Source organism: Caretta caretta, chromosome 17 (assembly GCF_965140235.1).
Source record: "Caretta caretta isolate rCarCar2 chromosome 17, rCarCar1.hap1, whole genome shotgun sequence".
NCBI classification, from domain to species: domain Eukaryota; kingdom Metazoa; phylum Chordata; order Testudines; family Cheloniidae; genus Caretta; species Caretta caretta.
In genome coordinates, this window is record NC_134222.1 from 17,373,267 (window position 1) to 17,622,215 (window position 248,949).

General features: G+C 42.2%; 4 protein-coding genes across 9 annotated transcripts; 3 read left to right on the forward strand and 1 right to left on the reverse strand.

Annotated features, from left to right (window-relative positions):
• The first annotated feature begins 28,680 nt into the window (after positions 1-28,680).
• On the forward strand, positions 28,681-70,257 carry UBE2G1 (ubiquitin conjugating enzyme E2 G1). Its single transcript, XM_048824207.2, has 6 exons — positions 28,681-29,022; positions 52,127-52,229; positions 60,411-60,508; positions 61,704-61,882; positions 66,238-66,362; positions 69,127-70,257. The coding sequence occupies exons 1-5, from the start codon at positions 28,977-28,979 to the stop codon at positions 66,322-66,324; spliced, it is 513 nt and encodes a 170-aa protein (XP_048680164.1). The 5' UTR covers positions 28,681-28,976; the 3' UTR covers positions 66,325-66,362; positions 69,127-70,257.
• A 7,871-nt stretch (positions 70,258-78,128) lies between these two features.
• Positions 78,129-137,925, forward strand: ANKFY1 (ankyrin repeat and FYVE domain containing 1). Its single transcript, XM_048824194.2, has 25 exons — positions 78,129-78,201; positions 96,831-97,023; positions 98,732-98,850; positions 102,400-102,535; positions 104,529-104,652; positions 106,602-106,751; positions 107,743-107,908; positions 110,726-110,930; positions 111,808-111,876; positions 112,957-113,156; positions 114,085-114,182; positions 114,600-114,825; positions 116,154-116,252; positions 118,287-118,440; positions 119,638-119,806; positions 122,559-122,677; positions 123,592-123,748; positions 125,017-125,217; positions 127,184-127,360; positions 128,330-128,477; positions 128,723-128,813; positions 129,255-129,379; positions 130,296-130,442; positions 131,111-131,201; positions 133,027-137,925. Exons 1-25 carry the CDS (start codon positions 78,192-78,194, stop codon positions 133,157-133,159), a joined length of 3,507 nt encoding a protein of 1,168 aa, XP_048680151.1. The 5' UTR covers positions 78,129-78,191; the 3' UTR covers positions 133,160-137,925.
• CYB5D2 (cytochrome b5 domain containing 2) lies at positions 131,862-151,949 on the reverse strand. 3 transcript variants are annotated; one of them, XM_075120878.1, is made up of 5 exons: positions 151,690-151,949; positions 151,222-151,362; positions 149,586-149,769; positions 141,628-141,761; positions 131,862-132,455 (listed from the first exon to the last, which is right to left on the reverse strand). In XM_075120878.1, the coding sequence occupies exons 1-5, from the start codon at positions 151,943-151,945 to the stop codon at positions 132,289-132,291; spliced, it is 882 nt and encodes a 293-aa protein (XP_074976979.1). In that variant the 5' UTR covers positions 151,946-151,949; the 3' UTR covers positions 131,862-132,288. The 3 variants fall into 3 exon arrangements, with proteins under 3 accessions (XP_074976979.1, XP_074976981.1, XP_074976980.1); XM_075120880.1 differs by lacking the exon at positions 131,862-132,455 and adding an exon at positions 135,605-137,846; XM_075120879.1 differs by lacking the exon at positions 131,862-132,455 and having other exon boundaries at positions 140,186-141,761.
• A 314-nt stretch (positions 151,950-152,263) lies between these two features.
• ZZEF1 (zinc finger ZZ-type and EF-hand domain containing 1) lies at positions 152,264-233,660 on the forward strand. 4 transcript variants are annotated; one of them, XM_048824189.2, is made up of 56 exons: positions 152,265-152,777; positions 159,425-159,569; positions 161,355-161,549; positions 162,389-162,560; positions 163,485-163,684; positions 164,860-165,070; positions 167,963-168,079; positions 169,386-169,564; positions 171,132-171,230; positions 173,263-173,354; positions 176,480-176,628; positions 177,139-177,250; positions 178,481-178,693; positions 179,376-179,476; positions 180,778-180,947; positions 182,114-182,247; positions 183,187-183,257; positions 183,744-183,858; positions 184,550-184,709; positions 185,771-185,892; positions 185,997-186,119; positions 187,924-188,090; positions 188,743-188,824; positions 189,525-189,726; positions 191,451-191,599; positions 191,880-192,120; positions 193,526-193,605; positions 194,990-195,083; positions 195,565-196,081; positions 196,821-196,985; positions 198,152-198,271; positions 199,205-199,366; positions 200,103-200,232; positions 200,529-200,667; positions 201,617-201,782; positions 202,334-202,593; positions 203,566-203,738; positions 204,308-204,470; positions 207,038-207,174; positions 208,170-208,447; positions 209,620-209,794; positions 210,382-210,514; positions 212,612-212,808; positions 213,423-213,542; positions 214,558-214,743; positions 215,080-215,180; positions 215,774-215,909; positions 218,728-219,087; positions 220,848-220,991; positions 222,108-222,276; positions 224,358-224,456; positions 225,317-225,482; positions 226,149-226,187; positions 227,040-227,193; positions 229,040-229,111; positions 230,471-233,660. In XM_048824189.2, the coding sequence occupies exons 1-56, from the start codon at positions 152,418-152,420 to the stop codon at positions 230,543-230,545; spliced, it is 8,991 nt and encodes a 2,996-aa protein (XP_048680146.2). In that variant the 5' UTR covers positions 152,265-152,417; the 3' UTR covers positions 230,546-233,660. The 4 variants fall into 4 exon arrangements, with proteins under 4 accessions (XP_048680149.2, XP_048680146.2, XP_048680144.2 ...); XM_048824187.2 differs by lacking the exon at positions 226,149-226,187 and adding an exon at positions 226,358-226,411; XM_048824190.2 differs by lacking the exon at positions 226,149-226,187.
• Positions 233,661-248,949: the final 15,289 nt, after the last annotated feature.

Genomic DNA, 248,949 nt, shown 5'->3' on the forward strand with positions numbered 1-248,949 from the left:
TAGGGACCCACAAATCAGCCAAGGTCATAAATTCCTCTCCCCAAGAATAGAAACTAAAATGGCTAAATGAGAGTATTGTTAATCAGCAAGGCAAGAAATCACTCATAATCTGCATATTGATAAAACCTCTTTCTCCCTCCCAACCTAGCTAGAAAAAACTCCCAGTTACCAAGCAAGGGTAACATCCTGCTCTCCCATGGAAAGTAGCCCATAGCACATTGGGCCTATAATCTAAGGGTCATCTTTGACACTGCCCTCTCATTAGGTTCACACATCCAGGCCATATCTAATTCTTATTACTTATTTCTATTAAAATTCTATGGATCTGGCCTTTCCTCTCTCCACTCCACCAAAATCTCTCATCCTGGCCCTCATCTTGCATCTCAACTCTGCTATCTTCCACTTAAATTGCTGCCATTCGGATCTCACATGCCCTCAGATCCCTCCATCCACTCCTCTTTTCCAATGGCAGCCCTAAGTTTATGGCCCTTCAAGGTTTAGCCTCACCCTATCAGTTTTTCTGGACATGACAGCCATCATCATTGCACTACCAAAGATGCCAGCCTATACTGCCCATTAGTATTTCTCCCACAAAGACTTTTATGTTCTCACATGCTCCCATTAGGCATGGGGAAAACTCCATTAAAAAAAAAAATCCCCAAATTAAACTATTACCTCATGACTGATCTCTGCTATGACGCCTACAAAATGCTGCCATCTGATAATGGCTACGCAATACAACTGCTTGTTATACAACAGATTCACTTGTACCTAGTCATGCCCTCTCCTTATTTGTCTCTCTCATTCACACATCTCACTTAATCACAAATACAGAGTGAAAGTTCTGGAACAGATTCTCGACTATGTTTGTGCATTGCCTGACACAACAAGATGCCTAGGTACTAATACAATGCAAATACATAGTTCCTGACCCAATATCATACCTGCCCCCTTTGTTTTACTCTCCATTTGGGAGTTAAAACTTAAATAGCTGTGTCATGCAAAAGAGTCACCAGCCATTAAATCCTTCTATGGCAGCAGAGAGTTAGAAACTGTTTATTCTAGGCTGTAGGCATTAATCCACACCTGCAGCTAGATATTTTCTTACAGTATTTTGAACCCGGGAGACACAACTGAGAATCTCCAGAAGAATATACACAATATGCAGTAATAGCTAGACCAGGTCTCCTGCTACTCAGCTGGCCAAGCCGTAGAAGCTTTATGCATTTAGGAAGTGGGTTTGTTTTACCTGGGGTGATTAAATGACTGAGTTCAGCTTGGATACTACTCACTGAAAAAGTGTCCTACCCACCCTGGCATCCACTTAACACCTGACCAGCAGTTCTGTTGGATCTTTGTGTTGCACCTTCTCAGAGTACCAAGCTACACAGCCTGAGACCTTCAAGTCCCTATCCGCACCTGACCACAACACTCGACTGCACAGCCACCTGTATTAGGAAGAAACAGAACACCGGTGTAACAGGAGGCAGCTGATGAAGAGGTGGCAAGCCCACCAAAGCAATGCTAAGTTAGCCAGCTAAGATTTGTGGAAGACTCACACTATAGCAACCAGCAGTGTATTTCTGTCAGCTTCATTAAATCCAGTTAAAAGGCTGCTCTCAGACATGACGTGCCTAGAGACCTAGAGAGGAGAGTTTATAGACAACTGATGTAAAGACACCAGTTTTGCTTGAAATGATTTTCTACCATTTACTATCAATGCTTTTGAATATATTTTTGTCTACTTTTACCTTCTTAGGGCCATATACTCTGCAATATTAGTTTGAGGCTTGCTGTTTTCGTGAGCAGTCTGGAAGGTAAGCCAGTTTGCCAGGACAGTCTCAGAAAGGTAACCCAAAAAAGGCAAAAAGAAAAGGAGGACTTGTGGCACCTTAGAGACTAACCAATTTATTTGAGCAGGTGCCACAAGTACTCCTTTTCTTTTCGCAAATACAGATTAACACAGCTGCTTCTCTGAAACCAAAAGAGCCAGTTTGTTTCAAATCACAAACAAACTTGAGAGTTTTTGCTGTATTCACCTAGCTCCAAATCACCTCCACTACACAGATCCCAAGACAGAGGTTAATTGACTCACTCAGGATCAAGCAGCAAAATCTGTAGCAGAACTGGCACTGAAGGGCTAGGAATGGATCCATCTCTTCTGTTTGCAAGAGGAAAGAAGACATATGCTCCCTATAACCTCCTTCCCACAGCTACAGCAAGAAAAGTTAGAGCTGTGCATGTGAATCGAAGGGCAGACGAGAATCAAGCTTGCAGTGCTGAGGTGTTTAATTTTACTACACATTTGATAACAATGGGATAGAAGCTTAATTGTGTAAAGAGATTACCTGATTTTTAAATCTGAATCTTAGTATTCTGCTGCAATTACCTGCAATATGGGTGGCAGTGTGACCAAACTCAAGAGTTCACTGCATGGCAAGAACTGAAGATGAGGTGAAATGCAACTCGGGGGAAAAGGCAGCCTAGTACATGAGGTGAGTTGGGGGAACTAACATGAAAGGTTCAATAGGAAGGTGATATATGGAAAGCAGTAACAACCACAAGTGAGCCAAAGAGGCAGTGTTTGAATCTGATCCGATTTACATGAGGATTTGGGTTCCACAGCCAAGATTTTTGAGATGTCACCTTGATCTGTATTTGAACCACATTTAGAAAATAGAGTCCTTCCAATTTTGGATCCAACTCAGCACCAAGAACATTGGAGCTGTTTTGGATCCAGACATTAGAATCTGATGCATGTCTGAAGAGATGGAAATTTGATTTGCTATTTGAACCAACATCTAGCAATGACAGATGTGGCAATTAAGAGGGACAGAAAGTTACAGAAGTCTGCAATGTGAAATGGTATGAAAGTGACTGTGATTTGGGACTTCAGAAGCACTATAGTGCAGAATGCCAATAGCCTCTATAATTCTAGCAAGAGGACATATTGTAATACTCCAAGGTAACCGGAGTAAATCTCCAAGGTGACTGGAGTACAATTTGTGTACATCTTTCTGGCATTCAGGTGTCCTTCTGACTTACGTACATCTTTCAGGATTTTAGTCACATTGGAATAGGTATTGTGAGGGATGTGGTCAGTGCCATCATGAAGGTGCGACTACAAAAGTTTGAGAACCTCTGGACTCATAGCTTGCCAAATTTACCCAGCACTGATATCTAACATTGGACTACTCACTGGTGATGAAATAATGGTTTCATCTAATGATTTCATCTAATAATTCTAATGGCAATTGCAGTAGTTGTTTACATGGAAAAGTAGTACTAGGAAAATATTTAACTTTTAAAAATGGAATTTAGCAGCTGAAAATTGAGAACCAGCACAACATGATTAGACTACCAGCAAGTACCCTGCAGACGAGGGGTGACATTTTGGGAACCACTGTTTCAGTTCATTCAAGTCTTGGTTGATTTGGCTCTGCTTTCCTGGGCTATCATAGCATGAAATGAAGATGTGTGAAGGTCTGAATTGTGCAAGCTAGCAGACTTATTTCAAGTTAGTCTTCTGAGTACAGTACACTTCACAAGTAACATCTTTTTATAAAAATGTTCTGATAATACAAGAAGTCAGACTGGTCTTTAGTACTGACATATATGGGGAAAATATCCTCGTCAAACCAACCTTCACATTTTGTGAGCACGATTACTAATTTTTAGCCATCCCATCCTTGTTTGTTTTCACCATGCTCTATTGTGGGACAATTTCTCCTCCATTAGATTCATCAATCCGGCTGACTTCACTGGCATTACACAAATGCCAGACGGAACGAGATTTGGTTCTGTATTTCCAGTAGATAATTTTTTGTAAACTTTCTAGTGTGCATGAGTTATTTGTACATATCAAGGAGATGGGCCTAAACTACAGGTAGAGACAAGCTTCAACAGTTAAGGGGATGTTTAGATCAGAGGATTTATTTCAGACCCATCTACTATTGCCAATGGAAAGAGAACTAAAATGTGACTTTACCAAAACTTTATACTGCCTTATCTGAATAAGCCTCACACGATGCTTCTTAACTACACCCATACAACTCTGACTTCAGTGGAGTTACATGTGTTTAGCACTAAAAGTTGCTCTGAATTCCCTCCCATCCACAGTTAACACAAGCAAGCTCCCAACACAATCCCACTAGCCTTTTTCCCCAGCAAGAAAAATCTTGACTGATTTGCAGTGAGAGCATTTTGCCATAACTTCAGCTGAAGGAGTATGAAGCTGGAATTCTGCTTTCTGTTCTATCTGGGATTCATTCAAGCATAGAATAAGAGCAAATGATAATTTATGTAAGCTAGTAAAAGTTGGTCATTATCTACTATGCCTAAGGATATTATTTTGATAACCAATGTAGCTGGTCTTCATGGGTCTCCCCATTTTGCAAGACAGCACTGGTAACATTTTTCAGCCTAGGACCACCATTTATCTGGTATTCACGTATCTAGCTGAAATAAAAACAAATCCATTTCTGAAAACTGTAAGGACGCCCTCTCATCACAAATCAAAGTTTCAAAATCTAGCTGTGAAACTCACGTGGAAAGCCACAGCATTGAATGTCTTAACAATACTGCTTAATCTTTGTTTGGACCATTTTTGTACCAGGTGAGAGACTAAACCCTGGAAGGACCATTTAGAGATCACTGCAGTCTTAGTCACTTATCCATTGGGTTCTCTCTTAATTAAGATGCAACAACAGATAAGGAGTTACTTAACATGACTAATGATGAGTTACCAAATTATCATAAAAATACAGGCTGCCCTCTAGAACAGCGATTCTCAACCAGGGGTCCGCGAGCCCTTTCAAGGGAATTGTGGGGTCCCACATCTGAAACCCAGACCCTGAGCCTTAGTGGCCCCGGCGGGGCTCAAGCTGGGAGGCGTGGGGTTCACACCCCAATCCCCAGCACCCCCCACAGGGCTCGAGCCAGGAGGCATGGGGCTGAAGCCCCGATCCCCACCAGTGCCCCCACGGGGCTGAAGCCAGAACTCTCAGGAGGCGCAGGGCTGAAGCCCCAATCCCTGGTGCCTGCCACGGGGCTGAAGCCTGATCCATGGTGCCTCCCGTGGGGCTGAATCTGGGAGGCGCGGGGCTGAATCTGGGAGGCGCGGGGCTGAATCTCTGAGCCCTGGTATTTCCTGTGGGGCAGAAGCCCTGAGCCCATAGGTAGAGTTGGGGACATGGAGGGCATTGCTCCCCCCGAAATTGCAGTGCAAGAGCACGGCAGTCCAGGGGGCAACTCCACACCTCCCCCACATCCTCTCCCCAGGGGCAGTGAGTTGTATGGGCCCATGGAGCCCATGCTCCAGCAAATTCAGGGCCCTGGGGGCCTGGCTCCACCAATGTTTGGGGCCGAGTCTTTCCCCTGGTCCTGCCTGCTGCCCCTGTGCGCCTCCCCCGGAGTGTCCCCCAGCCCCACCCGCATGCCTCCCCTGAGTGTCCCTGCCTCACCTGTGCCCTGGGCGGCTGCCCCTTGCAGCTCCACGCTGCGCTCCCTTGCCGGCCATTGGCAGCTCCCTGTGGAGGGAAGAGGCGCAGCAGTATGGCAGCCCACCCCCTACGGCAGGCGACTCCGAGGGGGCTTATCCTGTCTGGCTCTCCTGAGCAGCAGCCTGGGGCTTGGGTGAGTGTCAGGGGGTGGAGGGAGGAGAGGGGGACCCTCCCCTGGAGCTCACTACTGCCAGCAGGGAGAGGGCTGGGGGGGAGTCCTCCTATCTGGCCCCAGCCCCAGGGCAGACTGTCTGCTGTACCCCAAAGTTTGAACTCCTCATCCCTGGTCCAGCCCCACCCCAGAGCCCGCACCCCCAGCCGGAGCCCTCACCCTCCTGACCTCAACCCTCTGCCCACTCCTGCACCGTGAACCCAACATCCCCGGCTCCACACTGCAGCCCTCACCCCCGCACCTCAACCCTCTGCCCTACCCGGAGCCTCTTCCCACACTCCAAACCCCTTGGCCCCACCCCATTAATTTTGTGTAATAATAATCAACAATGCATAAATTCTTAATAAAGTTACCCAGAGAAAAAGAACAAAAGGGTAATTCATCAAGTGACGGCCTCATTTTCAACACTCAGCTTGCAAAATGAAATTAGACAACAGAAAGATCCGGCAAATCTAAAAGATCAGAAAAGGAGTTTTCATCAGTCTTGGCTGTCAAGATTTACGTGGTTGGAGTACAATAGCGAATTAGACAGAGTGTTTTGCTTTTGAGGGTTATTGATCCAAGAGTGCTTGGTTGTTTCTGTATTCAAAAGAGTATAAATAAAGTTGATATTCTTAGTTAAATACATTTTTCTTACAATAGTGATATTGTGCAATATAGGGAAACTGTTAAATGCTTACTGTTTCCAGTCCATTTTTACATTATTTTTAAAAATATATATCAGCTTACAAGGCAGGTGTGGTGAGGGGGCGGGACTTGGACCCATTCTAGGCAACACCAAATATGATACAATCCTGCCGCCACTGCTCTCCCCACCCCCTGGCCAGGTCGGAGGCGGGAAGACAGAACCGATGTAGTGGCACAAACAGATCCCCATGGCAGAATTTCCTATCTAGGTTGTACTGAGCAATGCCCACCCAAACTGAGCAGGCTCAGTAGGTAACTGCTATTGGTGGAAAAATGTGCCAGCTGCTGTTTTTGCTGTTACACTGCGCAAGGCGGGGCAGCTGCTGCTCTGGCTGGTGCCATGGAGCAGGCAGCCGCAGCGTTCCCTCCTCTCCTGCTGCTGCCCCAGGTTGAAGCTGCTCCTCAGCTCTGGAGTCCCAGCCCCCCTTGCTCCTGCAGAGGCAGCTGGTAAGAGCTGCCAGGGTGGGGAGACCCGGCTCCGTGGCTGGCAGACCCCTCTGGGAACAGGGATCACAGGGGAGCTCTCCCAGCACACAGCCTCTAGTACTCCTCTCTTACACCCTCCCTGCACCCTGAGCTACCCCCTGCCTACACACAGCCCTTAGCTACCCCCTCCTTGCACCCGCAGCCACCCCATGCGCACACAGCCCCAGCTACCCCCCTGCCTGCACACAGCCCCTAGCTACCCCCTTCCTGCGCCCAAAGCTGTTTTCAAACTTTTTGAGGTAAGCCCCCCACCGTTGAGTTATAATTTTTGGTTGCACCCCCTCCCGCAACCCAGACAGGCGAGTGGCCTGCTGAGATGAGTCAGGGCGTGGAGGTGGCACTCCTTCCCTGGAGCGCTGGCCCCGGGCTCCCCTCAATAGAAGTCAAACTATGCCTATGCCCAAGACCCTTGCCTTGAAGCCCCCACCGGGCCCTGGACTTTTTATAGCACATTGAAGGGGGCCTCAGGGAGGAAAAGTTGAGAACCCCTGCTCTAGAATGTTAGGACGCTGCAAGGGTAGAGAATAGAGCCTTCTGTATAGAACTATGTAGGTAAGCAACTGAAAACAATGTTTGTTATAACCTAATTGTGGCAAGTATTTAAACCAACATTAATTATAACTGAAGTAAATGCAAGTATAAGGTAAGACCAATATCATGTAGTGTTCCCAAAATGTTTTAATCCCTAAAAAGGTTTTAATTTTCCAGGTACAGACCATTAAGTGGCAGAACTCCAAGCAAGAAAAACAGTGAAATGTCTGACAACATCCCTGAAGAGCTAGCCAACATGGAAGTGGTGTCATATACATGGCATCTATAGTTTCACCAAGGAAAGTTCTTCTGGCAGCTCTTCACCAGGCCTTCTTGTAACATTAGACGTAACCAACCACACCTGTATTAGGTATGATTCACAATTGCATACATCCACCTTTGGAGATTCTTTTACATTCATAAAGCCTTTTTCATCCCAAATTCCTACACAAGCTATATACAGCATCACTGGAAGGCAGCCATATCCAGTATGGAGGGCAGCCTACAATTTACTGCTTGAGAGTGAAAAGGAAAGGGAAGTTCTGGCCAGTGATTAGTGTACTCTATGCTTACCATTATACTGACCATGATTATGCTCTTTTCTGAAGCGTCCATTTTCTACACCCAGGTCATTGATTGATAAAGTTTAGAAAAGCCACAGCCAGTTAGAACGCAGCTATTTATGGGTAGTATATATTTTATTCCATAAACACAAGAGCTGTCACTTATAGAGGGGAAGAATGGTCCAAAAGCTATGGTGCAAGCCTGAGAATCTGATTCAACTCCCTGCTTTGCCACAGACGTTGTCTGACCTTGGGCAAGTCACTTAGTCTCTGTGCCTCAGGTTCCCATCTGTGAAATGAGGATAACCGTACTACCCTCAGAGGGGTGAGGAGAGGATAAATACATTAAACTGTGACACACTCATATGGTCCCCACTACTGTCTTCATCTAGCAGACTCTAAGGTAGAGCATGTTTTTAGAATTCCTTGCGTGGTTCTTAGTGCTTTGTTTTGCCTGTTGTTCACAGAATCTCAAGGTTGGAAGGGACCTCAGGAGGTCATCTAGTCCAACCCCCTGCTCAAAGCAGGACCAATCCCCAATTTTTACCCCAGATCCTGAAATGGCCCCCTCAAGGATTGAACTCACAACCCTGGGTTTAGCAGGCCAATGCTCAAACCACTGAGCTATCCCTCCCCCTTAATCATAGAATATCAGGGTTGGAAGGGACCTCAGGAGGTCATCTAGTCCAACCCCCTATTCAAAGCAGGACTAATCCCCCATAGTTGCCCCAGATCCCTAAATGGCCCCCTCAAGGATTGAACTCACAACCCTGGGTTTAGCAGGCCAATGCTCAAACCACTGAGCTATCCCTTTTTGTATGAATTGTTGTATTGATTCTTGAAGAAAATGGTCTACAGTATAAACCACAGATACATATCTAGGTTTTCAGCATTGCTATCACTTGCAAGCAAACAATCATTAACATGAACGGTCTGTTGACATCATTCCAGATATAAATACGCATGTGGTATACATTCAAACTTTCTGAGTGCTTAAAGGAAGTCTTCCTTCATCTGTTCCTCCAGGGAGTTGAGAACTGTCTCTGAGGATGTGCTATTCTGACTGGAAACAAATCAACACCTTGGCTGCAATCCACATGCTCTGAAACTTAACTCACTTTTCTATCTACAATATATTTTTGCGCCCCCATTTTCCCTTAGTTCAGGTCTGCACAGGAGGACATCACTAGAGGGACCTAAAAGCAATCCACGGTAACTAGTCTCATTTCTAGAGTACTGTATCATTCCAGGTTATCATACTGTTTGTCTGCATTTGTCATCTCATACAATCTCAGTATTTCTGTGGCTGTAGAATTTTAAATACAATAGTGATAAATAAGCATTGTTAGGGATTTACTAATGTGATATGCTACTACGCTGTCTGCTAGATTCTTGTTTTTATCTTTCAGTAGTAAAAACCTATTTTCATAGTGTAAGCAGGGTCTGAATGAATGCTTCCCGGACAACTAGCTGGGAGAGAGAGAGACTTGGGTGTGTTTATGTAAATACAGGTTTCAGAGTAACAGCCGTGTTAGTCTGTATTTGCAAAAAGAAAAGGAGTACTTGTGGCACCTTAGAGACTAACCAATTTATTTGAGCATGAGCTTTCGTGAGCTACAGCTCACTTCATCGGATGCAAATACAGTTTGCTCCTGCTCTGCTTAGATATTCAGCACATAGAGCAGTGTCAAAGTAATCAATTTTGGTGGGTGTTGGTTACAAATCACTTTAGTACTGAATGCAGGGGTAGTGAAATGCTGTTACCAAAATGTTGTAATTATTGGGGGAGTACAGGGAAGCAGGACTGTACTTAACCTGTCCCAAATGAGGGGGGTCACCTTCAGCTGAAAGGATGTCCTTAAGCCAGGGGCTCCAATGCCAGAGCCCTGTGAAAGTAAGAGGATGGTGTCAGGGATGATTCCCCACTCTGGCACTTTGAGTGCAGAAAGTGGGCACCTGCAAGGATTCTAAAATTTAATACTGACCACTCCAGACTTGTATTAAACCCCCAAAGGTTACAGCTTCTCTCTGACCTTGTAGGGGTAGATGCTGCCACCACCCAAGTACAAAAACCCCTTTTTGGCATCCAGGAAGGCATACCTGCAAATTCTTTCCTGTGCGATACCTCAAGTCCTTTCACCCACCCCCTACCGGGAAGAGCTGAGAAAGAAAACAAAGAAAATCAGCTGTTGCCACCAGCTAATTAAACATCATATGCACAAACCTCTTAGGACACAAAAATCCAATCCTGTTCTTTAAAAAAAAAAAAAAAGTAAATTTTATTAAAAACAAAAAAGAAAGAAAATACATTTGGAATTTAGGCTTTTTGCTAGATTAAAAAAAACAATTACAAGGATTAAGCATTAAGATCGCTCTTGATGTCCAATTTAAAGGTTACCAGCAAAACAAAAGCACCTGGGGTTAGCACAGAGGAGTCCACAAGCCATAAAGAAATAAAAGAGAGAAACTTAATCGTGTCTTCCTAGACATTTCCTGATCTACTTACATATCTGGGGTTTCAAATAAGTAGTTTCTAGGTATGATTTGATGATTTTCATACCTGGCACAAGCTTTTTACAGCATAGTTCCAGCCCTGTCACCTCTCTCTGGAGAACAACAACAGACAGACAAAGGGGAATTTCCCCACCCCCCAATTTTTAGGAAGTTCTAGTCTTCCCATTGGCTCTTTTGGTCAGGTGCCTACTCCCTTCCCTTTATCTATGGACTTTTTAAACTCTTTTTAGGTAAACCAAGTAGAGAACAGCTACGAACAAGGATTTTATAGCTAACTGGCTGGCTGGGTGTTCATAAAAGGGAGCTACCCCCCTCCTTCATTTATCACAGGTGGGGACAGGAATCCCCACCCAGGAGGCTGCACACCCTCATCAAGGGTCCTACCTAGACTGGTTTAACCTGTTACTCCATACTGTTCAAAGAACAGAGCTAAATAGGCTTCAGTAGGAACCTCTTTCTTATGTTAAATGCCCTATCAAAGCTGAAATCAGTTGTGGTAGGACTGTGTTTTGGCTCTGCCTGCTAAGAGATAAAAATCACTGAGAGCTGAAATAACTTGAGAAAGGGCAGTGTTTCTGCCCAGCTTGCAGAAAATTACTAAGAGATTGATGTGCAGAGGTCACAGCAGAGAGGCAGGTGGCAGCAGAAGGTGACTGACAGTCAGCGGGAGTGGCTGGTGCAGTGGAGGGGCACGATGGGGCCGGCTGATGGAGAGGTGTGGTGAGCAGGCAGCCATCAGGGCGCAGGTGGACAGCTGCGCTGAGCAGCCAGCAGAGTGGCTGACAGAGAGGGGCAGCAAATGAGTGCTTGAGCAGTGGAGCAAATAAGGTCTCTCTTTACCCCACCCAGGGGGGAGGTGAACTCTGTAGATACACCTCTGAACTCTGGGTCTGTACTGACCAGGGACAGCAACTGTGAGTGGGGTGCAGAGAAGTGTCGGGCATGTGAAAGGGACTTTTGGGTTGCTGGATTTAAGAATCTGAGGGGAAAAGACACTGCCCAACCTATTTGAGGGTGGGTCTTTTACTCGTGGTTTATGTTTATGAACTCTGTTTGCCTCGTTTTCCCAAATTAACACCCAGTTACTTCCCTCCTTTTATTAAAAGTTTCTTTTCTACACTCAGACTCTGTGCTTGCGAATGGGGAAGTATTGCCTCTCAGAGGCGTCCAGGGGTGGTGTGTACATTTCCCAGATTATCGGGTAGGGGCTTGAGCCGGTTCTGTGTTGTATCAATGTTTCCATGGTTCTATTAGAAAGGAACCCCTAGATATAGAACCTGACCCTGGTTGCTGCCGGCTCCACCTGGCAGAAGGGTTACAATAGCATAAGGAATCAGAATGAGATATTGAGTAACTCATGATTATGGCTGCAGGACTGTCACAGTGGTGGGGGATGGGGGAGTCATGAATAGTATGGATTTTCCTATTTATCCATGGTGTGTGTGTGTGTGAATGTGAGAGACAGAGACTGACTCACCCTGCAGCAGTGGCTCCTATCCTGTGGGCTGGGCATTGTGACCAGGAATGCAGGATTGCAGCACCACTCAGGTTTGGCCTGGCTATCCCTCCATCAGGAGCTGGCCCTGTCTGTGCCCAAGGTGACTCTGGAGCAGCTCACTCTCAACCCTAGGGCCTAGCCCTGTGGAACACAGGAGCTGCTGCTGCTTGAGGTGAATGTGGGGCAGGCGCACTCTCCAGCTGTGCCCTCACCCCCACAACCCTTGGCCCCACCGAGGCCATGATTGGGGTTGCGATGCCAGGATGGAGGATGCTGTTTCAGGTAGGCAGTACCCCCCTCATTTGCCAGTGCATTTTTTCATAAAAAAATCACTGAGCAGTCACTAAACCCGTGACTTTCATTAAATTTACCACAACTTATCTGTACAAGTTTTTTCATGCAGTTGATAGATTTCCACTCCATACGGCTAAATGCAGTGCCTTGCACAATGACAGGTTTCAGAGTAACAGCCGTGTTAGTCTGTATTCGCAAAAAGAAAAGGAGGACTTGTGGCACCTTAGAGACTAACCAATTTATTTGAGCATGAGCTTTCGTGAGCTACAGCTGTAGCTCATGAAAGCTCATGCTCAAATAAATGTGTTAGTCTCTAAGGTGCCACAAGTCCTCCTTTTCTTTTCACAACTTCTCTGTGATTTTTTATTTTAAAAAAATGATGTGACAAATCTGCCGTCCTACTCGTCATGAAACATCAGGCATGATCCCAGACTCAGATTGCTAGAATAGGAGCATGATCAGGCCCAGGATAATCTGCTGTTATGAGTCTCTGGTGGTCACAAGATATTATGTAGCAGGTCTTTGGGGTCAGCATACTAACCAAATAAAGAAGGATGGCCCACTGAATAGGGCACTAGCTGAGGACTCCAGAGACCTGGGTTTAAGTCTCTGCTCTGTCACAGTCTCCCTATGTATCATAGGCAAGTCTCTGTGCCTCAGTTCTACATCTGTAAAACGTGGGTGTTGTGAGGCTAAACATATGAAGGACTGTGAAGTGCTCAGATACTATGGTGATGGGGGCAATATAAACACCTAAGATAGACAGACAAACCACAAAGAAAGACCTGCTGAGATTCTTATTTTGAGTGAGCTCTCATTTGGCCTTATTTTTAAAACATTTCTGAAAATATCTCACTCTCTTGGAACAGTGGCTTTTGCAGTGTGTGTCAACCAGAAATCAAAGTCAAAACACCTTGACAGCCCTGCCCACATGGCCTATGGTCAACTACTTGCAGGATCACTAAATACTCATAGGATTGGCTACCAAAGCAGACACTCCTTTTTTTATTTTTTCCACTTCCATCTAGCATCCATATCCAAATATAAATAAGTGTGAACATGGCCTCTGAAGGCACACTGTACTTAACACAAGATTACATACGATTACAGAAATTTAGGCATTGTTTTCTTCCCTACCCAAAGACATGTTGGCTGTTCCCCACCTTGAAACTGCACCAGACAATTGTTTTGTCACTGTTTTATTTCACGTTCCTGAAACAAAGGGTCAAGATGCCAATACCAGAATTTTATTGTCATGGTGTTTCTGCTACTTTGTCTCTAGCAGAGTAGTCTGCTAGAGTTTGTCAGGACAGAGTTGTGACCTGTAGTCTCTTTCAAGCATATAGAAGAAACCCGCATCCAAGTAAATTGGAAAGGCAGGTATAATAGTGTGGCTTACTTGTATTTTAAATGGAGTATTAGCAGGTAACTTGCCTGCTTTGTTCTTGTGAGCAGGCAGCATACTGAGGTTTATGAGTGTTGAATGGTATATTTTCTTTTGGTGACAAATGATGGTCTCTGCTACTGTTCTGACTCATTTAGGAATAGGCAGTTATGGTCTCCCTCTTTATTCCGTTTCTGTAAGGAAGGTCAGAAAACAGGCCTTATAAATAATCTACTCAATTACTGTCTCTAATATACCCGATTGGCTTCCAATGTAGTAATCCTTAGTTTTCAGCCATGCTACCTTGTGAAGCAACCTTGTTGTTTCATAAGCTAAAGATGTTCTAAAGCTGAAAGCGATCCATATGCTTGATCCTACAGCTTTACATAGTGACTACGGTATGGACTACAGTGGGACTACCTTTCTGAATAAAAGCTATAAGGATTTACCAATGTAAATGACATGTTAAATGGAGTTGAGTAGGACTTCGTTTATAAAGCCCTGGACAGTCACAGAAGATGAAAATTCCAATTTAGGAATACTCTGATCCTGGGTAAGTCACTTGGCTTCCATGCTTCAATATTCCAGTCTGTAATATAGTGATTTTCCTTACCTTACAGGGCTTGTACTCCTGTGGCTTACTTCACTTGTGTTGGTGAAATGTGTTCAGGCCCATTGCATGAAGATGCTCCTGGAAAAAACAGAAGTTAAGGAAACAAGTGTAAGCTGGTGGAGTGATTCAACTGGTTGAACAGACAAATATAACTCAAGCCACCTGTGTTTCTCTTCCCCCTTCAGAGCACAATAGCTGTGAAAACAAAAACACTAATTTTACATGACCAGAAATCAAGCCAAGAAGAACCCAACACTTGAGCATGACCTGAGCACCAAAGTGGCCAGATAGCAAACCTTCCTCCACAAGGCATTCTCCCTTTAGTTCAGCCCCCCGCACTCTCCCCAGTAGCTGACTTTATAGTGTTTCCTTCCCTCGGGCATCTGTGAAAACTGAGTCAGGAGTTACTAGGTCTCGTCTACACTAGAAAAATTTATACTGATTTAACCTTTGGTTAGGGATGCAATTTTTTACCTATATAGTTATACCAATGTAAGTGCAAGAGTGGAAGCAGTTAAACTAGTGTAGCTTATTTTGCTTCCCAGCCTGAAATAAGCACTTTTATGCTGGTATAACTGCATCCACAGTAGGGGGCTTTGCAGATTTAACTATACCAGTATTGTTAAAGTGCAAAATCTTTTCTAGCATAGACAAGGCCTCACTGCTTGCTGATGACCTCTTAGGGCTCTGCTATACAAAGTCATACCCAGAGCCATTGCTCCCATTGGTCTCTGTAGGAATACTCCTTGGTTACAGATTGAAAGATACTAACAAATACCAGGGAAAAAAGTTACTTGCCATGGATAGAAGCTGGCTTTTGTTTTGTGCACCAAGTTTGAGATAAACTGTTGACAATAATGTGTGTACTTTTTAAAAATATTTTTGTTTCTCCAAGGCTCTGTGCTACTGCAATAGAAGATGCAACTCATATTACTGTTTTTTAGTGTTATGTAGTCAAATGTCATTCAGACAGAAGATTCTCTATCACTGCAGTTAATTTTGGCCATCTATCATTTTAAAAGCTTCACAATTTATGCCTGTAATGTACAAGGAAGACAAGCACTAGGGCTGTAAGTACAGTTATCTCTAGAGTGCATTTTTGGAGGAGATAATGGGTAACAAATAAATTCAGATTAAAAGAGGACAACAGTCCTAACTACCTAGCGCACTAGTATAGTCTTCTCTTTCTATAACTTTTCCACTTATGACATTTACAGGGAACTACTGCCTCAAATTTGGTGTCTTTCCTGATCACATGAATATACAGCAACATCCCCATTCTACAGAGACTTGAAGAATGCAAAATATTTTAACAAAAGTGCTTTAATCTACACAAAACCCCCACGAGCTAGATAATAATCCCATTATACAGTTGAGGAAACTGAGGAAGAGCTGTTAAGTGAACAGCTAATGACCAGAAAAGGAGTCAGTACCAAAGCCAGTATTTTAACTCCTGGCTCCCGGCCCTCTCGTCAAATCATGAGACCATATTCTCATTTACAGAAGTGTAGCCTCTTATTTTCTTCAAATGAGAATACTTAAATTTGTGTCCTTCTGACAACATACCAACCTCAGACAAGCCAAATCTAAACACTGACTACTCCATATTTCTTCTCCTGAAATTCACTTGATAGATTGCAAAGTGCTACAAAACTGGATTTCTTTTGAGTTAGACCAGACTCTGTAAGTGAGGAAGCAAAAATCTTCCAACTCAAAAAAAAAAAAAAAATCACAAGGTTACACCCATTGATTAATTAATTCTCACAACACTCTTTAGTACCCCCTTTTAGACATGAGGATATGATGAGATGTAATGGCAGGTCCAAGGACATCAAAAGAGTCAAACACAAAATTTCTTGTGGCTATTCCCCTCTAATGTACCCCAGTTTTACACTGATATAACCACTAACTTCAGTGGCATTATACTAGGGTTGTCGATTAATCACAGTTAACTCACACAATTAACTCAAAAAAATTAATCGCGATAAAAATTTAATCACGATTAATTGCACTGTTGAACAATAGAATACCAAATGGAACTGGGGACACAGCATTTCTGAAGAATCAAGACCAGGCTGTATCAAGTTGGACATCTGTCACACAGTCAGCTTATCCTGGTCCTGACATTCCTGGGTGGACCATGTCTCAGTTTCCCCATCTGTTAGTGCTTTTGGTGTAATTGCACAAACTTACCAGTTTCAAGGTAAGATCATTCTGGTTTAATGAAGTCTCAAACAGAGCTACCGCTCTTAGAGTGTGATTCACCACCACCCAGGGGTGAAAATAACTTGAAGGATTTAACGGTAAATTGGAGTCCTGAGGGGGCGTGGCCTCAACTGAAAGAAGCGGGGCCTTTAAATCAAGATTTAAAGGCCCCGTCTCTTCCAGTTGAGGCCAATCAAGATTTAAAGGCCCCGTGGCTCCGGCTGTGGCTGGGAGCCCCCGGGCCTTTAAATCACCCCGGAGCTACCAGCTGCAGAGGTGGCTGAGAGCCCCAGGGCTCAGGGGCGAATTAAAGGGCCTGGGGCTTTAGCTGCCACAGAGCTTTGGGCCCTTTAAATCACCGCAGGAGCCCTGCCGCCGCTACCCCAGGGCTCTGGCAGCCGGGCTCGGGCAGGGATTTAAAGCCCCGCTGTCAGAGCTCCGGTGGCACTTTAAAGGGCCCAGGGCTCCTGACAGCAGCTGGAGCCAACTGGCCCTTTAAATCACCGCTGGAGCCCAGCTGCCAGAGCCCCGGGGCCTTTAAATCACAGCTGGGGAAGCTGGTCCGGTCCGGCACAGCATACTGGACCGGCTTACTTTCACCTCTGCCACCATCATAAAATCTCTAGCAGTTCTTCAGACTATCTTCCAATTACCTTCCAGTTCTTCCCCTCAAGGCTCCTTCTCACCAGGAATCTGTCCACAAAGCCTAAGCCCAAGGCTACATTTGCACATCATTTACTCCTTCTTGGAATTCTTCTCCAGACTATATTTATGCCTCTTTTTCCTCAGCTCCAAAAATCACTGCTCCTTCCAAGGCATTCTCCATAGATTAACCCAAACACAACACCTATTCTATCCAAGTCTCTCCCAGAGTAAGCATCAGGTTTTTCCTTTTATATCTTGCCTTGCTCACATGATCAGTAATATAACTCCAAGACTACATTCCCCAGAATTACTGGCCATAAAGAGATAAGGCTTCACGGCCCATGCCTCAAGCACCTAGCACCCAAATATCGATGCACCCAAAATACGGCAGCTTTTGAAACATTTTGCATCAGTTTCCAGGAATACAATGGACTTTCCCCCTTTCACCAACTTTAAAATTGTGTTTTTCCTAAGGGCACATTTACAGTTACATCAGCCTTTTAAAGGGCTTTAGGCTGCTTAAAACCAAATGGTTGTTTAAGATTCAGATGTTTAATTGATTCCTATCTGTTTTGAAACTGTTTCTCTATAGAACAGCTCATCTGTAGTTACTGTTACACACTTACCAACATTGTTCAAACCTCATCAAAACAAGGATCAGAGGAACAGAAGAAAAGCTAAAATTCTAAAGCGATAGCTGCTTTGGTTATACCTCGTATATAGACAGGAGTACATATGAAAACAAATTCATCCCCCAAGAAATGTTGAATTCAGTGGAGTTAAGCTGCAGATTCAGAGCTCAATCCTGCTTCACTGAAGTCAGTAAAGTTTTTCCATTGACTTCAGACAGGAGCAAGATTAAGCCCCATTTTGCCATACAGAATTTCAGGCCAGAATAGTTCTTTGTTGTAAGTGCTTTTATTGTCAAAAATAATCTTGTAGACTGGGAAAGGAAGGGCCAAAATGCTCTAGGTTTTATACTTTTCTCCATGTAAGGGCATGAGCAGGTTTTTAAATAAGTCTAGTGGAAGTAGCAACAAAAACCCACTCACAAGGCCAAATCCTCCAGAAGACAATAGAGTTCACCGGTAACTGAGAGGAGAATCGGGTCCACAGCTACTGATGACTCCCAAATCTATCTGTTTTGCTAATTCAGCAGGTCTGCCAACCATAATCACATAATACATCCATAATTTCCATAACACATCCCACACATTCAGCTATTTGCCAGCAATCGTGCTTAGATGTTCCCCAGAATCTTATGTAGAGGCTTCCATGGCTCTTTGAAGTAGGTAAGAGCCCTGAAAATCTGTCGATATCCGCAGACCATGTTTGCAGATTACGAATGGATAAATTTTATAGCCAGAGCCCTGCAAATCTCCAGGTATCCGCTTTATATCTGTGGATGCAGATGCGGCTATCCATAGACCATGTTTGGGGATCATGGATCAGACGCGGATACAGATTTTGTATCTGCGCAGGGCTCTAGAACAGGGATGGGCAAACTACAACCCATGCACCACATCCGGCCTGTCAGCCATTTTAATCTGGCCCTTGAGCTCCCACTGGGGAGTGTGGTCTGGGGCTTGCCCCGCTCCGGCGCTCCAGCCGGGGAGCAGGGTCGGGGGCCACTCCGTGCGGCTCTCAGAAGCAGCGGCATGTCCCCCCTCTGGCTCTTACGCATAGGGGCAGCCAGCGGACTCCACTCCGCATGCCACCCCGCCCCAAGCACCGCCCCAACAGCTCCCATTGGCTGGGAACCACAGCCAATGACAGCTGCAGGGGCGGTGCCTGTGGACGGGTCAGTGCGCAGCAGAGCCACCTCCGTGTAGGAGCCAGAGGGGGGACATGCCGCTGCTCTGGGAGCCGCTTGAGGTAAGCGCCGCCTGGAGCCTGCACCCCTGAGCCACTCCCCACTCCAGCCCTGATCCCCCTCCCACCCTCCGAACCCCTCGGTCCAGCCAGGAGCACCCTTCTGCACCCCAAACTCCTCATCCCCAGCCCCACCCCCGTGTCCCAACCCCCTGCTGTAGCCCTGATCCCCCTCCCACACCCTGAACTCCTCATTTCTGGCCCCATCCCGGATCCTGCACCCCCAGCCAGTGCCCTCACCCCCTCCGACACCCCAACCCCCAATTTTGTGAGAATTCATGGCCCGCCATACAATTTCCATATGCAGATGTGGCCCTCGGGTCAAAATGTTTGCCAACCCCTGCTCTGGAAGTTCAGACTCCCACTTCAAAGGGGGCACTTCAAGAATCTGTGAAATGGTTCACTTCTGGCATCAGATAAGGACCTTGTTATAAGTGGCTGAGTAATTTTGCTTTAGCAGAATACTAGACGGCAGGGCTGGGAGCCAGACAAATACTGATAATCCCTTTGTGGGTTGTGGCCACAGGAGCAATAGAGAGAAGATTGCTTTAATTATGACCTAATCCTACACTCCTTTCTTATTGATTGCAATGGGAATTTTATGAAAGGACTAAGACTGCTGTATTGCCTCCCTCCCAACCCATCATCATCTTGTTGCTCTTCCTCCCAACCCAAGTCACTCCACTCTACTCTTCCCCTCCCCCCAAATGTTATTCTGCCAGAGAACCAGAAGAACTTGAGCAGTATGGAACACTGCTATGCTCATTAAGGCATAACAGACTGGTGCCAATTACATTAAATGCAAGACAGAAGTCAATATTCCGTGGGTATGTCTACACAGCAAAAAAACCTGTGAGTCTCAGAGCCCGGGTCAACTGGCTCAGGCTCTTAGAGCTTGTGCTGTGGGGCTAAAAAGAGCAGTGTAAACATTCGGGCTCAGGCTGGAGTCAGTGTCTGAAACTTGGCAAGGGGGAGAGTCTTGAAGCCCAGGCTCCAGCCTGAGCCCGAACATCTACACTTCTATTTTTAGCCCCACAATGTGAGCTTGAGTCAGTTGAACCAGACTCTGAGACTTGCTGCCACAGGATTGTTTTTTGTTATTGTGTAGATGTGCCCTGTGTGTGTTGAGGCCCGGGCGTAAGACAAGAGCCAGTGGGGCACTGGATTGGGAGTCAGACCCAGCTTCTATTTCTTGCTCCAACACAGGCTGCTGTAAGATCTTGGGCAAATCGCTTCAGCACATTGTGATTGTTTCTCTTCCCACCCTTTGTCTATAAAAAGAAAAGGAGTACTTGTGGCACCTTAGAGACTAACCAATTTATTTGAGCATAAGCTTTCGTGAACTACAGCTCACTTCATCCGATGCATACTGTGGAAACTGCAGAAGACATTATATACACAGAGACCATGAAACAATACCTCCTCCCACCCCACTCTCCTGCTGGTCATAGCTTATCTAAAGTGATCACTCTCCAGTGGTCAAACTGGACAGTCTCTACGTAAAAGAATAAATGGACACAAATCAGATGTCAAGAATTATAACATTCATAAACCAGTCGGAGAACACTTCAATCTCTCTGGTCACGCAATCACAGACATGAAGGTCGCTATCTTAAAACAAAAAAACTTCAAATCCAGACTCCAGCGAGAAACTGCTGAATTGGAATTCATTTGCAAATTGGATACTATTAATTTAGGCTTAAATAGAGACTGGGAGTGGCTAAGTCATTATGCAAGGTAGCCTGTTTCCTCTTGTTTTTTCCTACCCCCCCCCCCCCCCCCCCCCCGATGTTCTGGTTTAACTTGGATTTAAACTTGGAGAGTGGTCAGTTTAGATGAGCTATTACCAGCAGGAGAGTGAGTTTGTGTGTGTATGGGGGTGGGGGGGATGTGAGAAAACCTGGATCTATGCAGGAAATAGCCCGACTTGATTATGTAAAGAGTTGTCACTTTGGATGGGCTAGCACCAGCAGGAGAGTGAATTTGTGTGGGGGGGTGGAGGGTGAGAAAACCTGGATTTGTGCTGGAAATGGCCCACCTGTTGATCATTTTAGATAAGCTATTACCAGCAGGACAGTGGGGTGGGAGGAGGTATTGTTTCATATTCTCTGTGTGTATATAAAGTCTGCTGCAGTTTCCACGGTAAACATCTGATGAAGTGAGCTGTAGCTCACGAAAGCTCATGCTCAAATAAATTGGTTAGTCTCTAAGGTGCCACAAGTACTCCTTTTCTCCTTACAATGTGTATGATAATCAAGTTGGGCCATTTCCAGCACAAATCCAGGTTTTCTCACCCTCTGCCCCCCCCCCCCCAAACTCACTCTCCTGCTGGTAATAGCCCATCCAAAATGACCACTCTCTTTACAATGACAGGTTTCAGAGTAACAGCCGTGTTAGTCTGTATTCGCAAAAAGAAAAGGAGTACTTAGGTGGGCCATTTCCAGCACAAATCCAGGTTTTCTCACCCCCCTGCTTTTTTTTTTTTTTTTTCAAAAACCACACACACAAACTCACTCTCCTGCTGGTAATAGCTTATCCAAAGTGACCACTCTCCTTACAATGTATATGAAAATCAAGGGGGGCCATTTCCAGCACAAATCCAGGTTTTCTCACCCCCCACCCCCATACACACACAAACTCACTCTCCTATCGGTAATAGTTCATCCAAAGTGACCACTCTCCCTACAATGTGCATGATAATCAAGGTGGGCCATTTCCAGCACAAATCCAAGTTTAACCAGAACGTCGGGGGGTGGGGGGATGTAGGAAAAAACAAGGGGAAATAGGCTACCTTGCATAATGACTTAGCCACTCCCAGTCTCTATTTAAGCCTAAATTAATAGTATCCAATTTGCAAATGAATTCCAATTCAGCAGTTTCTCGCTGGAGTCTGGATTTGAAGTTTTTTTGTTTTAAGATAGCGACCTTCATGTCTGTGATTGTGTGACCAGAGAGATTGAAGTGTTCTCCGACTGGTTTATGAATGTTATAATTCTTGACATCTGATTTGTGTCCATTTATTCTTTTACGTAGAGACTGTCCAGTTTGACCAATGTACATGGCAGAGGGGCATTGCTGGCACATGATGGCATATATCACATTGGTGGATGTGCAGGTTAACGAGCCTCTGATAGTGTGGCTGATGTTATTAGGCCCTGTGATGGTGTCCCCTGAATAGATATGTGGGCACAGTTGGCAACGGGCTTTGTTGCAAGGATAGGTTCCTGGGTTAGTGGTTCTGTTGTGTGGTATGTGGTTGCTGGTGAGTATTTGCTTCAGGTTGGGGGGCTGTCTGTAGGCAAGGACTGGCCTGTCTCCCAAGATTTGTGAGAGTGTTGGGTCATCCTTCAGGATAGGTTGTAGATCCTTAATAATGCGTTGGAGGGGTTTTAGTTGGGGGCTGAAGGTGACGGCTAGTGGCATTCTGTTATTTTCTTTGTTAGGCCTGTCCTGTAGTAGGTGACTTCTGGGAACTCTTCTGGCTCTATCAATCTGTTTCTTCACTTCCGTAGGTGGGTATTGTAGTTGTAAGAATGCTTGATAGAGATCTTGTAGGTATTTGTCTCTCTCTGAGGGGTTGGAGCAAATACGGTTGTATCGCAGAGATTGGCTGTAGACGATGGATCGTGTGGTGTGGTCAGGGTGAAAGCCGGAGGCATGTAGGTAGGAATAGCGGTCAGTAGGTTTCCGGTATAGGGTGGTGCTTATGTGACCATTGTTTATTAGCACTGTAGTGTCCAGGAAGTGGATCTCTTGTGTGGACTGGACCAGGCTGAGGTTGATGGTGGGAAAAAACTTCAAATCCAGACTCCAGCGAGAAACTGCTGAATTGGAATTCATTTGCAAATTGGATACTATTAATTTAGGCTTAAATAGAGACTGGGAGTGGCTAAATCATTATGCAAGGCAGCCTATTTCCCCTTGTTTTTTCCTACCCTCCCCCAGACGTTCTGGTTAAACTTGGATTTATGCTGGAAATGGCCCACCTTGATTATCATACACATTGTAAGGAGAGTGGTCAGTTTGGATGAGCTATTACCGACAGGAGAGTGAGTTTGTGTGTGTATGGGGGTGGGGGGTGGTGAGAAAACCTGGATTTGTGCTGGAAATGGCCCACCTTGATTTTCATACACATTGTAAGGAGAGTGGTCACTTTGGATAATCTATTACCAGCAGGAGAGTGAGTTTGTGTGTGTGGTTTTTGAAAAAAAAAAAGGGGGGGGGTGAGAAAACCTGGATTTGTGCTGGAAATGGCCCACCTAAGTACTCCTTTTCTTTTTGCGAATACAGACTAACACGGCTGTTACTCTGAAACCTGTCATTGTAAAGAGAGTGGTCATTTTGGATGGGCTATTACCAGCAGGAGAGTGAGTTTGGGGGGGGGGGGGGAGAGAGGGTGAGAAAACCTGGATTTGTGCTGGAAATGGCCCAACTTGATTATCATACACATTGTAAGGAGAGTGATCACTTTAGATAAGCTATGACCAGCAGGAGAGTGGGGTGGGAGGAGGTATTGTTTCATGGTCTCTGTGTATATAATGTCTTCCGCAGTTTCCACAGTATGCATCGGATGAAGTGAGCTGTAGCTCACGAAAGCTCATGCTCAAATAAATTGGTTAGTCACTAAGGTGCCACAAGTACTCCTTTTCTTTTTGCGAATACAGACTAACACGGCTGTTATTCCGAAACCCTTTGTCTATGTCATCTGTTAGGACTCTAAACTCTACAGGGAAACGTCTTAGTACATGTTTTTGCAGGATTAGCTCAACAGGGCTCTGATCTTAGTTGGGGCATCTAAGCACTAGGGTGATACAAATAAACAACAGATATTTCAGTGAGGTTCACTCTATTAAGGGATGTGCTGTGGTAGATGCACAGTTTTTTCCCTTACAGTTTGCCACTGTGCCTGCTCTCTGCTCTATTTTTCATTGGATACTTCTCCTGCTCTTCCCAGTGGAACATGAACTCAGCAACATTTGAGTAGGAGTTGAACTTTTGAACCTGTTATGCAGGAGTGGGTTTGAACTTAGATAAAATAGTTCTGACCATACTTAGTACTGGTCCTAGGGTCCAGCTTCCCACTTTATTTATAGATCAAGTTTAAGCAGAAAAATAACACAGCTTTTAGACCTTGCTGTGCTGTTATTCAAGCCATTGTATAAAATCCCTGAAACAGAGTGTTGTATATGGAAGAACCCAGTGCTTGGCTCTATTCTTTTCCCCTGAGCCCTCACTGACTGAAGAGTTTGCAGAATACTTGCTTTTGGCATGAAGCTGAGTATGCTTGCAAGGTTGAGGCCAAATGCTGCCCTCATACTATCTCTCAGAAGAAAATTTGGCCCTTATCACACACACAAGCTCATTCAGGTTTAGTCACTCAGATACCAGTGCTAAGGAATGCACTATAAAAAGGTAAAGGCTTAGAGTGGGCTTGCTTACAGCAGTGCAGCAAAATGGTCCTTTCCCCGCTGACTGCTTGGGTACGAGAACCTAAGCCTTTCTAACCATAAGGACTACAGGGGTTTTTTGTTTGTTTGTTTACTATTTATGTAACAAAAACTTCAGATTGTGAGCTGGATGTAAACTGACGCAGTGGTGACTCCTCAAATCTGCAAACAATCTGAAACAATAAGAGGTATGACATCCTCTCATTTGTCTTAGTGGGATTAAGTTTTAAGCCTAATTATAGTTATCAATTATGCAATTTAAATTTCATTTCATTGATCTCAGCATGCATGAAATACATTTGCATTACAGAGATCTATGCTATCTACTAAGAGTAGACTGTCATTTGGTGTCATGAGTATACAGAAGTTAGGTGTGGTAAGCACACCACTTTTCCCTAATCTGCCCCCTGCAGATAGTTATCATGGTGCAAGGGAAAGATCATTACCCTCAGCTTCTGACCAAACAATCCTTGTTACTTCTACTAAGGCCAGGTCTATATTACAGTGGGCCATCTTGATTATCACTACAAAAGTTTTTTTTTCTCCTGCTGATAATAGCTCATCTTAATTAATTAGCCTCTTACAGTTTGTATGGCATCTTCTTACTATATGTTCCATTCTATGCATCCAATGAAGTGGGCTGTAGCCCACGAAAGCTTATGCTCTAATAAATTTGTTAGTCTCTAAGGTGCCACAAGTACTCCTGTTCTTATTACAGAGCTAGGTTGACGTAAGGCAGCTGAGGTCGACCCAAGTCGAGGTATCTACACTACAGCATTGCTTCCAGCAGTGTAAGTCCCCCACTATACCGACCTAATAAGTCCACCTCCACGAGAGGTATAGTGTTTAGGTCAATGTAGTTAGGGTGGCGCAGAGCTTGTGTAGGCACTGTGCTGCCCGGCACTGAGAGCCCGTATCACAAGTCACCCCCATGAAACTCCCCATAGTTAAGAAAGAACACTTTGCCAACAACTGACCTCATGGCTAGGTACAGTATGATTTGGGTTATATTGTAATAGGCTACAGAACTGTTCTTGGAACTGCAATCTAGTAATAGACTTGTCAGAAATATGTACTCATGTCTGGATTGACAGCTAGAACAGAAACTTGAATTAATTTAGTACTGGCTTGACTGGCACTGAGAATTAAAGCTTCCTTTTATGCACTGAACATATATAGAATCCATACAAGCTTCACTTATGCTCCCCACAAACATGCCCTATCTCTGAGTTGGAGTGACCACTTCTCAGTGCGAGTGGGTAGTTCACAACACACTGTCTCCAAGTCTGCTAACAACAGTGTCAGTATGTGCTCACTGTGGTGATGGTTTCTCATGATAAGGACAGCTGAAATTTGAACTGCTCTCACACCACCAACTCATTTTGTATATTGTGTACCACCAGCCATCATAATGCTAACTCAAACGGAGTTTAAAAACAACCACCTGTTGGGTAAAAGCACCATCTCCTATTACCACCCACCCGAGCCATCCAGTCACCCCACCCCCCCGAAATCCAGCAACATTTAACATCAAGCAAAAGGTTTCCCATACACACTGCTTTGGGTCAAACCACTGGTGTTTGTGTATGAGACAAGTTCTGACTTTTGTCTTTATCTTCTTGTCAGAATCTTGAAATTCTGTTTCAATTAACTTTATGACATGAATTATATAACTAAAATTTAGAATAGCCCTGACTATTATTGACATATTTCTGATCTACTCTATCAAAAATCCTCCTTACCTTTAGAGTTTGAGATTTTTTCATTAAAGATTTAATACATATCTTACCACATTTTTAACTATTAACCCACTGACCTGAGAAACATTCAATACCTCAGTCTGGATTGGCTAGTCTGGAGTAAGCCTACAACAACGGTCCTGCTTAATAATGGGTTTGCTGAAGTCCTTTCTACATTTAAGAATTATACCAGCACATCCACATTACCTATTATGTTTCAGGGTTACCAGTATAGCAGGCTCATAAAAAGTATTCCCTGCAACTGTTGCAGTATCACTGCATTCTGGATCCCTATCCCAATTCCCATCATAGCTCCTCAAAAGTATCTCATTGCTTAGCACTATAAAGTGCAAAATGAACTCCCACACTAGAGACTTTTAACATAAAAATTAAAAAGAACTGAATGAAATTGACAAAGCGTTGCAGGTTGGGAGCTGTGTGAAATAAGTTTTGGAATCAGAGTCTACATCCCAATGAATGGGTGGCCATTTCCACCCCTCACAATAGGTCTCAGCTCTCTATCCCCTCAGTGTGATTCCCTCTAGTGATAACAATATTGGTGAAGGGAAGAAAGAGGGTATATTTCATCTGTGTTGGAAATTCTTGTGTTATCTCAGTTGAACTACATAAGAGGACCAAGCCTTGATCAAAATGATCAGTAGAGCGATAGCAGAAGTAACAGGGGGAGGAGGAGTAGTGCTAGAATGACCAATGCATTAGAGCAGCTGAATTGCCAGCTTTCTGGCCACATGTGGGGTTAGCTTCACTGCAGCATTAGCTTGAGGAGTAAGTCCAGGGATGCCCCTAACCAGACTCCCATCCACACACACAGACATTTCTAGCTCAACTGAAGAGGTGCTTTAAATTTGCTCTAACTGGCTCACTGGGGGCACGGGTTGAAGTTTGAACGCTTCTGAATCTTGAGCTAATAAAGCAGCCAGGATTCAGCTACTCTGTGCAGCTAATATATCCACTCTGTGCAATTTGACTGGTCTCACTGGACTACCTCAAGAGAAGTTACCTTGGATATAGATGATTTGAGCTAATGCCACATAAGCCTTAGAACTTCAGTGAGGCAGAGTGATGAGATAGGAAGCAATAGTAATGAAACTCGCTGCACGCCTTTCCACTTTCAGAACTCAATGCAAGATCTCCCCCTCTGATGTGGCTTTCCCTTAGTAAATTACTGATTCACACTCTGTGGCCAACCCCAATTCTAGTGCCCTTCCATCAATAAGAAAAGTATTTTCCATAGTACTAGGAGACTTTTTGGGGGGGAAAAGGACCTATTTATTTATTTTAGAGAGCCATCACAAAGTAAAGCCCTTTGCAAATGTAGTTTGCCTTATCTTTGTAGAAAGACAGCTACTTCCTCAGTTTTTCCTCATTAGTTGTGTAATTCAGTCCTCTAACCAAAGACTCTACTTCTTACAGGATTAAATAAACAATATAAATAATAAGAATCCAACAAAACATTTCACTATTCAGCATAGAGGCCTGCACCTCTTCTAAGGGCTCAAACAACCCTTTGAGACAATCACACAAGCAGCTCTTACTTTTTCCAGATTATTTACTGGATTTCTAGCTTAAATCACTTCCCTTCAGACAACTTCCATACTCCCAAGGCCCTTTCCTCAGCCCTTTAATTGTTGTTTTAAATCTGTTCCTAGATGTTTCATATAGAGACCCTACAACCATCCCTATTCCCTTCAACTACAAAGCAACACAATAGATTTTATTTCAGAGTAGCAGCCATGTTAGTCTGTATTCGCAAAAAGAAAAGGCGTACTCGTGGCACCTTAGAGACTAACAAATTTATCTGAGCGTACGCTTTTGTGTAGCTCAGAGAGAACCAGAGCCGGTGACTGAGCTTGTCCTGTGCTACTTCATTTCCTTGAGCTCATTCAGAGAAAGCTCACATCACACAATCAATAAGCGAAAGTACATACACTTTGCAGCGCTCCCACACAGGGTAGAGAGGAAGAAGAGTTTTCTTCTAGGCGCAGCCATTTCCCTAGGCGTTGGCCCTCGCCTGGCCTCACGTTGAAAACCCATGTTATTTTCTGGGGCTTTGGAGGAGGTGGTACTTGGGTAGGCCGAGGGCTGCAGGGGTTTGGTGGATAATTATCTAGGGGCAGCCCTTTTTTGCTGCACCCCTTTGAATAAATCAGTGCTTGTGGAAATGCAGAGTAACTGTCCTGCCCCGTTCCCTTAAGCTGCTGAGGTAGGTCCGCTGGGACCCAGCTCCCCACCGCCAGGCACACATGGCCTCAGGAGGCTGCTGGGCCAGGCTTCACTCGGGAGAGTTGTGTCCCCCAGACGTACTATCAGGAAGATGCAGGAGCGAAAGACCCCGCTCCACGAGAGGAGGAACTCGGAGTCCTCCTGGCTGCGGGCCACTGCCAAGGCCAAAAGCAGCACCAAGCGTGGGCCTCCTCCTCCTTCAGGTTACAGTGAGGGCCATCGCCTGACCTTCTCAAAATGGCGGCGGGGGTGGCTCCAGCTGGACCCCCTCCCCAAGATGGCGACGCGGGGCGGCCGGCCGCCGGAGCCCGGTTGTGGGGAGTGCGCTTGCGCGCCGGGGCCTGGAGTGCAGTGAAATTCCGGGAGGGCGGGGGGAGGTGGCGAGTGAGCGGCAGACACGGAGCGACGGGCTTAAGCCCCGGTTAGGGACCCTGTGTGCTACGGCGGCGCCCGACGCGGAGCCAGACCCCGGGGGGGCCAGGAGCGGGCGGCGTGAGGGGGACTCGCCGCCGCCGGCCAGTTCGTTCGCCGCCGCAGCCTCGCCGCCGCTCGGACTCCCTCCCCGGGCAGAGAGGGGGAGAATGACGGAGCTCCAGTCCGCCCTGCTACTGCGGAGGCAACTAGCAGGTAGCCGGGCTGGGGGCTGGGGCCCGGGCTGGGGGCGGCGGGCCGGGAGCGCTGCTCAGGGGGGCAAGCTGCGTCGGGCCTGGGGCGGACGGGAGCTGGCCGTGGGGGGCGGGAGCATGAGGGCAGCGGGTGAGGAGGGGAGGGGTAAGTTACGGGCCGCCTGTGTGGACAGGCGTGGGGGGGAGGGGAGGAGGGTAGATTGGGGCACCCTTCCCCCCCCCACGCCGGGAGCTGAGGGAAGTAGGCCGCCGGGGGGAGGAGGGGAGCTGCGTGGGGATCCAGCGGAGGGGAGCTGCGTGGTGGAAGCGGGGGAGGGGCTCAGACTGGGGTGCTTGGGGGGGCTGGGGGTCGCTGTCGGGCGCGTTGGAATCTTTCTCCCCCCCTAAGTGGTAGGCGGATGGGGGGGGTGTCTCCTTGTGCTCTCTCGGGGCGGGTCCTAAAGAGGATTTGAGGGATTCCCTTCTGCTCCCCCCTGTGAACGTACCCAGGGTCTCTTCCCCCCCCCCGCTAGGTTGGGGTGGGCAACAAAGCTCCAGGAGGCGATCGCTTGGCTTGTCTGTGTGGGGCTGAGTCCCCGTTTCCCCCCCCCCCCTTACGGGGAGGATCTGAGGGGCTGCAGCTGTCACAGCCCCTCTTTCCCCCGGAGCAGCGGGCATGGCTCTCCCCCCGCTGCGGGGAAGGGTGGGCATCTTCCTCCTCCCTTCTTTTGTCTTAAGCTCTAAAGTAGGAGGCTCGGGGGAAAGCGGGGGGGGGGGGGGAGATGGATCTGACAAGCCGGGGTCTGGGCTGGAGGCGTGTGGGTGCCAAGTGAGGGTTGGGGGCGCGGGATGGAAGAAGATAGCGAGATCCGGCTCTGCCCCAGGTGTCTTGGGGGAGGGGAGACGATAGAAAAGGTCGGGGTCGCTGCTTGATTCACTTTCTGACTCGCGTCTGGATCTCCCCTCCCCCTTCCTTTGTCCCTGGCCTGACCAGCCTTGCATGGCTAGCCCAGTGTGCCTCAGCCACTGCTGCTGATACAAGGGGACCTGGCTCGGCTCGGCCTGTCCCGGCGGCAGCGCCGAGCATGCGCGGGGCCGCCCGGGCGGCTGGCCTCACAATGCAGCTCCATGTGCAGCTCGCTGCCAGATTTAAAGAGAAATGATCCAGCAGTTGTGGCTGTGTCGGCTGCAGCAAGCAGCGTGTCATTTTCGCTCTTCTCCCTCCCCTACGGAGCACAGGCTCCCCCTTTCTAGTTTCCTGCTACCAGAATGAAGTAATCATCTTTAAAAACAGATTTACCCGGTATTTGACTAAGGTGTTAGTCAGACCTAATGGCCTTCCTCTTGTCTTGTGCAAAAAAAAAAAAAAATTGCTTCACATCATAAGGAAATATATGGCACTAAGTATAACTAAACTCTGACAAAGGAGGCTTTAGAGAGTGGAGGAGTCGCACAGGGGAAGGAGTCATTCAGTGACAATGGAAACCAAAGTGTAGCTCTAGTGTCAGAGGAATTACTGGAATTAGACTTGGGGGAGAAAAAGCAGTAGAAATCATAGTGTACCAGGGCAGTCCTTCTTTAGCAGAATGAGGAAGCAAGATGACCTGTAGCTTTCTTCCAGTATTAATGCCTAGCTTGTGACATTAAACAGTTTTTAGAATGTTTTATATAAAATTTTTTAAAATGCAAGTTCCTGCTTGGTGTGTCTAGCTTTTAGTGGGTATGTCTAAGTTGCAAAAGAATGCATGAATTTGGGTTAGCTAATGTGAACTAAAACTAGGGTGACCAGATAGCAAGTGTGGAAAATCGGGCAACTTTTTTTGGGGATGGGCCAGAGGGGTTTAGTTGCATGTATGACAAAGCCCCTAATATTGGGAGAGTCCCAATAATATTGGCATGGCTGGTCATCCAAGTTAAAATAACAGTGAAAACCAGGCTTTTAATTCAGGTTAGCAACTAGAGTTCAACACCTGGCTCCTCTAAAGTTTGAACTCCAGCTGCTAAGCAGATTAAAAACCAAGTTCCTGTGTGTTCACTGGTTTAATGAATCCTGTCTGTCTGGTAAACTACACATGTGTAACAGTGTAAACTAGTATATAATTTCCAAAAGATGGTGTGATAAAGTTGTAAGGAAGGTGTCCAGTGCATAATGTGGCTAAAACTAAGTGTTAGCAATAGCAATGTTAAATGTGTATCTGTTCCCTTTCGTGGTACTGAAAATCTTACGGTGTCTACACTCAGTGTGAGTGCCTGCTGAGATACATTAATCTTGATAGGTATAGACTTGTCCAGAAATCCTATAGCTCCTTAGAAGGGCTTAGTAGTTCCTATCTTTTTGTGTATAGGCATTGAGTGTATGCAGTGAAAGTGGTCTATTTTGTAGTAATTGCGAAGCTCAGTAACTGCAATAAAGACTTGTTAGGTTGAGAATTCTCCAACTTTCTGCTTCGAGTCACTGATGCTTATCTGACAAAATGAATAATCAAATGCCTCAAAAACATGGCTTATGATCACAAACCAAAATTTCTTGGTTCTATATTATGTAACTTAAGAGTTACAAGACCAAATGATGGCCTAAATCAATAGACACAGTACCTTACTATTTTGATGGCATTACTCCTGAAGATTGCATAATTTGATATTGGATTTCTTGAAAGAATGGTAAAGAAACTATGTAGATTTGATTTCTGTAAGGAGTCTCTGAAATCCTGGGTCGCTCCAGCATAAGGCTAACAAGAAAAAGTTTGGGTAACTTCAGAGAATGGGCACTTGAGCATACAGGTAGAATTGGTTTCAGTGCTTTGGGCTTTGCTTTTATGCCCTTTCTGTTGATGAACTCCTGCTTATTTGAAACTTCCGTCTTTAAAAAGATGGCTAGGGAGACAACTTTAAAACTTGTCACCATTGCCATCACTAATTGAACAGTATTGGGAGTAACTGCAAATTCTCTGTAATAGTACTTGGAACAGATCTAACCCACAGTGTTATATGATACAGCTGGTAGCTCTTCCCCACATGGGTTCCCATTGTAGGATTCTGTGGTGCTGAACCTATGGTAAATGTCTAAACGTTTGGGAGGTAGAAGGGGGAGGTAAAGGAACCTTGGAGTCTTCGAAGTACTACTACTTTGGGTGATTATCATTTTGACAAGTAGGACACTTCTCCACATTTTGATAGCATGGATGGGATTTCTAAAAAGCAAATTGAGCAGGAACTTGAGACTCTCAGACAGTGCTCTCTTTGATAGCAGGCCACTTGAAATCCTAATGCAGAGAGGTTGGACTTTATTTGTCTGTCATCTGACCCACTGTTGGCTGCCTCCTTCCAAGTCTCAGTTTCATTTTTTCACACCACAATATTTGCTGTACCTCCAAACAAAATGTAACATACTAATGTTCTGATATTACTGTTTGCTTCTGGTGGGACTAATACTTCACACTCAGTGCTATGCATAGTAGGAAGGCTGGTGAGTCACAGGATGGGATTAAGGGCAGGGGCTGAGTAAAGACAGCAAATACATGTCTGAGATGCTTTTTGTGATCAAAGTTTGATTAAAATAGCTCTAGATCATACTCGTATCCTTTTAAGTAGTGGTACCTGAGCACAGGAGGTCTGAATCAGAGCTGTTAGACTTGGAGCAAGGGGTGAGTGAGGTAGGAGAACTGAAGGTAGAGAAACAATTAGTGGATCTAAGAGCCATTAGTCGGGCAAGGAGTGGGATAGAGATTAACTGTATTCTCCAATGTAGTTAGGCGAGAGAGAAGTGAGGTCCTAGATAGCAATTATAAGCCCCTAGGATTCTTCTTAGTACCCATCCCATTTTCCTTCTACTGGCAGCAAAGTACTTGGTGTATATGAAATTGTTTCCCTCCTCCCACCCCCCGATCTGTGGCAAAGTACCATAGACTGCAACAGAAGCTGGTTCATGCTGTATGTATCCAAGAGCTGCTTTAGACAAGGGTATCACTAGCTTTAAAGTAAGCCATCTTCCCCACTATCTAGAAATGTAACTTTTTCTAAAAGAAAATACAAACTTGAGCAGAACCTTTAATTAAATCTTTAACCATGGCGATGTAAGGACAACAGGGAAAGCTGTAGGCACTCTTCACGTACAATTGGCAAAAATATACTACCCTGGTTATCTTTTGCGTTGTGGGAAGTCTAGCTACCAGAATGCTGGTTCCCAGTAGTGCTGTAACTTGAGCTGCTGTCAATGCTCCTGTCAGCTGAAAGGGCGATCCTCTTGCCTGTATGAAAGTAGTAGTCGTAGTCCAAGTGCTAACCCTTTTCTTGTCCTGGATAACACTAACATCTAAAGCTATATATGTGTTGAGCCTAATTTCTCAACCTGACTTTGGATGTGAATATATCTGATTTCATATCCAACTTTCTTCTCTAAGATGCTAATAGATCTTGTCTGTCTCTCTTCAATGTGGACTAGACAGTCCTGTTTTTTGTAAAGGATGCATTGACAGAAGGAATATAACTTTTCACATTTCACATGTCAAATTACAGACACTGTCAGTGTTATAAAGTGCATGTGCTTTCAGTATATCAACTAGATCCTGGACTAATACAAGAAGCTGTCAAATCTTGACTAAAGGAGTCCTGTTGTGTAACAGAATATTAATAGTCAAACTTAACATGAAAAGCCTTACTTTAGATGGGACAGTCAGATATAAGATTCACATTTAGCTGGTAATTAGTTGGTGGTGTCCAACTTTGATTTTGTTTTTTGAAGGGGAAGCATTAATTACTATCGTCACCAGAGCAGCAGTATTTCTGGGACAGCTGTACCAGAGAGCGAGTAGTGACAAAATAGGAACAAAACTTTAGTGGATGGGCTTTTTGACTCCAGTGGCCTTTCCTCCCCAGCAAATCCTTTGTCCGGGAATATAACTTAATTAACGCTTGTAATTTACCTTGTTGGAAGGAGAGGAAGGGGAAGGTAAGTGGCCAGACATCAACACAGCCAGCTCAACAATGTTCTGGTTGGATTTTCTAATTTCTGGTGGTGACAGTAACCAAGGTGACCATTAAGAACTCTTTTTCTCTTCCTCTTCACACGACAAAAAACTGTCAGAAGCATAATTACCCTTTTCTTTTGAGTTGTAATACCTGAAGTATGAATAACTCTAGATTTCTGATGGTGGTGATGTCTTTACCTCTCCTGGAGAATAGCAGAAGTTGGAAAACTACGTAACTAGATGGAAAAATATGACCGTATCTAAGGCTTGTACAAGACATCTCACTAAGAACATACCGGACGTACTGGGTCAGACCAAAGGTCATCTAGCCCAGTATCCTGTCTTCTGTTCGTTCCCTCTGGAGCACCTGGCATTGGCCACTGTCAGAACAGGTAATTATCAAGTGTTGAAGTATTAACAAGGGATACTGTGGAATGAGGAACAATCATAGTGCCTTCTTGGTGCCCACAATGAGAGAACTTTTTGTTTTGATACTATTCGGCAGATCAATTTTTGGGTGTGTTTTCACCCAAATTCCTTGAGGAGAGAGCCTGACTTCCAGGTACCTACCTGTTCATGTTGATGGCAAAAATTCAGTCTCCTCTTTATTTCTAAAACAGCTAACTGATTCAGAAATGTGCTTCACAGGAAATAGACTAACTTGTATCATAGTTTCTTTTTGAATATAACTTCATTGTGCTTGGTCCATCTTTCCTTAATCCTCATTTGAAAAAAAGCTACTTTTTTATAACTAACCAAGACTGCCTTCTGCTTGTGCTGTCTTGTGTCTTTCTAATGGAAAACATAACTACATCTCCAGTTCAGAAAGGATTAAATAGGCATTTGTTTTAAGCTTTTTTCTTTCAAAGCTGTAGTTTTACAGCTGTAAACATCCCAACTGAAAAGAACTGTTCCTCATAAATTAAACTCTTCTCTGCCAGAAATACCAGTGTTCTGGATCATTTTCCTTCTTGTAGAATGGCTACTTCAAACTCTCATTTCTTGATCTAGGCACCCTTGCTGGGACATTTTCAGGGTCTTAACTTAGCCTTGAAATCATGGTTCTAAAGCATGTCAGAACTATTTCTGCAGGAATAACACTAACTTTTTATGCACTCATCTTAACTCATGCCAGATCCTCTTGATGCAACTTTGTCACTATTGCTGGTATTGAGGACCCAGTATAGTTAAATTGAAACTGGAAGAAGTAACTTTTGCTTGCAACTCTGAAAGGCCTTTCAGAGTGGCAGGGTTAGTGGGATAATACAAATGTCAACCAGACTAAATATGAAAATAAGTAAAAATCTAGAAAATAGTGGGAAGGAGAATTCTCATCTTATGCAAAAAGAAAAGGAGGACTTGTGGCACCTTAGAGACTAACCAATTTATTTGAGCATGATGCTCAAATAAATTGCTTAGTCTCTAAGGTGCCACAAGTCCTCCTTTTCTTTTTGCGAATACAGACTAACACGGCTGTTACTCTGAAACCTCTCATCTTATGCTTGATCTTAGAATTGATGTGTAAACTAATTATGTTTAACCAGTTTGTGTAGCGATTTAATATCAGTCCTACCGATCTATCTCCACTGCTTTTTTTTTTTCATACTGTAACTTTGCTTCCACTTGTACATCCTTTCAGGTAATAGTAGGAATAGGCTACCATGCGAGTGGAATTCATGCTTTCTTAGGGCAGGTCTACACTAGAAGTACTACATTGGTGCAGCTTAAGCATGTCTGGTGAAGATGCTCTATACTGACGGGAGAGCATCTCCTGCTGACATTGCGCTGGTGCAGACAGCACTTAAGTCACTAACTTTTGTCACGCAGGGGTGTCTTTCCTCCTCTTCTCCCCCCCCCCCCCCCCGTGCCCCACACACTAAGTTGATCTAATTTATATCACCTAGAAGTGGTAATGTAGACCTTCCCTCAGACTGAGCTTTGGCAAGATCCATTTGATATTGCCAAAGGCAGGACCTTCTGATTTGGTGATCTAAGCCACCCTGCAACACTCATGCTTATTAGGCATAAACTTCCCTGTGCTCTTTGAGTCCAGGGTAGATCAACTGGAGCACTGATCAGATGTCTAGCCTCTGTAAGAATGCTAAGTATAGCTATCTAAATGTAATAGGATTCCATAGAAATAACTGGATCTCCTAATAACAAATTACTCAAATGATAGTAATGCTTTTCCTGGCCTTGGTAGAATTGGTAAAGGTAGTTTATATCTTCTGAACAAGAAGGCTGTAATGTGATTTCCTGTAGGAAATCAACTAAATACTTGAGAGCTAAAACTGGATAGTCAAGCTAGCTGCAGTGACTCAAACCTGGTATTCACAAACTGTATTCTGAAGAGTTGCTTGAAGAGAGAACCAACTTGTCTTACAGCAGTTCTGAATAACAATGCAGCCTAGAACTATGAATAACAGGTTTAGTGTTTTGCTGTTAGCAAGGGAAAAGAAGCTGAAAAGGTGCTTTTGAGTTCTCTTGTGCATGTTATGGGAAATGTTGCTGGTGCTATGGTTGTGTGGCTTTTGTTTTTGGTATTTTGGGGCAGAGTGCTAGACTGTTAACATCTCTATATGGCATATTCCTGTGTGCTGTCATCCCGCTTCTGATGGGTGGATTCCCTGGAATGCATGCTGCTATTATGTAGAACAGCATAAAGCAATGCTGGCTCAAGTTTCATACTCTTAAAATCAGTGGGTTCGACCACTTTCATAACGAGTATGTTATGGGTTCACACCAAAGACCTCAGATAATCTGAGATAGATAGTAAGCGAGACAATTACTTTTGCAACTTCTAAGGATTTGAATTTGTGACTACCTTAATCTGTTTCCTAAATGTACCAGTTGCAATTTGCTGTAACTTGTGCCTGTTTCCTCCTTGCAGGCAAATGAACTAAAATGTCAGACTTGGTTATTACTGGTAGTAAACCTTGTGGAAATGATGTGTTCAAGTGAATTATCTTGCTTTCTGGGAAAACAAGACCAGATAGTTCAAATGGCTGTTTTGAACCTAGAATGCTTACATGTGATGAAGGCCTTCAGAGGTTCATGGGTATCCTAACTCTTTTGCTAATCCCCCAGTTTGCTCTCTGATTTGGGGGGGCATACATCTGTCAACTTGTACTCCTTCCAAGATGGAAGGGAGGGGGTAATTATAAAATCTCCCCTTTAATTTTTGATGCTATTTTCTCTTAAAGGAAGATAGAAGAGGAAACTCAACATTAGTGGTCCTATGCCATTCTTCACACTTAAAGGATTTTCTCAAATAAGAAATATAAGATGATGGGGTGCATGTGTGTATTGAGGATGGAAATATAAAGAGCAGTGCTTCAAGGCAACCTTTACAACAGCCTGATCATTTAGCTGTTTTGGGACTTGACTAGACTAAGCCACAGAAAAGTATCACCATAACAGGACGTTTAGGATTAGTTGAAAGCTTTCTTGGCCACATTTCCGCATTCAGAAACTAGTACTGTACAGAAACACAAACTAAATGCAGTGAGGTAAAACCAAGGTTGGCTTAAGTCTTCAACTTCTGCAGTAGGTGCTACATTAACTAATTTACTGTGATAATACTACCTTTCCTTTGTCGTACAGTGGATCAGTTCTGTTCTGTTCTGGATTCCACTGCTTGTCTTATCTACTAGTACACTCAAAGAACATTGCGGTGTTTATTGGGTGGCTCTTGGCCTGCAAGCCTTCTGTGTTCCTGAGTTACTCAAGGAATCTTCTAACTGCCCCTTTGTAGATCAACTTAAGGCATGGCTACACTTGCAGCTGTAGAATGCTTAGAGTTAAACCAGTCTTCGGAGAGCGCAGTAGAGAAAGTGCTGCAGTCTGTCCACACTGACCGCTTCAAGTGCACTGGTGTGGCCGCACTTGCAGTAGCATTGGGAGCGGTGCATTGTGGGCAGGTATCTCAGCATGCAAGTGACTGCAAGGTGCTTCCCAAATAGGGGTGGGGTGGAGTGTGACAGGAGTGTGTTGTATGTATGTGGGGGAGAGTGGGTTTTTGGAGGGCTGAGAGTATGTGAGCATGCTGTCTTCTAAGTTCAGACAGCAGCAGACCCCCCCCCCCCCCAGCATTCCACAGTAATGGTTACTTTGTCTCCAAGCAGATAAGCAGCGACTGTCAGAAATTGATTTAAATCACTAGTCAGGAAGCCTCGATTTTTAATCATGGAATTTTTTTTTAAATACACCCTGGTCTTGCATGAGTTGCTTGTGTTGTGATGAGAGCACCTACCAGCTAATTGCTTGCCTGGTGGCTTTAGGTTAAAGCTGCTCCTCCCAACTAGTGAAATAAGGGTTGTGCAATACAGTGTTGTAGCCTAGTTTGTATCATTAAAATGGTCCTGCGTCTTTCCCAAAAAATCCCCTCAAGCCCTATACCCCCTTTCCTGGGGAAGGCTTGATGATGATCCTCACCAATTCATACAGGTGAACACAGACCCAAACCGTTGGATCTTAAGAACAATGAAAAATCTATCAGGTTCTTAAAAGAAGGGTTTTATTTTAAAAAAAAAAATCATCTCTAAAATCAGGATGGAAAATATTTTAGAGTATTCAGATTCAAAACACAGAGGATCCCCCTCTGGGCGAAACCTAAAAGTTACAGAAAACAGGAATAAACCTGCCTCTTAACACAGGGAAAAATCACATAAAACAAAAAATAAACTAATCCGCCTTGCCTGGCTTACCTATACTGGTTGCAATATTGGAGACTTGGATTAGGATGGGTTGGAGAAGATGGATTTCTGTCTGGCCTATCTCTGTCCCAAGAGAACAAAACTTAAAGAGCACAAATAAAAGCCTCCACCCTGTGCCCCCCCGCCCCCATTTGAAAGTATCTTGTTCCCTTATTGGTCCTTTAGGTCGGGTGCCAGCCAGGTTAGCTGAGCTTCTTAACCCTTTACAAGTAACAGGATGTTGCCTCTGGTCAGGAGGGATTTTATAGCACTGTATACAGAAAGGTGGTTACCCTTCCCTTTATGACAGGCATATATGTAGAGCATTATAATATACCTGTTTTGTGACTTAATTGGGAACTATCTGAATTTTTATTAGTGAATCGGTAATAACTTGTCTAGCATCTTACCAGTTGAAGAACAGTGAGCTTGAAAGAGCTCAGGTCTTCCAAGCTCAAGTCTCTTTACAGATAAAATCTCACTTAAACCAAACAGATTACTGATAGTGTAGGAATAGTGGTGTACCTAAATCTAAACCTGCATAAGGACTTGCTTACTGAAGTAAAACCTGATACGATCTGCTGTTGAACCAACTATATTTTGCAGAAACAGAGTGTAGAAAGGGGTATGAGAAGAGTCTGAAGTAACTTCTTCAAAGCAGTATAAAACCGCTTATTCATAAATGTACATTTGCACCACCATTGGCTTGAACTTTCAATTGCTGGTCAAATAAAATTCAAATATCTTGAAGAATCCGGGGATTAAAAGTACTAATCAAATCTGAGTACGAGAACTCAAAACACTCTACTGAGGCAGATAAACATTATTCCAATCCCTGAATCGAGGAGTGAGGCACTGGAAGGGACTCCCAGGCAAGCAACTAGCTTAAGGTAAACTCCTCAAGCGGAGGACCAGGTCAGAAAAGGTTCCCAGGACAGTGGGTAGTGCACACTGTTCCAAAAGGCTATATTTAACAGGACCATGTTGACTGGACCAGATCTCTGCAGTCTGTGGATTGAGCCAGCACAAGGTGGATATAGACAGTCTGGCATGTTCCAGGAACGCTTTAGTGGCAGCAGGAAACTACTTAAGCGTGTGGCACTTAAGAATCTAAAGCTACTCAGAATGAGAACCAGTAGCTGTGTCATGGGGGGGGAGAGACAAAGAAGGGATGCAACAGAAGACTCAACTCTTAGTTGTATCCTACTGTAATTGAGAACTACTCTGGTGGTAATAGTCACAGCTTGATATGGGAAATAAAAGCTGCTAGAAAATGAGACTTCAGTAGTCTGAGCCCTAGTCTTCAACAGTGCTGTATAGGTGGCTGTAGACTGGTATCTCTCACCCTGGGTTTAATGCACTGAACCGCTTAATGAGATCTTAAGACCACTTGTTCAATAATCAAACTACACTCGTAAATCTAGTATTAAGCAGAGTAATGACTCTTTAACGTAGTGCAGAGTACTCTGACTGAAGTATTCATGTGCAGTGGTGGGTTGTCTGAGTAGAAGTTAAAAAGTTTAAATACCATACATAGCTGCTGCATTTAGCCATGGGGCTCTTTCTGCTTAGTCACTTTGATACCTCTGCCTTGCTTTTGGTTTTGTCTAAAGGGCTCTATGCCTGTCTAAAGGGCTCTAGGCCCATATAAAGGTAGGGGAATGCTTGTAGTTTGGTGTGCATTTAATTAACACTTGAACTAAAGCCACAGCCCATGTAATACTTGTATTAAAGGCTTCTTTCTGGCTGATTCCATAGGTGCAGCACAAACCAAAAACACTTTGTACTGCGGAACTGAAGGCTGAGATACCGACAAAAGACGTAAATTGCATCTTAATTGAGGCATAAAGATTATGAATATAGTTAAAACAGAATTGCAAACTTTAATTTCAGAAACTTAAATACAGAAAACTAATCAAATCAAGAGGCCAAGGAAGACAAGTGAGGTGCTTAAAACCAATTATTGGTTGACTCCTGCTGCCTAGTGGTACAGGGAGGCTTCAGGCATTGGAGCCCTCTTTTTTTTTTTTCTTTTTCTTAATTTGTTCATGTCACTACTGGGCCATGTTTCATGGGAGTTCCTCTAACTCCCATGCATCTATACTTAGGAACAGTTTACCCCATCTGTAAGCAGTAACTACTTCAGGTGGGAATTGACATACTTACAAATCACTGTAAAACAGGTATGTTGTCTTCATCTGGTGCCTTTAAATGCAGAGTCCTTCAATCACTAAAGGTTCCAGCCAGTACAAGACACAGCAGCCCATATGCATAGCATTAGAGCTTGCTATGAACACTCTGTGCATGCTCCCTTCTCCTTGCAGTTGCTTTGCTCTGTTCAGTGGGGAGTTAATTCAGAGATGAGTCAAGAGAGCCTGATACTCAAAGTCCTTCATGGGACTGGCTCTAGCTATCTGGGACTGCCTAGTCCTCCATGATGGCTCACGAGTGTTGGAGCCAGCTCTTCTAACTGGTTATAGACTAGACCAGGGTCGGCAACCTTTCAGAAGTGGTGTGCCAAGTCTTCATTTATTCACTCTTAATGTAAGGTTTTGCATGCCAGTAATACATTTTTAACATTTTAGAAGGTCTTTCTAAAAGTCTGTAATATATAACTAAACTACTGTATGTAAAGTAAAGTTTTTAAAATGTTTAAGAAGCTTCATTTAAAATTAAAATAAAATGCAGAGCTTCCTGGACCGGTGGCCAGGACCCAGGCAGTGTGAGTACCCCTGAAAATCAGCTTGCGCGCCGCCTTTTGCACGTGGGCTACAGGTTGCCTACCCCTGGACTAGACATTGGACTCCTGCAAAGTGAGTGACCAAGGACAACACCACTTCCAGAACCAAACACAATTAAATTTTTCTGACTTGCTCTCCCTCAGTCTCATCGTGCACAACACATCCACCCACTCACTGATAAATAAAATCAAGCTATTGCTTCTATAGCCTGTAGGACCAAAGTTAATGCCTGAAGAAAAGGTTAGACCAAGGACTTGTCTCTACTGCAGAGTTAGCTCAGGCTAGCTTAACTAGAGAGAGTGATCACAGTGCAGAATAACACCTGATCAGCACAGTAGCTGAATTAGCAGAAAAGAGGTGGTGTATCCCCACTGCATTACTAGCTTAAGCAACAGCAGTGCTCAAGGCTCACCTGAAAGGAAAGGAGTCTGAATCTGATGCTTAAAGAGAGTCGGGGAGGGGGAATAGGATGTTGGTAGGGTAGATTGATAAAGGCTTGAGAGGAGTCCAGTAGGTCACATGAGACCCGTGACATGAAGCATCTCATCAATGAGGATGTAGAGATGCAAGTGCTTGATTGTGAAAGAATGAATAAGTTTTAAGCTTGTAAGCCTAAGGGCCTGATAGTTCAGAAATGCTGAGCCCTTGTAGTTCGTTTAGGCAGTTCATGGGGGCATTAATTTAAATCTCCAATTTGAATAATTTAAGTTAGTAGAAAACCTTGATTTAAATCTATTTTAATTGCTTTGTTTTGTACGTGGTCTTCGGGGGGTGGGGGCAAGGTTGATTCTTATTGGCTTTGAACTATTAAGACGCCTTGATTTGCAATTAAACATAGCCTTTAGACGAAAGTTGTATTTTTGTTTTGCTAATCAGGAGGATACAGTATATCTATACACACTTATTTAAACAATTCTATAGCTTCACTTGCGTTTATATTCAGATAGGTGAACTATGCATTATTTATTGGATGGTTTAACTAATTGTGTTCAGCACTATTTGTATATAGATCCAAATTCAGTTAAATACAAACTTATATATATTCTACTGTGAATGTGCTGGATACTTGAGTCTACTAAAACCATTTTGTGTTTTGAAACAGCTGTATTTATAGTGAATTGTACTTATTGTGTCTGGTCACAAACTTCAGTATTTTTGAACTAGTTATCTCAGTCTCTTATCTCCTTTTTCTTCATAGATTGGAAAAGAAAAACCAGCTTTTCTGCCTTTTTAACTCCCACTTGTTTTCGTAACTTTAACTAGTCATTGAACCAAACTAGACGAATAGACTAAAATGAAGAAAATATTCTCTCTGCACCTGCAGAAGAGGCTACTGCTATCAAAAACATTTCAACACACTGGTTCCAGGTGCCTATCCAGTGACTTCCACTAGTTTAAAACTTCAGCAGGAAACATGCTGCCTTGTGGGTTTCTATACTGAGTTTAAATTTTTTTATTATGTTAAGTTTAGGCCCATCATAGGCTGATTCCTATTTTAATTTAATAGGTTTTTCTAAAATCTGTTTAAAATCTTTTTTTGGTCTAAAACTTTTTTAAAAATCCATCCTGCCTAGATTTCAGTTAGAGTTGTCTTCAGTACCTCCTAAAAATCAATCCATAAGCAGTTGGGAGGATAGAAATGTCAATGTCTCAGAAAAGGAGAGAGTAGGAAATAGGAGAGAATTCCTTAATTTACTTCTACGTGGTCCATCTCTGCCTTACAATACAAGAGGTGATATAGGAAAGAAGCTAGGATGGAGAAGTCATCCTCCTAAGAAGTGATAAACAATGGAAGTGGATGACACCACATGCAGAAAGGAGACCAATACACACATTCCTACTTAATATGGCAGTTTCTATAATGCCTAACACTGAAGACAAATCTCTAATAGTGAGGTGGATGAGATTGCTGTGAAGCAGTTTACTGCTTGCTTGCTTCAGGGAATTCTGCATGACTTTGCAATGCAGAATTTGTGCAGAATTAATGATCTGCGTAGAATTTCATTTTCCTATGCATAATTGGTGCTGCTGGCTGCCACTAGGGGCCACTGGACCCAGCAGGGCCCAGCTCTTCAGCTTGCAAATATAGGACACTTGGCAGGAGGAGGGGGGGAGAAAGATGGGGAGCTGAGGGTTCTGGGCAGCTGCAGTTCCCAGCATGTGCTGAAGGAAAGAGGTGGTGTGCAGGAAACTCCATACAAGCCCAGGACCCAGCCTCAGTCAGTTTCTCTATCTGAATCCCTGGACTTTGGGCAGTGGAGGGGGAGAGCATGGCTGGACTCTGGGGAGTGAGGGTGCCTGAGACTGGAGGGATAGAGTTTTTTTCCCCAAGACATGCCCAGCTGGCACATGTGACACACCCAGACTGAAGGGACCAACAAAAGCATAACAGAGGAAAGAGGAACTGGGTTGTCTTAAGTGTTTCTTTTAACTCTCTACTCCTGGGGGAATCTTTTTGTTGTCTGTATTGTTAGACATACTTGCTGACAGGTATTTTGAAATTTACCAAAATAATTGGAAACTGGTGTGGTGATATGACAAACAAAATATGCAGAACTCTAAAACACTCTGTACAGAATTCCCCGAGGAGTACTAACAGTATCTTTGTGGGATAAGTAATGGAGGAAAAGCCATTTTGGTATGTTGGTCCCAATGAATTTGGTTATGACCACACCTTTCACATTATCGTACTGCCCATGAACATGCTGGGACTACTAGGTCTAAAGCCCTTTTTGAGACAGCTTTTTACAAGCACAGTAAAAATATCATGTCATGATGTTACCTATTAATGCAGCATAATTTCTTGGCTTAGTATCCTGGTTTGATTATTTGGGGAACAGTTCTGAATTTAATCAGCCCATGCTTGAGTTGTGGTGGTGGCAGTGTTACTGACTCCTCTGTAAAGGAAGTCAGTCCTCTGTAATACTGGTGCCAAACCACATCTTGTCCATCCCTTCTGCGTTTGAATCCTGCGGCTTCTTTGTGCTAGTGGAAGGCAATAAAGAAACTGAAGCTGCATGTGGCTTTTATGGGCTGGAGGTCCAAACATCTAGAACTGTAACTTGATGCTCAAGAAGACCCATTTGCAACATCTCTAGAATTGTTGTAGGTTTGGCACTGGACATGCAATCCCGCAAGCCTCCAGAGATACAATGGACTAATATTTACAGAAAAGCTGTAATCACAACTTCATTTAAGATACTCCACTACACATAATGGAATCCTAAAGATGACCTTGAAAGGAAGAGAAATTGGGGTTGACTTCTTCTGTAGAAGTCAAAGGGGTGAATATCCTTATTTAAAATCCTTCTTGGCTTTTTACATTGGACTTACATGATTTTTTTTTTTCCTACCTTGGAAAATACTAAGCCTTGCATCAGATATCTAGGAAGCAACTCCTGGTTAGCAAAAACATATTTAAATTTGATAGCCGCCTCTTTCTTCCAAGGGAAGATTAAGGCCTTGTTCATATAACACAAAACGAAGGACGTAAATCCAACTTTGTGTCTCCATTATTTTTAAGAGATGCAGGCATTTCAGTTCATGCGGTAAGCTTTAAGGAACTGCCTTTTTAAGTATCCACATAGATTCCCACCCCCGGTGCATACGCACACTATGTGCATGAGTTCAGAATGAATCTAACCAGCAGTATCTGTGAAGGCAGTAGCTGTACCTTACACACCCTCATGCCTCTCAAGGGCATAAAGGGTGGAGCAATCCAGATGCCACTCAGTTTCTTACCACCCATGACAATGAGATGGAACAGTCTCGGTGTTCTCCTTCCAAGTACACTCAGTTTGAGGTGAATTTAAAAAAGCTTATGAAGGGACCATTTGACTCAAACTGTTCCACAAGTCTGTTGTGCACTCCTTAAACAGTCAGCAAATGCTCCAGATATTAGAGGAACCCCAGGCTGAGGGGATTAGAGACTTTAAGCATCAAAAGAGCTATGCATCAGTGTTTTTCGTTCATTTACCCTCCATGTCCTGATCCTCAACTTGAGCGACTTTAGGTTGAGGTAGCTGAATTGTTTTGAGGTTCCGGTGACATAAGGGATTTATGCATAGGAGCAAGATGTCCCAAGCTATATGGAACCACAAAGTGAGAATGAGATGCCCAAGGTGGCCAGGATTGCATCCTATATTGAGGCACGTCGGGTGAAAGAGGAGGCATCCACAGGAGTTGAGCTCTGTCCACCTCATGCTTATGATTAGATAGAATGGGATGTCACTTTTCCTCAGCTCTCCTCCCTGTGTGTCTTGGGTGATAAAGTAGCAGCTTCTAGAAGATGCAGGTTAAGATAAACAATAAAACTTGCCTATGGGTGGTGCTAAGTCCTATGGAGTAGCAGGACTCCATGAGAAGTCAGTTCCAGCGAAGAGGGGTGTAATTTTTCCATGGCCAGTAACCAAAGTTTTATACTCAACTGGATTTAGAGCCTACAGATAGGAGTGAAACATCTAGCAAAGGAGACAGGGCTCAGAAGAGATCCTCAAAGCCTAGATGTTGTAAAGGTGGGTGGAAATGAGGTGATTTGTGCCAGGGTAGAGTGATACTGCAGACTCGTGCAGTAATGTCAAAAGTAGCAGAAAGGAAATTCTCCTCTGTTCAGTACCAAGCCAGATGCAATAGAGGGTACCAGGATTGATGGTACCACAGGTTGTCAACTGTCAGCAAATGACAGGGGCAGAGTTGATGCCAAACTAGAAGTGATACCTACTTAGGTGTACATTCCCACCCAGTTAGTGGAGCTCATAGGAGCAATCACCTACTCAACAGTGGCAAAAGCTTTTCTTATGACAAGTTTTTTTTTTTTTTGACAAATCATCAGATCTCCAGGCTCATCCAATAACTTAAGTCTGCCTCAAATGACTCATGCACATGGCTTTCTTGACATCAAATGTCTGAGTTCACTTCAGACCACTGTTGTCTTTCAACCAAGCAGATACAGTATGAAATTATAGGGGGTTGTAGGAGTTTGACTCCTGAAGGAAAAGTTGGGGAGCAAACGTGCACCTCTCTGACTCAGGCTATGGGGTCCCCTGTGGACTCAGTCTTACAAATATCTTTTGAAATAAGACCTGCAGATAGCTTCTACCCCTTGTGAAGGGAGCAACTATTCAGATCCTGACAGGCAATACTGCAGCAGTGTATATCAACGGGTGAGGAGTATGCTTTTAAAATTGGCAGATGACCCTAAGCTGGGAGGGGCTGCAAGCACTTTAGAGGACAGGATTAGAATTCAGCAGGCTCCTGACAAATTGGAGACCTGGTCTTCATTCAACAAGATAAAATTGAACAAAAACAAGCACAAAGTACTTCACTTCAGAAAGGAAAAATCAACTGCACTACTACAAAATGGGGAATAACTTATGAAAAGGATCTGGGGGTTATAGTGGATCACAACTTGAATAAGAGTCAACAATGTGGTGCACTTGACAAAGAATACTAGTCCTTTTTCACATGTTAACAGGAGTGCTGTATGTAAGACACAGGAGGTAATCGTCCTGCTCTGATCAGCACTGATGAGACCTCAGTTTGAGGTACTGTGGTGCCCAGAATTGTCTTCAAATTTGTCCACATTTTTCCTAAAGTGTAAAGTCCAGAGGACAGCAACACACAACAAAAGGTTTAGAAAACCTTATGTATGAGGGAAGGCTAAAACAAGTGTCATGTTCTGTCTCAAGACAGAACTGGTGGGAGGGGAGAACCCAGGTTAATATATTAACTGTTCACAGACCTCTTTACAGCCACCCTTATTTGGCATGTCCACTGAAAGTAGGACAAGAAGTAGTGGGCTTAATTTGCAGTAAGGGAGACTTACAACTTTCTAACTATAAGGCTAGTTAAGCTCTGGAATAGGCTTCCAAGGGAGGCTGTGGAATCCCTAACATTGGTGGGTTTTAAGAACAAGTTAGACAAACACCTGTCAGGGATGGTCCAGGCATACCTGGTGTTGCCTTAGCATTGGGGGCTGGAGTAGATGACCTCTGAGGTCCCTTCCAGCCCTACATTTCTATGATGCTAAGGAGGGGCATGATCAACACCTGTCAGGAAGCAATTCTTCTGTAGGAACAGGGTCTTCAGAACTACATCAACCTTTTAGCTCTATGTATTGGGGGACACAACAATCTGGTTCATATCAGAAGAAATAGCTTCTCTAATGCACAAATGGACTTGAGAGCCATATCCTATTGGGGTTCCCACTCATGGATATCTTTGACCATCTAGAAGGCAAAATATGACCTCTTCTGCTTGGATGAATGAGTCAAGCTCCAGCTAAGATGCTCTTCTGATTCACTGGGACAGCCACTTCATATAGGCCTTCCCACCATCTCCACTAATTCCCAGAGTCCTTTGGCAGGATGAGATGAGGGAACCATTTGATACTCCTAGCATCAGGTTGGCAACACCAGTTTTTACTTATTTTTATTTTGGAACTCTTCCATCTTGTAGTTAACCACCTATTGTTACCACCTCTTCTGGACCTGGTTTCACAAAACTATCATCTAATCCTTCATCCAAATTTGCAGTCTGTATCGAAGTTCCCTCTAAGCTGCATGGCTGCACAGCAGCCTATTAAGCACCGCTCAAGCTGCAGCAGGGAGAGATGCCCCTCCCTCTGCCCGATCCCAGACCTGCCATGGCCAGGGGAGAGAGCTTGCGGGGAGGGGGGGAGAATTCTCTCTCTCGCCTTCCTTCCCCCCCCCACCAGCCCTGAGGCAGCTGACACCCCTGCATCTCAACCCTCAGCCCCACCCCCACCATATGAATTTTATGTCAACCAATATGGAGGTTGTGTCCCACACAATTAATTCTGCACATGTGTCTGAAAATTACAGGGAACATTGGGCTGAATCTAACAACTTGAATGCTGGTTGGTTGACCTACATGGGTAGAAGCTGCTTGGTATAGTTTCAGGACTTTCTGATTCAGAGCAGGTAAGTATCCATCAGGTTAAGATAGAGAAATGTTTCCTTTTGTGCCTGAGTGGACTAGTAAACATTGCCTTCATCCACTGGAGACGTCCATTCCTGACACCTTGAGCTATAAACTGGTTTGAGTCCACTTGGCCACAATATCAGCCTCTCATCCTCTCATACAAGATTTCTCAGTCTGTTTTCCAACAGTACCTTGATTTCTGAAACTGCAAATGTATTTTCTCTGTCTAGCCATTCTGTATGGGATTCCATTATTGTCCTTTCTTCTGATAGAACTGCCTTTCAAATAGCATCAGATTGTTTTACCTATCGAGTAAGACTACTTTCTGAGTGGCCACCAGTTCAGCTTGCAGGAATGAGTGAGATTCAAGCCGTGGTGGTGGTGGTCATTCTGCTCTGTGTGTTGCAAGGACAACTTTGAAACAACCTTTAGGCAAGGTCTTACGCTTTCACCTGAGCAATACATATTTATGCTTTCATTTCAAGGGGCAAAACTTCATATATGGATAGTGATTTCTTTAATATTAAAGGAATACTTTGGGGAATTATGCCATAATGGGAGACTTTAATTTCCTGGATAGGGATGGAGAATAAATGCTACCAGCACTGGTAGGGCCCCTTTACCTGTGGGTGTGATAGATGACCATCTTTTCTTTACCAAGCTGTCACTGAAGTAACGAGGTGGTGCCATTTTAGACCTGGTTTTAGTAAGTAGTGACAGGTTTCAGAGTGAGAATATCTTAGAGCTGGCTGTCAGAAATAACCTTGGATCAAGAACCAATTTGGTAAGAATGAAATAGAAGGCTAATCAAAACCATGTCATCAACTGGTGGTTTTTTTTACTTCAAAAGAGCAGACTTGAGGAAATCAAGGGAATGAATTAAAGAAGTCAATTGGGCTGAAGAGCTCGGTGACTTAAATGTGAAGGAGGCTTAGTTTTTGTATATCTGGTTTGAAGAAACTCGATCTGAAATTTTCATCCCAAGCAAGAGGGGAAATTTGTAGGGAAAGGCTCCAGACCCCACTGAATGAATGACCACCTCAGAAGTTTAGGAGTAAGCAGAGAGCCCATAGGGAACAGAAAATAATTGATCTGCAAAGAAAACTACATTGCAGAAGCTAGAAAATGTGGGAATAAAGTAAGGTTTGCTAAAAGTCAAGATGGATTAGTGTTTATCGAGGAAATTAAAATGGTGGTGGTTTTTTTTTTTTAGTTGTATGAACAAGGATGGAGGAGGTTAAGTCGCTATGCTGTGTGGATGAGAAGGAGATTAAAGATAAACTAGATGTGGTCCAAAACCTAAATGTGTCAGTTTTCAATAATATGGAGCATGAAGGCAGTGCAGCTGATGGAAATGAGTGTCTAGAAATGGAAACCAAGCTCTTTTATTTATATATATATATAATTTTTTTCTTCCACCTCCCAGAATACTGAAATCTGGCATGTTAGACTGATGGTCAGTAGTAGTGGAGTTCCTCAAGTACTGATCTTTAGTGAAAATACTTATGACCTTGGCACAAAAAGTAGGTGTGCTAATGAAACTTGCTGATACCCAGTTGGGAGGCATTGTCAGTACAGAGGAGGATGGGAATATTATACAGGAAGATCTGGATGACGTCAAAACTTCACCCCATTTCTCTCCAGTCTACAATAGACACACCTGGATATGTAGGTCAATATCAAATAACCATGAGCAACCAGTGTGGCTGAAAAGGCAAGTGCAGTTTTAGGATTGCATTAGGAAAGGCATTTCCAGTAGAGAAAACTATGAATGCTGTTGTACAAGACATTGGGAAGACCTCATTTGAAATACTGTGTAAAATTCTGGTCATCCATGTTCAAGGAAAAACAAATGAACTGGTACAGAAAGCTAGTAGGATGATTAGGTGAATGGAGGACCTATCTTATGAGAGGAAGACTGGAAGAGCTTGGCTTGTTTAGGTTGGCAGAAAGAATGCTGAGAGGGGATGTGATTGTTCTTAATAAATATATTAAGAGGGGTAAGTACCAGGGAGGGTGAAGAGCTGCTTAAGCTAAAGGACAGTATGACCACAAGAACAAATGAGTATAAACTGGCCATGAATATATTAAGGCTGGAATTTAACAGAAGGTTTCTAACTATCAGAGGGGTGAGGTTCTGGAACAGACTCCCAGTAAGTTGTGGGGGCAGACAACTTGCTTAGCTTTTTAAGGCCACTGGACAAATAAGATGCAATTGAATTACAGGGTTGCTTGTGATGGTAGAGGGCAGGGCTCAACAGCCTTGGGGCTCACTTCTAGTTTCTTACATGCCTAAAGTTCAGGCTCTGGGGTTTCGATCAGGAAGGGCTTCTTTCTTCCCCCTCCAAAAAAAGTTCTGGGAAGCTTATCTCCTTGCCCTGAAGCATCAGGAATGGCCATGGCTGGAGATAGAGCTCTGGCCCACCCCACCTAGAGTCCTATCTGTGTCATACACTTAGTTTGTTGGTTTGTGCTCTCATGTTTGGGTCAAATTGATCACAGTTTGGGGTTGGGGAAGGAATTTTTCCCCTAGGTCAGATGGGCAGTGACATTGAGGTTTTCACCTTCTCTGCAGAATGTGGGTACAGGTCACTTGCCAGGGTTATCTGAATGTACTTCACTTAACCATTTCTCTGGAAACAAGGGGGCTTTGAGCATCCTCCTGCACCCCCAACCTCCTTCTGACAACATAAATTACTATAGGTTCAGTTCTCCTGCCTGGGGTCATGAGTCTGTCTGACTCCCACTGCCCTGGGTGGGGAGCCAAAGCCCAAGCCCCACTGCTGTGGGTAGGGAAGGGGTCAAAGCCCAAGGGCTTCAGCCCCAGCCAGGGGGCCTGTAACCTGACAGCTGAATCCCTCAGGCTTCAGCTTCCACCCTGGGTGGTGGGGCTTGGGATTCAGCCCTGAGCCCCAGCAAGTCTAAGCCAGCCCTGGCAACCCCATTTAAATGGGGTCATGACCCACTTTCGGGTTCTGACCCACAGTTTGAGAACTGCTGCCATAATGTATATGGCCAGCCTGGAAGCACAACAAGCAAGATACAAATAGCCTCCCAGTCGATGAGGGGGACATAAAATAGAACCCCTGGCACTAGTTTCTTCTAGTCTTTTTCCCAACCCTAATCCCACTAGACTACCTTTGGTCCTTGTGAACCACTACCTTGTGACTAAGTTGTAGGGACACTGACTTGTTTCTGCTACTCTTCTGGATCCTGAAAGACTTTTCAGTTCCTTCAAAAGAAAAAATACTGGTTAAAAATACTGACTTTTCAAATACAGCAAGAATAGTCTCCCCATCTTGCTCCTGTGCTCTGACTCATAAGACTAAAATGTACCCTCCAATACTCAGGATACCACACTACATAGTAAGTACCCTTGCTATTGTGTCAATTTTGAGGTCTGCAAGACTGACTACTGAATTACAAGTCCTTTGGCATTGCCTGTTGAGCCTCAAACTTGTTCTGGCACTTACCTTCTCAGGATTTCCCTCCTGGATCTTTGGCTTCTCTTCTGAAGCAGGCAGATTAGGGATCATGATAGGAATTTAGTCCCTACTAGATACTGGACTGAGCCTAGGGACGTACTACATATAAAGTGAGTTGTAAAATTTTTTTGCAGGTGGGGATGAGGATGATGAGTTAAGGGACACCAGACCCTGACCAGTGACTATTTATTTTTATAACCAGTCCTCCTCCCAACCTCTGTATGCTAGTTAAGTATGCAGATTATATTAAAGTGCACAAAGGTTCACAAATTTGTTTTCTTTTCTTTTTTTAAACAGAGCTCAACAAAAATCCAGTGGAAGGTTTTTCAGCAGGTTTAATAGACGACAATGATCTTTACCGATGGGAAGTCCTCATTATTGGTCCTCCAGATACATTGTAGTAAGTACTAGCAATCCTAGTAAAACAGCGTACCCTGGCTTGTTAAAACTTCTTGCTGAGATTTTAATCGCAATGTGTAGTTAGAGAGCCTATTCCTTCACCCTCTCTCTTCCCTGGTCCTTCTCGCATGAACAGAGAGCAGCAATACCCAAAGGTGCAAACAATTCAGTGTTTGTTTGGGATGAACTTCCAACAAGCAACAATTCCAATTTCCTTCCTCAGTGTTCCCCTTCCTAGCTCTGATGCCACAGAGCCTTGCCTGTGTCCCTGTTCCCATTCTCCCCTCCTTAGCAAAATATGATTCCAATTTCCCCCACCCCTGTTCCCATCCCCCTGTTACACTATAGTCTGCAGTCTATCAGGAAGTAACTTGAATTCTGCTTAGCTATACTTAAATTTCAGTAAAATGATTTGTTAAACTAACCAATCCTAACATTGTAACATGATTATCTAACTAATTATATCCCACCACCTTAATTGGTTTAAACTCAACAAAACTAATTATACAGCAGACAGAAACAATCCCAGAACCAGACAGATTATACAGACAAACAATAGGGAAATGGGGATTTCACACCCCAGCTATTGATAAGTGAGTTCCTGCCAGACAGGATGCTATCAAACTAAATTTTATTTAAATCTTCTAGGCTCTTCTTTCTCTGAAGGTGATGGATTGGATCACTTTTTTTTAACAGTCCAAAACTGCCTTATGTCAGTGTGACTGGTGAAGACATGATCATTCACTTCCTAGCTTATGGCTACCTCTGCTGCTTAGCCAAAGATCTTAGCCTAAGAACAAGGCCTCAGACTATCCTAGGGAGAGAAGGCCTATAAGCAGGCAGAGTGATTTTGATTCTTGTTTTGTACATCTAACTGAGAATTTAGGTACATACGTTTATCATTGAGCTAAAGTATAGGCCTTTGCAGACAGACCTGAATATCTATATCCTAACAGTAGTGTTCACATTAACCCTAATTTAAGAGTAGGGCTTTAATGTCTTGGTGCTCTTTTTACAGCAGACGTAGCTGCATTACTGAATGTGTGCTGCATCTTACATTGCAAATACCTCTCATAGCAAAACTATTTGCAAGTTCTAAACAGGTTATTTTCTCTGTGGAACATGAAAAATGATCCTTCGTTGTGCATTTATTTGACCCCTCTTTGGGGAGGGAATAGAGGAACTTCTGGAATCCTACTTGCTCATAAGAATGGTCATACTGGGTCAAACCAAAGGTCCATCTAGCCCAGTATCCTGTCTTCCGTCAGTGGCCAGTGCCAGGTGCCCCAGAGGGAATGAACAGAACAGGTAATCAAGTGATCCATCCCCTGTCACCCATTCCCAGCTTCTGGCAAACAAACTTATGGTTACCATCTATGCCCAAGCTGGCTAATAGCTGTTGATGGACCTATCCTCCATGAATTTATCTAGTTCTTTTTTGAACCCTGTTAGTCTTGTCCTTCACAACATCCTCTGGCAAAGAGTTTCACAGGTTGACTGTGCATTGTGTGAAGAAATACTTTTTAAAAAAAAACAAAAAACCTGCTGTCTATAATGTCATTTGGTGATGCCTAGATCTTGTGTTATGAGAAGGAGTAAATAACATGTCCTGATTTACTTTCTCCACATCCATCATGATTTTATAGACTCTATCATATTTCCCCGGTCATCTTTTTCCAAGCTTTTTGAAAACTCCCAGTCTTATTAACTGCTTCTCATATGGAAGCTGTTCCATACCTTAATCATTTTTGTTGCCCTTTTTCTGAACCTTTTCCAGTTCCAATATCTTTTTTTTTTGAGATGGGGAGATCACATCTGCATGCAGTATTAAAGATGTGGGCATACCATGGATTTATATAGAAGCAATATGATATGTTCTGTCGTCTTATCTATCCCTTTCTTAATGGTTCCCAACATTATCCTTTTTTTTGGCTGCTGCTGCACGTTGAGTGGATGCTTTCAGAGAACTATCTGCAATGACTCAAAAAATCTTCCTTGAGTGGTAACAGCTAATTTAGACCCTCATTTTATAATTATAGTTGGAATTGTTTTCTAGTGTGCATTCCTTTGCATTTATCAAGATTGAATTTCATCTGCAATTTTGTTGCCCAGTCACCCATGTGCACGTAGCCCTTCGTCTACAGCAGATCTCTCGAGCTATATGTTCCCTCCCTCCAATGCCCAACAGGGCTCCAAATAACTTACTTAAGGATTCGGGGGTGGGGCTAGAGGACAGTTGACTTGTGTAATGCAAGGTGCTCCCTGCCCATGAATCTTGGGACCCAAATTTAAAATACTTATTCCTCTTTCCAGTGCCTGGAATCGCTCAACCTAGAACATGCTTATAAAGTAACACTTAGAAGCAGTCTGAATGTACTGATATAAATGGATGGGTAACAGTTGTCAAGATAGTCAAGCCTTTACCCTGAAGACTACTAAGATGCCCTTATGGCAAGTCCTAAATCTTTGTTTATGGAAGTAGAAGCTGTATTGAAGAATTAAACCACTCTGTCTTGCCATTACTCTTGCTTCAAAGGGTTATTGGAGCATGCACTTTTAATTGATGGTACTTCATTTAACCAAGTGAAATTTTGACCAGATAAACTAAGCAATGTCAATAGCTGACTGAAACCTTTTGAGTGCTACAAAAATTACTTGGCTCTAATCGTAGTAAGTATATCATTCATAGAATATCAAAGACCAGTGGCACAAAAGGTTGAGACAACTGGTAACTTGGTTAGCTGCAGCAGATAGCCACTGATGTCCTTTGTGCCTTGTCAAGCCTTATGTATTTCATACTGTATTTAGTGTCTTTCCAAAGTCTGCTAAAGAAGACTTAGTATGTTTGAGAGAGGCATTTCCCCGCATGGCAACCCTGTACCTGGTTTAGCCTGCCAGTTGAACCAGTGTCATGGGGCATGACTGCTACTGCTGCCTACTGGCAGCTACTTGGGGTGTAAAAGAGGTAGTACCTCAAAGTCAAAACAGTCACATTTTTCATTCATCCTTTTTTTTTTTTTTTTTTTTGCACCAAGCTCTGACATAAAAATGGTCATAAGGGGTCAGTATCCCATCTTCTGACAGTAGCTACTGTCCTATGCCTCAGGAAAATGAACAGAACAAGGCAGTTATTGAGAGATCCATCCACTGAGCACCAACCGTAGTGGTGGGGTTGCATGCCTGACCATCTTGGTCAATAGCCATTGATGGACCTGTCCTCCATGTATTTATCTAATTCTTAGACCTTCACAACATCCACTGGCAAAGAGTTCTATAGGTTGACTGCATGTTGTGGTAAGTACACACAGTGATTATTAGCCAAGATGGTCAGGGATGCACACCCCATGTTTTGGACATCCCTTAAACCTCTGACCTCCAGAATCTGAGACTGGATGACAGGAGATGGATTGCTCAATAAATTGCCCTGTTCTGTTCATTCCCTCTGAAGCATCTGGCACTAGTCACTTTCAGAAGATGTGATAGTGGGCTAAATGGGCCATTGGTCTGACCCAGTGTGGCCATTATTATGTGAGAGCTGGCTGCAAAGTGAGGATCAGTTTAAAAAGAAACTCAGAGTGCAACTGTCCTGATTTTCAGAAGTACTGCTTCTCCTTCTATACCCATATAATCAAAATCTGATAGTGGCCTCTCAAACCATTTTCCCCCCATATCTAATGGGGTGAAACCAGCTGCATGCTGGCATCAGTCCTCTTGAGTCTCCTTCATAGCCATTCTGAATTATGCAACGGACAACCTTCAAAAGGGCATTTACGTAAGTAGGGCCCTACCAAATTCACAGCCATGGAATAATGTGTCCTAGTTAATGAAAGTTGGCCTCCCCCTGTGGTCTTTGTGTGCTTTTACCCTACTTGGAGGCGGGAGACCAGTGTTTCTCAAACTGGGGGTCCTGATCCAAAAGGAAGCTGCAGGAAGATTACAAGGTTATTTTATAGGGGTCATGGTATTGCCACCCTTACTTCTACACTTCCTTCAGAGCTGGGCAGCCAAAGAGTGGTGGCTGTTGGCTGGGCACCCAGCTCTGAAGGCAGCACCCCACCAGCAGCAGTGCAGAAGTAAGGGTGGCAATACCAGACAAGGCCACCTTACTTCTGTGTTGCTGTCTTCAGAGCTGGGCAGCCAGAGAGTAGCAGCTGCTGAGGGCCCAGCTCTGCAGGCAGAAGTAAGGGCGGTAATGCCATATCATGCCATCCTTATTTCTGTGCTGCTGCTGGCAGTCGGTCTGTCTTCAGAGCTGCGCTCCCAACCAGCAGCCACCGCTCTCTAGCGGCCAGGCTGTAAAGGCAGCACCGCCGCTAGCAGCAGCACAGAAATAAGAGTAGCAGTATTGTAACCCCCTTACAGTGCCCTTGTGAACCCCCATCTCCTTTGTGGGTCAGGACCCCTACAGTTGCAACACTGGGAAATTCCACATTTAAATAGCTGAAATGATGAAATTTACAATTTTTGAGATCCCCTGACTGTGAGATTGACCAGAATGGACGATGAATTGGGTAGGGCCCTGTACATAAGGCAAAACTGATAGAAAACTCTTCAGTCTCAAAAAGCTTACTACAACAAGTCCTTGAGGAACTAGTATGTTTAAGTCCTTTTTGTGGATCATTGTGCTCTACTTAGTCATAGTGTAAGTGATCTACAGGTTATTCTGGACAGGTTTTCAGAGGCAGCTAAACAAAGCTTGTGCTCAAATTGGTTAGTCTCTAAGGTGCCACAAGTACTCCTTTTTTCTTTTTGCGAATACAGACTACAATGGCTGCTACTCTGAAACCTAAACAATTTGAATTCACCATCAACCGGGGGCAAAAAATGAAATCCTTTTCTAACCAGTCCCATCAACCACTGCGCAAACATCCTCCTCAATGGTATAAAAAGCATGTCAAACGCTTCACATTGTGGTAGTACCATATCAAGTGATAGTTCCCTGATTCAAAAAGCCTGGCTTGCCTTTATTTTGTGTTTCTTGAATCATTCATCATAGGATACTCTATCAGCAGATCATCACTGTCGTCAAAACTGATATTCAGTGTAGCATCCCTTTATACAGGTGAGAGAAATGCTGTCTTTGCTCTCTTCTGAAGGTCTGCTGGCAAGACCAAGCATCAAACTTTTCATCCGGGGGGGAGGGGAATGGAACAAACCACACTGAGACAATGGTTATCAGAAGCTCAGCTTTGATTGACAGGTCACATCAGAAGTGGGGGTGCTGGACTTTTTGGGGGCATATAAGATGAGCTGAAACTCAGACGCAGCAAGGGGTGGTCAGTGTAAATGCCTCTGCCACCCTTGAGCAGCATCTCAACTCGCGTGGCATAAGTATTTCTCTTTGCAAACAGAGCCAGGGACAGACCTGAATGGGGGACAACTATTAAAGGTTGTAAACATTTTGAGTGACTGTTGTGGGGGGGGGGAGGAGGTGAGAAGGAAGGACCAAGCATCGTGCTTCGTCTCCAGTGGGAGCATGCCAGTAGGACATCTGTTTGCAATCTTGCTGCTTGCAAATCGAATTGCACAGATGTGAGAGTGCACAAGATGCCATGACTTAATCTTCACAGAAGCAAACAGCCATATGTAAATCATAGTTCAGGGTGGCACTTTGTAGCTGTTTATTTGCTTATAACTACCGTTAGGGCAGAAATCTGGGAGCTGTAACTTGTTAGGGTCTCACCTTTGTTTTCTTTCCTCCTTTTCCTGTGGGAGAAGGGTAACCACCTTCTGCTGGATATTCCCTAGGCCAGGGGTTCTCAAACTTTTTTGCTGGGGTCCCCTTTGGAAATATTTCAGGCAGTTGACACCTCCAATATCAGGCCACCCTTACTTCTGGCAGTGGTACTGCCTTTAAAGCTGGGCACCTAGCCAGCAGCTGCTGATCTCTGATTGCCCAGCTCTAAAGGCAGCACAGAAGTAATGGTGGCAATACTGTAATCCCCACACACACACACAGGCTTTGTGACCCCCTTTTGAGTCAGGATCCACAGTTTGAGAAATGCTGCCTTATGCTCAGGCAGATTCAAATGAAGTGGTGTCCTGCTTTCTCTGAGATGCTTCCTGCCCCCATCCCAGCCTAGCAGTGGAGCCGCCAGGACTAATCCCTTGACTATAGTACTGATTTGCCTGCTGCAAGGGACTGCTGAGCATCTGCAGCAGGGAGAGGATAGTAGCTGCTTCAGTGAGGGAGGCATTGCCCCTACTTGACTGATTCAAGCAACTCTCTAAATTTCAGGGCTCAGAATGATGAGCTTACAATAAGATTCTGTCTCTTTGCAACTTAACACCCAGGTTGGACGCCACTGGCTTAATTTCACTGCTGCACTCGATTCAATTTCCTGATCTCCGGAAATGTCCTATTCTGACTCAACTCGGCTGACTTCAGATGGGAACTGAACAGCTTGTTTAAGGTCTAAGTGAGTCTGTCTGGATCAAACTAAATGAACCCTGGGTGCTTGACTCATTCTTCTGCTATAATCATTAGACTGCAACTTATGTTCTGTATGAGCAAAGTCATTATCTTTCTAGCTTGCTCCTGTAAGCATCTGGATTCAGCAGCCAGAGTCCTGTCTTGTCAGGGCTGTTCACTATGCCCAGTATGAAATGGGAAGCACCTATTATGAGTCACAACATTTAACAGGGCAATAAGTATAAACTGCAAAGGTGTAGTTTATAAAGGTACATCAGCTTGTATATGGCAATAGCCTTTCTAATTGAAAGGATTAAAGGCTTATTGTTGGCTTAGTGTATGACTCAAAATACTGCATTCTCCTTTAGGGACTTCCGTTCTAGATATATAACTTTTTTTTTCTTTTAAACCATCAATGTTGCAAAAAATTTACTGAGGGTATTGAGCTTTAAAAGGCTCTACAATTTACAGTACCCAAGCCCCTAATTCAATTTTCTTTTCCTCTCAGGATTTGGGATTTCTTGATGCCTCTGCACTAGTTTTATATTCGCGTGCCATCAAGTATTTAGCCATCTCTTCCTGAACACCCCTCTGCTGCTTCAGTCTTTCTTCTTATATTGAGGCAGTAACTTGCCTATCATAAGTGTCCAACATCCGATCAATGTCTCAATTGTAGTGTGTCGTCGTCTTTGTTAGAAGTCCAAGCCTCTTTAAGCTGTAGCTGACAGCGATGGCAAGCTCCTCTGCAGTTGCCATAGTATTCTACTCATAGCACTAGAGTCTCCACAACCTCTCTCCCAACTTCCAATGCCAGGCCTTCTCTACTGAAGCTCTACATCTACTCCATGAAGTAGTAGGAATAAGGGCAGTGTGTGGTAAGAGGGGAAATAAACTTGACATGTTTGCTTGTTTCTCGCTTTTCTATCTATATAGGGATTCACACTTACCAAGACTGTATCTTCCTTGGCTTCAAACCGCCATACTTAAACCTCCAGATCAGTTAAGTTTTGAGTCTAGGTGCATTTGTACCTAATCTATGCTAAAATGGGACCTCTCTCCTGTTTAACTCCAACCCAGTTAGATTGGTCAAAATATAATTATCTCTGTTAATGTTAGAAAACAACTTGGCTGGGCTGGTAATGAGCCCCTTGATATCAGTGCAGAAATCTGATATTGGAAGTATTGGTCAAGAATGATGGTACTAAGGGTCCTGAGAACACTGTTTAGACTACTGATTTGGCAAGCATTCCTGAGATTCCTTGACTTAGTAGGTACTCCTAAATCTAGTACTGCACCAGTAAACCTAGCTATAGAGCAAGCCTGTCAACTGATGAGGTGACCCACATGTGGAACATGAACAGGTATCTGGGTTGTGTGCTTGCTTTTCTTCTGGGAGTTGAACTGGGGGTGTTGATGGGATCCCCAGTCATGAGAAGGCAGTGGGAGCCTGGCAGGTGACTTCTAAGCAGTGAGTCTAAATGTTCAGTTGTTCACTTAGCTAGCTGAGAGCTCTGTGGAATTTTGAGTTAAAATGACACTTTGTCCTCTGGAAAAATAAAATACTCCTAAACATTGTAGTCTGAGTATTTGGAGGGGATGGCAAGTAGCTTGTAAAAAGTTCTTATCCATCCATTGTGTAAGCTAATGCTATTACCATGAGTGCCAGTGTTACAAAATGTTTAAGCCTAATATAGGTTAGTGTCATCTGACTCAATTTTCTAGTGTTGGCCTTGCAAAGAACTACTTACTGATAATTCTTTAATTCCCCAGTGAAGGTGGCGTCTTCAAGGCTCATCTCACTTTTCCAAAAGACTATCCTCTCAGGCCGCCGAAAATGAAGTTCATCACAGAAATCTGGCATCCAAATGGTAAGAATTGCTACAGTTTTAGTTTTCTGTAATTGTAAATGAAATTGAAGGTGTGTCTAAAAAAAGCCAGAGTTGACATGTCCTGTTATAAGAAACCTGTAACAACCCCACTGTTTAGCTAACTGCCAGATCTTGTTATATACTATTTCTCCTCTCCATACTTGACACTTCAGGGGTCTAGAGGTCTGCTCTCCAAGCATCTGCATCAGCCCTCCCAGGGTTTAGGCAGCATGTATTGATGGGCTGTGTCTGGCCCAGAGAAACAGGTGGGGCCTTCTCCTTAATGTAAGTCTTTGGTCTGGGAAAAGAAAAAAACTGGGTCCTTGGGTTAACTTTACATCACTGGCTTGGCAGATACAAGCTGGAAGGTGAAAAGAAGTGACTTTGTCTTCAGAAGACGGAAGGGAGGTTTCTATAGTCACACGTATATTGGGCTGAAGAACTTTACTGAGTTCCATAAATCTGTAGTAAAGCTTAGCAGCAAACCAGCACAAAGTGCTTCCGTAATAGGGGGGGAGGGGGAAGAGACGGAGGCCTAATAGTGACATCAAGTCAAATCCCAACTTTCACATACATTGACTGACATCCACAGGGAAGACACGGCTTTATACCCACTCCTTAAGGTACTGATCACCTGCCCTGCCAGGGGGGCTTGCTGGCTGTACATCGAAGACTCTCTGAACTCAGATTTATGCATTCACAAGTGGGGGGGAAATGGAGGTATCAAAATGGTCCACAGGGCCATTAGTTTTCCATGTGTTCATGGATGGATCGGATCAGTGATGTGAATAGTCTACAGTTCTACTGTAACCTTTTTGGTATGAAAAAGGTGAAGATTTCATTTTGTAGAAATATGAAAGGGCTACAATTAAACTGAACACTTAAACTGTCAAAGTACTCAACGTACCCATATTAAGGCAGATATTTGCTTTAAATTAAAGTAGACTAGGGCAAGCCTGCTGTCTTGCCAAATTTCAGTTTTTGCAGTTTCTTTGTAAAGTCCTTGAACAGTGATATAAACTTGACAGTGTCTTGAAAGAAAGTGTCTTCCCTGAAACTTCCCACAGCTAACTGTTTTGAAGGTACTTGGATAGAACGCTTGTTTGGATGGAGAATAGCATCCCCATATAATACCTTGAAGCCAGCAATTTAATCAACACTAAAATATACCTAATGTGACTGCTTGACTTTGTAGTTGACAAGAACGGTGATGTCTGCATTTCCATTCTTCATGAGCCTGGAGAAGACAAATATGGCTATGAAAAACCTGAGGAACGCTGGCTTCCCATCCACACAGTGGAAACTATAATGATTAGTGTCATTTCTATGCTGGCAGATCCCAATGGTGACTCTCCTGCTAATGTTGATGCAGCGGTAAGACTCCTGGTTCGTAAATACAGTGGTGCTATGTGTAGCAGATAGCTTATTTATTGTAAATGCAAAAACCTGAAGGACATATTTTATGACTTGGTAAGCATGGTATTAGATGACTGGTAAGCAAAGACTGTACTCTTGCCCAGTAAAAATGTACGTGTAATGAAGCTTAAGAGCTAGTCTTAAAGGCTAGCGTCTGAAATTCACCCCAGACTTGCTTTGTGGATTACTTTTTCTTGCTAACTACAGACAAAATCCTCCTGCTTCATAGGCTGAACAAGGCAGACACTGAAGCCGACTTGTCAGATAGCAACTTATACAGGATACAGAAACAGGCAGGGTAGAGACTTTCTGCATTAAATTTTGAGGTTTGGTTGCTCAAATGTAATAGCAAAACTTCAGCTGTCTCCATAGACATGAAACTTGATGTAAGTGGCTATGACTAGATACAACTTGCCAACCAGTGTCAACCGGTGATCTGAAGATGTAAAATACAACTCTTGTAGCTCACAACTCCTGTGTCTTTGTCTATGCTGGAAACCCTTTCTGATGGTTCATATGCTACTTAGCATATAGTGCAGAAAAGGTTTGTTTAGGGAATCTTTAGTGTCTTGGATGAGACTAACCATAGAAACTGATGCAGGGATCTCAGCAGGAAAAGTTAGTGATAAAAATGTATCTGTTCTTCCTCTTGCCCCTAAAACGTCAGCCTATGTCAGTGTCATGAGTATAGAGTTAAACAGCATATACATGGGAGTTAATGCCTTCTTTTACAGACTTCAAATAGTGGAGGAATTGCCACTTAAAGTTGGGAGAGGTGGAGGGGGAGAAAGGACTACCCAGGAGGGTGCAGAAGATATCTAAATTAAGATGAGAAGGTCTTTAATAATGCAGGAGGCTGTAGGGATGTGTGTCTAGTGTCACTCTGCTGAAGTGGGAGCTCAGCTTTCCCAAGTCTGGGAAAGCTAGTGGTACAGTATGAGGGTCAGTCTTGATTAGTAGACTTGTTCTCATATCAGTGGTGGAAACAGTCTTTTCCCAATACAAAATAGTTATCAAAGAAAGCAGTTCTTGGTTATTTTTCTGTACACATTCAACCACTCATGCTGTGCATGTTGGAGACTTGAGTATCCATTGGAGACTTGAGTATCAAGGAGACACAGATCTTTCATACAGCAAACTTGAATCCTATGGAGGAGCAAACTGGGCTTTAAATGCCCAATAGTGTGTGGTACATTTTAGTTCTCTAATGACTATTTAACACTAATCTGTAGCTGACTTTTTCTGGTTTCTACATATTTATCTTTACACACTACATCTGGTGATCTTTCACCAAAACTTCCAGTAACTCGCTTCTTTGAAAAGTGTGCTGCTGCTTTCCCAGTAGGTATTTTGTGAAAGGGACACTCCTTTTTGCATATCTATAAAAGCACATGCTAGACTAAATGTCCAAACTTGTGAAAGTTATTCCAAAGGTAGGGAGAAAATTGCTGGCAAGAAGTTGAAAGGCTTCAAGTTTCATCCTGTGGTATGCTTCATATTAATTTCCACACAAGTAGTGTGGGTTTGTCAGGTCTCTTAACTCTTTGAGCTGGGTTTGTAAACATGCTGTGTCTCTAGAAAATACCCTCCTGGAGTCTAGTCCTTAAATATAGGCATTTTGCATGGCCTAGTGTAATAGGACCAAATGCTACTGCTATGCAATACCCTGAATTCCCATCCACACACAAACATGCGAAACTTTAGTGCATAGTCAAAATACTCATTGATGTGAAACTTCTCCCCTCCCCTCCCCTCAAGATAGTGGGATTTTACTGTGCTGTCCAGGAAGCCCAGCATTTCTCACTGGATCTTGTCTCACTTTCTTTGCTTTTACCCCTTGGCCAGTGTGCCCCAGAGAAGGGAGCTTATAGATCGCTTAAACAGCTCATCTCCTTAGGTCTCTGCTACACTGGTGTCTTCTGTTTAACTTCTGCTTTTGGTTTGCCCAGCTTACTGGCTACAGGCAAGACTCAACATCTGGCTCCCTGATTTCCTGATCACTAGATTAGTGTATCTTCCTATTGGGGAATCTAGAGAACAGATGGCTACAGACAAGAGATGGCTGGCATGGTGGGAATGAAAAAGCAGTGTCTGAAATCCATGTTGCATTTGTTGCTTAATTTGCCACACATCTGGGGGAGGTGAGGAGGAGTCCAAAGGGACCTGCCTGCTATGTTTGAGGCAGTTGATGCCTTTCAGAGCTCTTGTTTCAGGTCCTCTGACTTTGGAAGGCATTCCTGCTTCAGTTGATGCTCTAATGTTTGAGGTCTCTGCACCCATAAGGATTAGAAAACAACACTTTTTTTAGCTAAGATTTTGGAGCACAACTCCTTAGAAAGATGGAATTCTGTGTCTAATTCTGCAGTTGAACGCACAGGAGGCCACACAGCAAATGCCTGCCTCCTTGGGAGCGTGCATTTGCTGTACAGTCTATTGCCTGTCATCTCTTCATTCTGGGTCTTAATTTCAATTCCTCTATGTCATATTTAACAGCTCTTACGTTTTTGTTTCCCTTTCTTACCCCAAAAGGGAGGGAAACATGAAGCCCCTTCAAAGAGCCAGTAGCTGATAGCTTGACCAGCTGGAGTGCAGTAACAGTAGTGAGACTTCATAAATATCTTACACAGAAATACCTCAAACACTTGCTACTGGAAAGAATGGAGAGGTCTCCTGCATGCATGGCCTACATGGTGTCTGTACAGAGCAGTTATCAACACTGTACACATGCAGTATAAGCAAGGCTTGGAAATCTAAACTAACCCCTCTCCACAGACTCAAACTTATGAGGGAGTGGGCCATTCAATATCGATCACTCACTAATTAGTGTCCAATAATAAGTCAAGTTTCTGCTCTCTTCACCTTCCATGAAACATGGCTTGAACTAGCAACCCATGGTGCCTTGCTCCCCTGTATCTAACTCTTTTTTTTCTGTTTTTTAAAACGTGTGTGTGTGGCTTTTCTTCATAAAAAGCACTTTCCAAATAGGCACAAGATCAAGCCAGTAACGATGCATTTGTATATATGTTTGCAGTGGCATCATGCTGTACAAATACCAGGCTCAAACTTCTTGCTTACTTAACTTCCTCTTTACCTCTTGTCTGGGAAAGGGCTGCATAGGTGAGGAATAGAGTTGTCCTGGTCACCTTGCCACCTTAGGATGCTCAGATTTCTAATGGAATTTTGTATGTGCGCACTCTTGTCCATGTCTGGCTATTAAGTATCTCTTAACTTCCTGCATCCTCTAAATGCCATAAGGAAATAGGCTTTTTCCTTTCCTTACTATACCCCTTGAGTACCCCTTTAAGTGGCAGGATAATGGGCATAACTTCCATGTGGATATCGATAGTACCAGCTTCGGCCTGTAGTTTTTTGCTAAGCACCATTGGACAACTGACTTGTTTCACAACTGCCCATGAGATTCTGAATAGCAAGTGTGGTGTTGACACCAGAACTGGAAGACTGAAGTTAATAACTCAGGGAATTTTTGATAAATTGGAGAGGGTTCAGAGAAGAGCTATGAGAGGGAGTGAAGAATTGGGAAAACTTGTCTTAAAGCAGCTTAGTCTCTTCAGCTTGAAGAGAGATTAAGGGCCGACTTGATCATTCTGTAAGTACTTACATGGAAAACAGAAATTTGAGAAGCCCTGTATCAATCTAACAAATGTTTAATGAGCTAATGGCAGGAAGTTGAAGCAAGACCAACTCACAATTTCATAATAATAAAAAAGCAAATTTCCAACAGTGAGGGTAACTGTAAGGGTTGTAGTGGATTCTCCATCATGAGCAATTAAATTAAGATTCTATTTTTCTAAAAGATATAGCTATGCTCTAGTTGAAACAAGAATGAATTCAGGGAAATCTATAGCCTATGTTAAGCAGATCAGGTGAGATGATCATAATGGTCTTTCTGGCCTTCTCTATGAATCTGCTTTGGCTTTGCAGATGCTTTGGAACAGACCAAACAACTCACTATAGTCTCTTGGAATCTGGCTCCTGTTTGGAAGAAACTAGGTGGAGAGAAGGGTTTGCAACCACAAGGGCTAAAAACTTCTACTGATGAAAGCTCAGACTGTAGAATGGCCTAGGTGTCCATAGTTTTAGGGACAAGCTTTCCAGGAGCCTAGGGTGATCTTGCATTCTCCAAGCCTTGAATGCCACGACTACTTCCAGGAACAGGTTCGCTAGCTTTAAACACCTTTTAAGAAAATCTCTTGGACTCAGAACACCTAGGTACTGAAAACTTAAATATGAAACTTCTTGCTAGAATAAGCTTATCGCAGCGCTAAACTCAAAGTTGTCCTACTTCTTTACAGAAAGAATGGAGAGAAGACAGAAACGGAGAATTCAAAAGGAAAGTTGCCCGCTGTGTAAGAAAAAGCCAAGAGACTGCTTTTGAGTGACACTTATTCAGCAGCTAGTAGCTTCACTTTTTTTCAGGGTAAGTAGTAATTTCTTCAAAGAAAGACCCTTCACCTCCATTAGTAGGAGGCTTGAAGGACAAACTAACAGTACAACACAGTCTGGATGCAGGCATAAATACCTTCCCCCTCATCTTTCCAAAAAACTTGGCTCTTTCTCCCAATTACTCTCCGTTTCAGTGGCAATATCTCCACAGCCTCATGTCTGTAGACCAGCACTGCCAAAGACTACAAGGCTATGGAGACACTGAATGTAACTTTTATTTTTCCTTCATGCATTACTGTCTACCAACCCAGACAAAGAATTTAGTAAACTTGCATTATTTTATTAGCATGTCTTCAATACACTGCCCAAAGCCTGAGATTAGATTTGGTTTAGCAGTATTTTATACCAGTTCACTAATCTCATTAGTGGCGACAAATACACTTGTAATATATTTAGCATCAAAAGTGGACATCCACTATAGCTTCCTGCCCAAGCAGGCTTCCCAACAAGCTTTAAAATTCAGATGTCCGTTGCCAGCCCAAACTGCAAATGTTGATGTACATGTGGTGTCAATCTGTGCACAGATGCTGATAGCAAGGCCACTTGCAGGCTCCATCTATTTTTAGGGTCTTAGGATCAGTCAGTGGTTGGGAAGACATGTCAGCCTTTTTTAAGCTTTCTCTTGAGTTAAAGATCTTATAATACTTCTAGGATTGATGGAGATATGTATAAAAAAATTTTTCCCCCTAGTCAATCTCAACATATGGCACCAAGAAAGTGTCTTGCATTGCCCCATAGTAGTAATACAAGATGCTTAATTTTAGTAGCTCCTCAGGGAAAATAAATCCACTTGACAACTCCTCGTGGTAGTCAGCAGTAATTCTGCTTGGGAGCTGAACTTTATAACACCCTTGAATTTCTCTCCAAGCTTTAACTCTGGGATTAATACCACTTGTCAAATATTTATTGCCAACAACCACAGGCTGAAGACTGAAAAAAGTCTCTTTCCACACACCCCCCCCCCCCCCCAACAACTTTTGATTTTTGACTTGAGTTCTTCAGTGTAACTTGAAACAAAGAATTCTAATGCTTTTAGAGATGTCTCACAATGATTTTTACTCCTACAGTAACTTCTCTGCAGAACAGAGGCTAGACTACTGAGTACCAAATGAGTTGTTTAAGACCTTTTCCTTCTGTAACTCTTACGCCCTGAGATCAGAAACCTCAGGATGGAGAGGTAGTTAAACCATTGCCCTTAAGCAACCTACTTCTGATACAAGAGGGATGCTGAACTGGAAGCTTCCATTTAAAATGTAAACTGTGGCAGGCTGCAAGACCTAATGCTATAAAAGGACAAATTGTGTTACAACCTATATAACCATGACTAATTGCAAAGTACTATACTCTTAGTACTTTGTAACTAGTCTCTAGGTCAGTAAGGTGACTAAAACTTTCCTGTTTAGTGTTCTTCACTGCTGTTGAATTGTATCTTCACCTGAAAAGGGTTTTAAGCCTTTTAACTTGAATTGCAGCATGCTCAGGAGTAACTTCTGCATTCAGCTAGGTCAGTTGATTTCCAGAGTGAGATGTCACTTAGAAGTCTTGTGTTTAAATGGCTGATTTGGCACAAATATTCCTTCCAGTCTGTAAGCCACATCTTATCCACCACAATACACCTGTATTCCTTGCATTCAGTACCCTGAACAAAGTTGCATGGAAAAATAGGGCTGCTGAATGCCCTCACTATGAGAAGGAATTGTCTTAACTAACTGACCTTTCAAGGAAGCTTTGACAACTTGGAACAACTTGTGCTAGTTTTTGTTTCTTGACATACTGCTTTTAACATTAGCAAATCTTTTCTAAAGGTTTCATGTACTCTAGCTTCACAGTTACTCAAGTCAGTCCCACTTGATACTGGTGCTGTCCATAGCAAACCGTCAGACAGGATTGACTTTAAATTTTAAAGTGTGTGCTTAAGAGCAAGTGGACTGTTCCTTCTAGTAAAATCTAAAGGAGATAGATAGGAAACATATCAATAACTTACACTGATATATTTCTCCCTCAGGAGATAAGGGGAACAGACCTAGAGCATGGGAATTCTCTAACTGGAGTGGGTATAGCAAACAAGGCAGTGTGCTGCTTTCAAGGTACCATAGTAGCCCCAATTCACTTTAAGAGCATGTTGCCATATTGAACAAGTGCAGTAGTGCAACTTGGCATGAATGATGTCCAAGAGTAGAAGGAAATAGTAAGCTGGCTATCTTGCTTATGGAAGGCAAGTTCTTTAACATTGAGTTATAGCACTGTGATTAAGAGCCTGGCTCTAATGACGGACCTAAAATAAGCACACTCACTTTTATAACAGTGATGCTTTATGCTGTAGCTCATGCTCCGTTCTGTAAAATACTACTATACTAGACTTCGGTCATTCAATAGCTAAAATGTTTGCTATACAAAATACTCAACTATAGCCTAGTCCTGGATGCATATGAGAAACCTACATATATAATGTATGCAAATGCTTAAGACATTTTTATTAAAATCTGACAGAGGTTTTGGGCTCAAATTTACCACCAGTGTTACAGCATTGCACTGGTTAGACTCCTCTCCTTGAGATGACTGCATAGTTAATGCTAAACACCAAGCAAAAGACATACACATTCAAGTAAACTGGCTTTGAGCACAGACAGCCATAAATAACTTTCTGTTGGGCTTCAAACACTGTTTCCCATCTTTGATGAAATGCAAGATCTTTAGTTGCTCAATATGGTAATACGGCTTTATCTTCTGTATTGTAGGTCTCCAGTTGAGAAACATGGCACTGTTTTTTCCTGCACTCTACCCACCTATTGCTGGACTTCTGTTGTAACATGTTGGCAAACACTGGCTGGAACTGGGCTGCAATAAAACATGCCAGTTATCAATGCTGACAAGCCTAACAAGTGCCAACATAAAAAGATGATTACGCATTTTGAAATCTAATGAACTGCTTTAACCTTCAGGAAGAATTGTAAAGATGTGTACATAGCACAACATGATCCGGATAATATATATACTGTTCATGTACATCCACAAATACACATTGTACCAAATAATGCTGTCTTGTAGTTAGGATAAGAATCGTGTACATTCTAAAAGATTTTAGCAAATTCTTTCCCTATTCATTGTTTTTTCTTATCAGTTTTTTAAAAACAAAACCTCTTGAAGCATGTCAAACTAAAACCGATTAGAATTAAAGCTTTTTCCATTTTATTTTTCTTTGAACAATTGAGGCTTAATTAAAAATTTTCACTTATTAAAGATTAGTATCTGTTTGGAAAAAACACTCCCTCCTTACCCTATATCTCTTCAAAGGTTCAGATTTTTCCTAATCAAACACTGAAAGGATCTATAAGCAAGTATCTGACTCTAATGACTTTTGACAACGAAAAAGTCATTTTCCTGCTCTCTTCTTCTCCTCCCCCCCCCCCCCCTTTTTTTTTTTTTTGGACTCCGTTGCACACAGTTCCTGGATTGGGTGTAGCAATAAAACTTCTGGCTATGGAGCACCCTTGAGCCTGCTATTTTTTCAAAGGGCTGAGAGCTTTGGTTTTGAAAGTGATCAGTTGACTAAGCTCAAGATAGGATAAGCTGCTTTCTCTGGTTTTTTGCCTCTTGCCTTTGTTTTTAAGTTTTGGATTTAAAAGGTATGCACACTTGTAAGCTTTCAAATTAGTAAATTCTGGGTTTGGTATTGGAAATACCATTTCCTTTCTTATCCCTATTCTCTCTCCTGTGGTTCTTCATATTTTTGCCTTCTATTCTTCTACTGCAGATTTTCCTCACCTAATGTACAAAGAGAATTGCGATGTATATTTTCATGTAATTTGATTTTGGAATTCTGTCACCTTCTGTAGTGAGTTCTTCCAAAATATAATTTTTTCCAATAATTCTGTGTCAAGTTGGCTTTTTTAGTATTTGAGAAGTGTAGTTAGAGAAGCTTCAAACAGGTCATGGCCTGAGTAGGTGCTTTACTTCCGTTGTAATGAGATCAAGTGTTTTTTTCTTTTTTCTTTTTTTTAAAGACCATCTTGGGTGCTGTCTATTCTACTAAATGTTTGTAGTAGACCCCAAAAGCCATCATACAGCCCAGTGGGCGTGGCATCTGCTCTGAAGATTCAATACTAGCATGGACAATCTCAAAGAAGCAAAAAATAGGTTCTGCTCCAAGGTTCAGAGCACTCAGTGCATCCTCCAGTAAGGAGAGACTTGTTACTATCAAATTATTAAAACCACGGAGAGGAAACTAACATCAGAGATTCAGTAAAGGAGGAAATGTAACAAGGCACTAGAACATCAAAGCCAGTTCCTCTCTAATCCCTTACAGAAGGACAGTAAGTAGAAGGTGTGTGATGGGTGGAGGGAGACGTGCACAGAAGGCTCTATACTGTGAGGTATACGCTGCAAGACATAGAATATGTTCCCTAGATATAGTTGGCTGAGGTCTGGTGCCAAAGTGGTGTTAGTTCAGAGCCTTTTAGTTGGACTTTACTAGATCAGAAAGGGAAGAATTTCCAAGTCAAACTATGGAACCCTGTGACCCTCTTCAGAGGTGATAGGTCTTTTCATATGCTCTGGCACATGTGACCTAAGGTGCAACGAAGCATGCTTTATAAACTGAAGTAAAAAATGCAATCTCTCCTTTTATACAGCCAATTGTAGGCCTCCGATGAGCAGTAATACATACTACCACACAATGTTACTTAAATATCTCTCTACCAAGATAAACCTTTAGTATTTAAGACGTGACAGCAGAGTAAAAGTGTTGGCACACTCTTTCCACTAAAAGTCTTTCTAGTATAATAGCTGTGATGTGTTAATTGATAAGCCACACTTTCAGTTTGACTAGTAGTCATCCTGCAACAACTCCTTGAATAATCATTGGACTGAACAGTTGGCTGGACTTAATTCTAGATTGTAGCTTCACAAAAGTAAGCACCAAAAAAAGCATATGGCAAGCTTCTGGAGAGGAGATGGAGGTCAGGGGGTAGTTACTGCACTAATTAGTAGTGCTACAGCAACCACACTGTAAAAAGCCAATTAGCAAACACTAATTAAAACGTAAAATGGAAGGTTCTTCCTATGGCTTTAGATAAATGTAGAAGTACTTACTGTATTATCTATGTTTCTATATTTGGTCTTTAAAAATACTTTAGCAAAGCATGAATTCAACTGTTTTTAATTAAGTGGCCTCTTCTGGTAGGAAGACAGATGTATCTGGTGCTTCAGAGCTGTTAGTGCCCAGACACAATAGCTGATTTTTAGACATAAGCAAATGAGAACCAAAATTGCTTGGCTCCTGCTGAGGGGGATGAGGCTTCATGCCAGCCAGCTGGCTACCATTTGTTCCCTTTCACTTACATAAGAAGGCTCAGGATTGTACTGCATCCCAGCAGCATGGTGCCATCTATTCCATAATTAAAGCATTAAGAAAAATCCACTGTTTCTAGGACAACTATTGTGACCTAAAAGAGAGGTGTCTCCAGAAAGCCAGCTGCACCCAGAATTAGCCAAATAGCTGCTGTTATAGCAGGTTGAGCTCTGTGTTCCTACAAGGCGGTTGCCCATTTAAAAACAAATGCGTACATATAATCATAACTACGTTCACAAATAACTGAGTCAATCAGTTTAAGCTCAAGCTAACTTTTAGAACCTATGCTCCACATACCAGAGCTGCTTGCTTTTTGAAGAGGGAGAGCTAGGACAACCTTGCCTTGGGTAGCTGGCATGTTGAACCATTGTAATATCCAGCAACATCAGAAAGAGAAACAAGACAATGAGTTCTTTTGTGGATTATAGTGCATAAGTGCAAAAAACATGAACAGGGGCCAAGTAGAATGTTTGTGTACATCTATTATCTGCCCAGAAAAACAACTTTTATCTTTAAATGTCTTAAAAAAAGAGAGTCTATCATCCGTACTTGGTAAAATATGAGTTAAATGCTTAAGTAAGCTATCCTACCACAATTAAAGGAGAAATTAAATGTCCCTTGCAATTTAGAGGCTGCACTATATGGCAATAGTTCTCAGTTTTACTGGCCTAGAGCAAGGTTGCACAGAAATCTGGATAACTGCTAAGTTTCTGGGAGGTTGGCCTTGTGTGGGGTGATGTTAGTTAATTACTAGAGATAACACTGCCCTTACCTCAATAAATATTTCAAATATGAAATTTCTAATAGTTGGCTCATCCAGCTTCTTGTATGGCTCTCTCCAAGGTAGCATCTGAGCACTTACCTTGGGCTACTTAAATCTAGCAAATACCAAGACTGGTACTAGGAGCTTGTTGGGAATCCTGGTAATGCTCTTGTTACGTTCTGGGGCATCCAGAATTTTTAAACTAGTGATCCACCATAGGTTTTATTCTTAAATTCCCTAAATGCTGAAACAACTATTACTACTGTGACATCTGCTGCTGTGTAGATGTGAGACACTACAGCAGATGTGCATCCCAATGATGTATCCGAGTTAAGAAGTTATTAGTAAGGTGGGTCACTATGTGTATATTGAATAAAAATCAATATTTGCTTGTACTTGAGTCTGCCTTGATAGGTGAATGGAAATGGTCAGTTTGGCCTGGTCAAGAGCAGTAAAAACTTACTCCCTCAGCTTTGTCTTCCACCTACACTCGCAGGGAGAAGTGTAATAGGGGCTGTAGACACTGCTGCCAGATCTAGTGAGTATCACTGATGTAGATGCCAGTGGGTGACCTTGTGACACCATGCCCTACTGTAAGCAGCTACAGTAATTACAAATATTGTCATCTTCACAGAATAATGCCATGCTATCAGTGAGCGCAAGGTGAATTACTAAAGTAATCTGTGGCTCACAGTTATTGCCACTTGTGAAATCTGGCAACCAGTACAAATTTTACATGGATCTCCACTGAATTAGGCATTTATTTAACTACACCTTTCTTTGGGTTTTGGAGTGGGAAAGACTCCTAGTTATTTATAGTGCTTCTGTTTCCTTTCTAATGAGATGTAGAGACATGACTGGAAAATACAAAAAGCATGAGCATTGGGGACATTTTAATAGGTATTTTAACTGTTTCGATTTCCTCAAAATGTGGTAACCACACTTATCAATGTCCTTTACACTTTCCACCAGGCTGCCCCTTAGGCATCAGAGGAGCTTGCTGTAAAAACCTCTGAGGCCACTGCACTGCTCTCCTATAAATCTGTCCTTTGCTGCAATGCCTAGAAAATGCTCACCAAGGGCTAGGCAATTGGTAAATAGTGGCTGGAGAATAGTAACAGGGAGATAGTTAGGATAAGTATACTGTGTTGTATCCACCTCTGGTCTACACTGGGAACTTACAGGAGAATAGCTATGTCTCAGGGTGAATCTGCAGCCCTGAGAGACATAGTTATGCTGACTTTACCTCCAGCATAAAACAACACTAGGATGATAGAAGAATTCTTCTGTTAACCTAGCTATCACCTCTGGGGGAGGTGAATTACCTATGCTGACAGGAGAACCCCTCCTGTCGCATAAGGAGCATCTGTACTGAAGTGCTACAGTGGCACAGCTATTTCACTGCAGCTGTGCCTTTGTACTTGTTTAAGTGTAGATGTACCCTTAGCATGTAAAAAAAAAAAAAAAAAAAGGAGTACTTGTGGCATCTTAGAGACTGACAAATTTGTTAGTCTCTAAGGTGCCACAAGTCCTCCTTTTCTTTTTGCGGATACAGACTAACACGGCTGCTACTCTAAAACCTTAGAATGTAAGTTTCCCTAGAAAAGGGACTGGTCTTCATTGTATGTGTAAAGTGCTTGGCATAATAGGGCTGAAGTACATAGGTGCGATTGGAATACAAATAGTGTAGCGTCCCATGTCGTGTGATATTGTATCTCCATAGAGGGTTGCACTGGTGGTGCACTCCAAAAAGGGAAGGACCTTGGGATTTCAGGAATGAGGAAATCTAAAATACAAATATTTCTCCTATCTCCCTGCATTGTGCCCTGTGAAAGCGAAGAGACAGGATTGCTGACCGCACTCCTTCCTAATGTATAACATATAATCATGCACAACCAAAGTGACCTGTTTAGTGATTATTAATAAACTAATGCGACCAAAAGTGGCCACATAGTGACCATTTTTCACAGCTACATCAACCAATCAGTTAGTGATATGCATAAAGCAGGGTGATGTATGTTGTGTGCATTGTAAATTATGTAAATAGCAAAGCTGTGTAACCTGCACCCCTTTGGCATACAATTGGGGTGTAAAACAAGTGTAACTTACACCCAGAGAACCAAAGGAGATGTAGCAAGGAAAGTCACTTGGATATCACCATATAGATGACAGACCTTCTCTGTTATTCTCTGGATACTTATATATCCCTTGTCATAAGCACCTCACACTTATGAATAGATTTTATCACATCATTCATGTGATGTAGAGAAGTACTACAGTATTCCTATTTTTACATATGGGAAACTGAAGTACAGGGTAGCTTAAGTGACATGCCCAAAATCACACACAGGAAGTCTGTGGCTGAGCAGGGAATTGAATCCAGTCCTCAAGTCCAATTCCAATGCCTATCTACTACTCTAGACCTCCTCCCTTAAATAGATAATACAGAGTGGGAGGGGAAACAAAGGCAGAGAGGTGAAGTGACTTACCAAAGGTCAGCCAGCAGATCAGTCGCTGAGCCACAAAGAAAACCCATAACACCCAATATCCAGTACAGGGGCCTATCCACTAGATCAGGCTGCTCTCTCCAGGTGGACTGCCCTGACAGTGGAGATCAGGAAAGGTGCTCTTGCTACCAGTCTCTAGAAGTTAGGATCTGAAGATTGAAGCCCATGTCCTGAGTCCTCACTTCTAGAATTAGCCTCCTAACATAGCCTGAGACTGCTGACCTCCAGGGCAGCATATACAACAGTGGAAAGTATAAAGTATTTGGAAAGTATACACATCGTGTCCTAAACTAAACTGTGATGTTTACTGGTCCTATGCACTATTAAATTGTTGTCATGTTATATCCCAGACGTGGATGGATTTCATTATGTCTGGAAAAATTACTTTATAAAACCATTGTATCAGTTTGTCAGATTTCTAAAGGATTTTCAAATCTTTGCAGATGAAATGCTCTCTGTATAGATGTAAACTGTTATTATGTGCCTGGATTTTTATCAGCGTCTTTGGGTGACATGTATAATCTCAGGCTATGTCTGCATTAGAAACATTGCTGAAAAATTCTTCTGTCAACCTAGCACTGTCTACACTGGGGGTTAGGTCAGCTTAATTACATTGCTAAAGGGTATGGATTTTTCACACCCCTGGTATAGCTGGGTCAACCTAACTTTTTAGTGTAGACCTGGGCTCAGTGAGCTTCCTTCCATATTATCACCAGAAGCCATCAGTATTAAAAACACAGTCTTCTCTTGTGCAGGTGGGTTTAGCTCATTCTCTCAATAGAATGTTGTGTAGCATTGCCAGAGTTGTCATATCCCAACCCCAGTAGTTATCTGTAGTGATACCTGTACATATAGTAAAGAAGGCATAGGGAGTGTGGGGGTCTGGAGATTTGATCTGTATGCCCAACCTCACCACACAATTTTCCTGTATGACCCTGGGCAGGTCACTTACCCTTTCTGTGCCTCCATTTCCCTATCTGTAAAGCAAAGACAATACTAATAGGGTGTTGTGAATCTTAATTAATTATTTGCAAAGTGCTTTGAAATCAGTGGATAGAAGGTGCCATACATGCACAACATATTATATTATCATTCTGGAGGCTGCAAAGACCTGTAGAAATGTTATTTTATTTCCAAATGATCCTTTGGAAATAAAAAGGGTAGGTAGCGAGCTAGAGTTGCATTGCTCGTCTGCTCAAAAACATGTTCATATTACTGTTACCTCATCCTCCCTGTCTTCGACTCTCAGACATTTGTTTATTTCACCCATCTGTTGTGTCTTGTCATTTACCAGGATCATAAGATCCCTGAGATAGGAGCTGCATTTTTACTCAGTGTTTGTTCAGCATCTGAAACAATGACACTGCTGGAATACAAATACATATTGTTGCCCCTTTTCAATCAGGGCGGCTAATTAAAGTTCAGGGCCTGGGGGCACGTTCCACTAGGAAGTAACTGATGGAGTCTGGTATTTTCTTTGACGCTGTCTTTTAAAAGAAATGTACAAAGTCTTGTGTCTCCAAATGCAGCAGGAACCAAGAACACGAGAAGCATTTTCTAAGGCCTTGTCTACACTGGCAAGTTTCTGCGCTGTAACTCCTGAGGTGTACACACGGCCAAGCCACTCTGTGTGCAGAAACTGCGCAGTTGTAGTGCTCTGAAAAAAACATCCCAAGGAGAGGAGTACAGCCTTCTGCGCTGGGGCTACAGTACTGCGGTGCCAGTGTAGACACCGTGGCAATTACAGCGCTGCGACTGGACTCCGGGAGGTGTCCCACGATGCCCGTTCTCGCCTCTCTGGTCATTGGTTTGAACTCTACTGCCCTGCCCTCAGGTGACCAACCGTCTTCCCCGTACATTCCTTTGCAAATTTGAAAGTCCCCTTCCTGTTTGCTTGGTGATGCATGCAGTGGTCTCAGTGCATCTTTCCAGGTGGCCATGGGGGGGGGGAATGGGGAGTGTCCCCCGGGGGGGATGTGGATAGTGCCCGAGGTGGGGGATGGGGAGTTTCCCCCCCGGAGAGGGATGGGGATAGTGAGTCCCCGCACGGGGGGATGGGGATAGTTTGCCCCCACAGGGGGGGATGGGGAGTGTCGTCCCCCCCGGGGGAGATGGGGATAGTGCCCGAGGTGGGGGATGGGGAGTGTCCCTGGAGGGGGGATGAGTGGAGTGTCCCCCCGGAGGGGGATAGTGCCCCAGGTGGGGGATGGGGATAGTGCCCGAGGTGGGGGATGGGGAGTGTGTCCCCCGGGGGGGAATGAGAATAGTGCCCCCCCGCAGGGGGGGTGGGGAGCGGGATGGGGAGTGTCCCTGGAGGGGGGATGAGTGGAGTGTCCCCCCGGAGGGGGATAGTGCCCCAGGTCGGGGGATGGGGATAGTGCCCGAGGTGGGGGATGAGGAGAGTCCCCCCAGCAGGGGGGGATGGGGATAGTGCCCGAGGTGGGGGATGGGGAGTGTGTCCCCCAGGGGGGGAATGAGGATAGTGCCCCCCCGCAGGGGGGGTGGGGAGCGGGATGGGGAGTGTCCCTGGAGGGGGGATGAGTGGAGTGTCCCCCCGGAGGGGGATAGTGCCCAAGGTGGGGGATGGGGATAGTGCCCAAGGTGGGGGATGGGGATAGTGCCCCATGTCGGGGGATGGGGATAGTGCCCAAGGTGGCGGATGGGGATAGTGCCCAAGGTGGCGGATGGGGATAGTGCCCAAGGTGGGGGATGGGGATAGTGCCCCATGTCGGGGGATGGGGATAGTGCCCAAGGTGGGGGATGGGGATAGTGCCCAAGGTGGGGGATGGGGATAGTGCCCAATTCGGGGGATGGGGATAGTGCCCGAGGTGGGGGATGAGGAGAGTCCCCCCAGCAGGGGGGGATGGGGATAGCGCCCGAGGTGGGGGATGGGGAGTGTGTCCCCCGGGGGGGGAATGGGGATAGTGCCCCCCCCACAGGGGGGGTGGGGAGGGGGATGGGGAGTGTCCCTGGAGGTTCCCTTCGGTCCCCCGGCGACGCTGCAGCGCCCGCTGCATAAAGGGGCAGGCCGGGAACTGCCCAGCCCCAGCGGCCTCTAGACGCCAGACGTAGGCTCCCGGCCCGCGCGGGGAGGGCGAGGTCGGGTCTCAGTCTCGCGAGAGTGCCTGGCCAAGGGGCCCTGCGTGGCGGCTCTCGCGAGAAGCGCAGGCGGCCGGACCCAACATGGCGGAAGGTAGGCGCGGGGGAGGGGGGCGGAAGCCCTGGGCTGGGGCTGCCGCCGCTTGCCCCGCGACTGGCCTGTGCCCTGCCCGCTCCCGGTCGTTACGTGGGGAGAGGACGCGGCTTCTCCCGAGGGGGAGGGGGCGTCTCCTCTGCGGTGGGCTCCCGCCAGCCTGGGGGGCGTCCCTGTCCCCTGTCAGCCCAGAGGGGCGAAGTCTCTCCTCAGCCTGGAGGGGGGCCGCTTTCCCCAGCCGTGTCCGGGAAGGGGGGAGCAAGCAGGTGTTCCCCCCCCCTTCCCGTTTCTCTGGGTGGAGGGAGCATCTCGCCAGCCGGGAAGGAGGGGGGCTCCTTCCCCTGTCTCTATGGGGGGGGGGCGGTGTACACGTCTGGCTGGTGCTTTGCCAGCCCCTGCTCTGCATCCCAGCTCCTCATTCGGGCTGAGCTGCTCTTTCCCTCCACCTGGTAGTGAGGAAGAAGCTGTCGTCTCCCCCCCGTGCCTTGGGGACCGTCAAGTCACTTCTAAAGTGAGAGGGGGGTGGGTGGGAAGGGATTAGGATTAGAAACCTCTCTGCTGTGTGTCTGCCTCACACTGCTTCCATTGAGCTGTTACAGGGGTTCAGTCGCCTTCTCTGTCTTATTTCCATTTGCTCTGTGTGTCAGGCAACTGTGGCGTGCCTCTCCCTAGTCCCTTCCTCCAACACTTGGATGGTAACTAGCATTGCCTTACCTTGCTCCTTTCCCTTCTCCAAGGAAGGAGAGAATACAGGATAGTGTCAGTTTCCTGGTTTTCTTTCCCTCCCTCTCTGGAGGAGGTGGCGGTGATACTGGGGTTCGCATGCATCTCTCTTTTCCTGAGTCAGGGTGTGTGATATCGACACAGTTGATTCTGGTTGGGAAGCTTTCCACAGATGTAAGATTCAGATAATTTAATGTGGTGGCTGCTGGCATGGTACAGGTGAGATGTTGCTGTGAAAGGCACCCAGTTTCAAACTCACTGATGAATCATTTATACCAAAAAGTGTGCAGTTATAACAAATTCAGTAAAACTTAATGGAGTGGTGCTCTCACTTATCAGGCCTTCTGTGGAAAGAGAAGTTTGATATGATCTTTTAGAGCCACAACAATCCACAATTATTTTATTTTTATTGGAAGAAAATCTAATCTTGTAAGAGGCAGTAGAGTAGCCTCAAATTTAGCCCTTGTTAGGTTTTGCAATTTCTAAAAACACAGTGTTAATTTTTTGCGAGCCTAGTTAAAAATTCAGTCTTGTTCTTTTAGTATTTAAAGACACAACCTGATACTTCTAGAATTTTAACTTTTAATAAAATCCACTTTGAGAGCACCTTTAAATAGTGTATCCTGAAACTTTTTATTTAAAAATATTTATAAGGGTTCTACTGATCTTATGTTGGCGTTTAGGGATTTTGCTGATGTTTTCAGCAAGGGAGAACCTTTCTGTATTCCTACATACAGGAAACTGACTCAGTACAAAGAGCTGTTAAGTGCACAAAGTAAACGGAATAAAGATTCTTTTGGTTAACTTTTCGGTTTTGATAAACTTAGGTTTGCTTTAGAAAAGGAAGCACTATTTTCAGACAAATGTGGGTGTTTTAAAATAGTCCTGGGGAACAAATTCCTATCTTTTATCTATGGGCAGCTAAGACTTCCAGTTTGGTTTGTGACTTAAATGGTAGGCAAGTGTGTTTTTTTTGAAGCAATTGTTATTACACCACCTGAAGGTAATTGATTTGAGTGTGTCCAGCCTACCAACCCTTGTTCTTTGTTAGGTGTGTCCCCAGTAGGGCTGCCTTTTGTGGAGTCAGGTGAAGTGGTTGCCAAAGATACAGTTGCTTAGTTGTCCAAGCGAGTGCTGCCATGATACCATGTCCCCAGTAGGCTCTGAAATGCCTCTTCTGTGCTTCAGGTTTTTTGACCAGTGAGCCAGATGTGTATTGTTGGCTGAGACTGCACTCACTAGTTTCTGCTAGTAAGGAGAGATTCATGCTCCTCAAAGGACCTCCCTGAATGAGTGAATTCCCTTTAGCTTTGACCCAAAAGCACAAAGCCAGTGATTTGCAATTGGATTGCAGTCAGTTTATAATAAGGTAAAGCAAGGGCCATGGTGCAGGCTGATGGTAGGGGGCAGACTGGCTCCATTACCCTAAGTGTGCCCTCTACAAGGCCAGATTAAGAGACTCACTTTGCCTCATTAGGGTGATGCTCTGTTGGAGCAACACCTCCCACTTGATTGTCAGTGGGTTTCTAGCATTTCAAGACTCAGCTGGCAATTTAAGGAGACTTGTTGACTGAGGGGACTATCAGCTAGCACATAGTCATCTGAGCAGAAGCTGATCAACACTTTTCCCTACAGGTTATTGGTAACTTCAGTTGATTGCATCCACATGAAAGATTATTTCAGGGTGCAGTCCAGTTGACTGAGATGCTACAATCCATGTCTCTAATGTAGACAAGACTTACACTTGGTTCTGTGGCTGCTCTGTGAAAGAAATGTGTTGCCCCCTTTGATAGAACCCAGCACCACCAGAGGGAGCTAGATGAGACATGAGGATGTGCAACACTACAGCTGCTGTTGGACTAGCACATGAGGGTGGAGAAATCCTGGATAAAGAGGAGATGGGAATAGGAGGAAGGAGTACTGGACAAAGGATGGCGGAGTGGGAACCCGGATGACATTGCAAATGAGAACAAGCCTTGTGTAGAGAGCTGAGTTTTGAGGGAAGAGGTAACTGATACTCAGACTTGAAACTGAACTATCTGCAAATAGTACAAGTTTGCCAATCCTACTCAGATGTACACAGGTTCTTGTTTGGTTACAGATTTATCAGTCCCTTAATCAGAGACCATAGTAATAAGTCTAGCTTTCTGTGAGCATTTGAGATGCTACTCTAAGAAACCTGCCTTGGGAAGGTCTTCCACTCCATGAGTGATAAAATTGATCCATGATTAAAGCCACTTTTTCCTCCTGCAAGCTGTAGAGTTACCAATGTCTCTGCAATCCAGTTTAGCAAATGGGAGCACTGGTAAAACTTTGCTCCATAAGACAATACAAGGAGATCCAATTTAGTGATATCACCCTTGTGGGCAAGGGACACATGGTTTCTGTCCTTCTTTACATGTACGTGATTGCTCTGCTCTTATGTGAAAATTGGTTCTCACAAAAGAACTGGCCTTATCCAAGACTTCTTGTACTTCCTGTGACTTAAACAGCTTCATCTGTCATGAAAACTATTGATATTTAGGTTACCATGAATCTTGGAAAATATATTAGTGCATTTCTTGTGTTATATGGTACCACGTGCTTTGTGCTTGCTTTTCCCCATGGTCTTTAATAATGCCCTCTGCTGATTCAAGGATTGGGATACAAAAACAGGGTGGCTTGTGTTCTATACACTTTCAAAATATTTTTATTCAACCAAGATACAATCTTCCTCCTGAAATCAAATTGTTCTGAAACAAGAAGTAATCAAATTATAGCTTACTTTTGTAAGGCTACTGTGACTTATCTGGAAAATTAAACTGCTTGCTTTTCTATCAGAAATGACTGCCTTTGAGATAGTTGACTAGCTGACCAGCCCAAACTTTTTTCCTCTCCCCGAACAGAACATACTTGGAATGAGGCTTGACCTCAGCCATGCTCAGGAGTGAATTTCTTGGTCCCACTTGCTTCTCCCAAGGAGTTACTTCTATGGCTGATACCAACTAGGTCCTTCCCCCTCACTGTCTGAATTGCAGTTCAGCTCTATTGCGCTAAGCTTTATTGCTTACTGTGGTAGTAACAGCTAATCATTCCTTAAACTTCAGTTTTGACAGTGTAATTTGAAGCTCCCTTACTGGAAATTTTCCTTTAATTTCTGGCTTCATGCTTAAATATCAGTGTGCTGTGTATTTGGCATACTTAAAAGGACATGGTCAACTCAGAGCTGGCTGAAACATCAAGTTTTTTTTATACAATTGGTTTTTTAAACCAAAGAGGAATAGAAATTTTCCTGACTTCACACATTCTAGGTGAAAGCTTTCTAAACAAGTTTTCCCTGTCATGTTTAAAGCCTGAACAATTGAACCATTCAGAATCTGAAAGTGAAGCTTGCTTACATTTTCATTATCCAAGCACCAAACACCAGACTCGGAGTAGTCCAAGAATCATAGTATCCTTTGTTACATCTCAACAAAAGGGCCAGAAATGCGCACAGTATCAACATTAGTATTAAAATGTTCACGTAACTCTAGTTAATGTTTTTCTATAGGTCCTTAAATGTATCTGTGAAACTCAGTAGTACTCTTCTTGCTTTCTTATTGTGACTTTGACTGTCCTGCTTCTGCAAAATGGTACTAACCATAAATTGTATGAAAGCGTGTTCCACAACTATCCTGGAAATCGGATGCAGGAGAAACTTCATACTAATGTATAGCTGTAAGGAGATTAATGTATAGAGTTGATGCTGTCAACATTTGAATGCTACTATGTGCTTTCTGAAAAATTACTAGTGGAATAACTATATGGTGGAAATTGGCAGTCTCACCATGGACCAAAGTAGCATTTTTGTGACAAACTTTTGTGAAGTTTATATTTCTAGACTGCCATTATCATTAGTGGCTGGATATTCAGGGCTTCATTTTCATATTAAAAGCAGCTGTGTACTACTCCATACAACTCACAAGATTAATACTGTGTATGCCCGTGAATGTGCAGTAGCTGACTTTTACAAACATATAGGGTGCACACACCCATGCATGCAAGATAAGTGAATGCCTAGCTTTTGCTGTGCAAATATTCTGGTGAATTTGTAGCAAACAATGAGAAATAATAGTGGCCTGTCAAGGCTTGACTAGTTCTCTTGTCCCTGGTGAGTGAGGAGATATAAACTGTTGATTTATAAGAATTTAAGGTTTCAGTTTAAAAACACAAACCAAACCCTTTTTTAGGGTGTGAAAATAACTAACCAGAGTCTTTCTAGTCTCCCTCAGCTTGGGAGACCACTCTACCTGTGGCTTACACTGGTCAGTTTCAGGTTTTATTCAGAATCTTGTGGACAACGGTGACTGTATCAAGCTTACTAATTTCATGCTTCTGCTGGGGCGGGGGGGGATGCCCTGAGCTGCATGAAAGTACCAATTAAATTATTCAAAGGGGAGGAGAATTGGGCATGTGTGTTTGGGAAGGGGGAGGTAGAGGAAGTAGCAAATGTTGGGTTTCCCTTCTCCTGGTGATGGTCAGGGAAATCCTGGGATTTCTCTTTCTCCATCCCTCCTAGTCTCCTGATTGCAGAGGGTTTGTGTGTGTGTGTGTGTGGGGAGAGAGAATAGAAGATACAAAAAAATATCAGCAGCTAGAAGGAGGTGGAGTGCATTGACACTTATGACCACCAGCCAGAAGTCAATATGAAAGATGGCCCTCATGTATCGTTCAGGGACAACATTGTAGTAAACAGTATCTTTCTTGGCAGCCAGACATGGCAAGGGGGTGGGTTTTTCACAAATGTGTTGCCCTTGAACCTAAAAAAGGGCAATTTCCATCCCTCGGTCTCTAGCTTGGCCTAGTAGTCTCAGATAAACTTTCAAAAGCTGCCAGTAGTAACTGTTAGGCAGTCTCTCCTTGTATTGTATACTTATCCAAGTTCAATCTATCTTTGAGTTTGATTTTAAGAGACTTCAGGTAGGAGAGGAGAAGGACAAGTTTTGATTATTGTATATAGAAGTCTTTACCTGTTAATATACCATACTAGTTTGAGGTGGTTTGCTTTTGACATGAGGCTTTTTTTAGGTAATAGTAGCAACTTAATGCTTAAGCACTCCTCCTCCTCTAAGTGGTTCTGCAAACATCTATTAGTCAGTTTATTGAGACGTGTTTGTCAATAAGTGTTTCAATTTATAGGTGATGAATTTGAGGTAGATAGGGTAAATGACTTTTCCAAGGCCAGAGAAATCTGTCAAACAGGATGTGAAGAGATTCCTGGCTTCTGTGTCTGTCTGCCCTTCATAAAAGTTTAGGCCGTACTTGAAAAATGAAAGTATGTGTGTGCTGTTTTTGAAACTTACCTCATGGTGAGAGGGGTTATAAATAGAATATGTGCTATGAGGTGTCAAACATTTGAAGAACTCTTGTTTGTACTCTTGCCTTTTAATACTTCCGGTTCAGTCTTTTCTTGCTCCTAACACGACTACTGTAGACATTGTAATGTCTAGTCTTATTTTTAACTGACCTAAAATGACTGACATACATTGCTTCCTACCTAATTCTGCTGTCCTGTGGTTTAAGTAAGCAGTAGGTCTCTTGTTGCCTGTGGATGTGTCAGTGTCAATAGATTCCAAAGCCGGAAGGGACTGCTGTGGTGATCTGATCTATACAACATAGGCCATAGAAATTACCCAAGATAATTCCTAGTATGAATCTTTTAGAAAAGCATTCAATCTTGATTTTTAAAATGGTCAGTGATGGAGAATCCATCATGATCATTAGTATGTTTTTGCAATGGCTAATTACACTGTTAAAAAAATTATGCCTTAAGTCAGACTGGAAAATAAGTTCAGTGGCTGGAAGCTGAAGCTTGACAGTTGCTCTTTTCAGTCTAGCAGAGAGAGATGTTAAATATTTATATCCCATGTACCTATTTATAGACTGTAATAAAGTCACCCCTTAACCTTCTCTTTATTAGGCTCCAGGAGCCTAATCCATTTAGCTTATCACTATAGGGCATATTTTCTAATCCTTGGGTCATTCTCGAGGCTCTCCTGGAAACCAATGTCCTTATCTCTTATCCACATCCTTCTTGAGTGTGGACACCATATTCCAGCAACGTTAGCAGTACTAAATACAGAGGGAAAATAACCTCTATTCCTACTTGAGATTCCCTTGTTTATGCATCCAAGGATTCCATTAGCCCTTTTGGCTGCAGTCTCTCACACAAGAAGTTCATGTTCAGCTGACTATCTGCCATGCCCCCGAGATCTTTTTCAGTCACTGCTTTCCAGGATTAAAGTCCCTCATCCTATAAGTATGGCCTACATTCTTTGTCCCTAGATGTATACGCTTTACATTTAGCCATATTTAAAATGCATATTGTTGGGTTATCCCCAGATTACCAAGCAATTCAGATTGCTCTGGATCAGAGAACTGTTGTCTTTGTTATTTACTACTTGCCCCATTTTTGTCATCTGCAAACTTTATCAGCAATTGTTTTTCTCCAGGTCATTAATATCTTTAAATAGTGTAGGGCCAAGAACTGACGATTGCAGGAACCCACTAGAAACACCCATTTGATTCCCCATTTACAATTATATTTTGAGACCTATCCATTAGCCAGCTTTTAATCTATGGCACACATTACATATTAGTTTTATATCTTTAGTTTTTAACCACTGTCCTGCAGTACCAAGTCAAATGCCTTGTGAAAGTGTTACTGTAATACAATTATCTTTATCAGCCAAACCTCTTATACAAAAAAAAAGTTAGTAATCCTTTTTACCCTTTTTAAATTTTGTCACATCAGCTTTATTCCAGTCTTCTGGAACTTACTGAAAATCAACATTAACTGTCCATGAGCTCCTCAGCTAGCTCTTTTAAAAATGTTGGACACAGGTTATCTGGGCCTGCTGACTTAAGTGTCTGACTTTAGTAACTGCTGTTCAGCATCCTCCTGAGATACTAGAGGAAATGAAAGTGTTATGTTTTTTTCCCTGAAATACTATTGAACACTTCTGCCTTTTGTGCGTTATTAAGTCTGCCATTTCCATCTAGTAACAGACCAATACAGTCATGTTTCCGACAACACACAAACTGCTTGCTTATGAATTACATGCAAAGATGATCCAAAAAAGGCTGGAAGCTTGTTCTTAATGATACATCCTTAAGGATGTGAGTGTAGGTTGCAGCTTTCTGAAAGACCTTAATACATTCCAGTTCAATCTACTTCAACAAAACAAAGGAAGATCCACTGAAAGTAACTAATGAAGTAAAATAGCTAACATATCGAAGTACAGCAACATAGGTAGCTGCTGCCTGTGTTGTGAAATAAGCTTTCCTTGTTAAAGAATAAAACAATTTATGATCCTCTTTAAAGAAAGGTCACTCCAGATACTGCTTGTTACCTAGCAGACACTTAAGCTTGTACTGTACTTTGTAAAACAAGTGATCGTAAAGGCTAAGGTTTTTAGTTACAGCTACAAATCTCACTCTACCTAGTTCTAATGGCATAGTTAAACTTGGCAGTGCCCCCAGCGAGCCTGCTCTGTCGTTTGCGTTTTACTCTTCATGGCAAAATATTGGTGTAAACAATTGCCTTATTGGATGAAAGGTTATGTCCTATTTAAAGAACTCTTAAAGCAGCATTAGTCAAACAGTCCCTGGGCAAAGACTGAATGTTGACATGATCTCTAAATGATGCATTCTATCTGCAGTCAAACTAGATAGGGGGATGATTTGCCCTAAGGGCCGTGCCTTGCAGGATTCTCAAAAGCTCAGCTGAGTTCCTATCTTTCTAGGTCTAAATACTACATAATAGAATTCAGTTCTGTTGATCCCTGCTTGTAGTGATAACTTAGATATTGATGAAACAGTATTTCCAAAACACACTTCCTCTTGATGCTAATTGTCCCTTTGTACTGATCGATGGCTCTGTGGTTGTAAGGGATAGAGTAAAAGAGAATTCCTGTTATCTTCTAGGCTGAAAACATTTGGCATCTTTGAGTGTGACTCGTCCTCCTCTAAAGAAAGTTAAAGCTTGTAGAAGTACTAAAATCCATTTAACAGTTTCTTTGGCATTTATGCAATGGAAAATATACTGTATATCCTCGAAAGATGGAGTGTTATGCATGTACCTTATTTGGAAACAGGTTTCAGAGTGGTAGCTGTGTTAGTCTGTATCAGCAAAAAGAACGAGGAGTACTTGCGGCACCTTAAAGACTAAAATTTATTTGGGCATAAGCTTTCATGGGCTAAAACCCATTTTATCAGATGCATGGAGTGGAAAATACAGTAGGGAGATATAGATAGAGAACATGAAAAGTTGTGGGTTGCCGGACCAACTCTAACAAGACAAATCAATTAAGGTGGGCTATTATCGGCAGGAGGGAAAATAACTTTTGTAGTGATAATCAGGATGGCCCATTTCAAGCAGTTCACAAGAAGGTGTGAGTAACATGGGGGGTGTGTGTGGGGGGGAACTAGCACTCTCTCAGATCTTGGGAGACAGGCCAGTCTTTGCTTACAGACAACCTGAAGCAAATACTCACCAGCAATGCCACACCACACAACAAAAACACTAACCCAGGAACCTATCCTTGCAACAAAACCTGTTGTCAACTGTTCCCACATATCTATTCAGGGGACACCATCATAGGGCCTAATCACGTCAGCCACGCTATCAGAGGCTTGTTCACCTGCACATCTACCAATGTAATATATGCCATCATGTGCCAGCAACGCCCTTCTGCCATGTACATTGGCCAAACTGGACAGTCTCTACGCAAAAGAATAAATAGACACAAATCTGACATCAGGAATTGTAACATTCAAAAACCAGTCGGAGAAGACTTCAATCTCTCTGGTCACGCAATTACAGACCTAAAAGTTGCAATATTACAACAAAAAAACTTCAAAAACAGACTACAATGAGAGACAGCTGAATTGGAATTAATTTGCAAACTGGACACCATTACATTAGGCTTGAATGAAGACTGGGGATGGATGTCATTACACAAAGTAAAACTATTTCCCCATGTTTATTTTTCCCCCTTACTGTTCCTCACACGTTCTTGTCAACTGCTGGAAATGGCCCACCTCGATTATTGCTACAAAAGGCTTTTTTTCCCCTCTCCTGCTGGTAATAGCTCACTTTACCTGATCACTGTCATTTGAGTGTGTATGGTAACACCCATTGTTTCATGGTCTCTGTGGATATAAAATCCCCCACTGTATTTTCCACTGCATGCATCCGATGAAGTGAGCTCAAATTTATTCATCTCTAAGGTGCCCCAAGTACTACTTTTTTTAGGTACTACTGTAACAGATGTATGTTTGGTAGGAATCTTTGGTCTGTTAGATAAATGGTTCTGTGTATTTATGCTTTTTAAAAAAAAAGGCATGCATTTCTCTGTGGGTGATGGCTGCATTGTGCAATGCCAATGCACAAAATCTACTTTCAAAACTAAGCATACATCCTTGCTAAGGCAAATATAAGAGCTGTAAAGCTCTCAGACATTGCTGATAGGCACTGTCTTACCACAGAGCGACAGGGCAATGGAAATTGAAGACTTTTCTTGGAATATCTCATGATGTGCTTTCTAGAACAAAGCTGTCACAGTAAACATCTGCGCCTCCTCATGTTAAAATCAAATCCAAGTAGAGCAAACAGTCTTGTATTATCCTCTATAGTATAAGGGTCGGCGTTATTCTTGAGTTCTTTCCATGCGTTCTATTAAGCGACTTCTGCTCTCCATGTAAGATATCTACATATTAGAGGAGAAAGTGGCATTTTTGGAAATTTTTTTCTATCTGTATTCTTGGAGAAGTTTTGTCTAGTGATTGGAGCTGGTAACTCTGGAAACAGAACCCAAATTCGTGCTTGGCTATGTGACTTTGGGCAAGTCACTTATCTCTATTTACCCAACTGTACAGAACATTAAGTCTTGCATCTCTTCTAGGTTTAAGTCCCGTGAGACTATCTCATGGAAGGCTCTATATTAAACGCACGGTAAGGCTATTTAGACTTTATTAAAAAAAAAAAACAGCTCTGCTTTTATCTAAACTTTACATGGCAAGTGAGAGCAAGTAATGTGAGCCTGTGGCTGATAAGACAGAGGTAAGGTTGAACAGATAAGAGCATCTAGCCCGGGGTGGCTAACCTGAGCCTGAGGAGGAGCCAGAATTTACCAATGTACATTGGAAAAAGCCCCAGGAGTACATCAGCAGCCCATCAGCTCTCCCACCCACCGGCAGCCCTGCTGATCAGTGCCTCCCCATCGGCTGTTTTGTGGTGTGCAGGAGGTTCTGTGTGGGGAGCAAGGGCATGGCAGGCTCAGGTGAAGGGGTGGAGTGCGGGCAGGGCCTGAGACAGAGCCAGGGGTTGAGCAGTGAGCATCCCCAGACGCACTGGAAAGTTGGCGCCTGTAACTCCAGCCCCAGAGTTGGTGCTTATACAAGGAGCCGCATATTAACCTCTGAAGAGCTCCATGTGGCGCTGGAGCCTCAGGTTGACACACCCCTGAACTAGTGTGTTCAAAGGAAACTTCCTAAAGTTGTCCCAGGTTCGTTAACAAGCATATTAATGATTAACCCACCTGTCTTTTCGTTCATTAAAAAGGAATGTTCTCTTTAGGACAAGGATCATGGGGACCATTCAAGCCATGGTGCTCGTTAAAAGCTATTTAGAATATTTGTACGAAAGTGTCAATATCTGCATGTTTGTCCATGCAAACTAGTCTGAGTGAAATGCTATTGTAGCATCTTAAACTATAATTAGAGAAGACCTCGGTCATCTAATCTCTTCCCCTGTCAGTATGGGATGGATTGTTTCTCATTGTTTTTTTTATGTTTGGTTTATAATGTCTTTGTCAGTGCTCCATCCAGATACGGAAGAGACATAGTAGTCTTTTTAATTCCAGAAACAACATACATGGTCTTAAAATACAGAATCCCATTAAAAAAATGGCCTTAGCTAGAAACTTTCTGGATGTATTTCAGAGTAACAGCTGTGTTAGTCTGTATTTGCAAAAAGAAAAGGAGTACTTGTGGCACCTTAGAGACTAAGGGTATGCCTACACTACGGAATAAGGTCGAATTTATAGAAGTCGGTTTTTTAGAAATCGGTTTTATATATTCGAGTGTGTGTCCCCCCCAACAGAAAATGCTCTAAGTGCATTAAGTGCAGTAACTCGGCGGAGTGCTTCCACAGTACCGAGGTTAGAGTCGACTTCCGGAGCGTTGCACTGTGGGTAGCTATCCCACAGTTCCCGCAGTCTCCGCTGCTCATTGGAATTCTGGGTTGAGATCCCAATGCCTGATGGGGCTAAAACATTGTCGCGGGTGGTTCTGGGTACATATCGTCAGGCCCCCGTTCCCTCCCTCCCTCCGTGAAAGCAAGGGCAGACAATCATTTCGCGCCTTTTTTCCTGAGTTATCTGTGCAGACGCCATACCACTGCAAGCATGGAGCCCGCTCAGGTAACCGTCACCCTATGTCTCCTGGGTGCTGGCAGACGCGGTACGGCTTTGCTGCACAGTAGCAGCAACCCATTGCCTTCTGGCAGCAGACGGTGCAATACGACTGGTAGTCGTCCTCGTCGTGTCCGAGGTGCTCCTGGCCACGTCGGCTGGGAGCGCCTGGGCAGACATGGGTGCAGGGACTAAATTTGGAGTGACTTGACCAGGTCATTCTCTTTAGTCCTGCAGTCAGTCCTATTGAACCGTCTTATGGTGAGCGGGCAGGCGATACGGACTGCTGGCAGTCGTACTGTACCATCTTCTGCCGAGCAGCCATGAGATGTGGATGGCATACAGTCCTTCTGCACCGTCTGCTGCCAGCCAAAGATGTAAAAGATAGATGGAGTGGCTCAGAACAAGAAATAGACCAGATTTGTTTTGTACTCCTTTGCTTCCCCCCCTCCCCTGTCTAGGGGACTCATTCTTCTAGATCACACTGCAGTCACTCACAGAGAAGGTGCAGCGAGGTAAATCTAGCCATGTATCAATCAGAGGCCAGGCTAACCTTCTTGTTCCAATAAGGACAATAACTTAGGTGCACCATTTCTTATTGGAACCCTCCGTGAAGTCCTGCCTGAAATACTCCTTGATGTAAAGCCACCCCCTTTGTTGATTTTAGCTCCCTGAAGCCAACCCTGTAAGCGCCCCTCCCGGCGTCAGAGCAACGGCAAACAATCGGGCATCTGAGAGTGCTGTCCAGAGCAGTCACAATGGAGCACTCTGATGGGGCTAAAACATTGTCGCGGGTGGTTCTGGGTACGTATTGTCAGGCCCCCGTTCTCTCCCTCCCTCCGTGAAAGCAAGGGCAGACAATCATTTCACGCCTTTCTTCCTGAGTTACCTGTGCAGACGCCATACCACTGCAAGCATGGAGCCCGCTCAGGTAACCGTCACCCTATGTCTCCTGGGTGCTGGCAGACGCGGTACGGCTTTGCTGCACAGTAGCAGCAACCCATTGCCTTCTGGCAGCAGACGGTGCAATACGACTGGTAGTCGTCCTCGTCGTGTCCGAGGTGCTCCTGGCCACGTCGGCTGGGAGCGCCTGGGCAGACATGGGTGCAGGGACTAAATTTGGAGTGACTTGACCAGGTCATTCTCTTTAGTCCTGCAGTCAGTCCTATTGAACTGTCTTATGGTGAGCGGGCAGGCGATACGGACTGCTAGCAGTCGTACTGTACCATCTTCTGCCAGGCAGGCAAGAGATGAGGATTGCTAGCAGTCGTACTGTACCATCTTCTGCCGGGCAGGCAAGAGATGTGGATGGCATGTAGTCCTTCTGCACCGTCTGCTGCCAGCCAAAGATGTAAAAGATAGATGGAGTGGCTCAGAACAAGAAATAGACCAGATTTGTTTTGTACTCATTTGCCTCCTCCCCTGTCTAGGGGACTCATTCCTCTAGATCACACTGCAGTCACTCACAGAGAAGGTGCAGCGAGGTAAATCTAGCCATGTATCAATCAGAGGCCAGGCTAACCTTCTTGTTCCAATAAGGACAATAACTTAGGTGCACCATTTCTTATTGGAACCCTCCGTGAAGTCCTGCCTGAAATACTCCTTGATGTACAGGCACCCCCTTTGTTGATTTTAGCTCCCTGAAGCCAACCCTGTAAGCCGTGTCGTCAGTCGCCTCTCCCTCCATCAGAGCAACAGCAGACAATCGTTCCGCGCCTTTTTTCTGTGCGGACGCCATACCAAGGCAAGCATGGAGGCCGCTCAGCTCACTTTGGCAATTAGGAGCACATTAAACACCACACGCATTATCTAGCAGTATATGCAGCACCAGAACCTGGCAAAGCGATACCGGGCGAGGAGGCGACGTCAGCGCGGTCACGTGAGTGATCAGGACATGGACACAGATTTCTCTGAAAGCATGGGCCCTGCCAATGCATGCCTCATGGTGCTAATGGGGCAGGTTCATGCTGTGGAACGCCGATTCTGGGCTCGGGAAACAAGCACAGACTGGTGGGACCGCATAGTGTTGCAGGTCTGGGACGATTCCCAGTGGCTGCGAAACTTTCGCATGCGTAAGGGCACTTTCATGGAACTTTGTGACTTGCTTTCCCCTGCCCTGAGGCGCATGAATACCAAGATGAGAGCAGCCCTCACAGTTGAGAAGCGAGTGGCGATAGCCCTGTGGAAGCTTGCAACGCCAGACAGCTACCGGTCAGTTGGAATCAATTTGGAGTGGGCAAATCTACTGTGGGGGCTGCTGTGATGCAAGTAGCCCACGCAGTCAAAGATCTGCTGATATCAAGGGTAGTGACCCTGGGAAATGTGCAGGTCATAGTGGATGGCTTTGCTGCAATGGGATTCCCTAACTGTGGTGGGGCTATAGACGGAACCCATATCCCTATCTTGGCACCGGAGCACCAAGCCGCCGAGTACATAAACCTCAAGGGGTACTTTTCGATAGTGCTGCAAGCTCTGGTGGATCACAAGGGACGTTTCACCAACATTAACGTGGGATGGCCGGGAAAGGTGCATGATGCTCACATCTTCAGGAACTCTGGTCTGTTTCAAAAGCTGCAGGAAGGGACTTTATTCCCAGACCAGAAAATAACTGTTGGGGATGTTGAAATGCCTATATGTATCCTTGGGGACCCAGCCTACCCCTTAATGCCATGGCTCATGAAGCCGTACACAGGCAGCCTGGACAGTAGTCAGGAGCTGTTCAACTACAGGCTGAGCAAGTGCAGAATGGTGGTAGAATGTGCATTTGGACGTTTAAAGGCGCGCTGGCGCAGTTTACTGACTCGCTTACTGAATGCCAGCAAACATACACTGCAATGCTGTGTTCTACAATGTTTCCCGAGTACGTGTTACTGGCCTGGAGTGGTAAAGTGTCCTACCATGAAGGACGCAATAAAGCTGCCCTCCCCAGAAACCTCTTGCAAAGGCTTTAGGACTACATCTAGGAGAACCGCAAATGCCAGGGCAAAGTAATCCTTTCACATGCTTGCTTTTAAACCATGTATAGTATTTTAAAAGGTACACTCACCAGAGGTCCCTTCTCCGCCTGCTGGGTCCAGGAGGCAGCCTTGGGTGGGTTCGGGGGGTACTGGCTCCAGGTCTAGGGTGAGAAACAGTTCCTGGCTGTCGGGAAAACCGGTTTCTCCGCTTGCTTGCTGTGAGCTATCTACAACCTCCTCCTCATCATCATCTTCTTCGTCCCCAAAACCTGCTTCCGTATTGCCTCCATCTCCATTGAAGGAGTCAAACAACACGGCTGGGGTAGTGGTGGCTGAACCCCCTAAAATGGCATGCAGCTCATCATAGAAGCGGCATGTTTGGGGCTCTGACCCAGAGCGGCTGTTCGCCTCTCTGGTTTTCTGGTAGGCTTGCCTCAGCTCCTTCAGTTTCACGCGGCACTGCTTCGGGTCCCTGTTATGGCCTCTGTCCTTCATGCCCTGGGAGATTTTGACAAAGGTTTTGGCATTTCGAAAACTGGAACGGAGTTCTGATAGCACGGATTCCTCTCCCCAAACAGCGATCAGATCCCGTACCTCCCGTTCGGTCCATGCTGGAGCTCTTTTGCGATTCTGGGAGTCCATCATGGTCACCTGTGCTGATGAGCTCTGCATGGTCACCTGCAGCTTGCCACGCTGGCCAAACAGGAAATGAGATTCAAAAGTTGGCGGTTCTTTTCCTGTCTACCTGGCCAGTGCATCTGAGTTGAGAGTGCTGTCCAGAGCGGTCATAATGGAGCACTCTGGGGTAGCTCCCGGAGGCCAATACCATCGAATTGTGTCCACAGTACCCCAAATTCGAGCCGGCAATGTCGATTTAAGCGCTAATCCACTTGTCAGGGGTGGAGTAAGGAAATCGATTTTAAGAGCCCTTTAAGTCGAAATAAAGGGCTTCATTGTGTGGACGGATGCAGGTTTACATCGATTTAACGCTGCTAAATTCGACCTAAAGTCCTAGTGTAGACCAGGGCTAACCAATTTATTTGAGCATAACCTTTCGTGAGCTACAGCTCACTTCATCGGATGCATACTGTGGAACTTATGCTCAAATAAATTGATTTGTCTCTAAAGTGTCACAAGTACTCCTTTTCTTTCTGGATATAGGCACATTCACAATCTAACTCCTCCATTTTGCCCAGGCTGGGAGATGGGACTTCTGTTAAGTTAAATTATAATAGCTGACGGGCAGGGAACAAAATTTCGGCCTTCTGTTCCTAGGCAATTAGGTGATAGTAACTCTGGAGAAGTTTTAAAGTGGGATATATGCATCCTTTAGTGACTTCTGTTTTTGTGCAATACTCCCTCAGCATGATTGATTGTGGGATCCTGAAGAGAGGTACTATTGAGCCTTTTTTAGTCTCATATCATGGTGACTGCAGTAGAAACATCTAGATCTTTGGCTTTTGGGGGGGAGATAAGGGGAAGGTTTGAACCACTAATCCCCAGTAGGGGAGAAGTGATCAAACTGAGCTTGTACTAACCCCAGTGCTCCCCAGAGCATCAGACTTGCAAAAATTTCAAATGTCTGCTTTTGCTTTCTGTCTGTAAAAGATGTGGTATAGTTTTGTTTTGTTTTTGTTTTTTTTAAGCTTGTTGATGCTTGGGGATTTTGTCTAATTAGTGTTTAACCAATTGAACTATTGTTTTGGAAAGTGTTACCCAGGGTGGATTTGATTTAAATTAATTTGATTTAAATCACTAGTCAGGAAGACTCTATTTAAGCATGGATTTCTACGTAAAAGTGCATTCTTGTTGGTTGTTATAACCTTAATACATATTCTTCACAACTCGGAGATAGATGAGACACAAACTGGGGGTCTCTTACAACCTGCTGCCATGATAGATTTTTCCCTTCTCATGAGAGAAAGGTATGGTAGATCTCCTCCAGTCAATGAAGGCTACGCTCAGAAAGACCTCAAGACTTCTGGAATATGCTGCTCAAACAGTTTCACTTCTGCTTCTGCTGCCTGTCCCTCCCTTCTCACATTTATCTCCAGACTCCTTCCCCTTGTCGAGATCTATTCCACCCCCAACAATTCATTGAACTTTTTGAAAATTTGCACTTTTAGAGAGGTCAGGGACTGACTGTACACAAATTTGCAGAGGGAAAATAGGGTTGAGGTCTTATTTCTCATCTCCTTATATTTTTAAAATATTTTTGCTGTTAACAAGCATGTTACCTCTGGAGACACACACATCCACCGTTTTTGAGAACTGCAAAACTAAGCATCTCGGATGGTACCTTCTAGACTGAGCACTGAGTCCCATTGGGTAGATAGAAGGATTAGCCTAAGTCTATACAGAAGCTCCTGGAACCCCATAAGATTAGGTCCCTAATCCATTAACTATTGGAACTCCTTTACATTATATAATTATAACATTATATAAACATTACATGAATATACAGTCTCCTATTCTAGAATTAGGATTTATAATCCCTATTCCATGATGAGCTATCTTTGAGCTATATAATGTATCTTGATCTAAAACTATCTTTAGATAGGTGTCTTCCTTTAAAAGCATTTTATCAAAAACTTCCGACTTAAATAAAAATTGATTTTAAAAAAAGCATTTTTATCCACTCTGGTATTACCATTAAATTGGTATAACACTGTGTAGGCCAGTGGTTCTCAATTTTTTTTTCCCCATGGACCACTTGAAAGTTGGTGAGGGTCTCAGCGGACCACTTAATCTTTCCAAATGTTTGTACTGTTGGATCACTATTGTAAAGTGCTTTGGATAAAAGCACTATATTAAAAGAACACTTAACTTTTTTGTTCTACAAATAAAAGCACACAACTCATATTTTAATATTAGTAGTCTTACCTTTCTAGTGCGATGGGTGTGCCCTCTCCCCTGCCACAGCAGCCCCAAGCTGGGGCTGGGAAGGAGGGCTGGCAGCCGCAGCCCTGGAGCTGGGGAAAGTTGCCTCTTTTCTCTGGCTGCCACAGCCCTGCATGTCCCAAATTCCCCTCACCCCACTGCCGTCTCCCACCTATCCCCTATTTTCCCCCACAAGGCCACCACCTCATCTTACATGTCTTCTCCAGGGTCCAGGCACCTAATTAGTGGAGTCATGCCTGTGTGGTTCCACTAATTAGGTGGGTGGCCCTTCATTCTCTTGTTTGCAGCCACTCAGGCACGCACCTTAGAAGGAACTATCCCCAGACCACCTGAATGGAGCAGTGGTCTGCTGACCACAGTTTGAGAACCTCTGGTGTAAGCATTCACTCTAAGGGACAGGGCATGACTGGTAAACTTCCATTTGACCAGCCGTATAAAAATGAGAGTTTAGTGATGATTACAGGTAGATAGTGCTAGTGAGCAAATTAAGGCGAACAGATTTGCTGAAATAGAAATAGTAAATTGGGGGAGGGGATGATATCACAGAATTTCCAAAAGAAGTGTATTAAGGCTTTTGTTCAGCCTTTCAACTGAACTGCATGTTTCTATTTTGCAGAGGAGGTGGCCAAATTGGAGAAGCACCTAATGCTTCTCCGCCAGGAGTATGTAAAACTGCAGAAGAAGCTAGCCGATACAGAGAGGAGGTGTACTCTGTTGGCTGCCCAGTCTAACAAAGAGAATGCCAGTGACTCCTTCATCAGTCGACTTCTCACCATTGTAGCTGAGCTTTATGAGCAGGAACAGTATAGGTAAGAAATGCATCCTGGAAATAGAAGCTATATTGATGAAACTGTAAATCTCTTCCTCACCAGCTATTTCAGATTCTGAGCTGTAAGGGGGAGAGACTGTCTGTACTTAGTATGTGGCTTTTTTTTGGTGTAGCTAAAATTAAGTATAGTATCAGCCTGTCTTATTTTTTTTTCCTGCCAATTTTGGTGACAAAGCTAAATCTAACCAACCAGTTGTTTTCAAACATGGTATGCTTCAGGATAATTTAATGGGGAACTTACTGTGTGAAGTTAGATGCTGGCGTCTCTTATTTTTGTTCAGATAACACCTGCTTTATTTTTACAAAGTGTTCTTAAAACCAACCATCTCTCTTTTTAGGCTTGTCTACATGGCATAGCAATGCAAAAGGAGTGTGATTTTGTAAAGCACCTGAATGTGGTGTGCTTTAACTGTTCTTCCCCGCCCCCCTCCCCCCGTTTTACCCCGCCATTGACCCTGCTGGTGTCCTCTGGCCCTCCGTAAATGGTATCTAATTTGACCATTAATGTGAAAATACCCTTTTAGAGAGAGCCAACAGGATTTACATGGGGCAGTTAGAGCACTTCACAAATCACATCCCTCTAGTGCGCTTTGCTGGCACTTGGTAGACAGTCTCTTATCTGAGACTTGGGTGATCCTGAGAGAGCATTCCTTGCCGGTTTTTGGGGGGGAGGAGGGGTGTTTTTTGTGTGTGTTGTGGGTTTTTTTTAAAGACAGTATGGGGAAACTAGTAGAATCAAATTTGTAAAGTAGTATTTATTATATCTTGCCATGTATATTGTACAAATTTATGCAAGTGTGATAGCCAAAAGAGTTTGTATGAAAGCACTGATACACAAAAAAGAATCTGAACCTAGATCTGCTCTGCTTTGAGTGTTCAGGATTTCATAGCCTTTTTTTAAATAGGAATAGGGTAGTGGTCCAAATATTAGCTCCAAAAAGAAATGGTTTCTTTTGGGAATAAGCATTTAAGTTCCCAAGTAAGGCTTTGTTTGTTTTGGGGTGGGGAGTAATGGTGGTGAAGGTTAAAGTATATAGCTTTAGTTAGCAAGAACAAGTGGATGAAAAATAATCCAACGTGTTTAAGAACATAACACCTTAACTATATAATGTTAGATGGAGGAAAATGATCAGTCTGTGTACTGTTTCTGAATAAAAAGAATGCTCTGACTAAAAATGATCTGTGCGATCAGTGTTCCCTGACAGCAGCTGTACTGGAAATGGGGTATTTCTGGGTTTTTACTTTTATACAGGTTGACTGTTCTGTCAAATGTGCTTTGATAGTCCTTTAAGTAATCTTGCCTGAGCCTGTCTCTGGGCTGAATTGTGGGTCTACACACTCCCCATCTTGTCAATTACTGATGTTGGTCTGTGCTGTATGAACTACTTACTGAATGAATATATTTTTTTAATGAACGTTCATCACAGGGCTGAGCTTGCATTTTCCTTGTGGTGATAACAGTTGGGTTACTCTTGAAAATTTCTTTCTTAACTTGTTGAAAGAATGAACCTACTGTTTTGCCTTTAATATATTAATGCAAGAGACTTTTACCTAATAGAAAACAATTCAGTGTAAAATTAGATACTTAAATGTTATTACATTGTAGATATTTGAGAGATGCAGAGTCCATAAGTGCCTAAGCACAAGGGGTATGTTTGTATATACATGTGTGCTTTTTCATCTATCAGTGATCTGAAGATAAAGGTTGGGGACAAGCACATCAGAGCTCACAAATTTGTGTTGGCAGCCCGCAGTGAGACTTGGAGTCTAGCCAGCCTAGTGTCAACTGAGGAACTGGATCTGTCAGGTTAGTTGCTGCTTGTCGGTGTGTGATGCTTTGAATGTCTGTGAAACAACTAATGAAAAGGCCCTTTGGGAAAAGGTTACATCTCATCATTCACAATACTATTCTGACTACAGAGTTTTTTTCCATTAATTATGAAGCCTTGACTCTCTGTAACAGACTTGCAAATTTAATGTTAGTTAAATCAATAACCCATCCTCTCCATTTTAATGATGTGGAAGGTAAGTGCAGTGATTCACTCCCTTTCTTGATAGGGAATTAAATATAGTGCGGGGGTGGGGTGAAACAAAGCTGTCTGAAAGAGCCAGATTACTCCTTTGCTTTAAGTATTCTATGAATTTAGCCTGTTTGATATCTTTGAGGACGTGTGCCCTTGCACATTGTCTTTAGAGACCTATGGTCAAATAGCTTACCCAGGCTGCAAAAACAGCACTTACTGCTCAACCCAAATGGCTTGTGAATTTTCTCTGAGATGCACACTCCCTAGTTCTGGTTAAAAAGGGAGTAATCACCTTGCCATTCACAATAACATTTCTGAGTTTAATGCTGGATATAGCAGGCTTTTCATTTCATGTGCTTGTACAGTGATGGGGTACTACTTATAATCCCTCTAGTGAACATTGGGAATTAGCTCCTTGAAAACTTCCTTCCTCTGCTGTTTTGCTTTCAATATCTGAAGAACTAATATTGATCAAGTAGGTTTTTAGGTGTTTCATCAAAACACTAGAAACTTGTTTGACTACCTCTTTGTGATGCTCAGTGACAGTGTTGCATGAAACCACTTTTCAGCAACACTGGTACAATCAACGCAAGTCTTGGAATTGCCAACTGACACAAGCTTTCTTAAATGTAGCTTTTTCATGATGGAAAAAGTGCTTCATATTCAATGCTGGACTGAGTGAGTAATTTTCTTAACTTCTAGCTTACTAACTGGATGAAAACGTTGATAAACTCTCTAGAGAACTGAAACTTAAGGGAAGGCTGGGCAGTGTCCATTTCACAGTACGAGTAGATGTGACTAGAATGATACCACATCTATTGAACTCATCTTACCTGTTAAAGATAGTACCTTGGTTCAGGGATTGTACATAGTTCCTCTGTTCTGTTGCCATGGTGGTCCCTGATAGCTGTTTAGAAAAGTTTGTGCACTTCTTACCAGGATGTCTTGGCCCCAACCTGATCTAGTAGAAGGAAGGATAATTTTATCCTTTGAGCAAGAGCAACTTGCAGATGGAAATGAGAGAAAAATTTAAAGTATGGCTTGTCAGTCTGCAAGACTAAACTTCAGGCACTGCTATCAAAGCCTTTGATTAATCATGAATCCTAGAAACAATCCATATTTTGGGAAGAAGCAAGCCATAGCAAATAAGCTTCTTTGCAGAAGCTTCACTTCAGAAAAGTTACCACACCTTCCTGCTATTCAAACAGCCCGAAGATCACTGATGCCAAGAAATAGGTCAGAAGATATTGTATTACATAAACTGCTCTTCATGCCAGTTACTGTACTTCTGGTTGTGAGAACCTTAGTGCTAGTGTTCCAAAGCTCCTGATACAAAGTGTTAGGATAACTTGCGTTAACACTTTATTGGGAAGTCTCAAATTTAGCCACTGAGAGATTAAGGCATAGCAGTTTTATATCCTCACTTCAAGAATTGTAACATTCAAATACGGAATATCCAGTTAACATTTAAGTTGAAACTGTAATAAAAGGAAGCGCTTTCCCTCTGGACAGAGTCCTCTTTATTAAGTGTCTTGAGTCAATTGTACATGGTCATGATGCTCATTAGGAGTATTACACTAGGTGATCCAGAATCTTTGTTAGTCTGTCTTTGAGAGCGAGAGAGAGACTTATGCACCCAATGGTTGGAATGTGCATGTGAAATTAGTCTCTCATCTGTTTCTGAGCCTATTGGCTAAATTTCATAAAAGCCTACTGAACTTGTCTAAATAGTACAGTTCCATAGTCTATATGGTAAATATCTGTAAAACCTCAAGATGAAATATTGAGGCTTAAACATAGTTTAGGTTTTCCTTTTTTGGAAAAGGAGATGCTAAATGACAATGTCCAAACTAAAGAGCTGTATAAAACTTACTCACTAGCTGCTTGCTATGTTGGTCCCAGGATGTTAGAGACACAAGGTGGATGAGATAATACCTTTTTATGGACCAGCTTCTGTTGGTGATAGAAGCTTTTGAACTTGAGCAGTTCTGTGTAAGGTTGAAAGCTTCTCTCTCAGCTCAAAAGCTTGTCTCTCTCCAGCAGAAGCTGGTCCATGAAAAGATACATTACCTCATCCTCCTTGTGTCTTCAGCTACTTTAAAATAGCTTGGCCTGTTCTGCTTGAGGTGTTTACCTTACTGTTCTGGCACAGAGCGCTGTTGCTTAGAGAGTTCTGTACCAGGTGGCATCTGGAAGAATACTTAATGCATGGCCTGTAAATATGACTTAGGTCTACAGGATACATCTATTTAAAACTTCCTATGTGAAAATCTTAACACTGTATGGAAACTCTGGGATTTCCCTACTTATGCCCAACAAACCTGATTTTTAAAACATTTGCTTATTCAACACAGAAGTAATTTATTAAGTGTCTTGCCTATTTTTTTTAAAAGCCACTCAGTTGATGGAACATTGCTAATAGTATCTTTATTGCTCCAATTATGAGGGCATGCATGTTACTACTCATCAAGCTCCTGTCTACACCTGTATTAATGTCTTGTTATTGGGAGCAAGTTTAAACCTAGCTTAGACAGCTTCCTATTACAACTCTTTTTAGAATAGGTAGCAGTTTGCAGTGTTACAAGAATTGATACCTCTGGCCTCTTGTGGCAATGGGTTTCATATACTGGAGTGCACGCACTGTAAGAGTCCTGCAGAGTTAAGAAATTTAAATCAAATGTCTTCTACTAATCTAACCATTTAAAGATAAATTAAAATATCTTGCCTTTCTCAAGCACCTTTCTTATGGAAGGATCACAAACAGCATTGTAAACTAGATATAAGAATAGCTGCAACCACCTCTGGGTGGTAATAAGCAGCTATTAATAGCATGCAGCAACACTATAGCACAGTATGGGGCAGGAAGAGCAATTTATACAAGTGAAACTGCCATGTGGGGACATAAGTTGGCAGAAAGTAATTATTCATGTTGGAATTTGCCTAGGACATCAGGGCTAATATCCTCTTTTAGAGAAGAGATGTTGGCTCTCTTGCAGTAAGGTCAACCGCTGTCTTAATAGGGTAACTTTGAGCGATAGTATCACATAACATTGAGTTGGATCAGTACTGACAAGGAAGGAAGCGTGGCACCTTCTGACTTGCAATAACACTGCTTACAGCACCTTGGGTTTTCTTTGATCCCTCAGGTAACTGTTGACCTACCTTTTCCCTGCATAGTTGGAGGTCTAAGATAGATGGTATGACAACAGACCTATTGTGTCCTTTAAGAAACACTTGATTTTGGGTGGTAAAATTACAGTGATTTCTGTTGAACTGCAAATATTGGAGACTTAAGTAGCTGGATTTTTCACCTGGTCACATTTTTTCACCAGATGCTGACCCTGAGGTGACCATGGCAATGTTGCGTTGGATCTACACAGATGAGCTAGAACTGAGAGAAGATGATGTATTCTTGACAGAACTGATGAAATTAGCTAATCGGTTTCAACTACAACTCCTCAGGGAAAGGCAAGTTGCTGTGAATACGTTCAAGCTTCTAGAATGTTGTGGCTGGGCTCTAATTAGCCAGGCTCTTGGAAATCTATTTGTGCTAATGTAAATAACTGTTACATTACATTCTATTGCTAGCAGATATTAACTCATGGATGTGAGTTAAGATGAGAGGTATAATTAAAAGAAAATGATTTTGTTTTTAAATTGTAGAACAAGAATTTCAGCTGGTCATAAGCAGAAAAATCAAGCTTGTCCTTACACTGTTACACAAGCCACGCCCTTGATTAAAGAGTGAACTATTCCTGTATATTCCCCCTAACTCACCAATTACCCATAAGCCCATGCCTCTAATGTGACATGACTAGAAAACCTGAGTGAGTGTTACTGTTGAGTGAGTTACCTTTCCTGACATTTTTTTCCTATAACAAAGCAAATCTGTTACAGTATTGACAAGAAATGGCTTTTGAGTTACTAGACATGAAAGCTTCACTCTTCAGCTCTTTTTTTTTCTTTCTGCTGGTTCAGTGACTGGCTAAAATGAAAATGCAACCTTATCAATAGTAGCAATATATCTTGAACATATTGGCTATTTTAAATGCCAAGTTTGGGTCATCCTCTTAATTATAAATTTCTTCAGATTTTTAAAACTAAAAATAATATTGCTAAATGACATGCTTGGGGAGAATGGAGAGTAGGAGGGAGGCAGGGCAAAATGACCACAGGGATTAATGTCGTTCCTCACCCACTCTTCCAAAGACTATATAAAGAGGTCTGGACCTTCCTTATGAAATGACCCTAAAGGTCAGTAAATAAAGCATAGTCTTATTCTGGACTTCTGTCAGTTATTGCTGAAATGGCCTCTCAGTTTCTTCCTTTTTTTTTTTTTAACCTGCTAGCAGGCATTGGCAGCATACGGTGAACATTTTCCTGGAAAACAGAGATCACTGGCTCAATCCACAGGAGCAATCTTCCCTGATCTAACTTCTAAGTCGTATATCCTGTCAATTAACAAACTGCAGTTTTGTACCTAGTGATCTTGCATTGCTTTTGGCCCTGTTACTGAGTGGTGTCTTAAGTCTAGCACTTAACCTCATCTTGGCACTTTTTTCTTCATTGTGGCGAACACAAGCCAAAATTTTAAACATTTAAGCCTTTTATTGTAATTGGGTTTTTTATAGTACTAAAAAAATCCAGTATACTAATGATTGATATCCAGTGTCTTACTACAGCCTTAGCAGAACTGCAGGTACTTTCTGGTGTCTTCTACCATGCTTCTCCATTTTTGCTAGGTAAACTTTCAGTAACTGATGGGAGGCAATGGTATAATTATACAAGTATGCTGATAGCCATTAATGGTGGGTCCAAAATAACTAGATCTCTTGACTATGTGAAAACTACTTTCAGTCTCCTTGGTGTAGACAACATGCTATTTTGTAAGTTTGTAGGATTTGCAAACATGCATGTTCTTGTACGCCCAAAAAGTGTGAAGGGAATGACCTCTTCCCAAGGATAAGTCTTCACTTTCCTGTCTTCCTCACAAATCTGCATTTTACAGTACCTTTTACAGTGTTCATTCTTAAGTGTGAAAGCTGGAGCAGCTCCACTGGGTGTCAAACTCGGTGATGTGAGACTGTTGCAACTACTGTCCTTACAACAGCAAATGTATTTCAGCCTACCTCAATGGGAAGATTGAGGGTGCCCTCCCTTACTTTGGAGGGAACTCTTTAACATGCTGCTCTCTCCACAGTGCTGTGAAATACACTATTATGGGAGTCTCTAGGTTGGTCCGTTTCATAAAGCCATTTCTGTTGAAGCTTTTCTAAGGAGGCAGTTGTATAAATAACAAGAATTTGTATACTACTGGTAAACATGACATTGCTTCACTGCTAGCCTTCAGATGTTCCTGTATCTGAGTGACCAGCTTTTGTTGGAAATGGGAATCTGACCTTTCAGGAAAAATCTTTCTTTCCTGATAACTGATGCAAACTCCATTTTTTCATTCTGGCAGGTGTGAAAAAGGAGTCATGTCACTAGTAAACGTCAGGAACTGCATTCGTTTCTATCAGACTGCGGAGGAGCTAAATGCTAGCACTTTATTGAACTACTGTGCTGAAATAATAGCTAGTCACTGGGTAAGTACTGTAATAGAAGGGACATGGGAAAGAATAGCCTGTAGGCTGAAAAACTTTGTAAAGATTTGAAACTTTAAATTTTAGTGTTGGATTGTATTGATCTATACCACTTTCAAACTTCATAATAGCATTAAATGCTAGTACTGTGTTAATGGATCCAAACCCACACTGTTTTAAGACTTGCTTTTCTGTCTCGGAAAAGATTGCCTCTTTATCACATCCAGTGCCTCCCTGGAACAGGCATACCTTGTTGTGGGGGAGAAGGGGAAGAGAGGAGACGGACCCTCTTTGTGCCTTTGTTTTCAACCAAACCTCTTCCCTGAAAGTTTGACCGTTTGTAGAAAGCAACCCAAACAATTCTTTCCAGTTTTTATCTTCCTGTGCCTGATCTCTTCTGGGATCAAAAGTGCTGAAACTGACTTAGTAGAAATGAAACTGTGGCAAGAAGTTAGCTATTGAAATGGCTTTCCAGCAAGATTCAGTTTTCAGCCAAGTTTAATGGGTCCCACCAGTTCAGACTGGTATAAGTATAGCGAATTCTGAACAGTCTGAGGTTTGCCCATCGTTGGACTGTGGGGAATTTGGGATTCTTGCTTTTACATAAACAGATTTCCCCTCTTAAAATTGCCATCAGAAGTAGTAGCCAAGCCATAAAAAGCTACATACTTAGCTTCCAATTTCTTTTCCAACACAGGAGTTCTAGGCAATTTTGCATTTTTGATTATACAAACTTCTACTTTTCTTCTCTCCAAGGTCAGGTTATGAAAGTTTGTCTAACCAAGTGACAAAGGATTGTTCATAACTGGAAGTCTTATTTTATCTGCTAACAGCAAGCTCCTATATATGGATTTACAAGACTTACAGTAACCTTCAGAGTAACTTCTGGAAATCAGATTTATCTGGATTTTTATTTTCTGTCTGAAAATACCATCAATAGTGAGTGCATTTTTGGCAGAGGTTAATCTTCACTACCTTAGATGCTGAAGGCTTTTGTATTTAACCATGCAGTACAGCTGTTGGCAGCATTTATGGGCCAGAAACAAAGAGCAACTCTTGATACATATTATCTGAGCTTCAGGGTGGCACTTCTTTCATCCTAGAACACACTGGGCTGTTCACTACTACTTTCCAAAAGTGAACTGTTCACCTCTGCTTTCAAGTAAATAGACTTGCTTATCAATCCTGAGGGCAGGATCCGAATCTCTCCATGAAAACCATCATTCTTCAGTGGCCAAATGGACCTGTGTCTTTAGAACAGTCCCAGTTACTAGAAAGACCTTCTGGTATTTAGATTTCAGGGTATATACTTTCTCCAAATATTAAATACAGAAAAGGAGTGATGTTTATTATCTACTTTGGAAAAATGAGTGTTTTACAATTGTGTGAGTAGATGGGAAGTGTGAAGTAGCAAACTATGCTCCACTAGATAGGTGTGCAAAGGCTGTCTTAAGCAGACAAACTTTTTGGAGGAAGGCCTCTAACAATTGTGGAACTCTTACTAGTTCAATCTGTAATACCTTTACATGTTTTGGTGTGTTTTTTTATAAAGTGCCCTTATTTCTCAGAAGGAGGATTTAAAAATGCATTTTTCAGGTCTTTCTGTAAGTGTGCAAATTTAAGCAACTTCCATTAGAACGAATAGTTGAAATTTCAAAGTAGGTAGATGTAAAATCAGAACATTCACAACTATCTCTTCCCAGATTTACAGACTTGTTGGATTACCACTGGATGGCAGAAATCTGTTAAGACAATTCCCGTGAGCCCTTTGTACATGTCACACACCTCTCCAAAGCAGAGCCAAATGGAGCGTTGAAATCCGTTATCTTCAGCGTTCCGTACTACATTACTGTGAAGGGCAAACAACCAAAACGCTGCTTAATACAAACAAAGTACGAGCGTCAATATGGAAACAAGCCAATTTCACTTTGATTTCTTCTTGTTACTCACAGGATGACTTGCGGAAAGAAGACTTCAGCAGTATGAGTGCTCAGCTGTTGTATAAAATGTTCAAATCCAAGACTGAATATCCTTTACATAAAGCTATTAAAGTGGAGAGAGAAGATGTTGTTTTCCTGTATCTTATTGAAATGGATTCACAGGTATGGTGAGCTTTACTGTATCTGTTTGAAATGGAGTGAACTAGACATATTTTTCTTTGCTAGGTATGTGCTTGGGCATTTTAACTGTCAACTTGAATTGAAGGACTGGAGAGTGACATACTGTGAAGGAAATCATAGAAGTTTTAAGAAAAGAAACATACTGAGAGTTGTTTAGAAAGCACATAATGTTTAGCTACCTATCTCAAAGGTACTGAATTCACTAGTTAATGTTTGCAAAGTGCTGTATAAAAATACCATGTATTAATAGGAATGAGGATGGAGTGTGCTTCAGCTACAGGTGTTGAAATGACATCCATGGACAAAACCAGTATAAATCCAGTACCTTTAATATCCTTTACACGATAATATAACTTGTATTTTTCTTGCCATTACGACTATGGTAATAGTGTGACCTACCTTTTAGTTAATTTTTTTAAATGCTTGCTCAGTTCCTTTCTATTGTATATTTGCCACTTTATTTGAAACCATTACCTCTGAAGAAATAACATGTACTGCTAAGTCTCTTCTGAAGTCACAAAACACATTAGTTTCCTTATGTGATTCAGTATAAATGTATGGCTTGAGAGCTGTTGAAAATCTAATTCAGTATCTCCACTTATACAGCTCTGACCAGTAGAGAATCCCTGAGGGACAGATTCTGCCTTCTCATAAACTTGAAGACCAAATTTCAAAACTAATTGTTTCAAAACTAACTTCAGGATCAGCTTACCAATTAGAGAGGACTTGCTCTCAGTTGTGCTTTAATTCAGTCTCAAGATAGTCTTTGTTTACTCTGTGTATGTAAGATAAGTCTCTAAAGAGATTTAATTAGATATAGTACTAGCGTTTGTTACATTGAAACTTTCCTTTAACAGTAATCATCGTTATCCAATATGCAACTTTAAGTTGCATATTCTGAATGCTCCCCTGCATATATTTGTCAGCCCACTAAATTGTGGGGTGTTTTTTTGTTTGTGGGTTTTTTTGGTAGCTGCCTGGGAAGCTCAATGAACTGGATCACAATGGAGACCTTGCTTTAGATTTAGCCCTCTCTCGAAGATTGGAAAGTATTGCAACCACACTGGTCAATTACAAGGCTGATGTGGATATGGTGGACAAGAAAGGCTGGAGTCTGTTACACAAAGCCATCCAAAGAGGTAAGGATATTGAATACAAAAGTTATCCTATACTGTAATGGTAACTTGCTTTTGCAACTTTTTCCAGTAGTAAGTATATCCTAATTGAGACTGGTGTGTGTTTGCTTTTTTTTTAATGCATCTCTTAATATCTTCTGCCAATGACTCAATTTTAGTTTCAAAAGTTCCTTGGCAAAAGAAGGCAGCTGAAGTCCCAGGCTTAGGTTAATATAAATATATTAACATGAATAAAATGACAACATTAAGCTTCATGAAAAGGATTCTTTTTGGAAGTAAACACCTTGCTTGCTGGGTTGGCAACTGAAATGAAACTGCTAGTTTCTCATACAAACTACTTTGGTGTTGTCCTAGAAATAGTGGGGTGGGGTTGAGGGGGCAGAGAATTCCAAACCTGGATGTTCAAATCCTAATTCCATTTAATGGAGGAGTGACTCTCAGTGCCTAGTAAGTTGTTTAGACTGGCTAAAACCTCAATAGCTCATGCAGATATATCTAGGAGAGGTGAGAAGAGTCTCTTCCCTATTTTTTTTAAATTTTTTTTATTTTCTCCTTCCCCCACCATCCCCCTTTCAGGACTGCATAGCTAATAGGGAGAGTAGCTTCTCACCCTTTCTGCAGACAGTAGTGGCCTGCCCCCCAATCAGCTGGTTAGAGGAGGACCCTAGTCTTTTATGACAGTCAATAGTAGGAAGACGTTTGTATAGGTGATTAACTTCAAGTTCCAGTGGGCAATAAAGTATCATTGGTACTTGAAGACTCTTGAGCTGCTATCAACACGAGAAGAAGGAAAGCAGATACATGTGAGTATTCACAGAACCCAGTAGGAAGCAGTTGCCATGGCAGTAATGCTCAGGAGGCTTAAGAACAGAGAAACACCTTCTTGGCTTACATCTTTCCTGACCAGATAGGGCTGCATGAGTCTCCAGTATAAACCCTAGTGACCTCATTGTATGTTACTTAGCCTTTTGTTGTTGCAGTCATTATTTCTTTGCTTTGACTGGCTGCAGTAGGATGCTGCTGTTGCTGCTTGCGTGTTCACTTGGTGAACAGTAAATTAATGCTTCCCACAGGGATGTTTCTCAGTTTTCGTATAAACAGCTTATCTACATCTGAAGTAGTTTAGGAGCTCAAAAGGCCAAGCAAAGCTCCTTCATTAACTAACTGCAATTAACCTAAGGCTAGTCACACTAACTCTACCAGTAGAGCATGGCGGGGAGGCATGATCCTAGGAAATGCCAAGCATGACTTGCAAGAGAGCTGATTACTCTTGACTCCCACTGCCAAGGCCTTCTAGGAACTGGCTTTTTGTGGTTTTATTAAATGCTGCCTTCCCACGTGTAAACCTTGCAGAAGGGTAACTCTCTCAGGGCTTCACCACTGTCAAACTTCTTAATTTTAGCATTTAAACATGAATACTTAAGTTGTATTTTCTTGCCAGTTACTTTGAAACCGATCTTTCAGTCTTGCAGTTGACTACTTCCTGGTACTTGAAGATGCAATCAAGTAGTTACTGTTTTATTTGTATTACTATAGCATCCTGTTTTGACTTTAGTTGTGTTCTGGTGGAACAGACTGTGAGTCAAACCAATGATCTGACTTTATTTCCAGGATCAGCCTAACTTCTCCTGACTGAGAGGGAAGTTACTCAGATTCCTGAAAAATTACACTTTTTTAATGGGACCTTAACTATAGAGAGAGCATACAAAGCTGCTGATGTAAGATTCGCTGCCATATCAAAACTGCTACCTGTGAACCCTTTTTAGAAGCATGCAGAGGAAAAATGTTTTTAAAGACAAGTAACTTCTGGAAGTGCGTTCTTGTACTTAACCAAACATGGCAGGGGAAGGAAGGATGGTTTTAAGGCACTGGACTGGGACCTGGTATTTATGGGTCAATTCCCAGGTCTCACACAAATAGTCTCTGACTGTGGAAAGTTACTTCATCTCTCTGTAAAATGGGGATACTACTTTTCTCTGGCTTGTCTGGGCAGTTTTTAAATTCTTTGGGCAGGAAATCTCTTAAAATGTTTAGGTACAGTACCTACCATGATAGGGCCCTGATTTCTGTAGGCACTACAGTGTAATGTAAATACCTTAAATAACTAGAGTAGTGGCTCACGCTGTTCCACATACCCAGACTCTCTCCAGTTTAGCAACATGATGCTAGCAGCCTCTGATACCTGTCGGTGTCACCCAGACTGATAGCTTCTGAACTAGAGGGAAGTGTGAACCAAAATGACCTATAGCTATAGCCTGTCATACAGACTTACACTCTGAAAAGCTTAAGAATAGCTAGAATGAGACTTTCCTATTGCTTTATATAACAAACTTTAACTTGTGTAAACCACTCCTATCTGTTGCTGTTGTCCTATGACTCCATAAAGGATCATTGCCATAGCAGGACAATGGGGAGAAGAACCTTTTTCTCTAACTGACACGACACAATTTTGGCATAGGAACTAAGGAACTCGCTCCAGTATACCCTAAAATGTTTTGGCCAAGTAATTACGTTCTAGTTCAAACAGACTTAAGTTAACCTTCCAGTAGCAAACACTGGCTTTCTAAGGAAGCCCCTTACATTTTCCCCCTTAGTATCTTTTGGAGGGGCCAGCCTGACATAAGCTTTACAGTGTACATTGCAGCTGTTGGCTTCTAGCAGGGAGGAACTTAATATCAAGCAGCACTTTTATACAAGAACACATTTCATGATGCCTATGGAACTAATGCAGATTGCAACCTGCTGAAAATAGCTTATGTAGAGCATATAATGAATCTTAAAATCAGATGTGTAATCTCTCCCTTTTGCCCGTCCCAAAAGGAGATAAGTTTGCTGCCAATTTTCTCATTAAAAATGGTGCCCGTGTGAATGCTGCTACGCTGGGAGACCAGGAGACTCCTCTACACCTTGTTGCATCGTATAGCCCCAAGAAGCACTTGCCAGATGTGATGTCAGAGATGGCACAGATTGCAGAGTCCCTCTTACAGGCTGGAGCCAATCCAAACATGCAAGACTGCAAAGGAAGGTGAATATATTGGTAGCAGTGTCTAGCTTTGGTAACCATGTCTATCTAATCAGTGTGCTGCAGCTTACTGAGAAGGCTCTGTACCTTCAAGGGAATAGACCAGGAGATGTCTCAAAAAAGATCAAGCTGGATTATTTCAATGGGAGACCTGCAGATACCCTCATCTCACTGGTAGACAGTGGTATTTTAGTAAGTAGCATTCTTCTGTCAGGCGTTACCGAACGGGAGGCAATGCCTTGGAAAGGAGGTGAAGGGGGGAACTGGCAGGTGAAATACATGGAGAACAATTGTACACTTTACTGACTATCAGCAATATATAGTTAAGCAATGGAAATAAGAGGTGAGACAAAACAGCAAACAGTTGTCACAAAGTGTTTGGGATCCCCTGGATATCAGCTTAGCTTGCTAACAAAGATACAGTTTTTGCTAGGTACTCTGGGCACAGCCACACTTTTGAGTCCTATATGCAAAAACATTTTGAAGCTTTCTTTTGGTAAGGTAACAAATGTCATATCAAAGAACGGTAGTAGGCTGTGGAATGTGCAAGACTGCTAGATCTGAGTACTAGGAAATGGACTAAGGTAACCGTCTGAAAGACCCAAATTTACCATTAGGGGAAGTTAAATCTTCAGGGTGCTGCCTAAGATTGACAGAGCTAAACTGCTTGGGTCTTCACCAATCCAAACAGGCTTCTGGTACCTCTTTTCTGTTGAGACATATTTGTACTTGCCCTTTGACTTTGAAAGTCAGTGGGCAGATGCTGGAGGAGCAAAGTCTGACCTGAGTCTCCAAACTTGTATGGAAATGTGAAATTAGATCTTGATGTCAGAAAAATGTCTTCCTAACTGTAGTTGTCTCTCTCTCTCTCTCTCTGCAGGACCCCATTACATGCATCAATTGTTGTTAGGAATGATCCTGTATTCAGTCAGCTTCTCCAGTGCAAACAGTAAGTCTGTTTATTTTTTAGGTTTTAATTTGAATAGGGTACTCCAAACCACATCGTACAGTGGAGAGGAATGTATAGCTGTAAGCTATTTCTTTTGTTAAACAATAATCCCAGCCATTCAGCATTCCTTAGATGCCATATTCTGTGGATGCGAAATTGTGCAAGTCTGCATGAGGTAATGAGGCCTATGACACTTTGGTTCTATTTCTAGCTTTGTTGCTGGGTGACCTTAGGCAAGTCACTTCACCTTTTCTGTGCCTTCATTTTCCCCATCTGTAAAAATGGGGATATTCTTACTGACCTCCTTCTGGAAGGCGTTATGGAGGTCTACTGATAAGAGCTATGTAAGAGCTAGCTATTACAAAGTTTCAAATGGAAACTTGTATTGCTAAGGAAGTTGGTCTTCTGGCTTGGTATAGAGGAGGCAAAAAAGCTTTTTCCCCCTCTAATACTACCTTAGTTTGCAAAGAAGTGAAGTGCACAGCAATGTCTTTGGGGGTAGGTAAAATAAAGCAGTACTACTCTGAACTAGAATTGCAAAATAGATGAGCAATTATCAAGCTCTTGAAATAGCTAGTCTGAAATCCTTCTTGAGTCCAGTTCAACTCCATGGGGAGTGACTCCCATTAACCTTGGGAGACTAATAGGGCCCTTCAGATGCCTTAGGGAGAGCAGTCCCTTCATGCATGCTCTAGGTAAAATGTGTAGTTACATGTGTATAGCATCTACAACGGAGTCTTTAGTGCTATATCTCCAACAGAAACCTGCCCCTTTCAAGTGACTATCTTAGAGTGGTCATAAGACAGGCTTCACTGTAGCCTCAGAATTTTTTTCCTTTGTGCAGTTTAATTTCACCATTCGTTTTAAAAGCCTGTAAATACAGGTCTAAGGAATAGTGGTCTTAGTAAGACCTTAGCAGTTGTGGTTATAAAACTATGTAATGGTGGTTCTTTTTAATGGAGTCTTACTTATCAGATTCTTGGAAGGTGTTCCTTGGTGCAGTGTGTGTGTGTGGGGGGGGAGGGGGCTTTAAAATTTTTTTAGAGGCTATCTAAAAATCTAACTTTTTTTATTTGTTAGATTAGACTTAGAATTGAAGGATCATGAGGGAAGCACAGCTCTGTGGCTTGCAGTTCAGTATATCAAAGTGTCTTCTGACCTGTCTATAAACCCTTTTGACGATGTCCCTGTTGTAAATGGAACCTCCTTTGATGAGAATAGCTTTGCAGCAAGACTAATCCAGCGAGGCAGCAATACAGATGCACCTGACATAGTAACAGGTAAAAGAGAGGTTTGTATTCATGGTTAGGCAAAAGGTTTGGATGACCAGATCACAAATGCAGCAATTAGAATAAAAGCTCGTTTAATAAGAACATAAGAGTGGCCTTACTGGGTCAGACCAAAGGTCCATCTAGCCCAGTATCCTGTCTTCCAACAGTGGCCAGTGCCAGGTGCCCCAGAGGGAATGAATAGAACAGGTAATCATCAAGTGATTCATCCCCTGTCGCTCATTCCTAGTTTCTGGCAAACAGAGGGTAGGGATACCCTCTATGCCCATCCTGGCTAATAGCCATTGATGGACCTATCCTCCATGAATTTATCTATAGCATCTTGCTTCAAAGTAAGGTGGGGGGGAAAGGGGGGGTTGGTTCTACTGAGGTCTGAAGTGCCACAGGCCCTATTATTGTAACCTTAATAGGGTAGAATTGGTCCAAGATCTTTAGAGAATAGACTTGGAAGGCACAGTGACTCTAAACCCTGCTATATATTGTCTAGAATGCAGATTCATCGCTGCACACTTAAGCTAAAATAACTTAAACCATAAATGGCTAAATAAAACTTTGGAAGGAGTTCATGTATATGCTCCCTGATGAGAATTAGATGCTGTCACAGGGGGAGGCTTATAGAATGGGTGGAAAATACTGAGATGGTGCATGAAGTCAGGAATATTCCATGCTGTTAAAGTCCTGGAGTTGTCCTCCCTCCCTTTCCAAAATGTGTCGCTTATTCTTTAGTGGCAGCTTGGAAACAAATGTAATGTTGAAGGGGCTGATCAGACATGCATATCCTTCAATAAGCAGCATCTCTGCTACAGGTCTTCCAAGTTCTAAATCTCTTGGGGGTAGGATACTAGAGATGTTCCAAATTATAACTTTAAATCAGTGGATAGTACTCTAACACTGTGTGCATTTTCATATTCCCTTTTAGGAAATTGCTTATTGCAGAGAGCAGCTGGAGCAGGAAATGAGGCAGCTGCTCTCTTCCTGGCAACCCATGGGGCAAAAGTGAACCATAGAAACAAATGGGTAAGAGAAATGTAGATTTTTATTGCCCCCCCCCCCCCGCCACGCAGAATCCAGGTGTAACTAACCCCACCATACTGTATGTGGTGTGTGGGTGGTTTTTTAAACCAATTGATGAAAATCTGGAATGCTAGAGTGGTGATGACCACATCATGGTGTACGGACAATTGTGCTCTGTTCCCATGGCATTACATACTGCAGTGATGTGTTAACACGTCTCTCCTAATAATGCCTGTCAACAGTCCATGTTGAGAAATGCTGAAATTCAGTTAAAATTAGGCTAGTTGAGTATAGTGTTTACTAGTACACAATAAACAGAAAGCAGTCTTGGAAGCTGCTGTACACCATTCTAATTGAGGGGGGCTTCCTGTTTTAACGGTTGGTTTCAGAACTCCTAAACCTTTTTTTTTCTGTTTAAAGGGAGAAACTCCATTGCATACGTCTTGTCGGCATGGCCTATCAAATCTTACGGCAGAGCTTCTACAACAAGGAGCCAATCCTAATATCCAGACTGAAGAAGCAGTGTCTAGTCAGAAGGATGCATCCTCACCACCTGCATCAGAGAATGTGTATCTGCAAACTCCCCTTCATATGGCTATAGCATATAACCACCCTGATGTGGTGTCAGTCATACTGGAGCAAAAAGGTAGGCCTTTGTTCAAACTGTACTGCTGCTACTAGATGGAGTGATTACGGCAACCTGCATACCATGGCAAGCTATGAGTCCTATTACATGAGTCTTCTCTATCTCCCTGTAGGCTGAGTTATATTTAGCTTCACTGTTTTCCAAGAGTAACTTCTCAGTTGCTTGTTTAGCACAAGCTGAAACTTTGGAATGTCTAGTTCTGTATTTTCCCATAATTTAATATATTCCCCTGCTGTGTAAAGGGAGTGCTAGGATAGATCTGTAGTCTTGGAGGCTGGACTTAGAATGTGGGAGGTGGAAGACACCCACACAAATACTGACTCCTTCAGTTTCTTTCTTGCCCTGTGTTTCAGACTAACAATAGAAAATTGTAAACTCGTGTCACCAAGAAGAAAAATATTCAGTTCAGGTGGATGGCAGGACTCCAGGCTAGGATCTTTGTAACTACGTATCACAGGGGTGTGCTAACTTTTTGGCCCAAGGGCCACTTTGGGATTGCAAAACTTTTTATGGAGGTCCGGGTAGGGAAGGCTGTGCCTCCCCAAACAGCCTGGAGCCCGCCCCTTATCTGCCCCATCCAACCCCCCCCGCTCCTTTTCACCTGACTGCCCCCCATGGTACTCCTGCCCCAACCGTCCCCCAGGACCTCACCCCCTATCCAACCCCCCTGCTCCCTGACTGCCCCGACCTCTAACTGCCACCCCCCCAACCTCTGCCCCATCCAACTGCTCCCTGTCCCCTGACTGCCCCCCGGGATCCCCTGCCCCTTATCCAACCCCTCCCCGCCCCCTTACCACGCCACTCAGGTTGGCAGGAGCTCACAGCCATGCTGCTGCCCTGCCCGGCAGGAGCAGCAGGCCAGAGCACCGGTGGCACAGCATGCTGAGGCTGCAGGGGAGGGGGCGGGGGCTAGCCTCCCTGGGCGGGGGCTCAGGGGCTGGGCAGGAATGTGGCCCGCAGGCTGTAGTTTGCTCACCTTTGACTTATGTCTAGATGTCTAATTGTAGCAAATACATAAGGACAGTGGATGGATATTTCTGCTCTTCCTTGGGAGGCAGGACTTGATTAAAATCCTGGAAAGTTATTGGCATCATTATTTTTTACATTATGGGTGAAGGATGTCGAGCATTGAGAATTGCCAACAAATTTCCCTTAAATATCCTAAGAGCTACTTAACTTGGGGAAAATTTTTGTAACGCTTCCAAAAAGTGACTTGGTCATTTGGGTCCTTTGAAATCCAAGTATAGCAAACAGGTTTTGAGATTGATGCTTAAAAATACAGGAACGCTTTTTAACCTTGGTTCAAATTCTGTGGTGTTGTCTTTCAGCTAATGCCCTTCATGCTACCAACAACTTGCAAATCATTCCTGACTTCAGTCTCAAGGACTCTAGAGACCAGACAGTATTGGGACTGGCATTATGGACTGGTAAGGATTTATAAATTCTCAGTCTTTGTGGGAAAAATAATTGAGACTTAATGTGAATCCTACACACAAGTCAGGAGGGGAACCGTATTGACAATCACTCTTTTCCGTTTATGGAACTACTGTATAGTCAAGGCCCTTCGTGTTTTTGTTCATTTTGTTTAAAACTTTGCAGGAATGGATAGAAAAGTGGGTAAAACTGGTGCAAAACATTTCAGTTTTCTGAGTAAATATCAGGGTTAACATTGGGACAAGAAGACAGAAAGAAAAAACTAACAGAACTACATGTTGAAAGTAAAAGCAGTTTAATGCTCTGATTTTAATTCTTGAACTGTTCATTAATAGTGCACGTATACATGCACGGATATCTTCCACTACACTAACTTATTTAACACTTACATTTATATTGCATTTACACTTAACCTAATTTTTTAAGGGGAGTAAACCTAACATATTGGATTTTCTTAACATAATAAATATTGTCATTTACTCGAGTGGCCCAAAATTTGGGTGAACAATCAGTAACAAACAACAAACAGCTTTTGTAAAACTGAGGAATACTTTCGGTAAAAACTAAGGGCCTTATAGTACAGTAACTGTCCAACTCCAGGCTTCAGAGACTTAGTATATTCTTCATTGTTGGGGGAGGAAGGTTGTTTTTTTTTAAGAAACCTTGTTTAAGATTTTATTTCCTTTAGTTTATCCGAGGAATTAATGGAAATTCACTGTAGTTCCATGGTGCAAAGTTCAGAGAACACTTAGGGTTAAGTTTATAGCCACTTTTTAAAGCCTTGTATCTACTTTGCATGACAGATCTGTCTTTTGGCTTGCTTCGTACACTGAGAGTAATGAGCCAGCAGATGGAAAGACTACCCCCTCCCCCCTTTTCAGGCACATGGAAGGCATAGTGCTGTACATGTAAAAGGAATACTTACCCTTTCCTCAATCTAGGGGTGGATATGTAGATATGTTCCCTTTCCTCTTTTTCCAAAGCTACTTTCCCCTTAAATGAATCCGACAAGTCCATAACTCCTGGCTCTGACACTTGTAGATAGCCATCACTTCGTTTGTGTTGCCTCCGTGTACTGTAAGATAGCTTTCTGGCTCTTTGTCAGTGAGATCTGAACTTCATCAAAGACAAGCCAATATGCTTAATTTTCCTTGCAGTCAGACATTTTGGTACACAGCCACTTGAGATCATGTAATAGCTGGGATATTTATGCATTATATTGAGTGTCCTATTTTGGATCAATTTAATTATCTTAAAAGCAAAAGGGTGATAGCCAAATAGATTCTATGTATCTTTCTTCTAGCTTGGCATTTTTAAGTGCAGTTCTGGAACTATGGCAGTGCAATAGGTTAAGCACCTAAATACTATAGTGATGGACACTTAGGATTCTAGGAGTGCCAAAGATGAAATGTCTAAGTGAGATGTAAAGCTGGTGCACTAAGCTTTTTTTAGCCAAATTCAAATCCTGTCTTCAGTTAGAGGGAAAAACAATGGTCTCATTCTAGCTACATTTTTATTCACAACATAAATCATTACAGTTTAGCTGTTGTCACCCTCTGATCAGGAGAGGCCTAGAGTTAGACTAGCCATGGTGATGAAGGTCAAGCTAAAGAAGTATCGTCAGAGCTATGCTGGAAGCCCCTGGCTCTACCTGGCTCCAAGTGTTCTAATAGTCATGAATACTAAATCCACTTTCCATTTAAGACAGACAACCAACCTTAAACAGGGGCATTAGAAGTGTGGCTGATGGAAAAATTAACCACCTCACGTACTTGTGAAGATAATTGTACTAATGTTAAAATTAGCTAGTGATGGTTTACAGGTAGAGACTGAGTTTTTTACCTATTGCTTTATATCAAAATAAAGATTTTCATTTCAATTTGAAGCAAGTTTCAGGCTAATTTTTTCACTATATTAAAAATTGAAAGGTCTTGATACTAATATCTTCATGGGAAAAGCTTTACAGAGGATCCTTATTGTAACTCAGTTTCTGTAGGGATAAATATTAACAAGCTGTCACTTTCCAGGCATGCACACGATAGCAGCTCAGCTACTTGGGTCTGGTGCATCCATCAATGACACCATGTCAGATGGACAGACTCTGTTACATATGGCAATACAGAGACAGGATAGCAAGAGTGCTCTCTTCTTGCTGGAACATCAAGCAGATATAAATGTCAGGTAAGATGTTTGTTTTTTTTTTTTTTTTATTTTTTATATCTGTTGATGTAGCTCTGAATTGGAAGAATGCATGGGAAAAGTGGTTGAATTTAAGCTGCCTCTAAATGAACAGCTCAAGAGTAAAAAGTGCCTAATTCTTGATTTCAATTCAAAGATATTGGGAGTTTCTCATTGTGGGAGAAGCTGTTATATTTTTAATTATGGTTGATGGACAACCTACAAAGTTGGTAACACATACTATCCTCTATCCATGTCAGATTTCCTACAGATAGCAAAGGGAGGCTTGCCCAAAGATAAGGGTTAGAACATGACCTTAGCATTAACTCAACTTTTTAGTTACTATCGGTGTTTGTACTTTGAGTCACTCAGTGAAGTGATATGGGGAGAGAGGGTCATGAAATTCTTTCAGTGCTATATCTGCTCTCTGTTGAAACTTGTGTGTGCAGGTGCCCAGGTCTAGTAACTTTACAAAATCGTGTGAATCCTTAAATCTGAGAATCCAGTCTTCAGCAATAGGTTTCAAAATTTTCACCCCAGTAAGAGGAATGGAAGCACCTCGGGTCTTTAGAGCTGTTAATGTCTGCATACTCGGGGAAGACCACTTAGCATTGGTTTACACTTGATTCATCCTTGGAAGACATTCTTCCAAATCATTATGGCCAGAAACATAAAATAATGAAATGTAAGATAAACACCTCATGGGTGGGAGCCAGTCAACAGGCCAAGTGACATGGCTGGACTAATGCCAAACCTCCCTGTCAATCCAGTGCCTCTGGTTCACCTTTGCTCTGACGTAGTGGTTCATTATGGATGACTCTGCTCCCTGGCAGTAACTTCCCTAAAAAGCAATCTTTGGTTTCAACAGATCTTGTTATCTAAGTGTACTGGAGACAGACATGCCCAACAGCATCTTGATGCTGTTCATTAATAGAGCAATTTTAACATTATGGCAGTGATAATTTGTTGCAAAAAACAATGAAAAGACACAGTAAGCTTGTGGATAGTGACTAAATGTGTTGATATGCCCTTCCTAAGTGTTTTAATCTAGATGTTTTTTTTTTTAAACCAAGGAGTTTAAAACCCAAGTATATGAATCAAGAGCTGATACTCATTGGTCTGCCAATAAATCATTGCAACAGAATGTCTATTTTTAATGAGGTAACAATAGACCTTATACAGCAACTGTGCATATTACAGAACTCAGGATGGAGAGACAGCTCTTCAGCTAGCTATAAAAAACCAGCTTCCCCTTGTGGTTGATGCTATTTGTACCAGAGGGGCAGACATGTCTGTGCCAGATGAGAAAGGGAATCCTCCACTATGGCTTGCCCTGGAAAATAATTTGGAAGACATTGCATCGACTCTGGTAAGACAAGCATTTTCACTGTGTCCTTAAATTGTTTACGTTTGTCAGATTTTGTGGTTCACAAGTCATCAAATGCTGTTGAGAAGCCAAATTAATTTCTAGTATGCTAATGGTGTAAGAATCAATAGCAACATATGGCTTCTATAGCATTGTCAAATCTGGTACCGAAGTAGGCTTTTAAACTTTTTTGGAAGACTTCTTCTTCAAACTCTTGGTTTTGTTTTTAGTCAAAACTTAAATGCCCCTACCAGCACACACCTCCCAAGCTTTCATGACTCTTGAATCTATATCATCCTTTGCCCTCCCTAGTGTTTTTAGGTTTTTTGAACTTGTTGGAAAATGTCAAGAACCAACAAAAATGTGGTACTGCAGGAATTAAGTATTTGCTGGACCACATGTTCATCTTTCTGTATGGGATCTAGTCTGTAAAGGTGCACTAAAGCTTATACATACTCTCATGTAACTCTTACTGCTGCATCAGGTTTTTAACATGTTTGGTGTTTTATAAAGTTTAACAGGCTTCAACTTGTCGTCCACCCCGTCCCCCCCCGCCGACAAGATCTCATGCAACCATTAGGGGATCTAGCAATGCTCTTATTGCTATTAGGGCCTCTTTGTTGGAGACATGAGGGTATTTCAGAGGTTACTTCCGCAAGGGACCTGTAAATAGAAAGAGGAAAAGAACTGTAACTCTAAATTAGAGGGTTTTTTAAAAAGCTGACAAGTTTAGAAATTTTGGCTTCATAACTGTTCTCCATAAGGATGCTTCTTTTAAGTCTATAATTTTTTGTGTGGGACCAATACGTACTAGATTAAGATGGGAAGACTAACTTTCAAATAAGTAAAATACTTGGTTATTACTGTAGAGAATGGCCTAAACATAAGGCATATGATGAAATGGCAGTGAGTATTAGCGAATATATCTGCAGTACAGCACTACTAAAATCAATGCAACTTATCTGGAAGGATCTAAAAGCTTGTTCTAAAGGATTCCAGTATATGAAGATAAAATGTAGAACCATAAATATATGGGTCAAAACTGGAAATGTAAAATTTTCAAAACTCTGAAATGCAAGTGGCCTGACCATCAAAGGTGTTGACCCCTCCAACTCTCATTACTTTCCTGATAGAGTGAGCACCCCCAACTCTAAGGGAAGCTGATGTCACTTTTTAAGTCCCTACATTTGAAAATTTAAAATTTTCTATCCGCCTCCTTCAGATTATGAGATGCGATTTTTCTGAAATTTAAGCATTGTCTTGTGTTCATGCTTGCCTAGCAGAGCAAGATTCCAAATACCTATTAATCTAAAATATATGGTAAATGGTCACTGAAATTTAATTAGTCCTGTTTTTACTATTTTCTTGGGGAAAACAGTGCCCTAAATGTGCATGGAATTTGAGGCTATATTAGGAATATTCAGCTGCAGCTTTTTTAGAATTATTCCTGCAAGTCAATTACTGTCATTACTGACCCAATGATACAATGGGGAACTTTGGACCAGTTTTTATGCCAGTCGTCTTTCTGTATATGTATGTGAAGTTAGGAAAGGTAAATATTCTGCAAGTTTTTATGCAGCCAGTTGTTAAATAGCAATGTCTCCAAGTTGTCTCAATTGCCAGAACTATTCTTTAGACACCTTTGTAGTTGCATAACTTGATCGCTTTTGCTACAATATTACTTAGCAAGCAGATCACTTTTAATAAATCGTAATAGCCATTTAATTTAAAAATTACTTATGTCAAACTCCAGCTTGAAGCAATTTTTATAGCCAAAGTTAACTCCTTAACAAATGGAAGTGCAACAACATTATTCATAACAAGACTACATTATTCCAGTGAGCTTACTTTAATTTTAGCTTAGGTATGTTCCTGTGGTGTTAAAAAGGCTTTCTTGCTTCTTGTTGAAAGCTTATGAGCACTTAATACATCTCAAAATACCTCCTGAGAGAACTGGCTGGCCAGCTTCTCTCCTCCTCTTCCCCCCCCCCCACTTCTTTAAGCCAGAGGTTCAAAGGAGCTTTATCTTCAAGTTTTTTTCCCCCTATTCCAGAAGATCTTGTTCCCAAACAAATGGGGTTTGATGTAGCGATTTTAAGTTCAGACAGAATTGTAGATTACTTTCTACATGCATAAGAGTTGGGGCAGAGTGATGTCATCTTTCTGTAAAGAATGAGTGTCCTCTAGCAATGTCATTTATAGTTCCGAATGATTTTTAACTGACTACTTCTTCCATTCTTGCCTAGAAGGGTGCACTTACATTTGGTTCCTCATCCTGCTCTAGGTCCCTTTTCATTGAGCATGACTAGTAAAGTTTGACGTACAGCTAATTTCCTTGTGAATGGGGTTCTAGGAAGTGGTATTAGATGTCTTGGATCTCCCACTTACTGCTGTGTGTGGTGAGAGTTACCATGGATCTGATGAGCTGGAGTTACAAACCATCTTCCGCTTACTGGATGGATGACCCATCTGGTCCCAAACAAATCTGAAACTTGTTCCCCTTATGGCAGTCTCCTACAAATATTTCACAAGACTAGAGACAGCAGATCCTAATCCACCTTTTCACAAGGGAAATATATTACAAAAGCCAAGAACTAATGAAGGAATAAAAAAATTTTAAAAACCTATATTGTGATAGCACCATCATGGTGGGGAGGGAGGCGTTTCATTGCTACTCTTTTAAAAAAAAATAGCCAAGTGACTGTATAACTGAGATGCAGGCATCTTAACTTATTGTGCTTCATTGTTAATTCAGGTAAGACATGGCTGTGATGCAACTTGCTGGGGCCCGGGACCAGGTGGATGCTTACAGACCCTTCTGCACAGAGCTATTGATGAAAACAGTGAACAAATAGCATGCTTCCTTATTCGCAGGTCAGATATGAGTCTGTTTTACAAAGTGGTGTAGCCATGTCAGTCCCGGGATATTAGACAAGGTGGGTGAGGGCAATATCTTTTATTGGACCAACTTCTGTTGGTGAGACAGACAAGTTTTTGAGCCACACAGAGTTCTTCAGGTTGGTGTAGCTCAGAAGCATGCATCTCTCTCCAACAGAAGTTAGTCCAATAAAAGATTACCTCTCACCTTATTGCGCTACAAAGGAAACTTTTTGTTTGTGTACACATTTCTTGTTTAGAACCTTCAGACAGCACTGTCCATCATACTGGAGAGTGGTGCTTTCCCAGTGGATGCTGTGTTCAGCATTACCCAATGTATCAGTTTGGTAACTTTTTTTTTAATGTACTCCAGAAAAGATGCTTTTAATGTCTGCAAACAAAGCATAGGTGCACTGGCAGAGGGTAACTGTACATCTTAATTTTGTTTCGAGCTAACAGTGGGTATGCACGTGTCACTAATCTTAATGAATTGATCATTCTCATTAAACTGTCTTTCTTTTGTTTAGATCTTACTCTTTAGTGTGGAACAGGCTTTATTTATGAAGCACTGATCAAAGCTACCAGGTACACACTGCATGGTAGCTCGCACAGTTGCTGTTTTGAATTGTCAGTTTCCTTCAGTAGTCAAACAATGAAAAGCTCAACACTTTTGTAGTAAAAGTGCTTTTCCCCAAGATGAATGTTAATGTATAAATTCTCACTATTGTTGCTACTGTAACCATAGATGAGGGTAAAATGAACTCTTGCGAGAGGTTCGTTAACACATGCACATGCGATAGCTGCTAGTGAAGGGCTTGTAAGGAAAGAGCTTTCCATATTGGTTCGGAGCTGCTAGTATCAATTCATCCATGGAAGTATATTTGATTGGTACGTTGCTGCTTTCCTTCTAGTGGTTGTGATGTAAATAGTCCTAGACAGCCAGGTGCTAATGGAGAAGGAGAAGAGGAAGCTCGTGATGGACAGACACCTCTGCATTTGGCAGCTTGCTGGGGGCTGGAAGAGGTGGTACAGTGCCTTCTAGAGTTTGGTGCCAATGTAAATGCACAGGTATGTAGAAATGTGTAGGTTTTATTCCAAAAAGTAAAAACACTCTATTGTAAGCTCTCTCTTCAGTTAGCTTGAGACTTTTGATTTAACATGGATCTTTTTTGTCATTATTTTGGTGTCCGTATGTTGCATCTTTAAAATAAAACAGAATATTCAGTGCTCAGCCTTCCAAATGTATGGGTAGGAAGGGATTTTGTCTGATTGGACTGGGGAGATCTACTCAACTGTCATACGTGTGTGTTCAACTTCATAACAGAGATGTTTATCTCTTTCCATATATTGTCATCCCTCTCTGGATTATAGAAACTGACTTTTAAAAAAATAATAAACCATTAAGAATTCTTTTAAAAAACAAAAACAAAACAAAACCCTTAACTTAGGGTGCACATATGCCCTAAAGGTCCTGCCTGACTATCCAAAATGTTCTGTTTGACTAGATGTGTGGCATTGGTTTGTTAGAACTGCAATCCCATATGTACCTACATGCATGTAGGTAGTGATCCATTCCAAAACTTCCACCAATCTGAAAACGCATCATAGTATGCATGTCAGGTAATCCTGAAAGTATCTGTTTATATGTTGCATCAATTAAGACCCTTTTAGATCAACTTTTTAAAGCATTGTTTGCTTAATCCATGGAATTTTCTGTTATTTCAGTGCTTATTTCTCCTCCAGAAACGAAGTCCTAAATGCCTCAATATCTAACACAAATAGAGTAGATAAAAATAACAGGTAACTAAGACCCTAAAGTAATTATCAATGTGCTTGCATGATGCAGGAAGTGCAAAGAAACCACTTTTTAACTTGAAATAGGCAGGTGGGAGGTGTGGGGAGGGGAATGTTCAAGTAGTCCATAGCTGAAATAGTAGGTCTCTCACTGATATTTGCTTGATGGTTTCTTTAGTGGCCACATATTGTGGACACAACTGCTAAATACTCATTACTCCAAAAATGTGTGGCTCTTAGGGGAGAGGGAGAAGCAGTATTTGAGAATGTGAATTGGTTTGTTTGAACAGATAGTCCAGATTATTAAGGTCTATTTCCCAAGGACAAAGCCAAATAACAAATAAGACTCAATCTGTGTTACTGTTAAAATAACAGAGGCTTTAACTGTTTTCTTAAATCATTTAGTACCTTTAAATCTCCCCATCAGGAGACTCTATATCCCACTCTTGCTGTACTGCTTTTGTCTGCTTGGAGACAAGAGGAAACTTCTGCCTATTACTGTATCTTTGATATGCAATGTGAACTTGATGGTCTCTTTGTAGGATGCAGAGGGAAGGACTCCAATCCACGTTGCCATTAGCAACCAGCATAATGTCATCATTCAGCTGATGATTTCACATCCAGAAATCAGATTGAATATGCGTGATCGGCAGGGCATGACGCCATTTGCATGTGCTATGACCTACAAGAATAACAAAGCAGCAGAGGCAATCCTGAAGCGGGAGGCAGGAGCTGCTGAGCAGGTAAGGTGGGGACATGATATTCATACTGGGTTCTTTAACTGTACTAGATGCACAGGTGTGTTCATGCTTTATTTTGCTCTTAACTGGTTTATTCCAGATATTAATCCAGTGTGGCATGCAAGCAAGGTCTGCTGGGAAACCAAAGGCTGCTTGTGTTGAAGTGGTGTGCTGAGCCTTGGTGTCCACATTGTTCTGTATAGTGTCTTGTCAGTTCCTATAGCCATGTTATCTCAACATCTTCCTCAGCATAAATTGAAGGGTGAGCCCAGACAGATTAAAAAAAAAAAGCCAAGAGAAGCAGTGCGTTAAGTCTTTGTAGTGAAATAAAACTTGTTTCAAGCTGTCTTATGTTATGGACTTCTACTGAAGTAAACATGCTAGAACAGTGTTATAAATGATTCTTAAAATTAAACTCTTTCGTTGGTCAAGTACTGGCATTTGGACAGCTTGTTCTGAAGCAGGAAAACACCACTCTTAATTATGACTTAGCAATGCAATGTAAAACTGTGGAACCTTCACCTGTATTGTCAGGCTTCTTGGTGGAAATTTCGGACATCTGTTCAGCAGTCTTCTCCTCCTACCTTGTGTAAGTTAACTACCTATTAAGTATTTTGGGTGCATAGTTAAATCTGTTACCTGCACTATCTAAAAACCTTGTTTTCTGTGAAGTATAACCTCATCCTAAAATCTGTGGTGCACTACTTAATTCTGCCTTTAAGGCACATGTAAACAGTGGTTTTCCCCTCTGCCCCACGAAGAATAATCATGTAAGCACATCTTGCATTAGTGTGCGAGGATTGTATGTTGCCTTCCCTTGCATTAATGGTTATACTCCTGTAAATACATTTAACCAAAATAATTTTGTGTTCCACAAATAACAGAACTGTTAACCTGTTTTGCCTATTTCATTAAAATATTATCCATCTTGCAATTACACCTAGAAATGACAAGATATGAGATGTAGAAAGATATAAAAATATGAAAGAATACAAGCTTGTAAAATACTGGTTTGAAAATGGAGGAACTTTTTAAGAGCTAGCAAATGCATTCAACCATATTTCTTGGCAACTTTATATCAGTTGCAGGGAATTGATCTATCCAGTAGGTCTCCTCCCTCTCTAACTTCTGATTTAATAGTGGAAAGAATGAGAACTGGCTTTGTGCTTGCAGGTAATGACTGAGATGAGGGCAGCAGGTTGCTTGTATTTGTATTATTGTAACATCTAGGAGCTCTGATTGTTGACCACGTTCTGTACAAACAGAACAAAGACAGTCCCTTTTCTCTGTGGAGCTTAGTCTAAATATAAGACCAGAGAAAAGATGTGGATATAGACAGACAACACAAGGAAACAATGGGGCATTATTGGTGAGCATGATGGGCAGATGTCTCAGTACACCAGCAGCCTAAAAGATTGTCAAGTTTTATCTGTGGGCAGCACAGCTCAGCTCTCTTTAAGTAGAGATATGAAGAAGGATAATGAGTTTTTGTAAATGTTTACAGGGAACTCCAGCATGGGAGAAAACCGTTCTTGTTTGGAAGCTTAACAAGTGGGCAATGGAGGCTGGCATCACTGGCCATTTCAGGGAGAGGCTGACCTTTTTATACTGAATGAGACGATAGGCTGTGAAGGGCCTCGTAGGTGAAAACAAGTAGCTTGTGTTTGGTATGATAGAAAGGGAACCAGTAGAGGGATGCATAGAGAAGGGTGATGTGGTCAAAGTGACAGGGTAGGAAAATGATCTTTGCAGTAGCATTCTGAAAGGACGTGAGTGGGGCAAGACTGCATTTCTCAAAGCCAGAGAAAAGGATGATTCAATAATTGAGACATTGTGCCTTGGAACATACGTCTAGTTAAAAACAGAGCTCAGTGATCATCCAATAATAAACTTGGTCTGTCCTGCTCTTCAGGAAGGCCTTTATGTAAAGCTTCATTGTATACATGCATGCGCTCTCTCACTGCTTCAGGTGGATAACAAAGGTCGGAACTTCCTCCATGTAGCTGTTCAGAACTCTGATATTGAGAGTGTGCTCTTCCTGATCAGTGTCCAAGCAAATGTGAATTCTAGAGTCCAGGATGCTTCTAAGCTGACACCTTTACATCTAGCTGTACAAGCGGGCTCAGAAATCATTGTGCGCAATCTGGTATGTACTCGAGAGGATTCAAATGATAGAAGCTTAATGTACTTGACTTTCTTCAAGTGTCTCAATGCAGATTATAAACCTTTCTAAAATAGCTCAAGAGTCACCTAGAGCCTACAGCAGAGGTGGGCAAACTACAGCCCGTGGCCCACATCTGGCCCGTGGGACCATTCTGCCCGGCCCCTGAGCTCCTGGCTAGGGAGGCTAGCCCCTGGCCCCTCCCCTGCTGTTCCCCCTCCCCCACAGCCTCAGCTCACTGCACCACCGGCGTAATTCTCTGGGTATCAGGGCTGTGAGCTCCTGGGGTGGGGCAGCACAGCAGCCTGACCCAGTCGTCTGTGCGGCGCGGCTGCCTGTTGGGGGGCAGGGAGGGCGGTGCGGCTGCCTGTCGGGGGCCAGGGAGGGTTGGATAGAGAGAAGGGAAGTTTGTGGGGTGGCCAGAGGGCGGGGAACGGGGGTGAATGGGGGTGGTCAGGAAGGGGGGGGGGGATGAGGGGGCAGTTAGGCAGGGGTTCTGGGGGCGGTCAGGGGACAGAGCCGGGGCGAGGGGCATGGATAGGGCAGGGGTCCTGGGGGGAGAGATGCAGCGGGGGTTGGATAGGGGGTGGGGGCTGGGCCACACCTGGCTGTTTGGGGAGACACAGCCTCCTCTAACTGGCCCCCCCCATACAATTTCAGAAACCCAATGCAGCCCTTAAGCCAAAAAGTTTGCCCGCCCCAGTCTACAACATTAAACTGGGAGTTGAGATCCATGTGTCATAGTACTAAGTCTTGGTCAAACTTCATATGACCACTTAATCTCTGCCTCAGTTCATCTCTGTATAATATTTGCCTCACACCTAGAGGTGGTGTAAGAACTAATTGGAAAGCATTTATGTAATACATTGAAGTGGAAATTATCTAGTGTACTGGCTGCTAATGTTCTCAAAGGAGACATTTTAGGGATCTCTTCATTCTCATGTTTTCTAACAGCTTCTTGCAGGTGCAAAGGTGAATGAGCTGACTAAGCACCGCCAGACTGCTCTCCACCTAGCGGCTCAGCAGGACCTGCCCACAATTTGCTCTGTCCTTCTAGAGAATGGAGTGGACTTCGCAGCTGTGGATGAAAATGGAAATAATGGTAAATGTATCTACTTCTAAACTTTTGCAAATCTTTGCAGTTTAGCAATCCAGCTCTTGGTATCCTCTGGTTTGGGAGCTGGCTGCTGAGTGGATTCCAATTTTTTCAAGGGTATGAAAGGGACAGGCTAAGTCCTAGAAATACAACTTAAAAAGTGTGGGTATGTGACTTTGCCAGGCTTCCTAACTATTCTGGGATGTCAGGAATGCCACTTGAACCTTGGATTTGTCTTTCCCCCTCCCCAGCTCTTCATCTGGCCGTGATGCATGGTCGTCTAAACAATATCCGTATCCTCCTGACGGAATGTAATGTGGATGCCGAAGCCTTTAATCTTCGGTAAATACTGCTGTTGCATACTACTCTGCATGAACACAGACTTTTTAAAAGTTGCTTATGATCTAATAATTGCGTATATATAAATGACTGCATCAAAACTTTTAATTCTGTAGATCTAGCTTAGAAGTTGACAATTGATGCACTTTGAAAGTGCACAAAGCAAATGTTCAAAATTCACTTTATTCAAACACCTCTTAATTCTTTCACTATCTTTTCTCAGCATGAATTAACCACTTAAATCATATGCATTGAACTCTAAATCACTGATTCAAGAAAACAATGTAAACTTTATTTACCCATGATGTGCTTTAAAACTGGCTCCCACACTGCTTTATGGACAAGTCAGTCTGACGCTGACTGAAGTAAATATAGTATAAACACATCTTGGTCTGCATTACATGCAGATCTGTTCCAATATCTGAGTGTCTTTTGTGTTGTCAGAGGTCAGTCACCAATGCACATTCTGGGACATTATGGGAAAGATAATGCAGCAGCCATCTGTGAGCTCTTCTTAGAATGTATGCCAGAATATCCCCTAGACAAACCTGATGCTGAAGGAAACACAGGTAACCAGAATGTAGTATGTCTAGAATCTGAATGTTGCTGTTTTAAATACTATACAATGGATGTGAACTGAGAAAAGCAAGACTAGTTAGCATTACACTTGTAAAACTGAGATGCACATATTCAGTTAATAAATTTTAAATCTACTACTTTGCAAGACCAAACTAAAGGTTGTCACAGTTTCAAGGTAACTGTACCTGTGATCCCTTTATGGGCTCTTACAGGGTGCCTCCCTTACGCTCCAGACCTTTAGCTATCAGGACCACCTCTCTCCAGAGATTTAGGCTGCAAACTCCTGCAATTCATTGATTATATCAGCAGGTATGACTTCAGTTCTGCACCAGTACTCCTGGGCTTTCAAGGATAATGACAGGGTTAACCAGTGACCACCCCGGTTTCATAAAGTGAAATACTATTTGTAAAGATCCATCTTCTCTGTAAATACTTTTCTCTGAATAAAGAGCAGGCCTAGCTTATCAGCCAGTTACCTGTCGTCTTCCTAGGGATTCTGATAGGATTAAAGTAGTGCAAGGTTTGTCTCTCTTGGTCATAGTTCCATATCAGTTCTTGGATGCAGTGTATGTGACCTCTCTACGTCATACATTTGTTCTTTGCTTGCCGGGCCTCTTGAACCAGGTAAAACTAGTCTCTCCAATTTTCCCCCACGGATTGAGACTTTTTTTCTCCAGAGTTGTTACCTGTCTAGGGATTTGCACTAATTTATTCCCTAGTAACTTCAGTTCCTGCAGGAAACCCTGTATCTCCCCCATTGAGTTAAGTGTTATATGGGCTAGTGATTGTATTCTTAAGTTGACACAGTAGTTCTTGAATATTCCATGTGTCCATACTGTCTGTTACACAAGTATCTCCACATGTTGCATCTGTAAGTGTGGGAAAATGTCTGCCTCTGCTTTTCAGTGCTTCTGTTGGCCTATATGAAGGGAAATGCGAACTTGTGCCGTGCTATTGTGAGAGCTGGGGCTCGTCTTGGGGTTAACAATAACCAAGGAGTCAATATCTTCAACTACCAAGTTGCTACAAAACAGCTTCTCTTTAGACTCTTGGGTAAGTACATTTGGCACTCAAGGCATAACAAAAGCCTAGGCCTTTTTTTATCAGTGAGACCTGCTTAAAGTTGAGACCCTAAATTAGTGGTCTGACTTTGAGGGGACCTGGGCTCATACAGATTTCACTGAGAGTTGCAAGTGCTCATACCTTTGCTCAACCTCTTCAGTGGATCTGTGCTTCACTTCAGGCACTTGGGCTTAAACTGTGGCCATACCTCTTTACCTTCCCTTTCTTAAAAGGGGGATATTTTATCTACTAACATCACATTGGTTTTCAAAATGGAACATTTGTTAAATATACCCCTTGACCACTTGCAGCATGCTCTTTGCACATGTCTTGGACAATGAGAACTGTCTTTCTGGTTCTCATTTAATGTTGCACTCTAGTTGCAAACATTTTCAGGAGGGTCCAGCTTCCATTTACTTCAGAAAATTCTGCTAAACATTCTGAACTTAGGCACCAAATATGCTAAATACAGTTTCATTAAGGTTGGTGGGCAATTGTTCAGCTGTTTGAGTCTGTGATGGCAGCGATCTAAGCTCTGAAAGCAGGGGCAAGGTGACCATTCTAAATGTAGTCATAAAAATGTTTGAGCTATGAAGGGGGAGAGACTTGTTTCAAGGGACATACAGGTACTTTAAGGATTTATCTTGCCTTCCTTACAGATATGCTGTCAAAAGAACCTCCCTGGTGTGATGGCTCCAACTGCTATGAATGCACTGCCAAGTTTGGAGTCACAACAAGGAAGCATCATTGGTAACTAAATGTATTAAACCTATTACTACAGAAGTAGTGCCGCTTCCCCCCCCCCCCAAAAAAAAAAAAAAAAAAAAAGAAAACCCACAAAAACCAAAAAAAAACCCAGCTAATTTTCAGAATATAACTGGCTTGGTTTAAGCAATCTTGGAAGAAGCATAATCTTCTGTAGTGCTATAAAATACATGTGGATAAATGAGTACTTGATCCCTCTGAATTAAAGCCCTCTTCCATCTCCTACTTCAATTGCTAGGTAGAAGAGGGCTTTTTCAGAGCCCCATGGCCTGGCTGAAACAGCTCTCAGGTGCAGGTTACCATCTGAATGACTAGCTGCTAGGCAGTAAGCTGCCTGGAGTTGCATGTAAGGAAGGAGGTTGCCTGTCAAGGGAACTCCTTTTTCATTGGGGCAAGAAGCCACTTGCTGTGTTTGTTGGAGAGGGAAATCTGCTGTAAGATGTGTAGTTGTAGCCATGGTGGTCCCAGGATATGAGACCAGGTAGGTGAGGAATATCTTTTACTGGAACAACTTCTTGTCCCTCACCAACAGAGGTTGGGCCAATAAAAGATATTACCTCACTCACACTGCCTTGGGAACCTGCTGTCAGTTACAGCAGGGCTCACAAGCTGTACCAAAGAAGGAAAACCATAGGGACTCTGAAAGCAGTTTGACAGTTTATTGGATTGTGGTCCCGTACACATTTTTGTAGAACCTCAGTTACGAACTTACCCATCAACCACACACCGCATTTGGAACCGGAAGTATACAATCAGGCAGCAGCAGAGACGAGTGGGGAGGGGGGAAAGCAAATACAGTACAGTACTGTGTTCAATGTAAACTCTAAAGAACAAAGGGAAAGCAGCATTTTTCTTGTAAACTGTGAACAAAACGTTTATGGTTTTTTCAAGAGCTACAAACATTTCAGTTACAACCTCCTTTCTCAAGATGTTTGTAACTGAGGTTCGACTGTGTGAAAAGTGCTTGAAATGCAGGTGTTTCTAGCAGGAGTCCACCACGGTTTCTTTGACCTATGTGGCCATAGATGCTTTTTCTGAACTAATCTGCAAAGCTGATGTAGGCTGCTCTTGGCTAATATTTTTCATTGGGTTCAAAGTGAGAGCTTCTAAGTCCACGCTCATCAGGGAAGCTGTAGTAGAAACCCAATCGTAATCCAGGCTTGCATAGGTTGGCTGCTATTAGGCCTTTCAGTAGGGACTGATCATACAGCCAAGATGCATGTGAGGGACAAACGTCACCTAGATGGGGAGATGAAAAGTTGGTGTTAACAGCTGTAGCTCTCTTGGTGGGACTAGCAGAACGGTTTCCAGTGTTTAAGGATCAATATCCGTGATCTCAGGAATTAGGAACAGACTCCAAAAATGGGAGGACTTCCTCACTCACTTAGTATTAACTCTTCTCCGATTAGGCTGGAATGTTTCTCTAAGATAGAACTGATTCTAGTTCGTGTTTCATACAGAAGATGCAATTGGATTCTAGAACAGTATTGGTATGGGAAGACCTGGAGCTATTAACTCTGCTCATGTAATAAGTGTTTTTAGCAGGAGGATGGCTCCAAAATCCACCCGTGGTTGGTAAATAACTATAGTGGAAGCAGTTTTCTGCCACCAGACACTGGTGTTGCTTTTTTTTAATAAAAGAACTGCCACTTACTATGAAGGATGACTCTTCTTTTTGTAACCTCTCAAACTCTAAAACATTGACTCTTCACTCTCACCAGGGTGTCTGAGCATACAACATGGTCTTCATTGTTTGATGTTGAGATTATAAACAACTAACTCTCTCATGCTTTTCTCCCTTCCCCCGCAGCCGGCACTGTGGACGTCTGCTCTGCCATAGATGCTCAACAAAGGAGATTCCCATCATAAAATTTGACTTAAACAAGCCTGTTCGAGTTTGCAACATCTGCTTTGATGTCTTGACTCTGGGAGGAGTCTCCTAGTATGTTGTGGGATTAGGGGGATTCTCGGTCAGTGCTCTTCAGACAGCAGCTCTGCTAGCAAGCCCTGTACACAGGAAAGGGGGGGCCTATACATGCCTTCCTTTGGCAATAGACTGAACTAATTAAGGACCATGTTATGATATATTCCAGTATAAATGATTTTGTATGACTATAAATGTGTTGGGCTGTGATAGACTTCACTGGTAAATGAATTGGAGCGGATCATCTAAAATTGTGATAAACCTGAATTGAGTTAGACCCTCCTAGTTGCCACAGGCATGGACATTAAAATTGCATCAGCCTGCTGTCCAGTGCTGATCAAAATAACACAGGTCTGTGCTTGCCCTGATGTATTGCATTGAGTGACTCTAAAGTCTTGCCATTTTAGGCTATTAAGAAATGGCACTAAGCTTCAGGGGTAAATAGTAACTTTTTGCATTGTCTTCAAAGATAGGTGTTCCCTTTCTCCATAGAAGGCTCTTTTTATAAAACTGGACTGTGCTGTGACAGCCGTGACCCATTTTGAGTTAAATCTTTAAACAGGGTTTAAAGGGGCATAGCTGAAGAATCGTGGCCTTACAAGAGAGAGCTTTACAATATCTCTGATTATAAAGGACTCAGAATTGCAGTTCCGCATATTGATACCTCCTTAGTAAATGTCTCATTAGCGCCAGCATGTTAAAGAGGAAATGCAGGATCCTTTTAATTGGCAGACCTTCTTCATGGCTGCTAGAACTGATTAAGTCCACTTTTTTGTTGTACTATTTGCATCAGTGGTCTTTCTGGCTTCAAAACAATTCTTGTGTAATTTAAGTGCTCCAAGAACAGACCTAAGCTTACACTAATTGAAGACACACTAAAGGAGAACAGATTGGGTCGCTGTACTTGCTGCAGAGGAATAGTGCTGGGGCTGCATTGTGAATCCTATAAGAGACACTGGTTACTAGTAGCATTTTTTCTTGGCTCTAAAGACTATGGTTAATCAGGGCATGAGGGAACCAGCCACTCCACTGATACAAAGCGTGGTGCTTCTGCACTTCTAGACTGTCAGAACAGGACTCCAAATCCAGCAGAATGGCCAGTTACTGGCAGTATTTGGAGGTTCACTATCAAATGGTAGGCGGTTGGGGTTGCAGGGAGTTCTGACTGCACTGTGAAACAGCCTGACCTTGGCACACTTTAACTGCAGTGGGTTTTTTCTGGCCTGGCTGCAGTCCCCTCTTAAATAGGTTGAACCTATGAAACAATGACACAGGTTCCCCCCCATCCTCCTCTGCCCCCAAAGTAGCCCATAAATCACTTAGCTGCTAGTAAGCACTTACTTACTCTGGTGAACTGACTGTTGTATGATAGGCAAAGATGTCAGTCAGTTTAATTTGTACTTAATTAAAATGTCTTGCCTTGTTAGTTTTTTTTAAGCCCTAGGAGATAAATGTAGATCAGACTAAATGCAGCATTCCCATCTCTGCTCCACAAACAAATCAGTTGTGTATATATTTTTTTAGTGTTCATTAACCACTACTTTGACGTGATACAGTGTGTGCAATAGGGGTGCAGATATTCATAACTTCAGTTTCCCTGTCTTCTGGACTAGTGACATGTCCAGTACCTATTGCCTATATATGTAAAATGAGCTGATAAACCAGAGTGCTACTTTTTTATATTTGTTATTTATAGGATATTTGCTTTGCTAGGCAAAATCCGGGCTTGTGCATTAAAACAAAGACCTGACACCCATCTAGTACATTTTAGATGGAATCTTAGTTCACTGATCAGTCTTCCAACATATGGGGCAAAAACTGGAACCCTGAACTTAGTAACACTAGAGTGAAATAATGGACCAACTTAATTTTCATTCTCTATCAGTGCAAATCATGTTGGTTGTAATGTCAGTAGCCCTGTTCTTTCAAGAAATGACAAGTACTAGCACTTTCTTAGAAGGTGGTATTCTTCTCTAATGTAAAAAGCATGTACCTTCAGCATAACTAACTTTTTGAATATCAACTTGCAGCAGACTTGTTCTGAGACACTTGAGAGGGATGGCATGAATGAGTCTCCAAAAGCACTTAATTACAAAACATGATAGTTTAAACTATCAAAAGAAATCCTGGACAATCTAAGAATAATCATGTATCACTTCTGATCATGTTTTAAAATGTCAGTCCGTCCATCATGGGTTTGCATAAGTTAAATTCCCATTTACTGTGGTAAAATTGAAAATGGATAAAAGAAATGATTGTCTTGTTAGTTTAACTGGTTGACTAACCACATCCAGTGATGAAGTGTAACTTTTTACGTTTGCTTGCTGTCTTTCCCACTTAAAACCTGTCCAGAGGAGGAAAGATGCAGCACTAGAGGATAGGAGTGGTTATTCCAGAGTCATTTGCATAGTGATTCATAAATGGACTTTGTTAGAAAGCTGACAAGACTTGATCTGTCTAGTGCTTTACAGCAATTAGTCTCAAGGATTAGAATATTTGACTTGTAGAATTGAGTTTTGGCCCTGTACCATTATCAACAGGCTTTTTTTAATCCACTAAGGCAGATTTGACTTCCAGTTTTACTTCACTTTGGGAAGGCCTCTGAGAAGTGCTTGGCAGTCTTTAGAGTAGATCCAGAGCAGGTTCAGTTTCTTATACTAGCCTATGCTACTGTGTTGCAAACTCACTTTCAAGGGGTGGAATAGAAATTAATGGTGGCTTTAAAAATGCAACAATCCTAAATCCACTGATAAATCCTACCTAGCACTTTTAAATTACACCAGCATTCGTTCTGAAACTGTCCTCTATTCCTCATTGGAATTTAAAGGTAGGTATGAGTATTAATAGCCCTTACATGTACAACCTGAAATATGCATCTGAGAGCAAATTCAAAGTAACTACATTCTCAACGGAAATTTGACAAATTTAAAGTGCCTTTGCTGTGAGTTTTCTTGGCAACTAGCTTAGAAATTATTAAACAAATTTATAAACATTGTTCTCTGTCAGATTAACGCCCCACAAAAACAGTTGAGCAAAAGCCAGCCCAAACTACCTAGTATCCCCCCCCATCTTTTACCTCATAAGTAAAACCCTGTTTACAATCTTTTTTTTTTTAAGGGGGTGTTTACCACACCTCAGCTTCAATTCCTGTGAACCCGATCTACCTGGTGTGCATTTTTTTCCTCACAGCTCTTCGTGTTAGGGTTGGTAGTAATACTCTGAAAGGGCACAAATCAAGTTAAAGCTCCTGAAGATCTCTGGTGGTAGTCAGTACATTTCTAACGTGGCAAACAAATAATGCACTTCTTCCTTTATGTGGTATATTTGTGACTGTGACCAAAAAAACCCTGCCACCCCTGCTGTTTTTGGATACTCACAACTTAGAAAATGTTAAATCAGTCTGCTTGCAGATGTCAAGGGTTTGGTGAGCATGAGATTGAACTCCCTTCTTGGCCCTACATGCAATTTTTTGTTAGGTTAGAGTTTCAGGCACTTATGGCTGAATGGGGAAAATTTGTGGTGCCTGTTCTGTAGTGAAGAGGAATTCAGTCTCCAGCATAGTCAATCCAGCCCCTCATCCAAGCACAAAACTCATTCTAATTTAAAATTAGCAATCGAAGTAAAAGTCTGGGGGGTGGGGAATAACCTGTTTCACTCTAGTAAATGAGAATGTGTTTTGTAATTACTGGTGTTAAAGGTACTAACAAAGCATTACTAATTAACTTGCTACAAGTTTACAGATGCCTTAAAGACTTCCTGTATGGAGACCAGTGGCTTCTACAACTTCCTTGTCACGTAGCATATATAAGATCCGCAGTATAACACATGAACATAGGGAGTTTTTTTGTAGACCAAGTGTAGTTTATATTTTGATGAATTTCCCCTCTTAACAACACTTTGCTGCAGACCTGGATATTGCAACAAATTTACTGTTGCGTGTCTTACTGAGGTGTAAAAGTAAAATCATTCGAAGTTTACTGGTGGTCAAACTATAATGTGAAACTTTTTGCTGTTTCTGAAATAAAGTCTTAGAACAATGGCATTTTCTGTTCAGTCCATTCTAAAAATGTATCTTTGCAATATTCCTACTCTAATGAATCCTTGTAGTAAACTGAGGATAACTAGATAAAATACATCCAGGGCTATAAACCTGGATACAAAAATGCATCCTCTATTGCATCAGTAATGACAAAGTGTAGTAAGAGAAGTCTTATACCCTAAGTCAGTTTCCAAGCAAGAAGGAAAATGTTTATTACCAGTAAACCCTGGGAGAAAGATTTAATTATATTTCCACTTACCTTCTGTTTTGTAAATGATTATCTTAACCAAATAGTGATTATTCCAGACATCATGTATTGTAAAATTCTTGTATAATTGCTTAACTAGCATTATTTTGGCAGACTGACTCTGCTGTACTCCTAATGGATATCAAATTATGCACTCATCAAACCCCTTTCAATAGGCTTGGCTGCAGTCATTCCTGTGTAGTTCTGATTTCCTGTACTGCCCAGGTCTGGACCTTCAATCAGTGTTTTTCCCAAACCAATTTTTAACTTCAGATGCATTAAATGTAGTAGAGTTGGAAGTTAATTGAAAGGAAATAAGCAAAACCATGAGTGCAAAGTCCTGTTACACTTGGCAGATGCCACTTTTAAGTGTCGTCTAATCTGTGCAGCTTTACTTCAAAAAGGGAAGCTCCGGAGTACCTGTAAAACCAGCCAAAAACATTTTGCTAGGATTATTTGTGATGCATATGTTTTAACAATAAATATTTGCTAAAAATCACTAATTGAGATGTTATGAACTTCATTGAAGAACTATACCTTGTTACCATTGATCCATCTGATTATGGAAGTAATTCCCTGAACTATATGCTACCCTGCAGAATAATATAATATAGAGTGTATCTAAGTGCTCCTTGCTTTATCATCCTGATGAATTCCCATTATCCTTCCTGGAATGTTAACCAAGCCCTCAGCTGTAGAATGCTACAGCCTCCACGGAAGTAACCTGTTAAGCTAACTTTGTTTGCTGTAGTCCAAGCATCAGGCTAGATAATTCAGGTGGGTAGAACACTGCAAATACTAAACCCTCCTTGTTGTAAATAGTATGTGCATAACTGAAGTGAAAGTGCTATTCTCAATACCTCCCTCTTCCTCTCCCCACCCCCGAGAGTGGAGGATATTCAATGACTACTAACCACCTTCATCTAGTGAATTCTTGCTCACTGTTGGTGTTCTGCCACTTTACAGTAGCTGAGCATTGGTTCCCAAGAGTATAGTGTCACTCCTTTCACTTCCAATATGAACACTCTCTCTTGAATGGATATCTGATTTTTGGTATGTATCATTAGGGTTGCCAACTTTCTAACTGACACCTTTGCCCTACCCCACTCACTCCATCCCCTCCCTTTGTTGCTCACTCTCCCCCACCTGTGCTCACTTTCACCAGGCTGGGGGAGGGTCCCTTTTAGACCAAGTTGTCTGGTTGAAAACCAGATGTCTGATTCATGATGCAATTTCTAAGCTAGCTATTACAGATTTCATAGTGCACTCAGCAGCCTCCAACCTACACTCAGATGAAATGTCTGTCTGCCTCTAGTTAAAATCTGTGGGTTTTTTGTTTTTAATTGATCAACTCAGCCTTAGGCCACAGTTTTCCCCTGAAGAACTATTGCAAAGTACTTGAAAGGATCTTACTGCTTCCTTTCTTTATACAATTCCTGTTCTTTTGTGGCACTTAATTAACTGGTTATTAATCTCACTCCTGTCCTCAGTTGTCACTAGGATATAATACTAAGGCTCTTAAGGAATCTGATTATTTCTGCTCTCTAAAAGCAGGAAGGGCTGTACAGCTGAGGACTCCTACAGTAATGTGTAGGTTTCAAGGTTTAGTCAGGTGTTCAGCATTAGGGATTTACTGTCTGCCTTGTTCATTTTGTTCAACAGATCTGTCCTCTAGCTGTACCTTTTTGGAAGCCTGCTTCCACACTATCTCCAGTCCTGTTTCTTGTTAGTTGCCCCTGGGGGTGGGGCAAAGATTAACACAGTTCTACTGGGGTGTAAGAAGTGGCTTTCTGCTGCAAACCAACTCCCCTCCCCCCCCCTTTTTTTTGGGGGGGCAATGATATAATGAAATGCCATAGGCTTCCTAGCATGCAATTATACTGCACTGGGTTAATAACCTAGTCCCCACTGGGACCTGCTGCTATCAGTCAACCCAGGGAGAGGCTTGCAGGTTTATTTCACCCCATCAGCTTGAGCTGCTTATCTTCTGCAAAACATTTCCTTGAGACTGAAATGAAAATCTCAGTACAACAGTCTGCCATTAGACACCTCGGTACAGCTACCATGAAAAAGGCAAGCAATATAAGTAACTCACTGTTACAGTATGTAATTCAGTTGTCCACTATATACAGTTCACATTCTGTGGGTCATGGGAGAAAATGAATTACCCTTATCTGGACATTACAATCTAAAGTTACCTTCAGTCCCCCAACATCTGAAGTGTCCTTTGTTTGAAATGTGCACCAGAAATCTTGTGACAAATGGCAGAAAATGCAAAATGTGGAAATTCCTTTTGAAGCATTTTGTTTTCATTTTGCGTTACTGTCCTAGGCCTAGTAAAGAGGATTAGCCTGCTTCAAGGGGACAATGGCAATCTTTTTTTTCCAATGGTAGACTGCCATTTTCAGGGAGACTGCATCATAGTACTCATCACTACAAGGACCATGACTGTCTATTGTCATTTGCACTTTAGTGAAGATTTTGCAAAGCTTGTTATACTGAAGTCTAATTTGGGCACATCATAAATTTAAAAATCTAGGGCTACATTCAGCACCATAAGATGTTTCAGAGCCATATCCTAAGAGTTTTGCCCCTGTAACAGATAAACAAGGTAGTTTCAGCTACTTGTTTCCAGTCCAGCAGACTGAAGGTGTAGTAACTTCAGTTTCCCAATAGACGCTTTGGTAGGTGGCAAGAAGCTTATTGGAAGCTTCAAGTCTACAAGACAGAAGTACCATAAAACTTAGAGGCAACACAACTAGAAAAACAACCTTTAATAAATTTATAAACCACAACCATATTTGTTGCTGTACACCATTTAAAAAAGCCAGCCTATAGTGAACCTGGTGTGCTAGCTCTAAATCTTGGGGGGTACATAGCATGTTCCTTAAGTGAGTTCTTGAATACTGCTTTGCTGTCTTCTGCTCAGTCAGGAGTGATTTGCACTAGTTAACTATTTTGTGGTGGAGGGGAAAGAACTGGGCAAGGGAGACAGGAAGTTTTCTTCTTTTGTAAAACAGTTTAATGCACTAATTTGTACAGAGTAGCCCTGCATAGAATAACAGTAGTAATTTGCATTAGTATTTAGGCAACACACAACACTATTGGATTTTGCAAATTAGAACACTACATGGGTTGGGTCTTTTCGAAGACCTGATTTCTGCCCTAAAGACTTTACAATCTAATTAGAGACAATGCACCATGTAGCAGTAGTAAATGAGAGTAAGGGAGGAGGAGGAAAGATGGATTATAGTAGTAAAGTCAGTTACCTGCCTGTGGATCACTTTCATGGCTCAGTTAGAACAGGTGACTCATGGCTTGTAAGTATTATGGAAATAGCAAGTCATAAGAAGCATTTGGAGGGAGAGGATAGAGAAGGTCTGGGTATACCTTAATGTTTCCTATACCCAAAGAATGGTGGAAACACTAATTGAAGAAACACTGATAACGTATTACCTAGTGTCCTGGGTTCATTTGACAAGTGTAGCTTTTGGATAGTTTAAATCATACAGGCTAGTAGATGTTTAATAGCATGACTACAGAAGTAACTGAAGCCTTTACAGTGCTAAGTCATTTCTCAGCAAGTTGGTGGTGGTATGTGAAGATTAGTAAGCATTAGCACAACTCTGGTGTAACAGCAGCCATGTTGTGAGGGGACAGAAGAGGTGGGCTGGTTTGTCTGCTTGTCAGTGACAATAGGTCTGCAGTGTTGTGGTGTGCTAGCTCAGAACTCTCCCCACATGAGCTAGTACACCCACCAGCACCCTTCCCTACATACGTCTACTTCTTGATTGCAGAAGAAAAATTTTTTCCTTGACAAAAGTACCAATGCACCACCAACAAGCTACAGAAACAGCTATCAGCAAAGATGATTTTCTGCTTTAACATTTTCCTTACCATACTCCCTCTCTCACATTTCCATTGCTTATACTGGCATTTTTGCATGGTGTTTATATATACTCAAGTATAATTTATACAAACTGATTCCTGTTTAAGTCTCCCCAGTCTTAGACTACCAGAGAATCTACTGTGAAGCTCAAAACATGCATTTTTTTTATTGTACCTAATCAACTATTTCATTTTAGGACAATAAATGCATATCCAGTCCAAGGTGGCTATTCCCCTTAATCTTTTAACACACACCACTCAGCTAGTGTATAGCATCCCTTGTATTCTTGCAAGTTAGGATTGTCCAAGTCACCTCTGTCACTGTGCTCAGAATCCAGTTGTCCAGAGGGAGGTCCAGTAGTTCTTACACACACACACTGACTGTCCCTGGAACCAGGCTTGTACAGCTTCCTGGGGACTCCAATCCAGTCTCTGTTTACTCCCCCACTAGGGACAGAAGAGTATGATCAAATACAAGTTAACAGTTTAAATCAACCTATATTTCCCACCCTCAGCTGAGTGGGAGACCCTTCTGAAGGAGGGGTGGGGGGCAATTACACATACAGTGAAACCTGGGCTAAGCGTTTCCAGAAGCCAGCAACCTTATTATCCAGCATCCACAAGCTTTCTGGTAACTTTTGTTGGACCTACTGAGCAACAAGTTGTTGGCTGGGCCCTGTAAAGTAAGTTTCACTCTGGGTACTCTCACCCAGCGAAGAGCAAATGACTAACATTCATCCTTTATTTCTCCATTTCTTAAAATCCCCCCAAACACCACAAGAATAGCCATACTGGGTCAGACCAAAGGTCCATCCAGCCCAGTATCCTGTCTCCTGACAGTGGCCAATGCCAGGTGCCCCAGAGGGAGTGAACTTAACAAGTAATGATCTAGTGATCTCTCTCCTGCCATCCATCTCCACCCTCTGACAAACAGAGGCTAGGGATACCATTCCTTACCTATCCTGGCTAATAGCCATTAATGGACTTAACCTCCATGAATTTATCCAGTTCTCTTTTAAACCCATTATATAGTCCTAGCCGTCACAATCTCCTCCTGCAAGACATTCCACAGGTTGAGTGCATGTTGAGTGAAGAACTTCCTTTTAGTTGTTTAAAACCTGCTACCCATTAATTTCATTTGGTGGCCCCTAGTTATATTATGGGAACAAGTACATAACTTTTCCTTATTCACTTTTGCCACACCACTTAAGATTTTATATACTTCTATCATATCATAAACAGCAGACACCCCTCCCCACCTTTCATATTCTTGTGGATAAACTCTCTTGCAATAAAACAATGCCTTTTATTATGTATACCATGGACTCCTGTAGGACTAGTGCTGAAGTTACTAAAGAAAAGGTCAACTTAATATACTATTGCCTCTTCTCAGGCCTGGTACTGCAAGATGCATAGTTCCTTAACAGCTGTGTTTTTTTAAACAGGAGCTGAATGCACTGTACACCATCAGTATTGTGTCTAAACATTACCCTCAGGAAAATGCTATGGGCCTCAATTCAACAGCACACTGGAATATAGAGAATCCTAGAAATGTAGGATGGGGAAAGAACCTCAATAGGTCATCTAGTTCAGGCCCCAGCACTAATATGGGACTGAAGCCTACTCTACACTCCAGAGCTAGGTCAACATAAGGCAGCTTACATCTACCTAACTGTCTACACTACAATGGTGCTCCTGCTACTGTAAGTCACCCAGAACATCAACATGACTCCACTTCTGAAAGAGTTCTGACTTAGGCCAATGGAATTAGGGCAACAGGGTCCATGTATTCCCTGTGTTACTTCCATTGCTTGTTAGCTGTCAGTCCCCAGGTAGGGCTCCGGCTGTCAGTGCCCCACAATGCCCCACTTCAGTCAGTGGAAGCACTCCTGGTGGGGATGCACACAGCTGACAGAAGCAGCACAGTGTGCACGAGCCATGGTTTTAATTACTGTGGTAGCTGTACATCAACTTAAGTTGACTTAATTTTTAGTGTAGACAGGCCTGAAGTATTAGACAAACAAACACTCATCCGGGATGATTGAGATAACATGTTCTTAAAAATCTCCAGTGTGACTGAGATTACATAACATCCCTAGGTAATATGTTCCAGTTCTTAACTACCCTTACAGTTAGGAAGTTTCCCCTAATGTCTATGTTAAATCTCCCTTGCTGCAATTTAAGCCTATTACTTCTTGTTTTCCTTGACTACTGAGGACAGGACAAGTACCCTCCTCTTGATAAAAACTTTTACATACTTGAAGACTTATGTCCTCCTCAGTCTTCTCTCCTCCAGGCTAAACAAACCCCTTCTTTTCAATATTTCCTCATATAGACCTCTAATCATTTTTGTGGCTCTCCATAGAACTTTCTCCAATTTGTCCATTTTATCTCAACTGGACTTAGTACTCCAGTTGAGGCCTTATCAGTGTGGAGTAAAGCAGAAGAATTACTTCTTATGTCTTGCTAAAGACACTGCTGCTAATACATCCCAGAATTATAGGTTTTTTTTTCCCCAACCCTGTTACATTGTTGATTTATATTTAGTTTAATCTACTGTAACCACCAGACTCTTTTCTGCAATACTCTTTCCTAGGCAGTCATTTCTCATTTTGTATTTGTACAATTGATAATTATGTGGAGTACTTTGCATTTGTCCTTACTGAATTTCATCCTATTTAATTCAGACATTTCTCCAGTTTGTCGAGATGATTTTGAATGCTAATCCTATTTTCTGAAGTGCTTGCAACTCCTCCTAGCTTAACTTTTAAGCATACAACCTATTCTACTGAAGTCTCAAACTACTCCATGCATGGATAAGACACGATAGTATAGGGAGGAAGGGTTTAGATTTAATAGGAACTGAGGGAAATGTTGGGAAAGGGAGAGCTGATACAAGAAGAATAGGCTCTACCTAAAGGGAGAACCAGATTGCTGGCACTTAATTAAAAAGGTTGTAAAACAGTTTTTAAACTAAGGGCTGGGAGAAAGCCAAGAGGTGTGGAGGAGGCACATGGTTCAGACAGAGACATCCCTTAGGGGAGGTTCTAGAATGGAGATTCTCTGTGTCCTAGGAAGGAGGAGAGGATGGAAGATGATAAAATATGGGTAGGATCTGATGAGAAATAGTCAAATTAAAGAGAACCCCGTTCAATATCATCATGTAATGGCAGACAGCTAAAAAGTGACAAGTTTTTAAAGTGCATATATACAAATGGTAGAAGTCTAAATACCAAGATGGGTGAACTAGAGTACCTCCTATTAAATGAGGATATTGATCTAATAGGCATCACAGAAACTTGGTGGAATGAGGATAATCCATGGGACACAGTAATACCAAGGTACAAAATACATCAGGAGGACAGAACAGGTTGTGCTGGTGGGGGAGTGGCACTATATGTGAAAGAAAGCGTAGAATCACATGAAGTAATCTTAAATGAACCGAACTGTACCACAGAATCTCTATGGATAGTAATTCCATGCTCTAATAATAAGAATATAGCAGTAGAGCTATATTACTGACCACCTGACCAGGATGGTGATAGTGACTGTGAAATGCTCAGGGAGATGAGAGAGGCTATAAATTTAAAAAAAAAAAAAAAATCAACTATCCCATATTGCCTGCATACATGTCATCTCAGGACAGGATGCAGATAAAGTTTCTTGACACCTTAAATGACTGCTTCTTGGAGCAGCTAGTCCTGGAGCCCACAAGAGAGGCAATTCTTGATTAAGTCTTTAGTGGAGCACAGGATCTGATCCAAGAGGTGAATATAGCTGGACAATAATATAATTAAATTTAACATCCCTGTGGCAGGGAAAACACCACAGCAACTCAACACTAGCATTTATTTTCAGAAAGGGGGACTACACAAAAATGAGGAAGTTAGTGAAACAGAAATTAAAAGGTAAAGTGCCAAAAGTGAAATCCCTACAAGTTGAATGGAAACTTTTTAAAGACACCATAGTAGAGGCTCAACTTCAATAAATACCCCAAATTAAAAAACATAGTAAGAGAACCAAAAAAGTGCCACCGTGGCTAAACATCAGAGTAAAAGAAGCAGTGAGGCAAAAAGGCATCCTTTAAAAAGTGGAAATTAAATCCTAGTGAGGAAAAATAGAAAGGAGCATAAACTCTGGCAAATGAAGTGTAAAAATATAATTAGGAAGGCCAAAAAAGAATCTGAAGAACAGCTAGCCAAAGACTCAAAAAGCAATAGCAGGGTTTTTTTAAAAAAAATACAGCAGAAGCAGGAAACCTGCTAAACAACCAGTAGGGCCACTGGACCATCAAGATGCTAAAGGAGCACTCAAGGACAATAAGGCCATTGTGGAGAAACTAAATCAATTCTTCGCATCCGTCTTCACAGATGAGGCTGTGAGGAAGATTCCTAAACCTGAGCCATTCTTTTTGGTGACAAATCTGAGGAACTGTCCCAGACTGAAGTGTCATTAGAGGAGTTTTGGAACAAATTGATGAACTAAACACTAATAAGTCACCAGGACGAGATGGTATTCACCCAAGAGTTCTGAAGGAACCCAAATGTGAAATTGCAGAACTACTAACTAGTTTGTAACTAAAGCTATGTTTAGTCACAGGTATTTTTAGTAAAAGTCACGGACAGATCACGGGCAGTAAACAAAAATTCCCGGCCCGTGACTTATCTATGACTTTTACTAAAAATACCAATGAAAAAAAATTGGGGGCAGGAACGGCTTCCCAGGGGCCCAGCGGGTGCTGGGGGACGATGGGCAGCAGCGCATAGCCAGGGCCCCCCCCACTAGTGCTAGGGCAAGGATGGCAGGCCCAGCAGGCTCCCTACCTAGCTCCATGCCTCCCCCCTGCAGCAGCAACAGAGTTTGGGTGTGGGAGAGGCAGAGGGTTGGGGCATGGGACCAGGTGAGGTGGGCTCTGGGCGGTGCTTACCTGAGGGGCTCTCCAGAAGGGGTGACATCCCCCACGCTCAACTGCTAGGCAGAGGCATGGCCAAGCAGCTCTGTGTGCTGCCTCTGCCTGCAGGCACCACCCCAGCAATTCCCATTGGTTCTGGTTCCTGGCCAGTGGGAGCTGCGAAGCCAGTGCTTTGGGCAGAGGCAGCTCACAGCTGAGCGAGGGGGATGTCGCTGCTTCTGAGGAGCCCCCCCTGCCCCCAGGTAAGCATCACCAAGAGCCCACCTCACCCTGTCCTGTACTCCAACCCCCTGCCTCCTCCCACACCCAAACTCTGCTGCTGGCTGAGAGGGTGGGCGCTGGGGGCACGAGACTGCCCCAGCGGCGGCTAGCGCGCCTGGCACAGGGGCTGCCTGAGCTTCCCCTGAGCCAGGCACGCCGCCCGCTGCAGAAGTCACGGAAAGGTACAGAACCCGTGATCTCCGTGACAAACTTGTAGCCTTATTTGTAACCTATCATTTAAATCAGCTTCTGTACCGAATGACTGGATGCTAGCTAATGTGATGCCAATTTTTTAAAAGGGCTCCAGAGATGATCCCCAATTACAGGCCGGTAAGCCTCACTTCAGTACTGGGCAAACTGTAAAGAACAAAAGTAAAGAACAAAATTGTCAGACACATAGATGAACATAATTTGTTGGGGAGGAGATAACAGTTTTTGTAAAGGGAAATCATGCCTCATCCATCTACTAGAATTCTTTGAGGGGGTCAACAAGCATCTGGACAAGGGGGATCCAGTGTACTTAGATTTTCAGAAAGCCTTTGACGAGGTCCTTCAACAAAGGCTGTTAAGCAAAGTAAGCTGTCATGGGATAAGAGGGAAGGTCCTCTCATGAACTGGTAACTGGTTAAAAGATAGGAAACAAAGAGTAGGAAGAAATGGTCCAGTTTTCAGAATGGAGAGAGGTAAATAGTGGTGTCCCCTATGGGTCTGTACTGGGACCAGTCTTATTCAATATATTCATAAGTGATCTGGAAAAAGGGGTAAATAGTGAGGGGGTAAAATTTGCAGATGATAAAAAACTACTCAAGATAGTTAAGTCCCAAGTAGACTGTGAAGAGCTACAGAAGGATCTCACAAAACTGGGTGAATGGGCAACAAAATGGCAGATGACATTCAATGTTGATAAATGCAAAGGAATGCACATTGGAAAATAATCCCAACTATACATATAAAATGATGGTCTAAATTAGCTGTTACCACTCAAGAAAGATCTTGGAGTTATTGTGGATAGTTCTCTGAAATCATCCACTCAATGTGCAATCAAAAAAGCAGACAGAATGTTGGGAACCATTAAGAAAGGGATAGATAATAAGACAGAAAATATCATATTGCTGCTATATAAATCCATGGTACGCCCACATCTTGAATATTGCATGCAGATGTGGTCACCACATCTCAAAAAAAAAGGTAGATTGGAATTGGAAAAGGTTCAGAAAAGGGGCAACAAAAATGATTAGGGGTATGGAATGGCTTCCATATGAGGACAGATTAATAAGACTGGGACTTTTCAGTGTGGAAAAGAGACGACTAAGGGGGGGGAATAGGATAGAGGTCTATAAAAGCATGACTGGTGTGGAGAAAGTAAATTTAAAAGAAAAAGTGTTATTTACTCTCTCATAACACAAAAACTAGGGGTCACCCAATGAAATTAACAGGCAGCAGGTTTAAAACAAAACTAAGTATTTTTTCACACAACACACAGTCAATCTGTGAAACTACTTGCCAGAGGATGTTGCGTAGGCCAAGACTATAACAGGGTTCAAAAAAGAACTAGATAAATTCATGGAGGATAGGTCCATCAATAGCTATGAGCCAGGATGGGCAGGGATGCTGTCCCTAACCTCTCTTTGCCAGAAGCTGGAAATGGGTGACAGGAGATGGATCACTTGATGATTACCCATTCTATTCATTCCATCTCAGGCACCTGGCATTGGCCATTGTCAGAAGACAGGATACTGGGCTAGATGGACCTTTGGTCTGACCTAGTATGGCCATTCTTATGTTCTCATATGCTTAACGTTAAGCACATACTTAAATGTGCTGTTGGATCAGGGCCATAGTAGAGTACTGTCACCAACTAAGAATTGGTTTTTTTGTTGTTTTTTTTAATTTAAAAATCAAGTGCTTAAGGGCCATGTGTACATTTCTGTAAATAGAGAAAAATGTGTCTTGCCCTTTGGCTCTGGTATCTGTGGCAGTGTTTGTTTCTCTGCTGATTTTTATTAGAATGCAGTTCATGCTGGTTACATCTGCCAAACTTCAAATGAATTTTATCAGACAGATACCGTCTCCAACATTCACTACATGGGCAGAACTGCTAGGAAACTGCAACCTTCATTTTGTACTAATGCTTCTATCAGATCAGATTGCAACTGGTTTCAGTTGTCGGAATTGCTGCTCACGCACAGGTATCAACTTGCCTACTCAGACTGCTATCTTTAGGTAAAAAGCCCCAACAGAATAGTAGTTAGGATAAACAGCATTTTACATACTACACAGTAGAATCTTAAGGTTAGCTTCTGTACTTTCTAAGTTTATGGTTTCTGAAGATACCACTTCCCAGGCTATGTTAATGCTAATACAGAATTCCTACCCATTCTACTAGGCTGAGGCTTGCCAGAGTGAGCAAGTACTTAGAAGGCTCTGACTTCCACAGTGCTGTACGAGGGCCTTGCTGAGCAATACTTGCAACACTCCTGCGTGTTAGATATAATTCACTGACAAAAAAGCTTTGCTACAATTGGGCACCCTTAATTCTGTGTTATCTCAGCCCATCCAGAATGGGAGTTCAGCAAAACTCAAAAACTTCTTAGAATTAGGAATGGACGAGTTAAGCTATTTCAAGTTTCAAGGAAAGAAGCTCAGCCCACTTCCCCAAGAGGCACAGGGACCCGCTGGTCTCAACTCACATGAAGGGAGCAGGGAAAGGGGCTCAGACCCCCCACCTCAAGGAACAGGGGAGGGGAGAATGTAGGGAGGATCCAAGTAACCCCTTGCAGGTTTTAGAGCACTTAGCATCAACCTGCAAACAGAAAGGAGTTCTTAGCTATAGCAGAGTTCTCCCTCTGCTATAGTTTACTTAGCTATCTCATCTGTCGGATGGGGATAAGAGGTTAAGTGGCTTACCCAAGGCCACACACTTATACAAAACAATCATCTTTGCTGCCTGGCCAAACCACACCAAAAATGATTTCCGCCGGATCTGTGCCAAAACTGTCTGTGGTACTTAGACCAGCGTAGATAAGATCTCAGATCAGAGATGTGAAGGTGCTTGGCGCTGCAGAGTCCGACCACACCAGCAGGAAGGCAATGTTTACCTTTGTTTGGAACACCAGAATCTGCTGCCACTGGTTGAGCTCCATTCAGAGTTACAGGGAGGGAACTGCTTCTTCTCATCGTTTTGTCCATTGAACTTCAGCACTTCTTCGATGACAGCCTTGGCCTGTTCCAGAGCTTTTGTGGGGGCCCCATTTTCATCATAGAATCTTCCTACCAGTTTGCCTTTTGAGGGAACAAAAAGAGCCACTAAGACCGTAGCATTTTTTTTAAAAATGCCTCAAAAAGCTCTAGGAACCCTATCAAAACCAGCATACTGTATTATGTAAGTGCTGCTTTGGGAAATCCCACATATATTGTTTTAGAAATAACATAATTAAGTGTCCACAACTTAGTCCCTTCTGACCAGGAATCTCAAAACATTTTACAAACATTAACATATAGACATGATGGAGATGATGAATTAAGCCTATTTTACAGATGGAGAAACTGGCACAGATGTTAAATCACACACTGAAGATCAGCAATAGAATCCAAGAGTCTTAACAATCAGTCCTCTTATCTAACCACTAGACAACACTGCTTCCCACATTATACAGTGTTTTCTCACAATACTGCTCCTGAAATGCCAAATAGATTTCTGTCAGACTATTCTTACGGTTGCAATTTTATCACATTTGTGTAGCAGTAGAAAATAAAATTTACACTCCTCATTTAATTCCCCTCTTGTTGCAATGCTCCCCAAACCCAATTACTTGGCTAATGTACAGAGTAAGATGGATGTACACATAGTGGATCCTGGTGTCAATGGGACAAATTTCTGGAACACAGGAAATTTCAGATACTTTGAGAACATAAGTCACTATGTCCAGTGTGAAAAAAGATGAATTGATCAGAAATAAAAACCAGGTTTACAATTGTTGTGTGTGAAGGTAAGGTTACAGAAGTCAGTCTACATTATCAGCCAACAGCTCAGGGAAGCTCTAGTTTATCTAAATGAAAAGGTCAATCCTCTTGCCTAATTCCTTTAGTCACAAATACAAGAGTCATGGTTGAGTTCCATCATGTATTCCTGGCTAAGTGTAAACAGGTCCAAGATAAAATATGTTTGCTGTGAGCAAACAGTCTCACTGAACTCAACAGGATTATTCAGATGCATGTTTATAAGACTGGGACTCAAACATACCCATTTTCCTTCAACTCTCTCTCTCTCTCCCACCTGTTACAAGCTTCTTAGGAGGAATAATCAGCAAATTTGGTATATTCTTCTAAACTACAAACAGACTTTTGGTACATCACTCTCTTCTACTTTCTGTGGCATGTTACAATTCAGGAATTAAAAGAGTTTGGTGCAGCTTTTAGCTCTCTGTATTCACTACTGATATGGACCACATTACTGTCCTACCTGCTTCAAAGGGAATTTTTTGTTGCTTTGCATGTGGTAGCCCAAACTGTAACTTTGCAATACTAAAAGAATGCTTTCCTTGGAATAACAACACAGCTAGAGAAGCGAGACAATTGGCCGGCCCATTACTGTATGGATGCAAGTGTGTCCCTGCTCATCTGCTACAGTATTACAGTATTAAGCGTTGATTATATAAACCAAACAAGGCTTCTGAGGATTAAGCCAGGTATGCTGCTATATTACTTTACTCTGCTATGCTACAGATCACGTACCAACACAAACGTAGTTCTCGCCGTAGAAAGAGAGCCAGTTTTGTATCGTCAACATTTCTGATGGAGATAACCCAGAAACATCATCCACAAGGCCGGTGGGGGTGAAATCTCCCGTCACAAAAGCCCTGGAGGCATCTTTCCCTGTAGGACAGGCATGATGAGTATCCAGCTGGGATAGGCTTCGGCTCGTGGGTGCGCAGACGGACCCCCGAGACTAGCTAAGGATCCGCTCTGTAATCCACAGCGCGCCCCTTGCCCCCCGTTTCAGCCAAAGAGGCCAACAACCTACCTGCCCCCGGCTACGGGATCCATACGGGACTGCGGGGGGTGAGCTGGCTCCAACCCTGCCGCCAGCAGGAGCAGCGGGGCTCTGGCCCTGCCCCACGGGGGACGCGGGGGGGGGACGACGGGGACAAAACCCAGTGGCATGGGGTGCTCTCCCCGGGATCCCGCGCCGACAGGGGATACCTGCGAAGACACTGTAGGCCCCCCCCGGCCCGTAGTGCTTGTGCCCCCGGCGCACGTCGAACACCTGCCCCAGCACCGCCAGGTAGAGGCCGGGGCCGCCCTGCGCGCCCGTGTAACGCGCGAGCTCGGCGGGGCTTAGCAGCCGGCCCCGCCCGGAGAAGAAAGGGAGCGGCCAGGAGCTGGGATCGAGCCCGAGAGCTAGCAGCCAGGCAGCAGCCACGCCCAGCGCGGGAACCACGAGCCCCCCTAGCCCCATCGAAGCCTGCCTTGAAAGGGCTGTAGCCGCCCGTAATCAAAATGGCGGGAACGGCAGCTGGCCTCACCCCGTTTCTTGAAGGGTGCGTACAGCCGCCATTTTGCCCGCGGGCCAGTACTTTTTGCCTTAGCTTTTACGACGCTTGTGTCGCTTTACGGTGGCGCGGCCAAAAAGAACGGCAGCGCGGTGCCGCTGGTTATGTCACGACGACCGCACTCGTCAAATTACGGCAGTGTGGCAACGGCGCCGCCTTCACCCCGAGGACGCCCCTCGCTTTACGGTAATTTGGTAAAAACGCCGACGGGGTGGTGGTTTTACGACGCCGACTGTCGCTTGGCGGCTGTGTGACTCCCCTCCCTCCGGGATTGACAGGTGTCGGGCGGCCGGGGGAGGTTGCTGACTAAGCCGGGTCGGTCGGAGGCGGCGGCTGCGCGAGGCCTGAGGGCGCCGCCGGCAACAGCGCTCCTGGTCCATGGGGAACGTGGCGAGCCACAGCAGCGAGATGGGGGAGGAGGCGGCCGAGGAGGAGATGGAAGGGACGGCGGCAGCCGAGCAGCCCGGGGCTGCCTCCTGGGCTGGGCTGGGCCCGCACCCTCCGCTGCCGCCGGCCACGGTGCTGCTGGAGCAGGCCCGGCTGCGGGAGGCCACGGCCCGGCTGCGGGAGGCCGCCCTGCCCGAGTCGCTGGTGTCCCGCCGCCACAGCACCCTGGTGCGCTGGCTGGAGGAGCGGCTGGGCCGCGGCGAGGAGGCCGTCAGCCTGGAGCAGTTCTGCGAGGTGCTGGAGAGCCGCGCCTCGGGGCCGGCGGCCGGGGCCCGCAGCGAGAGCGAGGAGGTGAGGGCGGGGAGGGGCGGGATGAGGGGGTAGGTGGGGAGGGAGTGACTGATCGGGGGGGAGGGGTGGGGTGGGAAGGCAGGGACGGGTGTGGGGGCGGGATGAGGGGGGATGGAGTGACTGGGGGGGCGGGATGAGGGGGTAGGTGGGGAGGGAGTGACTGATGGGGGGAGGGGTGGGGTGGGAAGGCAGGGACGGGTGTGGGGGCGGGATGAGGGGGGACGGAGTGACTGGGGGGGCGGGATGAGGGGGTAGGTGGGGAGGAAGTGACTGATCGGAGGGGTGGGAAGGCAGGGACGGATGTGGGGGTGGGGTGAGGGGGGAGGGAGTGACTGATTGGAGGGGTGGGATGAGGGGGTAGCTGGGGAGGGAGTGACTGATCCGGGGTGGGTGGGAAGGCAGGGATGGGTGAGGAGGGTGCGGGAGCGGTGCGGTGGGAAGGCAGGGATGGATGTGGGGGTGGGATGAGGGAGGGGTGGGGAGGGAGTGACTGATCGGGGGGGGGGGGGAGGGTCTGAAGTAACCAGATGGAGATCAGTGTTGAGGGTGCTGCAGTGGGGGAGATGAGCTCAAGAGACGTGCAGGCAGTGGGAGGATCAGGATAGGCTGAGAGAAATAGGAATGGAGGAAGGCTGAAGAGGTTTATATAACAAAGTGGTGCTTGGGGCATTGGGAGCTAGCTGAGTGCACAGGAGCGGGGATGGGAGTTGTATGGGGATGGGGGGGGAGTCATGTGATGATTGGGGTTAGTGAGGGAAACGGGGAAGTTGTGGTGACACTGGGGATATAGAGGATGTTAGCTGAGTGGAGGTTGTGGTGGGCGGAAGGACTGGGGCTGAGGAATAGGAGTTGAAGGGATTAAAGGCAGTGAAAGAGTTCGGACAATGGGGGATTGTAGGAACATTAGGGTAACTATGGGGGCCAGTAGGATTAGAGGTAGTTCCAGGGGCTAGGGATCATCAGATGCATTTGGGGGTTATGTGTGGGCTAGAGGAGCTGTGATGGGAGGGAACAGGTGGGACAATGAGGGCACTGGAATGAGGGAGAAGAATCGGAGGAGCATATAAGGAACTATGGAGTGTAGGGATTGGAAGGATCAGAAGAGGCCAGAGAAGAATAGGAAGTGGTATAAGAGGAAATGCTGCACAGATATTTGTAGCACCACCTTTATACATCTAGCCAGCTGTGTAGTAGGTGGGTCTGCCAAGCACTCACTGTGGCCTTTCTTCCTGATGTTGTCATGCTTTCTCTCCACCCAAAATGGCAAAACAATTATATCATATGATTTTTTTTTTTTAGAAATGATGGTTTCTCTTAGGCTATGGAAACTAGCTAGTCTTTCTAGTCTGTACAGCTGAAGGCACATCTCTGGAGTTTTAACTGGAAAGTATTGTGTGTTCTAAATGTAAATGAACTGACAGAGGGCTTGAGAAATATAATTACTAACCAATAGTGAAATTTATCTGGTGAGTAACCGAGACCTCTTCGGCAGTTGCTCCATTCTTAGGCCTTGTTTACACTAAGTTTTTTTTGTTTGTTTTTTTGCAAATATATAAATCTGGTATTGTTATCAATGATGGTAGCACTAGTGTAGACAGGCTGTCATGATATTTTCCCTTTTTTTTAGACCTGTATTGAGCAATGTTAGATGGATGATATTTAAATCACTTACGACTGCTGGGTACTCTACTTACACTAGGACTTTCGTTGCTGCTATCTCTAGTGGAGAGGAATTGGTGGTAGCAAAGATAGGAAATTATTGGAAGAATGCCTAGTGCTATTCCTGTGGGAATTCTGCACCACTGCGCACGCACAGAATTCATGTCCCCCAAAGATATTTTTTTGTTTGTTTGTTTCCTTGCAAAATAATAGATTCTGATGGGGAAGCAAAGATAAGCCACGAGAGGAGTCATGCGCCTCTCCCTGGCAGCCATTCTGAGTGGGCATGTCGGTTCGGGCAGCTGGGAGAGATGTAAATCACTGTCTGAGGAGGAGGCAGGACTGGGCGTGCGTGCAAGACTTTGTCCCTCTTGCTTGCTATTGCGGTGCACCTGCCAGGGAGGGGCAGGCCCCGGGGTGTTACTGGGATAGGCAGGTCAGGTGCAGCCTCACTGCCAAATCTGTGTCCCAGGGGGTGGGCTACAGGGTGGTCTCCCACCTCTGTGCAGCCGGTTGCCTGCACTCCCCACTGGGAGGCAGTTTCAGTGCACACCCCTTGCCTCCATTGCTATGCACACCCTGCAGAGGCATGGGGCTGACACAAACAGCAGTGGGGAAGCCGCTGTGAGCCTTAGCCAGGGTGCCATTTAGAGAGGGCAGGGGGGCACCTACCCCCCTCCAGTTTTGTACCAGAGGTCTTCTCGTGGCGCATGCCCCAGGCAGAGTTCTTACTTGCAGCACTGCACAGGCAGGTTCCTCTCCTCCAGGGGCCGGGGTTCTCTGACTATGTCTCTCATGGTTAGTTTCCTCTGCTGTGTTAGGGCCTCTGGGGGAGGGGCAGGCAAGGATTCAGGGTGAGAGGGGGGAACATAGGGTACCCTCTAGTGGGTGGGGGAAGCATAGGGTAACCTGTGCTTGTGGTGGGTCACAAGGGAGCACAGGAGCCCCAATGGTTGGGGGGGGGGGGAGAAGCAGAGGGTCCCCAGTGGTGGTGGGGGGGGGGAAGCAGAGGGTCCCCAGTGGTGGGAGGTATTGGAGCCTGGGGGTGCCAGTGTGATGGGAAAGGGAGCCAGTTTCCAGGGGAAGGGAGAGGTGTGGGCATAGGGCTATGCCCTGAGGGAGGGGACAGTGAGTGTGGGAGGAGCAGCTGAGGGGGCACAGTTCCTGGGGCAAGGGTCCCAAGGGAGGGGGAGCTGAAGAAGGATGGGAAGCTAGGAGCAACTAACAGGTTTCAGAGGAACAGCCGTGTTAGTCTGTATTCGCAAAAAGAAAAGGAGTACTTGTGGCACCTTAGAGACTAACCAATTTATTTGAGCATGAGCTTTCGTGAGCTACAGCTCACTTCATCAGATGCATCTGATGAAGTGAGCTGTAGCTCACGAAAGCTCATGCTCAAATAAATTGGTTAGTCTCTAAGGTGCCACAAGTACTCCTTTTCTTTTTAGGAGCAACTAAGTGAGTCTTGGGGTCTGTTTGCCCTCAGAGAAGTAGGGAGCACCCTCACTTCTCCCTGAGAAAAGACCAGGGACAGATTAAGCTAATGCATACTCTCAACTGACTAATCTGCTCTCTGCCTTCCTTCCCATCTCTCCTACTTCAGGGTACTTATACCTTGATCCTGAAATGAGGATCCATGTGGACGCAGAAGGTTGCTTTAACTCTACTCCTGGGGGAATCTTTTTTGTTGTCTGTATGGAAATAAATTACCTGACCGCAGGATGTAAAAAAAAAAAAAAAAAAAAATCAGAGCGTCAAGAAATATATTTAAAAATCTCACCTATATATTGTTACCTGAAGCAATTAAGATAGAATAGCTGTCAGCAGATCAAGCCTATTACTCTCAGGAGCTGTAAGTGTCTTCTTAAACAGTAGTGGGCTAAACATATTCTTATATGGGATTCTGGAAGCTACAAATATAATTCCAGGTTTACTGCTGGGTGGAAGAGTCATTAAGTGATTTCAGGGTGTGTGTTTGATTCTTCATATTCAGGGCATGCCCTGTTAACAGCATAAAAACTGCTTGCTCCCAGTATTAATAAGGATACACTATCTTTTGACTTCAAAGGTCAGGAGAAAAAGTCTTATTAAGATAACAGTTGGTTGACTCTGAACTGTACTTTGAACTCTGTTTTGACAACCTGAGTAATGTTTGATAAAGTTAATTCCCACTGTATTGTTCCACTCAGCAACAAAGTTCTAAGTTTCTTGCTTTGCTGTTGCACTTACTGCCATAACCTCACTACCACTGAAACTGTGCTAGCAACAGTGTTTGATCATTGTTGCTAACACATTCTCAGCTGTAGGAAAAACTGAAATCTCTAACACTCCAACTGAAACTGGGCTATGTGCCATAGAGATGCTGTCAAGGCTTTTAGGCTCCTTATTTTAGGCTTTGTCTTCTGGAGTCTACCTAGTTTAATGACAGGTTTCAGAGTAACAGCAGTGTTAGTCAGTATTCGCAAAAAGAAAAGGAGTACTTGTGGCACCTTAGAGACTAACCAATTTATTTGAGTGAACTTTATGCATCCGATGAAGTGAGCTGTAGCTCACGAAAGCTTATGCTCAAATAAATTGGTTAGTCTCCAAGGTGCCACAAGTACTCCTTTTCTTTTTACCTAGTTTAAGTAGGTAATGGTTACTTGGCTAGCTATCTTGAGCTAACTAGTTATTTCAAGTGACCTCTCTCTAATGCAGTGGTCTCCAACATTTTTACACTCAAGATCACTTTTTGAATTTAAGATCAACCCAGGATCTACCCTGCCCCCTCCCCGAGGCCCCACTCCACTCACTCCATTCCCCCCTCACTCACTTTCACCAGGCTGGGGCAGGTGGTTAGGGTGCGGGAGGGGGTGCAGACTCTGGGCTGGGGCCAAGGGGTTTGGAGTGTGGGCAGGGAGCTCTCAGCTGAGCCTGGGGCAGTGGGTTGGAGTGCAAGCTCTGGGAGGGAGTTTGGGTGCAGGGGTCATATGGTCACACTGCACCTAATCTCATAGAATCCATTGGACATTTCATGAGTTTTACTTTTTATTAGTGTCATTTCTGGTTTATAGATCCGAAATCCTTCAGGGATTGGTCACAAATCACTGTAATGGTCTCAACTGTTGGGTGTGCATTGGCTGAGCCTGGGGCAGGGGATTGGGGTGCAGGAGTGAGGGGTGCAAGCTCTGGGAGGGAGTTTGGGTGCAGGAGGGGGCTCCAGGCTGGGACAGAGTGTTGGGGTGCAGGAGAAGGTGAGGGGTGTGGGCTCTGGGAGGAAGTTTCGTGCAGGAGGGGGTTCCGGGCTGGGGAGGGGGTTAGGGTCCATGAGGGGGTGTGGGCTCTGGGAGGGAATTTGATGCAGGAGGGGGCTCTGGACTGGGGCTGAGGGTTGGGATGCAGGAGGGGGGTACGAGGTGCAGGCTCCGGCTGGGAGGCACTTACTACAGGTGGCTCCCAGTTTGCCTGCCCTGGTCCCGGCATCATGCCGCTCCTGAAAGCAGCTGGCTGATGGCATGCCTCTGCGGCCCCTTGGGGGAATGGGGCCATCGGGTCTCCGTGCTCTGCCTGCGCCCACAAGTGCCTCCCCCGCAGTTCCCATTGGCCAGTTCCTGGCCTGAGCCCCGCTGTGCTGTCGAACTTTTAGCGGCCGGAGATCAAGATCGACTGGCAGAGGCTCCAGGATCGACCAGTCAATTTCGATGGATGGGTTGGTGACCACTGCTCTAATGTTATTTTTAAAGGCATATTAAGTTTGATATTCAAACAACAAAACAAGGGATTCATACACAAAGATCCTCTCCCCCATTAAATTTGATTTCTTGTATTTCCTACACTGTAAAAATAAGACAAGCACCTGGAGACTTGTGTAAACTGGCTTTGACTGACTTTGAAATATGTAGGTCTCCCAGCTAAGTTCTTCATAGTTAAGGTTAGGGTAATCCTCTACATATTTCAAGAGAAACAGATCTTCCTGACATTTTGCATGCTGCATTTCCAGTCATAGTAGTTGGGTTTTATTTTTGTTTAGTTCTTTTGGGGGGCAGTTAGATAAAAGTTAGAGTTCTAAAGCTCTAATTTTATGAAAATGCAACTATAGTTTGGATTTTTGCAGAGGGAGAGAACTTTTTTTTTTTTTTTTTTGGTTTGTTATGTCTCTAAAATGGCTTAGTTTAGACATTCCGCATTTGTTGTTTTTTATAGGCCGCCTTGTTGAACACAACTGCTTTTTGGTGTTTTGGGGAAGAATAAAAGCTGGAGATGAGCGTTTAATATGTTATAAAGATTTAAGTGTATAAAGAACAGTATTTAATATAAACATTTATAATTTGCATACATGTACACTAAGGTCAACATACTGGGAGACTGGAAGTCGCTTGAATAAGAAATGGAATCTTCTAAACACCTATTATCTTCTTGTTTGTGGATATTTTTGCGAACTTTATTTGGATGTAATGCTTAGTTTAGGAGCACAGTGTATAGTGGAAGTTTAAAAAGTTTCTTCTGGTTCTAATAATATTTCCCTTCTTAAATATAGGGAACATCTCTGAGACCTTTACTATTGCAAGAAGTTCCTTCTGGTTTGAAGGGCACCAACTGTAAATTGGGTGTGGTGATAGTGAGTGATAGATTTTTGTGGCAGTGGGGAGCTGACTTGATCTCCTATTCGTAACAGATTGACAGAGTTTTCCTGTGAACCCACCCTATTAGGAGGAGATGCTGGGAGATGTTAAATTGTCCTGCTGACTCTCTGTTGCAAATGGCCTGTTATCGCCCTAAGATATAACTCATTAATTGATTTTGTGGGAGAGGCGCACACATGCCATAGAGTTAATTGACATCTGTAATCAGCTAAGTCACATTTCCTGTTGCCATGAATTTAGTTTTGCAGGAAATGTTGATTTTTTTTTTTAAATCCTTTTAGAATGTTCTTTTGTTCAGTATATCGCATATGGCCATTCTTTTTCTGTTTGGAATAAATACCAGTCTTGCTTCATTCTTCTTTCTTGCAGGCCTTTGCACAGTTTGATGCTGAGGGAGATGGCACTGTGGATGTGGAGAACATGCTGGAGGCCCTCAAGAACTCCAGTGGAGCCAATCTTCAAGGGGAACTTAGTCATGTAATCAGACAGCTGCAGGCTTGCTCTCTTGTTCCAGGTGAGTGGTTTCCTCATCCTCTTATGTCCTCCCCATTTCCCCGCTGCCGCCACCACCACCACGGAGGCTATTGCAATAAACAATGTAATTTAGTGGTTTTCGTCCTAAATCCTTCTCCCTGAACTGTTTTCACTCCAAGTAGTTAACATTTCCTCAAATGAGAAATGGAAGTGAAGTTTTTGAAGACTCATGATTTCCCAGAATTACCAGCAAGCTAGCTTGCATTAATACATTTTTTTCCTCATTGTGAGTGGGAAATTTCTTAATTTATATGGTTTAAATCACAGAGAGAAAACAAGTTCCTCATTGAACTTGGCCATCACAGTGATTTTTCTGACTAATGTCATGTAGTTGGCAATGCCAGCATCACACTTGGTAATTGAGATATCCTCATCTATCACTCCATCTGACTAGGTCCGCAGTCATGTCATCCATGCTTTCACCACCCAACCCTCTTTGTATAACAGGCAGTAAAAGGACCCATTAACTACTATCATTGACTCTCTGATTTTTGTTTTCAGTCCTGATTGATGTGCATCATTTGCATACAGTAGAACCTCAGAGTTACGAACATCTCAGGAATGGAGGTTGTTCGTAATTCTGAAATGTTCGGAACTCCGAACAAAACGTTATGGTGGTTGTTTCAAAAGTTTACAATTGAACGTTGACCTAATACAGCTTGAAACTTGACTATATAGAGGAAAAAATGCTGCTTTCCCTTTTTTTAGTAGTTTACATTAAACGCAGTACTGTATTTGCTTTTTTTTGTGTGTCTTTGCTGCTGCCTGATTGTGTACTTGCAGTTCCAAATGAGGTGTATGGTTAACTGATGAGTTCGGAACTCTGCAGTTCATAACTCTGAGGTTCTACTTTGTTTTATTTTCCTGAGTTACTTCAAAGATAATCATGACTCATGAGTAATTTTAGCTTTCATACTGCTTATAGTAGCTCAGTTTGTACACACCTAAAGTAAATATAGTAAAGGTATTAGAGAGAGAGAGAACTCAAACTGCCATATCCTGTTAAGTGTCTAAAAAATTGAACTATTCATTATAAACTTTAATATGCAAGAGTTTGGAGTTCTGGTAGTTAATGTTCTAATGTATAATCCATTGGAGGAAGTAAAAAGAATAACGTATATCACAATTTCTTCTGCATATCTTCCAAATTTCAGATGTTTGAAACATCTGTCACTTTCCAGACTTTAGCCTCCTAAGGCTTTAATGGAATATGTATCAGTCACTTAATTTTCTTCATAATTGTAATTATCCTTCTCAGGAAGTGCTCAATGTAGATGTAATTAATAGGACTAGACAAGCGGCTTTTCATGCTGGCTAACAGAAGAGTGAGAGTGTCTGATTCTGTCCACCAATGTAGCACACTGTTCAAGTCAAGTTAGCATTCGAATCTGATAGATCAGTATTAAAATAAATGCACTGGAGCCCTGTTAAAGTCATAATGCTGGTCACTGAATAACTTTTTAACTGTTCTTTTTAATCTGAGACATCAAAATAGAGAATTTAGAATCATAACACTTGTCAACCCATCCAAATCGTTCCAGTGACTGGAAACATATTTGTGTGTTTATGCTTTTCCTAGTCAAGTTTTAAATGTCTTAAGCTTGCACCATTTCTTTTGGAAAACTCTTCTACAAGCTGATTCATTAGCTGATTTAAATGCAGCTGATCGTGATAAGATATTGTGGTGAGGGAGAGGGTGATGTTTGGTTGCTGTAGGGTGAGGTAGGTGGTACAGAAAACAGAAGTAACTTTTATGTCTCTCCAGGTTTTATTGACATATTTTCTGAATCGAAAGAGCACCTTGGTCTTCATGCTTCAATGATACTGAGATTCTTGCATCGGAACCGCATTTCCAGTACTGTCATCCCATACCCAGTGTTGGAGTACTTCAATAATATTTGTACTATGCGGTCTTCAGTACTGAAGGATTCTTTAGATAGGCTTCTACTAAAAGAAAAGGGTATGTGAACTTGCTAAAATATCTCTAATGATGTGGTTGGTGTAACTAGGGCTTGAAGTAGGAATTAAAAACAACAGCAGCAACAAATCCCCCTAAGCTGTTTCTAAACTTCTACTGGAAGTGACTTCTGAGGCTGACACACATGGAAATGTGCGTCAATGTTTTCTAAAGCAAATTGTCAAGTAGAAAAGAAGTCTGTTAACTTGTTGGCTACGTGTTTTCTGTGGTTACACAAGTGGCATATTGTATGAGAATTTGAGTAAGACTGGCACTATGTTAATAGGTGTTTGACATTTTAAATAAAAAGCTTACTTCACTTCCTAAATTTTTGTCTTGACTTTATACATTTTCTAGTCTTCCATACTTGATTGTTTTCTCCAAGTTGAAAAAATCAGGTAGAATTTGTGCAGGGAAGCAATGAGCTCCGTTCCCTCTCTAGAATGACTGGCTAGGTTTTCCTCATTTTGTTAGTTTGCTTTTTTCTCACCATTTGCAATCATGTGTAATAATAAAAAAAACATCTGACCATTTTTATTTCAGTGTAAAAGACTATGGTAAAAGGTAATGCCTGCAGATCTCCAGGCAAAATACAGAAATACTTCACATCGAGAATGGTAGATTAAGATTAAGCCTTGGAGCACACTCAGTGTACTACTAAAGTGTAATGGTGCTTTGCTATCTTCTGTTTAAATATGGAACACACTTGCAGAGAATGTTTTACAGGAGCTGTGAATTATACCCTCAATACTACCTGTTTTGGGATATTTGATTTCTTTTTGTGCACAGTATTTGTTTTTAAAAGTCCTTATCAGTGACTTATTTTTTCCGTGTCTTTACAGAATGCCCTAATGATCTGAATGGTAACCAAGAAATGGACAAACTCAAAATTGTCACAAAGTGCTATATTCACATAGAAAGCTCATCAAACTCTGCTGACATTGACAAGATGACGAATGGAGAAACCTCATCCTTCTGGCAGTCAGATGGGAGTGCTCGCTCACATTGGATACGGTGAGTAGCATAGTAGTAGGCCCCTGGATTTTAGGGTTTCAGCCCTTAGGATTTACAGTGGGAAGAGATTATTTTGCTGTCACTAGACTGTAACTTTGAGTAGTCTGGCGCAAACACATGATTTTTGGAGATTGGCTACATCATCTTAATCTTTACGCTGGGATGCAAAGCATTCACTTTGATTTCAACTGGCTAAAAAGACCTGAAGTTAAACCTTAGGGTTTTATATGTATTCCCCATTTGTTTTTGGGTATGCGGGAATGGGCTGGGGGGAAGAGGGGTTGTTGCTTTTTAAATTTTTTTTGCATCTCTGGGATTTTTTACAAGTTTTTGAGCTGTAATATGAATGTTAATATACCTGTACTTGTTAGTGCTTAAAGGTAACCTCATTATGTCACAGTCTTGAAGTAAAATGTAACGCTGCTTCTGTAAACATGGACATGACATTTAATATAGAGTGGAAGATAAGTTTTTATAAGAACAAATATCATCCATGTTGAACTGTCGTGTAAGTCAGTTATTACATTCTATTTGGTACTAGTGTACTGTGGAAACAAAACCTGACAGTCCTATTATCGTGCTGTTCTGCTTTCACACTCCTGTGATGGCCAAGATAGCACAGTAAAGATTGTGCTGAATGATGTAAAGTTTCAGGACCTGATTCTCAGAGGTGACTTTTTTGTATTTACGGGCTCAAATAGTAGAAGTTAAACAATACCTGATTGCACCTGCAGTTGAAGCACTCACATGCTATGGTGATGAGGTACGAGTACCTAGACAGATAAATGCCATTGCAGTTGCTTATGCTTGTAGAAGTGGAGGTTGGCAGAGGCTAGGCTGAAAGTTGAGCCCTTAGCTCCTAAAGAGAAGAAAATATATATGTCTTTCTCTCTCTCTCTCTCTCTCTCTCTCTCCATCTTACAGTTTAAAGATGAAACCAGATGTTGTTCTGAGACATCTGTCCATTGCAGTGGCAGCTAATGACCAGAGTTATATGCCGCAGCAGGTTACGGTAGCAGTTGGAAGGAATGCCAACAGTCTCCGGGAGGTCCGAGATGTTCACATTCCCAGCAATATCACTGGCTACGTGACATTGTTGGAAAACGCTAACATTAGTCAGATGTGTGAGTCAATAAAGACACAATTGGTGTTTTCTTTTTGGTTTTCTGAAAGTGAAAGGCTGGGTAGCTTGCTGAAATTTGTGTTGTTCATGCTGAGGCTTCTGGCTAAGCCCATGATTCCAAAAGAGTTTTGATTGTGGTTCCTGGCTCGCTTTGCAAAATCTTTTTGCATAGCATCTGGTTTTAATTTTTGTTAAAGGTAGACTACTGAAATAATTCTGGATGCAGTTCCAGCATCTCACTTTGAAGATATGAGGGCATGCTGAAATATATATTTCCTTTTATGCAGTGCCACAATATGCTAGATGCTAGCATGTAGCAAAAATCCCACTTCTGCTTAAAAAACATACCCAAAAAATAAATTAACGTAATTCAAGTGTTATATCTCACACCTATGTCAGTACAGGAGTGAGATGACTTTTGTAAAGTGTTAAACAAAAAGTCAAATATTTTTATGTTAACAAACTATATTTAGTGTTGTCATCTTAAGCATGACAGATCTGTGGCTGCCTTTTTGGAGTAGACCCCAATGACAATTTCTGAAGCTTTAAAATCTTAGCTGAACAATGGTTTTGTTCAAATGGGTGTTTTCCATTTTTAAAAAAATAATTTTTTATAGCTTCCTGACGTGCCCACAGAGGGACCTCCTTTCTCAAAACTAACTCTGAAAGTATATTGTCTATGCAAAGGAACTAAGACAGCATGTTTAAATACTTATATTCTGATTTTGAAATAATTAGCATTTCACGGTCATATGATGGAAGTGCCAGAGAGTCTCCATTTTCCTTCGAGGTATAGCTATTTGGTAAAATACTTTGATTATTTGCATTTTGGGGAGTATTTTGTTTACTTTTTTCACTTATAATTTGTGAGCCCAGGTAACCTCACGTTTTGTGTTACAGAAGCTACTATTTCAGGTAGTTGGTCATGTGAGTCCACTGAAGCCTAAATTTTCCAAATCAGTCTGTTCATGTGTACGCTCACGAGTGCAATAGTATATTGCAATAGCACACACGGTCACATTCATACTAGGTTCTTTAGTTATACATTTTTGTAATGCAGATAGATCTTTAGGAAGTTCTTCTTTTGAACTTAGTGATTCTCTTATGTCTATTATTATTGTTAGTAGTGGCTGGAAGAAATTACCTATTTTTTTTCTTGTTTGATCTTGCCAACAGATGTACAGATAAACATCAAGCGTTGCCTTAGTGATGGATGTGATACTAGAATACATGGGCTCAGGGCTGTTGGCTGTCAAAGAGTTAAGAAAGTTGGCATCTCAGTGTGTGATGCTTCAGCTATCTGGTACTGGTCTTTGCTGACCTCATTGGTAACGGCTTCCATGGAAACCAATCCAGCATTTGTTCACACTATCCTACAAAATACTCAGTAAGTACCAAACTTTCATTGCTTTTTGATATAAAAAGTTTATAAATGACAGAAACACAGTCTTGTATAACTGGTTTCCAGTCCCTCCATTAGGATATTTAAACATCCCCTTGGTTACCAGTTTGTTAAATTTACAAATGGTCATTCCTGTGCACTGTAATACATGGCCAGTACCCAGACGTAATCTGCTTAGCCCAGCGTTTCTCAAATGCGGCCACCAGGGACCTTTCTTGTGGACGCAGCCTTCTGGGCTGTGACAGTGGGGGGAGGAGCAGCAGCCCCTTCCCCTCCCTGGTGCTCCTAAATGCACTGCCTTGGTTGCTGGGGCCTCCAGCAGGGGATGGGCCCTGCCCCCCTCTGGAGACATCTGGGGCACAACACTGAAGGAGCAGGCAGACAGTGAGTTCCCTACCTTCCCAGGGGTGGTGGAGCTCAGGGTTGGGGCTTCAGCCCTGGGGTGGGGCGTTGGGGCTTCAGCCCTGGGCTATGGCTGTGCAGTGGCAGGCCCCAGGCTCCGACTGCATGGATTCGGGCTATGTCCCCCAGCTGTGGGGCTTCAGGTTCCAGCCTCCTGCTGCCTCCCCCCAACCCCCTATCTAAGGCTTAATTTGTCCCCTGGCTTGCTGGGCTGAGTTAGTCTGCTGTGAAAAGTGATAGTTGCATATTTATTATCACTTTTCCAACAGACTTATTGCTAGCAATAAATAAATTAAAAGGATTTGGATGTATATCTGTGCATATTTATTTGTTGCATTTTCTTTATGAATGGAGCTTAATTTAGTTTAGTTGTTGTTTTTTTTTAATAACCCTCAGTCATGTAGAGCCGTATCATGCCAAAATGTCTGTTTATGCACCAGCAATTAATGCCAGCACAGCTTTGGGAATTGCATTTGCAAGTAAAAGTCTGCTTTCAAGCCAACAGAGTTGTAATTTCTCAGGAACGGAGTAGTTCTTAAAATAAAAGAATACAGTTAAAATCCCAGGGATTTTTTTCCATTGGATTGTAATTTGTAGTATAGAATAGGTGAGATATTTGGACTCTCATTCCTGACAGTATCCTTTCAGTCCACTCAAGCTAATAATTATTCACGGACATGTTAGCTTAAAAAGTACAGTAGAAAGTCAGTTAGGATCACTTTGGGAATGGAGGTTGTTCGTAACTCTGAAATGTTTGTAATTCTGAACAAAATTTTACCGTGGTTCTTTCAAAAGTTTACAACTGAACATTGACTTAATACAGCTTTGAAACTTTGCCATGCAGAAGAAAAATGCTGCTTTAACCATCTTAATTTAAATGAAACAAGCACAGAAACAGTTTCCTTACCTTGTCAAATCTTTTGTTAAACTTATTTTTAGTAGTTTACACAGTACAGTACTGGGTTAAATGTACTGTATTTGCTCTTTTGGGGGGGGGGGGTGTCTCTGCTGTCTGGTTACGTACTTCTGGTTCCAGATGAGGTGTGTGGTTGACTGGTCAGTTTGTTACTTTTGTGTTCATAACTCTGAGATTCTATTGTAGTCTCAAAGAGCATATAGTGGTTGCTTCACATCAATTCAAATATTTTTGTAGCTTTTAACTGTGTTAATGTAAACTGCTTAACTCTACAAGTATATTCTTTTTCTTATATTCTTAATTTCCCTAATACCCAGTGCATATTGATATATTAATTATTCTCAAAATAGCCAATACCTATATAAGATTTTAATAGTTTATTAAAGCATCTCCTTTCATGGGAGAAAAGGCTTCCAAATTTTTATGCCTTTACTATCCTAATAGCCATTAAAAATCTTGAATATTCTTTGAACATATCCAGATATTTCAGGCACTAAAAAGGCACTGCGACCCATGTGGTATATGGAATGAGCAGTCTGCAGTTATGCCATTTTCATGGATAGATGGTATCTGCTCTGATGTGTAAGTGTCTACGTAAATGCCTTGATCCCATGAGTGAAAATATGTGGAGAAGACCCCCTGAAACACTTCAGTTAGTGATAAGCAGCCCCTCCATCCCTGCTCTCATATCAAAGAGGCAACATAGCAAAGTATTAAAATTCTTCCGTGCTGATGAACAGGTTTTTATACAGTGGCAAAAAGGAACTAAACACATTTTGCCAGGCACGTGACAGGCAAAAATCTGTAGGTGCCTTGTTTCTCATCAGTGTGGTGGCCTGTCCCACCTTATCTTCAGGAATGATTTTCAGTTTTGTTTCTCCTCCAAATGCCTATCTCCCAAAAAAGGTTTCTTTCCATTAATATAGTGCAGAATATTTCTGGGCTGTGGTAGGGTATTTACAGTATTTCAGTGCAGGCATTCCTTTTGTGATGACTGGTTGTTTTGCTGCATAATGTTTCCTTGAATAACTGTCAAACTGTCATCTGCTCAATGACTTCACAAAGTTTGAAATCTTACTAAAATCATAACACAACCACAACAGCGTTATGGTATTCAATTTTCATGTGTTTTTTAAAAAACGCCACTACTTCACATGACAAAATCCTTGAAAACTTTACCTCTAATTTGCCTAGTTTATCCTATGCACAGACTTTGAAAGCTGTGTTATACATCTGAGTAACTTTTATGCATGTCAGCAGTTCCATTGAAGAAATTCCTCGAGCACAAACATTTCTGGGATTGGAGCCTTGCGTTTACTACCTTTTAGTAAATTCCGTGCCCTACTTTCTCCATCTAGAAGCCAAATGCTTTGCATTTCTAATGCAGGAAGAGCATTAATAATGCACCTCACACAGTAGAGAACATCTACCCTAAACACAGAGATCCAGCCACATAAGCATAAAGATTCTGAGTGGTTCTTCCTTTTTTGAAGCTTGTCTCTCTTCAGTTCTGTCTGACTTGAGTTTATTTCTAATGTCTTGCTCTTTTCCCTTTGTAGGAAGGCATTGCAGCACATGCCGCCACTGTCTTTGACGTCGGGTTCTACAGACTTCTCAAGGTTCTTATCTCCCAATGTTTTGGAGGAAGTAGATAGTTTTCTTATAAGAATAACCAGGTAAATTTCATTAGTGTACTTGTATGGTAAGCAAATGATAGAGTAAATGGGTACTGCAAAAATAGATTCCATTTGTCATAGTCCTTATTTGTTGTTGTTGTTTGTTCATACATTGACAAATTCAAAGATAAATATGAAAAATTGTTTCCTCAGCTCTTCAATTTAAGTATTTAGCTGACCTAGAAGCCAAAAGCTCATTCCTCCGTCTTTGGCATAGTGCTGAGGTATATTTAATGTTAAGTTGGCGTGACATTAGATCTGCAGTGAAAACTGTTTATGGACCTTCGGAGGAGATAATAACATTTTTCTCCTTTCTTCCATTGAGAATAAATTCTAAGCGATTAATCCAAAATGTGTGTGCTAGAAATAGTGAAAATCTGGTCCCAAAAGCAGTCATGAGGTACCATCGTTCAGCCTATTTTTTTTTTTTTTTTTTTGTACCTTAACTGCTGTTGTAATAAGGAAGTATATTGCCCTCATGAATAGCTTTTAAGGAATTACTTTGGTATACAGACCAATGTGACTGGCCCTATCCTGCTCCCACTGCAATCAATTTGAAGTTTTGCTACTGGCTTCCTTTTGTTTAATGTACTTTATTTTATTAGAAATGTTTACATGTGATCAGGGACTAGTCAACCAGGTCTTAAGTTATAAAGAAAAAGATCGAATAAATAATATGTTTGCAATATATTTACATAAAAAACCCTCAACTGTTAGGTATAAACACATTTCCCATACGAGTGTACTTAGAGACATAGTAAAACAAAACTTCAGGTTATGGGGTCTGCCTACACCAGGTTATTGGGATGTGAACTTTTTTGTGCTTCCTAGCTATGTGGGTGTACAGAAAGTAGAGAGAACTATTGGAAGAAATAAAGAGAGAAAATATAAGGGAATGAAATAAGGGTGCCAAACGGAGGCTCTAGACTGATAATGTTTGTAGTAGCGTGTACTAGTAGGAGCGTACTCCTTTAAAAGAACTATATCCCAAAACCTCAAATACTGAATTCCTGTGATAAAGCTAAATTGCCTTTTTTATCTTCTAGCTTTTAACTAGATAATAAAACATTTTCAATGATTCTGTATAAAAGAGTGGATGATTCATCCATTGTTGATTTCAGCAACTGGAACAGGATGATTAGCTATCAAGTTTTTATAAACAGATGGCTTAAATTGCTATATAAATAGGCCATATCATAAGTCACTGGTATTAATTGAAATTATTGATATAACATTTCATGTACTTGATTATGAAACTGCAGGTTTCCTTTCTTATATATTTATACATGGTCTTTTTATCTCCTAGTTGTTGTGCCACTCCAGAGGTTGAACTTACATTGTTGGCTTTTGCCCTAGCCAGAGGGAGTGTTGCTAAAGTGATAAGTTCACTTTGTACTATCGCTGATCATCTGGACACGCTATACAAGGCTTCTTCACTCATCTCTTCCATGGCAACTGTTAGACGAAACCTGCTTTATAAATACGGTAAATATTTCAGGGACATCTTTAAAGCTACTCAGATGAATAGTTACTGCATCCTTCAGAGAATGAGAGAGAGTGTGTGTGTGTGTGCGCACGCAAGAGAGAGAGATCAATCGATCACAGACAGCTTTCCAAATTGTCTTTGTTTGTAAAGTGGTTGTTTGATCTTTTAATCAGGGTATAAAAGGATTTTATTTTAATGAATATTACCAAGCTGAAAAGAAAGGTATGTCTCCTAAAACAGTACTTGCATCAGAGCAGTGCTAGTAGTAGAATTTGAGATCCTTGTGATCCTTCCAAGAACCAAAGGTGATGTCACCTTGGAGAAGGAATTCTGTAATCCTGCGCTCAAGAACTGCATGGGCAGTTGGCTCTGTAGTAAAATAGTAAAGGTGTTTGCATCTTTATTAAGTTTATCTAGTGGTATTAGTCTTTTTCTTCCTACAAAAAGTTCCTGAATTTTTTTCTGTCCAGTTTTACTGAGAGTAGAATGACATTTTTAATTTTTGTTAACGTTTTTGTCATAGCTGTATCATGTAGTGTAACTCAGACCTAGGTCTAATTCTTTTGTTTTCGCTTTCAATAAATAAACTTGTCTGGATGTTGTTTGTAGGTTTAAACATGAACCTGGTCTAGCATAAGGCAATAAAATGTCTTTCTGTGGGTATCAACTTAAGCTTTACTTCTGTCAGACATGTTTTAGCCTCTGTAGCTACAAATAAGGTTAATATGACTGAAAGTGATGGTTTTTTGTTTTTTTGGAGTTTTCAGTTTGTATACTTTGCTCATTTAACAGTATTTTGTGTATGGTCAATATCAGCATTTCCTTCTGTGTAGTCAGGTTCCATTTTGTTTGTTTGTTTGGATTTTCACTCAGCAACATAGGAAAAAAAATTTTAAATAGGAAAATGTGATTGCAAAACCACAATTAGCATGCAGACTTAGCAACAGGTGTAGTACCAAAAATAATTTTTAATCAGTTTTTTAAAATTGACTTCATCTCAGGTTGATGGTATCACTTTAACCATTTTTTTCCAGTCCTGAATTACTGGACATTCGTAGCAGGCATGTGGGTGTGAACCTAATGTAGAGAAATACATTTACCAGACTCAACCGCTGGTTCTGGTGTGTGACAAATGTAAATATGTTATGCATAAAATATTGTTACTACAACATTATGCTCAGAATTCTGGAAAGTCACTTCTGTTTCCCACAGCAACTGTAACTCTGGCTCCTCATAATAAAAGTGGTATTTAGTATTATTTCATGTGCTGTGAACTCTTTAATTCAAAATGTGTGTATTTTGACAGTTATGGGTCCTTCAGCTGTAACAATTCTTAATTTCTTGTCTTTGTACACTTAAAATTTCAACTGTAATGTTGCAGTAACATGGATTTTGCATTTGTTTCCTTTATACAAGGTAAAAAGATCCTGTGGTGGTGTGATTCTCTAACTTTTTTTCTTAATTTTTTACCTTCTCTCTGTGTAAAGAATTTAGAATGCCATTGGCAAACAGGCTCTATATTGTTTGTTTTATAGTTCTGATAAACCTGTTGATTTGCTTGTTCAGGAAAGCCGCTACAGCTGACCCTTCAGGCATGTGACGTAAAAGGAAAGGAAGATAAATCAGGGCCTGAAAACCTCCTGGTTGAGCCATGGACAGGGGATGGTAAGTGTATAGTCTTTTGTTTATGGTTTCTTGTAGTGGTTCAGGTCTGTACATTTTCACACTGCTTGACAGCTAGAAAAAAGGAACTACGGTGGACATAGCGCTTCTAAATTGTAATTCTCACTCACAGGGAATTTCTCTTAGGAACTGTTCCTTCTCCTAAAACAAGTTTCAGAGTAACAGCCGTGTTGGTCTGTATTCGCAAAAAGAAAAGGAGTACTTGTGACGCCTCAGAGACTAACCAATTTATTTGAGCATAAGCTTTCGTGAGCTACAGGTCACTTCATCGGATGCATACTGTGGAAAATACAGAAGATGTTCTTATACATACAAACCATGAAAAAATGGGCGTTTACCACTACAAAAGGTTTTCTCTCCCCCCACCCCGCTCTCCTGCTGGTAATTATTTACTGCCTCATTCATACTGTTATTTCTGATTTTTAAGAATATTTTGACTAAGAGACATCAACAATTAAAGGATTGTTGACTCTTGAAAGCAAATATTCAGCCACCCAAGGATATTCTATATCATATTCTCTTCCATCCCTCCATCAGTGTTTGGGAAGCCCCTAGTGATTCAGAGCAAAATGCTGCTCTGCTGTGCACTTCTTCACACCAGCCTGCTATTCACTTTCAGCCAATGCACCAATAACCCGACCTAAGATACCAAACTTGTTTTACAAAAAGAAAAGGAGTACTTGTGGCACCTTAGAGACTAACCAATTTATTTGAGCTACAGCTCACTTCATCGGATGCATACTGTGCAAAAGGCTATTACCAGCAGGAAAGTGGGGTGGGGGGAGAGAAAACCTTTTGTAGTGGTAAACACCCATTTTTTCATGGTTTGTATGTATAAGAACATCTTCTGTATTTTCCACAGTATGCATCCGATGAAGTGACCTGTAGCTCACGAAAGCTTATGCTCAAATAAATTGGTTAGTCTCTGAGGCGTCACAAGTACTCCTTTTTCTTTTTGTAAAACAAGTTTGGTATCTTAGGTCGGGTTATTGGTGCATTGGCTGAAAGTGAATAGCAGGCTGGTGTGAAGAATTGCATAGCAGAGCAGCATTTTGCTCTGAATCACTAGGGGCTTCCCAAACACTGATGGAGGGATGGAAGAGAATATGGTATAGAATATCCTTGGGTGGCTGAATATTTGCTTTCAAGAGTCAACAATCCTTTTAATTGTTGATGTCTCTTAGTCAAAATATTCTTAAAAACCAGAAATAACAGTATAAATGAGGCAGTAAATAATGGCTCTGCAAGTCAAAGCAACGTGCACTTCTCTAGAACGCCTTTTGAGGGGCTTAGCACACAACATACTGGGGGGCATGTAAGTTGTGCATTGCAGAGGTGGCATGCACACTGGAAATTGGTTTGTCTTGGGTAGTTTGCAGTCAAAGTTTGGGGGTGTTTGCATTGAAAAGTTTTGTTTCTTCAGCTTCTAGCTGAAGTAAACAGGTAACATTGTCCTGGTATTTTGCTCTTGATGCCACAGATTAAAATTCAGGATATTGTAACAAAAGGAGTGATTTATAGCTCATGTTCTTCTGAGGTTTTTCTTTCATTTAAGAGGAAAGGGAGGAGGTAGAATGGTCTTGACAGTGTTATTCTGGCTTCAGAAAAGCTGTCATTTAGATAAGTAAACACGGTCATTCAGTGATCCCAGTAACATTCAATGGGAGTGACTTCTCACTAAACTTAGCAGTTGTAAGAATTTTCCTGTTACTAATAGTACAGTCCCAGGAGAGACTGTGGCTGTGAAGACAGGGTCCTGAGGAAGGATATACTAACACAACACTGTGTTGTATGGACACCTTTTGATACAGCATCATCTTTTATAAGCAGAATTACGAATGCCAGCATTATAATTTACTATTTCATTTGGACTCTCAAGTCTCATTCACTGGCTGAATCTTTGTTATAGAACAGAATGCTGGGTTTTGTTTTACTCCTCTCATTATAATTCTGTATCCATTTACTTTAAGGTGACAGTCCTCTAAACCTCATCCTATTTTCATTGTTCCTTTAGGTTTCCTTACTGAGACTGGAAAGACCAGAGCAAGTATCATTCTTTCTGCAGGAACTGAATCTACATTCCAGGTGACACAAATTAAAATAAAGGTAAGGAACTTGTTTGCATTATTCGAGCAGATTCTTGGATTAATGCTTTTTTCTTGGTGGTGGAATTTAGACAATTATTCACCTTTGATTGAATGTACAGCTTTGTGATTAATTTGCAAGAAATTTGAGCCTCCTCATGGAGTGACAGCAGTTTGGGTTTTGTTTTGTGTTTGCATGAGTCACAGGAAACTGCAGAAAAAGGAAAATAGAAATTTCATCTGGTTACAGAATGCTGCCACAAGTGTACTCTGTAGAGCGTTCCATCTATTTTATGTTGCTTTTGTCTATATCTTATTCAGGCCAATGAGGTATTTCTAGTTCTTGTGCATGTAGTATAATGCTTGCCATGTATTTAAACAGCAACATTACTTTGGTGTGGAATTAAAATCTTATGCCCCAAACGTTGGTAGAATCTCATAGCAGGACAGAAGCTGTGATGAGGTTTCTACAGCTTGCTTTTCCATTGTTTAATTTTTTTATTAGCTTTTTAAAAAAACCTGTAGCTTACTTTACCAAAGCATGTATACATGCTTTGTAGTGCCCACCTGAATTGAGGTTGACTAGACTCTTGTGCTTATACGTTCTCATCAGTTGGGGATGGAGGAGAGGCCAATATCTCAACTGTTTAAAAATTATAGTGCAATGATAACTGGTTATAATTTAAAAAAAAAAAAATTTGCCACCACTTTTTGTATAAAACAGCAGAAAAGCAAATTGACTCTAAGTTAAGTTGGAGGTTCTTATTTCTTGCTTGGCTCCAGGCGAGATGGTGGCTAAAATGAAACTTCGCTGTGAATTTGATCCTTATTCTTTCAGAGATGTTTAATCTTTCTGAAACATTTCTTCTTCAAGTGCTTGTTCATGTCTATTCCAATCAGGCGGGTACGTAAATGATGGCTGGAAGACTTTCCCTTAGCAGCATCCGTTGGGTCGGCCTGGGTGCCCCCTGGAGTTGTGCCCTTATGGCACCTAATATATAGCCCTGCTGACCCACCACCCCTTCAGTTCCTTCTTACCACCAGGGACAGTGGCTGGAACTTCCCTTGGCTCTTGCTCAGCAAGTTTTCTTTGACATTCTGTCATTTGTCATTCTTTGTCATTCTGTTTATAGTTAGTTGTTAGTAGTACCGGTTTAAAGTTTAGTATAGCATAGTTGTTGGCGGTTCCCCCCATTCCGGCCCCGGTGTCGTGGCATGGGATTTAAGAACTGTGTGGCTTGCGCCAAGTGCATGCCTAAGAGTGATCCCCACTCATCGTGTCTTCGGTGCCCGGAGAAGACTGATCAGAAAGATCGTTGCAAGATCTGCCACGAGTTCTGCCAGAGAACTTAAAGACTGGGAACTGCGGCTGAAGGTGATCCTCATGGAGGCAGCCTTGCGCCCCCACTCTGATATGGGCTTGAGAGATCCAAACCCGATGGTGTCGTCCTCGACGCGGAGCACCCCGCGCCTTCAGCGACCCTGCCGCTTTTCCCGGACCTTCTCATGCAGGATCATGGGCAGCTCCAGCACCCAAACCTGCAGTCGCTACCTCTCACAGCATGGAGGCTCCATGGCTGAATCAGAACAAGTCAGACAGGTTCTCCTGGGAAGCAGGAAACCCTCCACTAAAACCACGTACCTGGCCAAGTGGAAGATATTTTCAATCTGGTCAACTCAGCGCGACTTTCCCCCAGCGCTAGCCTCAGTGCCCCAGATTTTGGATTATCTTTTCCACCTAAAGCAAGAAGGTCTCTCCTTGTCTTCTATAAGAGTACACCTGGGTGCCATCTCAGCTTTCCACCCAGGGGTACAGGGCCGCTCAGTTTTCACTAACCCCCGATCAGTCGCTTCCTGAAGGGCCTTGACAGATTGTACCCCCACATCCGCCAACTGGTTCCTGCTTGGGACCTTAACCTGGTCCTCTCTAAGCTTATGGGAAATCCCTTTTAGCCTCTAGCAACATGCTCCCTGCTCTACCTCTCCTACAAGGTCGTGTTCTTGGTGGCGATAACTTCAGCCCGGAGGGTGTCTGAGCTTAGGGCTCTAACGTCAGAGCTGCCCTACACAGTGTTTTTTTAAGGGCAAGGTGCAGCTCAGACCCCATCTGGCCTTCCTCCCGAAGGTGGTATTGCAGTTCCACATCAACCAGGACATTTTTCCTCCCAGTGTTCTACCCCAAGTCTCATGCAAGTAGCAGGGAGTAGAGACTCCATGCTCACAACATCCTCAGAGTGCTGGCCTTTTACATAGAAAGGACGAAACCGTTCAGGAAGTTGGTACAGCTTTTTGTCGCAGTACTGGACAGAACGAAGGGCCAGCCTGTTTCGGCACAGCGCATTTCATCATGGATTGTGGCCTGCATTACCGAGTGCTACATTCTAGCAGGGATCCCAGCGCCCCCGATAATGGTGCACTCTACAAGAGCACAAGCTTCATCAACAGCCTTCCTGGTCCAAGTCCCTACCCAGGAAATCTGCAGGGCAGCGACCTGGTCATTGATACACACTTTCGCCGCACACTATGGAATTACTAGACAGGCCAGAGATGATGCAGCCTTTGGTAGAGCAGTACTCCAGTCAGTGGACAGGTCTTACCACACCGCCTCCTAATTTTGCTTGGGAGTCACCTGATTGGAATCAACATGAACAAGCACTCAAAGAAGAAAAAACGGTTACTCACCTTCTCGTAACTGTTGTTCTTCGAGATGTGGTGTTCATGTCCATTCCAATACCCGCCCTCCTACCCCTCTGTCGGAGTAGCTGGCAAGAAGGAACTGAACAGGTGACGGATTGGCAGGGCTGTATATTAGGCGCCATAAGGGCGCGACTCCATGGGGTGCCCAGGCCGACCTGACGGATGCTGCTAAGGAAAAATCTTCCGGCCATCATGCATGTGCGTGCGCACACACCTGATTGGAATGGACATGAACATCACATCTCGAAGAACAAGAGTTACGAGAAGATGGGTAACCGTTTTCTGTGTCATGTTCCTTTAAATAAATACATAATATGATTCCAAAGAATCACAGATCAATTTTGCCAGTCTCTGGTTTGATTTGAGTAACTCTTCCTTACAAGGAGAAACATTGTTTTGTCATTATCCTCATTTTCTCTGTGTTGCTCTAGCATTATGTTCTCCTTTCAGGTTCGGAAAGGTGCTATTGGAGCCCAGTGTGGGTTGGTGTTTGCTTATAACAGCTCTTCAGAAAAATTTCATGCAGAGGAACATTTTAAAAAATTTGAAAGCTATGACAAGTGGAAGCTACAAGAATTCAGGCAATTTTTAAAAAACAGGTAAAGGTGGGCAGGGTGGCAATGAAAATTTTTCAAGATTAATGTTGCAGCAAACCTTTTCTACCCTGTTACGAAATTCAGAGTGTGGATGAGGTGGGAGAAGTAGTCTTTAAGTAATATTTCTTTGTGCCTTCTGCTGTAGCTGCAAATAAAGTCACTTGCCTCTGATCACCTAAAGGTCTACATTTAAAACTTAATCATGATCAGCCCAGTCTGAATGAAAATCTCAATTTGATGTTTTTGAGAAGCTGTGTCTATACAGAGTGCTGATTCCTAGTAGCTGTATTGTTGCCTTTCTCTACAAGTATGCTATAAAATTATTGACTTTAAAAATAAAATAAATTTATGGCAGATATGCATTTGCTGGAGTCTGTGCATGTAAAATGTTTCTGCTGCCTTTTCCTGAATCTTTAATTTTTCTAACAGGTAAAAATAGTTGGGTAACATAGCAGTGGGGCAATCCCTATGTTTTTTTAATTATAACTTTGGTTAATCTGCTTTTATCTGCAGAAATGATTGTTCATGTGATGAGCTGGGAGAGGATGATCCTGTTGGCTGGTTTGAGGTGGAAGAAGATTGGGATGAAGTGGCTATCAAAATGCAGCAGTGCAGAATTTCCCAAGTAAGAAATAATTAGAACAGACTGACTCAGGTGTGAATGAGGAAATGATGATAATCTTCCTGCTTTCTTGAAGACCAGCTAAATAATTATCCGGTTTCTGTTACCCAAGAAGAGGCCTTGACTAGAGCAAAAAAGTCAGTGAAAGCCATGTGTGCTAAGGCCACAGTTTATATACATTTAGCATGGACATTACTGTCTAAAAAGTATAGAAAGTTTCCACTCACTTTATTGTGTCAAGAGGATGAGTTCCACTGTAAGCCTAATGATTAGAATATGAAACAAGCTGTGCAATCACAGTTCTTCTGTATTCTAATTTGCTCACTTTTAATTACTACAGAATAAAGACTAGATTCTGCAACCCTTATTCATGATAAGTAGCACCTTGTTCCTTGAGTAATTCCATGGATTTGAATGGAACTAATTGAGTACTGCACTACTCAACATCTTAATTTGCAGCAATTAAAAGTGAAACTTGTTGTCTTCCAGTTGTTTTGGGTTCAATTTTAATTTGGTTTCAGGATCCCAAATCTCTTCTTCCAGGGGGGAGAAAATACCAGAGGTGCCTGCCCAGGGACAAAAGTGAAAAGTCCTCATTGCATAATGGAATCCGGAACATGCCATTTCCTTATTCAGTAGCTGTCTAAACTGTTATGCATGTACTGTACATATTCGTTCCCCAAATTTTGTGATAACAGGATTAAAAAAATACCTTTTGGACTCTGGGGATGCATTCCTTAATGGATACTCTCGGCTTCAGGTTCTTTATACTAATGTGGAAAGAATTGCAAGTTAAATGTGTGTGCATGTGTATATGTATATGTGTGTATATTATTTATATAAATTAAATAAATATAATTTACATTGAATGTTTATCCTCTACTTGGTTTTTATATTAAGCTAATGATTTTCCACTTGCAAGGAAACCTGGCGCTATAAGATTAAGAAATAGAACACGGTTTACAAAATGAGTTAGATTGGTAATGAAATGACTGAGTTTGCAGGTGAACATGGCAGTCACAGAACCTCCTAGTATGTAGCTTATATAAAACCTTGGTATTCTGTAATGCTGTTCTAACTGTGGATTTTGCTAATGTTGACCTTTAATAATGAAGCGGTGCTGCATGGGCAAGCGAAGTGTGGAGGAAAATACACATAAACTGCACAAGATGTGAGACTCTTGAAATCAGGATTTATGAACAGCACTTGTGCTCTTTTTATGTCTCTATCCAGTATTTAATGGTGAAGTTCTTGTGCACAAGGCAAGACACAGCAGAGCGCCTAGGAGTTCAAGGCCTGAATGTTCTGGGGTATCTTCGGCCTGTGGTAGGGGAGCCCAACAGAAGCATGAACTGTCTGAAATGCAAAGCAACAGATGACGGCATTTGTGGAACAACCCTTCTCCTGAAGACGCTTCATTTCATCCAACAAGTTGCACAGGACCTGGTATGTTTCTCTCCACATTTGTTTACTTCTTTAAAGCATGTGGTCATGTTACAAAAATAAATGGTGGTACACTAAAGATAAACCTAAGAGGCATTATAAAATAATGTAGTGGCCAAAGAAGCAAGCTGTAACTACATTCAGTGGTAATAATATGCAAGTCATGAAACTTGAAGTGTCTGGAAAATGACTTTTAGTATACTATGATGCCTTCTAAGAGGGCACTTTAAGTTAGGAATATGTCTTCTTTAGGGAAACCAGAACTGAACTGCATTTCCATATCTCTCACATTATGATAAAGTGCTTAGTGTGATTAATGCAACATATATAAAAGTTGTGCAGCCTTTTAAATAGCCCTGCTGCATCTCTCGGAAGCATACAGGAGGATTAGAACAGGTGTATAGACTAGAACTTGTTCTCCACTATTTGAGTGAGATAGGTCTGTGAGAAAGTTGAAACGTACAAAAGGAAGTGAAAATTGTTAGTCTGACACAACAAAAAGAAGATCTAGTTGGTTCATCCTAATGGGAGCCTGACCATGTTGTGTCCTGAGCTGCAGTGGCATTTCAGATGCAGCTTGATATTTCTTTCATACTCCCATATGTTGCAGTTTTCACTGTGTTTTTGTAAACATGCATTGTGTAGAGTGAATTCTTCAATCCTATATGTTCTTTGCCTCTTTTAGGTTCATCAAAAAGAAAGTGGATTAAAGTACAGATCATTCTTGGACTTCACAGGCCTTGACTTGCAGCTTTTCTGGAATTTTTACAATAAACTACACCAAAAGTAGGGCCCTCCCCCATCACAAAGTTAGCCATAAATATGTTTACAAAAAGTGCATTTTATTCAGCTGATGTTTTCTGCCATTAAGCTGAAGTAGTCGATATTTTCCCTTCTCTCTGTTTTGTCGTCTGGTTTTTTTAGATATAACGTTAATGATGTTTGTAACCTTTAAGTTCCGGTGCAGTGAGTTTGATTCCTGTTTAGGTGTTAGGGGTTGTTCTTTTTGAGTTCTGGGCTGTGTTTTCTTTACTCAGAGGATCTCTTAGTGCAGAGGTGGGCAAACTACGGCCTGTGGGCCACATCTGGCCTGCAGGACCGTCCTGCCCGGCCCCTGAGCTCCCAGCCGGGGAGGCTGGTCCCCGGCCCCTCCCCTGCAGTTACGTTGTTGCTGCGCAGGCAGCATGGCATGTGCGTGCCCGCCCACCTCCCAGGCTTTCCAATAAGCCTGTCCTGCGGCTCTGAGCAGCATGGTAAGGGGGTGGTGGGGAGGGTGGGTCGGATAAGGGGCAGGAGGTCCCGGGGGGCAGTCTGAGGACAGGGGGAGATTGGATGGGGCAGAGGTTCGGGGGGAGGTCAGGAGACAGAGAGCATGGGGGCTGGATAGAGGGTGGGGTCCCAGGGGGTCGGGTGGGAACAGGGAGCAGGGGGGGGTTGGATAGGAGGTGGGGTCCTGGGGGGGAGGGAGCGTGGATGGGACGGGGGTCCCGGGAGGGAGCGGTGGGGGGGAGGGCGCGTGGATGGGACGGGGGTCCCGGGAGGGAGCGGTGGGGGGGAGGGCGCGTGGATGGGACGGGGGTCCCGGGAGGGAGCGGTGGGGGGGAGGGCGTGGATAAGGGTCGGGGCAGTCAGGGGACAGGGAGCAGGGGCGCGGGGGGGCGTGGATAAGGGTCGGGGCAGTCAGGGGACAGGGAGCAGGGGCGCGGGGGGGCGTGGATAAGGGTCGGGGCAGTCAGGGGACAGGGAGCAGGGGCACGGGGGGGTTAGGGGCAGAGGGTCCCGGGAGCAGGGGGGTTGGATGGGTCAGGGGTTCTCAGGGGGGCAGTCAAGGGGCAGGAAGTGGGAGGGGGCGGATAGGGGGCAGGGGCTAGGCTGTTTGGGGAGGCACAGCCTTCCCTACCCGGCTCTCCATACCGTTTTGCACCCCGATGTGGCGCTCGGGCCAAAAAGTTTGCCCACCCCTGTCTTAGTGTCAGTGTCTTGTAGAATAGAGACAGTGATGCTTGCTTTAGCATAGCACTGTGTGCTGGAAATGAGCTCTTCCTGTGAAGATTTTACTCCTGTTTGTTTTTTTGTTTTCCTTTTAGCCCAAGGGAAGAGTGTCTCTCTGCCCAGACTGTGCTACTGCAGCTTCTTCAAAGCTGCTTCTCTGTACTTACTGGAAACAATAAATCTATTAAATCTCAGGAAGTTTCTCAAAGCAAAACTTCTGGCCAAACAGAAGCTGCAGTACAGCTCTACAAGCATTTGTGTGAAGGTTCGTTAATATTATGCTGTCACTTACTAACTTTGTTGTTATTGTTTTGTTTTAAAGAAGGAATTTATACTAGTGTGAACTTGGAAAAATTTTTTTCCAAAACCCAAGCCAGCTGCTGTTTCAGATTGTTGTGCTTTATTGCTATTTTAGATCAATGGGTTTAGCTGAGAGCTTGCTTCTGTACTTTCTTTGAGCCTCTGAAGAAGTGATCTTGAATCTGTCCTGTTAATATGTTGCCTGAAAGTGGTTGCAATGGCAAATTTTATTTCAGTGGAGCTGTATCTACTTGCACCAGTGGAGAATTTGGTCCTTTGACTTCAGTATTGGAATAAGTAGAAGGATTAGATTGGTTTATATTGAGTGTTTCTAACCTCATCACTGTGCTAGAATGAATCCACATGGTCGGAAAAGTACAAGTGAAATCCTGGCCTCATTGAAGTCGATGGGAATATTATCATAGATTTCTTTGGAGCCAGTATTTTGCCTTATATATTTAAGAACAATGTTTTCAGTAACTAGTATACGTAGTAAGAAATTATGAAAAACAAGGAATAGATGAATGACTTTGTACTGAGTGTGGTACGTTTCGGAAGTTCCCCCCCCCCCCAGTTTTGATAGTTGGTCTTATAAATAAATATAACATTGAAGGTCCTGAAGTGAATCAAGTCATTTGAATCAGAGGTCTTCTCGTCATAAGATCTTTCTTGCTAGAATTCAAAAGGCTTTCTCACATGTTTGTGTAGACAAGCCTTAAGTAACATTTAGTTTGCAGTAAGCTGGGTTGAAATCTGTCCTTTTTGAGTGTGCTGTCCATGTGGACTCTGCTGATACACACTAATAGTTCCTCACTGCGCCTTTTGATCCTACTCCCTTATCAAAGTGGGGTAGATCAGAGTGGACTAAGGAACTGTTAGAGCATGTTAACAGGGTCCATATGGACAGTTGTTGTGCAGCAGACTACCTCAATGTAAATTTACATCCCAGCATGTTGCAAGATTAATGTTCTTGAAGATCAATCCTTACGTGTGTATATGTGTGATGAGTATTTTATGTGCTTTGGAAAGACTAGTGTCATGGAAAAGAAATGAAATTGTATAGTGTATTAAAGATATATACTTGGTTACTGATTTTAAATTGTAACACAGTTTCCTTTTTTTTATGAACAGTAGTGGACATGAGTGATAGCAACTTCACACCCATGACAACGCTAAAGCAGGAAGTTAAGAACACATTGCTCAACGGAGCAGCTATCTTTTTCCCAGATAGACAGACCAGACAGGACCAGCTCTTCGCCATGATGGTAAACCATGCAATGAGAAATGATTGCTTTTGGTTTTGTTAGAATTATTTTCTAAGGTATCTTATCTTCATGCAGAAAAGAAAGCAGGTATCTGTTTATTCCTCTCTTTTTCTCCACAATCACTTCATTCCAGATGAGGAGAGCTTGCCTTTACCTTTCCATAAAGTAGTAGTTTCAGTTCAGATGGTCTGTCTTAGAATGTCAGCCGTCAAAGGAAGGCTCTCTTATAGTCTCAAAAGTTAACCAGGGAACATGGCATTGTGAAGTTACATATTCGTGGTCTTTAAGTGATAGGCTCTGCTCACTTTACAAATAAACCTTGTACATATAATAACCCCTATTTTATATAGGAGGAAACCAGAGGCACAGGATGCAGTGACTTTACATATGTTCTAGTGTCCAAGTCTGTGTGAGAACTTAAAAGAAGACTGTTAAAATATTTTATGTCCTATTTTTCCTCATGATTTAGCACCTATTGGAATACTGACAGTATAAAATTCACGTGCTGTGTTTTTTTTAACTCTTGCGTGTGCATATGGATCTGTAGGATTTCTTATGCGTGATGGGATACTACATTTATAGTATAAAAATAAAATTTTGGGTAAGCACAGTAGCATTTAGAAAAGACACAATTAGGAGATGCGAGGAAAAGTGATTTAAATGCCATTTTAAAATCAAGATTTGCTTAGTGGCAGAGAACTTACAGATCCAATTTCAATGGTGACTGAATTTTGTTTAAAACATTTTTACAAACCAAGGATAAAACTCAGAAAATGGGTATTTTTCATAATGAAAATGCAGACCAAACATCTCTTGGAGTTGTGTAAATACTAATCCTTCTGTAGTCCACAAAAAGTATTTCCTGGTCCTGTCATTCTTTGTAATTCTTTGCTATTATAAAAAACGTTTTTTTAAACATAAACCTCTTCCATTTCCTAGAAAAACATCACAGAACAGGAACATAAGCAATCTGTGCATCTCACCTTCAGATCCCTGTGTATATACTTCAGGTAAGGCTCTTTGATATTGAAAAATAACTTTTTTTCTCTGATTATCTTCATCCTACTGATCCTTTTCAATAATTCCACATTCTTCTGAAAAAAGAGATGCAAGTCAGCAAAATTGTTAATGCACTTTCTCTTTCAGAGAATAAAAATCTATACATCTTACTAGTATTGACTGGCTCAAAAGGCAATAACAAAAGATTGCCCAAGGGTAAAAATAATTACTGAGGTTATGGTATTTTGCCCAGAGTCTCTGAGCAGCATTGTTTACTGTTTTATCCTTGATCAATTTTTTTCAAACTACTGTTGTCCGTGGAAACAGTTGGTATTGTTTATATCTTTAAATTTATCAGTGTGGAGGTATTTTATAGAACATTTGATTTTTCCTTCAGAAATGATGTGCAAATGATCTCTGCAGATTATCATCACAACAGGGCATCTGTTTCAGACTTCTGTCATTAGCTGTTACTCAGTAAGCTCTATTTTTTGCAGTGATCAGGATCCAGGTGGACTTTTATTGTTGCCAGATAAGGAAGTTTCTGAGGACTTTGACATCAGCCAAGTGCTGTCAGTCATGGATACCCTTCTGTTGGTGGCGGCGAGAGAGGTAGCTATCTTTTGAGATTGTCTATTCTCACTTCTCCTTTTCTAAAGTATGTGGTATGCTCTCAAAGGCATGTTGCACATGAAGATCTTGAAGCCAGTAGTTAACAGGACTATTCATATGAGTAAAATTAATTATGTATGATTGTAGGATCGGGCCCCCACTAATTTAAATATTATATGTTAAGCAGTAACAACGTTTTAATATTAAGAAGCAAGGCAACATACTGAATAGGTTGCCTTAGGGAGTTTTTCCATAGAGTTCCATAGTAACTGCCTTGAAGCTGTAAAAGAATTGAGCTAATTAAACCAGATTGAAGGGTGGGAACCATTCATGGTACCATAGGGTAAAGACTTGTGCTTGGGAAAGTAAGGACTTTTCACATGTGAAAATAATTAGCCTATGTTACAGAATGTGCTGAAAGCCTTAATTGATTGCCCCCAACGTAGTTGTAATGACTTAGACCTGTTTGCCGTTCATCTTACTGAGTTACTGAAACAGCTTTCAAATATTGCTTCTTTATGAATTTTTTTAATCACTAGCAGTTCATATATGACTGGTCTCTTGCTTTTCATCTTTTTTTGTGGCTGGTGGTGTGCGGTGGGGAGGAGGGTGGTGTATCGCATAATCTGTCACACTGCAGTGCTGTGTGTTGTATTATTGTAACAATCATTGTTGTATTATTGCTTTTCAGTGTGAAATGATGATGCTGGATGTTGCCCAGCAGGAGAGTGGCACAGTACTGTCATCCTTATTCTGGTCTGTACAGGGAAGCCTCCTTTCATGGTGCTACGTACAACTTAAGGGCAATGATAATACAGCCAAGAGTCTTGCCATAGAAATACTTAAAAAATGTAAGTTCCAGAGTGGAGTCAGTGCCTAGTGTACACAATATTACATGACTTTAAAATATGATCTCAAGAAGCTGATTCGCATTTTTATCTCCAGACACTTATCATGGTATCTGAAGCATCCTTATAATTCTAGTGCTCCGAACAAATTTCAAAATTGGCCCAGAGCCCTCTGGACCAATTTACAGTAATCACTATGGTTAAAGTTGTTGGATTATTGTTATGCATGAGAAACTAATTTGAACCAAAAATTTCACTGGCTATTGAACCTATGAAGAAACAAAATTTAGTTACAGGCTTCCATTTTCGATATTTTTCTTTAGTTGTCCGTTATTAGGGCATCTTCCCTCCATCTCCCTCAAAAGTAATAACCCCCCCTGGCTGAGGCAGCATGTGGTTTTGGTAGATCTGGGTAATCACAAGAAAAGCTGAACTCATTTTGTCTGTAGTACGACCTATTAATGTAGGTATTTTTCAGGCGCATATCACCATAGCATGCTTTGTCTCAGCACAGCATCCCAAAGTTACTTGAATAATTACTTGGGCCATAAATGTAATGGTTGAGTGGTATTAAATTTGTATTTTGTAATGTTGAGCTATTTCTAAATTCAAACCTGGATTATATTCTATAGTTTTTATTTTTATACTAGTTAACTGAACACTTTAGATTGACTGACTGACTGACTGACTGACTGAATACCTAAAAGTTGCTGGCCTTGCTCATAATTCATGTTTCATTCCTTAGTGTAACAATAATCCAGGAAATCAGAGTAGGGTTATTGAAACAGGGGTTTTAGCTCAAGGAGATGTAGTTTGATTACAGTGCTAGCTTCTCTATGAATTGTGCTTTTGGTGGTGTTAATGACAGAGTGTCCTATTGCCAGCAGTGGATATGTGCATAAAATTGTGTCCCAACTGCCTTGTTTTGGGGCAACACCCGTCTTTCTCTATTTTGCACAACATCAACCCCACTAGAGCTGCACAGTAAAAACACAGACTCCCAGTAGTGAATCCTCCATTTGGCGAACTTTCTATTACCTAATGTTTTTCTCTTTCTTTTTTAGATGTGGGCCAGTTCCTGTCAAATATCAGAACAATTTTAGAATCACTTTTGTCCCAATACAATGGAAAATATATAGTAGAAAAATTAAGTAACTCTGTTTTTGCCATGGCAACTCGTCAACTGGTAGGTGAATGACTGGAATGTCCTACCGTTTTCCTTCTATGTGAATATATTTAAGAAGACTTTGTAACTTTTAGGTTGTTTGTTTTTTCCCCCCCCCCCCTTAGGTGACTTTCTTGTTGGATTTCTGCACTTTAGACATTCCACACTGTACCCTACTTCAGGGTTTCAGTACCCTGACACAACTGCTGAAGAACCTTTGTAGTGAACCTGGAGAAAGTCTTAATAAGGTAGCCTAAGATAGATATAGATACTTTACACCTCTGATTCTCTGTAACCTTTTGAATTCTGCATCTCCTTTGCCCACCATCAGTGTATCCGATGAGCTCCTGTCCCTTCAGGATCTCTCTAAAGTGATTTTTGAGCAGTTTTTTCGCTGAGAAGTCACATCTACAAGTATGCAACCAGGTTACGTAAGAAAATTGTTCAGAACATACTACCCTTAAAGGGACTATGCATTCACATCATCTTATTTCAAAAGATCACATTTACTTACGTAAAATGTGTTGTAGATCAAATGAAAATGCTATGGTCACTTAGTTCAGTGGTTCTCAACCTTTTGCAGACTATTGCACCCCTTTCAGGAGTCTGATTTGTCTTGTGTACCTCAAGTTTCACCTCACTTAAAAACTACTTGCTTACAAAATCAGACATAAAAATACAAAAGTGTCACAGCTCACTATTACTGAAGAATTGCTTACTTTCTCATTTTTGCCATATAATTATAAAATAAATCGATTGGAATATAAATACTGTACTTAAATTTCAGAATATAGTATATAGAACAGTATAAAACAAGTCACTCTGTATGAAATTTTACTTTGTACTGACTTTGCTAGTGCTTTTTATGTAACCTGTTGTAAAACTAGGTAGCTATTTAGATGAGTTTATGTACTCCCTGGAAGACCTCTGTGTGCCCCCAGGGGTATGCATATCCCTGGTTGAGAACCACTGACTTAGAATTTAAGTCAGTCACAATGTGATAAAAATAGAATCGCTTCCTAGATTAAGAAGTTAATGTGAATTAATACTGTGGATTGCATCATAAATATATAACAAAAGAGAGGACCCTTGTCCTGGGAGCTTACAATATAACACATAGCTCTATGTTGAGAAAATTAATGGGATACATTGGTTTAAAGGAGAGAGTGGAAGTTTTTTAAAGGTTACTGTAAAGTTTGAAACAAGGTTGGGACCCTACTTCCAAGTATATGGAGCTGCATGATGAAACGCAGAGCCAAGAGTGGGAAATGTATATCTGTTCTGGTTCTTATACCACACCAGTCATTGCGGTATGTGAGTTTATGAAAGTGGAGAAAGGGAAGGGGAGAGTGGACTGCAAGGGATGGAGTTGGAGGAGAGTAAGAGGAAAAATAAGAGCAAAAATATATTTAAGGGTGAAAATATGCTTTTGTTCTGAAGGTGGGAATGAAGAGCTTGCACGTGATTTAGTTAAACAAGGTGGTGAAAGATTTTGAGGAGTAGTGATGCAATTGATATGGCAACAGAGGAAGATTGTTTCAGTGTCAGCATTCTGGATAGACTGATTCTGGAAGAGATGAGTGACTGGGAGTCCAGAGAAGAGATGATTTATAGTTAACCAAAGCTTGTATGAGGGTTCTGGTAGTTTGAATAGATAGGAAAGACTGGGTTTTGGAGGTGATAAAAAGGAAGGGAAGATAAGGTTTCTTGAGAGCCTGGGTATGGGAGGAGGAGAGATAAGTAGATGATGACACTGAGATGATGAGCCTGTAAAATACATAGGACAGTGGAGAAGGATTGAAGACAGGAGAGAGATAAAAGAGGAAAAATAAAAAGTTAATAAAATTCTACTACATGCTTCATAATCTTATTTAGCGTCATTCTTTATAGTGATGTAAGTAGAGGGATAAGTGCTTATGGTACATGTATGTGTGTATATGGCTACTTTAAGCCATGGACTCAAGTGTGAAATAATGTAGTGCTGTAATCCTCCTACTGAATGCTTTGCATTTGTACCCTGTAAGGTGAAAGTTGTTGTATTTAATTATACAGGTGGCCATGGAAAGCTGGCAGCAAGAACAACCCGTGGTGCTGCGAACATGGACAATGGAATCTCCTCACAACTATGAAAATAATTGCCATGAGGTCTCCGTCTTCCTTTGTCCTGGGACAACTTACTTTGAGGTGGAATTTGATGAAAAATGTGAAACAGAAAGGAGGTAACTTAATAGTGTGCCATCTCTGACTCCAAAAACTATTCACAAAGGGGCAAATCCTGCACTGTGTGCAGAGAATCATTACCTACTGCACCAACTTCTCCCTCAGCATGCACGACCCACCCTGTACTCTTCTTTGCACCAGTGCTTAAAGATTCTTGATGCAGCTGAGCTCCGACTTGAAAGGGTGCAGGCAAACTCTTTGCACAGGCCCTGAGTGTCAAGGCTCTGCTCCCTCAGGCAGTGGAACTGTGCTTTCCGTTGATTGATCTGGTATTAGCGCTTGAAAAACCTGTGGCTATCATTGCATGTTCCCAGCATTCACTTTACCTTACTTGAGCACAACTATGCCAAAGTTCAGTCCTTTCTGTAAGTTACCTCTGTTTCTTTCGGGCTTGCCACTTAGAAATGCTTAATATTTTAACTTGATATTAAGGATCAGGGAGCTCTGTTGTAGAAATGACCGTATGTGCTGTATGAAGTAATGAAATGTTTATATAATCCTCTAAAGCAGTAAATGTCTCTGAAGGGAATGTGTCTACATTGCTGAGTCTCCAGAGTGGGGTGGTTAGGGAAGTATGAGAAATTCCAAAGTAAACTAGCCCAAAAATTTTAAAAATAAAAATGAGTAAGTAATGAGTTGCACTCTCCACAGATATGATTACCTGGAGTTTACTGATGCCAGAGGTGCAAAAACTCGTTATGATACAAAGGTTGGCACTGAGAAGTGGCCCAAGGTGAGTGACTTTAAAATATTGTGCAAAATAAACATATGTTAATATTAGGGTATCCTGGAACTCTGTGGTGTTTTAGCGTCATAGGTAAGAGGTTCTGCAGAGACCTTGTAATCTGATAACTTCTTATCTTTGGTGTGGGTGTGTGCCCACACCTACCTCTAATTCTCAGAGGGAGGGGGGTGGTGGTGGTGGGAAATCCTGTAATTCCACAGTGATGCAAATGAATAGAATGAATGACCCAGAAGGTCCTTTCCAGTACTAGTATGATTAACTCCCTGCCAGTTAGTATGTAGAAAACCATGTTTCATTGTAGTTAAACATACAGTTGAAATTGTTCTCTGATCCCCTTGTACCTCATTAATTTTAAATAAATCTTGAGATGGCAAGTTGAATTCATTTATTATTTTCTTGTGGCCACTCAGGTGCTACTTCATAGCTACCCCAGCGTAATCTTTCTCTGCCATTATATTTTTTTAACATCAAAAGCTGTTTTGTGGGCTGAAACTTTCAATTATTCTTGTGAATAGAAAGTTGAAACTTTAATTGCTGTAGGCTTTTGAGTCATCTGATGGGATGCTAGCGCATATTACAGAGAAAACATGAGAATATTGACAAACACAATTGCTGAAGGAAATTCATGACCCCGAAATGTCTTCCTGTCATGTACATTTGGCAAAATGATTGTTTTGTTGCTCTGTAGAAAGTGACCTTTCAGGCTGGCCCACGGCTGCAGTTTCTCTTTCACTCTGACAGCAGTAATAATGAGTGGGGCTACAAGTTCTCCATCACTGCTTATGGCCTACCCGATGTCGCAGTTACTTGGGGCTTGGATTTGCAACTTCTTGTGTCCAGGTTGATGGGGCGCTTGGCTTCGCGGAGTATGGCACTGAAATCCCAACTGGGTAAGTTTTTGAATTAGTTTCTCTAGCAGTCATGTTTCCATGATAGGGACGAGGTGCAAGAATCTAATATATTATATTCTTAAAAGGAATACAGATTGTTCCAGCCCACTCATATTTGAAAACAGAGTGTCCTAACAAGGTTGCCAGTTACAGACCAAGTTGGTAATGACCAAATTTATAACTCTTTAACCTTTTCTCTGGGAACGTTACAAAAAAACTCCATCACTACTGGCACCCTTTGCAGTCTTAAGAGGCCAGGAGTAGAATGGACTTGGAGACATAACTACTCTGACCCCTGGATGTGGTCATGTTAAGTGTTAAAGCACATTGTGGAGGGGGAAGTTTTCATTGCCATTGCATATGCTGTGTCTTTTCTCTGGATTTCATGAGGATTTCGTTCTCCATGGTTTGGCAGCATTACATTTACACCAGAAAACGGAAAAAGTAAAAATTTATAGCACATAATTTATGCTGACTTTAAAATGTTCCGTTTGATCATTTGGAATTTCTTAAATCTAAAAGCAGATGGGGGAACACTTATTTCAGTTCTTGTATTGGAGCACCATATGTCACCATAATCTATAGTTTATTTACTAGACCTCTGAACCATAATGCAAAATTCATTCTGATATTAACTTCTGCTTGTGTGTGTTGAGGGGTCAGTATGAAACTTCATGAGTGCTTTGTAGTGTAGAATCTGTCCATGTGATTTGGCCAGATTTCTGTTCTGTCTACCTAAACTTTCCCTGAAGTTTTCAGTCACAATTCTATGTTTGATTGTTTACATGTATTCTGGTATCACCCACAATATATTAAGCTCTGTCTACACACACAGGGAAGTGCAATCCCTGCCCCAGAGAGCTTGCTATTTAAGGCCCTGGTGCCACAATCTCTTATGCACATATTTAACTTTAGTCATATGAGCAGTGAATTCAATCGGGCTACACACATAAGTAAAGCTAAGAATGTATGTGTTTGCGGGGATTTAGGCCTGTGAAGATAGACAGCATGCAAAGGGTTGGCCACAGGTATTAAAATCGTATATGTATGTTTCATATATGAATTAAGATTTTCAAAAAATGGAGCCCAAAGATAGGAACCCATGTCTGTATTTAGACATGTGCTTTATTTTTCAAAAGTGCTGAGCATCCTGTAGTTCTCATTGAGGTCAACAGGAGCTTTTAAGTTGTCAGGACTCCAGAAAGTCAGGCAGAGGCCTAGCTTTCGGTTTGGGAACTTACGTTTAGGGTTTCTATTTTTGAAAATCTGTACCTCAATGTATATGTTTTAATGCATTTTGTTGCATGCTAGGGCTTATGGCAAGTCAGTGATGGATGAAGTAATAACCCTGTGTCTGTAGCTTGTAAAGTGCTTTGAGAACCTTTTTTAATGAGTAGTTCGATACTGTGGTCATGAGTACAGTATAGATGGGATACATACATTCAGGGCCTTTTACAATAGTAACATGCTGTAGCATTGCATTGGTTAATCTGCATTAATGCCAGCAGTAAGACGGTACAGGAGCGGTGTGATGTCTGTTGCGTATGTGGCACTAAACAACATGAGTAACTGTTAATCTAAGACTTTTTTGTTCAACATGCCATTTCCTTTTTTTTTCCTTTTGTGGCAGGTTTTTAAAATTGTGCATTTTTGCAATCATATAAAATTGAACAAAAATATTTAGTATTGAACATAAATCCACATCTGTCTTGCTGTTTTTGCAGACCTAGGTAGTGAAGCAGAGTTGCCTCCTTCAAAAGTGACATCAGTTCTTAATTCTCCTTTATGGAAACCTGTCTTCAGGCATCAGATGTGTCCTGAGGCGACTTTGGAAGCAAATGAACCCAGACAAGTGCACCAAAATAAAAAAGAGGTATTTAGGCCACTGTTTCTGTTTTATGGGTAGGAAAACACTATGCATGAGAGTGGTTTTGTTCAGGCTTAATGAGCTGACACATCTCTAACTGTACACTGCTAGGCTGAGGCTGCCATCTCATGGGCTGTTGAATTGTCAAGAGAAATTTTTGTTCTGTACCCTTTATATTGTCATTTTGACTGTAATGTCTTTCTGAGGTGTGGGTTGTTCAAATATATAAATGAGATGTGAGCGTTTTTAAACCGATATTAAGTAAATGCTTAAATACTCTTTCCAGATGAAGAACTCTCATGCAGATGACTGCCGTAACTTTCTTCTCGACTTTGCAAAATCAGATCCTTCCCAGGATTTTTGTGGGCAAAATTCTGAGCTTTTCAAAGGACTTATACAGGCATGTAAAAAACAGGCCCCAAAGACAGATATAGTTGCTGGTTCCACTGTTGATCAAGCTGTGAACGCCACATTTGCTGCTTTGGTGTATCTCACTCCAGATTTATATGGGAAGCTACAAAAATATGGTAACTCTTCTATTAGTGAATATATCAATAATGAAGGCTGATAGTTTGTAAGAAATCCTATTATAATTCAGTTGTAAAACTTGAAAAATGTATTTAGTTTCATAAATATTCAGAAGGTTAGAGGTTTCATCCTGTACAAAGAAGATATTACAGTGCTGCACTCACCAACTAGGCAGACCTTGCCACAATAGACTGTAATAAGATTATAATGCTTTGTTAGTGTTTTTCATCATCACAGCTCTTTACAAAGGTTAGCTAATCATCACAAATCCTCTGAGTAGGATAGGCAAATAAGGTTATCCTTGTTTTAAACATGAGTAAACTAAGTCTTTTCATAGAACAAGGAGTAATGGTCTTGAGTTGCAGTGGGAGAGATTGAGGTTGAATATTAGGAAAAACTTTTTCACTAGCAGGGTGGTGAAGCACTGGAATGGATTACCTGGGGAGGTGGTGGAATCTCCCTCCTAAGGTCAGGCTTGACAAAGCCCTGGCTGGGATGATTTGGTTGAGGATTAGGTCCTGCTTTGAGCAGGGAGTTGGACTCGATGACCTCCTGAGGTCGCTTCCAACCCTCATATTCTATGATTCTAAGCCAGAGATGTTGTGATTTAACCAAGTCCACAGGGACATTGGTTTTTGCACGGGGATTGTAACTCAAAGGTATCTATCTTCCCACCAGTTGTGCCACTGGAACACAACTCTAATTCAGCCATTTTCAGCTCTCGTTAAATGTTTCCTAAACAGCAAGGAACAAAGTATTTATATTTTAACAATACTGTTTGGGGAGGAAATGCAAATTAATCCGCTAAATATTGTCACGCTATGGAAAGTGAGCTTGCAACCCACTGTGGTTTTTAAGTTAATATTCTGCTCCTAACTCATGCAGTTGGCTCTCGGTATTTCAACTTGTACCTTTCCAGAGAGTAGGGTTGCCAACTTTTCTTTCTAATGTGCAATACATTACTTGTATGTCACAACATGCTATCTGAAGTAAGTTCTCATCTGTTGAATAAAAATGTGCTATTTGGACTCTCAGCGCCTGATTCTGAGGGGTACTGAGCACATGCAACTCCCATTGAAGTCCTAGGAATAGCCTCTGTTTGTCCTGCCTGTACATTTGCAGGACCCATATGTATTGACCGTAACTGTACATACTCATTCATTATTCAACTTTGCAAATAGGTCTGCAGTCAGGGTACAATAGATGGTTTTAATGCATTACCAGCCTTTACAGTATATCTGTAAGAACAACAGGGAACAAAACCTGCCTGGCATCGCCTTAAGAGGTAGTTGATAGGGTCTATCACAGCCTTTTGCAGGTATCTTATTTTATTTTAAATCCTTAAGTGATGTGAAACTGAAGCAGTGAATAAAAGGACTTTCCTCTTTCTTTTTGTTTTTACAGTCATCAGTGGAGGCAAGATGCCTCTGAATGAAGAGTTTGCACAAGTATATTCTCTGGCTGATGGGATTAGAATATGGATGGTAAGGTTATTCAGGATGATTATTTCTATTTGGGTTTTCTTCTTTCACATATATTTTTGCTCCTGTGTCCCAGTGCAGAGTCTGTGTCACTGTACCTTGAAATGCCTTTTAAAAATGGTTTTGTTGTGGGGAGGGGTCTGTTTTTATTTTCTCTCAATGATTGCAGATCAGATTTGTTCATCTTAAAAGTAAAAATATATTTTTCCTGACTGCCAGCCCTGCAGTCAATTTTGGCTTTAATAGTCCAGCTTTTAGGCCTTTCATGTCATGCATCATTACCAGTCTTTAAAGATTCTGCAAGCCAAGCTCTTCCCTAGGCTTTTCAATGAAGGTGCAGGGGTAGAATTTTGACTGGCAATTGGAATTTTTGATTATAATATCCTAGAAATGGAGGGCTGGAATGCACCTCGAGAAGTTATCAGGTTCAGCCTGTTGTGCTGAGGCAGAGTTTCCATAATGACAGCCCTACATTTCTATGATATTGACAGGTATTTGTCTAACCTGTTCTTAAAAACCTACAATGACAGGGAGTTCACAATCACCCCTGGAAGCCTATTCCAGAGCTTATGAATCAGCCAGAAAGAAATATCTCCCTCACATAGTTATTTTGGCTCTACTGTGCTAAACGGAGGGGAGGAAAGAGTAGGAAAATAATTGTGGGTTTTTTGTCATTTAAATCACCAGATGTGGTTGAAGATATGCACAGGGATCAGATCTCTTCACTGAAAAGAGAAGACACATACACACACACACACAGTTACTTTTACCTGATTTAACGCTTGTGCACCACATGTCTGAAAGAACTGGGATCATCAGCTTAGCTTTCTTTTGGCTTGAAAGAGTCAAGCTTTTCAGTGGATTTCACTGGGTTGTGCCACAGGCTGACCAGCAACACATTCTAGACCAAGGGTAGGCAACCTTTGGCACGCGTGCCAAAGGCGGGGCGCAAGCGGATTTTCAGTGGCACTCTCACTGCCCGGGTCCTGGCCACCAGTCCGGGGGGCTCTGCATTTTAATTTAATTTTAAATGAATCTTCTTAAACATTTTAAAAACCTTACTTACTTTACATACAACAATAGTTTAGTTATATATTACAGACTTATAGAAAGAGACCTTCTAAAAACATTAAATAGTATTACTGGCATGCCAAACCTTAAATTAGAGTGAATAAATGAAGACACGGCGCACCACTTCTGAAAGGCTGCCAACCCCTGTGCTAGACCATAAAGGACTAGTCCTGTATTGGAGACTTAGCATGTCTTAAGAATCTCAGGAGCGGACTAATGAGATTCTCTAATTGTGGTGCAGTCTTTGTGCTGCCATGCCATCTGGATAGGCAGGATTTCACATCTTTAATTAATTTAATTAATATCCTGTCTACAGTTAGAAATGAAGCAGAAGTTCCTGATGGGTAAAGGAAATGATACAGCAGAGAAACAGAATGTAGAAATAAGTGAAGTGAACCCAGAAATCCTTGGTAAGTGTCTTTCCTGATGGCTTAGCCTAACTTTCTTATGTAGCTCTTCTCATTTTTTCTGTGCGCAAGGAAATTAATTAGCAGTTTAGGCTATCTTATGTTTAAAACTTTGTGGACCGGGATAAATTAGCTGATTTAATGTGCACTGTCTCCAGAGATTTTTCCTAAAGAATGAGAAAACAACCAGTGCACTGGATTGTCTGACTGATGATTGAACTGTCATTTTAAAAACTTTTTTGTAATGACACTTCACATGTCGCTGCTTTGTATAGTTGGTGTGAATATTTTGAATAGGCACTTGATGTTGGGTGATCCAGACTCACTATCAAGGGGCAGGAAGCCATACTTTCAGGACTTTCTGGCCAGAAGATAAAAAATTAAGAGCCAATTTTTACTTAAATTACATAAGAAAGGTATTACACAATATGTGATATGGTGATTCTACTAACTTGCCTTTTTCCCCTCAATTTTTATGCTGCAGCAAAACACTGTATTCAGAAGAGCTTATTGTTGTTAAAATTTTTGCCTGTGAGAGCAAAGGCAAAAGATCTTGCTTCTGATAACTGGGTTGCTTCAGAAGTAGAGGATGTCCAACAGTACCACGATGGTAAACGTCAAAGGACTAGTTCTATCGTAGAAGCCGATTTTCAAGCAGCAAACTCATTGTCTTCGAATGGAGTAACTCATCCTGCTTCTGCAGAAAGGGGTCGAGTGGTAGACTCTGACACAAAGATTAAGCAAGTGCCAGACCCACCCCAATCCGAAGTAGCCTCTGAATCTCAAAGTAAGCTCCTTGAAAATACAGTTTCACAGCAAGAGGACACAGCATCTCCTCCCTCCACTCCAACTCGCAAATCTCAGTTCAGCCGTGGAAGACTAAGGCTGTTATCTTTTAGATCAATAGAAGAGCCTAAATCAGTGCCCACTGTGAAGGAGAAATATCCTGTACTGAAAAATATATTAGACTTTATTAAGGATCAATCACTTTCTCATGAAAGGTGAGCAAACTTGAAAATTTGCAGTCCGTCATATTTAAGGTTGAGAGATTTCAAAGGTTTCAGATGATGGGATAAAGCATATTTTTATCTTACTTTAGTAATATTTCTCTAATTTCAGGTTCTTGAAAAACAGTCCATTATATTTTGATATCAAAGCATCAAACTTATGGCTCACAACCTACTTTAGGCTCCCAAAGAATATTTAATCTGACTCATTTAACTCACATAGAATTTCAGGATTATGAATAGTGATTACATTCCCTTACTGTCCCTATGCTGCAGTTTGCCCTGCTTCATCAAATCTGCTTGTGAGGTGGTGTTGCGTCCTGTCTGTGGTTGAATGGGGAAAGAACTGCTTCTGGAAATCACAACTGCCTAGCTGAGTTAGTGGGTCTTGGATAACAGATCTAGAACAGTTAGAGAAGGGATCTTCAAAGGGCCAATATGCAAATTTTAACTGGAGGACATTCTTCCAGAACCAGCCCAAGGTTTAGAGGTTGGAACAGGGAGTTGGGAATCCTGGGTTCTGTTCCTGGCTCTGCCACTCACCCTGCGACTTTGGGTAAAATATTTGTAAATAACACATTATTATTACCAAGGTGTTCAAGGCAATATACAGTACAGTTAATTTAGGTGCCAACTCATCAAACTTGTTTAACTTCTCAAATGTTGATTGCATTATGAGGTACTGAAGAACGGGTGTTTTGAAGTAGTCATTGGGAGTTTGTGTTTTTCCTAGTATTTTAAAGGTCCTTGTTTTGAGAAAAGCTCAAGCCCAAAGTATCCTAGAAGTGCTGAAGACAATCCGCCAGTGTTTAGAATCTCTTGGGCAGCCTCACTGTTTCCATCCACCCTGTGTACTCTTTCTCTTGGAACTTCTGGCCTGCCAGAAAGATTTTACAAAGTAAGTATCTTTCTTAGAAAATTGGAGCTAACACTATTCTGTATAACATGTCTGCACGCCCTGACTCAATACTGATTACCCAGGGTGAAAAGAATATGAGAAGTGACGCTCTTGTGAATACAGATACAAGAGCAAGTGCATATTTTGTGCTGAGATCAATATTTAAGTTTGTGTGCACACTTCCTATGGTGCATTTTGATCGTTTACATTTTCATCGTGGTACTTGGAGAATTAGTTGCCGTATTCCTATTTATACCAACAGGGGTCAGCAGCTTACCCGCAGCATATAGCTATTAAAGTGTTCCCAGTTATCTAACTGGATGACTGAAAACACAGAAAATGAGACTAGACTAGTCTTCAGACATTCACACTCTTCAGCTTTGTTTATTATTTCAGTTTAAACTGTTGCCTAAATAGGATCAGTTATCTTATTCCTTCTATAAGAATTTAAGCTGGAGCTCGGCTAGCTGGGTTAGATTAATTTTAGTTGCTCTGTCAGCAATACGTGTTTGGGAGAGTTCTTTTCCCTTTTGTGACTTTTCTCCATAAATTAATGTATTAGCTAATCTGCAGTTAGATACTTTGTTATGGAACTAGCTTCCTCTGGCAATGTCCTGTGACTAGTATTTTACCAACTCTCGAGGAGTCAAGTAAGGCACATTTTTTAGTCATACAGTTGCTTCGCCATGAATGTCGGGATTTGAAAAGATACATTTATTTTAAATATGACTGATAGGTGTTCAACATAACTCTTAAAAGATGGTGGTTATAATGTTAGTCTACATAGATTCTGAAGCTGATTGCCTGTGACTTGCTGCCCAAATGAGTTCTCATTATAGAGTGTAAGAACTGTTAGCTGCTTTCTTGCTTTTTTAACTTTATTTGAGTTGGGCTTTTCAGGCCCCAGTGGCCAAATGTTATGAGTCATCTTGATACTTTTGACAGTTCCATAGGAACAATCTGCATTTGGTGTCCTGTTTTGCACCTCACTTCTAATTCTTTTTTTGGAATAGCGCATCATCTGTTTTGTGGTTTTTAAAACTGAGCTAAAGTCCTCTTTATTCATGATGGTTTTTATTAAACTGCTACTTGTATTTGAACAAAGCGTGCTATGTGAAGTAAAGTGGTGGATTCTACATCTGCTAAACTGACTTCTTAACTTTTAGTTATTTTGGACACTTGGAAGGTTGTGGTGCCGAACTGCACAAAGAAATTCGGGAGTCCTACTATCAGCTTGTTCTCTTTTTGGTCAGTGCCGTGAAGGGATTTAACAGCATTAATGACAGGTACAGAAAATAGCCCTAGCTATATAACATGGAATGTTATTTTTGTTACCTTTCTCCTCCCTCACACCTTCCCTCCTATTATTAGTTACTTTTATTGTCTTGCATCAAAGAAGAGTGTAAATTCCTCTGTTTGTATGTAGCTCTAATTAGGGCTACGATTTTGTCACGGAGGTCACGGGGTCCATGACTTCCAGAGATCTCCCTGACTTGAGCCCTGCAGCGCTTGGGAGCTGTAGGGTCCCCCGCCACCCCTGGTAGCTGGGAACTGCAGGGACTGAGCTCCGGGCCTCCGCGGGAACCCCCCTGGGTGGTGTGGGGAGCCTATAGCTCCCCATTTTGTCATGCATATTTTTAGTAAAAGTCACAGATAGGTCACAGGCTTCCGTGAATTTTTCCTTATTGTTCGTGACCTGTCCCTGATTTTTACTTAAAATATGTGTGACAAAATCTTAGCCTTAGCTGTAATTATTATTGGGGCCTTTTGGTGCTACTGAAATACAGAAAATCCCTTTTTACTTAATTTTGCTAATTAAAAAGGACAAGGATAAAATTCAACAGTACTGGATCACTTTGTTCGTTTATTTTGATATATGTAATGTAACTTTTGCCTCTTAGTATACACTTTGAAGTATTGGTAATAGTAAATGTACTGTAGCATATTTGGCAAGAACAACAAAGCATTAGTGAGAGGAGACAGCACCACAGCACACACTGCTGTTAAAACTGCACAGTGAGACAATCAACTTTTTGACGAGAACTATTGGAATTTTGAAAGCTTGTGGGTTAGTAAAGTAAGGTTCTACTGTTCATTTAATTTAACACACAATAACTTATTATTTAAGGCTTTAATCATAAATCCTTTATTCTTTTCCCCCAAAATCATACTGTTTCAACTTCAGATTAAAGCTGTCATGGTTTTCCCAATTTGTTTAGATCATTGCTCCCTGCCTTATCCTGCGTGCAGACATCCCTCCTTCACCTCTTGGATATGAGCTGGGAACCAAGTGATCTTTCCTTTTTTGTTGATATACAGTTACCACTTCTCCTTATGACTATGTCACAAGAAAACATAAGTGTTCATGACAGTGTGATTTGGTAAGTCAGTAAGACTATCATTTTTATATAGAACTAAGTTTTTGTACAGTTTTTGGCAAGAATGAACTCTGAACTTTGAAACAAGTAGTGAAGATGCTGAAGACAGGTGAGGAAAAATTTTCAAAAGCACCTATGTCCCATTTTTCAAAAGCTTCAAAATCATTTAGGCTCCTAAGTCGCATTGTCTTAAGTGCTTTTGAAAACTTTACAGAGATGTGAAGAGTAGTAATTTCTGCACTAGCAGAAAGTTGTTTTTAAACTGACTATTGCCAAGCAGTGTCGCGCTACTGGCAAGTTACCAGCAAGATAGTCATCATCTTACTCCTCTGGCCGGGAGCATCACATCTGCATGTCTCCCAGAGTGCGTTCAATTTAACCTTACCCTTTTGCCCGTGGCTTGTTTGTTCTATAAGGAAATAATCTTCATATGCCTATATTCTGTCATAGTTACCCAACAGCAGTTCTATGAGCTTGGATTTCCCAGGTGATGTGCGTTCTCCCCAGTGTGTGCACACTTGTTTGTTTGTTTTAAACAAAACAAAAAAACCAACAACCTCCTTTGTGTGGGGGAAAGGTCTCTGGAATATTGTGGCGGTGTTTTAATTTTTAGGTGAAATACATGGTCTTGTTTTATTAGCACATTGTGTCTGAATTTTAGTTTTTAAAATAAACTATCCCAAAGTGCATTATTAGGAAGCCTGTTTGCATTCAAACTTTAATTTTGAGCTTTTTTTAGTCAGTGGAGTGAAGAAGATGAAATTGCAGACTACAAGCAAAACTCCGAGTGGATGGATGAATGTCAGGATGTAATGTTTGAGACCTGGTATGAAAAGATAGCCCAAGCTGATCCAGAGAAGCAGAGAAAGGTGACCTCATGATTTGTTTTTTATTTTTTCATGCTCCTTGCTTGTTTGAGGAAGGGGTTAAACAGGAGATTTTTTTTCAAAGGCACAAAGAAAGAGACTAGGAGCTCCCACTGGTTTTCTGGGAGTTGGGCACCAAACTCCCCTTTGTGCCTTTGAAAATCTCCTTGGAAATGCATATGTAGATATCTCATCGTACTTTCTTGCAGAAGGGAACATTCTGCTTTGTGTTTAGAAAGGGCTTTCTCAAAACCAAGGAAGATTCAACATGTAAGTTTTGTGTCCATTTATTGTTTCAGATGCACATGTTTGTTGCTCGTTACTGTGACCTATTGAATGTGGACATATCATGTGATGGTTGTGATGAGATTGCACCCTGGCATCGCTACCGTTGTTTGCAGTGCAATGACATGGATCTATGTAAAACTTGTTTCCTAGGTAAGGATCTTGTCAGAAAATACTTCTGGAGCCAAAACAGTGTCTTTCCAGATCGTACATTAGAAAGCTTTCTATGAAATGAGTGAAGGGAAAGATTTTTCTTTTGGAAACTTCCCAAGATCTTAACACTTCTAGTTTTTCCTGTGTTTTCTAATCTGAATGTCACCTGCCTACATTTTCAATATATATCTGAATCATGTGCTTTTTAATGGACACGCTAACATAAGTACAACTAGATAAGTGACTTTGAATTCACAAGTGCTTGTAAGATTCAAACTTGCAAGTTGCCAGTGTCATCTGAACTTGAATTTGGCATGGAATTCTGAACATAAAATTTCTCCTTTGTCTTTTCTCCTTCCTTTTATCTTTGATTTTTTTGTCTCCCAAACAAAAATGTAACCATATTTGATTAGTGTGGATTTCTTTTGGAGTTAATTCAATGGGTTGTACTGGAACTAGTCATATTGCAATATTCTACAAAAGGATCATGGTGAGCTGGAAAAGAGAGAATATAAGTGTTGTGAATGACATTGATCATTCAGTTCATAAAGCACAATATACTGTAGATCCTATGGTAAGGTTAATTTATATAGTAAAATAAGTTTCTCTAATATGGCATATCTGATCACTGGCTGCAACTTGGACATACCTTCACAACTCCTAGAGACTCTTTTTTCAGCGAACTGCTAGCAGAACTTTGGTGTCCAGAACTTACAAATTAGGTGTTGACTACCATTGAGTATCTAATGCTGCTTGTAGATCAAGCCCTCTACTTAGAGGGTTAGAGTTCTCTAGTCATACGTACTCCTCTAATCAATAACCATAAAAGAACAGAAAAATGACATAAGCATATACTGGCATTACATTATGAAAAGAATAGGAAGATACAGATACTGTACCTAAAGGTCATTGCAGATGCAAACTTTTTTATTTTTTTAATTCTGCATAGGTGGCGTTAAACCTAAAGGTCATGAGGATGACCATGAAATGGTTAACATGGAATATGCCTGTGATCATTGCCAAGGGGTTATTATAGGTCGCCGGATGAACTGCAATGTGTGTGATGACTTTGATCTTTGCTATGGGTGTTATTCTGCAAAGAAATACTCTGACAGGTATTGGTCTACGATTCCATACTCACCAGCTTGTAGGCAAGAACAACAGTAATTAACACCTCCTACAGACAGTCGCTCTGATGTCACTCCTTGGGAGCCTGTGTCTGACTCCAGAACATCTAATTACCATCCTTAGGAGAAAAGTAGCAAATGTTCAGCAAAAGTTTTCAGCTCTAAATCCTACCCCAACCTTCATAGTAGCTTGGTTATAAATCTTTCACACCTTTTAGTCATAAGTGTTCACTGCCCAGAAGTATGAGAATATTGAGATAGAGTTGGTGAGCATGAAAGACCCTCCTTACACATATGAATATTTACTTTCTTATTACCTCCACTACTCCAAGTTTGCTACCAATGTTGTTCACATAAACTTGATTTGTAGAGCTGGAGTTCTAGGGGCAGATCTTCAACTAGTGTAAATCATCAGCGCTCCTTTGAGCCTTGTAAGGATCTGCAGTTTGGAAGTTTGAAACATGCTTTCCATTCTTCCTTTTTCAGAAAGAAAACTTGCATTTAAACTTAAGTTCTAAACTGTAAACACTTTCTTTCAGTCACCTTCCCACGCACAGCATCACAATATATCCGATGGTGACCATTCGAATCAGTGACCGACAGAGACTCATCCAGCCTTATATCCACAACTATTCTTGGCTACTGTTTGCTGCCTTGACTCTCTACTGTGCAGACTTGGCAAGTGGGGATGAAGTAGGAGAGAAACTTGATTCGCAGATTCTCAGTCATGCTAGAGTTCTGCAACATCAATGTATACAGCTCATTGGAGACTGCCTGATGAAAGCACAGCATGGAAAAGGTGACCCAAATCCTCTCTTTATTGAAACACAATAGTTGTTAGTGACCCTGGTGCAAAGCCTCTGATTAATCACTTTGCAGTTTTCCAAGGAAAGAAAAGCCTAGCGTAATATCAGAGGGAAGCTACATTTCACTAATAGTACAGAGAATGTTTTATAACTGACCATTTAGAAGTCCTATTATTAGAGTAACGATATTCTCAGTGATAATGGAACATGTGATGGAAAAACAGAAGACTTAAGAAAATTAGAGTAATATACTGAGACAACTTCTCATAAATTTTCAGTTTAAGACGACACACTGTCCCTAGATGTGGAAGCAGTTATCTTGTTTACAGGGGCCCTGAGGAAGAAAAAAAAACGACATGGTTAAAAGTGTTTCTTGACCTTCACTGTTGGCCAGATAGTTTTAATCTTATTCATGATGTGGAATAAGGTGCTGCAGAAACAGTCCCATTGACTTCACTGAGACTTTCTCGCAGAGTAAGATTCTACTCTGTGTGACATAGGATGGCAGAATACAGCTCTATGTAAAATGTGTTTTGAAAGTTAAAGGTTTTCTTTAAAAGTTGGAAAAAGCTTGTTCTGTCATGCAGGTCTAATTTATAAAGTGTAAAAAAGCCGGAAATGGCTGAGAACCTAAATTGGATGGTAACAGACTGTGAGTACCAGTGATGAGTGAACCTGGTGATATTCTAAGCTCTCAACTGTGCTTGTAGCTGGTTCTGGCCACTTCAGGGTTACAATCCTGGAATCAGAGTAGCAGCCGTGTTAATCTGTATCCGCAAAAAGAAAAGGAGTACTTGTGGCACCTTAGAGACTAACAAATTTATTTGAGCATAAGCTTTCGTGAACTACAGCTCACTTCATCAAAATCTGAGTCTCTTGCTAGCAGCTACCAAATTTTGGTTGTGAAACGCCACATGTCTTAGTATTCAATCCTTAAATAGATGTTTGTAATCTTTTCCCCTCAGGTTTGAAAGCTTTAGCTTTCCTCTGCATGTTGCCAGAAGGTGAATCTTTCTCAGGGAATGAGACCACTTCTGTGAGCCCTCCAAAAGGTGGCGCTATAGAGGGCCATGCTGGTGATAAAGCAGCCAACAGAATGAATAAAAAGCCAAGGACAGGCTCTTTTGTATATTGCAATGTAAGTACTGCTTTACGAAATTCCAAAGTACAGTTCAGTTGATGCCCATTCTTGTATGATCCTCAACAGTGATAAATATTTCCATTCTTTGCTCCAGTGATCTGGGGTACAGTAAGTGAACTGGCACGTTATACCTGCATTGCTGGGTCACCTCACATTTCTAAAGTTGACTTTGATTCCGAAAGCTGTGTGTGAGAAAGACAAAACAACATTTTCCCTCTGAATGGGCCGTGGGTGCCTAAATTAGTTTTCAGGGATGTAGTGCCCCTCCCCAGGGCTTCCAATTCTGTTACAATTTGATTTCATAGGCCAAATAGTTTCTCACGTAAGAGAAACTTGTTTGTGGATGTAATATTACATATAACATAGGAAAAAGTGTAATTTTCATTTTGTATATGGAATCTTAAGGCCTGAACATAGCATGAAATATATCAATGAAGGGTTTTTATAATTTAAAATAACTTTTTTTGTCAAGTGAAAATTTATTGACTCAGTTTCTTTCTGTGGCTTTAACTCGGTGAATTAAATTCTTCAGTCTCTTGGTATGTATATTTTTGTTTTATTTTTAGGGGAAAGGAGATGTTTGTGATGAAATTCAGTCTTCTATAGAAAAACAAGATAGCCAAAGCAATCCTCCTAGTGCTCCTTTATCAAAGAAAGATGTTTTGAGCCAGGATTCAGAGACACTGACTCTTAATTCTGTAGATGATAGCATATCTTCACATCTTCCAGGTAAGAGATTTCCCATTTCATCCAACATACACATACTCCAAACATATACACAGCTGTATTTTTGTGTCCATCCTTATCTTGTACATGTGTAAATAGATTCCGTTTCAGTAAACAGTCTACTACATCAAGACCTGATCATCTTATTGCTTTGGAATACCCATACGTAGAGCATTTTACCTGGATTTCAGTTTGTACAGATTGCCACACAGCTAGCAGTAGGTTGAAAGATCAACCTGAATTGCATACGTTATGTGATTTCGGTAAAGTATATTACCAATTATAGTGCTATTGGATCTAATACATTACAAAGATTAAGCATGCTTTCTTGCTTAGTAAATTTCTCCCTGGCATTTCAAACCCATTTCTCTACATTACTCAAGTGAATATAGTCAATATAATCATTGTCTGCTTGCCGTGTATTAAGTTGCAGAGATGATTTAAATCTTTTTCTCTTCCTTCCCCTCTCTGTGTTCTTCGTTTTCATTTTTCTACTATTTTAAAGTCCATTCCTTCCCTTTGTGTTCTCTTCAAAGTGTATGTCAAAAGTTGTGCTGTGCCTATGATCTTGTCTTTTTTTAAATTTTTCGTATAAAATTGGAGGTTTTATAGAGATGCCTTTATTGATTAAGGTATATAATAGAAAGTACTGCTTACATTTTTAAAAAACTAAATAGTGGTTAGTAAAATGACATAATGGTTTAATAGTACCCTTGCATAATACAAGTTATTTATTAGACATAATTTTAATGATATTTAAACAAGATTTAAGATCCCATGCACAGTATTATCCATGTGTGGCTGTATTCACAAGGGACTGGAGAATCTAATTACAAGCCAATGTTCTCATAATGTCAGTTTTTCCTCCCTAAGCCAGAAATGAAGGGTTTCCTAGGGTGAAAATATGTAGAGGCAATTCTCAAAAGAGAAAGAAAGATGACTTAACAGTACTGTAACTTCATTTATCTCTGCAAACCCATTTCTCACTCCTTTTGGATTGCTGTTGACATCTTTGCATCAGTGAGAAGGAAATGGGGACAATTGTGGAATCAAGTCTGCCCATAGATGACAAGTTGGGAGACCACCATATCATGGATTAACAGGCTTAGTGCTACACCCCAGCTTTTAAACAGTGTCTCTTGGAGGAACCTCTTCAGTGTGGCAGATCCCCAGAGAGTCCCACTTCTTCCTTCAGGGTAGGCTCCCAGTCTCCTTGCCTCCCCGACTCAAGTCTCTGAGCTCCGGTACTCCTGCTTCAATACTGTGAGCTCTGCCCAGCAAGTCCCATTGAGGTAGACTCCTGTAGAGATTTGTGTACACTTCAAGAATGCACCTCGGCAAGTATTTGCAGTGGCACCCAAGCTACATTTTTAAAACAGAGTAGGATTTATTAGTCAACTGGAACACAGTATTGGAAGTCCTTGGGTTAGCCTAGAGAAATAAAGGATGAAACGTAGTGCATTCTGGTCAATACTAAGCAGTTCACTAGCCATGCTGTAGTGAACTCCATGTCAGGCTCTGTCTCTCTCAGACCTCCTGAGTCAGTTCCAGGGGAGAGCAGCCAGCCACCTCCAGAAACCAACTCTTTGTCTCCTGGAGGTCATTTCTGTGCTTTGTTCTTTGGGCAGGGCCATAAGGAGTTCACAGACCCTGCTGAAAGGCAGAGAAAAGCTCCTTCCTCTGGGTTATTGGTTGCTAGGTGTCAAATGTTCTGGTGATTGGGGCTTTCCATTGTCTTCTAGCGTTTTCCGTTTATATGGGCTGGCCTTGGTAAATCCTTTTAGTGACCCATTCAGTCCACTCAGATAGTTAGACACACATCTGTCTCTCTCCTGTGTCTCTCGGTCTGCCCTGAAAGCAGTCTTAATCATATTTCCTACACTGGGTAGCAGTGCACAGTATAGGGGGAAACTGAAGCACACAGAGGATACATAAAAATACTTCCAAAAAAATCCTGCTTCATCACAACCCATGCCTTAAAAGCAAAGCTTTTTGATTTAGTCTGTCTTTTCTAGCTATACTCACCCACTCATTTCAAATCAGGTATAGGTTTAGCAGTCAGTATTTCTGAGAACCCATGAAGTGGGAAGTTAAATGTTTTTTGCAGTATTTAAAAGATGGGATTCCACCCATTCATATTGTATATGCAGCAGTGGTTCTAATTCTAGTAGTCCGAGACACACAAGCTTCTGAAATAAGGTTTGATAAAGTTGGAAGAGGAGACACAAGATGGTAATCAGAATGATGTGACTTTAAATGATGTGAGCCAGCTTACTAGGTGTAGGGTTTGTTATAAAGATGCATTAATGTAGTATTGTTTGAAATGAGACTATATGTTAACGCACACTAAGGAACTTGTAGGGCAAGCCAGCAGGGTCCACAGAGGGTGCACCTCATGCTAGTGTGGTCTAGAATTGACAGCCTGCTGGTGTGCACTAACGCACTGTGTAGACAAGCCCATCATCTTTATATTTGTCTATTTATACTTACTATTTCAGACTTTAAATGTCAAATTTTCACTTATGTTCTACAGTTTTACTGTTTTTAAATTATATTTATTTAAAACACAGATGTTGAAAATTCAGAAGATTCATCCCAAAAGCAGGCAGAGAAGGCTCTAATGCCTAGCCAGGAGCAAGTCTTTGCTGAATGCTCTCAGAAGAGGATTCTTGGCTTGCTGGCAGCTATGTTACCACCTTTCAGATCTGTAAGAATGAAGTACAACCCCTTCTACCCTACCCCTCAGGAAACTAGTTGATTTGTGACACACACTGATGAGAAAAATGGGGAAAATTCAAGCTGAAACAAATGATGTAATGGGAGAAGGAGAGGCTGGGAAGGTGCGGGCAGGGAAGAGCTACTCTTGTTCTTCCTTTTTGCTAGCTTATGTCAAAATGCTAATGTTGAAGTGTTTTATTACATTATGTAGTTACATTATTAATTAACCACCAACCATCAGGTAAAGTTCACATTTGTTTGTTGTCTAACTTTAAATCAGCCCAACTAAATGTGATACTAACATTTTTGCTCTGGGCTTATGCACCAGGTTTTACCACAGAGTAAATTCCTCTCCTTGTCCCCCCCCATCCTATTTTATGGGAAAAGTATTTCCAATATAAAAGAAACATAACTGAAAGCAGCTTGAAAAGGCCACAGGCCCTCTTCCCCCATCCCCTAAACACCTTGCAAGGGCCACAGGAGTTGTTTTCCCTCAGTTCTGGTTGTCCCTATTGATTTGCACCAATGAGTAGGCTTATCACTATGCAGTTAATTTGTGTCTCAGTTCTTTTCTGGGTGCACACTTGGTAAGCTTAGCTAGAAAAAATTCACTGTATCCAGTATGACTTTTACGGGCGCTTATCTCTCAAATCAAAAGCAATTTTTTCTTTAGCAATGGAAGTATCTTCTCAGCCAGAGCTATTTCCATGCCAGACTTCACTTTCTACATGCCAGAAGTTGTTAAACTTTTTTAAAAATTGTGTTTTTGTTTACTCCCTCATGCTGAGAAGTGGTTGAATAATTTTCCCTCACATTTTCCCCCTTTATGTAGATACAAGGCTGGAAAAGTTCAGCCAAAGAGGTGAAGGTTTCTGAGCATTGAGTAACTAATAAGTTACTCGAACCCTCATTATACTGTACAACTATGACTAAAGGCTTTGCTATATTTTCTGTTCTAATGAGATTTTTCTTTGTTATTTATAGGGATGCACAATGTCTTTGATTAACGTGGAACAGATCCTCCCACTGATGTTTCAGGTTGTAATCTCCAATGCTGGCCACTTAAATGAAACCTATCATTTAACCCTGGGTCTTCTGGGCCAGTTAATTCTGAGACTTATGCCTGCAGAAGTCGATGCTGCAGTGACAAAGGTCCTTTCAGCCAAACACAGCCTGTTTGCAGCAGGAGATGGGTCTACAGTGCCAGAAGGCTGGAAGACTACTCATCTTTTGTTCAGTCTGGGAGCTGTATGCTTAGACAGGTGCTTTTTTTAATGTTAATCTTTAAGAGAATTCTTGATTTTATATGCTCAACAGGAGGAGGGGAGGAGTGTAACCTGATTTGGGTTAATTCTTGAGCCCAGTCCTATGAAGTGCATATTAGCCATAGCTCCCATTGAAGTCAACATCTCTTAGGGTCATGCCACGTGATGCTATCAACTGGGAGATGGGTAATTTTCAGAGGCTAATATAGGACACTGTTGTGGAAGAGGTAGGATTTTGGGGTTTAGAGAAGAGCAAGGGCCAGTCCTACTACCTAAACGTTTGATGTGACCTGTTTCCCTATCCTCCTAATTCCAACATGTACCTCAGTCCAGGAGAAGGTAGGTCATATCAAAAGGTCAAGCTGGAAAGAACCAACATGGGGAGGCAAGGCCTATAGTGAAGGATAGAGGGAGCTGTCTTTGTAGAGGAGTCTAGAAAGGTAGAAAGAAGTCTTGCTTTCAGGGAGAGATAATAAAGTTGCTTTGAAGGTACAGTCTTCAGTACCTTAAGTGGAAGTAGAACACTCTCTTGAAGAGTGAAGGTTAATAGCATGCTTTGTTAAATACTGTGTTAAGTATTATTCTTCACTCTAGGTTTTTTTTATTTGGGAAGAGGGATTGGACAGGTTAATAAACCAATTAGAAAAGCATGCAGATATAAAGATAGAATACACAGAGAATCTACCGGTCTTATAAAGAGATTCATGAATCAAGGAAATACACAATCCTTTGTATTATGTGAAGCTATTTTGGCATCCAATTATATCAAAATATTAAGTCAGCAAATTAAATCTCTAAAACAGATTTCCCAAGCCTGTCTTACTCATCTGCAAGGAGAAGCAAAGGAAGGAAAGAAAATTTCCAGTCCTAAACTAAAGTTAGCGAGACCATGTGTTGCCTTGAATTTCTATCAACTTTTTTTATTCATTGTGGCCTTCAATCCTATTTAAGATGGCAGGCCAATGTGATTTTTTTTTTTTAATGATTTAATGATGAGTGGAATTAATAGCATTCATATATCTGAATTCAAATCCTCAAGCGATGGTATGAAAAAGTAAGATCTTCTGACATTTGGAAATAATGTAATAATGATTTTGTGTTTTGAGGGAAAATAGTTGTGTAACAGTGTGTAGTCAAACCACCTAATACAGTCGAACCTTGTTTTCCAGCCGCATAGGTCTGGACTGGGCATGCTCCATGGCGGATATTCTTCGAGCTTTGAACTCCTCTGCACAGTGGCATAGTGTGATTGCAGCTTTCACAGACCATTGTATTAAGCAGCTGCCCTTCCAGTTAAAACACACCAATATCTTCACCTTATTGGTACTTGTTGGATTTCCAGAGGTAATTGGAATACTGATCAATACATAATGATTTGAGCTATGATAATTACAAATTCTACTTTTAAACACTAAAAACTACACTTTCATGCCATAAATTGACAAAAGCCACAAAACTCAGAGATATGTCTGAGACTTCATCCTTCGTCTCTTGCACAGTTGGTTGTAGTCTTTGTCTAATGGAAAACAATATAATTACATAGCTCTGGTTTTGCTTGGATACATTTCATTGTGGGCAACTTGTAACCAGCAACTTGAAATCCAGAATAGCATAACATTGAACATCAAAAAAGGGCTTTATACCAGTATAAAACAAGCCATTATTCTTAATATTGGTATCTCTGATATATCACCAGAGTACCATTAAGTTGTTAATATGCACCTGAGGTATTTTGTTACAAAAATCTACTTCATATGTCTAAATACCAGCACATATTTGGCAATGGACAATTGTTTAAATAACAAGTATGGTATTAACTGTAACCAAAATGCAGCCACATATATAAGATAATGTAAAAAATAAAAGTTATAAGTATACGAAGTTAGACTGGTAACTGAAGTCCTTTGTCTCCCTTTGTTTTGCTAATGCAGGTGCTGTGTATGGGAACTCGCTCCGTGTACATGGATAATGCCAATGAGCCTCATAATGTTATCATCCTAAAGCACTTTACTGAGAAAAACAGGGCGGTTGTTGTAGACATCAAAACCCGGAAAAGGAAAACAGGTTCCTTGACATTCTTATATCTAAGAATCATGTGATATTTCCTTACAGTATCTCTTATGAGTACCCAAAACCTGAAGTTTTAGTAAATGATTTTATACAGAGCTTTATGAGCTGGATTCCTTATAGAAAATATATCTGATTTCCACCCATAAAGCAGAACAAATTTTTTAGGTTTCTGCTAAACTAATATAACATCACTTGGTACAAGAATTTTTGCTTTTATAAATGTACTCAGAATATGACACTTCCTATTGTTGTTGCAGAGACTTCACAAAACAGTCCTTGTATCTGAAGTTAACATGACAGTTGTTTATTTGGTCATTGCTGCTGTCTTGTCCTTTTTTTGTGAGCGTTTAAAAGGTTTTAATTAATTGCAAATTTAAAAATACTTACTCCTCCGGCATATACTTAACCCCGCCACCCAAAGGAGCATGCACAGCATAAATATATGCCGGTCAGTTCACTCTGCTGCCCAGAAATGAATCTTCAAATATCTTAATGGCCATTCTGACAGTAAATATGACATGAGCACCTACTAGCAGATGGAGTCTGGGGGGGCGGGGGAGAAAGGCCCTATGAAATATGCTAATTGTCAATAAAGCGACCAGTGTTAGCTGTGACCCAACCAGGTTTTTCCTGTCCCATTGCAAAGAATGAGGCTATGTAGTCAGATAAACCCTACTTTTTTAATACTACACAATTTCAAGTCTGTGAAATCTCCCCTGGAAGTTATGAAATAAGACTGAACAAGAAACTTTGACAGTCATGCTACATTCAATGCAAAAATGATTGTCCTGTACCAGAGGTGCTGATCTGTAGTCTAGGGAGGATGTGTTATCTCTGACATCTTAGAATGATGCATTCTGGGGCATGGCAGTAGAATGGGCTTGCTAGTGTAACCTTTAAATTTGCTTTAAAGGGTGTCTTTTGTTTGTACTGGACACTCTGCATACTGTAGTTGTATTGCAAGCAAAATCCAAAATAAAGACTTTTTAAAATTTAATTTTACCTTGTTCAGAAAAATCACAAGGTAAAGCCCAAATAGAAATTGCATAGTAAACAAAACAAATTATGAAAGTTGATCTTTTCAGTCTTAGCATATAGTGTTTAGTGGCAACACATAACTCTACCAGTGCACTAAGATTTTGAAACTAATAAAACAAATACTATTATGCATGCCAGCAACATTGAAATTATTGTAGTACTTAAAAGTAGGTGGAAAGCAAAGGATTATCTAGTTAAGAAGCTTCACTTTGATAATCAGGAAGGTTCAGACATATAGGTGTGGACTCTCTTGTTTTCTCATTGGTTGAGTCAAAAATGGATCAGGCATTAGCAGGAATAGTGAAAGGAGGACATAATAATTTAATTCACCAGATCAGTTTTGGGTCATTAGTTTTCCCTCATTTTGTCTGTTCCGTGAGATAACACTTGTACTTCTGTGCCCACTGACTCTCTGTCTAGTGCTAAACAGAAGTATGTGCTATTTTTAACTATACTTGCGATTATTTTCAGTACAAAGGAAGTGGTAAGAAGACAGCTCACTATCCAAGCATTTTTATTCTGTACTAAAAGGGAAGAGAACATTTTTATCAATACGCTCCAACAAAAATGAGGAAAATGTGTAGCTGTAGCAAAACTGTATGCCCTCATGAAGGAATTCATGTCACCAGTTTTAAATGTGATTCTGCTTTATTGGAATTTAATTCCCACATTAATTATTGACTTGAATATACTTGTCTAGTTTTAACTTAATGCTTAGTGTTAGGAGAGGACTTGCCAGCATCTCTTTTGCTGTGATTCCTATAAAAAACTTAACAGTTAGGCTGCTAGTGTGCTTAGACCGCGGCGTATCCTACTGATCTGTATTGTCTCCCTTGTACTCTCTTGCTGGTCTGTGTGTCTGGCCACATGTTGCCTTTTGTTTTATATTTTAGATTATAAATTCTTTGGGGGCAGGTTCTGTGTTTGTGCAGCCTGGCACAATTGGACCCTGGTCCATGACTGGGTCTCCCAGACGCTACATTAATACAAATGATAAGTATAATAAACTGAGCCTAGAGGAAAATTCCAACATGACAGGTTTTTTTCTTCTAGTAAAAGACTACCAGTTGGCTCAGAAATGTGAACAAGAGAGCACTGAATCCCAAACCCAGCTGAGACAGTATCTCCAGCATTTTGCTTTTATAACCAGCCACCTTTTGCAGACCAGCATGGACAGTAGCTATGCAGAGGCAGTGGAAGCCACCTGGGTCTTGTCTCTTGCTCTGAAAGGATTGTACAGAACACTTAAGGTGATTTTTTTTTTTTTAAATGTCTTACTAGCTACATAAAAGTTTGGAGTGAAGACTGTGAGCTGTCTGGGTCAGGGGCCATCCTATGTATGCAGCACCTCACGTCATGGGGACCTGATCCTTGAGGGGTTCTTGTAATAGCCAACGTCATTTGTCAGACCTGGCCCCTTGCATCCTCTGCATAAAGAGTCTGAGAGCGTAGCTCAAAAGAGTAGATTAAGGAATATTGTTGACATGTGTTTGATCAATTTTCCTCTGTGATAAGGCTGACTGTGAAGATGCTGGACCATAATGGTAGATTTTGGTCAGAGTGGAGGAAATATGGGTGGGGGAATTCTCAAAACTCTGAGGAAAAAATTATGCATTTGAGTTCATTTGGCCTTTTTTGTTGTGCGGAGTACAATTAGTTTTACTCTAACAACAACGAGGTAGTAGTGGTATTACACATCTCATTGCGAGTACTGTTAAAGACTTGAGTAGTGAGAAACTCTATAGTTTTGCTGGAATTTAAAAAAAATAAAGGAGAATTATTTTTCTCATAAAGAAGGTCCTGCTCAGTTAGAATTGTGTATTGTCAGGCAGCTCTCACAGTAACTTTTCTCTCTCTTTGACAGACTTATCGTTTTGAGGAAATCCAAGCAGCCTTTCTTCAGTCGGGCTTACTTAAGCTGCTGGTGAAGAAGTGCAGCAAAGGAACTGGTTTCAGTAAGACATGGCTTCTCAGAGACTTGGAAGTAAGAGAATAATAACATTTTGTGACAGTCAGTGTAGCCATTGGCATAAAAGCTCAAGGCATCACATTTTCACCGCACGTTAAACTTTTGAAGCATTATTGTTTACGTATTAAATATATTTACCATTTTGTTCCCAGAACATGATGGAGAATGCCTTTTGAGTACTGCTAGTGTTGAACTGATATAATCTGAGATTTTTGAAGGGGCTTATTGGGGGTCGGAGCCAAAGTCTCCCTGCAATTTTTTTTTCCAATTCCTTTTAGCCCTTTTGAAAATCCCAGCTTTTAACTTCAAAAATCGTATCCGTAGATCTCCAAGAGACCTATTCGATACTGATGCTGTACACAGTACTTAAGCAGATACACATGAATCATTACAATAGTGTAACTGGTGGGAGATCCAACATACACTTGGACACTTCGTTCTTTTGAACATCTGTTATTGCAGGGAGAATTGGCAGTGTGCTTTTCTATGTTATGGCAACAGACAAAGCTCTATGAGGTTTTTCTCATGGTGTCTGTACTGGCCTTGATGCTTACAGTTGATCTAAATTGGCAAGACCAAGGTGATGTGTTACCCTGCTGCTCTTCCTAATAATGAGTAGTTAATGTTACTGGGCATACTGGAGCCAAATATCTAACTTATTTATTTTTCAGGAAAGGAACTGGTGGCTAAAAAACACCATTTTGCCTGTAGATGATGATTACAGCTAACTCTATTATGTTCCCATCTTGGAGTGCTTGAATATTAATATACTCAAACTTGTTTAAGAATTAATGTTTTTTCTCTGTTTTTTTTTAAATGTATGGTTAATTATTTGAGACGTCTTCATAGAAGCCTGTAAAATATAAAGCACTTATGGAATGGGAAATGCTGTTTAAGTGCTGTTCCTCTTTAGAAAAGCATGCGTTAATAAACGTAGTCCCGGTGTTTGTAATGTTCTTACAAGTGCCAGTTGCAGCTACACTAATACTACCTACAGGTGTTACACCATATGTTGCCTTTCTCCATGCAGGTTTTGTCAATAATGCTGTACTCCTCAAAGAAGGAGATCAGCTCCCTGGCTGAACGTGAGGATACAGAACTAGAGGAAAGGGACCGAGATCAGAACGTGGACCCATCCATCAGTCCCATTGATCTGGATCAGAGCAAACTTGATCCTCTAGAGGGCTTGGATGAAGCAACCAAAATATGTTTCTTGGTACTTATTAGACTAACTGTTTTTCCCATTTCTGAAGATATTGTGCCTCATTTGGATTACACAAAATTGTTTCCATATGTTGGTCTTTAATACAGATTTTACTTTTAATTTTTAGTTATTCATAAACTGATTCTGGTATTATTGCTTAGATTAAGTATAATTTTATGCTTGGACTGCAATAATAAATATTTCTAATGTTTTTAGTAAATTATTGCTGTAGAGATTATGAAATTCATAAGTCCTTTATTCATGTGCTGAACAGGAAAAATGTGTGTGTAGATAACCCCAATTGAAATTCATCTTTCCTCGCCTAACCTTACCTCAGTTTTATTTCAGATGACGCATGACGCACTCAATGCACCATTGCATATTCTTCGTGCCATGTATGAGCTGCAGATGAAAAGAACAGATTCTTTCTTCCTGGAAGTTCAAAAGAGGTAAGTGAACTATTGAATCCAGCAGAAAAAGTCATTGAATGTGAAAGGTAACTTTTACTCAGTTAACAGGGAAGCTAAGCAGAAACTGCTGTAAAGAAAAGGATATGGAACTGCTTTGTAGTGTTTCCTAAAATGTAATTGGAAAATTGACTCCTGTTACATTTGGAACTGTAGATGTGAGGACAGAAGCTAACATTTTTGAAGTATGTTGTATGTTCCTTTGGATAACTTTACTCACATGCACAGTATATCTCTGTAGAAGAAACTGCTTTTATGGATGGAAAGTCAGCAAGATACCAGTATTTCTCAAGTGTCCTCCTCACTGAGGAAGAGTGATGTGCATAGACTTACTGGCACTCAGAGCAGCTTCTGGTACCATCTGCTTCTTACCAAATCAAGTTGGAAGACATGAACGTATTTTTCAGTTAATAAGATCAAACGAGAATGTTATTTGATCTGACTTCACAAAAGAGTAAGGCAGTACTTGGATAAGAGCTTTCTAAATGCAAGTCAGGGAAGCTTTACATGCAAATATATCTTTTTTTTTTTTTTTTTTTTTAAGTTTATTGACTGCAAAATTTGTCACTTTTAAGGTTTGATGGAGATGTAATTACAACAGATGAAAGGATCCGAACACTGGCCCAGAAATGGCAACCCAGCAAGCGTTTGAGATTGGAAGAGCAGAGTTCGAAAGCAGTGGATACAGACATGATCATCTTGCCATGTTTGGTGTGTGCTCTCTTTTTAAAAAAAAAAAAAAAAGAAAGAAAAAGGGGGAGGGGAAGAAAAGAAAATTTGATATCACAAGACTTGGTAAAAAGAAAAGCAGTACTTGTGGCACCTTAGAGACTAACCAGTTTATTTGGGCATAAGCTTTCATGAGCTACAGCTCACTTCATCGGATGCATGTGAGCTACAGCTCACGAAAGCTTATGCTCAAATAAATTGGTTAGTCTCTAAGGTGCCACAAGTACTCCTTTTCTTTTTGCGAATACAGACTAACATGGCTGCTACTCTGAAACAAGACTTAGTGATTCAAATAATTTAGAAGGTCCGAATTTAAGATTGTTGTTAAAGCTCCTGAGATTAATCTGTTTTATTGTGTTAAAAAGAATAGGCAAGATATCAGCAAGAACTTAGCTTTCTTCTCTGCAGCTTCTCTCTTGAAGATTTAGAAGAACTAGATTTTCGATCAGGAGAACAAATTATGGCTTTATTGGAATGCTATGAATTCCTTATCTCATACAAGAGAGATTTGACCTAATATACAACCATAAACATATACACTGACCACCTCACTGCAATGTAACCATGCTTCAGTAATACCAAAGAATGGTGAATCTGTTTTGCCAAAATGGACAGCATGACTCTAGTAGCAAAAGAGAAGTTAAGTGAATATATAACTAGGTAGCAAGTGTCAATTAACCGTATATTGGGATGCAACTAAAATGCAGGAAATCTTGAATCTAAAATGCAGGCCCAACATGGATCCATGGAGAAGCTCAGGTATTTATGGGCATCACTAATCTTCACTTACAGGAAACATATATTTAAAACATTAATTTCTTTTAAAAAACAGCTTATTTAATACTTACTGGCTTCTACAAATGGATAATGATCTGGAGGATAGTGTGGATTGCACCCTCAGCAAGTTTGCGGATGACACTAAACTGGGAGGAGTGGTAGATACGCTGGAGGGTAGGGATAGGATACAGAGGGACCTAGACAAATTGGAGGATTGGGCCGAAAGAAATCTGATGAGGTTCAACAAGGACAAGTGCAGATTCCTGCACTTAGGACAGAAGAATCCCATGCACCACTACAGATTAGGGACCGAATGGCTAGGCAGCAGTTCTGCAGAGAAGGACTTACGGGTGACAGTGGACGAGAAGCTGGATATGAGTCAACAGTGTGCCCTTGTTGCCAAAAAGGCCAATGGCATTTTGGAGTATATAAGTAGGGGCATTGCCAGCAGATCGAGGGACGTGATCGTTGCCCTCTATTCGACATTGGTGAGGCCTCATCTGGAGTACTGCGTCCAGTTTTGGGCTCCAAAAGGATGTGGAGAAGAAGGCTACAAGAAGGATGTGGAGAAATTGGAGAGAGTCCAGCGAAGGGCAACAAAAATGATTAGGGGTTTGGAACACATGACTTATGAGGAGAGGCTGAGGGAACTGGGATTGTTTAGTCTACGGAAGAGAAGAATGAGGGGGGATTTGATAGCTGCTTTTAACTACCTGAAAGGTGGAACCAAAGAGGATGGATCTAGACTATTCTCAGTGATAGCAGATGACAGAACAAGGAGTAATGGTCTCAAGTTGCAGTGGAGGAGATTTAGGTTGGATATTAGGAAAAACTTTTTCCCTAGGAGGGTGGTGAAACACTGGAATGCGTTACCTAGGGAAGTGGTGGAATCCCCTTCCTTAGAAGTTTTTAAGGTCAGGCTTGACAAAGCCCTAGCTGGGATGATTTAGTTGGGATTGGTCCTGCTCTGGGCAGGGGGTTGGACTAGATTACCTCCAGAGGTCCCTTCCAACTCTGATATTCTATGATTCTATGATAAATCTGTATTTGATATTGCGAAGATCTACAATATAGTGTCGTGGTAATTTATGGATGTTCTCATTTAATGACCATCCACAAAAAGATTAAGCATGGATTCATAGTATTTTAAGGCCTGAGGACATATCATAATCTAGTATGACCATTCGCATTGTATGGGTCATAGAATTTCATCCAGTCATTCCAGTATCTAACCCACTGATTTGTGCTTGAAGTGCACGTATCTTTTAGAAAAACATCCAGTCTTGATTTTAAAGACTCCAAGGGATGGAGAATTAACCACATATATTGGTAATCTGTTCCAGTACTAAACTTACCTTCAGTTTAAAAAAAAAAAAGAAAAGAAATTACATCTTTGTATTCTTTGCATATTTGATACCTTAGTACATTTATGGCTTATCTAAAATGACATTGAAAAATGGGCCCATTTTCCACTAAACAAGAATGAAGATAGATCCGTGTTTGGTACTGGGCATTTGAGTTCCTTAGTAGACTAGCATGGCTTGTGGAACACCGTGGTATTTGACAGAAATGCCAGCTAGATCTTCACCAAAGGGTCAGGAAGGAAATAAAGCTGCTAATTTCTTAGTCCCTCTTCAGTGGCTGTGATTACTGGGATAATCAGTAGTTACAATACATCTAACAGGAGAACCACAAAAAAGGTGTGGAGCATTATCACTAGTGCTTCACCTGTACAATTCAGCTTAAGTTTAAGCTCTCAGTGTTCAGAATCAGTTGGTTCTTGCCTGCATTTAATATCAGTGGTATATAATTTGTAATGATGTACATTAATACCAGGGGCAAACTTAAGGTAAATTGTCCACAGGCAGACTTAGTTGTGTTCTCTATGAAAGATTGGAGCTTGTAATTTTTGATGAGTCGATCAACCTGTAAACAGCTAATTAAACTTTTGGTCATAGATTTGTAGCCATGAAGAAGTAAATTGCTCTGAATCTGTTTTCAGGCTTGTGCTTGTCTTTTACAGTCAAAACCTGTACTCTGTGATAAAGCCACTGAGGAATCCAATCCCATTACCCAGAAACTGATAACCAACACGGAGAGTGATCTCCAGCTTAGCTATGCCAAACAGCGTCGCACCAAGAGTTCCATACTCTTACAGAAAGAGCTGGATTCCAGGAGCAAAAAAGCTGTGCGGGATTACCTGTATCGGGTGAACGAGGCTACTGCTGTTCTTTATGCCAGGCATGTACTTGCCTCGTTGTTGGCTGAATGGCCTGATGACATGGCAGTAAATGAAGAAATCCTGGAGCTCAGTGGTCCAGCGCACATGACTTACATTTTGGACATGCTTATGCAGCTAGAGGAGAAGCAGCGATGGGAGAAGGTAATTGGGCTGCATTTGTATGTCTGAGTCAATCCGATATGTACATAAACTTCCAGCTGATTAGCAAACTCCCAGAGATACTTGTGATTCTTTTTAAAAAAAATAAATACAAAACCTTCAAAGACTTTAAGCTTCAAATCATATATTTCTTCTATAATAAAAACTCCGTTCTCAGCCAGAAACAATGGGGTTTGACAATATTTTTACAAAAGGACTTTGTGACCAACAGAAAACTGAAAAACATACTTCTTTTGGATGCAGCATTTCAAATAAATGAGCAATTAGGATGGGGAAAATTCTGTTCTGCATAGAAGTCAATGGGATAAGGAGCCAAATTTGAGTGCTGTTTTTAGCTTGGTTTCAGTATGTATTTTAAAAATCTTCTGTGTATTAAAAAATAAAAGTTTGTTACCAGCAAACAAGGTCTCAGAATTGTAGCTGAAGACAAGTAATAACTACCTAGCTATCCATACAGCACCTAACATAGTTGTGTCTCCAGATTAGGGCTTTTGGACACTACTGGAATATAACTAATAAAGTGTGTGTGCATATCCAGGAAACAAATACTCCTCCAATATCTTTTCTTGCATTATTCAGCTGGCTGTTTCACCATGCCTCATCTCAGCCCTGGCCTCTGTTGCACACATGCTTAGAGCTTAGGTTAAGAACTGGTTGTTAATCAAAAAGAAAATTGAAATATCCGGACTTCCTCATTAATTTACGTACAGGAATTTGAGTCCATTTTGTCTTCACGTATTCTTAATTTTTGGCTTCCTGAGTTAAGTCAGAATCATCCATTGCCATAGATATGTTCAGACTTCCCAGATACTGGAAGAAAGAAGTAGCGTTTTAAACTGTCTTTATTTTTTTTAAAGTAAACATATATAAGAACATTGCTGAAGGAATTCTCCATATATTTTTCTAAAACCAAAGGTTGTTTGCTAGTAAACATCCTGGTTATATCAATATGGTTTTAAATATCAACTTTGAGTATCCTAGTCTTAAAAATCCAAACAAATACCATTTAGTCTAGAGTCTGCATTTCAGACTCTGCTTCCACTATCACCACTTTGTTTATGGATAGGACCTATATTAATTGTGACATTCATTACAGCAGAAGACTAATTTTAAAATAAAACACTAGTACTTTTATAACCGTGGTAGGGGGATATTTGATAAGACTCATTTTTGTAGGTAGGATTGTGCAATATGAAACCTGAAGTATTTGACATTGTTTCTTAAAACTGAAACTCCTTGCAGATATGGAAGGTAAAGGGTCTATCTGGTATGTTAACAAAATACTCTGGATCAAAATTACCTGCCTTATTTGTCTTAGGCTTTATTTACCTATCTCAATCTATTGTGGTATTGTGGGATTAGCCAACATTTTATGGGATTTTGGGGATTATGGGATTTATGGGATTTTATGCCAACATCTGTGCAGTGAGGTTAGACAATTTCTGGCCTTCCAAAGTTGTCTCAATACACAAGAACCTCTTTAAAGTAACACGCAGGATTTGAAACGCAGTCCAAGGACTAAATTAAACCTTCCACATTTACAGGAGACAATACACACACCTAGTAAGGCCAGTTGGCAATTTCATTTATGAGTTTCTCTTTTACTTCCTATCAGTGGCTTGTTTTCCCTCTTCTGAGGGCCGTGTTGCTAAAACAACTTTTTTGTCAATCCTTGTCAAATCCGACTACAAATGCTGATTTGATAGCAAATTGACCTTGCATGATGTGTTGTATTTCCTCAGATCTTGCAGAAAGTGCTGCATGGTTGCAGTGAGAGCATGTTGGGAACAATGGCACTGACTGCCTGTCAGTTTATGGAGGAACCTGGAATGGCAATCCAAGTGCGGGAATCCAAACATCCTTATAACAACAATACTAACTTTGAGGTAATTTACATATGTTACAGTGCAGTGAGTATGCATGGGTTGTGCATGAATTGAATAGATTGGGTGGGATTCTCAAAAGCACCTTGGTGGCTTATGGAGCCCAAGTCCTGTTGCCTTCCACTGGGTTCAGACGATGGTACTTGTGTTCCTAACCTGTTGAGGCACTCCCTGAAAAAATCTCACTCATGACCTTTCAGTTAGCAGGACGTTCCCGATAATTGAAGTTTCACCTTGTACAAGAATATATAAGTAAGGGTCCCACTCAATGAGGTACTTAAGTGTGCGCCTCATTTAAGCATGCGAGTAGTCCCATTAACTTCATTGGGACTACTCATGTGTTTAAAACTAAACCTATGCTGAAGTACCTGGCTGAATTTTATGGGTTTAATAGGCAACAAATTGTACTTTCATCCAAGGGCCTGTTTCAACAAGCATCTCAAATTCTTGAGACATCAGTGGAAAATTAAGTATGAAACTTCTTCCTGTGTTTTTAGTTTTGGGCTACCTTTCCTCTACACACAGTCTTAATGATTCTCTTTTCCTGATATTAGTTGGCAGCACCGTACTAGTTTAGAGAGTAAAAGGCAGTCATCTGTTCTAGGAGAGCACTCAACAGCACCATGAGTGACATCTCCCCAGTGTCCCATATTGGGCAAAGAGATGAAGCAAAGAAAGGGGGCATGTGGATAGAATAAAGAGGAATGTCCCCTGGAACCAGAAATTCTCATGGCAACCCTGGGAGTTTTCTTAGCTTTTGTATGTAGTAGGAATTCTGTTGAGGGTTTTTTAGTATACGCAATACTATCGTTTAAGATGTGCCCTGGAGGTCAGTATCTTGGAAACTAGCTTTCTGGATTAGTGCATCAGTTTACAGGCATACAGTATTACTGTGCTCATTTAAACATGAGCACTTCTAGAAATTAGATTTTGCAGACTCCTTTATGTGTAGTTGGCAGTGTCGACAGCACTCTTTGAACTAGCCCACAATCAAACTAATGAAGACTCTTAAATAGAAATGTCGTAATCTTTGTTATACCTTATTTGAAATCTGCCTTTTGAGTATTTGTATACAGATACAGTGCAATGGTGTGGGTGTTATCTGTTTGCCTTCCTCAGGATAAAGTTCACATCCCTGGTGCTATCTATCTCTCAATCAAATTTGACTCTCAGTGTAATACAGAAGAAGGTTGTGATGAATTAATCATGTCCAGCAGCAGTGATTTTCAACAGGATCGGCACAGTTTCAGTGGGTCTCTGCAGAAGTGGACTGATTTTGAGCTTCCAGGTAAGTGGACCGTGTAGATCTACAATGAATGTGAGTACAAACAAGTGTAGAGAGCTACTGATAGCCTGTGATGTGAGAGACTGAGATCTTAGTGTCAGTTATTCCCCTGATGTTCGTGGCAAAACTTCTGCTCTTACCCCATCTCCTCTTTGTTCAAATACATTTTGTGTTCTCCATTTGCTTTGTAGAACTAGCCTGAAAGCAACAGGGATGAAATTCAATAAAGACAAGTGCAAAGTACTACACTTAAGAAGGAAAAATAAAATATGCAAATACAAAATGTGTAATAACTAGCTAAGCATAGTACTGCTGAGAAAGATTTGGGGGTTACAATGAATCACAAATTCAATACAAGCCCACAATGTAATACAGTTGTGCCAAAGACTAATATCGTTCTGGGGTGTATTAACAGAAGCATTGTGTAAAATGCAGGAGGTAATTGTTCCACTCTGCTTGGCACTGGTGAGATCTCAGCTGGAGTACTGTGTCCAAATCTGGGCTCCCACAAATTGGTTGGAGTCCAGAGGAGAGCAACAAAAATTTAAAAAAAGGTTTTAAAAAACTGATCTATGTGGAAAGGTTTAAAAAAAGGGGGGAGGAGGGCATGTTTAGTGTTGAGAAAAGAAGACTGAGAGGGGACTTAATTATAGTCTTCAGATATGTTAAGAGCTGTTACAAAGAGGACAGTGATAAATTATTCTGTGTCTGCTGAAGGTAGGACAAGAAGTAATTGACTTAATCTGCAGCAAGAGAGATTTAGGTTAGATATTAGGAAAAACTTTCTAACTAGAAGTATAGTTAAACACTAGAACAGGTTACCAAGGGAGGTTGTGGAATTCCCATCACTAGAGGTTTCCAAGAACAAGTTAGACCAACACCTGTCAAGGATGGTCTAGGTATATTTGACCCGCCTCAGTACACAGGGCTGGACTAAATGACCTCTCTCGAGGTCCGTTCCAGTCCTACATTTCTATGATTCTGTGATTGGACTCATTTTGCAAGTTATGCACTAACTTGACTATTAACTTATTGCATGTCCTAGCATAGACTTCTGAGGCAGCATTGCAAGGGCTTTCTGATTTGGAGCGCTGGTGGCAGCTATGAGTAACCAAGTGGATAGAGGTATTTTGTGTTTTGGAATTATAGTTTGATAGCTACCTTGCCCTTTCAGAAAGTCATAGCTTGAATATAAAAACAGCAAGGACTTCTTGGATTGCTCCACAGCCTGATCATAAAACTGTTTATGAAACTTTTTGAAAACTCTTCTTGAATTGAAGGGTTTACTTGTCACCAATGTTGAGTGACCAGATACAACAGTTTAATTCCTGTAGTGGAAGTCCGCAATTCTGCACTGCTTTTCTGACAAGTCATTTCAGAGCATCATCCCAGAAGTTACGTGAATAGCTAAGTGTCACGTGCCAGCTTATGGACATGCCATGGAAACAAGGGCTACTGACATTGAAATGAACAGCCATAGACATGTTGTTTTATGTACTGCCTTCCATAGGCAGTACACAAAAGAGAAGGAAAAAAGAGAGCTTCCTGGAAAGGAGCCTCTTGAAAAACATCCTTTGTACAGAAAAGAGGTTTCAGAAGCTTAAGGACTCCCATCTGGTAATTAAAAGCAGTGATCCCTGCTTTAGTAACTTACTATGTTTTCTTGTTAATGTACTGGAAATTCTGCTGGACATATAAGGGTTTTGGTTATCTCATAAATATCTCCTAAATCATTAATTGTTCTCAGTACAGTCAGAAAAAAAGGTTTATTAATGTGCACTACAGTTTCCTTTATAATCTCCCCACTTGTCTGAAGCAACTATCTGACAAAAAATATAGAAAGCATTAATCTCTGTGTGTGTGTATTTTTATACACTGGTGGCAGCTGTTTTGCATTGTGGATCAGTCTCCCATTTGTCTTATGTTCTGTTCACTTTGGAATTACCAGAAGAATAAAAGATGATTTCATCTAGAAGCAAATTATTTTAATAATCTTTTCTGCTGTATTCTATTCTTTGTTATAGTACCTTATTGAGTTATTGTTTTTTCTAATGTGGATGGTTTTTTCCTTCCCTGCTGCACAGGAGATACACTGTATTATCGGTTTACCTCTGACATGAGTAATACTGAATGGGGTTACAAGTTTACAGTGACAGCAGGTCACCTTGGAAGGTTCCAGACAGGTAAGCTCCGTTCAGAGTGTGACCAAAGGGACTTATTATAATTATTTTGATCCATGCTTTCACAATTTTTTTTGTATAAATATTCCTTGGCATATACTTTTTTAGGTTGCTTAGCGTAGGCTTTTTTTTCCCCTCAAGTGTTCTTAAAAGACGATCTAGCGTTGTGACTTGATTCATTGTGTGACTTGGGTTTTGATGAGTGACGTCTAGTCACACTGGCTTAACACTGACAGCAGTATCTAAATGCTGAAGCTTGAAAACACAGAGACCAGTCACACACACAATCTCCAGGATACTTGCCATAATTTATGCCCTGGGTTTAACAGGCCACTTCAGAGTTGTCATAATAATGATAAACGTAAATGGAGGTAATTTAAGTTGTGTTTAAAGAATAATTATATCGGTTATGATGGACTGCTTCTGGTTTTCATTTGCAGATGCAGTGTGAAAGGCTTTGCTGGTTTATTTAACAGATTAATGATATTTTTAATAGTCTTTTGAAATATGCATCTGGATTGTGAATGCTTTGCAGTTATCTTAGGCCTACTGTCCCTCCGATATTAACTAGGGCTCAAATTCTGTTGTCCTTCCCTGGCCAAAACTCTCATTGCAAATATTAGGATTAGGATTTTCAAATATAGGTGTAAGGAATTTAGCCACGTAACTCCCATTAATTTTTGCCCAAGAAAGGACTAAGGATGACAGGAGTTGGCCCTTATTCTCTTTCTACAGATCAAGTTTTGGTTTTTATATCTTTATCTTTGTTTGTGTAACAATTCTAAATCTATGGGGAGAAGACAGTTTTGCAGGTGAGTAGAATGTCTACCTCCAGAAATAACAACAATTCTCTTCAATTCCAGGGTTTGAGATTCTGAAGCAAATGCTGTCGAAGGAAAGGGTGGTTCCACATCTCCCACTAGCCAAAATCTGGGAATGGCAGGTAGGAGTCGCATGCTGCCAGATTGGGCATCAGCGTTTAAAGGCCATCCACCTACTCCTGAAGATAGTGCAGGGCAGCAGCCACAGGTAAGCCCATTGCTCCACATTGTCCACTACACCTGCCTCTGTGGAGAGGCAGAGAATCATAATTTAAAGCAGGCACTATAGTGGCTTGCTGATGGATATTCGCAGTGGCTTGCTAGCCAAAACCTGTTGAAGTAGTGATGTTCTGAAAATCATTTTTTTTCTTTTTCTAGATGGCTTTTTTAAAAGATTCTATGGAACAAATCCTGTAGTCAGAATAAGTCAGATTCCATGTTGATTCTATTAAAATAAATTTAAGGATCCAAGGGTGAGTCTCCTCCTCTTAGTTAAAATGAGGAGCTCAAGAAAAAAGTGCAGACAAAACATTGCCGGATTCAATATTGCAATGAGGGTGGTAACTTTCTTTGACTTGTGTCAGGGCAAGCTTTATAAACGGAGCTATAGCTTACGGTGAGTTAATGCTTGATTCTGGGTGGCAGAGGTGATTGTGCTGGGCAGAAGTAGACAGTTGGTCAATATATGGACCCTCACTTCAGTTACAATGTTCAGTTCAGTAAAATCCTCACGGCGTCAGCAACCTCCTGCTTTTTCTAGCTCAAAGGATGCAGAAGCGTTATATTGATCTGTATATATAAAAATATTTTTGCAGCAATTTCAGACAATGACATACAAAATTCTTATGAACCATTGTGAATTTTGATACTTTAGCCCACATTCAAGTCTGAACAGCTGCAACTTTGCTAAAAGGTACGTAGCCATTGTTCAGAGTTATTTATTACTGAATGTGTATCTAATTTCTTCTTACATTTTGTGCTCAAAAACACTTGTGCCTTTGTCTGTGGGCAACAATTTAACATAGGGTAAAATCTTCATTTTGGAAATAATGTCCTAATAATACTTCAAATTTTCTTCTGTAGTACTCTGATCAAGGCCTCTGAAGTGGAGTTCTCTTTTGATGATACCTACTTTACGTATGTGTAGAAGAGACTATACAATACAGCAATGTTTGAATGGGAATGTGAAGAGAAGCAGGGTTGGAAACCCTGTTACTTGGAAAGTGATACTGATTACCTATACCTATGTAAAAAAAATTAGGATACCCTTTCTGTTTATAGCTTAGACTTGCAAAGTTCTAACCAGTGGAATCAAGACATTTAATGAAGTGCTGCATTCATTTATTTCAAAGACCTCAATTCGGCAATTCAGCCTTATTCAGCAAGTGCTTTGGACTTGCTTAAGTCCATGAAAATGCCTAATGTGATGCAGGGGCATAAGTGCGTTGCTGCATAGGGGAAAGAAATTAGGCATGTGCTTAAATGTTTTGACCTTGGATCAAAAAAAGTTAGGGGCCTTGCAAGCTTTTAGGATAGAGTTTTAATTATGCTGCTACATTTCTGTAACCAAGTACTTTGAAACCCAAGTCTACCTTCGTAATCAGCTTCTTGTTACATGCTTCATAGCGCTGTCGGGCAATTATCATTAGGTTTCTGCTCCCTTGAAAATATTGTTCTTTTAGTCAGAAATGGGGTCATTAATATGAGTTACCCACATTCTGCTTAAATGACTGTTGTTGGTTTGTTTGTTTGTTTGTTTTTTAAGGGACTGTGACCTCACCTTGTTAAAGCCACTCTGGCAGCTTTTAACCCACATGGAAAATAACCTGTGCTATGACATGACCAAGCCTGGTGTTCTTCTTCTTCCTCTTCATCGTGCACTTACGGAACTTTTCTTCGTTACAGAGAACAGAGTGAATGTAAGCAATCCATTTACTCGTATGTTACCCTTTCTCCAGCAATGGGCACAGCATATAGAATGCACTGTTAGACTGCTTTCTGGCTCCTCAGCACAAATAGGTCAGGATTTCATAGGCATCAGATAGGTTGGGAGCATTTTCTCTTGTGGAGTTCAATGTCAGATTCTAGTACAGGGACATATACCTATATTATGCTACCTCCTTATTAATTATACAACCTTAAATAATGGGCATATTTCTTCCTAAGGTACTAAAAGAGGCATATTCTAAGCCTCTGCCTATGCTCAGGGGAGAGCTGGGTTTGATAACCATTTGAAAATATAGTTTAAATGTGACACTCTCTGAGCTGGATTGCTATCAGTATAGACGAGGCCAATCTACACTGAAACACAGAGTCAAAATTGTGCTCAAATCCTGTAACCTTGAGCATAACTATAGACCAACTGGGGGAGCTATAGACCTATCAACTGAACTTCAATATCTGGAAAGATACTGGAACAAATTATTGAACAATCAATTTGTAAGCCCCTAGAGGATAATAGGGTTATAAGTAATAGCCAATACAAATTTGTTGAGAACAAATCAAGCCATGCCAAACCAACCTAACTTCCTTCTTGGGCAGGGTTCCTGGCCTAGTGAATAGGTAGATGTGATTATATCTTGTCTTTAGTAAGTCTTGTGGCACAGTCCCATGTGACATTCTCCTAAGCAAACTAGGGAAATGTGGTCTAGTGAAAGGCTGCACTCAAAGAATAGTTATCAGTGGTTTGCCGTCCAAACTGGAGAGACGTATCTAGTGAGGTCCAGCACAAGTTTGTTCTGGGTCCAGTGCTATTCAATGTCTTAATTAATGACTTGGATAATGAAATGGAGACTGTGCTTATAAAATGTGCGGATGACACTAAGCAGGGTGGGGTTTCTAGTTCTTTGGAGGATAGAATGAGAATTCACAACGGCCTTGACAAATTGGAGAATTGGTCTGAAAACAAGATGAAATTCCATAAAGACAAGTATAAAGGATTTGAGAAGGAAAAATCAATTGCACAACTCCAAACTGGAGAACAACTGGCTAGGCAGTAGTACTGTCAAAGAGGATTTAGGGATATAGTGCATCACAAATGTAATGTGAATCAACAACATGATGCAGGTGCAAAAAAAAATAAAATGTTCTGGGGTGGATTGATAGGGTGGTAGTATGTAAGAAATGGAAGGTAATTGTCCAACTCTGGTTGGCACTGGTGAGGCTCAGCTGGAGTATTATGTTCTGTTCTAGGCGTCACTCTTTAACAAATAAATAAAAATTGATAAATGTGAAGAGTCCAGAAAAGAGGAGTAAAAATTATAAGAGGTTTAGGAAACCTGATCTGTGAGGAAAGGTCAAAGAAACTGGACATGTTTAGTCTTGAGAAAAGAAGACTGAGGGGAGACTTGATGACAGTTATCAAATATTTTAAGTGCTGTTATAAAAATTTCTCTCCATATCCGCTGAAGGTAAGACAAGAAGTAAATAAAGAAGCAAGGGAGTTAGATATTATGAAAAAGTTTCTAACTACGATAGTAGTTAAGCTCTGGGATAGTCTTCCAAGGAAGGTTGTGGAATCGCCATCATTTGAGATTATAAGAATAGGTTGACAAACACTTGTCAGGGATAGTCTGTGTATGTGTAGAAGGCTGTACTAGATAACTTTTCAACGTCCCTTTTAGCCCTATATTTCTATGGGTTTGTTAAAATGTTGATGAATTGGCTCTATCCTATGGAGAGTGGAATGGTAATGCTGATCTGTAGAATAATGTGGTTAAAAACACCTTGCGAAAGCAATCTCACTGAGCATGTTTCTGGCTTCAGGAGCTTGGATCTCTGCAGGACTACTTGCTTGCCTTAAATAGTGAAGAGCATCTTCATCGTTGCACAGCACAGGTAAAAAAACAAAAAATCCCTGTCAGAAGTATCTCCTCTGCCCCATCCTGCAGGAGACAGCCAGTCATTCCTGATTGTGGGATAAGCTTTTTGTCAGATATATAGTCACTGCTGATTAGCACAAGATCCCAAAATTCAATTTCACTGGTTTGAATAATGATTCCTTAGATGTGAAAGGCTAGTGCCCTGATCCATACACCATCTGTTCCCTCTTCACACCCACCCCAATCTGACGTTCATATTTCAATGTAGTTGGTTACAAAAAAGAGTTTATAGTTTCAGATTATGGCACTACAGCCCCAGTGCATGAAACACAAAATCAATATAAAATCGCCGGGGGAGGAAATGGCAGCTACAAACTGACTCAAGTCACCTAACTTAGTGTTGTCTGTCAAGTGAGTGGTCTACCCTGTGAATTTAATCAGCAAGAAAACTGCCCTGTAAGTTTTTGTATCAATCTTGCAAAACCGATGGAAATTTACAAGCCCACGCATAAAATTTAGTTGTCTGCTTATTAGTATAGTGGTTGGCAATGGAAAAAAAAGTACTCTCCTATTTAAAGTTGTTTTACCTTCCCCAGATGATTTGAGTAGTCTTGCAAGATTGGTGTAGATCCAGCACTATCTGTATCTTCCTTCCTGACACCATGGTTTGTGTCCCTTTGCGCTCCTGCTGAATGAAACTACTCACAAATGGTGTCCTCCTTTATTGATAGCCACCCAAGAATAATATTACAGATAATGGCAGTTGAGTGGATGAGAGTTATCAAAACCAAAACTCATGTCCCAAATCAGGCTTTCTGCATTCCTTTTCCTATCACTTAAGTCATAGAGCCCGATTCTGCTCCCACTGAATTCAGGGGAGATTCCCTACTGAATTCAATATTAGCAGCCTTTGGCCCCGAAAGAGTTATTTTTTCCAGACACTTCCTGAGTTCAGTTTTGCGCTCCCAACATCTCTGTTGCATCACCAGCTTCCTTCTTAACTGTCAACTCATTTGATATGAGACTCCTTCTTCATCTTAGTAAAACCCACTGTCCATTTAGAAGTGATACTACAATGGGCTTTGCCTGGTGCATCCACCTTAACTGACTTGTCCTCTACATAAGCAAAGATTTAGCAGATGGAGGCATCTGGGCAATCGGAAATGCAGTTGCTTTTTTGTTAAGCATCCAGAGCTTGTTGGATGCATGACCGTTTACTTCATTGCCAGAAGATAATCAGATGGATAGAGAACAGACTATTCCTATGTCTGTTAAACTGACACAACAGAGGGTGGCTTTTTAGAACTTAAAGTAACCATTACTTGATGGTGATAATGTTTGTGATGCTAAACTTCCTTTTCTTCCTCCCCTCCAGGCCTTGAAAAACATTGCTGCTATCAGCCTTGCCATTAACTATCCAAACAAATCAACAAGTCTCTGGAATGTTTAATACTGACTCATGGCTGGAGTGCATGGGATAAAATAGTTTGTCCATAGAAACCTTGGAACAAACATCTTCACTCCGTTCAGGAAAAGTTACTTCAGCTTCAGCATATGGGTACTCTGCAGCCTTCCTTCCTTCCACTTCGATGTAGAATTTGTAAAAGTAAAAGCGCACTTCAAAGAAAAAGCACATTTTGGAGTAACTCACGCGTCACCTACAGTTACATACGCACATATTGTAGCATGTTAGAGTAAACAGAAAAGTATTTTTTTATTCAGAGAGTGAACGGGCGAAGATTTCTGAAGTATGAGAATGGAGAAGGCCCAGTTCTTGTATTATCTGCTCCCAGTAAAACCGAGTGACTATATCTGGAAGGGACAGCTTGAAAAGTTTTGCTGAACTTACGCTGGTACCACCAGTAGCATCCATTTTTCACTGGAAGTAAAATTAGTGAAGAAGAATCTTGGTGGACTGTGTAAGAGTAAAAATGGCCCCCACTTGAAACCTTCCATGTTTCACTTTGCTTTGAAAGCCGCTACCCATGGAGAAAAACCTGCAGCAACTAACTCAGTACTAAACTTTTAGGTTTTAAAACAAATATAGAGATTCAAAGAGCAGTTAAAAGATTCCGATGGCAGAGCACCCTTGTGAGAGGTGAAAGCCTCTACTGTTCTTTTTGGTTTGATCGATTGATCTTACCCTACTTTGTCTTAAATATGTACAATGCATTGTTCTGGTTTAGTTCAGAAACCACAATGGCTCCCTTGGAGTAGCTTTCGAAGATGTGGTATGAGAAGCTGAGGCGCACTGGCTGTGATGCATAACTTGTATGTTTCTCAAAGATGGCATCTTTCCAAGAAATTATTCATGGCATAATTTTTTCTTAACTCTTTGTTACTGGTGGCCCAGGAGCTCCTTCTGGTGAACATTGGGAAACCCTGATTCCCAGCATCAAGGGATGATGGGGGGGTTAGTGATTAACCCAATTTATCTCATATAGCAATAACTGCATTACTCCTGCTGAATGTGGAATAAATAGCAGACCCCTGTGTTGAAATAAATTGGCTTTAATCTTGCCCAAATTTGCTGGTTATTCCGTTTCCAAAGAAGATTGCAAAGAGCTTAAAGGGTTGTGGGGCTACATTTTGTGTGTGCAAATTGCCTGGTTGGTTTTGTTGAATGTAAAATCTGCAAAATTTCTATTCTGCTTAGATTTTTTTTTTCCAGAATGAAACTATGAAGAAAGCAGAGCCAGATGCATCTGTAGTGGAGACTGGAAAGCTGATCAAAATGGCATAAGGACAATGACTGTGTTGGAACGGAGTGTTGTGTTCACTGGTCTTATTTGTCCAAAAAGGCCAGTGGGTAGCACTGTCATGTGTATAGGAGCCCTGCATTTGGGAATAGTTTGTGGAATGGTGCTCTTCCAGCCACCTGGGACTGGGAGTATCTTAAAGGCGGTGCTATTTCCCTCTGGGAGGGAAATGTGCAACGTGCTTTAGTGTCCCCATTTTTTGGGTGTTCATTGGTGCTGCAGCCTTGGAAGTAGCAAGTTGGCTCCTATTCCATTAGGAGAATGCAAGGCCAGTACTGTTGTGGGAGAGAAGTTTAAACTGGAAAGAGTAAACTGGAAGGGGTTAAAAACTGAAGACCCTCATTGGCACCAGTAGTTGCAATCACCTTCTTCAGGGGATGGGATGGCTCTCTTAGTCAAAGCAAATCTTAGAGTGGAGGAAGAACTTGTCCTCTGCCCAAGTTTGGAAAGAGGCAGAGAAATGCATACTCCTCTGAAAACACGCCTGCAATATTACATAATGAAAGTTAGTTCCCTCTCCCATTCCAGGATGAGAGACTTTTGAGTACTAAACATGAGATTTACTTGTCATACCTTTAACTCCTAGATAAAGGAATTTGCAGTCTTATGCTTTGGTTCCCTCTTCGTGATGCCTTTAAACTTGTCAGCTGACTGCAGGAGAGGCTAGGAGCTTCCCTGGTCAACCAAATGCATGTCTCTTTCTGACAGTGTGAACTCCTACTGGAGAATCTGGGGTGGGGCAAGGGTTATTACACCAAAACTATGGTCCTCTTCTGAAGTCCACTTCAATGAACAGTGTGTATTGTATCAAAGGGTCAGATGAGCATTTTAAAACTGCTGCTCTGGGACAATGTGGATTTCCTACCCACTGTCTCGGAACGAGTCCCTGGCTAATTGGTAAAGATATGCGATAGATTGATTGTGCTGTATGTAAGGTATGTGATGCGCTGTTGAGATCTGCCTATGTTTATTTACAGAAGGTTTTTTCCTCTTTTTACATCAGGGTTACAGACTGTACAGAGATCTGTCGCTGATCCTATCATGGCGTTTCCTCATTCTCGTTCTTTTTCTGTTGCACTGTATTTTTACTTTCTATATAACAATATGCATAAAGGCTGTAAGAATGACACAGGAGTGGCCAAAATTACTATCTAGGCGTACCACTTACTACCCTTACCAGCAGGTCTGCCAGTCAGCCATCTTGCTCTCAAAGGGCTGCAAGTGGCATTAGCTGCTAAATATTCTTTCCAACCACTAGATGGAACTGAAGGGCTGTCACCTGGCTTGACACTGAGTCAGTCTTTCACTGCCTTACAACATGCTGGTTCATTGTGGGTTTTTAGGGGTGCAAGAAATATTGATTTTTTTTTCTATCATGTAAAAAGGGGAGGAGGAGTAATTATGACCAATAGCTCTCTGAAATCCTTCAGCAGTTCCAAGTGGATGCAGATGATACTGTGGAATAGACAAAGCTGGCTGGAAAACAGGTATGCTGAAGAAAAAAATGTGCCTAATTAAAAAACGATTGTGTCCTGATTCACAGATGATGTATTTAAAACAAATCACATTGTTCCTAATGATACATGTGACTTGCTTTCATTAAACACTTTAAGAGGTTTTTAATTTTTTTTTCTTACGGGTTTACTACTTTGCAATTTTTATCGTTTTTGGTTGTTTGAAATAGATCAGACCTTTAGATTTATTCCAGTTCAGCTCAACATGTAACAAGAAAGTTATAGATGTGGGTAAAATATGCAAATGAAGAGAAATATATTGTAAAAATTCTATAAAAAGTACAACACGGTGTCTGTAGTTTTCTGTTTTTCTTTCCCTCACTGAAGATTAAATATTGAATTTGCAGCAAGAGCTAGAGGTTTACTTTGAGTGTTAATCATTAGGGGCAGGATGACTGTAAGTAAACCTGCTTGTCCTCCATAGTATTTTATAGCTGATATCACACTCTGCCACACAAACATCACATGAGGCTTGGCTTGGCTCCAATCCTGCAATTGGTTCCATGTGGACTGACCCCTGTGCCTATATAGAGGCCCGTTGACTTCAGTGGGGGTCTGTCTGTGTGGATCCAGTTGTAGGGTTGGGCCACAGTTTGTTTCACGGTGGTGGTTCACACCTATAGAGTTCCTGTACAAGTGTGGATCTTGGCTACATTGAGAGACACTTCTGTGCCATATTGTAAATAGGAGGAGGTTTCTGGCAAGGGTGATTCTCCCCACTGGTCCATTAGAGCTGTAGTTTGTTGGCCTTCTAAGCATGCTACAAAGCCTATTTATTTACACAGGCTTTTTCCTGAGAGGCTGGTTGGTGGGAACATGAGGGTTTTTCCCTGGAGTGGCAAGTTGGGAGTCTCTGGCATTTGGCCAGTCCGGAAGTTGGTTCCCCTTTTGTACAAGGCCAAAGAGATTTGTCATGAGTGTGTTTACTAAATACATATTGATAACCTGAACTGTAGGATGCACTATACTCGAGTGATCCTCTAAGGGCAAGGAGAATCTAGGACAGGGATGTTCCTCTCACATTATTGTGAGCAGGATCAGGCTGTAAACTAGCTGTTTTCATTCATTTATTGTGGGATGCACTACTTTTTCCACCCCTGCTGCTTTTAAGAGCAAAACTCAATGGCATGCTTAAAGCAAAATAAGCAAATACCATTGACCTTTCCTGCCCCTCTCACGCATCTGTACCTACACGCTCTTAGTCTGTTGCCACAACCCCTTCCAGTTAATAGCATCCGAGCTTCTTCTGTCTAATCCTTTAAGAAACTAAATCCTTTTAATATGTTAGACTGACTTTAGAAGTCGTGTTCACAAAAATTTGCTCTGCTAAACCGATCCAAATCTCTGGGTACATGCTTATTTTGGTTTTAAGTGATTTCTATAGATTTAGCTTATGTCTGTTCCTAATAAATTTAAGATAAACCAGAATAAGCCTGTGCACTGGTTTAACTAAATTAGTTTAAAATCACACTCTAAGTGAAAGTGAGACAACTCTGCGTGCAGACAAACCCTGATAATATAGAAGCTGCCAGTGGAGAATTGCTAGTAAAATGGAGCAGTGCCTCTCTCCCCCGCATCCCCTCCTGCCAGTTTTGCCTGTCTTCAATTTGCAGACATGGATTTTCTGGTTTCTAATGGAGCAGAAGTCATTAAGGCTGCCTTACTTTTGTAAATTCATTACACATCATTGAGGAAGCTGATGCGACAGTACACAGGTCTGGAAGCTGGTAGGTGCTTGCTGCGAAAGTGAAAGAGGGATTGGGGTCATTTTGAGGGGGTGGTTGTAGATTACTCATTAGCTTAAAACGTTGGCAGTGGAATGCTGCATTTAAAATATGTTTAATGTATGTAGGGAGAGTGTAGTGTAGTGGTTAAAATATAGGACTGAGAACTGGCTCTGGGTTTGTAGTTGAGGCTCTGCTGCTGTCTGGGAGCGATCTTGTTGGCTCAATTTCTCCATTGGTGAAATGGGGCAATATTCATCTAATTCAGATGAATTGTGGTTGGCTTAATGTTTGTGAAGTGCTTTGAGCTCCTGGGTCCCAGGTGCTATATAAAGGCAATGTATTTTCCTTGGTGGTGAATAACAGCCTTTGTAGTCTGAATCAAATATAAAGACCCTTTGACATGTTTTGGACAACTTGCACAGAATTCTAGTTGTAGACCTTGAGCCTAAATCTGCTGTCTGTTATAACAGCATAAATTAGGAATGACTCCATTTTAAATCACTGGAACTGCCCTGGTGTAAAACCTGAGCACATCTACAACAGTCTAGCCCAGTGCTCTGATCCTATACTTTCGTTTCCCTTGTTTGTTATGAACAGCGTATTTCATGCAATCAGGATTGTGCTGCTTTGTGACACAACTGAACTATCACAAGGGACTGTTTTAAAAGGGTCTGTCACAAGTGGCGGGTTGTCTTCAGGTGACAGGCAAGTACCGCAATCCCATGAAGTCCTAAACAGCACAAGTTTTGGTTTTAGGCAAAAGTCTTCAACAAACCTTTTAAATAAAAACAAACACACAATGACATGTTCCTGAAGAGGATGCTTTTCAAAGTTCCTCTGCTGACACCAGCCAGTCATTGAAAGGCCAGTCTCAGTTGGGAGGCTGATAACTGTGTCTAAGGCCTTGTCTACACTGCCACTTACAGCACCGAAACTTCCTTTGAAAACACACACACACACACACGATGCAAGTTTCTGTGCTGGAAAGTGGCAGTGTAGACAATGCACTTGAAAAACTGTAGTGCTTGGCTTCAATGGTTGGTCTTAGTGAATAGAGATTTCCCTACCCCGTGCCCTACTTAATCAAATCTGTGGGATGTTCTCCTGGTGCTGTTTTTCTCCCCTGCTCTTCCTGCCTCACTTCATTCCTCCTCCCTCCCCTGGTTTCTTGTTCCATTTCCCCATGGTACAGCTTGTCCTTCCATCAATGCTTCAGCCTTTTTTTTACATCTTCCGTGCAAGTAAGAGGAAAGACTTAACCTGTATAGTGTGCAACAAGAGCAGAAAGTGTCAGTAAACTGACGAAGGGTGAGATTGAAGCTACTTGAAATCTTTGTCAGTGGTCCGTTCTCTCTCGTGGCTTATGTCTACACGGGCACTTCGTCGGCAAAACTTTTGTCGTTCAGGGGTGTTAAAAAACCACACACGCCGAACGACAAAAGTTTTACCGACAAAAAGCACCAGCGTGAACAGCGCTTTGTCGGCAGGAGTGCTTTCCTGCCGATAAAGCTGCTGCTGTTCGTGTTGGGGTGGAAGTTTTCTGTCGGCAGGAGAGCTCTCTCCTGCCAAAAACAGCAGTTTCACTGTGCGGCTTTTAGCTGCCTGGCTGTAGCAGCACTGCTCTCTTGCTAAAAGCTGTGTAGTGTAGCCATAGCCTCAGACACCAAAATGTGTGTGTAACTTCCAAGGCCTCTGGTTTAGCAGTCCCTAGGATTGCCAACTCTGACTGGCAAGCTATTCTGGGAGATTTTTCCCCCAACATGATGTAATGACAGTTTCTTAAAATTTATTAAAATCTCCCGGATTGCTTTCAACAGTCACCGGGAGATCAATGCCGATTCCGGGAGACTCTGGCCAATCCTGAAGGGTTGGCAACCTTAGCAATCCCTCTCTGTTCATGAAAGCATTTAAACACATGCTTAACTTTAGGTACATGCTTAAGGCATGGCCTTATGCAAATACCTAAAGTTAATTGAATACTTAAGTGCTTGTCTTGGAGATGGACCTAACCATGTGCTTAAACGTTTTGATTGGCCTGCTATTGTAAGCAGGAATATTCCTATATAAAAGAGCAGAGAGGCACGGAATTCTCAGTTCTTATCAAAATGCTTAAGAATAGGTCCTCTCTCTTACATTCTTACCGTTTTCCATTACATAAACCAGCTACAGTAAAACTCATATTAACCAAAATGTAACTGAGCTAATTCTGTTTTTCAACTTTTTATTTGTTTAAGAGACACAAGGTGGATGAGGTAATATCTTTTATTTGACCAATTTCAAGAAGGGAGAAGCTTTTGAGCTTCACAGAGCACTTCCTCCAGGCTGGAGAAGGAAACAAGAGTCCAAGCTAAATACAAGATGGTACAGATTAAGCATTAGGGGTTCACACATGTTGCAGGAGAAACACTTAAAATGAAGTGGAGAATGGAGAGTTAGTAGGTGACGGGGTGTGTTACAATGAGGCATAAAACCCAGCTGTCTGTTAAATCCATATTTTTAGGTCTTGTCTACACTACAGGGTTTTGTCGACAAAAGAGTGGATATGTACACACTGCATTGTGACTTTTGGCCTCAAATGCCCTGGTTTGGCGACAAAATAAAACCACTCCAGTGAGAGACATTGGCTTTTTGCGCAAAATTTTTGTCGACAAAGTGCTGGTGTAGGCACCACACTTCATTTTATCGCTTTAATTCACCTCCAGGAGGTGTCCCACAATGCCCATCCTGACTGCTCTGGTGAGGGGGTTGAACTCCACTGCCCTGCAGCCAGGTAAACAACCATCCACCCCTCCCCCTTAGAAGCCCTGGGAATTTTTGAAATTCTCATTTCCTGTTTGCTCCACATGGAGAGGTCTCATTGCATCTTCACAGGTGACCATGGCAGGTTATCGCAGCAGACGCTCTCCCACTTGGTCCACTGTGGAGCTGCTGGATCTGCTCAGTATATGGGGACAGGAGGCTGTGCAGTCCCAGCTGCGCTTAAGGAATTTTGATACCTACGGGCAGATTTCTCGAGGCTTGTGCGAAAAGGGCTATGATCAGGACACATTGCAGTGCAGACCGAAGATAAAGGAGCTGAGGCAGGCCTACCATAAGGCAAGGGAGGTGAACCGTTGCTCTGGTGCTACACCTAAGACCTGCTGGTTCTAAAGGAGCTGGACACTATCTTCTGTGGCGACTCTACCTCCACCATCAAGAACCCTGTGGATACTTTGGGGGGTCTGGAGGTGGTGGAAAGAGGACCAAACCCAGAGGGTGAAGTCATTGATGAAGAGGTGGAGTTAGATGAGGATATGCAGCTCCTGGCAGGGTCGCCCGGTGGGGCAGGCAGCTAGGAACTGTTCACCACTCCAGAGATGTTTAGCCAGTCTCAGCAGTTGCTCTCCAGCAAGTAAGAAGCAGGAGAGGAGACGCCTGGTAAGTGGCTGTGGTTTGTGTAGTACGGAGCTGGGTTCAGGGTATAGAAATGTACAAGGTTGGCTGTTTTTCTGTGAGCTGGACATTTCCCTGTCTAGCTAATCAGTATGGTGGAACAGGGTGTTGATGCATGCCGAGATCTCATGGGAATCCTCCAGAGAGATCTCCAGGAAAGTTTCCTGGAGGTACTCGGTAATCCTCTGCCGAAGGTTCCTTGGCAGAGCTGCTTTGTTCCTTCCCCCATTGAAAGAAACTTTCCCACGCCATTCGTCAATCACTTGTGCAGGGACCAAAGCGGCATGCAGGCAAAAGCCACAAACGTGTAATAGATGAATCCTCGCTTCCCTGCTTACCCTCAGCAATGACCCCTGCCTGTGGAAAAGTGTGGGAGAATTTTAGAATTTTTTTTCCCTAGTTGGCTGCACTGTAACCCTTGCAGAGTGCTTTTTTCCCCCATGTAGAGCGCCCCCCACTCCCCAGCCAACACTTACCATGCTTTGGGTGTTTGCAGAGATGTGTGCTTGCCAAGGGTCAGTGAGAAAGTGATTTGTTATGTTACAAAAGGTGTGATTTGCTGAAATGTTTCAATGCTGTGTGTGAATTTAACAGTCATGCTTCTGTGTATTGTTCCTTCTGCTTTGGCAGATGTGGCCTTCGTGAACAACCCGCACATACTGGCCAAGCGTCTCCACTAGATAAGAAAGTGCCCAAGACTGAGTAAAGAAGACGTGTTCTGTGCGGTACTGCACTTCTCCAATGCAGAGAAGAGGGAATGCAAGGAGTGGAGGGAAGCCGAAAGGCAGGACAGAAAAGAAAATCAGGAGGTTTGTTAAGGATGCTACTAAGCAGATGTTTAAAGTCATGGAGGAGCAAACGCAGATTCTGAAGTCTTTAATGATGTCGACTGAGCAGATGCGTGCCTGCTGTCCCCTGCAGGATATTCAGAACTCTCTTCCATGTCCCCCGAAACTCCGCCCGCACAGTCCTTTCTGCTTTCTGGAACTTCTCGGTTTCACCTTCACTCCATCCCCTCGGACAAGTTTCAAAATAATAGCTGGACCTACACAGAACTCTGAAAGTCTGCGCTTCCTGGATACCTCCTTTCCCATCAATCATCTTTGTGTGGCTTCTTGTGCAATAAAAGCAAATTTTTGAATGGTAACTCATCTTTATTTGCTCTCTACAAATTGAGATAGCAGGCAGTTTAATCATTTGCTTACTGGAATGTAAAGCCCCAAATGTCACCATTTTTCCGAGGAAAACTACATGTAATGTAACTTCGCAGTACCCATCAGAGATATACATTACTGGTTCTCATTTTCAAAGTTTTGCCTCAAAGCCTCCCTGATTCGAATTGCCCCCCTCTGATAGCCCTGGTATCTGGCTGCTCAAAATCAGCAGCCAAGCAGTCTGCCTCAACACTCCACCCCTGAGCAAGCCTTTCACCCTTAGCTTCACAGAGATTATGCAACATACAGCACGCAGCTATAACCATGGGAATATTATCCTCATTGAGGTCTAACCTCCCAAAATGGATCGCCAGCACACCTTTAATCTGCCAAAGACACATTCCACTGTCATTCGGCATCTACTCAGCCTATTGTTGAACCACTCCTTACTGCTGTCCAGGTTTCCTGTGTAAGGTTTCATGAGCCATGGTTGTAATGAGTACACCGGGTCTCCCAGGATCACTCTTGACATTTCAACATCCCCCACTATAATCTGATCTGGAAAGAAAGTCCCTGCTTGTAGCTTTCTGTACAGGCCGGTGTTCCTGAAGATGCGTGCGTCATGCACCTTCCTGGACCACCCCATGTTGATGTCAGTGAAACGCCCAGGGTGATCCACAAGCACCTGTGCAACAGCATGGACAAGTATCCCTTCCTATTGATGTACTTTGTCGCAAGGCAGTCTGGTGCCAAAATTGGAATGTGTGTGCCATCTATCGCCCCTCCACAGTTAGGGAAACCAATTTCTGCAAAGCGGTCCACTATTTCATAGAATCATAGAATATCACGGTTGGAAGGGACCTCAGGAGGTCATCGAGTCCAACCCTCTGCCCAGAGCAGGACCAATCCCAACTAAATCATCCCAGCTAGGGCTTTGTCAAGCCTGACCTTAAAAACTTCTAAGGAAGGGGATTCCACCACCTCCCTAGGTAACGCATTCCAGTGTTTCACCACCCTCCTAGGGAAAAAGTTTTTCCTAATATCCAACCTAAATCTCCCCCACTGCAACTTGAGACCATTACTCCTTGTTCTGTCATCTGCTACCACTGAGAACAGTCAAGAGCCATCCTCTTTGGAACCCCCTTTCAGGTAGCTGAAAGCAGCTATCAAATCCCCCCTCATTCTTCTCTTCCATAGACTAAACATCCCGAGTTCCCTCAGCCTCTCCTCATAACTCATGTGTTCCAGACCCCTAATCATTTTTGTTGCCCTCTGGGCTCTTTCAATTTTTCCACATCCTTCTTGTAGTGTGGGGCCCAAAACTGGACACAGTACTCCAGATGAGGCCTCACCAGTGTCGAATAGAGGGGAACGATCACGTCCCTCGATCTGCTGGCAATGCCCCTACTTATACATCCCAAAATGCCATTGGTCTTCTTGGCAACAAGAGCACACTGTTGACTCATATCCAGCTTCTCGTCCACTGTAACCCCTAGGTCCTTTTCTGCAGAACTGCTGCCGAGCCATTCGGTCCCTAGTCTGTAGTCGTGCATTGGATTCTTTAGTCCTAAGTGCACGACTCTGCACTTGTCCTTGTTGAACCTCATCAGATTTCTTTTGGTCCAATCCTCCAATTTGTCTAGGTGCCTCTGTATCCTATCCCTACCCTCCAGCGTATCTACCTCTCCTCCCAGTTTAGTGTCATCTGCAAACTTGCTGAGGGTGCAATCCACACCATCCTCCAGATCATTTATGAAGATATTGAACAAAACCGGCTCCAGGACCGACCCTTGGGGCACTCCACTTGATACCGGCTGCCAACTTGGCCGTTGAGCCCAGCAATCTAGCCAGCTTTCTATCCACCTTATAGTCCATTCATCCAGCCCATATTTCTTTAACTTGCTGGCAAGAATACTGTGGGAGACAGTGTCAAAAGCTTTGCTAAAGTCAAGGAACAATACGTCCACCGCTTTCCCTTCATCCACAGAGCCAGTTATCTCGTCATAGAAGGCAATTAGATTAGTCAGGCATGACTTGCCCTTGGTGAATCCATGCTGACTGTTCCTGATTATTTTCCTCTCCTCTAAGTGCTTCAGAATTGATTCCTTGAGGACCTGCTCCGTGATTTTTCCAGGGACTGAGGTGAGGCTGACTGGCCTGTAGTTCCCAGGATCCTCCTTCTTCCCTTTTTTAAAGATGGGCACTACATTAGCCTTTTTCCTGTCGTCCGGGAGTTCCCCCGATCGCCATGATTTTTCAAAGATAACGGCCAATGGCTCTGCAATCACATCCGCCAACTCCTTTAGCACTCTCGGATGCAACGCATCCGGCCCCATGGACTTGTGCACGTCCAGCTTTTCTAAATAGTCCCGAACCACTTCTTTCTCCACAAAGGGCTGGTCACGTGCTGCCCAGTGCAGTAGTCTGGGAGCTGACCTTGTTTGTGAAGACAGAGGCAAAAAAAGCATTGAGTACATTAGATTTTTTCCACATCCTCTGTCACTAGGTGACCTTCAATTCTCCTCTCTGGTCCTGTGCTTTTCCTTTCCCATCCTTGTCTGCCTTGTCTGTTTAGCTCACAGTGGAGGGACTTTCTCTTAGGAAATGTGTGTATAGCACCAATCCCAACTGAGGCTTCTAGGTTGTACTGCCATATAAATAATAAGGGGCCTGCTCTCAAGGAATTAGAAACCTAACTGCAGGGCCCCTGGCAAGCTCCTTAACTCGGGCTTAACTTGTGTGATTGAAGTGCATAGGCTACTGTCAAAAGCACCGTTTTTCTTTGTGTGATCTTTCATTTTTGCTGCCAAATATTGCAACTCAAAGGGCTGGAGATGGTGCCCATTTGGCATGTTAGCTCTCTGCTGGTTCCTTATATTCCTAGAGAATCTTTGTCTGTTCTCCATTTTTTGTGTATGCTTGATGCAGTGGTCGTCTCTGAATGTCCACAGTGCTAGCGCTGTTCTCTCAAAACAATGAATGCTAGACGTGATTAGGTATCGTCCTGGCCCTTAGTAGACTGTTATGTATATTGCCTTAGCTTGAGACTTTATGCTACTCTTACCTTGAAACTGCCTGAATCTTGAAGCACAGACAAGAGTAAATACGTTAGCTCAAGTGTGTCCAAATTTCTATCAAGGCAGCTGGATGCCATGACTAGCTAGTGAAGAACACTCTGTCCTGATGCAGAGACTGGGAACGCCTGTTCTCAGAATTTCAACGAATGTGACATACAGCCTCAGTGCAGCGGAGAGGGTTCCCACCCACAGAGCTGCTGTCTGTGAGCCTCCGAGAGAAGGTTGTGTGTATATTGCCATTCTCTCTGCCCTTGTTTGTGGGAGCTACTTTCCGCATGCATTGGGGAGGCTTATTCTCACATTGCTCAGGAGTTTGGTCAGCGTGGTCAGTTCAAGAAGAGACTTTGTGCTCATTGACTCGAGACGTGGCTGACTTTTGGGGGGGCCTAGAGAGCTTCTGCGGTGTCTACAGAAAACTGGGCTAGACGGCAATTGTTACTGTTTGTAACCTTCCTGCCCCCAAACCTGGCCAGCACTCAGTGGGTTAATAGTGCTCCAGGGCAGGAGAGCTAAGTCTGCTGGAGTTGAATTCTCTTCCTGTCTTGCTTGGATACTTCCTAGGTGTGTGTGTGCCCTGGGAAGTGACCTGGTAATGCATGCCTGTCCCTGTGGGGAGGAGGGAGAGAGGGAGTCAGACAGAAGCTTGCAGAAAGTTGTCAGCCCTTTTTATTCAACAACCTGCTAAGAAACAGACAGCGACGGTAACAATGATCTCTCCAAAGTACACTGAGCTGCGGCTCTCAGCAGTCTCCTCCAAACTGAGTCTTGGCCTTTCCCTGTCCTGTGTGATCTGAGATCTTCCCAAGATTGGGACTCTGTGTCTCTCCTGAGGATTTGCAGCTCTCTCAAGTCCCAAAGAAAGACAGCAGAGTCCTCGCCACACTTTGCCAGTCCCTGAGCCAGCACATGGCACTATAGAGTGAAGAAGGGAAGCATCCAGGTGAAATAAACTGAACAAATCTCAACAGGTCTGGGCAAATACGTAACTTTAAAAACTTTCTGGCACTTGATTTCCCCTCTCCCACCTCCACAAGACTCTTTTGAAGTTACGCTCCTGGCAGAGGGTGAATCCCTGCCTCATCCCCCTGTTAAAGCTTCACACAGTGGCCTCTTTATTTTGGGGATTGTTTCTCTTGACATTCGTCTGGTAGCCCATACATCAGGAATGTTGGCACAGAATCCCCTTCCATCTGAACTACTGCTTCATCCAGCTGGACAGCGTGTTGACTACTGCCCAGCTCCACTAAATTATTTGGTCTCCACCTCCCTGGGGCTGGCCTTGCTGCTTTTTCATTTTCTGAAGTAACGGTGCTGGCTCAAACACCAGCCCCGTGATAGTAAACATGCTTGACATTGAAGTGTTGAATCCGCTTACCCAAGGCTGCTTGAAGTTGCCAGCATAGTAATGAGTTTACGTATGCAGACTACCCCAGTTGTCAGCCCTGATCTGTGACTTCCATTACAAATGAGTCAGGTCAAAGTTGATCATTGTAGCTCAAGCCCAGCTAGTGAGCAGTGTGATTCATTATCCATATGGTGGGGTTTCACCGCCAGCAAAACTCAGATGCTTTCCTTCCATGTATCTCTATTGTTGTTGACATATTTATATCGAGAGGGAAAACTTTTGGTTTAGGCTACGTCTAAGCAGCAAAAAAACACGTGAAGCAGTGAGTCTCCAAGCCTGGGTCAGCGGATTCCGGCTCACACTGTGAGGCTAAAAGTAGCAGTGTAGACATTCCTGCTCAGGCTGGAGCCCGGGCTATGAAACCTGGCCAGGGAGGAGAGTCTCAGAGCCTGTGCTCCAGCCCAAGCCCCAGCATCTACACTGCTATTCTGAGCCCGCAGCGTGAGCCCGAGCCAGTTAATTCAGAGACTTGTTGCTGCCAGGTTTTGGTTTTTTTTTTTTTTTTTTTTTGCGCTGTAGATGAACCCTCAGAGCCATGTATACCCTGCCTAAGCTCATATTCAGAGGGTTGGATTCTGCTCTCAGCTGTGCTGCTGTGAACCCACGCTAATTCCACTGACTCTGGTAACCTTACTCCTGCTGTGACAGAGAATAGAGCCTGGCCCTCTAATGTTTTCAACTGTGGAGTGAAGGGATGTCAAGCAGGATTATCGAATGCCTAGTGCTGGCTTCTCCAGCCTGGCTGCAGCAGATGTTCCCACCTGATTTTTTCGGTGAGCTGAAACTGCACAGAGTGGGCCAAACCATGTGGACTTTGGAAATACTGAGGAAAGGTGATTGAACTTGGAAAAATGCGAGTTTAATACTCCTGGAACACAGAAATTCAAAAGGAGGGCGACTCGTAGAAAGCAGTAATGGCAAAACACCCAAACAAACCCTAAAGTTAACACTGGGCTATGAACTAAATGGAGGAGGCAGCAAGGTCCAGTGTTAAGAGGATTGGACTGGGACTTAGGAGACATCTGGGTTCTATTCCTCCCCTGCCACTGACCTCCTCGGTGACCTTGGCCAAGTCACTTCCCTGCTCTGTGTCTGTTTCCCTTTCCACTCTTTGTCTTGTCTATTTAGATTTGTAAACTCTTTGGGACTGTCTGTTATAATGTGTCTATGTGGTGCCTGGCCCAATAGGGCCTTGATCTCCCAGTCTATAGGCAGTAATACAAATAATAAAAACGGGATAGAGCTATTGCGATGGTTGGCATAAGGGAGCTGCATCCTTTGAGACGCATTAATATAAGGTTTCAGAGTAACAGCCGTGTTAGTCTGTATTCGCAAAAAGAAAAGGAGTACTTGTGGCACCTTAGAGAGTAACCAATTTATTTGAGCATAAGCTTTCGTGAGCTACAGCTCACTTCATCAGATGCATACTGTGGAAAGTGTAGAAGATCTTTTTATATACACACACAGCATGAAAAAATACCTCCTCCCACCCCACGATCCTGCTGGTAATAGCTTATCTAAAGTGACCACTCTCCTTACAATGTGTATGATAATCAAGGTGGGCCATTTCCAGCACAAATCCAGGGTTTAACAAGAACGTTGGGGGGGGGGGGTAGGAAAAAACAAGGGGAAATAGATTACCTTGCATAATGACTTAGCCACTCCCAGTCTCTATTCGAGCCTAAGTTAATTGTATCCAATTTGCAAATGAATTCCAATTCAACAGTTTCTTGCTGGAGTCTGGATTTGAAGTTTTTTTGTTGTAATATAGCAACTTTCATGTCTGTAATCGCGTGACCAGAGAGATTGAAGTGTTCTCTGACTGGTTTATGAATGTTATAATGCTTGACATCTGATTTGTGTCCGTTTATTCTTTTACGTAGAGACTGTCCAGTTTGACCAATGTACATGGCAGAGGGGCATTGCTGGCACATGATGGCATATATCACATTGGTGGATGTGCAGGTGAATGAGCCTCTGATAGTGTGGCTGATGTTATTAGGCCCTGTGATGGTGTCCCCTGAATAGATATGTGGGCACAGTTGGCAACGGGCTTTGTTGCAAGGATAGGTTCCTGGGTTAGCGGTTCTGTTGTGTGGTATGTGGTTGCTGGTGAGTATTTGCTTCAGGTTGGGGGGCTGTCTGTAGGCAAGGACTGGCCTGTCTCCCAAGATTTGTGAGAGTGTTGGGTCATCCTTTAGGATAGGTTGTAGATCCTTAATAATGCGTTGAAGGGGTTTTAGTTGGGGGCTGAAGGTGACGGCTAGTGGCGTTCTGTTATTTTCTTTGTTAGGCCTGTCCTGTAGTAGGTGACTTCTGGGAACTCTTCTGGCTCTATCAATCTGTTTCTTCACTTCTGCAGGTGGGTATTGTAGTTGTAAGAATGCTTGAGAGAGATCTTGTAGGTGTTTGCCTCTGTCTGAGGGGTTGGAGCAAATGCGGTTGTATCGCAGAGCTTGGCTGTAGACGATGGATCATGTAGTGTGGTCAGGGTGAAAGCTGGAGGCATGTAGGTAGGAATAGTGGTCAGTAGGTTTCCGGTATAGGGTGGTGTTTATGTGACCATTGTTTATTAGCACTGTATTCCACCATGATTTCAACAATTTTCCATCCCACCATCAACCTCAGCCTGGTCCAGTCCACACAAGAGATCCACTTCCTGGATACTACAGTGCTAATAAACTGTAGCTCACGAAAGCTTATGCTCAAATAAATTGGTTAGTCTCTAAGGTGCCACAAGTACTCCTTTTCTTTTTGCGAATACAGACTAACACGGCTGTTACTCTGAAACCTATTTCCCCTTGTTTTTTCCTCCCCCCCCCCCCCCAGACGTTCTTGTTAAACCCTGGATTTGTGCTGGAAATGGCCCACCTTGATTATCATACACATTGTAAGGAGAGTGGTCACTTTAGATAAGCTATTACCAGCAGGAGAGTGGGGTGGGGGGAGGTATTTTTTCATGCTTTGTGTGTATATAAAAAGATCTTCTACACTTTCCACAGTATGCATCCGATGAAGTGAGCTGTAGCTCACGAAAGCTCATGCTCAAATAAATTGGTTAGCAATTGATATAAGGCTGTACAAGGAACTAGAATTGATGCTGTAGCGAAGGGGAGATGGGGGAGTGAGACTGGATGGAACAAGTCTTTTCCCTCTCTAATTTCCATGGTTTTGCCGCTGGTCCCAGTCCACATGGCAGGTACACAGTAGCCCCCACCCATGCTAATATCTAGTACTTAGTGCTCTGGCGTCTCTGCTTGGCTAGTTAATGGGTGCTGTTCACATTCTCTGAGACGCTCTGTCCTGGCTCCTGAGCTAATCGCTTAGCCAAGTTGCAACTGTTTCACTTCCATTGGTAACCCTTTCTCCCCCCTCTCCCCCCACACCTTCCCTCCACAGGATGTGGCGAACTTGCTTATTCCAGTGGCTCTTTGAGGTGCGGCGCTTCCTCTGTGTCCTGACTCAGGGGACCTGAGCAGGGAAACATTGGACTGTGTGGACAGCAGAACTTACTGGATCTGCTTCAGCTCCCTGACGCAGAACAGGAGCTAACAGTAAGCAACATATGCCATTCCCTGTCCTAGTGAAACAAAATGTCCCCTAGCAAAACGATCTGCCTCAAATCCTTGCTGAGCCAACACACAGTCCTGAAACATTGATTTGACCTGAACATTGTTAATTATTTTGTTTGGCTCGCTGCCAAGCTCTCCAGGAAACACTTGAGGAGGCAGGATCTCTGAATAGATACAACCTGGTTAGAAATGCCATGCCATTTTCCATGTCTTGTGGGCTGATGACTGCTACTCTTTGTATTGCAGTGGCGAGGGAGGAAGAGAGGCAGGACGGTTAGGGCTTTAGCCTAGGAGTTGGGAAACCTGGTTCCAATCGCCTGCTCCACTACAGGCTTCCTGTGTGACCTTCGGTAAGTCACTTCGTCTGCCTGGGCCTCAGTTTCCCCACTCAGATACTTCAGTAATAGTACGGTGTGTGCGGGGGGTGCATACAAATATCCAAGACAGGCAAATAGCACCTAGAATCCCCAGCTAAGGTCTGGGCTTTATACAAACACAGAATAAAGATTTTGCCCCAAGGAGAGTACAATAGAGTGGGAGGGCAAGTGACTTGCCCAAGGTTACATAGCAGGTCAGTGGCCGAGCTGGGATTAGAACGCAGGGTGATGGGCCCTGCGGGACTTGGGACAGTTTAGTGTGGAGGTGCCTCTCTTGGGGAGAGGGCTGCCTTTGATTTTAAATAATAGTCCATGGACCTGAGCTACTAAGTTAGAGCCACGTTCCCTCTAATGGCGTCTCCTGCTCGTGTCAACGGGAGGCTTGCACAGGCCCTTGTGGAGGAACGCCTGGGTGTCGGTGACACTGCACGTGCAGCAGACTGGAAATTCCATGCCAGCTCCATGGACGTTACAAAAGGGAGCTTTTCACAGGCGTGAGAATATGAATGATGCCACCCACCCATCTGGTTCATTTGGGCCTTCGATGTGATTGTTTTAGGAGCCCCCAGAAGAGGGTGAGGGTCGTGGCAGCTCTCAGCTGCCTGTATATTTGCTTTGCCCCAGCTTGCAGCGTGCTTGCTTACATTCAGGTCCCACCTCTGCCTCTTCCCCAAGCACCGATAGACATGCTGGCCTGTCCATTTAACACGCTGTACCTCAGCCTCCCCTGGCGCATGTGCGCACGCAGGCAACGTCACCAGTTAATAGACCGCACTGCACTTAATAGGCCACGCTGCATTGTAAAGAAGGTCACGCGGGCAGCCTTTTGTCCATATC

What these genes read in the sequence shown, in the direction of transcription:
- UBE2G1 (XM_048824207.2), top strand. Translation starts at nt 28,977, where the DNA reads ATGACGGAGCTCCAGTCCGCCCTGCTACTGCGGAGGCAACTAGCAG. An exon ending in GGTCCTCCAGATACATTGTA is followed by an intron (nt 52,230 to 60,410) that starts GTAAGTACTAGC and finishes TTAATTCCCCAG; the next exon opens with TGAAGGTGGCGTCTTCAAGG. An exon ending in CTGCTAATGTTGATGCAGCG is followed by an intron (nt 61,883 to 66,237) that starts GTAAGACTCCTG and finishes ACTTCTTTACAG; the next exon opens with AAAGAATGGAGAGAAGACAG.
- ANKFY1 (XM_048824194.2), top strand. An exon ending in AAATAATAGCTAGTCACTGG is followed by an intron (nt 104,653 to 106,601) that starts GTAAGTACTGTA and finishes TGTTACTCACAG; the next exon opens with GATGACTTGCGGAAAGAAGA. An exon ending in ACACAAAGCCATCCAAAGAG is followed by an intron (nt 107,909 to 110,725) that starts GTAAGGATATTG and finishes CCGTCCCAAAAG; the next exon opens with GAGATAAGTTTGCTGCCAAT.
- CYB5D2 (XM_075120878.1), bottom strand. Translation starts at nt 151,945, where the DNA reads ATGGGGCTAGGGGGGCTCGTGGTTCCCGCGCTGGGCGTGGCTGCTGCC. An exon ending in CGAGAACTACGTTTGTGTTG is followed by an intron (nt 149,770 to 151,221) that starts GTACGTGATCTG and finishes TTCCCTCAAAAG; the next exon opens with GCAAACTGGTAGGAAGATTC. An exon ending in TTCTGAGCACAGTGACAGAG is followed by an intron (nt 132,456 to 141,627) that starts GTGACTTGGACA and finishes CTCCCCATCTAG; the next exon opens with GTGACGTTTGTCCCTCACAT.
- ZZEF1 (XM_048824187.2), top strand. Translation starts at nt 152,418, where the DNA reads ATGGGGAACGTGGCGAGCCACAGCAGCGAGATGGGGGAGGAGGCGGCC. An exon ending in CCCGCAGCGAGAGCGAGGAG is followed by an intron (nt 152,778 to 159,424) that starts GTGAGGGCGGGG and finishes TCTTTCTTGCAG; the next exon opens with GCCTTTGCACAGTTTGATGC. An exon ending in GTTCATGACAGTGTGATTTG is followed by an intron (nt 199,367 to 200,102) that starts GTAAGTCAGTAA and finishes AGCTTTTTTTAG; the next exon opens with TCAGTGGAGTGAAGAAGATG.